General features: G+C 36.1%; 1 protein-coding gene and 2 long non-coding RNA genes across 23 annotated transcripts; all 3 read left to right on the forward strand.

Annotated features, from left to right (window-relative positions):
* The first annotated feature begins 4,484 nt into the window (after window positions 1-4,484).
* On the forward strand, window positions 4,485-30,197 carry ZBBX (zinc finger B-box domain containing). Of its 21 annotated transcripts, none has more exons than XM_083848142.1 (21): window positions 4,488-5,645; window positions 6,463-6,591; window positions 7,030-7,121; window positions 8,235-8,322; window positions 9,195-9,308; window positions 11,031-11,124; window positions 13,391-13,439; window positions 13,589-13,698; window positions 18,085-18,252; window positions 19,291-19,465; window positions 20,657-20,777; window positions 21,276-21,406; window positions 21,628-21,731; window positions 22,044-22,150; window positions 23,129-23,298; window positions 23,867-24,114; window positions 24,883-25,042; window positions 25,576-25,731; window positions 27,443-27,679; window positions 29,262-29,400; window positions 29,984-30,197. In XM_083848142.1, the coding sequence occupies exons 4-21, from the start codon at window positions 8,255-8,257 to the stop codon at window positions 30,057-30,059; spliced, it is 2,427 nt and encodes an 808-aa protein (XP_083704268.1). In that variant the 5' UTR covers window positions 4,488-5,645; window positions 6,463-6,591; window positions 7,030-7,121; window positions 8,235-8,254; the 3' UTR covers window positions 30,060-30,197. The 21 variants fall into 21 exon arrangements, with proteins under 21 accessions (XP_083704265.1, XP_083704266.1, XP_083704267.1 ...); XM_083848133.1 differs by having other exon boundaries at window positions 8,240-8,322; XM_083848146.1 differs by having other exon boundaries at window positions 7,033-7,121.
* A 13,639-nt stretch (window positions 30,198-43,836) lies between these two features.
* LOC310904007 lies at window positions 43,837-180,142 on the forward strand. Its single transcript, XR_014587977.1, has 22 exons — window positions 43,837-45,154; window positions 46,207-46,284; window positions 58,995-60,528; window positions 61,480-61,533; window positions 74,720-76,773; window positions 79,472-79,592; window positions 83,536-83,732; window positions 85,431-85,514; window positions 97,235-97,343; window positions 106,304-106,501; window positions 114,394-114,491; window positions 116,089-116,348; window positions 121,969-122,239; window positions 130,452-130,580; window positions 131,186-131,358; window positions 132,824-132,987; window positions 134,300-134,437; window positions 143,521-143,930; window positions 144,784-144,959; window positions 146,246-147,681; window positions 151,410-151,654; window positions 170,656-180,142. It is a non-coding gene; the product is annotated as an uncharacterized lncRNA (long non-coding RNA).
* Window positions 180,143-192,849: 12,707 nt separating this feature from the next.
* On the forward strand, window positions 192,850-212,676 carry LOC310904008. Its single transcript, XR_014587978.1, has 10 exons — window positions 192,850-193,473; window positions 194,755-194,803; window positions 198,040-198,108; window positions 199,071-199,246; window positions 199,837-200,205; window positions 200,299-200,404; window positions 201,132-201,195; window positions 206,484-206,600; window positions 208,540-211,864; window positions 212,307-212,676. It is a non-coding gene; the product is annotated as an uncharacterized lncRNA (long non-coding RNA).
* Window positions 212,677-216,677: the final 4,001 nt, after the last annotated feature.

Here is a 216,677-nt window from a genome sequence, read left to right on the forward strand (position 1 = left end):
TAAACCTGGATGGCTTAAGACAAGTTTATTTTTTTTTTATCCTTACAAAGTGAACAAATAAAACACTATCCAGCAGCTGTATTCACAGGAAGCACTGAAGATAATCCCTTCCATTTATTATTGCAAAGTGCTTTTCTTTTTAGGTATCAGACTGCTTTACTTTCAAATTTGTAGGCTGCAGATTACAGAGCTGCCTGAATCTTGGTAATGAAACCTGAAGCTCACCTGGTCTCACATCAAACCCAAAGCCTTGCTCCGTTTTTTTATACTTTTGATTGAATTTCGGGTGAAGCAAGGCCAATAATAGCACTAGTGTTTTCTTCTCTGAGGCATTTATAAGCATAAATTAATTATCTAGTCTTCTCACCACTCCTCAAGGTGAATGATATCTCCTTTCGTCACGTAAACTCAGATGCTTTGATGTGCATCCCTCTGTGCTGCTTTGAGTTCAGTTCTGAATGCGCTTAGCTGAGCCCAAGGTTTTTAATTGAACAAGGAGCTCTGCCTAAGCAAGGTAATCTCAATTTATGAAGAATGGTAAAAAAATTATTGTACATGACAACGTAGCCCTGGAGTTCTGGGAAGTCTGAAGGACAGTTTTGACAGTAAACCAAACACGTAATAGAGTCTTTGATCTCAGGGTTTTTACTGAATGACAAGCTGAAATACTGGAATGAGTATTTTATGACAAGGAGTGTGAGTTTCAGCACACAGACCGCAGTGGTCAAGTAAGCTCCCTGGATAACTGGCATGTTTCCCCCACCATCTTCCTTGCATGTGCACCCTACTTGGGTTGGACTTCCCAGCAGACTTAACCAGCCCTTGCCCATCAAGCAAAGGGGATAATGCTGTTCTGGGGTCAGCCGGCATTTAAATAGCTTTAATACTCCTTAAATGGGATCTGATGTGATGAAAAGTATAACGTGCTTCACAGCTGGTTGGTTGGCATCTTTCATTCTGTGCATGTATCTGCAGCCCAAAATGGGGGAGTGGTGGAGGAAGGGGAAAATATGGTTCTTGCTGTATGACAAAGTAGAGCAAGTAATTCACAACTCGTAACCAACCCCGTCTCCTCTTGAAGACTGAAAATACTCTGCTTTTATTGGAAGTGTATTAGTAGTGCATGGTCAGGTAAATAAAACAATATTATTTCTATTTCTTGCCTGGTCATGAGACCAAGCTGTTCCAGAGCAAATTTAAAGTTCATTTCCTGCAAATATTGGTATATGAGATTTTAAAACTAGCTTTTGGTTCATGAAACTGGGATTTGAACTACAAGAATGCTTGTGGAAAGGGATCTTCAGAAAAAAAAAAAAGAAAAAAAAAAAGGTATTTTCTTCATTTTCAGTATTAACCTAACTTATTGCTCCCCAGCACAGCAGGCCTGAAATCTTGGGTCTGGGACCTCGCCTTCACAGAAGGCAGCGTCTCCTATCTTTTTATCAGTCTCTGCTGTAGGCACATGGTGCTACACAGGCAGGATGAGGAGGGGACCTTTCCTGGAGCGGAGCCTCCTCTCCTCCTCCGGCAGCTCCCCCCTGCAGCCCACCTCTCCGTACTGGCGTGCAGCTGCACGCAGTGACTCATCTCCTCCGAGATCGGCAGGAGGCCGGGTGGAAGTAAAGTCGGGCAAATCAAGCCTGAGGGCCACAAACCATTTAATATTCATCTATCTCAGGGGTTGAGCCTTATTCATGGTATGGAAATGTGGTCAGACAATGTGACGCAGAGAGCTGACTCGGAAGGCCCAAATAACTGGTTTTCAACAATGTAAGATGCCCAGTACTGAACCGAACAGACTTCCTTACTTTACCGTGTGTCTTCCAGCTCTTTCTACCTCTGTAATGAGAGTGCTAAGCCCTATGTACCTTGCCTAAAGCTACAGGGGAAATCCATTAAAAAATGACTTCAGTTTCAGAGTTCCTCAGTCATGATCCAGTGAAAGCTGCTTCCAATTATTCCACAACAGGAATAAACATTATTTCATTTTGTTTGAAACTGAAACTGAAATAAATTTAAGGCATTGCAAATCAAAATATGAATGTGGGTTGGTACCAAAGCCTGAATGGCAATCTTGGAAAGGTTATTTTGCCTCTGTGCTCAGGTGTTCTTTCTAACTGTGTCTTTAAATAAAGAGTTTCAAATATACTGTCCCAAAATATTTTAATATGGATAAAATAGACAAAACCTGCAAAGTTATCAAATCTGGTTTTGCTTGTTGAGAAGATCGGCGTGGGTGCAAAGGTAGGTAATGGCAACAGGCAAAGCCTTAAGAAACGCAGAAGGTTTATAACTTATAGCACAACTCCACCAGATGGATTTTGGTTGAATTTCAGTTGTTTTTTTTGTCCTTATAAACTTTATGTTTACTTGCAAAAAAAGTGACTTTGAGAGAAACTATGCATCCACTCCTTTATTCTATGTGATCTGCATTTGTGAAAGTTGAATGCAAAAATATGAAATGATGTTTGATTATGAAAATCAGATCTAAGTATATAAAACAAAGTATAGAACTGAACACCGGGGAAGACACATAAAATGGCTGAAATGCAAATAATCTAATTATAAATATGTCGATGTGTAGAATGCCAGCATCAAATTCTGCATTACTTCATCTCCGAACTATGTAAATTTAATGGTCCAAGTCTCATACAAAACAGGCTCTTGATACTCTTCCAGCTAAAGTACTTGATCCAAAGCCCACAAAGTCAGTATGAATCATTTAAATTTTGGAAATCAAATGCCAATTTTTCTGCAGAAAGTTATCTTACATATAAACTGAAAGTTTTGCATTTTTCTGAGTGGAAACTTTGAAATCAAAAGTAGTCTTGAGGATTGTAACAGTGATTCAGACATAATTTATCTAGAGTAACATTAAGTGTCTCATGTACAGGCTACTGAAAGACATCATTACAGAAGATGTGAAGAACTGTATTTAGGTGGCTACTTAGGATTTTCCTACAGGAAATAACATGTTTAAATGCTACAAATGTGCTCCAAATACGGTCCAGAATACACATCAGCTATTGCTAATGATATATATTGCACTGGAAACACCTGCTCTGTGCAGTCATAACAGAGCCTAAACTGGTTACAGTTTGCATAGTTTGAAATTATTTTATTAAAATGAGTATCAATTTATTTGTACTTTTTCATCAAAACATCCACAGTGAAACAGAAAACACCTCCAAATTTGTTTCAAAGAAGAGAGTATTAGGACATATTTTTAAATTTACACATATTATGCAAACTATGATTCCTTCTCAAGAACAAAAAATCCATATGTGTTTCCACAGGCTCTCAACACAAATTGCCTGTCACAGTAAAATCTTGAAAACTGTACTGTAACCAAGATGATGAAGGAAAATTACTGCCAGACAGATTATACAGTCAAGAAAAACTGTGTAACTTATTTTGTGCCTCCTAGCTTGACTACATATGGGACAAATGCAAATTCTCCAGATGAAGTACAGCTCAGAGTACATAAATTTCAAACAGATAGTAGTTTGCACTTATTAAAGCTTGGCTTGGATCATAAACAGAGTGTTTTTTTTTTTTCCTGAAATGCCAGCTTTTCTGTAAAGACTGTTTTTTTCCCCTAAAGGAGCATCCATTATAAATAATGGTCTAGCCACCAATATTGGAAGGGCTAGACTCAAAGCAAATAAACTGGAAGACGTGATTGATTAAAACATGATTATCCTGTCATATATTCTAGGTATCCTTGGAGGGGATGGTTCGGGGGTTATTGCTTACTGGCAGATACATAAATTCCTGGTCTGGAATATCCAAGACGTGATGTCAGGGCTGCACAGATCTACGGGATGTGTGCGCATAGACAGAACTTTTCCCAAAAATTAAATGTCTCAAGCAAGCCCTATAGCTGTCTGGGTCCTACTAATGGGACAACTTGTATGAAAGGTTCTTAGAAGCTCTAGGTTGATTTAGATTTAGCTGCTTAAAGTACGGAGCAAATCAGCAGGAAGTGTATATCGATTCTTCTAGAGACACAGTTCTAAATAAACAATAATTTTGAATGAAAATATGGAAGAGCCCACATTCAAACATAAATGAGGCATATTTTGTGGCAGCCTAGGGTATCACGGTTGGAATGAGATGGGAACACTTGTGGCAGAATCAGCATGGATGTTGTGGAGAGGATGCGGCCTCCTTTTGCAGCACAGCCATGTATCCCTGCCCCAGGGAAAGTCTGTGTCAGATACAATTTGAGATAATTCCAGTGCTGCCATGCTTTTTAGGGTACCTAAAGTTATCACTTCTGCTTGGAAGAAGGTAGTTAATACAAATATCACCTCATTCAGTGGTGTAAAAAACACCTGCCACATATTGTTGTTTCTACTGAATAGAAACCTCTGCACTTCTTGTAGGGAAAAAATGTGAAGAAAGTACGTCCTGAAAACTTGAAAAGTCAGAGGATAGAAGTGCTGTAAAAGTATTATTGTGGTGCAGTGTTCTTGCTGGGCCTTGCTTTTGGCTCCTGGGCCTGGTGTCTGCTGTGGGTGCCAACACCGGCACTGGGTTTACTTGATATGAGAGGACTCTGAGGGCCAAATTTAAGTCCACATGTATGGGAAACTAAGAGACCCAGACATCTATGTTGGAAATGAGGAGACATTTCTTCTCAGAAAGAGCAGTCAGGCATTGGAACAGGTTGCCCAGGGAGATGGTGGAGTCACCGTCCCTGGGGGTATTCAGTGAAAGGTTGGATGTGGTGCTTGGGGACATGGTTTAGTGGGTGACATTGGTAATAGGGTGATGGTTGGACCAGCTGATCTTGGAGGTCTTTTCCAACCTTAATCATTCTATGATTCTATGATCTGTGTCACAAGGGCTGGGCGTTGCTCTTCAGCGGCTGGGGCTTCCAGCTCTGGAGCCCCCCCACAGAAATATCAGCAGGGCTGGATGGCGCAGGCTGCGGATGGGTGGCTGACAAATAGGGGAGCTCACAGCGCTGGCCCTGCGTGTGACTTTATTTAAAACCCAACGGGTCCCCGTCGGTAATGGCAGACGACCAGAGCCCCACATCCCTCCCCCGGCCCCTGATGAGGGGCGGACACCTTCCCCTCAGCGCGGCCCCACCTGCCCCCCCCTGCAGGCAGTAGGCTCTCCCCGCAGTCCCCTTCAGCCCCAGCGCCGAATGGACTCTCCTCCTCCGCGCGTCCCGCTGCCGGGGCAACGGCGACGGGGCCGGGACCAGGCCGGGCCGGGCCGGGCGGGCCGCCGGGGGTCGGTGGGGCGGGAGCTGGGGGCCGGGGAGCCCAGCCCGTGTCGAGGCAGGGCCCGGTGCCCTGGCCGTGGCTGTTTGCTCCTGCTTTGCTTCGGGCTTCGGGGGGTGGGACGACAAACAAACCCCAGAGCCACCGGTAGCGAAATAAACGAGCAAAGAAAGAAGGCCGCTGTTTTGGTAAGAGGTTTGGTAACAGCCTCGCCTGGCAGAGCCTCCAGTCTGGTCAAGGCAAGTGCTGCCCTCGATCCCCTCGTTCACCCGTGCTGTCCCCGCTCAGCAAGGACCCCACAGGGCCCTTCCTGGGGCTCTGTGACACTGATGAGAAGGTGGTTATCATGAAATGTCCTCGTGCTTTTTTTTTGAGAAGACTGCATGGAGAGACTGTTCTGTTAGCATGGTTTGTATTTGGAATTAGAATAAAGTTGAAATCTTAGTTCTTTGTTTAAACAGTGAAGATATACCAGAGGCGGTATTCGTTTCTCAGGTGTTCGCTTCTCAGTCCCTGTGACATCTTTCCAATGTGTGATAACATTAACTTCAAAGGGGTGGCTGACGAGTGATGCTAGACAAAACCTTGGTTACATTAAGAATTCTTCAAAATAAATGAAGAATAGTGAAGTTTGAATTATTGGTAAGTGGCCAGGGCTCAGTCTAGCATGAAATCCGTGTTCATGGGTATGATAATTAGATGCAAGTTATTACATATACTGTATATATGTAAAATCCTAATGGATTTTATGGGTTTATTGATAGGAGAAAGCTGTAGGAATTTTGTCAGCTCTAGTAAAACTCACGTACTTTGAAATAAACTACAGTAATCTTTAGCTGTTTTAAGTTATAAAGCTATCACTTGATTAGGAAGAAATTTGAGCTAAGCTGAGATACAGGGTAGATGGTGTTTGTGTTCATTTAGCTTTGCGGACTTAAACTTCCTTTAGCAGAAGCACCAGTTTTTGCTTTCTTCAGTTGCAGTGCATATCAATTAGCAGCACTGAGGAATCTGCTAGAACAATGAAATTTGAGTACTGGAGTGTGTAGGAGAGCAGGCAGAAAGGATGTGGATATTTACTGCTTGATTTATCTGCATTGATGAGTTGCTTTACTCTCTGCCTCGCTAAAAAATGTGTTAGAAAGGGAAGGGATCCATAGGCAGACAACAACCTCTCAGAAAAAGGGAACTCTCATCTGTTTTTGAATTACAACTTCGTTTGCAGATACTGGATTGGTTTATGAGGAGTTACGGTTTGGGTTTTACCACAAAAGTACTTGCTTTCTGTGGAGTTCGCTGGCAGTCCTCACAGCCCATTGCATGGTACTTAAGGATGTCCTACAAGCTTAAGGGGGTGCGTGTTTCCCCAAATGGTGCATGTTTGACTTTCAGACTCTTACACTGAGACCATAACATTCAATGTTTAACAGCTGTTCTCATGAACATTAGGGTTGCGTTTGCTATTACAATTGACTAATATTTAATAATGGTTAAATGAGTTCATGTATTTTCTTGGAACAATTCAGGTTTATGATCACCTGCTGTCTGTCCGTAACACCTGTTGTCAATAACTTCATGCTTTTATATCCACCCAGTATTACTAGGTTCTTGAAACTTTGTGGATTGTTTTCTGTCTGACACTATTAAAACTTTAAAGTTACCTCTTTAAATGTTCTTACAGTGCAACATGTTAAAGTTTATGGAAATAATGCTCGTGACATGAGTTAACTACTTTCCCTCGTTGAGCTTGTTAAGCTGGCCCCAGTAATTTACCTCCATTTTTATTTTTCAGTAGTCTTCAGGCTACATCAAAACCAGAGCGTTATCCTGCCTGTCTAGATGCACTAGTCTCGCTAGCACACTGGAAGAACCTTCTGTTCTAAGGTAACAGAATCTCATTTTATCTCATAGTATGATAAAATAATAATTGTTTTGAAATGACAGGGAAGAAGGAAGCGCTTGCTTTTTCCAGCACAGTAAGAAACATATTTTGTGTGCATATCTGACATTTCTGTCAGGGCTGAAATATCAGTGTTTAGGTTCCACCAGATGTTTTCAACCTATGTTATATTGATGTGCATTTTGCTTCATGAATGGGGGTATCGTGTGCGTGGCCGCTAATGGCCATTTTCAGGTTTAGGTGTGAACATACTGCTGAACTTTTGCTCTTGAGCTCAGTTATACATTTGATGTATTTCAAATACTAAGCTTCTCCACTCTTCATTTAAGTCTTGGTTTCAGCTGGAATCTGTTAGCCAACCGTTGAAGAACAGTTTCCAAATGGCCTGTCTGCTGAAAGTCTCTGGACTTTGGCACTGTGCTTGAAATTGAGTGTTGGCGTGTTTCTTCCAGCAGCCTACCTAGCCTCTACTAGTTATACTGCAAACATTCTAGTGCAGGGAGGGTATGGATATTAAGTTTTGTTTTGGACTCTTTGCTGTATAGATTTGCTCGTTGGAAGAGTATTTTACAACCTTGGGGGAAAAAATATCTTTAAAACATCACTGTCTTGAAATTTTGAGAGTAGGTAATAACTCTGTCTGCTCTGCAAGTTATTATGCCATTTTGAATCAATTTGTATAGGACTGAAGACATTTGTCATTCCAAATCAGATGAGATAGTTTTGTAGCCATTGTTACTATTTTCTCCTTCTCTGTGCTTTCTATGAGTCTGGTTCAAGAAACCTGAAATTTGTTTAATACTAAGCTGCTTTCTTTGAACTTTAGGGAATTGCCCAAAAGAAACAGACAAGTAAATGTTTTCCCTGGTACCATAAATGTAATAAAAAGTTTTTCTTTCAGTTAGATTTAATCTAGAGTTGGTTTAGGTTTTTATTGACATTTCATATAAACCACTTCTACTCTTTGTTTCTCTCTTTCTGTGTATTAATACTTCTTGGCTTTGTAACAAATTTTTACCATTTTAATTTCAATCAAATTCCCATTTCAACAGGTTGCTAACTGTAGATCATTCAAATTTTCTCTTTCTCTCTCTCAGAATAGATTGTACTGGGAATCATGAACAGCAATGGTTTTGTAATACTCCCAGGTTCAAAAAGTGGAACCTCAGTGAGATTAAAAGCAAAGTAAGTGCATTTTATCTGAATATGGTAGAGATATTGTTTCAGCATTTTCAGTACATTTTAATGAAGCATTAAGTAGAAGAACTTATTTGTGTAAGAGCACAAAGAATTATCATTAAAACATAAATTTTATCATGCAGTCTTTACAAAATTCACTTACATGTTTCACTTCTGGCATTTTCCCTATGCTTTTACACTTGAGCCTTTCTTCTTTCTTAGGCTTTAATCTACTTTCTGAGTAAGTTATAGGTCTTATGACTCTGTATGCTAACATATATAAACCAATAAGTAACAAAGCATTGTCTGGGATAGTTTATTTCATCATCATTAAGCAACAAATCTTTTTGAATACAGACGCAATTACATCAGTTTTACATTGGCACTATAAGCTTATATTGGAGTAGCCATTATCACTGTGAAAACCAAACAAAAAACCCAAACCAGAAACAAACAGAACAAACACCAACAAACCACAAATATCTTTATAGCAGTGTGGGTTTTGCTGTATAATCTTTCTGTTTTTATGGCTGTGTTGTGAAGGCATGCAACTTGGCAGACGCTTAGCTTGCCTGTCAAATAGGATGACTGTGCCATTGAACTGTAGAGGTCCTAGCTAGATGAGGAGCAAACCCCATCTGTGATGAGGTATTCTTGGGTGCAGGGAGTTTGCACCGGACCTGCAGTTCATTTTCCACAACTGTTTTTGGTCAGAAGGGTGACCTGCCTTTAATGACAAATTTTGCTTTTTTTTTTGCCTTTAATGACAAATTTTGCTCTTTTTTTTTTTTTTTGGCTTGCTGCTTTAAACTCTTTCAGCTATCTTAGTGTCTTTCACATAATTTCTGTTGCATATTTGATCATTTTAACTCTTCTAGAACTGTTCGAGAATTGCGGTTGGAGAAGGTGCAGTTAGAAATGGAGAATAAAGAGATGGAGAAGAAATTACGGCAACTGCAATCCAACATGAGCAGAGAAAAAGAAGAGAGAAAGTAGGTGAAGTTTCTGTTTAAAAAAATAGAATCCAATGAGATGCTTCCTTTGCATCTCCCCCATGGCCCAGACGGGATCTTTTGCAAAGTGTAGAATTCACAATGGTATTCAGTCTCCTCTCTCCAATCTTTCCTCTCAGTAATAAATTTGCTATCCTATGGCTTTCTTATTTTTAAACTCCCATGTGAAGCTTTGATTTTTTAGAATTAAATTAACGAATTCCCAACAGGGATATTCCTTCAGAGGCAGAGATCCCTTTTCCTCATTTATTCTCTTTTCTTCTTTTTTCCATGTACCATTGGATTTGTCAACTTAGTTTTAAAGGAGGAGACAAAAAGTAGTTGCTCTTGCACTATTCCTATCTTTTGACATTTCTGGAGAGGATCCTGTTCTTAGTATTGCTTTAATCCTGTTTTGTATGCATCCATGTAGCTTCTTGGAAAGCTGTTTTCTGTGTGATGGAAAACATGGCTCAGAAAGTAAGCATAATGTAATGGTGCAAGTGCTAGGGTGGAAGTTTTAAGTGTTGGCCGTGTTACTGGCGCACTCTAAATGTTAGCGAATCTCTGCAACAGCTGCTTCTGCTGCTTTGTATTTCTTCCTGATGTATTTTGACCCTGGAGACACACCTACGGTTGCACAGTGCCTTGGATACCTTAGTGCCTTAGTCTTGGTAACGCTAAGGACTTGCTTTTGGCAGCTCTGTTAGCTTTTAACTGAGCTGTTGAGGCAATGTTTTCCAGATAGTGCGTGGCGTTGTTTTTCCCCATATTGTTCTCCTGGCCTTGTACCTGCAAACCCTGATGGTGTTGTTACGGTGAGTTCAAATGATAGGACTCATTGGCATTTGCACCACAGCTGGGAAGATTGTTCCTTTTTCCTCCAATAAGTTTGCCTTCTTTTTTTGTATGCTGTATTATTATTATTATTTTACAGGAAACCAAACACAGTGCAAAACAAGGTAGATAATAGTCATTTAAATACCTGCAAAATAGTATGCAGTAGTGTATCTGCATAGAAGCTTAAAAACCCATGAATGTGCAGAACCTGCGCTCAACTAGCGTACTACAGCGCAAATAGCATTGTAAATGGGAATGATGAAAAGTATATAGTAGTAGGAAAAAGCAGGCTGAAAATAATCAGTCCTTTTTCATCTCCCTTTTAAATAATATATATAATAATATATATATATTTATATGTAATATATTCCCAAAGTAACCTTCACTATTAGAGTTGGTGGCTGCCATCAACCATGGAGTCTGCTAATAAATCTCTGTGTGAGTGAACCTGTTCTAACATCCTTTATGCAACTGTGCTAAAGCTGAAAAATACCATCTGATCTCCCTTAGTCTAAATTCTTCCCCACTGTCTTCTGTGTTAGTCATAGTAGTTAATATCTAAACTGACATTCCCTGAAATCTGTATTTTAGGTGTGTATGCATGGCTTGTTAAAAGATGTTGCGTTGTAGCTGTGCTGGAAGAATGCCCTAGGGTAGATTGGGATAATGAAGACTTATCTAAAATGCACTTCTGTTACATGTTTATTCATCAGTTAAAATTCAGTGGAAGGGAGGGGCTTGTGTTATGGGTAATTGGTGACCGTATAAACCAGTGTTTTTCGTGATGCTCTGTTCTTATTTAAAATCCCAAAAGAAAATGTATATGCTTCTCTTCTTTCCAGAAGACATGATGAGTAAACACTTTCTTGCCTTGGTTCATAGGAAATCAAGCGCTTATCACTGGAAAACTGGACAGGCAGGACCAATGACCATCCAAGCCCGAGTTTTGTCGCAAAGCAAAGAAAAAAATAATAAGGTAATAAGCTATCAGTAAATTTGCAGATAAAGCTATTTTAAACAAAAGAAGATTTAGAAAATTCATGCTACAAAATATGGTAATTTTAAATACTGTAAAAACAATAGATTGAGCAATTCTGAGTAGAATTTGTAGCTGTTTATTTTTCCATGCCAATCTTATGTTTCCCTTTGAGCTGGAGGAACATCAAGTTCTGTTTGGTGATCTGTTGTTTTTAATTGTAATAGATACTGAATTGGTAGAAGTAATGATTATTTACTGTTGTAAGAGTTTAATTTGGTACTGGTGGAAGTCATTGGGAGCCTGTCTTTCAAATTAATTAGGCCTTGTCTAGTGTCTGTTATGAATCTGTAATAAAAGACTCCATGTAAAGTTTTGAGCACAAATTTATGATCTTCACAGATATTAACTGTGAGAAAGGCACCCCACATTTAAAAATACTACAGGTACATTTTTTTCTTTTCCTCAGCCGCTGTGTAAAGTAGCACCGTCATATGAATGGCGTAGTGGAATGCGGTTCATTCTCTTTTTTTTTTTTTTTTTCACTTCTGTATGTCCTAAGATCTTAAGATGCTTCTGCATTTCTTCCTTCTCAGTAAGTACAGAAGGAGAACACAACTTGTCATATGGTCCATAGTACATGGGAGGATTCCTACATTTGTCCCTTGAGGACTGATGCTAATGGGTCAAGTGCTGGCTAACCAGATCTTTGATGCATTCTTTATAACAAGGGCCAACCAAGACTGGATGTTTTGAAATGTGGATTAAATTTGTCTATGGAGTCTTATGCTATGAGATCCTCGCTCGGCCCTGAAGAGAGGGATGCAGAACTTTTCTAGGCAGCCATTGAAAGCCGTTTGCTTTTTTATATGTACAAAATAGGGTATTTCCTTATTTCTTTTTTAAAATGACTAGGGCAATTTTGCAGAAACTCTCCAAACATATTAAGCATAAAGTAGATGTGTCTTAAGAAACTTGAGCTGAAAGTGGTTAAAGTTGGTCAAATTTATAAGCAGCCTTTCAGACAGTGTTATCACTTCAAACTGCAATAACCTAGTCTCAATATTTCCTTCTGTGGTGAAATAAAATCATCACTTTAATAGCTTAGGCTTTTGTCCTTGAAGCTTTATACATCCTGGAAGCAAGCATTAGGTATATCCATGATCAAACAATGTTCATGAATGCTGTTAAAATACCAATTATGATAACAGAACTGATGGTTTTTACTCATTCCCTGAATTAGTGTGAAAAATCTGTAGGAGATTTCCAATCCAAACTACTTCAATTTAGAGATACTTCCTATTTCCTTTAGCAGACATTGATGTGTCTGAAGAGGCACAAATAGGTCTGAATGGGACATAAAAAGAGAGCTTTATGATTTTTTTTCTGGAAGCTATGCTATGTATGTTGTGGTGAAATGGGAGCTGTTAATTAAGAGAGACCATTCAAAACTGGCTGAAATGAAGCTTGTGTAAGTCTAAAAAGAAAAGCAGACAATGACAACTTCAGACTAAGCCATCACAGTTGCTATTTGAAGTCTTTTGAAGCAGCAGCAGTTTGGTGTGAAGGTCTTTTTCAGCCAACGCACTCAATTTCAATAAAATTGCCTACTTGCCTCTGAGTAGAAGAGAGAGGATCGGAATGAAAGGGGTTTCTTTAACCCATCTCTTTCTCCTTCTACTTCTCTGAGACAAGTAGCTTAGAGCTGTTGCTACTTCAAAGACTTCAGATTTCAGCTGTGTTGGCAAAGGAGAAGAGGCAAAATTTTCAAAATTAAAGTGCCTGCAGATTCACGAGGGGGTGGGGGTAGAGGGGTGAGGGCGCAGTGTGGACTCTCTGGAGGAAAAAAACAAGGAAAGAAAATGTTGAAAATGATCGGTTACTGGGGTGCAAGATCCTGGAAGGATGATGAGGGGAAGCAGAATGAAAACAATCTAATTGCTCCCTTCTGGCCCCCAAGATCTATAGGTAGGTGTATGTGCAGATGGCTGGACAGATTTTCAGTCTGTGCAGATGACTTCACTGGTTGAATTTTGAGGTTAGGTCACTGTGGTTATGCAAGTTCTGCAGGTCTGTACATGCGGAATACACTTGCTATGTACCTAGTAAATAATACATGCCTAGCTATTTTCCTAGAAACAGTAAATTTTTAGTTTTATAAATTATATGTGTATTCATTTTCATTAGCACCTTAAGCTTCTTTTTAATATTCATACTCTAATACCTTAATGTTCATATAAATGTATGTAAATATTTTTTCATATAGGTTTCTTCGGGAAAAGTGAAGTTGCAAATACTGAAAGAACAGATGAAAGGTAAAGGCATCTTTGTTAAATTAAAACTCACAAAATTCAAAATTCTGATAGTGTTTGATTCTGGGAGTTTGCTGCAATTAAATAATAAGGTGGAAATCAGAGATTGGAATCTGTTTTTTTTTTTTTTTTTTCTTTTTTCCCTTCTCCAGAGCCAGTGAAAGAACCATTTAAGCATGAAATGTCAAATTCTGTAGCTCATGAAAAATCTGAAGTGAAGGAGCTAGCATGTGGACAATGTGAAACTAAGAGCGCGCTGCTGGTAAGTAAATGGTATAAAAATTACACACTATATTCTGTTGTTACAGAGTATATATAATAGCTGTGTAGTGGTATCCAGATGTACACATAATATATAGTAAAATGAATTATATTGGATTTTTCTAAGCTGTAAACTGTATGTGGTCTACAGAGACAAGTCAACTGATGTGGGATTCACTTCCAGGCTCCTTGATGAAAGGACCTGTATATGAAAATACATATGTGTACACCTAAAACACAAGGGCAAGTCTAAATGTTATGTTAGTGTTGCGTGTGCTAGCTTGTTTGTACAATGTGCTTGTACTGTGGTAGTTAATGGAAGTTGTATTAGCTGCCTCCTGCCCTTTTATTAAAAGGAATTATTTTAATGACGGTATTGCCACTTTGAAATTATAATGTCAGGGAACTGGTCTGAACTTTTCACCAGAAAAGCTAAGGCCAATGCAAGATTTTTATACTTTATTTTTGCCTTTTGTTCAGCTGCTGGGACGAGTAAGTCATTAGAAGGATTCTCTACTTCTCTTTAAAATGGTCCATTGGACCATTTGAGGTGCCAAATTCAACTATTAGACGCACAGCAACTTAAAAAGAAAAATATAGTGAAATGTTTGAGACTATTTTGATCATACTTTATTTTATATAATCTTACCTTGCTGGAATTGAAATTATAATATTTTTTTCCACTTGTTTGTCAAAATATTTTGGTATGTTCTATATGATTATATCCATGTTAATTCTACGATTACTCTCAGTGATAACTACTTAGTGCACGTGAGGTAAAGGAAGGTTTTACATCCTGATCTCATGAATGGCAAAGAAACAGATAAATAACTGTTATCTGTTTTTTAACAGGGAGTTTCTTTAAGTTGTATTTTTATTAATTGGCCCAGCATGTGAATATAGCTGAAGAAGACTAAGACCCCCAACATGTGTTTAAAATAAGCTGTATGGTTGCAGGCAAATAGGGCAAATTGAATACTCTGTGCACACTCTGTAATTTTAAGTACTTTGGTAAGCATCAGGGCAAGTGGTTAATTCTGGCTGCTTTCTGAGTTGGTATTTTCTGGCTATGTTACAGTGGAAATTAGTATTATCAAGTATGAGATGATTTTTATTTAATAGAGTTTGCCTCTTAGCAAGTGCCTAGCCTACAAAATATAAGGTAGCCCTTTACTATTCAATTATTCAATTTCTGAAGTAGTTTGTGGAAATAGAGTAGATCTATTGTTGAATGAGGAAATGAGACTTTCTTTTAAAGAATGTAGTACATCTTTTTTCTTTTTTTTTTTTTTCCCGTGTAGTACATGCTATGATATATTTGAATCACTTATGGCAAATTAAAACAGTTGGAGCTGCTGGTTCTCAAAAGAAAAAGACCTTTTTTCCGCTTCCCCCAGGAAAAAACACGTGTGGATTTTAAATCCCCGTGAAGATCACCGCGCACCAAAGCCACCTGCGTTTTGCTCCCTTGGGTTCTTTGACTGATTCCCTTTCCCCGTTCCCTCCCTCAGCCACGAACTGCGGCCAGGTGTGTGGGGAGCCGCCCGGCTCCGGCTCCGGCTGCCCTCGGGCTCCCTCAGGGGCCGCGGGGCCGGGCCGGGCCGCCAGGGGCCGCTGCGGCTCCACGGTGCTGCCGCCGGGCAGGCCCCGGCCCGGCCCGCCCAGACACCGGGCCTGTCTGCCTGACGGTGTTTGTGAGGCAGTGGCTCTTTCACCTCACGAATATTTGAAGTAGTCGCTGGGCTAGAAATCCCCTGCTTCTGGGAGGAGTTAAACTAATGCTTGCTTTTCTCTCCTCCCTAAATTCACCTGGAGCTATGCTTCAGAGTGCTCAGCTCCTGATCCCAGAAAGTCTCCTGTGCTACCACTGGCTTTGAAGACAAAGCGGGTGGATAGCGAGGTGGTGTTTTGTCACACCTTAGGTTACAAAGGCAGTTCTTTGACACTATTGAATGTGACTTTCCTATTCACTAGTAACTGTTGCAGTTAAAAATTGTGATTAGAAAGAATCAAGGTTACTTTACTGTGAGAATAAAAGCTAACAAAAATAGAGAAAATGTTGGTAGGGTCTTGACTGAGTGCAAGTCAATTTAACTCTTTCTGTTGTACCATATGAGGTTTTCACGAAGGCAGATTTTGCTTTTCAATAATGTCACTTGATATGGCGTTCTATTATTCCTCTAAAATTTGGTCATTTTATTCCGCTTTCCTAGAGAGATTCCTTTCAGTAATGCAGTAGGTTATCAGAGTTATTGGTCTGAAAAATACATACTGATATATCTTGATATTTGTAATGCATTCTTTTTTAGATGATTTTTTTAAAGGAAATGCTATTTATCTCATTTTCGGTGGTAAACTGAATTGAGATGTTGGAAGTTTATTTGTGGGGATTAAAGGTCATGCAGCAGTTCAATGGAAGAATACAGGGATTTAAAATGAGAGTCATAGAGTGTTGTGAGCACTTCATCTGTGTGAGGAGAATTTCACCTTAATTGTCTTGGTTTTTTTTTTCCTCCCCTTTTACTTGTCTACTTCCCTCTTCTTTCCAATCCTACTCTGAAACTAATTAGTAACTGTTTCTATTAATAAAGGGAGCTAACGAAACAATGCAGGAAGTGCAGAGATGCATTTTTTTTTTTTTGGAATAGAAAACAGTAGCTATAATTCAATTTTTCATAGGGAGAAAGATTATTGCAGTCCAAGTGAGATTCTGCAATTGCTAATCTAGAATTTTAGCCATATGATTGAGGAGTATTGGATGTTTTTAGAGAAATTGCACAGCAGAAAATTTAAAGGCAGTCAGTCTAGTGAGAATCTAGAGTAGTGTTTTCTAAATTTCTTGATGGGTCCCATTGCTGCTGCCTCTCACTCTTTCTTGTCCCCTTCCTACTGCTGCTTTGGGAGTCGATGTATTTGATACCTGTGTTGGTTTGGCATCATACTGGGAGAAAATCAGCATCTCAGTTCAGTTGCTGGGCAGTTTTACATGAGGTCAAAACAAATAAGCTTTGTAAGGATTCTTGAAAATCAGCTTTGCAATTCTTGCAAATTGCAAATTCTAGCTTTTTTTTTTTGAAGCAGTTGAGCAATATGTGAATAAAAATGTCATGTTGTTTAAACAAATAATGCAGGAAGCTAAGTCTTACAAACATTGATCAACTACTATATACCGTGTGCTAGAATACCAAAAAAACCCATACATAATGCAACTGTTCTTTCTCAAGAAGAGTAGTTGCATAAAGCTACATCAATAAAACTATTTCCTTCAAATGTGGCTTTTACTGAATTCTACTGTAGTGCTAAGATTATTTTCTTCATGCGGTGAAAGAGAAATCGACACAATCTTTAGCTGTGTGCTTTTGGATGCATGTGCATTAGAAAACAGAATGAGCCAAGGAGAATGGCAATTACAGAGACAAATTTAGCTGTTTCTCCTTTAGTATATGTTTGTCATCGTTATGTGTTTTAGCAACATGTTGGTGAAAAAACACTTGCCATCAATTATGGATGATTATGGACTATCAGAATTAAGGAATATGACAAAACATGCGTGTTCATACAGTAAACATTGAACCTTATTCATCCAGCAGTGCAGTATAAGAAACAGAAGAAGACTGCAAAAGGAAAAAAGAAACAGCTATTTGCAGCAGTTAGTGTCCTGGCATGCTCACTGGTATGTCACAAGTACCATTTAATGCGTAACCAGCAATTGCAAAGTTGCTGGGTCGATTATAGTGTAGAGTAGGTGGAAATGAGAAGATGTGAGTAAATTCTAGTTTTGCAATGACTGCTTGACATCTTTGACTCTTTCAGATTAAACTTTCTGCCTGTACCTCTTCTGCTCATGTGTTTTGGTGGAAAGAATATGTGGCTTGCTCAAGGACTTCATAGACAAATTATCTTCCATTTTGGTCTTTCTCTGTGTAGGCGGCATACAGAAAGGATCGACATAAAATATTATTTGTTCCTGCTTGATAATCATTCAAGAGTCAGTAATCAAATTACATTCGTATTACATTTTAACAGTATTTTTTTTGTTCTACTATAGGTTGCACATCAATGAAGTTCTAGTGGGGTAAAACTATTACTCTTGATCTGTAGCTATTTTTAGTCAGTTATCTAGTTTTTCATAGCTAGGACTTTCCTGGACTTTTAAGTGCGAACTGATATTCCAGCTGGTTTGTCCTGTGTCATACCCAGTGGAGTATTCAGATTATTGACTTTTGTTCACACGTTTGCATTGGGATTATTAAAATAAGTATGTGTTTGTGTCGCCATCATTCTGTTTTCAATATGCAGTTCTCTTGCTGCCTTCTATTTTGCTGTTTGGTGGAAAGTTGGATTATATTAATATTAAATTAAAGGTTTCATAATGTTCTATTAACAGACAGAAGCCAATATGCATTTTGGAAAATTGGAAGTTGTCCATCACTTCACCAATGAAGTAAATCTGAATGAATCTAAAATTAATCATGAGGAGAAGAAAGTAAACTGCAAACATCAGGTCACTTCAAACAAATTTTCATCTTTGCCAGTGTCAGTAAGCAGTGCTGAGGTAGTACACATGTTGTGGTTTAACCCGGCTGGCAGCTAAACACCACACAGCCGTTCGCTCACCCTCCCCCCTCCCTCTCTGGGATGGGGGAGAGAAACGGGAAAGTGAAGCCTGTGAGTTGAGATAAAGACAGTTTATTAAGACAGGAAAATAATAATAACAATAATAATAATAATAGTGATAATGGTAATAGTATTAACAATAATAATGTGTAAGAAAACAAGTGATGCACAATGCAATTGCTCACCACCCGCTGACCGATGCCCAGCCTATTCCCGAGCAGCCGGCCCCCCCACCCCGGCCAGCCACCCCTATATATTGTTTAGCATGACGTCAGATGGTATGGAATACCCCTTTGGCCAGTTTGGGTCAGCTGTCCTGGGTCTGTCCCCTCCCAGCTCCTGCTGCACCCCCAGCCTGCTCACTGGCAGGACAGAGCGAGAAGCCGAAAAGTCCTTGGCCTGGTGTAAACACTGCTCTGCAACAATTAAAACATCAGCATGTTATCAGCGCTCTTCTCATCCTAATCCAAAACATAGCACCCTACCAGCTACTATGAGCTACTTAACTCTGTCCTAACTGGAACCAGGACAACACAGTTCAGAAACAAAAAATAAAAATATTGTTAATGTTCGTGACATCTTAAACAGAGTGGTCTTAGGTTTCTCACATTGTACTAAATGAGGGATCAGGCTATCAGACTTGCTCAGTCTGTTAACCTCTGGGCGTAATATCTGTCCTATACATAGGATGTGGGCTATCTGTGACTATTGCTTTTTGCCTACTAAAAATATTTAAATATATATTTTTGTGTGCTTATACCAACTTTTTTTTTCTTATTTTGCTCTTGATAGAACGTTACAATTCAGACATGAGCAAGATCACTTGAAAATCGAGTAGCTCTGATTACCAGGGCAGCTAAACTAAGGCCAGAAAACATTTCCATAGCTGATAATAAAAATGTTGTTGCTGTTATGTAACTGGGGAGAGGATTGTCATCAGAAGTGCTGTATTAATTACGTTGTGGAACTGATTTAGGAACTCTTCTCGGAATCAGCCTGGACAGGCCTTGACGATCAGGACAAAGTGCTATTACTAAATGGTACATTTAATGAGGAGGAATCTGCAAAGTCTTTTCAGGAAGCTTTGATTCAATGGAGAAATGGTAGTTGTGGTCACAGAAAAGAACAGCATGCTGGCGAGGTCCTATCAGGTATGAATTTTTCTGTTTTAATTGCACATTAAAAACATGAGCGGCCATTTTGGTGAGTTAGCAGCTAGTTTAGTTAATGAAGATAGGTGTTCTGTTAGAATAGTAGATGTTTAAGTTTTTTTTTTCCTCTGCGTTTTGTTATAAATTATCATCAACCTCTGAAGTTTTGTTTTTTTTTTTTAAATAATGTACAGGTTGGTGTTTTATCAGAATTTTTGTAATTAACTGTTACCTTGGCCAGATTGTTCAATCTGCATCTATACATTTCCATAGCATTTTTTTCTCATTTAAGAGTTTAATGTGAATGGTAATGCCAAACCATAAAGTCCAAGCCTTTAACTAAGACAAAGAATGTGCACGGCTTGGGACTTTGCATGTTGTGTCAAAGTGTATTTTCTGTTTACATTCCACAGGCTCCTAATATTTCTTTGTTCCAGTGAAAAGATCCAATCACATCAAGTATGCATGGAAAAATACAAAATAACTCGTCTGATTGGATTTGTGCAATTTGTCTTCATTCTTTGTGTAGTTTTGTACAAAAATACACAGTACCGTTGTTCCCAGCTGCCCTGTTTTGGCTTTCCCCGGTTTGTAGTAGTCTTCCTTTATATGCGAAGTTGCAAGGAGTGAGGTTTTACTGGCTACTGCCACTGCTAAATGTATTGTGTAAATATGATCTTTAAGATCTCATGCATCTAGGAAGTAGATTTCTGTGAATTAAAGGCAATCGTATATGTCAAAGGATTTACAGGTGCAATGAGAAATGTGTTATATATCATTAGGTGCAAGGAGTGCTTGCATATGTTGCTGCTTATCTGTAGAATATTTATGTGTGTCTTGAAATTTATTTACTGACCTTTTAGTCATAATAGGAGAAGCTGGGTAACCTTTAGATATGCACTCCTATCTAAATCTAAGCAAAGACTGTATTTTCCACAGATTCTGACAGTTTGTGAATTCTTTCCAGCTGAATCCAGGAAATCCAAACAAGTATTCAAATTATTTATGTGACTCAAAACTCCCTGTTTCTTTTTGTCTACTAGAATTATCCTGACACTTTAAATTTTAGAATTATGCAAAGACTCAGCTAGGTATAAGCTACTAATGTGACATTTGTTCAAAAATGATGTATCTAAATAGCAAGCTTATAAATCTGAACTGCTGTTTTTTTTTTTTTAATAATTCTACTAGAGTCTGTGGGAATTTGTGAGGTACAGACCAATCTGACTATTGTGAAAGAACACGTCCAAATTCAATTCAAGGAGGGTGGCCTGAGCTACATGGAGAAACTCTTGCTTAAGAAGTACAGAAGGTATTGTAGAACTTGCTGGTGCTAGTGAAGGTCAGAAACGCTTTATAGCATTAACAAAATTGCATTGAAACACTTTAATATTAGCTATATTACCAAGAGTTAATTAAGGGGTCATAGTACTTGATCTTAAAAAGTAACCATTATAGCCAGAGTTGATGACTTTGTATTTCAGAATTACAGCAGAGGGAGTATTTGGAGAGATTCTCTCTGCTATCAGTTTGTTGTAGAATTTGAAGAGCAATAATGATAGTTGGAAGCCTGTTTTTGCTATGGGAGTTTGAGAAAAAGAAGTATGATCTTCATGATACTCCTGTAAATACGGCAGAGTTACTTTGTTAGTCCCTGAGGTATGAGGTCATTGCACTGAAATTAGGAGTTGCTGCTTTTTAGCAGTGGTAAATACTGATGCGGTAAATAGTGTGGATTTTCTTTAAAAAAGGAAAATAATAAAAAATACTTTTTTTTAAGACTGGTTTCTTTTTTTTTTTTTTTTTTTAGAACTCCTGTTGATGAAATATCTGGTAGTTGCATTAAAGATTTAAGGCCTATGCAAACACAGACTGTGTCACATCAGGCTGTGACTGGAGGAGGCGAAAAAGGAGATGAAGATGATGTCAATGATTTAACAGGTATATATATATTTTTTTTATTTAAACTAACTATTAAATATTTGGGGGGAGGGATTTTTTTTTTTTTGAGTATGATTTCTGGACAGTTACATACTTAAGCCCTTTCTACCTTAAAAAAAAAAAGTAACAATAACAAAGTAGCAAAATAAAAGGGTTGCCTTTTTATAAGTGTATCATAAGTGAGAAAAAATAAAATGCATCAAATTAATTATATTTCATAGTTGAAGAGGTGAAGAGATACTGGACGTCTGTATTTAGAGAGCAGGTACCCAAAACTGTTCCTGAAAGTGCAGAGCCCACTCTGAAAATTGAATTTCTTGATGATGTAAGTATGTAATAAAGAACTTTATGAATCTTCAGAGTAATCTTAAATGGTTTGTTTAAGTACTGATCTATTAAAAACTTAAATTAACAACAGTTAAATAATTTCTAATTAAAAAAAATATAAATATATATATATACTTGGTCCCTTTTACAATAATTTTCTCCTGTTGTGTCCATGGACTCTTAATGTATAGAAATTATACAAAAAAAATCTATACAGTTTTAATCACTTGAGTTCGTATTCCTTTTTGTAATTATAATCAATTGTAATTATAATCAATTGCTGAATATACTTTTTTTTTTTTTAACTTAGTCTTATTGCACAGACTTGGAAGAATCACGTAACTTTTTGGTGACGGAAGCTGGGGCTATAGAAATGAATAACCAAAGAAAAACTGAACCACTTGAAGAGTTTGAAAGGTATGAGAAATATGGAGATTTTTTGGAAGAGAAAAGGAAGTAATCCTAACTTCTGATTTAGTTACATTCCTAAATAACAGGTTTGGTTCTTTGCAGACAATCATACCCCATATGAATGGGGAGAATCCTTGACTGTAAATTGTTTTAAAGCATGGTTAAAATATCTGCTCATCCTCGTCACAAGACACAGTCTTTGCCAGTGTCATGACCCTGTCAGTTAGTACTTTCCCTTCCTTTACATTTCTTCCAAGATACTGTCTGAATGCTTTTTGTTGTCCTTGAAAGTTTTTCTCCTCACCTCCCCCTCCGTATCGTAGAATCACAGACTGATTTGGATTGGAAGGGACTTTAAATCCAGTCCAGTTCCACTCTCCTGCCATGGGCAGGGACACCTTCCTGTAGATCAGACTGCCCAAAGTCCCATCCAGCCTGGCCTTGAACACTTCCAGGGATGGGACATCTACAACTTCTCTGGGCAACCTATTCCAGTGCCTCACCTCCCTCATAGCAAAGAATTGCTTCCTATTATCTAATTTAAATCTACTCTCTTTTAGTTTTCTTGTCATTTGAGTGACCTAATGATGTGATGACTATACTATTAACTGTCTATAACTGGAGATATATCACTTTGAAATGTCTTTATTTTATTTGCTTGATCACTCCAAATGTTAAACCATCTAAGATGTATTCCTTCATATGTTTGGAATTAAAGGTAGAATTACTCTTCTGTATGCTCTTAACTAAGTAGGAGCAGGGACTACATGCAGGCAAATATGTAACATGTTAGTGTTATGCGCTTTTAAGATACTCATATACCTAATTTTGTAACTCCTGATGAAACTTAGAGCCCTAATATTGACTGTCATTTAAAATGATACGTGTGATTCTTCTGACATGCCAAAATATATTCATGATAAGATGTGCTATATTTTCTTATAATTTACTCTGCTGATCTTTCCTGCTTTGTCTGTTTCAAAGTTGTCCAGCAGTTGCAGGTCAGAACAACACACTGCTAGACCTTTTGCCAGAAGAAACTGTGGGCACGATGAGAAAGTCATCGTGTCTTTTAACTGCCACAGCTGACACTCCGTATCTTTTACATCTTCCTCTTGACAGAAATCCTGTTTCTTCCAAAGAAATTTTGCAAGGTAAATTTTGAAAGCTATTTTTACTATGTAAGTTACTACTTGGTCACAGGATAAAAAGTAAAATGGCTATATCTTGTATAAACAAAGCAAAACAGTATGTAGAATTATTAACTGTCTATTAAAATGTGTTTCAAACCATTATTACAATTTTTAAAGAAATATTGCAAAATTGCTATTATTGCAGTTTTTGTGTTGACTCTACCTAGACTATAATTCTAACTGTAAAATGTATTATCATAGAGAAGTTTGAAATATGGTAAGAGTATTATCAAGATCTCTTTTCATGAACAGTGATGTACAGGAACACGTGCATTAGGTATGGAACAGGTCCTACTACCTGGTAAGTCTGGTCTGTGTATGTTAGCATCAGGATATCAGTCAGGAAGCTGATGAATGTTAACTTTTCTTTTTATTTTGTGCCATAATGAAAGCCATATGAAAATTAAAATGTAAAACTCGAATGGAGGTTTCGTGTTTTAATTTCATAAAATGTAGTAGACTTGCAGATTGTAATTCATAGCAATTTCCATTTAAAAAATAAAGCATAATTTTGTTTCTACTCTGGTAGAAAAAATGGCTGTCTGCAGTGTTCTTGAAAGAAATGCAGAACAAAAGGACATTATTGAACTAAAGACTGCGGGAAGATCACTCAGCTCCTGTAAACTACCTGAGAAGACCTCTGACCCTAGTGAACTAATGAGCAACAATTATCTCTTTGAGATACAATTGCAGAAAAATGATAATGATTCACAAGAACTGGATGGTGGCTGCAACGGCCAGAGTTTGGTTATGCCTGTAATTACAACGTCCTCAGCGGTAAAATGTTATACTTAGCAATTAAAGATATATAAACTGTAGTGTAATCTACTTTCCCAGGTTATCATGAGGAACATTACCCTGTTGCTGAATCAGTTGAGAGACAGTGATAGATGTATAGTTACCACAAAATACTCTACCTCTATTTCCCATTTTCCTCCAGAAAATCCCTCAAAGCAACCAACAGTATAGTTTTCATCAGAGGATTGTTATTGCCTCCCATATTTCATCTGAGGGGATGGAGGCTTTCATACCTTCCGCTTTGTGTTGTCGATCTATTGTTGATACCTTTTTTTTTTTTAAAGGGCTTCTCTGAGAAGATAAGATAGCCCTTCCCATGTTAGTATCAAGGTCAATACACTTACCTAATCTAAAATATTCAGAATGATCTTTCAGTTTAAAAAAAAAAAAATGGAAAGAGAAAAACTGTGGAGAAGGTTGGAACATTAGATTTGGAGTCACCGTTAGGAAGTATTGCTTTAGCTGAGGTATGCAAAGATATTCGTTAACAATCAAAGAAGAGCGACTTCTTATGTCCACAGTCAATCAACAGAAGAACAGACTCAGACTCTTGCAAAGTTAGCAATGGAAGCTTATAGGATTTGAAAGCATTATATCATGTAAAGCCACCAGCCTTTTGAATATCCGTTACACTAGGCTATCAGAATCATTCCAAGTTTTATAAAATGAGCATTTTATTAATATAAATTTGCCAGGGCAACTTATGAAGCATTTTCGTGTTTCTAATCTGTTCGTGTTTTATTCAAGTTACAGGATGGAGCCAAAAGACAGAAATCTGCTTCTACACAGTATCGGGGACTTGAAGGTTTCTTTGTTGTAGGTGTAAACCCTAAACAAGTAATGCTGGAAGCAAGTTCTTCACTGCGTGCAGACTCTAGCCCTATGAACAGAAGCATCCCATTTTCAGGTACTGACATATGAAATCCTCAAACACAGTACTTATTTAGCACTACCACTGTAAGACGCCCGTCACTTTATGTAACTTGGATCCAGCTTACTTTTAGAAGTCACTTTGGAGTAACAATTATGCCACCATAAAAGATGAAACGAATTCACTACTTTGAGGTAAATCACATTAATTTAGAGCCATACATTTGTATCCTTCTCTGTATCACCTGAAAATTTGATACCAGTATTTCTGGAAATTTCTGCTTTTCCTTGTGCATGATATAAATCACCGAATGGCACTGTTATGCTATTGCTTTTAATGGTATATGAAACAACGTGTGACATGATTGGCGGACGTGAGTATTAATTTGATTTAGTATATCACTTGAATTTAAAAATTATTATTGTTATATGCTTGTTTATATTATGTGCAGAAAACTTGATGCATGACTTCTTTAAATCACAGAAATTAAATGCAGCAAATATCGTAACAGTAAATATGTGTAAACACAAAATCAACAAAGATTTTCCTCTAATACTTCTTAATTTCAGGACATAAGATGTGGGTTGCTGACAGGAGCTTAAGTGAATACGCTGATGACTCTGTAGTTCGAGGTGTCCTAGAAAGTCAATCGAATAGATCTTCAAGTGGTCTTGAGACTCAAAATAGAATTTCTCCCCTGATGGTAGTGTGCAGATCATATTCAGGTAAGGTTAATAAATATGAGGCCCTACTTTAATAGGTTATTTTACCTGATACTTATTTTTAAGGATGTTTGTAACCTTGTTTCTTTTAAGCAAAGAATATAGTTTAGTGATCTATTCAGTTTGGGTGCCAGTGCCTGTAAGATGGGAGTTGTAGCATTGGCTCCTTCTCTGTTAGGATTTTAATATTTTTGTATAACAAATATTTTTGGAATCTGCCCATTTTTAATTTGTCTTTTGAGTGGCAACAACTGATGAGGAAGAATCTGACAGCACGGAATCTTCAGCTTAATGTTGTTTTCTCTGAAATAATGTAAATCTGTAAAACAGCATGCGACTGTCAGTGCGCAGTATGTGACTCCCCATAATGCACCGCCATTAAGCAGATATGGCTGTGGTCAGGCCTTGTAAGCAAACTGCTGCTTCCCAGAGATGAAAACAATTATTTGAAGATTTGGTTTCTTCAGTTGTATTATTTAACAGAAGTCATGCCTATAACTTGTGTTTGATAGAGCTTGCGTATTCCTCTCCATTACATACCACGATGTCTGTTGTGGTCTCCCCCTACTGAATGTGGTGCAAAGTATGTGAAGTTTTACAAAATTTATGATGAAATCATTTGAAAACTTATATTTGGCTGTTCTGTAGGAATTCAACTTTGTAAAAGAAACCTTTGTACCAAAGACTTAACTGTCAAAAATTCATCAATATTTTGTCTCTATACCAAATATTCAGAAAACATTCCTCACAAAACTCCATTAGGGGATTGACAGTAACACACAACTTAGAGGGGAAAAAAAAAGAGAGGGTGTATCCCCCTGTTTTTGTGTTTAGAGATGTGGAACTGACAGGTGACTTTTTGTTCCATATGCTGAATAAAAACAGAAAAACAAACAACAAACCATTAATATTGCAAGCATTCTGGAGTTTTGGCAGATATTTAAATCACCATGATGGATTCAGCTGCTAATAGGAAGACATTAACCAATACTTGTATAATGTCTTTCTTTTATAAGTGTTCTTCAGTCTTGCATTGCTTTAAATGAGCAGAATATGAACAGTCACGGAAATATCAGTCTGATTTGTTCCAGCTAGAAAGAAATACAGTTTGAGATTTGTCTGTACTGGCTGTTCAAAACTGTTCTTGCCTTTCTTCTGATGACATAAGTCATATTTTCACTCATTAAAACTACTGTTTTATGTAAGCATTGATAATATTACAAAATTAAATGCAATGTCAAACGTAGTTTCTAATACATTGACAACATAACCACCAGTTGCACACAAGGCACACCTGTAACAGCTATCATAACAGAAGTTCTCTTTTTCAGTGACAATCTGCATGTCTAAATCTTTGAGCTTTTAAGAATGTTATTATGAAACATTGTTTTAAATATGAGAGGAAAATTATGCCTCATTTTTTTTTATTTTTTGTGTTTTTTAAAATACCTATTAAAATAATTTAAGAATTTAAAAAGCGATTGGAGTAAAACTTTCTTTTGCAAGATTTCAGCATTTTTTTTTTGCTTGATGTTCTGTCCTGTGTGGACTTCTGATCTGCTTATTTACATATATAAATAAAATTAGAAGCTTGCTCTGTGGTGATTGTTTTGCTTTTAGGTGATTTTTATATCTTCATCTGTGCATTTGTATTTTGGGTAAAATGACATTTACATAGCAATTTGTTAGAAGTTGTGACTTTGTGTGATTTCAGGGAATGATTCCAAAAGACCTCAGTCGGCAGATATGCTACGCTATAAACTGACTAGAAATTGTCCAAAAAACATTCAGCCGAGACCAAAGAGTTCACCTATGCGTATGTTTAGAGTTGACACTGAGATACCAAAGCACGAGTGCATTGATGTAACTAAGCAAGATGAGGATCATTGGAAATATATTGCTGACCAAGAAGCCCTACTTACTCTGGAAAAAGAATTACAAAGTTATGCAAGTAAGTGGCAATATTGCCTTTTTCCCCCTTTTATGCTTGTAAGTTACATAATGAAAGCAAGTAGCTATTTATTTCTTTATTATTAGACCTAACTGATATTGGGGCAAACGTGTACTAAAGCATTTGACTATGCAAGACTCTGTGATTTAAGATAGCTTCTACTAAATTAAAGGTAGGTTGAAGTATGATCAAACAGAAATAAATCAAACCGTTTCATGCAGCTTTCTTAATTTTTTTTTCTACCTTTCTTCAATTTTGTTGGAGAAATCTACAGAATATGATAGGTACTCTTTCAGAGCATGGATTTCTTTTAAATAAGTATCCTTTCCTTTGGTATTTAGCAATGGACACTGTAAGTGGTGGTAGAAGTGGTATCGATGCGAGGGAAGCTGGAAGGGGAAAAGGTGGGCTGAAAATTTTATAAATCAATCCTGATGAGAACTGCCACTAATAGTGCATTATAGACCTGATCCTATGTCTCATTTTGGATTTGACTCAGCCCCCTTTCCTCTGTCTTTTAAAATGTTTTCTCCTTCCTACAGAAGGGGCAAGGTCAGTGGTTACAGTTAAACAGAATCAGTCAAAAGAGTGAGTTCTGTTGTTATTTGAATAGAGGAAAAAAATGGTTGAGATTTTTCTGTTCCGTCTCAATGAGGAGATGATTCAAGTGTCTAAGTGTCTAAGACACTTTGTGCCATAAGCAGCCTTGAACTACATCTCTTAGGCTGTAACATGGGCCATCCCTCCTTAGTTGCTGTAGTGCTTTTATATTGGCAGCTCCTGGCTTTGAAGCATCTTCAGTAACCAGAACTCATCTGCTTTCCAGAGTGTTCTGTCTTTCAAAATGTTTTTACCTTACGTTTTGCTGTATATTTTTTTTTCACACAGCTCTTTACTCAGTCTTCCAAATACCACATTTCAGGACAGCTGTCCTTCTTTGTTTGCTAAATATTCACCAGACCTATGTTTTTTGGAGGAGTTTCTCATGTTAATACTTGAAGAATGAAGATGCATGCTGAATACATCCAGAGGAACATAGGAAGGAAGTTAATAACTTTTCAGTTATTGTTCCAGTCTTTCTCTGCCTTTTCATTCCACTTTCTTGGAATACCTTTCACTTATTTAGAAGCTTATAGTAGAAACTTACAGCTAGCTGGAAAAATAGTGTAATTGCAAGTGGGTTATATATGAAGCATTGTCTGTGACCCTAGTTGATAATCTTGGGTTGGTGCATGTGCGATATATCTTGTTACTCTGTTTTAGATGCATACTACCATTAGTTAGCTACCTTCGTTACTGTATTTTGAGATTGCATAGGGGCCCTACATACAAGGTTTCATATTGCACTGGCATAAATATCTTAGAAGCAAACCCTCTCTATTACTTCTGATAATGCAGGAATCTTATAATAAAATGTCCTAACTTATTTGAGGGCTTGTAGTGACATCCTTCACCAGCTACAAGTTTTTCTGACACTTCTAATATCAAATTTTTATTGATACTGTGAAATTCTTTAAACTTGATAGTATAGATACTGCATTTTTTTTTATATTTGTTACTGAAATAATTGAAAATATTTCAGGTTCACAAGAAAAACTTTACAGCTTAACTTCTGAAGATGTAACCTCTTCCAGCAGATGCTTGAAGAAGATATATGGAAATGTTACAGATTTCCATAGAAACTTGGAACTAAAAGACCACAACAGAGATGATATGTCTGGGTAAGTTAAACTCCCCAAATATGTTTTTATGGTACTGTAAGATGCTTAATATGCCAAATATATTGCCAGTACTGAAATAAAGTCTTAACTTTCTGGTTTTACTTTGTATCCTGTTTACAAATGTTAACATAACCTATTTGTATCCTGGTGTTTTAAGTCAGTACTCTCAAATTAAGAGTAAAGTGATACATTTTGTTGTTGAGACCCTAAATTATAAATTTGGGGATTTCTGAAAATTCTGAAAAATAAGGTCACTGATTTTTTTTTTCTTTTTTCTGAAAAGAAGCTCGCTTTCCTAATTTGCCCGTCCTAGGATGTGGGATTTCTGTACCTAGGCATAATAGTGACAGTGTTCTTTTCCCTTCTTGTTTAAGAGGTGAAAACATATGTGATAAAAGCTGAGGGGGAAATAATGAATATAGTAGCTTGCAGTTGCGTATACTTGCATACTTGTATGTATACAGTAAAAACTATTTTTCTGCCTTCTATTTCTGTGTGTATGAACATACGTCTGTATGGCTTTAGCTAGAATAGCTTGAAGAATTTGAGCTGCTGATAATCACTATTGTGTATTTCTTTTAAGGGGCTGTGATGAAGGCCAAACGGATGATAAGGAAGAAATTCTGGAGGATAAACGACAGGTTCTTGCATTACAGTGAACATGCAAAGAATGGAATGTAATTTTTATCTTTGCATATCATACAAAATCAAGAAGCAGACAGAGAGGTATCTTGAATGCTGCTGATATTATTTATTAAAGATTATTTTGTAAACCTGTGAATAAAAAAATGTTAAAAATCACTTGGTTTTGACTCTTTTTCCTGGTATGACAAAGTAACAGAGTAATAGAAAACTGAAGTCTTATACTGTTTATTATTCTAGTGTTAAACTTGCTGCATCTTTGTTGTATCAAAAGGTTTAGGGTTTTTAGGTAGGCATCAAATGAACTGAACTCCGTAAGTTTTCTATGCCAAAACAAAGTACTATTCAAGTGGAAAACTAAAAAGAACAGTATTTAAAAAATAATGTTAGAGCAGATTTTTGGCTGTCTGATCTGTGTGTTTAGGGGTGGTGGTAGTTCTTTCCACCTTCTCAGATAATTTAAGGTTAATGAAATCAGTATAACTTCAGTAAAAGGTACTTGACTGTTACATGCTGCATTCTGATGTGATACTGTAATGTAAAAAAGGTTTGGTTGTTTTATGCCTGTGTGTGGATTTGGCAGAATGTAAGATTTCTGTCTGATTGTGTTGGGAAATTTTAAAAGCAGGATTAACTAAAAGGTCTGGTCTGACAATTGCTCTCACCTGTTTTTGGATAAATCACTTGACGTGGTTAAAATTAATGGTTAATGTTCACAGAAGCTTTCCTATAGAAACAGAAACTTTACATCCTGGCTTACATCTTCCATCTACATTTCACTGTTATCTCATAACTGGTTTACATGGGGAGTTTGCATAAGATGCAATTCGAAGACCAACACTGTACATAGTTTGGACTATATTATTATCTGTTTCATATTTAATGAAAGGATTATGTGTCTACTTCAGTCACTACTCACCACAGCAACAGTGACACAAAATTTCATGTTAGAGGCCTTTTATTAAAGGTCATGATTTTCATCACTACATTGGTTAATCAACAAAAGTAGGTAGTTCAAAGAAGTTAATTTTGTTTATAGCCTCAACTGTTTAAAGACGTCATTGAACGCTCATCCTGAAAGCCTTGTGATTTTATGTTCAGGTGGCAAATGACCTGCATTAATGTAACAGTGGAAACATTCCAATATATTATTTGGGTTCTGATAATTAAACACTTGTTTGCATTCTCCTTAATGCCATAGAGCTCTAATGTACTGTGCATTTGTTTTCTATCCCCCTCGTCAATTATGCACTAGTACCATACAGCGTAAACAATTTTTTTCTACAGGAAGAAGTACTTCAGTATCCCTAGTTCACAAAAATTAGAACTGTTGGGCTGAACAGGCCATTGATTTGACCTCCTGCCTCATTCTCCTCTTTAAGGTGAGGGCTTATTTTTTCACTTTAGTTTTCTCGACAAAGTTTACCATATATTGATATTTTATTACAGTAGTTTGCCAAGAATTCTAAGAATAAAATCAGAAAGCAGGTTTCCTGCTTTGTAGATTAAGGTCAATGCTTCTCTCTCATGATTGTAACCTTTTCTTTCTTTCTGAGTTACTTTTCCAAATATTCTTATTACACTCATTTCCCTTGCAGAAAGGGAACAGATAGACCGGCTGCTTCCATGCTGTTCCCAACCCATTTTAACTTGTAAACTACTGGAGCAAGTGCTACTGTATTGTGTGCCTAGACCCTTCAACAACCATATTAAACCTTTGTGTTTGAGATCGTAAGAGAAAAACAAAAAGTCACAGTCTATTGTCAACATCTGGTTTTAACAGCTCTCCCATGCCATTCCTTTTTCCTGAAAGAAAAAAATGTTTCTGACAGTACTGCTAACAAACTTTGAACAGACAATGAGCTTATTTCAAAGTAATAGTAGTCTCCCTGTTTAGTGATAATTTAAACACATCTCAGTTTTGTATTCCTAGTTTCAACACACCTCAAGATGTCTTTGTCATAAGGATTTTTTCTTCAAGATGCAGTAGTAGGACTGCTGTCCTAGCTAGAAGACCAAAAAGAGCATCAGACCTGATGCAGTTCTGTGACATTGATTGCTTGTTTTCTGTTGCATATAGAACAAATCCGGTGCTGAAAGCTCATTGCTTTCAACAGTTAATAGATGTGATTTAATCTGCATTACTTCCTTGATACAAATGCATTGTGCAATTTGTTATGGTTTAGTGTTGTTTTTGCTTCTTCCTCCTGTGCCAGTTGTAAGGGTGGCTGGAGCTGAACCCAAGCGTCAATGGATTTGCATAGAAAAATGATCTCTTCTGGCCAATAAAGAAAGAGAAAAGAAGGAAAAAGGTGAAATACCAGCTTATATTTCTGAGCTTCTAGGGTGGGTCTACAGGTCTTTTTTGTGTACGTTGACTTTTAGTAACATTTAAAATGACCTGATTTTATACAACGTAGATCTTAAGAATTACAATGGCAATCAATTTGTTTTTTGTAATCTACTTTGAAGTGGACATCAAATTCTTTATATACAAAATTGTTCTAACATTCACGTGGACACATCTACTTTAGTAGTCTGGCAGACTCCAGAGAGACAAATCTGTATCCGAGTCCTTGAAGTAGGTGTTGGAAACAGGATGGTGGAATGCTGCTTTTCTACACCGAAGAAAGTCGGAATTGGCTTTCAGTCACTCTGTGTGCTCTTAAGTGTTGTGAAAGCAGAAATTATGTTCGTTGTAAACAGCATCAGTAACTGGGCCTCGGAAACAGGCCAGAAATGTGTTAGGAAACAATTAGGACAACCTTTTTTAGAGTAGTAATGGCTCTAACTGTAGCTACAACTATAGCTTTCCTCTCATGGCCTCCCCCCACCCCCCCCCCTTTTTCCTTATTTTCTAATTTCTGCGTTTTTAAAGGTGACTTTGAAAGCTTGTGTTCATTAAAAAGATGTAAATTGGTTTTGTTGTATATTTTTGGAGAAGGTGGAAATGGGAACAAGGTTATGGACTGCATACTTTCTACTTTCTTTAAAAAGAAGGCAGTATCCTGGCCTTCCTTTCAGCAGAGATTATGGAAATGGCTTAATTTTGAATGATGGAATCTTAAGAACATCCAGGGACAGCCTATCTGTTCTTAATAAAGTCTCGGGGAGTCTTGCCAGTGGAAAGTACATAATGTTCTTAGTCACATTTTTGCTTTTAACGTTTAAATGACTTTGGAACCCATTTTATAAGACATACTACATTATGCAATATCTTTCTCCGTCACTGTAATGGACTCCACTGCCTGCATTAGCTACTGCGTCCTGGACTTCATCTGCTTTCACCCTAGTCAGTCTGCCTACTGACTATACAAACTGTGTCTCAACTGTGGGGTTTGCCTTTTGCTTACAGGACTTAGATTTGATGACGGGTGTTTATCATTACTGTTTTGTATGGTGTATACATTTAACAAGGCAACCAAAGAATGTTGAGATTTCTGATAATTTTTTAAACCCAATAGGATGTTTAGAGCTCAACAAAAGCTTTTATTATTGTTATTATTTAGTGAAATGCCAGAAAAATAATTTGGGAGTCTTATTAGTTGCAGCTCACTCTTGCCCAGACAGCTGTGCTCTCAGCATGTTGTCAAAATAAGACTTGTCTCAGAAGCCAAAGCTGCCTAGGAAGCTAATCAATTTAAAACACACAGCAAAAGTTATGGGCCTCTCCAAATTATTAACAGTATTTAGCAGTCTGTCAAGGCATAGGAAAATCATTGTTAAAGTAATACCCCGTTTTTCCTGTTTGGTATTAAGACTGTTACTGCTTTCTGATCTGCATTCTGGAAAACAAGAAAACAGCTAGGTAAGGGCAGTAGTGATTAGTAACAGTTCATCTAGTAAGCGAAGATGATGAAAGCAAAATGTCCTGTCTAGGAAGAGCCCATTTGGAAGAAGAGCTACAATGGAAAACCTCTGAAGCTTTTCGAAAATTGTCTGAAAGAAATAACATCAGTATGTATTTTGCTAGCAGTATTTGTTTTCTGTAACTGTGGGACCAAACTGCACATCAGTGAATCCTCTGTGGGATGGGGAGGGCTACCTTCCAGTGCCTGTGGCCAGGAATTCGACAGGTGCTTGAAAAGAAGCAGGCTGAAAAGTGCTCAGTATCCTGATGTGTGTTATCGCTATCTTTCATTAATTAAAATCACTCAAAATCCCCACAATATTTAGAAGAGCATAACATCTCCTTTTGGTAATATCTATTCTACAGTTCACGCTTCATTTTGATTCAAATTCTGTTGTCTTACAATGTGAGAATCTCTGTGCTTTTTGAAAGTCCCTCATAACTTACAAATCAGTTAAACGTTTTTGCATGAATGACAACCAAGGATTTGTGCCTGCAAGTATCACTGCATGAAGTGGGCTATTTAAAGCAAAATCTATTTGCTTCAGATAAAAGGAAAATGCTCTGAATTTGAGTGATATGTCAAAATGTCAACCAAATTGTCAGCCAAATGTGGCGGCTGTTCTATTCTTAGGTTCATTTTATATAAAAGATAACTGAGGAATGTTGTAGCTGGTTTTGTTTAGGGAAAGTAATTATTTTATTAAAAATGACTTTTTCAGTAATCATCTTTGACAATGAACAGCTGAACTTTTATCTAGGTTTCTGAAAAAAACACCTGACTGTTTCCAAAATGTTAAGAAACCTGTATCTTCTATGCAGAACAGTGTTGAACACTATTAAAGATCTAGCCCAGTTTCCTCCTATGTTCTTCTGTGCTTTCTTCTGATGTTCTCCAGCCGCCCCTGCTGCCTTTCATTCCAGCAGTCCTAATCAAGGTGCAACATACAGCAAGGTAAAACAAGGAAATATCCTTGTGTAACCCTTCTCGATTCCTTCTCCATTTCCTTTGCCTCCTGTTATAGGAGGCATCTACTGGTTCCTCAAACTTTGCATCTTGTCCTTAATCTATTCTTTTCCTTCCCATGGAGGCCTCCCTCCCCCTGCCCCAGCCCTGCTGCAGTCAAGGGAGGTTGTGTTTTTTCTCGATTCCCCACTGTTAGCCAGTGCCTTGCCCTCTGTTCCTCAGCAGGCTTTCAGGCTGAAGCCTTTGTTTTGTTTGGAGCTGTTCCTCTTTGCTCGGCAGCCCTCAGCAGGGATGTTGCTCGTACCATCTAAGCACTTCGGATAGATCTTTGTTCAGGAAACTTAAAAACAATTGATTGCTATTCTTTTGTGCGTGTGACAATCAAGAACTAAAAGCTCTCCCAAGATGCACACGACACGACTCTTCCAGTACAAATTCTAACTTAAATGATGTACGCATTTTTCTCAAATGAGAATGTTGTACTTACCTCGGGTTATTAGAAATGTAGCATCACGTAAACAAAACGCTATTAAAATCAGTATGAGGTCCAGGTTAGTTTTTTAAGAAGATGAGGGGAGTCAGCAAAGGAAAGATAGAAGGAAAGACAGACTAGGTTTAATTGTATAAACGCATGCGGTAGGCATATATGGCTGTGTAGATAAGGAATTATTTCATATGTTGGCAAGGTGGAACTAGATCTGAAATGGCAATATGGCATATTGAAAGAGCAGCACTGTGTTTACGAATGCTCAAGCCTACATTCATATGTTTTCAGCGTGTGTGTATAAAAGCGGTGTAAACGGCTAATAAAGGCAAATCATTTCCCAGCGATTCTGGAATATGCAGCAGCTTTAGTATTATGGCTTTGGTCAGATTCCCTCATATACTTCCCTCACTTAATCCAGCTGGAAACACGGTTTAAAAGCCACATCCCCTAGTAAAACAGATACCACAGCTGTAGTTGAGTTCTTCTCGGTAAATTATATTGCAAATTGTGAGTTTTCGGTAGGGTTTGTTGAGCTGAATTGACCTTTTGTGACACAGCTCTATTCTCTTTAGCAATCCTCATGTTTTGAAACCAATCGATAAATTGAGCAGTAACAAATCACTGGGACCAGATGGTCTTCACTCAGGACTTCTAAGGGAATTAAAATGTGAAATTACCAGACCGCTGCTGTGGTATATCACTTAAATCTGCCTCATTGCAAAGAATAGCAGGGAGTAACTGTTACTCCGGCCTGTTCAGTGTTTCAGTGGGAGGCTGAATTCAAAGACAAGTAAGTCTGACTTAGTACAGCATAAGAAAAAAGCGTGGTGCCTGGAGAAATGGACAGACACATGGTGGAGAGCCATCAGCTCAAACAGAACCTGGAAGATCATAGTTCCTTGGAGAAGTTAACACGTATGTTGATGTGGGTTACACAGTTTACACAGTGTGCTTAGATTTTTTTTTATTTATTTTTTCTAAAAAGCCTCTTACAATTACAAAAAGCCTTTTAGGAAATTGAGTAATCGTTGGATTGAAGAGCAGGCCTTTATGCATTTGTAACTTATTTTAAAAACATAATTGGAACTGCAGGAGAGGATCGTATGTTTTCATGTGGGGGAACTTTATAAGGCTTGGACTATGCAACAAGTGTGGTCTGGAAAAGGAGGCAAATCGGTGTCAATTTGCTGTTGCTATAAAATGACTCAGAATGCTCTAATTAAATCTGCCTGTGGAAGTTTACAGAAATGATTGGGTGACAGAGGAAATTGGGTATTGATAAATGAAGTACTGTCTGTGGGTGGGAAGGAGCCTTAGTCAAAGTCCTGGATGAGCTTTAAATTTGCTAGCTGGGAAATAATCATTGTCTATAGTTCCTTGAAAATGTTGGCTGAATGGCAATCAGGCTACCACATATGTAACTCTTTATGTAGATGCTAGTTATGCTACATTGTTCAGTATACAGCGGCATTACTGATGTAATGATAGAAGGAAGATTAAAATTAGAGGCCCTGGAAGAAGCAGTCCTGTATCAGCAAGTCTACTTGCTTTGCTGGCAGCAGGTCACACAATCTTTCTTAAAGCTGTTCTTGGTTGGTTGGTTTTTGCTGTTGATACCATGTTTATGAGGTGCTTCCAGAACCTTGCTGCTCTAAGAGACAAATTAGATCCTTCATCTCATTTCCAAATTAACTTTGTTTTTATTTATTCACTTATTGGTCTGGAGGTGCTTTTTATTTTTATAGCGTTTTTAGTTTACTGTTAGCATTTTTAAATTCAATGGATTTTCTCTCTCCGTTAGAACTCTTCTTTCAATTCCCTGTATCTAGTGAAAAGCTGCAATTAAAACTTAAAAGACGGTACTTAGCTAAGCTGCTAAGCACTCTTCTTGAGATCCCCCTTGGTCCTCCTAAGAGCACATAACTAACTCATTTATTTATGAATGCAGCTATGTTTAGTACTAAAGGTATGCTAGACACATTGTTTAGTAACATAGTTAAATGGTTTAGAGGAGTTTTAGTGGATCTATCCACATGGCAGAGAAAATGATTTGAGGTACTATGAAGACTGACTGCATAATGCTAATTACAAAATTCCTGATTTGTTGCATAGATAAGAAATCTGGCATTTGGCAGAGCTAGGAGAAAGCATTTGGATGCTTTTGATCAAAGGTGCTTATGGAAAATTGTACTGCAATGTACCAAGTAAGTGATGAGAATATAAAATGGCAAAGTTTAAGGAAGAATGAAGCTGTTGTCACAGTCGTGAATTTGGGGGAAATTTTCCTCCAGTGAAGTTGGATGCTTGCACGTAACATTCAAAAAAGATGCTTTAAATAATGGCTTTTAAAGGCTAGAAGGTGCAGGCACTAAAGCTAAAATTTATATAAAATTAAGACAATTGGCTAGAGAAGGATGGTTTTCTGTAGAATGTTGAGAAAGAACTTTCGAATTCCTTAAGTGGAAACTAGCTAATTTTCCCACTATTCAGCGTTCAATATTTTGCAAGGATAAATTATTTTTATATCTAATATATAATATTAAACTAAGTGCATTATGTTCTATGTGTCTAACATGATCATACCTCACAACTTCTCTTTTCATGCGGTCATTATGTAACTTCTTCCATGTTTTATAGAAGTGGTGGATTTCAGAGGACATTTAGAGTGAGATTTTCACTCAAGGTAGCTGTCCTGGTCTACCAGTTCTTGAGAGTGTTTCAATCCACATATTCAGATGTGATAGCTGAAGTGGTAGTGAGGCATCTGAGCAAAAAGAACTGTTGATAGGATTAAATTTGGAAGGCATTATTATAGCAGAAATATATAATCTACACTCTTGCCCTGTGCACTGCTATCCTGTCTATGATGTGGTTGATGTTGTGCTTATATATGTGTAGCATCTAAAGCAGAGGTTAGAAGCTACCCTTGGACTTTCCTAGAATGAAATTATTGTTAAGGAGTGCTTGGTTAAATATAGAGGGAGGATTTGTATGTGTCTTTTATTTTGATCAGTGCTGCATATTTTTATAATGTAGTTTGAACATTGAGATGGGACTTGAGACTCTGATTTTTGAAAGAAAATGGAGCAAAGGAATGAATGTGAGCAGAATTAAATAAGCCCGTTCCTATCTTGAATGATACAAAGAACAGGAACTGTCTGAAATGCTGCTCTGACATAAAATCCAGCACAGAAAGTGAAACCCGAAAGTCCGGGTAAGTGCTGTGGCGCTGGGCGAACTGTGCTGTGAGGGTTCCACAAAACCACCAGTTTACCTGACTTGCTGTTTTTTATTTATTTTCTTTTTCCTTTCCTTGTCTGAGAGAATTATTAAATGAATTATATCGCACAACAAGCTTTGGGATGCCTAAGGCAACACTCAGTTTTTTAATATTTTAGCTGCAGTGTGTCTGTAATATGTTAAAGGACTTCTTCCTTTCTGAACTGTGAACATTTTCCACTCTTACTGATATCAGAAATACCTCTGCTCTTGCTGTGCTACCTCCACTGATAGCGATGTTATTTAGTTTTCATTCAGCCTTGCTGCAGTCAGTTTTTATTGCTTAAGGGCTTGAAAGAGATGATTACTTAAGTCAGGGAGCAATTTAACATAGGTAGAATGTGAGGAGCTTTCCAAGGAAGGAGATAATGGAGTCGGTTTAACTCTTGCTGCACACAGCAAACAAAATGCCTGTCTGTCCTTTGCAGGCTACGTCTGTCTGTCAAAAATGTTATCGTGCATCTTGCTTGCTTACTGCAACTTTTCCAACTTTATTCAATCCGCGAGATTGAATGAACATATAGGGAGTAATAAAGCAATGTTTTATGGTTGCTAACTTTTTCGTGACAATATATATTTATTTGGAGACCCACAGGGAACTCTACAGAGGCCTTCTGCTGTCAGTGTCGAATGTTTGCAGTCCTAAGATGGGTATCAAGCACTGCTTGGAGTCCTTATGGTCTGCTCAGATTACCAGGAGTAGCTGTTCTGTGTAAATAAAATGTCATCTGTAGGATTTAACAAATACATGCCTTAGACAGGTACAACTCGAGGTCAAGTTCATTCGGTAAAGTCCATTAAAAACACTTTCTCCTAAGGGAATAGGAGGAGTTAGTTTAAATGAATAAGACTGAATTAAGACAACTGTAAGATCAGCTTGCTGTGTTACGTTTAGGTTCAAATCCACATATCTAGGGCTTTGCTTCTGATTACAGCTGTTGAAGATGGGTGAGAAGAAACTTTAGGCAGTCCCTTTGGTTGTGGACCTGTTGTCAGCTAAAAAGCAAAGTATCCTATCGCTATTAAATGAGGATGCTGGAAAAAAAATAACAACAGTGAAACAGGAGATTCCTAGATTTGTTATACCTCCAGAGTGGGGTCATTCACTGTAATCTTGAAAACTCTATAATCATGAAAAACTCTGAGCACATGCAAGCATTCTGTTATGCTGAGGTTGTAGAGCACTAAAATATTTTCTATATCTGAAGAGTTCATTTGTCTGATGGATTTGCTGAAATTGCGTTGTTTAACACATTGTGTCTCTAGTTCTTACAATTTCATCCACTTTCAGAAGTGTGTGTGTTGTAATTCTTACAAAGTAGGAAGATTGTTGCATTTTTATCCCAGAAGGCTCAGTAATATCCTCAGTACTGAATTTTCTCCCCATGAAACAGATGCTAATTTTAAGAGATATTAATTACAATTTTATACTGGGAAATGAAATGAAGTTTTTTTTTTTTAATTGATTCAAGATCTTCTACCAAAATCTTTGAAGGAGGAGTCCTCTTCTGTGAAGCCTTTGATGCCATGCTACTATTTAACTCTTCGTTAGCCATAAATAACTAAAAGTGTCAAGGCCCACTGGGAAGGGAACTGTAAGAAGAGGAGGTTGTGTTGGCTGGAGCATGAAGCCTGGGGAAAAGAAAATAGGCTCCACATGCCTCAGGATTTTTGCTGAAAATGAGAATAGTGTTTAAAGTGTCAGGCTTCGATTGTCTAACAATATGATATTAAATTAATTAGCAAGAGTTCTGAAAGTGGCTTGTAACAATGAAGAAAACATTAACCTCAAAAGATGCAGTAAATTAGAGCATTTCATTTTTACCTGCTAAAGAAAGCGGCCTAGAATAAAGAAGTATTTCTGCCCTCTGCAAAAGCAAAATCTTCAGTGCATTTTCAAGAGAAAACACATTGTATAACAGCTATGCAACGATGCAGAGTAGTCAATAGAAGATTCCAGAGATGCTTCTTTTCGTAAATTCAGCAGTGCTGCAGGAAAAAAAAAAAAAAAGGGCTGATCCTTGAAAACTGTAAAATTAATGCTTCCGAATAAGTGTTAGCAAAATATATTCAGCAATTAAAATAACCAACTTTGCTTGGAAACTTGCTATTAGCTTGATTTTTCTAATATGACTACACTGAAAATATTTATAAATTGGGTCCTAAGAGACTAGCATGCAGCATTCAAAAGCTTCTCACTGCGTTTAAAACAATACATACTGCATAGATATACAGCTGTGCTTAGGCATCTCTTAACAATTATTTCTAACCTGATTCTTTCCTGAGTCCCCCATTTTAACTATTTTTTCTCTGTAGGTGTCACTAGAGCATAGCAGATAGAAAACACTTCCCTTAATGAAAATGTAGAAGAACACAGGCAGATCAGAAGCAAGCTGTAATCTGGTTTACTGTGCCATGGTTGTCATATCAACAATGAGGTTTCCCAGCAACTAACAGAATAAATTATTTTATAGATTTATTTACTTATCCTTTCCAATAATGATCCTGATGCAAGAGATATTTTTTCTCCTTAAAATTATGTGTCAATTAAGAAAGGCTTCCCAAATAATTTACATTTTGCCTTCGTGTTAATACTGACAGTTAAAACAGTTCTTATTAATATAATTGGAGCTGATACAATTAATGAAGATTTTGCCCTTGCACAAAAAATGTAGCCGTGTTATGTTTCAAAACTTTCCATATTTCTACTTAACTGATTGCTGAGAGGGGAATAAATTATTAGTATACGTGGATTTGATGGTGTTGCTTTTCACAGATATTCAAGATATGAAATTTGCTTGGCTCCTCTTTGTGTCTTCTCTGCTTCTTAGATTATGCACTTGCATCAATTCTTGAAGAACTGTTAAACCAGGGTTTAATGTTTTCAAGTATGGTTGAAGGAGGTGCTTTGAGGTTGCCTCTTACAACCTGGCAATTAGAGCATTCCATGGGACGCTGGAAACCCAGCTTTAAGCCATACTTTAGCTTAGGTATAAATTCATATTTCCAAAAGAATCAGCTGCTGGTAGTCTGGTGGTTAAGGCACAGCTGTGGAGGGAGTGCTGGAAGCCATAGTTGTGGTCCCAGTTTTCAGAAAGAATTCTGCATTATGAGTGATTTGATTTCCTTTTTAATCTAATGTTTGTGCAGCACAAAACGTATGTGCCGTAATGAGAGCAGACCTGGGGTCATGGTTCCACCTTCTGGCAGAGCGTCATAATCAAAAGGCTTGCAGCAACGTTGTGAATTTTACACTCTTTCCTTGTGGCACGCTAATTTGGCATGATTTTGCAGAAGCATTTGCCTTCCTCCTCATTCTTTTACATAGCCTAGTCTACAGGATGCTCACTCGGGCATCGTGTTCAGCAGTGAATGGTGCGGCCTTGTCTTCCTCCAGAGAGGATTCTTTATTGACCCGTTTTCACTTCCCTGGAGGGCTGTTCTAATTTTTAAGCTATTATCTAATAAAATAGAAGTGATACTCTGACAATCATTTAAAACCAATAAAGTTCATCTAGTCTGTAGTGCTTTGAACATGCTTAACAGATCAAGGTCTCAAGGGTGCCCAGAGTCCCCCTGCTTAATTACAAACTTGGGATTTATGTGTCTGGCTCCTAAGGGTTGGGTCCTTCTAGAAGCAACTTTAAAAGCTTTCAGAAAGAGGTGGAAACCAATAAGAATGGCTTTTTTTTTTTTTTAATTTTATTTATTTTTATTTTTTTATTTTGGGGGGGATGTAGTTTTGACTTGAGCTCTAAAAATCTGTACCAAGCCTTTGGGAGCTTGCCTTTGTGCGTATACCTAACGGATTAAATTGCTAGCAATACTGAGCTGTCACGCCACCATATGGTCTTATTTAAGAGCTGAAAGCCTAGTTTTGGCCTTTAGCCTCTCAAGAAATAGGTGTGTTTGAGGAAAAAAAAGGATTTATTGCACACAAACTGTCTTGGATTCCCACTCTGTTCAAATTACTATGTAATTTATACCACACCTCCTCATAAGCTCTCCCTCGGCTTCCTTGGAGAATACAGCACTTGAAGTTAATTAAATAGAGAGGCTCTGTGAAGCTCAGAAGAAAGTAGAACAGCGCTGATTGTCTGACTGGAGGAGATCGTCTCAAGCTTGCATTTGGGCACTTATTAGCAAACCAGGAAATTACATGCTAACATCCAGGGGTTGTATGTGCTGTGTAAAATCTACGGAAAGGCCTTTGTCTACTTCTTGAAGCAGAAAGAAAAAGCGTTCAGTAAACAAGTCAAAGGAAACTTAATCTATATAATAGAAATAGATTTACTACCTCATTTGGGGGCATAAAAGCAGAGCTTTTGTATCCATATGAGTCTTCTAAATGGATTGACATTGAGTCTGCTGGTTTACACTGGTTTTAAATGGGATATTTTCAGAAGATTGCTCTCGCGGTTGGAGGTCTCTGCTTTCAAAGTTGTCTCCCAGCCTTTTTGTAGCTACTATGATCTACTGTTATTGAAAGAAATGGAATTAGTGTAATCCTGCTGTAATCGTTTGCCTAAGACTCACAGATATGTTGATGCGGGCAGGCTTGTAAAACTACAGACAACTTGTCTGCAGTTTTGTGTGTTCCTGTGTGGTAAGCTGACAGAATGAGGTAAATTTTAACTACTTTAAGCTGAGCCAGGTAGTACTACCATGATAAATCTGAACCCTTTATTTTAAGGAAACTTACTGTTTACCATCTTACGTGGGGACTTGCCCCAGATACTGGCACGCTGTGGCTGCTGTGGCTGTGGTAGCCTGGCACTAAATGAAACTGTTCCTCATGTGAAATGTTGGTTTAACATTCAGTTTGCTATCAATTTTTTTTTAAACTTTTTACAAGTTTTATCACTCCATTTCTACATGTGTGTCTAATGTATAGTGTGTACACACTTTCGAGCTTCAGCTGCTTTTTTCCTTCCCATGTCCCACCCTTGAGCCTCAAGCACCATCTTAATGAATTGATTCATAAGATTTTACACTTTTACTGATCCTCCCCCACCCCCTTTCACTTCTGGAACCTCTCCATGATTTTTCCCCTGTCTTTTTTCCCTTTGATTCTGGCATTTTTGCATCTCCAGTTGCTATATAGCTTACTAGTGATATTCCAAGACGATTTTCAATGTGTAGTTTTGACTCATTGTTCCTTCATGCTAGGGTTGTTTCTCTTAAGAGACGAGCCCTAGAATATAACAGAGTGTAAATCCCCAGAAAGAACAGGACACTGTAATCTTCATAATGGGAGAGAAGAGATGTTGAAGTCTAAGTACTAATTATTAGCTTTAGGCACCTCCTGGTAATTTCATGGAACCTAGGTATATTTCTGAGCAATTCAGCTCAGCATCTCCTGGGAATTTTGCGATCACTTTCATATAATGTATAGCCTTTAAAATATATATTTGATAGATATGAATGCTTTTGAAGGACTAATAAATAGCATTAATATTTACTGATTTTTTTGGCTGCTTATTTTGTGTTAAATCTTCACTATCTGTGAATGTCTTTATAATAAATAGAACGTGAAGGAAACATGTTTCTGAGAGTCTGTTCTACTTAGCCAAAAGCAATAGAGTCATTTATTGTTGGCAGAGACTACTTCATCTCTGTTTGTCCCAATAAGACTCTAAATCACTGGTGGGGTAAATTCATTTATCATGAATATAAGAATACAGTCTGCTGTTCCACCAGCTAGGATAAAATTACCAGACTATTAGTTCTCATGCTGCAGGATATAAATAGATCATTAGATACGTTCAGTGTTTCTTTCTTCCTGTACTGGCTAGATCCTTTTTTTTTTTTTTTTTTGACAGTATTAGATATTTTACTTGAAGCACGTGATATTAGATATTTTACTTGAAGCTCGTAATGTTGGCTAGTGCTGCAGATAAGTTGAAGCTGCTAGGCATTTCTCAAACCTTCACACCTCAGGGCTACATCAATCTCGGATTCCACTCTCCCTCATTGTTTTTAGTCTGTCCTCACACCAGATAAAAAGAAAGAAATTGAAAAAGGAGGATTGATGAAAAAGGATGAAATTGTACACAATACATTGAAATTACAGTCAGGATTCTATGCAGCGCTTAATTTGTTATACTTATTTGGTGGAAAAGTCAGATGTGGTAATCTTGAAGTAAGGACTTTGTTATACAGGATATAGAATATTAATACAGTATAGCACGAAGAGAAGGAACTAAAAAATAGGAGAGGAAAGAAATGAATAATTTATAAGAAAACACTTTCTTCAACTCATTAAAATGGTCTGACAGTCATGGAAACCTAAGATTTTTCTTGTTCAAGATGAAAGTAGAACACAGGCAAATGAACTTTTTAAAAACTAATCAAAAGAAAATTTCTCCCCCGTCTTTAGAAAGAGAAAGAATATTATTCAGTGAGATATTCCAGTTTAAAGTTTTTACTGTTTTCTACAATGATATTTAAATTTTTGTGAACAGATCACCGAGTAACTGAAGCTGATGCTTGAAAAAGTGACCTCACTCCTTCCAATTCCCAGTGACAGGTGAGTGAGTAATCACAAAGAAATGACAGACTTTTTTCTTCTACTTCAAACAGCTTTCAGTATATGAGCTGGGAAGAGTACGGGTTTTGCTCTCTGATGCTCCTTTTTGGGAGATCTTTATGCAGATGATATGAAGCGCCTACCCAGGAGTGTTGGGGTAGTTCTACCAGCTCCCTTTCAAGGCTTTCTTTCAAGACTTGCCTTCCACTGAAGTGGCGTGCCTTGCCTTTGCACTCTTTTGCTTCTCCCCTAGAGTTTAGTGCTGATGGCAGCAGAGGGATTCTCAGGTGTATCTTTGGCATGAGTCATGCTGCCATACAGCTGGAAGAAGAGGTGGGGAGCTGGAGATGTTGAAGCTTTGCACAGACGGTTCCTGTCTCAGAAAGCCCTAGGGTTCAAGAATACTGCAAATCTTGGAACTTAAAGCCTCTCACCAAATTTTTCTACTTAACTTTTATAAAAATAGGGGATTTTCATAAGGCTTTTTTTTTTTTTTATTTATAGAAAGTGTTACTTTTTCTACATAATTTTCAGGTCTTTGTCATAAAAATAAATACTTGAAACAAAACTGTTTTTAAACCATTTTTTTTTTTCTCCTTCAAAATTTTTAAATGTCATTGATGATTCTTTTGGTGTGGAAAATTTTTAAAGGATGGGGAGATGGAAGACCAAGTGTCTCACAATTCTAACTACCTTAGGTTACAATTTTCAATTTAGGACAGAGGAAATATAGTCAAATTTCCATTCATTGTTTTCTTTGAATGCTGTTACGGATTTTTTTTTTTCTTCCTGAAATAAGCCATCCCAACTATTTCATCAGAGTTTCATTGGAATGAAGACACATTACGACTTTCCCTTCCCCAAAAGAATGATTCAGTCTGCAATCAGAAAATGTAGTGCATCACACCACCATCTAGTGTCAGCTGGGTGAACTCCTGGATAGTCTGCACACAAGTTACCGCGTACAGGTTATGCAAAGTTCTAGGAGCAGAGTAGAAAGTTATTTAATAAGGAACAGTAACAACAACTGCATTATCTGATGTACTCTTTAGGTTTTGCAATCAAAGAAAGCAAGCTAATGTGTGTTACAAGGGATCAAGGCCTGAAGAACTTGGAGGAGTGCAATTAAGGTAGCTGGAGATCTTTTTCCAAAATAGCATTTTATTTTGTGTCCTACAGACTTTTGATAGGCTTGACATTAGTGCCTTTTTTAAAAAAAAAATCTTGAGATATTCCTTGCATGTGTTTTTGATAGTGATATGAACCAGCAATTTTAACTTCCCCTTAGCATACTTTTTTTTTTCCCTAAAAAGGGAAAACAAGATTTATAAGGGCTACCATCCTTCAGTAACATAAAGCTATTAATTCTTTTGGCTCTTTTTGACTGTTATTTCCTATTGTAAAAGTACTGCAGGTAACTTTTATATCTCTATTGCCATTATAATAAAAGCAAGGGGAAATAAACCAAGAGAAGATATTTTTTTCTTTTGAAAAGAAATCATCTTGTCATTGTAGCTTAGATTTGCATTCACCTTCTATCCATCACTTGTACAGGATTATTTGTGCAATTGGTGTTCCTGATTTTGCTTTACTCCAATAAGTTTTTTTTTTTTTTAATCTTCTTCTGAATGTTGGTCAAAAACGCCCTGAGAAATTATTCCTGTTTCTCGGATGGATACTCTGAGGTTATGCTGTGTTTGTCTGGCTGTTGGACATGTAGCAACCTGATCAGTCATAGCTGCTCTGCTGTAAGCGACCTGTTTGGGTCCAGAAATGTTAGAGCTGTCTGCCGTGCTTATGCAGATTTTCTCTCAGATCCACAGCAGTTCTTGTTGTTCAGGAAAGTATGAGACTCATGGCTAATTTGTGCAAATGCAGTGTGTCTCCAAAATGCTGCATTGAGTGCACAATACAGAGCAGCTATAACCACCAGTCCTAGAGCTGAAACTGTTTCATTTACACGTCTCTTAGCAAAAGAAAATACTTTAAAACAAAATAATTTTTAAATGTCTGCCTTAACTAAATCTACTCATTTGACATACAATTTTTCTAGCTTTGTGGCTTTGTTTTCCACTAAAGTACAACTGCTTAGAGAGCTAAACTCTTAACCCTGTGTCTCAGTTTCGGCTTGAATTGAGTTAATCAGGACACCCTGCGTAGTTGTTTGTTCTTCTAGTTCAGAGAAAAGTACATGCAAGGAAGGGATAATAACCTGAAACGGCAATAGGTTTTTGCCTTGAGAATTTTTGACCAGCAAGCTGCTGAATACTGATGTTAAAAAGAATGATCACAACTGTGTTGATTTAGATGATAGGAAAAGTCCTGCTTAACAGTGCGCAGGTCACACTTGGCACACACACAATTGACCTGGAACTATGCATTGCACCTCCAGCAGTCCATGGCCAGTTTGATCCTATTGCTTTCAAAGATAATGTACGTTACTGCTGTCTGTTTAGATGGTGCCTTCAAAATAAATAAAACTGCAACAGCAGTTTATTGTGTAACAATGCATAATGTGTTATCAGGGCCCTTACTTCCCGCCTGGACTGGCAGTTTGCTCAGCTTTGTAGGAGATGAGAGATTAAAACTGTTGTCCAAAAACTGGACTGTGGCTGCCTTTGGTGATTATTGTGACCACGATTCATTTTTAGCTGTATGCTTAGGCAAACCAGCTATCTAATCTTTGCTGTCACGTGCCATACAACAAAACCGTGGCTGTTGATTTCACACCTTTCATGCGTTACTAACAGGATACAGTGTGATTTTATGTACTTTTTCTTATCGCACATGTCTTTAACTTGGAATAGAAAGGCTCTTTTAAGATCAAAGATTTTTTCATTTCCTTTAAGAGCAGAGGACAATTAATTGAAAACTAAATACATCTCCACGCTTATTCCAAAGTAAGCTGAAAACAAGGAAAAACACCAAAAACCCACCAAGCTTATCTCTTTGTTTATCCGTTAACACACTCTATTTGTATGTTTAACAATGTTGCTGATGTTCATCTTTTCTTGTTTGCACATCCTTTGGCATTCCCACACTTACTTCCAATCAAACATGTGAGATTTTTTTTTTCGTTGAAGATAGCGGACTATATTTTTAAAAGTGCCATGCATGTCTTGTACTTGCTTGAAGAACTTATTTCTGAAATATGTGTTTTTAAAATATTTTTAATTCTTACTCCAAACTTGCTGTGACAAATGGAAGGCTTTAGACATCAGACTGACCAATCTGTTAATATTTTTATGAGCATTTGTGCATCTTCAAACTAGAAATTTTAAGTCTTCTATGCTGCTCTTTAAAGTCTTTCATAGATCTTTTATATAAGAATAGTCAGCTAGATTTTCTTTTTGTTGTTTTTCTAAACCTTATTCTATTTTTCACTCCTACTGAAAGAAATACATATAATTGTTACCAAGTATATAACTGTTCACAAGAAATTACAGTTCAAATCAAATTCAGAGTTCCTACTCTGGAACCTTATGGGCCTCAGCAAGGCTCTATGACGCTGAACGAATTTCCTTGAACAAAATCAAAACAGGGAAGGAGTCAGCTGAAAAAGTTCAGAATTCAGACCATGTTAATTTCTTACAAGAAAGATGTTAGTAATCTCCGCTGTTTCCTTGCTAGAGGGCACAGACGAAATCCTGGGTTGCAAAGAGTGCAGAAGTCAAATTTTTAGAGATTTTATGTTCTTTTAACAGAAGTGGAACATCTTGTCAAGGAAGAAAAGCCAGTTCGGAGAGGCACTGGTAGTGATAACTCACATCCTTCCAAAGATCTCCTTTTGAGGTTATATACTTTGGTGGTCTAATACTGCTAGAGCCTATGACTTAAGCATCACTTTGGCTCCACAGTGATGCCACTTGCAACTTTCTCATTTCTTCGTTACTAATATTTGTCTTACAGCTCTCCAGCACATACCGTCATGTCCAACTTTACATGGCTTCCCTTCATCTTCAGTTGCTACCAATAGCAACGAGAGAGGTTAATCTTTCTGGCCGTCTGCAGCTGTGAACTGACTCAGCTTTTGCATTTCCTGATGATAGGCTGATAAAAGTGGCATAAATCATCCTCTTGAGAACTGTGTATAAATACATCTTGTGAAACGCAGGAGTTTTGGGAAGACTCAGAATTAGACATCCCAGACCTCCCTGGAGTCCTACACTGACTCTCCATTGTAAACAATTTCTATAGACAGTGGCTGGTTTTACCACTTAGCTATTTTACTTCTGCTCTGATTTTTCATATTTTTGGTGTCTTGACAGACAGCATTGGATAATCCTTTATACTCTACATGGGGTTGTGTGTGTATATAGAAGAATCAAATGTCTCAGGTCAGAGCTCTTTGAGAAGACAGAAATTTATTACTCCTTTCACAGAGCTTTAAGTTCTGCTATGTGTAGGGTAAGTCACAGAGCTAGCGGGATTTTTTGTCTTCCTCTTGCCTTCCGTGAGATGAATGGATGGATGTTGCTTTTATTCACAGACTGTGTATGTATTTATATAAGACCTTGGCTAACTTTTCTTTTTCTTGGCTACAGCTCAAGCCGTTGAACTTCTGATACTGCTTTACCTTGCTGGATCTGTTTCAAGATTAAAATGCAAAGAATGTCAGCTCTTCAACAGGAATAGGCTTCAAGTTTTACTCAGAGAACAGACTAGCAAGATGATTTACCTTCTGCCCTAATTATTTTCCTCCTAAAAATGTTTGTCATTTGACCAATAGCATAAGTAACAAATGAGCAACCAACCTAGATAAATAGTTGAAACTGAGCAGTCAAAACAAATAGTCTCAGACTGAACTTTATTGGCCTCAGCAATTTAGCAAATACAAATAATGTGTTACTTTTGAAGGTGGTGAATCGAATGTGTGCCCAGTCTGAGGCAACAAAGGTGGGCTTATGCACACCACTGTGCTGTCAGACAGCATTTTCTGGGTGAAATTCTGGGCTTTCATCTCCTTAGAGATACAGCCTGTGAAATGATGTAAGGCTGAGACGGGCGGTCTGAGCTTTAACTTCACTTTTGTCCTCTGCTTGGAGACTACGTCTCCCCTGCCCCTACGAGTGACCTGGGACTGTTGGGCTTTTCCTCTCCCTTCTCAGGCATGCTGGCCTGGCACTTCCGCCTCACGAAGAGGCTACTTCCTGCTAGTCTTCCTTCTGCTCTTCTTGCAGTAATTTTTAGGCTCCCCAGATAAATTAGCCTTGAGGGCCTGCCTTCATTGAGCATCATTAATATATCTGCCTTATTGAGTACACACAGAGGTTTCCTTCTTGTGACCTCAACTACAGTTTGTAAAAGAGTCTTTGGAAGCTTGTGCAGGTCTTGTGCCTCTCCCTTTGATCAAAGGGAGGCCTGAAGTAGATCTGTATAATACCAGTCCCTTTATATGGCCGAACATGTTTGGAGTGGAGCAAAAATGTTTGTTGTTGTTTTTACTCTTTGTTTCATTTCTCTCTGAACTGGGACAGAGTTTCATAGGACGTAGCTACGTAGATGTTTGGAATGAGGAGCTTCTAAATGTGTAGAAGAACATACACTGAGGTGCTAGTTGAGAACTGTATTGCAAAAGAACCAGTTGATTTCATTGCTTAAAGGCCATTCTTACACTGGAGAATATATAGTCCTACCTATTTTTGGCATCTTAGTTACAGAATGTTGGTCATTATATACAGGTATACAGGTGGTCTGAATTTCAGTGATGAATTTCATTTTTATGATGCTTGAAGTCAGCAGTGATTATTTGTAGCAGTATGCCAAGCTAGAACTACACAATTAGAAGAAAACTGATAAAGAATGAACAAAACTGACTGTGATAACACCTGGGTTGGTAGTGCTAAAGAATTTAGGTTAATAACCTCTGCCTGCTGTGTTACCTAGTTTTAATCCAAACTGTTGTGTTCCGTGAATACACCGCTGAGTTTCACAGTTCCTTCTTCAGGCACCAAAGCAGGTTAAGAAACCCCAAGAACATTCTGCTAAATGTATTAGGCCATATTCATTTATATGTTCTGGCTAATTTGTGCTGCTCTGGTAATGCAAAGCAGCCATAAACCTGGATTAGTGCAGTGGAGCAGTGGGGAGACTTTAGTAAAGAAAGAGGAAGACTGTAGTTTGCTGTGGTATTTGCTCCTCTCTGAGACTTGTATCATTAATTAATTGACCAACTTAATAAAACTCTAATTCAATGCAGTTCAATTCTCCCAGGAGTCATGAATATAATTTTTTTTTTTCTTTCCTGGAAGAGACATAGACTGTATGTAGGGGTAAGTCTTCATCTGTTTTAATTAGTTATTACTCATAGTCTTAAAGGATTTGCCCTTAGCCGTGAAAAATGAACATGCTTTACTCTGCATCTGCACAGTTTTGCAGAAGCAGGAAGGAGATGAGAGAACAAGACTGAGCATTTGCTCTATATCCATGGAGAGAAGGAGTAAGTTTTTTTCCATTTGTTTAAAAAGTTGTATTTGCTTATAGTCAAAGGGTATAAAGAAATAAAAGAGCTTACGGAATCTGAGGTCAACTTCTAAGGTCCGTGATCACCACCTTTGACTAAATTAGGAAGGCAGTGGGAGTATCTTGTCTTGCAGTATTAGACTGTCACAATGCCTACCGTGAAATAGTGAGCAGCTGACATTAAACAGATACTAAAATGGGAATCTTTATTTCTAAACTCTTAAAATTATATATGATCCCATTCTAAGAAGAAAATGGAGTATGCTTTGCAGAAGAAAGATAAGGCTAGTCTTAAAGCTAGTACAACACAATGTTTTATACCGCCATTTTCTCCTTATTATATTTTATTTGCACTCTCTGTCAGCATAATGAACTAAATCTTGGGAGATATAAAAATTCCAGAAATAGCTAATAACGACTCTTGTTTGAAACACAGCATAAGTTAAGTAAACTGAGCTGAAGTAGGTGTTAATACTTCCTTTATATGTGTAACTAACAAACCTACTTTTAGTTAGACTTTTTTTTTTTTCTGAAGAAGAAACAATTAATAAAAGACAGAATTTCATAACTTCAACTACAGTCTGTGCACATGGCCCCAGTCTCTCTTGCTTCTGTTCCTTGATTGCTTTCCAGTAGGAAATTGATGGTATCTCAGCTCAAACTTTTTGAGCATTAGGATCAGTCCCACAGGAATGAACTTGACAGCATCCCCCCTGCCACACTGAAGCAAATATATGCAGTATCATGAATGCGGTCTTCCCCTTTTTTATTGAGATTTTTAGAAGTCCTGAGTTTTTCAATTTGCATAATTTACAGGAAGTCCACATAGAAATTAACATTAATTACATTGTTTCTTATGCTAAATTTATTCTTCTCAACTAACTGCCAGGTCAGATTTGATGCTGAGTTCTTCAGAGCTGTGCTTTGAGAAGCTGAGATGTACAATCTAGCAATGTCTATAGCTTTTTATATTCATTCTTTCTGTATTCAAAGCATTACTTGCCATAACATTAGGGCTTGTTCATATGCGTTACTGTACCTCTTTAAATTAAGGTGTAATTTAAAATCAGTGTGATTAAACCAGTCCAATAGACTGTGTTGCCACTCTTATTTCAGCATAAACCACATTTATTTCAGGTTAGTGTAAATCAGCTAGGAACACTGTTAGCTTAAGATATAATAATCCATTAAATTAGATTAAAATTGCAGACCTCACAGGATTTTGCACTGGTATACGCTTGCTTAAATTAGCTAGAGCAAGTTTATGTGTACACAAGGAATTAGAAATGAAATCAAGAACATTAACTCTGTCAGAGTGCTTCTCTCCTCCAGGTAAGCTGCCTTCCACACCTGAATTTGTTCCTTCAGCTCAAACTGGTGCTGTTTGTACACGACGTTGCATTGGGTGGTGTAAACGTAACCAGAGATACTGCGGAAATTTTCCAGCTCCCACCTTCCCAGAAGTTTCCTCTGACTTTTTACCCTGGCACACAGCCAGGCTGCTGTCCTGCCTGCCCCGTCCCGAGCTGTCTGCTGGGTACCTGTGCCCTTAACTTCAGAGATGGAGGTGGGGAGAGAAGAGAATTTGATTTTGTGGTTCGCCCAGTACATTTTGCGTGCTTGTTTTTCTCACAGCTCAGTCCATCTCTCTATTCACAAACATAATAGAGAAGGGGGACAGAGAGGGTGAGTAATACTTGGAGTGGGTTTTTTGCGTGAGGAATGGACTGTATGTTGTTGCTCTTCTGCAGGATTTTTTAGGAGGGAAATATGCAGGTGCAAAATGGTAAAAATAACCTACGCTCTATATCTGGAAAGTTTATAGCACCATCTGTGCTTTGGCACAGCTTTCATCAGCAGAGAAATACTGGACTGCTTCCTTACTACTAGTGAATTCTTTTACCAAGTTGCCATTTAAAACAATAATATCTTTGTGTATTCAGCAATATTTGCTGAAATATTTACTACATTTTTCTTTTGTTCCTTGAAATGAATGAGTTCAAAAGTGCGTTTTTGGGGCCTGTATTTTTCTTCTGCTTAATTTAGGCTCAAATTATTCTTCTATTTTAGCTGAAATTCTGAAAAGACTCAGCAGGAGGGGTAGAAGGAAGGGGCATCTTTAGCCTTTAATTTAGGTTCCAGTCTCTTATTCAGTACTTGTGGAGCTCTACACAGTGCCCAGCACTGAAGAATTGCTTTGGGAGCACTGTGACGGTGGTGCCCTCCCTGGCCGGAGTACCCCCACCAATTGAACTTCCTTGTTTCCATCACAAAATTCATTGGGGGGACAGAAGAGGTCCATCTGCAGCTGGCATCACTGAAGCGTTTTCTCTTAAGAGCAGTGATAAAGACAACTAGAGTAGCTGCTATTGTCTTATGCTTACAGCAGGTGTTAGTGCAGCAACCTCAGTGATCATCATGAGGGCAGCTGCTCGGTATCATATTGATATTAAGGAGGTACTAAAGCAAATACTATTCTTTTTTCAATTTATATTATACTTCTCTTGGTTGCATGTTAGCACCAGTAAGGACACCAAAACAGCTTTTTCCTATTGTTTTTTTTTTCATGCTATGAAAAAAAGAGAAGTGGCATTTAGGCTTCAGTCACTCCTACTGCTTATGTGCTGAGTGTGATCTGCATCAGAATAGGTATTTTTCTTTTTTATCTATAAATTAATTTACGTAATATTCCTTGGTATACAAGCTGGGACCTGACTTGTGCTGGTATAAGAATTGTTGATGTTATGAGATGTCTGAGGTTTTTGTTTATTGTTCAGGCAACAGGTATCTGACGGTACAGCTTGTTAATTATATAGTATGCATCTTGTCAGCTCTACTATCTTGATGCTGTATGAGAGGAGCTGCATTAAATTTGTACCCTTATGAAATATTATTTGGTCATCAGCTGCACCAAAATATTGGAATAAGAGATCGTTTTTTGTAATACAAAAACAAGTAACACCATTTTCAAGATGAAATTGAATTAAGGTTCTTGAGATGCAAGCTCCTAATCTTTGGGAATGCATGAATGTAAGCCCCCTGTAGATTTTACCTCCTAGCTGTATTAGAAGAATGAGCACTGTAATTGAAATATAAAAACCAAAATAATATAAAATTTCCTTTATTTGATGGCAGGTTCTAGAAAAGGGAACCCTTGAATCTAGCAGTTTCTGAATTCTTTGTTTGAGGGGGGTTAAAACACTTTGTGAGCAAGCAAGTAGATCTGCAAGGATCCACTGGCTTGATTAGAAAGCAAACTCGATGAAGGTGGTATTTCGGAGAGTTCTCCAAAAGGCTCAGTTCGACCTGAGGTTCTTACTGTGAGCAAAATGTTTGCTAAGAATGGTCTGGTGACTTTAATATTGCTAAATCGCTAAATAGAAAGGAAAGTCAAGTTGCTTTTGTGCTTAAGATGTCTGAAGGAAAACCATGTGTTAAGTAGGTTTGGGATCTTGTGAACTTTGTATATGCTACAGCTGGAAATCCAAATTATTTTAAACTTTTTTTAAAAGAAATCACAGTTTACTGACAGATTGGCTGTCTGCCTTCTGTTACATTGACATTGTTTGCCTTTAATTTTAAAATGTAAATAGCTCTAAAATGTTTACAGATCCTCAAGGAAAATGTAGTTTGGTGCTATATATCTTCAGGGGCCTATGCTGATTTAAGGAGGATTACTGAGCTAAACTGTCTTTTATTGATCAGGTGTGTATAGCCTTTTAATTTTTATTTATTAGTTTTGCAGCACCTTCAATGTATTTTGAGCTACCAGACAGAAAATACATTGTCTTCAGATGCTCTCCATTGTAGGCACTGATTCTGAAAACCTGTAAGTGTTCATTTAACATAGCTGTCTGTTGTCTTAAAAATATAGCTACTGTATGCATGAGTGAGCACTAGCTTGTTTAAAAGCTCCTGAAGACTTGTTTTGAGATAGAGAAAGCATAGTCAGTTATGTATACTTGCTATAGAGAGTTCTTGATTTCTACATTTCATTTGATTAGAGAGTGCACTCAGACTTGTTGTGGGTTGTGTATGTATATATATTGTGGTAGGTATATTGATTGTTAGACATGTGAATCACAGCTAACATTTCACACTCGTATGTAAAAAAATAAATAAGTGTAATATAAGCTCAAGCTTCTGAATGCTGTGAAAGCAAGGTTGGTTTTCTTTGCACTGTAATCCGTGCTCTTTTAACTGAGACTTCAAGTGATGCACTTACTGCTTTTGTATGTATATTCATTTGTTTCTGAGAGAGGAAAGGCAAACTCAGAATTTACAAGACTGATCGATGCTCTTTACATGAAACAATCCTGGGAACACTGTGTACAAATGCAACCAGGATTGTGGTTCTTGCTCCAAAAAAAAAAAAATAAAATAGAATTTTTGGCTTGCTGAAGACAATAGGGAAATGTAGCAGTACAGATTATCCAGAACAATTTGTTCTTTCTACTTCTTTATTTCATTTCTCTACAATGTGCTGTAAAAATCAAAGTAGTGTTCCTGCCTCAGAATGCAGAAGGCCATGAAACTAGTGTTGCGAGGATGCAATGAAACTGGAAGCTGTACTTCTCTCAGAGATTACAGAGACCTGAACTTGAATTCCTTGTATAAGGGAGATGTTCGTGGCATGTTTAAGCCCTACCCTATTGTGACAAAAGAAGTTATTTGGCAACATAGTAGATCAGCAAGTAATACAGGATGGTCTTGGCACCAGTCAAATGTTTTGACTTGGTAATGAATTTTTTCGTATCTTACTGAGATGTTGGACATTTTAAAGAACCTTTTCTTTTTAAAAACACAAATGAATGTCCTTAACTGTCTTGCTGCTAAAGGATTAAGTTGCCCAAGAAGGAAATGTAATGCAGCTATGACAAGTATTTGCAAGGATGGGCTGATTTAAGACACTAATTTTGGTACTATTTATAACAGTGGTTGGTTGAGTCAAGGATAGAGTTTTTTATAATTCCATTATTATTGCAGACTTGCATCTCCATTGTGATAGACTGTGTCTTCTCTAGAATGCATGTAGTCATTTGCTTCATTTCCATGCTTTATCAGGAATGAATGCAGATGCACTGTGATTCAAAGTATGGTATGGGTTGTCATATCTTGTAGTAACTTTTGCGTGATGCAGCTGTAAGTGCCTCTTATAGCCTAATTATTTTAATGTAGAAGTTTTTTTCTGAGACATATGTCCATGTGAGACATACTGTATCCAATATTGAATAGAAATCGTAATTATTTAAACTTATTGTTAACCAGACCATTCCCATTTACAGTGCAAGTCTTAACATGTAATAATTTAGCTTATTTTGAATCTGTTTATCATTTACAATGATGAGTAATTACATAATTCATAACTATGTTGCTTTACAGATTTCAACAGCTATGTTCATATCCTTCTTGTCCTGGTGCGCATATATATATATATACACATATATATATATATTTTTTTAAGACTCCTTGTCAGTTTTTGTCTTTGTTGCTATTCTGGTCAAGCTGTATCTGTGCAAAATAGCTGGTACCTGGCTTAGATTTATTAGATTTGCTGTCAGCTGAATTACCTATTCCATTAACTAGTTATGTCTTCAATTTATTTGACACTATTGATGAAAGTGGGAAAATGGAATGGATTTCATGTGCTCATGTCAATTTTTAGAGTACAGAGAGCTGAACTGTGAGTTACAGGGTAGTTTTTGTCCCGTTAATATGACAATGTGATCCTGTTATGCAGCTGAGCTTTAAGAGTTGAGAGATCTCAGGGCAGTACCGGTGAGCGTGTGTCTCTGTGCACATGCTGCAGTCTGTTTGGGCAGGTGGAAAACGAAGACGTCGCTGGGACTTAAAATAGCCAAAGAGAGAACTGCTTGAGGTATCGGCAGAACAAATTTGGGGTATGACATTAAAACACACACACACACACACACAAAACTCATAGCGAGACTTAGCTGAAACAAGAAATTTAGTTTTTACTGATCTCTACAAGCGGTAATGAGGAACAAAGTCTGATACCTTATGCAAGGTGCGAACTCTGACCTGGCTGCCAAAGCCATCCTCTGAAAGGATTTATGTACCGATCTGCCTATGCTGAACTGAAAAATTTCCAGTGGTTGCCTAGGCTCTCATAGAAGATGTCATTAAACCTCTCCTTATTGAGAAAATAGCAGCTGAACATGCACTACAAAATGCTAATTGGGCACTGCATTATTGTGGTTTGAGCTATAGCAAGACATCGATAAAATATGCCAAACCAAGTGAATTATATTATTAGACTTCACGATTCAATCAGGAGAACAGGCATCTTATTAGAAAATTTGGCAGTTCAGTCAATGCATTATGAATCTCAGTCCCCGAGGTATATGGTAAAGCAATGACTTCTTTAATGTATGCAATCTGATCATTAAAGTATAGAAACATTTATTGAACTAGCAAAGTATGTGCTTGAAAATGGAATGAGTTCTGTCTTAAATGGCATCTCATAACAAGGATCAATAAAACACTTATGCCATATGAATCCTTAAGATGACTGTGTATCTATGAGTTGTTTTGAGCTGGTTTATTTTCTCAAGTTGGTGCAGACAACTGTATAGAAAAAACAACAGTGAAGACTGTCATTCAAGTACATTTGTTTTCATTCAGCATGATAAATGAAATCCGTTTGAAGATACTATGCACTTGAATGCATTTTAAGGCTAGGAAGGTTTTATCTGCTATTTTGTGTGTGTGTGAGGTTGGAAAAAGATTAAATATCAGTTTTGTGCGCCGTTAACTGTGCATTTAACAAGAGACAAGGAAGACAAGTGCAACACTTTCTTAGCTTTATACCTGTGTGAGCAGCTGGGAGGCAGAATTATGTGATGGGACTTGCAACCAGCAGTCTGAAGACTTGGCTCTTCTCAATTCTGCTGGTTATAGGCTGGTTTGCGTCATCTCTTGGTCAGTTACTTCTCTATGATTGTTCTTCCACTTATTTTCATCATTATAAACCATTGTTCACTAATTGAATGTTCACTGTAGCATCAAAGGCTTTATTAATGGTATTTGGAATGGTTTCTCCTTGATATTTTGCTGATCAGGATGATTACGAAATGGCTGAAGTCTTCCCATACAATTTGTTTACAGTTATGTACTATTAATCCCTGCCACAAAATTGGTGAAATATTTGATTTTGACTTTTCACAGCAGTCGAGTACAAATAACATTCACTTGTATATGGGGTTTCTTCTCATGATTATTTGATTTTTAGTTTAGATTTTTTTATATATTTATCATAGTTGTAGTGGAAAAAATACAGAAATAATCTGCAAAGAATTTATGTCAAAGAATAATAACTACTGTTCTTCTCTTTTTGTTTTGTTTTGTATCTTCACAGGGGCTGAAAACTGCAAATTTTAAATATGCATCCAAAGATGTCTATTGCTAATTTTAACATCCGTAGGATGGACTGAGAAAATCAACAAGCATTTGGGCTGTGCAGTCTCTCATTAATATGTTTTGGGTTCTGGGATGACTACTCAGAGGACATATCGAGATAAGTGTTGCAATACATTTACACAGACAAGAAAAAGCTGTCAAGAAAATTATTAATATGTGTGCTGAAAAATGCACATGAATATATATTGTAGTCAGAGTTAGTGGCATATGTAAGGATTATACATATATGTGTATAAGGGATGTGTGTGCATGTATAAATGCATATTACTTCTCAAAATTGAGAATTGATTGATTGAAATTGGAGTTGTTAATTCTCATGGCAATGACAGTCTAAAAAGACAAAAGAGAAACAGTATATAAACAATTTCTTGAAAGTCTGTAAATAATGATTTCTAACCTCACCTAGTCCTAGCTCTGTTACTCTTTCATTACAAAAGCTATTTTTAACAGTTTTTAATTGCTTATCATTTGCCACTTCCTAGTAAATCTATGAAATACTGAAGAACAGACAGATAGGAGGATTTTTGTCTTTTCCAACTGAATTTCTATTTCACATATGGATGAGAAATAAAGATTTTATGGTGTGTCTGACTGTTACTCTCATTATCTAGTATTTTTTGGGAAGAAGATACCTTCTAAGGTCTTGGTCCCTTGCACTCTAAAGGTTAGGAGGGGAGGAAAGGGGAATTCATATCATGAGGTGAATCAACAAATAACGCTCGTTTAATGTCTCAGTAGTTCTCTTAATAACATGATTGTTAATAAATGATAAGAACTGCTTTTTTATTTTTATGTTTTAAGACTTCAGTTGTGAGGAGAATTGGAAATCCTTGTTTAGAATCAAACAATTTTTTATTATGCAGTGTGGCTGCGGGTCCAGTTTCTTACAAGCTTGCATACCTACCTCCAGCCATGTCTGGTACTTTGAAACTCATACAGGACTGTGGGATACCTTCACTAAGGTTTTGCAATGAATATCTGTATAAATTTAATCCTCCATTAATACTGGATTCTGAAAATGGCTCTAGAAATGGATTAAAGTTTACAGGTAATATAATTTTGAAGGGTCAATTGTATTAAAAGAGCCACTCTTCAGATGTGGCCATAAGCTCAGCATCCAAATCAGCTTCATACAGTTATTACTGTTTGTAGGTGAATGAATATAATAGAAAAAAATAAGGAATTATTCAAATCACTGTAAGATTGCCACATAGTTATCTTAAATTCCTAGAGACAAACTGGGCATTAAACTGAAAGCTAAACATTTAATATGTGCTACTAGATATTGAAGGAAGTATCAAGGCAGTTGATTTGCCCACTTTTGCTATCATCTGCTATTTTAGACTCATCGTGCTCTTTGGAAAGCTGAATATGAAATGACGTAGGAATAATCTGGATAACCAAGATCCACGGTATTTTGTTACTGTTCAGTGACTTTGCTACTTACCATTATGGAGATGAACTATACTGAGGTAGGCACAGTTTATTAAAGTTCGTGTTAGTTCTGGCTAGCGCTAGAACTTGATTAAAATTCCAGTGCTAAGGGTCTATTAGCTAAATATTAGTTCTCAAGTCATCTGCTAAAGAAAGTTACTTATTAAAAGCATGAAAGAACCATGTTCTCCAAGGCATTATTTTAAGCAGTAGGAAATTGTGTTGAAATCTTTTTAAAGAACATTCTAACATTGCCATTTATTAATGCACAATAGCAATACACATTTCTGTTTATTCAGATTATATTCTAATAGTACTCTTACCTGAATAAATTTTGAGGTGACACACACATTTTCAAAACTGCTTATTTACTCCCGTCTTTTACTTTAACCCAGAGCTTCTGCTCCTTTTTCTCCATCCCAGAACCAGTAATGTGTTTTCTCTTTGGGAAACATGATTTTCCAGCTGTTACTCTAATCTTTCAGTCTTCTCTGCTTGCTTCCTTTTCACTCATTTCCTGTGTAGTTCTAAATGTTATCCATCCTTTAAAGTTTGGTTTGAGTTCCTGAGAACTTTTTCTGCTTCTATAGATTTGTATCCTCAAAGAGCTCTCTGCGGCAATATGCTCTTCAGATTCTCCTACTTTGCTTTCCTTTTTCTGTGCTGTTCTTCCTCTTTTCCATTTTATCCTCCTACCTTTGATCTGAGCAGCAAATATCCTTATGATATTTACAGGAGAAGTAATATTTGGATAGTTCTTTGTTTGGTATTTCCATTGGAAATATCACAAGCAGTCATGTTTCCATGATATTTCCATTGACATTAACTTCAGACTGACTTCCTTTAATCGGGCTTATGGGGGAAGAAGCTTCATATTCATTAGCAGCATTGCATGTTTGCTTTATCTTTTTAAAAATATTTTCATAAATGAATGGGGAGGAAATGATCACAATCAACTTGCTTGTCTTTATTCTGATCGAAAACTATAGCACATGTAACTTCTGCAGCTAAGTGATGTTCGTCTTCAGGAAGAATGTATTGAGGTGATTTTGATTATTATTTTTATATATATAAAATAATTCATTGAATAGTTAGTCTATCTAAATGTTATTCTTATTCCTGGAATAGTTGTTACTGCTTTTATTCTAATTTGAGGATCAAAGATTTCAGAATGGTAAAAACTTATTTTTTGCGATATTCTCTGTCTGATCACCCTTACATTTTTAACTTGTTGTTTTAGTTTCTGTTCCCTGTTGCATTGCATCTTATTTTTCCTCTAGTTTTTGATACTGGTTTTCTTTTTTCCTTCTTCTTGATGCTTGAAATTTCCTTTATTTTTTTTCAGTTTTGTACTTTTTTTTTTTTTGACAAAATCAAGCATGACAGATGTACCAGTCTACTTCCTAAAGGTAAGGAAGTTAAGAATTGCTAATTTTATATATAAAAAAATAAATAACTTATGTTTTCAAGGGAACTTTTTTTTTTTTTAAAAAAGTCTCTGAACAGCTTAAGATCAACTTAGTTCTGCAATAATTGTGTTATAACTGTGAGATAGTTACTGTAATTTTATGAAAGATAATTAGGAACTGGGGTCTTCTAGAGTCTCATGTGGAAGTTAGAGAAGATTATATAGAGAGATTTGTTGAGGAATAAAAAGGATGAGCATTTAAAAAATAATTAATTTTTTTGAAGATCAAAAGCAAAAGTTTAAAAACAAAAAATAGCAAAATCATTTCTCCTTTAAAAATTATTGGTTGTGCATGAAATGGCATAATTGAGAATTAGGAATAATTACGAATGTAGGATATTGGGTGGTAGAATGACACTCTGTCTAGCCTGTGTCTTGATGTCTCTGAATCTGCAGTAAGTAAACCTTTGACAACATTGTTCATTTTCTGTCATATACATTTTTATACTGCAAATTTTAGGACTTAAAAGAAAAAAAAAAAGAACACGGTAACCAAAAAAGTGGAAAAATAGAGAATATGCTATCTTGCTTTAGGAAGAAAGAAACTGCTGTTAAACACTCCTTTTAAAATCTATGTAGGTAGCTGAGGTACCTCAGCCTCTTTAATGAAAAGTAGCTACCTCAGAGTTAGCTACTTTAATGAAAAATTAATTATGCATAGTTTTATAAAATGCTTAACTAAAATCTTCTGTTCTTTGAGATGAGAAATAGAATGAAATAGAAAATAGTGAACATATACTGATTTCCCTGGTAGGAAATATGTTGTTCCATTTATTGAACCTGGATGACTTGAAGATGGATGACTTTATGGTGTGGGTTCTTGGGTTGGGAACTGGCAAATAGTGTGCAGAAAAATGAGTTATTCTCAAAAAATGAGCACATGGAATGGTCAAGAAAAGTTTTAAAAAAATGTCTTTATGTGAAGTTGTCTTGTGTTTTATCACCAAGTTTATTAAAAGCTTAAGCTGATAAAGAATACATTAAACCTAATGTGGACATAAATACAGGCTAAGCTTGGAAAAATAGTGTTTGATTTCATGTACTGAGAAGTTTTAACTGCAGCCCAGACAAGAGATGCCTTGTTTTAAGGCCTGATTTTTAGAGGATAATTATTCAGAATTTTCTGGATAATTACATAATTTCTTTTGGGAATGCAAAAATCATTAGCTACTATTTAACACTACTCATAGATCCACAGATTGCACATATCAGAGCTTCTAATAGTGAGGTCATTTCATGACAGCAGGCAATGGTAAGAACAGGGATGGGAAATATCTGGGAAGCTGTTACGGATGGTGGTTCTTAACTTCACTGATGATAAACAACATAGATATGCCATACATTAAATCAATATAAGGTATATCATAATCTTCAGAATAGGAATTCTGATTTTTTTTAAAAGAACACTTCAAATAAAATATTAATTTTAACAATGAGAAAGTCAGCTTGTGTGGAGACAAAAGTTTAGATTTAATTCTGAAATAAAATAAATCAATTATATTGATCAAGAAATAAGAGTAATGAATTTCTGCATTTAAAATTTGCATCTGCAGTGTGCTATGCCTAGAAGAACGGTTATGTGGAGTTAGGACATGTGGGTTCTGTTCTTGGCATTTTCACAGAATTACCGAATTTCTGTAAGTCAGTCATTTAATTTCTATAGTTAAGGAAAACATCTTCTCTACTTCATAGGAATGTGAAGTGAATATTAATTAATGATTGTGGGGTGCCAGGAGTAATGTTGGCTGTACAAATGTTTAACTAAATCAAGGTTTTAGGACACACATTTGCATAAAACTATACTAGAAAATTAGTTAGAGCCAGCCATGAAGCATCTTTTCGATTCTGGATAACGTTTTACCTTAATTTGCACCTGGCAGAATTTATAGGCACAAATGGATTATAAGGTGGGTAAAATATCTCCCAGTTCAAATGTAAGATGCATCTTACTGTAGCAGGTGTTCAGACAAATATCAGTGAATCAAAATACGCATAAAACCATACAGCCTGTTTGAGGTTTCTCACATTTTTCCGATTGACTTTGACAGGTTTTCAATTGCTTTTTTAGAAATGGTAGTGTCCTGTGATGAATGGCATCTAGCTAACAACATAGCCCTATTTTTACCCCCAGCTCACTGAAACATGAATTCAAATTACATAGGAAAAAAAAAAAGATTAGAAAGGAAGATTAAAATATTTTGCAATATTCAAACTGGGAGGTCTTTTGCAGAACAGGAGTTCCAATTTCTTTTCTTTTCTTTCTTTCTTTCTTTTTTTTTTTTTTTTCAAAATTGCTTTGGAATTTTGCTTTAACATTTGCTTAGTACTTTTAAAGCTTCTCAAAACCCACAGGAGCACAAACAGTTCACCTGAATACCTAGCCATTAGGAGGAATGCTTGAAGGAGGCTGTTAAGGAGAAGGGGCACTGTTTTTCCAGAACAGTTTGGGAAAATCTCATTATATAGAGAGAAGGTAAGGATCTTCTTGAAGCCTGGATACTAAGGAGCTGTGATGGCTGAGGCTGAAGATCCTCCTGACTCTGAGATACTTCTGTCTCTTTAGCAAACTGAGCAGATACCAAACTGAGGGGAGAGTTTTCAATGTCAGGTGTCAGCTGCCTTTAGTTTATTTGAAAATTCTACCACAATGATAACTGTCATGTACTATGTCTTGATTTCGGCATCAGAAGTTTTCATTGTAACAGAGAATTGTTTAGACATTAATTAATGAAGCTTGGCTTCCTGCAGATTTGCATCTAATAACTGACTGACATTGAAATATGAGAAGCCATAGTGTCTTAATTCCACTGCCTTCTGCAGTTGGGACTCTGCCATGTGGATTGGATTCTTCATGTAACTACACAATAACTTTTTTTATTTTTAACGAGAAGCAAATTATGTTCCTATACTTTTAATCTGACAGATCTGACTGAAAATGGCTAACAGTTCCAAAAATTCCTTCTGAACCCACATGCAGCCCACAGACCTTGTTTGTCAAGAAAAGTCAGCCTTAGTATTAGCTCATTTTTTCACTTTTTTTTTTTTTTTTTTGCTTCTTGTTAATTCAGTCACCCTCAATGATGAAGTAAGCCCCAATATCTGCTCTTTGATACGCGTTGCAATGGCTTACCTATTTCTTTTCTATTTGGAGTGTTTCAGCCTTGGATGTTCATTTTCATTAGCCAGCATGTAGAATGGTGAAAAAGGATAAATGCTGTGAATTTGTTTTCAGGTAATCTGTCCTGAGCATTTTATTGGCAGCATGATATAATTCAGAATCAGGAAATACTTGTGAAAGTCATGAGTGACAGGGACTGTGTTTATTCATCAGGAATATAAATGTCAGTGACAGGAGAACTGTTTTAAATGCCCCACCTATTTTGACAAAGTTGTGACAGCCATACCAGGTTCATGAGGCCTGTAAACTTATAGGGCAGCTTAATTAATTAATTAAGGCAAAGAAAAAATTGTATTTGGGAAAATCATAGAAGTGAATAAGCTGAATATAGTGCTTTGACAAGTTACTCTGAACTTGGTCCTTTTCTTAAGCCATCTAGTCTTCGGCTGATCACTTCGCCATCTTGTATTTCAAGAGCGTGTCTGCACCCGAGAATGAGATTTCCATGCAGTAACTCTGTCCTGGTTGCTTTCTTTATAAAACACCTGCAGACAGTGCCGCTATGGTAGGATCCTTCCCCTGGGACTGCCTCCAGTGAAACTGAAGAGATCAAGGTCATAGGGCATCTAAAGAGCTTACACTCTCTCTTTACCTCCATAGGAAAGTACCCCGTAAACTGCTATCATAAATTTTAAACTTCTGAGTGGAAGGATGCCCAGGATGCCTTTGATCAGATTAGTCTACGTAAAAATTCCTTTTTACCAAAAAGAAGTGCTGAAAGCTATTTTTAGACACGCTTAAATCAAAAAAAAAAAAAATCATTAGAAAAAAATAGCAACAACACTATTTTTGTCAGAAATGAAGAAATGGCAAAACAAAACTCCTCTAAGTTGTAATTTAAGAAGGAAAACCAAATAAATAAATAAATAAATAAATCTAGCACTGCACTGTAACAGGATTTCCTTATCAAACACTTTCCAGATGCTGTAACTGTCATTTAGGCCATGCCAGTGACTGGTATCATGCCAACCTAATACAAGTTGGTTCCACTTGTCACCCTTTCAATTTCCCAGCTGGACCCAGTTTTAAAGGGCATATTAGCATTATCAAAGTAATCTTTAAGACGTGTACTGGCTTTCTTTTAAATCTGCTTTGTTTCTAAATCATATTAGTGGGGAGAAAAAATGAAATGCTGGAAAGATAAAAGGGATATTATTATTTTTGTATGCTCTCAAACTAAGTGCATTCTCTTCTTCTTTCAAAAGAATATGAAATATCCAACACATGACAATTGAAAACACTTTATTAAAGTGTTCGAGAATCCTTTTTTTCAGTCAGAAATTCAATTAATATATACCCCCAGTTATTAAAATAATGCTCATTAAATTAGCTGAAAAATATTATTGCTTCTTAACTTTTCTAGAGTTTTTAGAGATGCTGGATGGAAAGTATTGTGCGGAAGATAAATATTTATGCACAAAACAATATTTTCTTTAATTCTGTCAAAGACTATGACATGTTGGAACAGTATTTCTGTTAATCCATTATGCATGTATTTAGAGCAACTCAGCTCTGTTAAAGTTGAGCACAGACCTTTATCAGACCTTTATTATTGGTAACCTCAGTGAGAGAGATATCCAGCTTCTGGCATTGCTTTATTTATTGTCTGTTGTGTTGGCAGCACCTGTGAACTAGGTGACTCAAAAGATCTGATTCGGTTGTTGGTTTTGATTTTTTTTTCTATAGTTTCAGTTAATACAATTGTTGTTACAAGTTATTTCACAATGTGTGACTGCCAAGAGAGCTCTGTGAAATAGCTTATGGAAACAAGACCCTGTTCTTTCTTTAAAATTTTACACGCTGAAATAATGGAGAATTACAAAAATTGAAAAGCAATGGCTGTCTAAATGCTCTCAACAAAAAAGAAGAATAAGGTCGCATAAATACCTTAGTAACAGAAGCTATTCTCTGCTTTTCCATCTATCCTCTCTCTCTTTTTAAACTCTGTCTAAAATTAATTTTGCTAGGCTTTTTGTAAGACCTTTTTGAAATTGCAGTTGTGGGGAGGCCTTTTTGATAGCGTGGTTCCGTTCAGATAATATATTTGCTCTCCTTTCTTCAGTTCTTACTGAGATAATTAATGGAAATCTTTTGGTTACCCAGAGGCATTATTAGAGGTATTATTCATAAATATCAAGGCTTGCAGTTTAAAAGAAACTGAAAATAGCACTGGAGACAGGAAGTGTCATCTGAAAAGAAATGATGAACAGAGTAGACTCCATGCAGCAACCATCAAGAAAATTGCTGCAACCAGAGCAGTTCAGTGCAAGTATATTCTGTGAACACAACCAGAAAGGAGCTAAGTCCTCTGTTTGTTCTTCCTGATAGGTGAATGAGTTGATGTTTAAACTAAAGGCTGTTGGAGGAGTGGATGTAATGAGATGGAGGTTATACTGGGGTGAGAAATGTACCTTTTAATTGCAGTAAAGTAGTCACATAAAATTCAATAGTCTAATAAAAGGTGGAAGGGAAGAAAAACACCTGCCTTCACTTAAACAGATGGCAATAAAAAGTAATCTGTCCCCCCAAGCTATAGTCTATGCTCTGTGTGTAACTCTGAAGTGCAAGAGTAACTCCATGGTCATCTGCTGTGTGGCAATTTTTGCCCTGTGAGCCAAGGCATGCATATTCTCTACTTAGTTCACCCATTTTCTGTCTTTTTTGCCCTTGTAAATAGGAAGAAATTAGTAAAACTCCTCAGAAATTACTGCAAAACTCTGAATTTCACTTCTATAATAATTTAAGGTTCCACATTTTTGTCAATTCTGTATTGACATTCACATTGTGATGACTACAAGACTTTAATCTTTCCCCCGTTCCCCTTTCTTTTCCTTTTTTTCCTGATTGTATCCAAATGATCTATTCCCATCCTTTATAAAATATCCTCTTCTCCTAATTATTTTATAGTCAGAGAGGCTCCTGGTGTGGCTGGCTATGCAGCTGCACACATACATTCACCAGCACAGCGCAGGATGGTGAGTCACATTTGGAAAGGGAAGAGGATGCCGACCTCTTCAGCTGATGCAAGTGGTATTGCTGCTGAATTTCCTACCACAGACTCACCCTCCCATTACTTTCCTCCAGGCATTCCCTTCTTCCCCTCCTCTGGGCATTAACCTCTGATTCTTTCTGAAAGCCATGCTCTTGGCAAGAAAACAAATTGTTGCTTTCTTTATTTTAATCTTTCCTGTCACTTTTCAGGTCATTTAATGGTGCAAAATTTTATTTCATCTTTCTATCCACATATAAAATTATCTAGCTAAAGGCTGCTACATTTATCTGCTCTATTGTATCGTCATACTTTAAGTATCTTGAAGTCAGTGTGGTTTTGCCAGGAAAATACTAACACTGATAAATATTAGTAACATTTGGTCTCACTTTTACTGGACTAAATTTAGAGAAATTGGATTCCTAGAAAACAGATAGGAAATCCCCTGATTAGCTCTGCAGCATTGAGTCACATCTGATCAAAAATATACAGTTTCCCTTACTATTAGTTTTTAAAGCAGTTTTGTACATTTTCAGTTTTCCCTTTAAGAAGTATGAGGAATTTGAAATTAAGGTGCCACAGGTCAATTAAAGATTAATAGAATTAGTGGTGTTTGATAAAAATATTACACAGTTACTCATTATTAAATTCGCAGATGCAAATTCTGTTCCCATCAAAGATGATGCTTCAGTTTAATTAATTTTAATTTATGGAGTATGCTGGATGGCACTGCATGAGTGGGCATATATTTGCTCAGCAATATTACCTCTTAAATGCCACTCTGGAGGCCGGCGATCTGAATGGTTTTGCGTCATCACACACAACTTTTTCACCCAACACAGTAAAAATTAATTTTAAAGAACTATCACATTAATCTAAAGGCGCTCTTGTATTTTTAGAGCAGGCATCTTAATCTGCCTAAAAGACAAAAATCAGTGCATCTGTTAGCACATTTGAGCAATACATTATGAGTAGGTGCCAATAGTTACCACAGAGACAATTTCATATTGCCTTGATTACATTTGAATACTACTTGTTCTCCTGAGAGCCTGCTTGGATTAGTTTTAAAATATTGCTCATATCCTACCTAGGAAAGGTGAAACTCACTGTTGCTGGGAAGGTTGATGCACCCTGTATTTGCCTTTAGAGAGCTACTGTTTATTAAATTACACACAAACCGCTGCACTGGCAGCAAGCATTTTCTCCTCAGTTTAGCCCTGCAGTACATGATCATAAATTTCAGAGAATATCTTGCCAAGGTAACCATCAGTCCTGTGTATCAGGCAGCAGAATCTAATTTTGTCTGCAGCTTTGATGATGTCGATCCCTATCACATCACTCAGCACGTAAGCTTTTCTCTAAGTTCCAGAGCCATGTGTGATCCCTCATGATTTCTACTTACATTTCAGAAGGATTTATTCTAGATGTGGGATGAGACGAGACTGAACTCAACTATATTATGGATTACAGAGCCGGAGAGCATTTGAGGGATGCGTGGGTGGGGAGAGGAGACATTTGTTTGCTGATTCTGAACATTACTGTACCAAACAGTTTAGTTTCTGAGATGTGTGGCAGCGTTACATACAGCAGATCATAATACATACAGAATGTTTGGGTCAATGGAAGGGCCTGTTTTCTTGAAATGTGGTAAGGGTTGCTGCTTCCCTGTCTTCAGCTGCAGCTGAAATACAGTAGTGGTGCCCCCTGACAGAAGTCTGAAGGCTGTGATTTTGTGTGGAGGGTCAAAAAGAGAGGAACGACTCAATCTCTATCAAGCTGTGCATTTGTATGTGCGCGGTGGATGAGTGATTTTCTTTTTATAGTTCTTTTAATGTTTATGCTTCCGTTTGCTTTCTCATCGCATAAATAGCGGCAGGTCAAGTCAGTGAGTGGATGGAAGAGTAAAAACGTCTGCCTGGGTCTGGCTGGGCAGCTCACTGCTGAGGTTTGTTTACGTATGAGGATACTCTGTCTGGCTCAGAATGGACCACGATCTGCAGAGAGCTGATACTTCCCCTCAAGATGTTTGCCCCGTATGTCTGTGTTATGCCTTAATTTCCACTATCCACCTCCTCCTGGCTTCCAGTTGCAGACAGGATGACCGATTAGATGGATCTTTGGTCACAGCCATTCTCCTGCTTTCTCCCTCTTACGAGAATGAGAGCAGGGAGAATTCACACGGAGATTTGTAAACTGAGGTTTCTAAACCAAGCTGTTAGAAGGGTACACAAAATTTGCTTTTGATGTTGGTTTTGGATGCCTTTGTGCAGCTGGGATGCGGCAGGGGCCCAGTTCAGAGAAGCACTTCTCAGTCTGCAGCAGCCACCTCAGCTCTCATTTCCCTCATGGAATGCAAATAATTCTGAAAGGATTTTCTCCCTGGAACCCTTGCCGTAACAGCATTTCAGTGTGTATTTTTGTCTATCTGCGTGTCTCAGTGTCCAAAGAACAGGCGTGGTTCTGCTCCTCTTCCTAGTGCCAGTCCTTGTGTTTGTCTTCAGCCTTCTTGTGAACTGGCCAGACCATTGCTCTTGACTCTCTCTTGTTCCAAGCTGTGCTATGTAGAAAATGCCGGAAAGTTTAGAGACTGAAACAGAGGATGATTAGAAAAGAACAGAACTTTTATAGCAGCCAGTGCTAGTCACCTGGTAGTCAAGAATGATGTTGGGCAAATAAAGTAGTGCTCGGTCAGTTCAGAGCAGCAGAAAACAAGAGTTTAAATTTGCCATATGTCCCGTTCCAACATACAAAAGAAATTTGCATACAAAATGAAGGGTAGAGTCAGCAGAGACTGATTTTTGGAGACTAGAGAGCAGGAAAAGCGTTGGGAGGTACTCTCTGAAGAAAAACCGGAGTACTTGCTGGAGTGGGCAGATGGTACCGAATCCAGGGCAGTAAATGTTGAATCCGTTACCTGAATGTTTGCAGTCTCATAAAAAACAAAACAAAACCTCTCTTTTGTAGGTGAGAGCTGTACAGCGCCGAGATCTTATATTAATGCCAAAACATAAACACAGAATTTTAGGCTTAGCATGCTTTCTTCATCAGTACAGAGTTTTTCAAAGTTTTCAAAGGACTGGCTGAAGCAACTCTACATTGATCTTAATTTATTTGTTTTTCTAATTGTTTTTCGACTGGGTAGGAAAAATATATGAATAGAGTAATAGTAATGATAGAATAATGAAAAGTGAATGGTTGCATTGCCACACAAGGTGAGGTGGCACTGTCCAAAGACATGCATTATCTCAGTGCAATCCCTAAGGAAGTCACAAGGGTTGCGTTTTGGTTGGCTTGAAATTTGGCTAGAAGTAAGGTACGTCAGGTCCACTCTCACCAGGCAGCTGACAGCAGCTTTAACAGAAACAAAAGAGTCTTCAAATATCTTCAGCTGGAATGAGAATCGCTTTTCTCTTTCCTTCTTTCCCTAAGCCCTAGGGATCTGGAAGTCCTAGAAAAGACCACGGAATACCTGGAGTATTCTGCAGTCGGGTGTAGTTGTAGACATGTAGACAAGCACCTGTTGGCTGAGAGAGGAAAAAATAGAAAAAGGCTAGTGCTTCTGTCCTTTTCTCCAAAGTTCGTAATTAGAATTCTCTTCTGTGGTCTCATCCTATAAATATTTTAATACATGGTTATCAGTCTGGATTCTCTCTTTTTTTTTTTTTTTTGGTCTGTCTTGTCTTAACTTACCACTTACAAAAGTGAAAAACCAGCTATGAAGCAGAGCCTGCAGATACTTATCTCACCGAGTATTTTTGTAACTCTGTTGGGCTTGCACTCTTGGTGTTAATTGAATAATAGCATCAGGATGGCTGGGTCTGTGCCCCAGTTTCTGCCTTTCTCCACTCTGCACCTAATGAATGATATTAAGCTCACAAAGGAGGGCAGATCTAAGGGCCCAGAGGCAGTGAGTTCACTAGCTTAGGGGACTGTAATTGTTGCAGTTCAAAATGCTATCGTATATCTTGCTACTGCTAATTTGAAGCGGTGGATTTTACTGCTGGCCAGCAGCAAACTGCTTTGGGTACTGAATAACAGCTCCTTATCTCCAGATTCACAGATGGATTTGTGGATGTCCCACTTCTGATGGTTAGCATTGAATAGCAAGTTTTGTAAATGATTCTTGGCAGGAGTATTCATTACATTTCTATTGAGATTTATCTCCACAGCTGAGTTTTCCTTTCCTTTTTTTTCTTTTTTTTTTTTCTCTCTCTACCATGTAATTAAATGGGTGACCATCCTATGCAGAAGGAAATGCTTCTATTGAAGATGAAAAGAACTGAGAGTGAAGCCAGCTACACACAGCATTAGGTTTTAAGCCAGCTTCACTTCAATTTTCAGTGAAAATGAGAAAAAATACATAGATGTGACATACTCCCAGTCACATGGTATTTTTTGAAAATACATGGTATTTTCATAAAAGACATGCGCATAAATACGTTGCATTCTTATAACAACCTTTTGGACTGGAAACAGGTCCTTTCCCTTAGAGGAAACAAATGTTCTCAGTTTCTAACATTAGGTAATGAAAGCATATCTGTTGCTCTGCTGATGGCAGTAAATATTTCCTGTAGCGTTCTCTATTGCCATTTTAATGGCAGTACTCCCAAAGCTGACTAGACACTGCATTTTGAAACTGTTCAGAGAGACACTCTATTGATTGGAGAACCCAGCTATATTCGACAAGTTTATAAAAATGTGTCTGTGAATCCATATTCTCTTGAACTGTTTTGAAAATGTAAATATTTGGAATAAGCAAAACGACCTGAGTATCATTTAAGCTGTGCTTCTACCCATAGCTGACATATCAATTTTTTTGCTAAGAGGAAACTGAAAAAGAGATTTTTGACTCAGGAGAATGTTTTCTAAATCCTGGAAGAGTCACTGTGGACTTTCCTGGCTTTATTGGAAGCTGTTTTGGAACTCCAAATTTATGAGTGTGGGGTTTTATTTGTTTGTCTTAATTTATTTTTTTTCCATCCACCTTCCTCCCCCTCTCATTTTTATTTTTATTTTTTATTATTATTTTTTTCATGTGTTTGTTCTGGTGCATAGGGGCAAATAAAGTTAAACAAGTTATTCCAAGATGTGCTGCTTAACAATGTGGAATATTTTCAGAATAAAAAAAAGCCATCATGCTGCTCTTCTGGTGATATTTGTAGCTGCATAACTTATAACTTGCCTGTCTCATATCTTTCCACAATGGATGAAAAGAAGTTTGATGCTATATTTTCTGCGAAGTGTTGGTGAACAACACTGGTAACACTTTTTATGATCTTATTTCTACATAAGTCTTTCTGATAGCCAATGAAATATTTATTCAAAGGTTAGGGACATTGCCCATGGAATTCAAATTCTGTAAGTAAAAGCGGATCATTAGCTTTTTTATTTCTTTTATTTCTTTGTATATATGTATATTTATTATCAATTATGAACACACTACTTCATAGTTAAAATATTTAGCCTGTGCTCATCAGAAAACTGTACTCAGCTGTGAGTCATATGTAATTTGCCAATAGGTGGCATGAGTGCATTGCTAAGTTTTGCAGGTGTAAACTGCAAATAACCGCTTATATTTAACTTTCTGAAGATGCTTCAGAAAGCACTGTCTGTCATGTTGGCAATCACCAGTTCCTGTATACTAACATCTGGCTGAAATCTGCAGCATGAGTACTGCATGTTGTTGATGATGATGAAGTATTTTTCTTATGGAAATAATACGGAACAAATAAATGTAAGTTAATGCATAATAGTTAAATGGAAAAAGGATGACCTGAAATCATTCAAGACTGAGTCCTCATAACCACACTGCAGCATCACATTAAAAAAAAAAAAAAAAAAAGGCAGTAGCATTTTCTTATTAATTAAAAAAACATTAATTTGTACCTTTGGAGCTGAGGGGGTGGGGAGCACCGGGGGGAGCTCAAACCATTTTAATAAAGGTTCAAAGCCTGCCCAATGGAATTGGAAAAAAAATTTAAGTCCATTTTAAATTATGCAGCAGTTTGAGAATCAATCTCTCCTGAGCATAGGTAAGAGAAATTTATTTAGGGAGGTTTAGGGTTTGTTTGTTTGGTTTTCTTTAGGTTCAGGGCAGGGAAGTGGAGGTGGTGTGGTAATTTATACGGAGCTGTAAATGTTGCAGTCCTACCTCAGCTTCAGACTTGAATCCATCCTGAGGGACTCTCCCAGCCTCATCTGGTGGCTCTGACCAAACCCTACCCTGAAGGCCGAAGTAGTTCATTGTCCCCTTCTGCCCTAAGCATTAGCACCATACTGACCTGAAGGCACTTATTTCATACTGGCGCACTCAGTGCTAGGTTTAGAATGTAGAGTTGAGAAAACATTTACAAAAACATAAGCAGAATGAAATATTGCCTTTTCTTGTACTTTTTTTTTTTCTTTTTTTCCTTTCCCCTGGAACTTTCTCAAGTGTTTACTAGTTGAGATTTGTCCATACTGGCTAACATTCTAAATATGAATTATCTGTTGAAGAGCAGCTATGAGCCTGCACAAATTCTCATTTGAAGTTCTTCACCCTCTGTTGTGCAAGTGGTCAATTAGGTGATTATAACTATCCATCTGCCTCTGCAGCCTATGAATTGATTTGTGGTGTAAGAACGTGGACAAAGTGTTTGGGAAGTGCCCATATAATGACTTTGATACTTGCCCACTGCTCCATTTCTTCACAGACCAGGTAATTATCCTGCATTTGTTGATTCAAAATGTGTGATTAGGAAAGGGACATTCCGTGAGTTAAAACAGGTGTGGGTACAGCATAGCCCATTTTTGTCATATGTGCAAACTGGCAACCTTCGCAATGGCAACATCCACTCCTTTAAACGTATACATTTACTTTTCCCGTCTTGGAACATTATAATAGTATTCAACTTTTCATAGCAATTTCATACAATGCACCTTAGAACTGTTCAAGATTTTTTATTGTAGTAGCTTTTTTTTTTTTAGCAACAGTGTCTGGATTTCTGCTGCTTTGCATGAAAATTTTCCTGTCTGTTCTCGTTACATAGAGTTGATTCTGCAGTAGAATAGTCCCAGCCAAGCCAAGCTGTAGATCTATGTCAGTTATGTAACACCCTGAAGCTGGATCTTTTTGTTATTAATAGCATTTCCCCATGTCTTTAGGGAAGGGCAGAGAAAAGGTGTTGCTTAGATGTTTCCATTTTCTCCCTCTCCTTGCTTCCTTCAGTTTGCTCAGATCCCAGACTCTAAAGATATCCAAACAATTGGTGTCCATCAGTCTGAAAAAATGAGTTAGGAATATAATATAATAGCTTAATATTTGTAACTGCTCTGTATTGAGTTTATCACACAAAGTGAGTATGATAGGCAGTGTATATAACACAGTGTCTGAAAATATTCTTTCAACAAAGGCTGAATTCATGAGAGACAAATGACCGAATAAGTTAGCAGTAACACCCAATGTGTTTTTGACAGCTGTATGAGTTAGAGTTGGGAGGTGTACTTCAAATACACTAATTGATAGTCTTTGCTTTTGTGAGAGCAATTTTTTTTTTTGTCCCATTAATCACAGGGCAATGAGCTACCACTTATGTTCTCAGCTCTATCTTACTTGGTCTTCTTTGAAATGAGAATGAAATACTGCTTTAAACAGAGAGGGCAACAGGTGGTCTTCAGGTACTTTTTGTCCAGATGTTGTTAACAGTAGAGTAGACGGAACAGAAAACAGTGCCCATAAGGAATCTAGAAACATCTCCTCAATACATACAAGATTTCCATCTCCACATGGTAGAAATAATAGCTCTAAAATAAATATGAATTATCATCATTCGTCTCAGTGGGATGTTGATTTTTGAAGTCTAAGTGCTGAGTTTAACTTTTTCTATTTTTGGTCAGTTTAAAATGAGAATTTTTTGAGATAGTTTTGAATAGGAAATATCCATGAAGTTTTTAGCCAAAAAAAATCATTAAAATTATAATAAAAATAAATTTGCTGGAGATCATTATTCTGGGCATGTTATCTGTATTTAGTGTTAAAGACTCACAGCCTTTGCTCTCCTACCCCCAAAAGCCTAGCAGCAAGGGGCAAGGTAGAACAGAATTAGATAATTCTTCAAAACAGTGTTTTCCCTAATGTACCATGCAAAATGAAAGTTAATGAGACACAGGTTGGTTCAATTAAAATTTTGACATATTGAGGATATATTTTTTTCCTTGTTCGGTTTTTTCCTTGTAAACTATTTTCTGCTTTTATTCCTTTTTAAGTTGATTTTTGATAAGTTGATGTATGGTTTCCACAGGTAGGAGACTTGAATTGAGAGAACTCTATAATCCATGGAAACTGAGTATTTTTTTGTTTCCTTCAACAAAAATCTTATGTGTCTTGAGCTTAAAAAGTGTTAGCTAAAATGTATGCTGACATCTTTATAATACTAGCATCTGTTTATGTGGAGCCAAAATGTAATATATTGATTATATGGAAGACTATTTAAATCAGTGGCATAACTGTGTTCAGCTTCCTCATTTAACCAAAATTCTTTGTTCTTCATAGTTATTGTGATTTAATATGGGAGGCGTCTAAGAACCACACAGCCATTTGCTCACCCCCTTATCTTTCGTGGGATGGGGAAGGAAACTGAAAAGAAAAATGCAAGAACTTGTGGGTTGAGGTAAGGACAGTTTAATGGGTAAGAAGAATAGGAGGAAAAAAGAAGAGAATTCAGGCCTTGGTGCTGTGCTGAGGATTATGTCTGGCCTTCTGTGTTATGTGGAAAGAAACTGGGGACCTTCTGTTTCCCACCTAGTAAGCACTAAGTCTGTAGATCTAGGCATAATGGCAAGCTGGTGTTTTTGAATGATGTCAGTAACCATAATTCTATTTAATTTTTCTAACCTTTCCATCATCTGCGCTATTCTTCTTAATGTGAATTTAATGTCACCTCATAACATAGAAGACAGAAGTAAAATATTCCTTCTCCTGAAGATACTGAAACTTTGCGCTGAAACAATTTACTGGTCCTCTTGCAATTACTTTGCTTTTGTTGTGTATGGGCTTGAGTGAAAAATTGCACCAGGTCCATACCTACTGCTAGCCGGTGTGGTGTCAGTGACTTCAGCAGCTGAGTTAGGGCTGTTCATACCACTGGAATCACTGGCCCGTGGACCGAGCCCACTCGTTCGGTGGAAAAATACTGGCGTGAGCCCCGTACTGCAGGTTCGGCTTGCAGACAGTCAAGGCAATACTAAGACATTTTTAGAAAAATCAGTGCCTGGGAGACAAAACTTGACACCCACCATCTTCTACAGCAGTCGTGTTCCAAAGAGGGCCGATGTGAGCTGGCGCAGCACCTGCCAGGGGGCACGCTGATCTGAGCTGCTCAGCATCCCCCGGGAGCCGGTGGGGATGCGCCCGGATGGGAAACAGCTCCCTGCAAGAAAACAGTGGCGTAACGTGACCTGGTGCTTGAAAAACAAAGTGAAGCAGGGGTTTTATTTGTCTCTGTTAAGCCTCCTGCTGCAAATTTATAGGCTTTTTAACTTGCTGTGCTACCTGTCAGTCTCTGAACAGATGCACAGCCTTCAGGCTCTTGGCGCTTGCCAGCAACTGGCATCCTGCTGGGAACCGTGGGAGGACTTTCAGTATGAAGCAGGGCAACCTAATAATAGCACAGGAATGCATTGAAACCAGTGCTTGCACAAAGGAGGAGAGAAGGCTAACCTGTAGTTTGGCTCTTTTTTTTCAGCTAGCAGGAGGATGTATAGCGAAAAACCGTAGGCCATTGTCTTGAGCACTTGCTTAACAGCAGGATGGTGAATACCTTGGCCAGAATAACCAGATGTTTGAATTTCCCCAAAGCTGAAAGAAGCCATAGATATGTAAAAATAAACTTTTCCAAGTAGATGTACTTCTCAGGCTGTTCAAAATTTACTAGATTTAGTTTGCTATTTGAGTAAAAACAGAGGGTTAGGATAGTATACCTATATGAGACATGCATTTTTATTTTTCTTGTAAGTCTCATCGTTCTCTACCTTAGAGGTTCCTAGGGGTTTATTTCAATTGCTATCTCATAAGCCACGTGCAGTTTGAATGAGAGAATGACGTGGGGCTGAGGTACATTTTTTTCTGATACTTCAGCAGCAGGCCTACCTCTGTGGTACTGTGGGATATCACATATGGCAATAAAGATTCACATATTGGCAACTACAAACTGAGTCCTTGTATTCCAAAATGAAAGGCCAGGTAAAGTGTAGGAGACTAAATAATTTTTGTTGTTGTTGTTCCTGATGTGGCTAGGAGACACAACTGCTCTAGACTTTCATTTTTGCTACAATTAACTTTTTAGGTTAGATGACTTCAGAGGTGACAACATATGTGAAAAGAGAAGTTATTATTAACACAAGCGTAAGAACCCTTCAGTTGTGGCATTTCAAGGAATAATGGGAATTCTTGATCACCTTCTCACCATATTTACTAATGCTACTTTCTGCAGCCTTCTCTCAGAACAGAAAATTTGGTTTGCTTAAAAATATCTATAGAATATAGTGAGGAGGTGGGGGGTGCAGGTAGTTTCTTCAGTATTTTCAAGGCCAATTGATTTTTTAATTAACGTTAATGAAAATATAAAACATTCATTTCTGGAAATTGGTCTGTTTCCAGTTATTGCTGGAATTGTTTGGCAAGTCATATTTTTTAAAGTAGAAAATGAAATTCTCATGCAGAAAGATAAATTGTTTAACTTCCATGCAAGTCTTTAATTCTTTTTACCTCAGATTTTTTTTTGTTGTATTTTGTTGTGTTTAGATATGCAGCATATCTGCTGTTGTGATAAAGAAGTATAATTAATTTGAAATGCAGTTTCATTATGGTTTTCAATGCTTGCTTCAAATTAACTTATAATTTCCATCAATTTCTTAGGCATTTCTTCTAGATAGCTATTAGTTTTACTCCCGTAATATAATCAAGCACATTCTCAGCAACAGGAATGTGTAAGTGCATAGACATTGTTTGAAGTTAAAAAAAAAAAAAAAAAAAAGTTTTAGTTTACTTGTAAACTAAAAGAATTATGAAAATGTTTTGGTAATATGAAAATATTCATGTAGTTTTTCTGGACCTTGCTTTATTGTTACTAATGTAGGAAAAAATAGTTTAACTTATGCTACCAAAATTAATGTCAAAACTAATCGACCTTCATAAGCAGATAATTTTATGCTTCTTTGAACATGGTCTGTAGGTTCACCCCATGGATATTACATTCATTACACTTTTTCAGAAATTACTTTTTCTATAAAAACTCTTACAGTGACTTATCAGAATGAAGTGGACAGAAATAGTAGACAAAAGTTCTAACTTATTTTGTTTGGTTGCAGGGCAGTCATTGAGGTGTGTGAAACAGCTCATATTGCATAGAAGAGACTGGAAGGCTTCTACTTGAAAAGGATTTTATGAAAAATCAAGTTGCGTATAATATGAAGAGTGCATTAGTATTGGGTAAGTGTTATTAAATTGTGTTAATGCAATTTCATTAATCAATATTTATTAATGTATCGATATTTACTTATAAATTTATTGGTTATTTATCAGTATATCTTTCTCATCCACACTACTTTCCCATCCACTTTAATTTATAGATTCCTGTGAAAATATTTCAGTGGCTGTGTGCTGTTGCAGTTGACTTGTTTTCAGCATGATCCCACAATGGCACTGTAACGAGGCACAAAGCTATGACTTGCCTTGTCAGAGCCACGTGATGAAGAAATCTGAGATGTGCCCTACCCTGATCAACACAGTGGTTTCTATGGTACTCGAGTTAGAAATCTGAAAAACAAGGACAGTGATGATACACAAATTAAAAAATAACAACAACAAATAACAATCAGTATTTTCCATTTGTAAATGATCAGTAACTGACTGCTACATTCAATAGATAAATTATTCACAATGGAAACAGCAGGTTCTAATCATCTCCAAATTAATGCCTTCCTGGCTTTCTGTGTACTGGCTAACACAAAATAATTGCCTTGGCATATGCCATGCTCTTCTATGAATTTTACAAATACTAGGCTATTCTGTAATAGTTGTTATCCACAGGATAATACAAATCACCTACCTTCTTGGTAACCAGTGCTTTAAACTGTGTGCCACCATAAATTACTTGCACACCAGATAGCTCTCTGTCTCCTTGCATTATTATGAGGGTAACGTATCCTAGGTATGCCTCTCCAATTGCACTGCATCATCCTAAGCAAACTGTTAGCATGGCATTCACAGCTGCTCTCGCTATGTTGCTATAAATGATAGATGAGTACTACATTCTCTGGGTTTGAGTGCAATGCCAGTTCAGTACTTCTGGACTTGTTTCCATGTCACTTTGAAAACTATGGAGATGCTGCAGAAGGGGTGAATTGGTTCAAAAACAAAGAAATTAAATTAAAAAAAAAAAAAAGTATTCCCAGCAGGAGATTTTGTTCACACTTGATTTGAATGTTTGAATATGGATACACTGGTATTTTTTGTTTCCATGTATTCTGTACACATAAATACAAAATTAAATTCCTTTATTATTCTAGACTAACAGGAATGGCAAAAGTAAAAATTGTTTGAAAGAAAATAGTTGGATTTCCTTGGTACTGTGACAAATTCTCTGCCAGAGACCAGCAGAGAGCAGATTCCTGAACATTTAAAACTTCAGCAAGACGAAAAGAGGTCACATAATATAATTGTGCACACCTTCTCTGCAGGGCTATTTTCAGTTTTCGTAACACCCCGAAATATTGTGAAAAACTAATGGGAAAGCATTGTAGTGAATCATCTTAAGTTAGAGCAACTTTTGTCTGAACATCCTCAAATTTTCTTATGGAACTGAAATTGGATTCAAATCTTCAAATGATCTTTTAATGTCAGGGAGTTTAAGCACACACTGGATCTGCAAGCCTACCTTTTGCAAAATTAGACATTGAGGTCTGAATTTTCCATTTTAAGCCCATCTCCTTTTGGGAATGGGCTAGTTGCTACTAACACACACTAACAGATTGCAATGCTACGGTGGCAGTTTCAAGTATAATTTTTCTTTTTGAATAAGAATTTCCCTAGAAGAGAGAGACTAGCTGTTCCTCTGTCTTCTGGATACAGCAATTTTGTTAATGCAAGCAATTTGTGATCACTCAAACATTAAGGAAACATTATTTTACAGGGAGATAGTGATCATGCAAAGTGAAAATCCCTGTTGTTTTGATCAAGGCAAAAATATTAACATTAAAAAAAAAAAGACCTGCTCATAAGAGGAGAATAGAATAAATTTATTAATTTAGCAGTTTATTTGTTATATTTTTTGGGGTGTTTTTCCTTTTGGCTTTCATGAGAGATTGGTCTAAAGTCCTCCAGATTCTGGTAGGTTCTTATCAGTGAGGAAATCATGGGTGCAACTGCATGGATATATGAAATATATCCATATATATTATATATGGATATATTCCTATGTATATATTCCTGTGCAATAGCATGGGTGCTGGGTCCTCAGCACCTCTTTCATTCTCCTGTTGTCCACGCCACTTTTAAGTGCAGACATAACTTGTGGGTGTTTACTGTGCTGAGGGAGAGAATGAACATTTTTCCCATTCCCAAACTAAGCTGAAATCTTAGTATTTTGTATTAAAAAACATAAATTGAATGATATATATTTTATAAAGAATGAGGTGGCAAAGCTAGTATCAAAAAATGAGACATGGAGATCTAGTGATTTGCTTCATTGCTCTGTCACTGTATATCATTCTGAATTTCTTCATTGCTCTTTGAAATCTATTTTGCCTTGAAATACTATGGGTTTTATGTATAAAATTGTATTTCTGGTATTGATGTTCATGAGTTCCCAGACATCAAGAATGCAATGTTCTCCTGAAGTCTGAAATGTATTTTGGGCATATAGGTAAGGGAAGATTTGGTACAGCTTTAAAATTTAAGGGTAGTATGGTCAGAGTTATTAAAATCTTCAAAGTACATGGAAAAGGTCCTTAGCCTCTAATTAATGTCTTGTAAACAGAGAATAAATCATGGAAAGTGCACTGGTCTGAGTCTAGTTAGGAGGCTGGTTAAAAAAAAAAAAAAAACAAGCTAATGTTTTAACTATTAAATTGTAAGACATTGAACCATATCAGTACTTTTTTTTTTTTTTTTTTTTTTACTTTATGAAATTGGGTAATGGAGTTTGACTACAGTGTGTTTTTAATATAATGTATTGCTTTGATTTCATAATTGTTACAATATCTTTTTTCCATTCCTAATTATAATCACTAACTTTAGTTACTCAATTCTCATTTTACTAATTACTTGTGTAGAATCTAAACACATTTTTTAATGTTACTGTGATCTTTTTGATAATGTGTGGTATTAAAACATTTCCCCAGCCATATCAGGTGTCGTCGTGAAACAGTAGAGTTTGAAATGAATCTGTGTCAGGAGAACAAAACATTAATGAAACTGTTCTGTTGCCTTGATGTTATTCCTTAGCATTTTTGTTGCAGAGCCAGAATTAAAATTCCAAGCTTTTACATGTTCTGCTAGGAAAGTTTACTTTTATCTGAGCTTTGTGATATCCTCTTAGCCTATATTTTTAATAATTCTTTCCATGTTATCAAGTACCAAACTTCTGTTGATGTGGTGCTATGCAAAATGAACAGCAGAGCTGAACACTATTAATCTGTGGTTGTCTTTTAAATTTAATATTTCTTCCCAGATCAGTAGACTGAGGTCTGCTAACTATTACCCTGCATAAAAATCATTGCACAAATCTGAGCATAATGAGACCTGGATTTTGGTTTCATGCTGCTAGTAATCAGAGCTAAAGCACAAACTATTTTTTTTTTTCTTCTTTTTCTGAGGTAGCTCCTGGTCCATAGCAGGATAAGTGTGGAGATGTATAAATTCTAACAGATCTGCTGGTATGATAGTTCATTGCATACTAAATGAAGCCCATCAAAATTTATTGAGTGATTCCTACATCGATTCTGTATCTTACAGGTGAACGAGAACCTTACAAAGATATCTAATCATAATGTAAAGATTTCTAAGTGAGACAGTCAGTCTACAGCATCCTTCGCTATTAGTTACCTTTACTATCAAAAATGTATACTTTAGCTCACATTTATCTTGATACAGGTTTTTGTCTGAATTTTTCCATTACTTTTTGGTTAACTTTCTCCAATCCAAAGTCAGAAATCTTAGCATTCATGGAATATGAACCTGTGTAGTTTATTAGACATAAAATATGGTGCAGATAATTTCTCTTTTTATTGTAGTCAAATTTTTAAACCTTCAGAGTAGATGCTGGCAGGGAAGAGATTCTAAGAGCTACTACACTAAGGGCATCTTTGGAGTTTGGTCTGAGTTGATTTCTAGTCAGATAAAAAAATATTAATTATCATTATCATCACCACAGGTCTTCAGATTTTGAAGCAAACAAAATGTTACCTGATGGACACAAAGCAGAGCTAAGTTTTGACACAAGTCACCTGCATATTGTTAGTATATTCATGTACACACATTCAGCCCGGTTCTGTCTCAAATGAATTAAATTCCTGGAGTCCCACTGACCACATGAAGAAGGAAAATGACCTGAAATCACATGTTGAACAGGTAGGAGAATTCATGAGCTGTTTTTAACATAATATGAACTAAGTCGCTGGCATATTCTGGATATTCAATAAGAAAAGCAAACGTATTCTGGAGATAAGTCACTTCCTCTGAGATTTTTTTTATTTATTCGTTAACTGAAATCGGCAATAATTTTAATTAGAATTAATTACAAAGATTTACAATTCAAATTATATAGTTTTTATTTTATTATTATTTTTAAATCTTACTGTGCTGTTGCGTGAATTTAATCTGTTTCATCACGTGCTGAATTTGGTTTACAATTCTGTGGAAGAAAAAGTAGCCCCTATGGGATAGTTCACATATGCAAATTTTCCTGGAAACTGCCTCTTGTTTAGAACTTAAGATTATTTGCTTTCTCTAAATTTAAGTAGCAATTTAAGGAGTGACACTAGAAGGAAGCTGTTTTGCTTCATCCAAGGTGACAGTAAAAAGGAGCTCTCCCTCTCTCCGCTGGTGGAAGGTGCGAGGAGTGGCAGGAGCCAAAGCCAGAGATTGCTGTACCTAGATCAAGAGATCCAGTAGCTATTAGAGCAACCAAGGGGACTAGACTGCTCGATGCCTCAGTGCATTCATGCTTCTTAGCGGCAGTTTTAATCTGCTTTGCAGTATCTTATTGTAAGTGTCCAAAGAACACAACAGTCTTCTAAGGTCAGTTATTTTTCAATCAGCAAAGCTTGCCTCAGAGGATATTCTTTAAAAACAATTGTGGAAATTGTTGAGAGGAAGCCAATTAAATCCTCTGCCATGACTGATTGATTTTTCTGATGCCTAGAACCAACCAGAGCTTCTAGTCTCTTATCAGTGAATAATTCATGTCCTGTGAGTGAAGAACCCAACAAGAGTAAACCAAAATGTGCAAATATCTGTCTTTAGACTTTCACAGCTCATCTTTGGATAAGACTATTATAAAGTCATTTGGAAAAAGAAGCTCATACATAAAAATGAATGTTGCCATGCAACAAGTGCTAAAGAAAGAACCAAAAGATTTGAGCCTTAATTAATTTTCCATAGCAGCTGGGAATGTTCAGGAATAAGGAAATTCAGGAGCACCGGTCTTAATTAAACTTCATTTCCTACAAATCTGCGGCTTGTAGTTGATTGACTTTAATGTCTGAAGGGATATAACTCCAACAGATACTTTTTCATGATTGCAACATTTGTTACTGCATTCTCTCCAATAAAACTTCCTTAATATCTAGTAAGATCTAATAAGAGTGTAGGTTGTGGTCTCTCTCTATTTGAACACGTACTACCTATTGCACAAGTGCCTATTTTTTCTAAATTTGTAGGAGTATAGTCATCTCTAAGGTCTTCGGCACCTCTGTTTAATTTGTGTCAGTATCTTGTACTAAGACCTGCAAAAGCAGATGGCCTGAGGTCCTGTGAAGTTATTGGGCTCCTCCATGTGGATGAAACTTAAATCAGCATTAGGGCTGGCCTCTGTAAGAGGGCATAGCTGGATGCAAATTTCTAAATGCTGATGTCATATTGGAAAAAACAGAAAAAAAACCAACCCTATAGTACTTACTATTTAGCTGACAGAATCCTCTGCTTCTGGTATTCATGAGAAATAATCTGCTAGACTGTGATTCATTAGTCAGAAGCTGATATTGTAGAAAAGGAAGAAATTTTGAAAGACACAAATTAAACTTGTCATTTCGTCTTTTTGTGATTCAGCTCCAAATAGAGAAAACTGGATGTATCCATCTCGGAGAAAGGAGAGCAAAACAAGGTCTGTTGGTAGAAGTCTCAAATATTATGGTGAGTTAATGATCATAAAAGCATGTAAGTATAAACACGAATACCTTTCATTCAACTATACAATCTAAGCTTCTTAAAATCCTACAGTTGGAGCATGCGTGACCAGAATGCACCTACTGTTTCCTCCATGAAATTGGTGCATTGTATGCATACAGTGATTTTGGATATTGGTGTCATTCAGTAGGAAACATTGCAATTAGATCACATGTGCCTGTGACATGTTACTTTTCTCATCGAAGGAATTAATTTTTGCATCACTGAAAACAAATAATTAAGAAGAGTTGATTCCTCTCTGAGCTGCTGAAATGATTGCTAATTTTTGAGTGCTTTTCAAATGATCCATGGAATACATGAACATAAAGGTTAGCAAAGTTATGCTCTATGACTGTGCTGCAAAGGGCAGGTTTCTAGTCTAGCAGGTGCTGAAGCAAGTGGAAACATCCCATTTCAGAAGCTGACACAATTATGGATTAGGTAGGATTAGAGAACGTTCTGTTCATTTCTCTTATTTCTCTTTCCTGTCCCACTGCAATTGCTTTTGTCAATTGTTATAAAAACTCACAGGGTTTGAGTGTCTGGTGGAAGTATCTCAGTTTGAATTCAGATGGCAGTGGACAGAGCCTGACTGAGTCTCTGTCACTTTTGACCTTCACTACAATGTTAAGCCCTGGAAGTAGAGTCTGTATCTTTAAAGGGATTTTTGTTTGTTGTCACCAAACATGACGCTTGCTTGCTGCAAAAGGATAGAAACTGAGCTTCCTTATCTTACACAACAGGAAATAATATTAGCCCTGGTAACACACCCACTTACACTGCTATCTTTTTCAGTATCAAATTTTGTCCATCGTATTTACAGTAACAAAATGTATTACAAGCTGCTATGTTGCCTGTGACTTGAGAGGAAGTTTGAACAAGAATCGCCGGGGGTAATATTCTCTTGGATATGATTCAAAGCACACAGTTCAGAGATTAATAGATAACATAAAATAAAATTACAGATCAATGTGGCAAAGGATCATTCTAATGTGCTTGTAATCATTTTCTCATCCACTGGTTGTGCTATCTCCTTTCTATATTGGCAGGGCCGCTTATCTTGTGGTACTGTGGCAACTCTGAACGTTTTATCACTTACTTTAAAAGTGGAATCAATTACAACTCTAGATTAAAATAGTGAATGTACTTCAGGGAGTAAAAAAGATATCTTGTTATGTGTTTTCTGAAATTGCTCGTAAGGCCTAGCTGATGAGTCATAACTGGAAACTTAAGGAAATTAATAGGACGGCTTTGGAGTAGATCTCATCTTGGGATGGGTGGAGGATGCAGATTCCTTCTTCACTGAGAACCTGTGGCAGCCAAAACTAGTAAGAAAAGGAGGGACTTTTTATACATGTACCATGTATATCTGTGTGGGAGAGATTGAAATACCTGTGTAATAACACGAAGACAAGAAATCACAGTGATGGAGGGTGCAATATTTCACCCTTGTAGAGACAGAAAAGACCTGAATGCACCTCTCCTGGCCTAGATTTGTTCTTGCTGTTTTTTTTTGCAAGCCCCCTCTATGCTGACTTGCTAATTTAGCAACAGGAGCTGGAACTACGTTGCCTACATTTTCTCATTTGAGTTTATCATAAAGGAGAGGTTCTCTTCTTCAGGATGAAGTTTTGGAAAATATGAACACGAACTGTTTGTCATTTCCAGAATGGGAGTAAAAACAGAATTAATTGTTATACTAAAAAGAAAACTTAAATCTAATGATTTTATTGTTTGCAGTTCAAAATTTTGGTAAAGGTCTTTGAACCTTGGCACAGGGGTAGAAATTTGACAGTACTTATATTTGTGATTATTAAATTTCAATCAGCTCAAGTCCCTGAAAAATCCATCTAATGTGAGAACGTCCCAGTGAGATATCGAAGAGGCTCAGCAGAGCTTTGCTGTACCTGTGACACCTAGCTGAAGGAAGGCAATTTGCTTGTCAGGCTCTGAGGAAGAGCAGCAAAGCCATTTCTTGCATTGAAATTGCTGTTTTTGTTCCTTCTGTTGGTCCCTGGCATCAGGGTAGGGAGCTGTCACACTTAAATACAGATGAAGGAATGAAGACTGGCGTAAAGAAGGCACGAACTGAGAATTGGCATTGGATAAAAGGGAATAGGGAATCAGCTGAACAAGGAGATCCAAACTAGAAACTAGTTAGGGTAGACAGAACAGTGGGATGAGATAGAATTGGGAAGAGGAGGGAAAGAGATGAGAAGAGGATTGGCTTGTCCATATCCAGATTCTAGTTCTTCAATGCAATATGAGAAAAAGTTGTCCATTTCTGAGCTACCTTACTGCTTTGCAAACATACTAAAACAGTTGTGAAAGCAGTGTTTATTTGGGGTAAAGTACATCAGTTGAGTACTTTACTCGTGGAGCTGTTTCCTGCTTTTTTAGACCTGGCAGTCATTGCGGGCCTGAGCACTTGCCATTGTGTTTTGTTGAACAGTATAGATATAAATTTGGTTACATTTTTTCTGTTGCATGTTAAGTGATCCCACTTTTCTTTGTGGAAATAACACAGTTAAAATATATACTTTTTTGGCATTTGGCTTTGAATTTCATTTTAGTGTCATGAGTATTTTGGTGGAGCCTGAAAAACCAACAGGATCATATATGGTGCAGGGAAATGAGTTGGCAAACTCTCAAGGTAATTAGGCAGCAATGCAGAGACCAGTTTTTCCTTCTAAAACATTGACTGGTATGGATCTGAGAAAGGGGACTGTTATCTTTGCAATTTATCAAAGAAGCTTTGGCAAAGTAATTATTACCAGACAGCCACTGGCTGCTGCTCGTGCCGTAGCAGGTGTAGAGCAGATGATAAGGCTAAATGGGCTACAAGCTTTGGATTCATTCTGTGCTTAGTTTTGCTCTTACAAAATTCAGCAAGAGTTTTGCCATTGAAGTGGAAGGAAGACTGAACCTTTTGATTCACAGTCAGATCAGTACAAGATATGGAGTACCATTACCATTTATTGCTCTCCATATTGTACCCACTGAGTGAACCTTTGGAGGATGATCAGGAATCTAATTTCTTTCAGTGGGAGATGAAGAGATACTATGCACTTGTTAGGACCAAACTGTAGAAGCCTGCCTTCTTAACGTCACCTATATTACAACACTCAGGTACTAGTTTTCCTGTTTTATTATATGAGCCATTTTGCTTTCATTACAGTGACATTAATGCATATCAGTTCAGGATTACATTGCATTTGTCCTGTATCTAGCCACATCCTGATTTCTATCTTGTGGTTTATCTGGCTGCTAGTGTTTTAGACATCTGAATGCCATTGGGTTGCAGGATCTCATATCCTACAGCCTTATTTAGCTCAGTTCTGACTTCTAAATGTATAGATGAAATAGAGAATCAGTCTTATAACAGCTGAGTAGATGGAGTGTTTGAGTTTACAGAGTTATTCTAACTGGACTGTCTTGTTGGCAAGTCTTGACATTTAGGTTTGATATGTGGCAATTGAATAAGCTTTTAGTACACTGCTAGGATTGTATCCATTAGGCTTCTTTTCAGTAAAAAATCTTGCTGTTGTTTGTTGTGACATTTGAAATCTTGAGTCAAATGGCATTTTCAGAACTTTGGTACTCTACCAAGAGTAGTACCAGTTTGGTACTACTCTACAACTCTGGTGGAGAAAAAAGGTTGGCATTAGCCACGAAATTTTATGGGAATACATATCCAAACCCTGTCAGAGCTTTGATGTGAATCTTTATTACAAACAAAGAGGACTTGCACCAGTATTTTTGCCTAACATGACTTTCAATTATTACAATTTCGTAAACAATTAATTATTGTTTCTGAAAGTTCAGGAAAATACATTCAGGAAAATTAAGTTCCAGAGGTCATTAAATAATGAATTTAATGTTCTTGGTAGAAATAAGAGCATTGTAATGTTTCCAGCCCCGTGTGTTAAGAACATCTGAGACAGTCTTTCTGCTGTGCTTTCTTCTAGGAGTTGTATAAATGAACAGGTGAAGATTGGACAGTGTTCAGGTTTATATTATGTGTGTACAGCTACAGACTGAGTTGGGACTGCAGATGGGGTCACAGAAGTGGTTCCAGACCTAGAGAGCTTTCTCTTTTCTGCGATCTGATGAGCAGAGCTGGGATGGCAGCTGAGCCGTAAGGCTTACTGAGCACAGTGTATGTATGTACAGAAATATGTGGGTGGCATCACTTGTGCATGGGGCCTTTTTCACATTTATGTGCTAGGAGCTGTACTCGAATGTGTATTTTGTCAGGGAGATCGCTAAATGGGCATTGTATGGTGAATTAATTCAAGGAAATCCTGTGGCTGTGCTGGAGGTCAGGCTAGCTGATCACAGTCATTGCTTTTGCCCTGTAATCTGTAATGGATGATGTCCCTGAGAGTATCAACAAGAGATAAATGTGAATAACCCTAATGTACAAGGTCTTTGCATTTTGCCCCAAAATAATTGAACTCATTCCATTCAGAGAACATCTGAATAATTTTGAACAGTGCAAAGTCTGTTGCATATGACTGAGCTACTGCTCTTTTTGTATTTCCCATAAAATGAATAAACTATACCCATGAGTTTCATTTAACGTTATAATTTCCTTCCTCCCCAGAAAAGATTTTATAAGTAGCTTAATAGAAAACACTGTCGAATTAGGTTTTTTCCTTAAATGTTTTTGGACTGAAGCCTCTGTCTCAAAGGAAGGGTTTTATAATGCACAACAATCTCACTTTAGTCCAATGTTTAATTAATTTTTATTTCATTTGCTCATTTTTGGGAATCTAAAATGTTTTGTAGGAAGAAATAGAAAATGGGAGCGTTGTGAATTCTTTTTTTTTTTTGTTGTTGTTGTTAAAGTCATAAAACAGGCCTCAAAGGAGAGCACTGCCTTCATTCAAAACAAAATCTTTTTGTTCAAGTTTCTTTGGCAAAAACTATTCAGGTTTTTTGTTGGTTTGTTGTTCAGATAGCTGGCTAGTCTAAATGCTTTTCAGGACTACTGGACCTCATAGGGCAAGTTAGTACAGAGTCAGTGCGCTTAGGCTGCAGCTGACTGGAACCTGAATTTTGCCATTAGTGAATGACATTTTTCCCTGCATTTGCCTAAACTGGAGGAGCAGAGGGTAAAATAAAATGAGCAAAACAACCTTCATACATATAAATGCTTAACTTGGCCACAGACCAGGTTAATAATAAATCATAATCCCTAAATAGCAATCAATTAAAATAGTAAATATTTCCAAGTGACTGAAATAACCTTCATCTGGTCATTGGAGCAAAAGGAATAGGAAAGAGGCTTAGTCTCTGTGTTTGAGAGGCACAGGGATAGGGGAATCCCTAGAGGACGTGTTTTGTGTGGTCTGCTGTATGGAAAGGCCAAAAGGGATGAGGTTTTTTGTTGTCTTCCCCCATGCCCTCCAACTGTTAGACTTCCAGTCCCTTGATGTGCATTGACTGTGTGGGTACAAGCAGCATTCTGTGGGGCGTATCATTAATTAATTAGTCATAGCCTGGAACAGGAACCATTCACCTCACTAAGGGAAAATTGAGTTTGTCCCCATTCCTGCAGCTTCATATGTGAACATGTGTCTTAGATTACAAACTCAATGATGAAGATAAAAAGCAGATGCTCTTTTGCTGATGCCTCCTTTTAATCTTTTGGGAATGCAGTTAAATTTAGTACATGTTGTGAAGATAATGAATTTTTTTATGATGAACTCACATCATCAAAATAGAAAATCTCTAGTTATCATTTGTTTTTAGCAAATGGCAACAAGACAACCCTTCATTTATCTCTTCTTGTTACTGAGCTACTTTATCTTCTTGGAATCTATGAAGAGTCCTGTAGCAAAGCAAAATAATGAAAAAACTTGCATTAGCTGTTTAAGACATTTAAGAACATAACTCTAAGTGGCATTTTCAAGACCTTCTGAAAAGCCTATGGTAAAACCATTGATAAGCACTACCAAGTGCTTAGTGTTGTATCAGACAAATATGCTTTTAAAATTATCAGCTATATTCCTGTCTTTCATATGTCTGAAACTAAAACATAATATTCGAGGAAATCTCTAACTAGCTGAGCAACTAACTGAGAACAAAACTACCCGCAGAAACATTTTTTGCATTACTTATTTGAAAGCAAGGCTAAATGCCTTATGGGGTAATGCAGCGTAGACATATGTTTAGCTCCTACTTACCCAAAATAACTTGCTTAGTTAAGTAACATAAACACACAAACTAAATCTCACCATGCCCAGCCTGAAGGGAATGCAGATTTGTGGAAACCACTTATTCAAATCTGAATAGAAACTGTTCTGAAATTTCCCCTTTTTCCTCTTTTTCCCCTTTCCCCTCTTTTTCACTTCTCTAGGCACTTTACCCTTGAAGGGTACAGGTTTTGATCCCAACTTTAATGGGACAAGAGGTGGGCTAATGATGGACACCTCTGGTCTTGTGGGTGTTCTTGTCTCCCTTTTTAAAGTACTTCAGGAACACCAGTGTCAGGCTCATTGTAGGAAAAGCAGAAACCTGTTGGGAAGACCCTTGATGACCCCAGGTTTTCTAACCAGAGCCGTGAATTTCTTTAACTAGTTTGGGGTGGCCTGACAGGGGGAATATGGGTGAGAGGGAAGGAATCTGAATCTTTTCTTTATTCTTTGTGCAGGGCTTCTCTGACCTTTTCTGGTATTCATTATTTCATTTCTGGCTCTTTATTCTGCCTGTGCTTCTTGATTACAGCTTCCTTTTCTGTGGGAGAACTGTAGGCCACAACATGAAATAATGAATGTATTCAGAGGAGAGTGGTGTATTTCGCTGAATACACTGGGAGCTCCAACCTGGCAATGTTATTCTTGTGGCAATAATTGCAAGAACTGAAGTGGTGTGAATGAGAATGAAGCAGGTTACGCAGACATAAGCTTAACTTTCCCTGAGAAAAGCATGAAATTAAATCTGTCCAAATGCCTTTGAATCCTCACCATAAAACTTGTTAGTCTCAGTGGGAAAGGTGTTCTAAGTACGATCCCTGGAATCAATGCATACCGCCAGTCTATTTACAGCATTATTGCCATGCAGGAGGAATTGTACAAACTGTACAAACATTAGTACGGGAATAAAGAAAATGTCATTAAGGACTGCAGTAAATGGTTTGTGAATTACAGCACAACAGAAGTTGCATTTGGCAGAATTATGAACTATGGATGAGCATGTACAGGTGGGACCCAGCAATCCATCAGTAAGACATGTTTCCTAATCCCTAATGCCAGGAGGCCTGGCATTATGCAGCTAATAAAATGAGAGACAAGGGTATGTGAATGCACCCTTCGCAGAGGGTACTGTGCGTGTATACAATTAATGACGCTTGTGAATTATGGAGCAATGACAAACAACACCACTATCGCAAAGGAGACCAGAGGGTTCATTCTGGGCAGATAAAATAAATTATGTACTCGTACACGACTCCTTAGATCTTCTCAGCCAACGGCCTCAGGCAATTAAATGAGCCAGAAATTGAGCTCTCCACAAGCATTTAAATAGCAACTGTTCACATGCATGCACAAGCAATTATGTGGTATTGAAATAAGAAAAGAAAATTGAATATAAAATCTGTTGGATAGGGAATAAAGCTGAATTTCAGTTTCCTGGCCATTCAGGAACTTTGGTCAGCACAATTCCAGGCTTCAGAAAAAAAGATAGGTTTGAAAAATCAAATCAAATAAAAACACCTAAGTGCTTTAAGTAGTTTCTCTATGTTTAAATGTATTGAGGCACAGTATAAGCACAGGTCTGCGTATGTGCACACCTGCAAATATATTTTTGTTATTCTTATTATTATTGTTATTCTTCTTATTTTATTCTCCCTTATAATTTTTCCATTTGCAGTCCTCTTGCTTCCTGGGAAGATCAAAGACGAAGTGTGTATATATGAATCTATACTATATGTATATGTATATAAATATATATGCATGTATATATATATAACTGTGAGAAATCTATTAAACTGACAATCTTTCCTGGAACAACAAGATAGTACCATGGCTTGGACAACAAGTCACAGTAGTAAAATAGGAACATGGTGCCTATATTGAACATTGCACGTTTAAATAATAGTCATTTAATGCTGCTTCTCCTATCTATATCTAATTACTGAAGACACCCTGCAATGTCAAGTAGCCCAATATGTTAACAAACCCAGTATCACAGTATCACGTGGTTTCTGTGTGCACTGATTATGTAGGCTGGACATGTAGGGATGACAGAATTGGATGAATAACTCCATTTGAGTAGTAAAAAACTGAAGGCGCATAATTGACTGAGGTATTTTCTAAATATAAAAGTGGGCTCCATTCCTTAAATAATTTGAATAGTTGAGCCAACTTCAATGATATCGTGCCAATGTTTTTTTAATTTCTTATTGGGGTTTGGTAGAGATACAGATTTTAAAGATCACTGCAAACTTAAGAATTAAAACCCCTGGTGAAATTATTTTTAAAGCTTTTTTTTCTCTCCAGTAACTTCTTCTGATTCCTTAACTTCTATTGTGTCAGTTTTACACATATGAAATCAAAATTCATAAGTAGGAAGAAACTTTGAGAATTATAATATTAGATTATCAAGTTAAGTAAGTTAAGAAAGTTAAACTTGCTGAGGGGACTACAAATCTGTAAGTCAGATTTCTAGGGATGGTTGTGTTTCTACTGCTTCCTGGGCTAGAACGTGAAAAAAAGTTACAGAGGATTGGATTTTTGGAGCAAAAGAATGCTCTGCCTCCTGGATGGAGGAAAGTCTCAAGGAAGTTCACCTTGGTGAAATCTCAGCAAGGTGCAGAGAAAATTCAGGGAGTGTCATAAAGTTATGATACAAAGTAAGATTTTAAAAGTTTTCTTAAAGATCACTGCTTTGTAAGTGGCTTCTGTATTCTCACTGGGATTTTTTTTTTTTTTTATTTGTGCTAACAGAGAGTACAAAGGTATCCTAATAAATTCAAATCTGTAACGCTCTGGAGCAGTGCATGCTGTTCACGTTAACTCAATTTACGAATGTCCATTTGCAACTGTTACTGTGAGCTAGTTTGTAGTGTAGGTGTTCCAACAACAGGCACATGTACACACTGTTCTTTCCTTTGGAATTTACTTTTGGCTCTTGTTTTGTTGTTTTTCCCTTCCTCTGAGTATCAACAGAAAGTGCATATTTGATTTTTATGAATATAGAAGATATTAAAGCTTTTTTTTTTTTCCTACTTGTTAAAGCGATACACAAAGATTTTCAAATGTTAAAAGCAAAATACCTTATAAGTTTTTGTTATGTTTTTAAAGGAAACAAAAAAGTATGTATTTTAAATTAAGCTATGCCTTTATAGTCTTTGGCTGGTTGTTATTGTATTTTAAATTTGTGCGTTTAGCTATAGTGGAACCTTTCTTTGTAGTACTATTGATTTTTGCATCACCACCAAACCGCTGTAGTTAGAGATGTGCTGACATGTCTATTAAATAACCTTTTATTTTCATGGAATTTTAATTCAGTGGTGGCATTTTTAATGGGGTACAATTAAAAGTCAATCAACAGTATTCTGTATGAGGATTGCTGACTTTCAGAAATGCAAGTAAATATACAGAGTATTTTGCTTTGTAGCATCTTTGGTAGGAATAGCTGCTTTGACTTGCCAACTACAGAATTAATAAATACGTTTAACATGTATTTCAGAATATGCAAAACAGCTGAAAACTTTCTGTTAAACATTTTATTTTCAGAACTACCATATTCTTGGAACCTGCGGATGTTTATTGAGGTTTTCCTATGGGGTATTATGTTACTGAGGGATTCTGTTTTGATACACATATGTACCTTGGGGAAGGCATATATGGTTTATATGTGTTTGGAGTCACTCTGAGCAGCAGCAAGGAAAGGCATTTTAAATAAGAATGAAAATAATGGAACATAATCACAGATAATACATCAATTACTTCTCTTACCCACTTCTCTTCCATTATAAAAATCTGTTTCTGGGGGAGGGAGATTTAACAGGTATTTCCCATGAAATTTGTTATGTGCTGATCTATCAAAATGAAATTACTAATGACAGCCAGTTTATTCTTTTTTTCTTTTTTTTTTTCCAGTCAGCCATCTTGAAAAATTATTTCATACAGTTGACAGATTGGATTTTAAAATTGAAAAAATCTAGTCTTTCAAGTTCTTGTATTGAGAATTTAGGAACAAATTAAAATGAATGAATCCCCTGCCTGTAAAATTGATGTTTGAGATAACTTCCTTCAAAGTACTTGAAACGGAATATTAAAATTATTTCAGTGTGATTTTTCTTTTTATTTCTCTGATTCATAGTAGATTTGGAATGCTCAATTTTTGTCTTAATATTTGTAGCATTTCTTTATGCTTGTGGGTTGGTAAGGTGTCTCATCTTCATTGTGAACTGCTGTTGCACTTCTGAGTGATGAAAGGAAGTTAGCAATTTATTGTTAACAACTAATGTATGATCAGAAATGTTTTTGTCTTTTTCTGATGAAGATATAGGCACATCAAATTCTCAAGGATGTTGAAGTGCTGAGATCTGGGTTTCTGAGCAGTTGGTATCATGTATCTGTGAGGGCTTAAATATGTTCCTCAAGAACCTTAGGACAGCAGGAGGATTGTCGCTAAACTCTTGTATTACCTGAAACTCTGCCTAAAAAAAGGAAGTAGATAAAGGGATAAGAGAATGAGAGGGGGTGTCTAAACAGATTACACAATGAGACTGAGGGAATATTTACCTTATGTTGTGGCATTAGAATGATTCCTTGTATAAGTAGAATGGTTTGGGTTGGAAGGGACCTTAAAGATCGTCTCCTTCCAAACCCCTGCCAGGGGCAGGGATACCTCCCATTAGGTCAGGTTGCTCAAAGCCTGGCCTTAAACACTTCCAGGGCTCTGACATCACTGGAAAACAATGTGATATTGGGGTGCTCGTACTTTAACAGTTTTACTTGTTATTGCTAAGTAAAATAGACCTGGAGCTGACTTTAAAAATCACCAGATGTACTTTGTTGCTGGTGGTGTTCCCCTCGTTCCTACACTCTGCCACAAAGGCATGCTATTGCCAAGATGAAACTTAGAACAAAATTTGCAGCCAGTATGTTTCCATTCAGTGACCTTAAAACAATTTAGAACAGCAGTTTCTGCCATTACAGAATTTAGTATGCTCTGTTCCTGGGGAGGAACATCGCATCCTTTGAGCCCGGCACTATAAAAACGAGCTCACAAGTACACTCATGACAGTATAGAGAATTCTCCTGCATGTTATCCCTTTTATTTTCCTGCCACAAAAATAAAGGGCAAGCCTTAAATCCAACTGAACTATAATGTAAAAGCTGAACAACTGTCATTTTTACTTTGGCTGGCTTCCCTCTAGAATTTCTAAGACACGAAGCAAACCAAAGGCCACCGTGCGGGAAGTATACAGAGTTTGAGGGCTCCCTTTATGTCTCCTGCAGTTACTGAAGTCAAAAAGCACCCTAATTCCATTCAGTTACCTTCAGTGTAATGCTATTTTTGAACTACCATACATATGCATGGTGTGTTCAGTAAGACCCTGCAAAGGTCAGTGGAGCGTCAGGAACTGTGTCGTGAAGAGAGAATAATGATTCTACAAGGCAAGAAGTGTTACTTTTTAATTAATTTTTTTTGTTTGTTTGTTTCAGCAGCTTCTCCACATTCCTCATTTCCTCATTTTTCTGATCTGGGAGGAGAGCTTCTTTGTCTTGTCATGATCAAAGGGAGAGGAGAGTGCCTGATGTTATCAGGATTTTCACGGTATGCCAAATTAGTAGAGAAAAAGACGGGGAGGAAGGGAAAAGAGAGTTATAAAATTACTTTTATTTCATGATATGCTGTTTATTTCAAGAACATGTTGGTATGCATTTGAATTGAGAACCCAAACGCTGAAATCACACCATTGTGCTTGTGCGCCATAGGAAGGTGTAATTGTTCTTTCACAGCCATATTTTTATTTTTATTATTTTTATTTTTATTATTTTTATTTTTATTTTTATTTATTTTTATTTTTATTTATTATTATTATTTATTATTATTATTATTTTTACTCCAGTGTTTGTCAGAGTAGTTACTCCAGTTTCCGTAGCTTTTGCTATGAAATCAACAGCATAAGACTGTTATAAGAGGAAAAAAAATGGGAGGATAAATCCCTGGAAAATAATAATTGATTAGAGATGGCAAATCTTATCCTTGAGAGTAGGAGGTGTTAATGAGACACAGAAGTGACTTTGGTCCTCTTTACCAATGAAGGATTTATCTCAGCGAAGGAGTCTAAAAGATTTGTACCATCTGCCTTCAAAGCTGGGACTTGCTGCTTCCGATTCCAGAATGGGAGCACCTAACACAGTTTTTACCCAGTTTTCAGTAAGCTCAGTAGCATACAAAGCTGGACTTCACAGCTAATGCTGTTCTGAATAAGAAAAAAACAGTAAATTGAAACCTTGAGTATCTTCTAGCAGTGCAAAGAGACAACAGGTCACTCCTGAACAGCAGACAAATGCAGACACATAGGACTGTTTTTCTACTTCTTGCGGAAAGTTTATTTTATTCTCTGATCTTTGAAAAGCCTAAGAAATTAGGACATAGAATATTTTCTTTTTGTTGTTGGAATCTTTTTATGAAGATAAAAGTATTCTCTTTTGACATGGAAGATAACATGAGGGATTTCAGATTTTCTTCTTAGTTCTCTTTTATCAAAAATATTGAATAACCTGGTCTTTGTTTGGTTGCTTTTGTTTTGTTTTCCTCATGTAAAACAAAGCTTGCAACTGCTTAAGTCTCTTGGGGAAACAGCAGAATTTTTATGTGAAAAATAGCAAGCTGAACTAGTCTTTCCAAATAATTTAGCCATTGAATTTAGGTGTTTATGAATTACATATTTTCTTCAGATTTCTTAAACATTTGCTCTTTTTTCACTTCTCTCTCTTTTTTATTTATTATCATTATTATTATTATTATTTTGATGAAAACAAAGCCTGTTGTGTGGGTTGCTTTTATAAGTCTTTCTCCAGTGCTTCTACAAGTTATATTAGTTAGGGTATCAAGCTCCTAGATCTGTACAGCTTAAGATGGTGCCTCCCTTCCTCCACAGTGTTTGCAGCAATCAGATATGAAACCATCTGATACAGGTTATGTTAAGCTTTTAATGTTTTAAGTGAGATTGAAAACTAAATAAATGAACAGAAATATTAATGGTGTCTGTATGTCTCTTAGCAGAACTCTGTGCCCCAGCCTCAGTTCAGCAATGTTTTGCCTGGCTGGATTTGGGTCAGAGCTTATTGTCTATCTTATTACATACTGAGACATGTTGAATTTTGCACTTAGATCAAAACCTACTCAATGGACTTCAAGGCTGTTCCAGTTGTAGATAATAATGAGCTACATTTAGCACATTGTGATAGTTTATATTTTCTAAAATGACAAATACTTGTAGAGCATTGGGCTAAAATGTATTCTCAAACACTTAAAATTATATTTTGAAATCCATATATTAACTCTTAAGTGCGTTGCCCAACTTCTCATGTGTGCTGCACATGTGTTTCTGAATCAGATGTTCATTTAAACTAGCAGTATGAAAAGCTGCTCCCCAGTCATTTTATTTTATTTTTTTTTTAAATTATTAAATAGGAAGGAGAAGATTTTTCCCCTTTGTGTGACCACCCAGAATTAATTGTATGAAAATTTAACTAATAAGAAAGAATAGGTATCTAAATTAAGAATGAAGGTTTTTTATTATTATTTTAATTTTAATTTTCATTTTCACCTTGCTTCAGGTTGCAATAAAATGTCATGCTCTTAACTAAGGTGTTAGAGGTCACTTGCTTAGCTCAGAAAAGCCTGGTAAATAATTAAATGTGTCACTTCTTAATGTGCTGGAATTGTCACTTCTTGCCACCGAGGGTTCATAACATAGGAGACTGAATCTCTGCTCGGGTTTAACCGAACAGCTCTAACCTGAGAAAGAAGAGATTGTGGGCTGTATGTGCTGTTCCTCTGGATTCTCTCTCTAGAAGCTGAGATTGATATAGTAGTCAAACTATTAAGAACGAAAAAAGGATATTTCCGAGAAATGTCCTTTTGCAAATCATGAAAAACAGCATAGCGTTGTTACTGATGCCATGTCAGTGATTCTTTACCTTCAAGGCTTTAATACAAGAACAGACAGAAGATAAAGACAGAATGAAACATATACTACATAGATGCTGGGAGAGCAGGCAATCAAGCTTCATCTTTACATCATCTGCACTGGGCCTCCAAAGTCACTGGCTAATGCCTCTGGGATTTCCCCTGTGGAAATGAGGTGAAATTAGGTGTCTCCAGAAGCAGCCCACATCACCTACAATAGGCCATTATTCAGAGTAACCTTTCAAAATACCAGCTGCTCTCCATTCTTTGTAAGGAAACCCACGGAGACAGCAAAGCGAGCTAAGTTAGGTGCCTAGAGCTAGATCGAGTGAGTCTCCTTACATCTCGAATGATGCAACCCTGAAAACATGAACAAGGTGTCCTAGGGGATGCCATGTGCTGAGAAGACCAACAAGATGTAGGCCGTATTCAAGATTTTTCTTCTGGCTACTTGTCAAAGGTCAGGCAGATGAACCCATAGTGAGACAGAGCGCATCAAGGGACTTGAAGTCCCTTTATTGTGTTATGGCTTCTTCCATGCATAATAGCAGAATCATGGGCTCTAGATTAAGCTTTTTTTTTGCTTTAAAATGTATTTTTGAAATTCAGATTGATGCTGGTTTCTGTTACAGTATTGAAATACTCTGTTGCTTTAATTCTTTCAACTTTAAAAGGAGTTGCTTTTCATCCCAGAGATTATTTTAGAAGGAAATGAATTTTATTTTGTTTGGATTTTATTTTGCATGTATTTTAGAAGAAAATGAATTAATACTTCTTTAATATCAGTTTTCAAAGTTCTTTTGGGATGACAGGTAGTACTTAAAAAGTTAGTTTTTTTTTTTTTTGCAGTGCAGTGAAAAATCAGAATCACACTCAGATTCTAAAGCAACTGAAAACAAATATTATGACAGCTGAAAAACATTATCAACAGACAAAACAAAACCTGTTTATTAAAATGTGTCAAAAATAAATATATAAATCCTGTTGATATTAAGCAAATGTAGGCTGCAGTTTAACCAACTGTTCTATTTTGTAAGCATGGATGCTGTGAACTTGGGCCTCTTTTTTGGGAGAAAAAAGTGTCTATTCCACTCTAGTGATAAAAAACAATAAATAAAAATACTGAGAATAGATTCTGTCATACAGAATAACATGTTTTTGGAAAATATATACTACTAGTGTAACTATAGAGGAGGGAAACCTGCTTAGCGTGCCATAAACTCAAAATGCTGTAGCTCTGATAAGCTGCAGTGATTTGGCGTTTGTTTTTATTAAATGTGCTTTGTTAGGTTCTTCATGTTTCAAATATAGGTAAAGCACAAAGTATTTGTAATTTCAGTCTTCCATTGCTCTCTTTTTTTTTTTTCTAGAGAAGTCTTCATTAAAGGCAAATGATTTTGCATTAGATATCTTATGATCTGTTATAATGCAAGTAACATTTAGCACATCTTGTAGACTGTCTGAAGAATTCCCATAAGTTTCCTAGCAAATGTCATCTCACTTCTGAATTGAGTGAAGTACTGCCTTCCTTTTGCTTTCCTGCAATTTGTCATGCTTCATACTTGGCTAAAGCTGCCAGTTTTCATTGTCCTCACTGACAACGGCTGTCAGCATGCCACTTATGTCTTCAAAACTCTTGGTGGCAGCATCCTCTAAGTTACAGGATTGAAATGCAACCTGAGCAATTTAGAGATTTAGATCTGTGTGGCTTCTTGCTATATCATGTTCAGAAATAACACCATAAAATCCCTTAATTGCTCTAGAAAGGAAGAACACAGCTGGATGTAATAAAGTGGCCAACAGGTCCAATAAAGTCATCATTATCTCCTGACTGCCTTGGAGAACTTGTATTGACAGTGATGGAATTAAAATCATTCAGAGGAGCATGCACATAATGAACCTCGTCACTGTGAAAAGACAGGGTGCAGGCCAGCTAAATTTTCTTCTTTTGTCAGCTACAGAGCTGAGTAGGTGTTTTCCTTTGTACGTTCTCGTTTATTGCCAACTCATGACTGCTTTGGAATTCTTCTCAAATGTAAGAGCTAGGAATCTGTAATCTGCCCAAATTGTGGACAATTCCCACTTTTGAGAACAAAGTTGGAGATAATTTTTAATCTGAGAGAAGTTCCACTCTTTATGGTTAACCTGCCAGAAGGTGAGATTATCTTGTTATTTTTTTTTTTTTTAATTTTAAATTATTAATATTCAAGGTAAATTAAGGAATTCCTTGTGAATTCCACTCTCTTATTGAATTTGAGTCTGTCATAGGTATATTGTAATCCAGGCACGGTTTATCCAAACTCACAGCCAGTACTGTGGAGCATCAGATGAATTATTACCACCTTTCTGGTTTGTTGTTAGATGGACTAACTCCAGGGAGGGTTTGGCTTTTCAAAGCTATCTCAATCGGAATTTTTTTTATTTTTGAAGTAATTCAGCAGATGGACAATTCTGATAATTAATTTTATCTAAAAAAAAAAAAAAAAAAGCTATTCAGTAGAATTCTAGTTGAGGCATATTTCAAATAATCATTATTTATTTTTATTATTATTTTTAACTGTAATTTAATGAATTTGATAGTTTTCATTTAGAGTTTTGAATTCAAAATACAAGGGATGAATTCAGAAGACAATGAAAAAATATTTGTATATGTTGTAAAAAATAGTTTAAAATATTTTGATATTTAATATTGCAAGTAATACTAAGATGCCCAAGATATCTTTTGGAATAAAAGGGAAAAGAACATCACACTGAAGATTAATTTCAAATCATACTTATTATTTGAAATACTTTAACTGTTGTATTTCCTTGTCCTAACTGGACTGTTCACCTTCAAGGAGGATGACATAATGGTTCAAGTCGCAGTGGAGATTTTGGGATGCTTTTAGTTCATGCAGAAAAATCAACACAGGCTGTGAAAACCTCTGCCTAACAGCTGCTAAGGAGTTGATGAGGATTCATTGCCAGTATGAAATTGTTTGCTGACAATTCTTTTTCTTCCATAAATGCTTTGGGTCTTCTCCTATGCTAAGAAAGGCCTGGCTAGCTCTTGGTAGCTCTTCAGAGAGTCATTACTAACCTGTGTTCTTTTTGATCTGCATCTCCATAGGTGTCTTGAAGGAAAAGAGTGGGGTGTATTGACACGGTTTACAGGGCTCATGACTCTGGAAATTCCAGTCTGCCGTGTTTGATTTTGTTTACTCATTAGATGCCCAGTGCAGAAGGATTTTATTATGTCCAGCAGTTTTGATGGCCCTATGTGCTAAGCTTGTATTTAGTGATTAAAAATCTAAAGTGAGCATAGTCTGAATCCCCAAGTCCCCCCTCAGATAGGCAGGCTCTCTGGAGATAGCAGCCCTGAAGCTAATAGCTTAGCCTGCTATTGAGTTTGCTGCAGGGGACTGTTTTAGCATTGCTTTTCCTGGATGAAGAATTTACAGTGCTGTTGGGTTCAAGTTGCTTTGGGCTCCAGGTGCAATTCCACCCTTAGGCAATCTAGTTTGCTCTTCAACTTTCTTTTCAGCTGAAAGGTATTTGGAGGACTGTCTCTTTGCCGTTGTAGCTGTGGAAGCTGAAATGGTCACCAGAAGTGGTCAGGGCACGGTGTGAGAAATCTGTGGCTTCTGGGAATGGTTGGTGCTCCAACTGATGTTGGGTTGTATTAATAAATTAGGGTTTTTGCACTGAGCAGGGAAGGTAACTTTATACAGATAAGTTGGTACAGAATTTTCCTTCACAGTCTCCCTATCACTTTTTTTAGAGTTGTCAGCATTTTCTACAAGTATTGAATAAAATCTCTACCTTGGCAACACAGTTTTCAAAGGATAGCTTAACAGCTGGTCTTTGATTAGGTCTTAGAGAGCAACAGAACAGATCTACAATAAGTCTCTCTCTCTCTCTGATAATATGTTTTGCAATTGTTTCCTGCTGCAATCTGTACGAATACCCAGTAGCACTCCTTTACATGCCCATAGGCATGTCCACATTACAGCGACTGCCACCCCAGGAAACTTTTAACTCATTACCCAGGTATACCTTTGCTTGAAAAGTTCTATAAGAGCTGCTGCCCAGTGCCTATTTGCCTTGCTTTCAAGCAGGTTTGGAGCTCTGCTGTTAAAATGTGCTTCAGGTACCTGAGACAGCAAATTAAGCAGTGCTAAAGCACTCCCACCCAAGCTGCAGTCTTTGTGTTGCGGTAGCCATATCCTAAAATGATGCTGATTGGAGAAGTGTACTTAGTGATAAATTGTACCTAGTGATAAATTATGGCTAGCGTTTGGGTAAGAACAGAACCACACCGTCACAGAAGCTCTTCCAGTTTTTCTTTTATTCACTAGTGCAGCCACAAAAGCAATGTGCTTTATATGGAAGCAGTGTCTGATGTTTGCAGATGAAGTGGTTTTCTCTTGCCCCAGAAAAATACCATTAGCTCATGCTACAGCAGCTTGTGTTTTTGCTTATGGATGCTTCCAGTTTATCAGTCAAAAATGAGGATTAGTGTGCATAATCCAGTGGATCACAGGAAGGTCAAACATAACCTTATTCAAAATCAGTGTATCATATGTAGCCTTTCCTCACTGCTGGTAGAAAGAGAGAAGTAATACCTTCTTCATCTCAGAAGTGAGGTAATAGGGGCCTATCACCTTAGCATCTGTGTCCTGCTGCACATCCCAGAGTATACGAATCTCTGCATTTAGCTCCCTTTTCATACGCATTTATGAAAGAGCTTTGCACAGATGGGTAAAATTCTTTATCCACATTTCTTGGTGATTTAGAGTAGCTACATTGGGAGGAGTAATTATTTCTATCAGCAAGATTGTGACAGCCACCACATATTATGGAAATTTTCTTCATTGAAACTTAAAAATTTTTTCCTTTTGTCTGATTCTCATAGCAACACAAAGAATAGTTTAGAAATATAATTGCAATCTGTAAAAGAAATATAACCAGACTGGCTATGAAGCTGAATCACATTAGAGCATTGGGAATAGAGCCACCTGTAAAAGAAAATGAGCAGAAAGAAAATCACAGCATGGGCAGTTGTCTTTTGTCAAGAAAGGGGAATCTGTGCTGGACAACTGACCACCTAAGAGAAAAGTCATTTTGGCAGTGATGGCATGTTGTGTGCTATTGCTGGAAAGCTTTCAGGGTATGTCTTCAACAGCAACAATTACTTTGTTATCAGGCACATGGAGTATAGTTATGCTACTTAACTGAATTTTTCTAAGATGCTTTACCTTGTATGTGATTGGGCTGTATAGTGCTAATATAGTAATATAGTTGTACTCTCAGCTAAGACATTGAACAATCAGTCTAACCTTTCCTAACTCAAGGGTTCAATTTGTAAAACACCAAAAAATAAACCTGGCAGCTTGTGAGGAGTTGTAAATGAGATGTTGATACAGTTACTGTGTTCTTCAGAAAGTCCTTATAAAAGTTGAAGGTACTTTATTTAATGAACCAATTAATACATGACATAAATCTCTTGATGCCTCATCCTTTCTCAACATTGTGCTCACCGAATCACAGTTATATATATTATACACTCGCATATTTTTCTTGTATCCTTTTTTTGGCTTTGAATACACACAATCTGTAGTAACATAACTAGTTGCAGTAAGAATTAATAATATTTTCTATTTCTGTAACTACTTCTAATAAACTGTTATTCTAAATTTTGTGTTAGTTGAACCTCATAAGAAGTCTTGTGAGAAATCCTAATTACAGTTTTACTGAATTCACACATACATGTTCACTTGTGAATCCTGTTCTTTATGATTCCACATGTACTTTATAAATCTAAAACTTTCATATTGATTAATCCTCACTGACCTGACAATGCAGGTCAGCGTCTCTTTCTCACCCAATGGTCTGCAGTGTGGAGAAATCCAAAATTCATATAATAATAATAACTTTAAGATGTGATAAATGTAAATCTGCAACAATATGGGATAGAAAAATGTGTACATTCATATTCCAAAGAAAGACATAATATTACTGCAGTTCTAAAATATTAGTTCAACACACCCCAGAGGGGGAAGAAAAAAAGAAAAATGAGATAAATGCATATTGAGAGTCTTACATTTAGAAACAAAACATATTTTAGATAGACTGGGAAAAGAGAAATGTAACCTTCTGGCATTTGGACTGGGATAATTATCTTTTATTACTATTTAATTATAGTGCATGATCATAGAGATATTACCTAGAACTAATTACCGGTCAAAAGTAAAAGTACGACTGTTTAAATGCCTTTATGTCTGCAAATTCAAAATAATTTACTTATCTATGAAAATATGCATTTGCTTATTAAGTGGAATAGAATTTCAATGTTGACTTCTTTATTTTAGTGAGTACTAGTTTAAATATTGTTAGAAATTTTCTCACAATATCATCAGTGTATTGTCAAATCCTTAATACAGAAAATGCTCCCCTGAAAGGATAGTCTCTGCATTTACACCTATGTAAGGAATAACTTGAATGTTTTCAATTTCCCTACTGATTTTGAACATCCTGGAATTCATTTAGGCCATGAGTTCAAGCTGGTGAGGAGCACCTTTACTGAATCTTGCGTTTCCATCACTCTTTTTAAGAACTCTTGAATGTCAGGAAGAAGGAGAGTGAATATTACCCTTAGACACAGAGTGTGGATGTTTCAGCCCTGCTAAGTGATGGGAGAACCTCATGGGATGGAACAGTTCACATGGTGCTACTCCAAGCTGCTGCCGTTTCCTCCAGTATTGGTTCATCCTCACCGTTTCTGTGTTTGCTAGAGGCACGTAGTAGCAAAGGTGGGTATGTTTTTTTGTGAGAGGTAGGGGGATAATCTCATGGCAGCTCATACCTTGGCCTGTGATTCATGCTTATGGGCATTTGGAAACATTGCGAAGAGATGTTGTTGCAGGGTTAGATTGTACATTATGTGTGTGGCTTTTTGGGGTGCCGGCCAGCCAGATGTTCATACAGTTCTATGAATAGCAGAGGGAGAATGTAGCTGTAAAACCAGGAGAGCTGACACTGCAGCGCAGTTGTGTTACTGTGCATTTATCGGCCTAATTAGGTTTGGATTTTTGCAGGCTTGTTCGCGGCCTAGTTTTTGTGGATACTGCTGTGTACCAATGATCTGGAGGAATTTTTGTGAGGCCTGATCTCCATAAGAAAATATAATTCTCCTTGGTACAAATAACAATGAGAAGGCATTGAAAATCCTTCAAGATTACACTGTGGCTCTGTTTGCCTTTAATAGATAAAAAGCATAAGCTACTTGTACACTGTAGGAGTCCAAGTATACTAGGATATGTTGTTGTCCAAACTGAGATGAAAGCATGTTTAGAAAAAAACCCTTTCCTGCACCTGCTCCTGAGAGGTTGCTTTTAGTTTTGTCAGAAACAGTTTAGATGATTAGGTTCTGGAAAGGAAGAAAGGACAGGAGGTAGCATTATAGTCTATTTTTATGCATGATTTATGTGGTATTAAGCCCTAAATATACAAGTAAGTAAAGAGTATCAGCGGCTGAGGGAAGATGATTTTAAGAGGAAGATAGTTTTCTTGTTAAAGAAATTAGGATTTGTAGGAAGAAGGCATTCTACATTAGGAATCGTCATCTTATCTCTGCAAAATCCTGAGATCTCTCCTTAGATTTGGTGATAGTTCCTGTTATGTCATCTGTTTCCATTTTCTTTGCTGCTATCTAGATTTGTAAGTGCAGAAGCAGAGAAAAGAGTAAAGGGGCAATGGTGGAAAGAGGTGACTGGTTGTCTTCTGACCTCCTCCTGCAGGACAGTCGCCGTTTGTTTCAGATACAGGAGACTATGCAGATGTTAAAGCTAGAGTCACCTGTGACCGCCCAAGCACCAAGGCAAACAGCTCACATCTGACTTTATCTGTGCCAGGTTTGTGCACTTAGTGATGCTTGGTTATGTGTAAGGACTTCTGTGGTATGTGAGGTACGCTTTATCTTGAAAATACATAAAGATTTTATTCTAGAGAATAAGTAGGTAACATTTAAGTGATCTTACTGCTCACAACTGCTGCAGTATGTGAAAATGAAGCAGAGCTTGCCTCAACTGAGCTGACAGTAGACAAGAAAAATGATGTGATGCCTAGCTGCTGGGCTGACCAAGATACGAATTTCTGCAGCAGGTGACTGGGAGGGAATGGGTTTCAATGAACAAAGTAAATTTCTTGAAGTGATTTGAAATTCTGGTTTGAAAGATACCTATCAAGATACCTACTTGACATTAAACCAAAGCAGAATTTTACTCTGGAGTCCTGGAAAAAAATCTGCTTGACAATCTATAGAAATTGGCAGAATATGCCCGTACATATAATGCATGATTTTGGTGTTGCAGTGTAAATAACATTGATTTGCATAATCATGTGGATATGGGGAAAAAAAAAAAAAAAGAAGACAGGAAAAACTACACTTAAGAACTAGGATTTGTCATATTTACTTGTAGCAAAGGAAATGAGTGTTTTTATCTCTGGGTAGAATAACTGCCAGAAATAAAGTAGTGGAGAATGTGTGTTCGAATGAGGTATTGATGCTTTTACTGCTGACACTTTTTTATGTCAGCCACTCATTACAGGCCAATAAACCAGGAGTACAGGGAAATTTAAGCAGAGAGCTATGGCAAGTCAATAACAGACATGTTCAAATGATTTAAGGCAAAAATCTCTATTATGGAGTGTGTTATTGGTCAAACTTGGTGAGTGTCCTTCATCGTACAGTTCATGTTTCTCAAACAGCTAGCAGAACTACTATGCTACCATTCAGAAAGTAGAAAACTATGCTGTGCAAAAGTTGAAAATACCTACTATCATACTGATGGAGCTGTCAAGAGAATTTTTCTGGAAAAAATAGCTACGAGCTTGGGTCAGTTGAAATTGGTGACATTATGCTGATGGAAGCTGGAGAAAAGCAGTGGTGAATTCAGACTTGGATATTGCATATAAAGTTTTAAGGGTTGAGAGAGAAGTCTGTTTTCAAGTAAGCATTTAGTATTTTGTACAGTGACTTTAGTATTGGTGTCACCAGTCTTATAAAGGTATCATAAAAGTTATGCTAGAGAATTCCACTTGTGTTTGCTTTCTTATTTTAACCTATTGAACATTTAATTATTTCTTGTAAAATTGCTTAGCTTTGACAGCTACTCTTAGAGCAGAATAAGCTTCATTTGATGGTTGCTTAGGACTGAGAGGTTAAGACCTGCCAAGATGTAAGAGATATAGACTTGAATCTCCTTTGGGTAAGAAAGGAATTGAATCTAGGTTCTCTTGTGCCTCTGAATAATCTAACTACTGAGCAGCTAGATAAATGATGATATTTTCTTCCCCATTCTTTCTCCTAATATTTTGTTCTAGCCGAGGAAAAAAATGCTAGTTGATTAGGGTGTTATGGGGTCTTTGTGCAAGTTAGGGACCTCGATGAGTAAGGCAAGGGATTTGTAGTAACCTTTTTTTTTTTTTTTTAAACCTGTTGTCTTCATCCTTTCATGAATTTTTCCAAGTGACACCAGAAATTTGGTATATTTAAAATCTAGCTTTTTGAAACATGAGTACCATTAAAAAGCCAATTTTAAAATTAAGGTAACCTCTTTTGAAAAATTTATCCTGCGACAAGTGTGGGGAAGAATTAAGCTTTGCAGGCAAAGGGTACTGAGATGCACAGTTGTTTTGGGAAACACTTTGCTTTGCTAGTGCTGAAAACAAAGACACAGAGATAAGAGTTAATTGCTTTTCACATTAGTATAAAGTTTATTTTTTTCAAATTTCTTGTTAGTTCCTTGTTTCATTAAAGACTTTTAGTGAGCAAATGGAGCTAACAGTGGTTTGATTCGTAGTTCAGTGGAAGTTTATTAAAACAGGTGTCAGGAAGTTTTTGTAAAAATAAATAAATATATATAAATAATTGACTTTATTTATAAATTAGTAGTAGTAAGTGCAGAGAGATGAAGATTGTGATACGCACCTTAAAATATCCTATGGAACTGAAGTGAAGTTCCCAATTCTCTCATTTTATGTTGACTAGGAAGTATGGAACCCACGTGCTTGGGAGGTTGTGTGGCTAAGAAGTAGGATAAGCAGCCAAAATCAAGTGCCCTTATGATTCTGGTTTTCATCTGCTATCTTGTCATTTAAGTGCAGCATGTTAATTAAAAGGACAAAAAACCTCACAACTTTGAAGGCAGTACTGTGCTTAGGATCAGTATTTGTGAGTCACTTTGCTCTCCTAGTGCTTCTCTGAGGGTTACAGATTATATACTTATACCCAGGAGTTTACATAAAAGCATATTTTAGTTTTAAGTGTATGCAGTGTGATACCTTTACATTTCTCAAAGTCGTTTAATGCTAATTTGGCAAAAAGTTTTGCCCAGCAGTATGTAATTACAACAAGAAGCAAAATCCCTGCGTTTGTAACCCTGGCCCCTGTAGGCAGTGACTTGCTGACATAAGGAGTCCCAATGAAGTCATATTTTTTTAATTGAAGTGATTTTAACTCCAACGAGAGCAACATAACAGCAGCGGTGAGTTAAGAGCTTTCCCCCAGGATGCAGGCTGGCAGTGATGCTGGGTACGCGGCGCTCCATACTCTCACCTGGACCTGGCCAGCTGCAGAACTGCGGACACCTCATCCTTAGTTGTGCTCGGGCAATACACTGGTTTCACAGGAGGCATTGTGTAGCCGTCAGAGTGGTAATGACTTCTGGGGTAAATGCTGCATTTTAAAATCTCGGAGTTCTTCTCTGCAGATGCTAGCACTTGCTGTCTTGTGACTTTTGGTCTTAGACTGTCCGCTGGTGCTCCGTTCGCCCAAGATGGGGACCTTACCAGCAGTGGTTTGGTGCTGTGAGAGATGAGTTGCCAACAGTTTTGCAAAGGCCTTTTTTATTTTTTTTTATATTTTTCATCCTTTATTGTTCGTGAAGCTCACGTGTTTCTGTGGAGTTCAGGGCAATGAATCTGGTAAAAAACAAAAAAAAAAGCAGCTGCAGTGCAGTACCCTGTCACTGTGCACTGTTACGGGAACCCAATATACATTCTCTACAGTACCGTGCCACGTATTCCTTTCAGAGATGATTCTTTTGGGGTTAAAGCAGTGGCCAGGCTCTAGTGGGTACCATATGAGTATGGGGCGTTAAGTTTGCTGTTTGCTCTCTGTTCCTTTCAGCTGGCAAGAGAAGGAAGCCCAAGAGAGGCAGCACACCAGGCGCCGGGAGGGGGAGAGGATCTTGCTTGCAGTTGATGATACCTCTGGCCAGCGCCCAGAATGGTGCTGATGAGCTCTGTAAGAGCTCTCTCCAACCCTCCCCAGCTGTGGAGATGGCTGTTGTGTCTGGCCTTAAGGGAAGGAAAAAGTAAAGGGTGGAAAATTAGAATGTCTTGGAGGATAATTGGTCCTGAACTAGTTTTAATTTAATTTGATTTTAATTAAAGGCTTAAGGTAGCCCCAAAAGAAGACAGTAAGCAAATAACAATGCCTCATGACTTGCAGGCAGTTTAAGGAACATACTTGGCAAACTAAGAAGTTATAGGTAGAATACTGATTTATTTTTTTTTTTTTGGTTAATTTTTCTACAATAGATTGATTGTATCTGCTGTGTAGTGGCTTAATAGCTATTAAAAATAAGGGATTTGGGGGGTTATTTTATTGATTTCACAAAAATGATGTTTTTAATTAAAAATGAAATAATCTATCTGGGAAAATAATGATGTTGAGAATGATTTTTTTTTTTTTTTTTTTATAAACAGGTTTAATGAAGCTAGAGGGTACAGTGGGAACCATAACATATGGTGTGTTAGGGTAATCACAGAAATATTTGAATGAAGCATTTGCTTTTCCACAATCTTTTTCCTCTTTAAGGGAACTATTGTGCACATCTTAGGCTGTGAATTTGTTTACACAACTGGCTTAATGCCAGTTGTAGTCTTTGGATTAGATGTGGTGTTATGGAATCACGTCAGTCAGTCTGGAATAATTTGAAGCAGCAACCAATATTTTTATACATCTCACACATCACTCTAAATCTCATTATCTATTAACCAACTAGCATATTTTAAAGAACAGCAACGGAATAAAAAAAGGCATTGTTAAGAACATGGGCCCACAAATAAGTTACCATAAAGTAAGGAAAGGTGGAAGTTTACTGACCAAGTGTATCATTCCCTTTGCTTTAAGAGTCTCTGCGCAGAATATTACCCATTACACAATATGAGCAATAAACCACATTTATTGTATTGAGAGTATATAAGGGCATAAAGATGGTAAGTGGAGTAGTTGGGATTAGTTCCCATTGTGACTTACTTTCTGCTCTTTCCCTGTTCTTAGTGGCTGTTCCTCCTTGAGAAAATTTTTGGGAGTTTCTGAACAAGAACTACACTTGAATAGCAGTCCAAAAGCAGGTCATATTTTTTTTCCTGTATGTAATGGGAAATGCAGTAATGTAGGGTAGATATTTAAAGGAGACACCTAAGGACAGCCTTTCTAACGATTATGTAAAGATGCTTTTCTTCAACTCACACAAGTGTTTGTGACCTGAGTTCACGTCACTTTAGGGAACTGAAAAGGAAATAGACTGTGAAAAACCAGTGATCCTGACAAAAACTGTGGTTAAACCTGGGGAGGCAATGGACACTTGTCGGACCTCATGTGCTATAGCACTGTAAGCAGTTTTCCCACCAAAAAAGATCTCGAGGCTGACTACGTTGAATGAAAATTCTCAAGATAACTGCTGTCAGAGTGTCTTGCCTCTTAGACACATAAAACTTCTATTATCAGTGTAAAGAAATGCATCTCATTTGAAAACTTTTTTTTTTGTCTGAGCAGCTGGAGTTGTCTGAGGTTATTTTTTTCCCCTGTGCATAGTCTCAGGAAGACGTAACGATTTGTATGCTCCTGTCTGCACTATGAGGCTTCAGGCAAAATGCATCCAGCACTCTCCTGGGACAGGGAGACTCCATGCATTGCCCAAAGAGCCCATGAATTATTTGTTCACCTATTCTGAATATTCATAATTTCAGCAAGTGGGACACCGAACAAAGCTGATGGCATTGCAGTTTTTCATGCAACCTAAGAGTTTCAGTCCTTGATTGTCTTAACACTTTGAATTCAAATTGTCTTTATCTAACTTTCTATCATTTAATGTTTTCTTAATGTGAGAACATATGAAGCTGCATCCTCACAGATTTTTTTTTTCCTTTTCTTTCAGTAAAATTCACATAAAAAGACTAATCAGAGAGCAATTTGAGAAATTAAAGCTTGTTTTTTTTTTGGGGGGGGAGGATGGTTCATTCCCTTTTTTAATAGCTATGTGCTAGTACTTTCAAGTTTAAAAACAAATGAAGAGAATCAGGGGAATACGAAAATGTGATGTAAAATTGCTGTCAGCACAAAAAACGTTATTCACGTAAATCTCTAGGATTCCTCTCAGTACTCAGTTAAAGAGAAAAAAAAAAGTAATGAGAATATAATAGTCAGCTACGATATTGGCTTCACAATGTACCAGATATGTTGCCTATTTTGTTTCAAATGGTATTTAAGGCTGATCAGAATAACATATACAGAACTGAACGTAATAACTAGATCTCTTCTGTTTAGTGGCCTGGACTCCAACATTTAATGGAACAATTTCACCACAAATGGTATTTTAACTCTGGCTGATTCACATTTTAATTGAAGCCTAAATTTTCTAACTATGTTATCATTATAGAAAGTTCACTGGAGTGCACTTCCATTACATGAATTGCAGCATTCCAGGGATGCCAAGTTCAGTGGAGAGTGATAAAATTGATGTTGAAACTCTTGTTTTATTATCTTGAGAAAGGGGGAAGGATTTGCAAATAAAGCTAACTTCATCGCATGGCCTAATTATCATGGAAAGAGGAGGAATGGGGGGATTTGACATCAAGACTGATTTATCTGTTGGAGAAGTAGAACAACTTAACATAACTGACCCTTAACAGAGGCTATAACAGATGCAAGGTGTCTGAGCTATGAAATATACAATGGAATTTCTTGAAGCTGTCCAGTGATTTATCCAAATTCATCCTAAATTTGTCTGACATTGATGAACATTGTCTTGAGATCAGGATTTTTTTTCTGGTGTGTCCAAGTATGTTTCATTTATGACTGGATTTTGATTGATTGGTAGTTAACTGAAAACTTTTTCCACACAGTTCTCTCCTTAATAGTCCAGATACTTGATATGTGAATTCAACTAATGTATGACTTAAAAGTATCCAAGGGATGGAGCGAGACACGCTGTACTTTGCTTTTATCACTTTTAAAGCCTTGGCTTCAAGCCTGCCCTTTTCTGTATTTTCTGCTCAACTGCCATACTTTTAATGGGTATAAAGCTGTACGTCTCAGATCCACGTTTCCTCAGCTAGATGGTGTTGCCTGCTCAACTGCACACCATTTCTACTGATCTCTTATTTAAGAGAGAGAGAATGGGAAACATTGCTTGATATTGCATTTGAACTCATACTTTGACCTAGAGCTCAGGAGAAGCAAGGACTCATATGCCTGAGCAAAGAGCTGATTTCATCAGAGAGTGGAAAAGATTTACACTTGTTACCTTTTGTTCTTTTCCTCTTTTCTTACATCTGTGTTTAAGCTGGTAGCATTAATGTGGAAAATAAGTTTCTGTGACCTCTTTATTTATTTATTTATTTATTTTTTCAGGTAGAGAATGGCGAGAACACAGGGGAGCTTTCAAAAGTTTAGGTCATGTTACTGCAAGGATTGCAGCATCCAGCGGCAGACACATGACTGGGACAGACGTATGGAAAATTTTGCCATATTTGTGCGGGTCAAATTGGGTAACTCTGCAAACGCTTGTTTGATGCCACAAACGCTTGATTTTTGCATTACAACCAGTCACCTGTAACATGTCAGTTGTACCATGTTGGTGCACAGTCTTATTTAGGTGGTGAACTTATCTCTCTGTGGAAATCAGTTCTGAAATCATAACTATGTAGAGAACCTTGCTAACTACTGACCATTTCTACTTCCGAAATGCCCGAAAACTCTTTGTTGGCCTCTTGCGTTGTGTTGGAGACACTGTGGAGCTGGTCTGTGTGACACTACCAGTGTGTTTACTTAGTCCTAAAGGAACTTTTGGGGGCAGAAGGTCACAGGTTTCAGACTAAGCTTGTTATAGCCCTGAACTCAAAACAGTGACTTAGAGCACAATTATATCTTAGATGTAATTTCTGTTATTCTAGTCTGTAGTTTCCAGTTATTTACTCTGAGCCTTGCAAGTAGATTGCACACATGTCCATCTGTGTAGCAGTTATGGATAGCTGTGGACTGCCTTGTGCTACCCATGACCCTAGGTTAATCTTTGAGATAAGTTTGCACTTTTGCAGGTTAATATAACCATGGAATTTTAAACACTGTGTAATTTCATTATTACTATTAGAGTAATGAACTGTAACTTCAGATCTTACTATTTGCAAATGAGAACTTTCACTTACAGTGGCACTCACCCCTGCAACCTAAGCAAAGCAATTACATTGAGTTATGCTTCATATGTATAACCACTCAATTACTTGCAGGAGGCAGCTGCAGAAGTCATAATCCTATGCCAGAGTAATCTATATAATGCAGCTCTACTGAATATATTAGCTCTTGCTCTTTTCTGTAGCAATACCAGCGCTCTCTGCCTCTTTGCTTTAGATTTCCCTGCCTAAAGCTTCTCAAAATTATAAAGCTTAGAGAAGTGCTCACTAATTGGGTATATTGGAGGTGGAGAGAAACCTCGTTAAAATCAAGGAGTTAGTTGTGGATGTTGAAGAAGAATCTAAACACTTGGAGTTCACTGGATCAATATTTTAAATTATATGTGGCTTGGACCCACATATAAAGGGCAGCCTGGGTCACACTAGCAGGAACTTAAAGGTAGCTTTTGCTGTTTAATCAAAAAAGGAGAAGGTACACTAGCAATGGAGATACAAACACATTTTGCTGTGACAGGGAGCTGCTTACAAGATCCAGAATTCCCCAGGGGCCTTGACATAGATTTCTTTGTCTTTTTTATTTTTTTTTTTTTTTAATGCATGAATAAATTTGGTCAGTTAATTTTATTTATTTATTTATTTGTTTGTTTTAGTACTGCACATCACAAGCATCCAGTAAGGTTTTTACAAGTCTTACTAGCACATATATATGCTGAAGGATGAAGATGGTGAAGTTGGGAATAATTCCAGACCAAGTACCTTTCAATACCTTTCTTCAACTATTCTGTGACCATTTATAATACTTTTTTATTATTATTATTCACAAAAAACGGTATGAGAAATGGTACAAGAATAACTGTGAATGGACCTTAAATATTTATGTTATAATACTCCTAGATTTCTTTACCTTCCTCTGCAGGTCTCTTGGATTCTCATTCCCATTCTTCTCACACAAAAAATATGTGTTTGCCTTACAACTACCAGATGACTGGACCCATGTTCCAAATAACTTCTTGCAGTGGCCCCTGAGAGAAGTTATGTGTGAATATCAACTTTATCACAAAGAACTTGCAGGAGAGCAGCAATTTTTTCCAAAACAAAATTGGATTAGTTTGACGTATGGAAGATGGCTATTTTTGATGCTGTGAGGATTCAGTGAGGAAACATATTTTTCAAGAGGTAAGTGTGCATTTAATGTTTGCTCTCAGGGTTTCTTGAGATAATGTTTTAAAAATGGAAATCCCAAGAGTGCAATATGATTCTATATTTCACCTATGTACTCCATTTTACAGAATGTGCACAGCAACTTTCAACAACCACAGACAGTTGGCTTTAGGAGGTCATTTCATGGCTGGGAGATATGGGAGTGGTTTGAGGATGTGATTTTTATGGATGGAAAACTATGCCTTTGGTTCTAAGGAAACTCATTTTTATTGGAGAAATGAGACAGAACAGTACATGAGTACAACTGAAGGTTGTTATAGTTATTTTTCCCCACACTTCCACCTGACCCCCAACCCTCTGGTGAGAATGCAATAGGTTTGTAGGAAATGAAACGCTAGGATGTCAATGTATGCTATTCCTCAGACCTAATCTCTGCTCTCTGTGTTCATATACTCCTGCTATCCCTCTTACATATATTTTGTAAGAAAAAAAATACCAAAATAATCATAGCATACTCTTCTGTACTCTTAGTATTGAAACTAGTTTGTATAATCTAAATAGTTCTTCTAACCCTGAAAACGAGACCCTAATTAACTAAACCATGACAATTGGTTTCTCTTTGTTGACTAATGTTAAATCATGATCCTATTAGCATTGTGTAATGCAACTGATAATGTTGACATAAAAATTGTAGAATAACATATTACTGCCGATAGATGCTCATATGTTCTGTAAACTTGATTTGAAGAGAACTGAAGGTGCCATGAATTAATTTTAGATCGGGACCTTGTTAAAAGCTGTCACTAGAGTAGCCACAAATAAATGGTTAAAATACTACTGTTTTATATAGTGATATGGCACTGTTACTTATTCATTATACTATATATTTCTTTTTAGAAGGACAATAAGAAGTGCTTCTTGGTGAAGTTACAGTGAAAGCTGCTATAATGTTGTGTGGTTTCCACCGGCAACCTTCAGTCTCAAAGATGGAAATTTATTCATTCTGTACATCTATGCGCAGCTCCAGAGATTTTAAGAGTATCTTAGTCTAAGGAGAGCTGGTGAGAGAGAACTTTTTCTGCAGTGTGTAAGGCCAGAAGGGAGCATGTAGCCTGACCTTCTGTAAATGTCAAACCTTAAGAGCTCTTGAGCTGTTCTTTGCTTCTAATAGAAGACATGCAGCCTTTCCTGTTACAAAGAATTGCTGTGACTTCTGAGGGTTTATTTGAATAGTTCATTAACCTACTTGTATTCTCTTCCAGGCTAATTTGCCATCCTCAGCTTCTAACTAATTTTTCTATTGGATGACAAAATTATGTTACTAATATTTTGTTCTCGAAATTCCTATAGCAGTCTATTCAGATGGCATTGTAGAGATGGTGGAAGTCTGTAGATAAAATGGTAGGCCCTCACATTCTGCGGCCTTTTCAGAATCTTGAAAATGGATAAACATAATTCATGTGTATTAAAAAATTTACACCGTTATTTTGACAAATATAATTTGTGATCGTATAGCCCAGAGAAAAAGCTAGTAGATAGTTAAATGTAATTAATCCTTCAAATATTTTTTTGACGAGTGGACTGAAAAAATTGCAGTCTGATTCTGTATTATGTCTTCTCATTTATTTATTGACATAAACATCAAAGCACCTGTTATGTGAGTGATACCCAGTGAATTCACAACATGTACAATGGTCATGTGTATGCTGTACCACCTGTGCAACCCATTGCATATCCAAATGAGCAGAGAAGGTGGGTTCCTGATTCTCAATTATATGCTGAATGGTTTGTAACTCTGAAAATAAGACATTTTTCTGAAAGATGGAGTTACAGAATAATATCAAAAACATACATGGATGAATTGTTCTTTCTGAGGGTGGTCACGAAACACTTAGTCACATTCAACCAGTCAGACCGCACCACAGATTACATCCATAAGCTGTAATTAAGCAACACAAGCTGACAGGCAGTGCATTTCTATAAGCTTATTGCACACCTCAGAAGTCTTTGAGATAATTAGGCTTTCAGACTGCTCCCTCCTTTTACTCTGGGCCCATAGGTACAGAATTGATTTGACTTTCAGCAGTTCCTTACCTCTGCCAGGCGCAATTATATTTCCATTCTTTGCAAACAAAAGAAAAACCCAAAGTATTTAATGTTTCTCTCTTGGTCTCAGAATCAAACAGGTTTATGAGGAAACAAAAGAAAGTGTTGAAAGCCGCTGCATGAATCTGCAACATCTGAGGTATATAACAGGAAAGGAAGTTAAACAAGGCTGGTGTTATACATTTCCCAGACATTCAATACAAAGATATGTTTCCAAGGAGGAATACTGCTGACTTGGAACCCAACTCATGTATTTATTTATTTTTCATATAGAGCCCTTCATTGAGAGCATCGCATAATGTTTTATAGCAAGTGTGAATTATAAGCTGCAGGTAGTATCTTAACTACTGCATTACAGAAGCCCTGAATGTGAGAGCTAGAATTTAAGGAGGGCATAAAAAAGGAGACGGGGGCGCTGGCAGCGTAACCAGTCAAGCATGACTAAATAACTGGTAGAGCCAAGGTGGGATCTGTGCTGGCAATATTCCAGTTGTGATGAAAGATCTGGGAGAGAAAACAAGAATATGGAGAGAGAAACAAGAATATGGAGATTCCCGGTTTTTTTGCCGCCTAAGTCATGAGTGAGGTAAGTGTGGAGAGAAAAGGAGGACCCAGAAGCAGGAGTGGAGCAAAGCTCCACAACCCCAACGGAGGTTTCAGAGCGCCCAGAGCTCTCTGGGACCCAGGCATTGTATAGCAGAAATGGTAGGAAAGTAAACAGTAATAGGAAATTGTCTTTGCAGACCTTAGAGAAGCAGAATGAGATACAGGTAGATTTATTTTCACTCTTTAATTACTGTGGTTTGTATGCAAAATCAAATGTGCAGCTGGTTTAAGTAGGATTGTGGTATTCTGTGTTAACCAGGGATAAGAAGAAGACCAAAGGTCTGAACACAGAATCAACAAATACAGGCCTCATTGATGCCTGCAACATAAATGCTAGAAGGGACAATATGCTTTAGTTATGCTTTTGAGCACACTTTAAATCTAATTTTAGTACACAATAAAAATGAATGCTCTGTTTTCCAAATGCGTCTGCTGAGCTTGAGTTTCCATACCAGATGGCTTTATATTATGCTAAAACTCAATGTACAGTATGATAGCGTTCACTGGATCTGCTGAAAGTGACCTTGCATTTTTTTCTATGCGAAGCCGAAATATGACATTTATGAATTTTGACATGCAAAAATGTTAGCCTTTCTAGTTTGCTGTCATAATCTGTTTTACCTGGTTTTAAGAGTTAGCTGTTTTTTATGGTCTGACGTGTGCGATGTTTCTGCTTTAAAGATTGATTCAGATATAAGCCATGCCAACATTGCATAGCAATCTTGTACTACACAATGCATGTGTTACTAAATAAATATTGTACACAAATCACATCTGTGCCTCCAACTCTGTCTCTGAGTTTGGAATGTACAACTGGCTCCTGTCCATGCTTTATCTTTCATTCATTGCTCAGCTTCTTCCACCCTCCCTCACGCTCTGTTGTTGCAGCCATGCAAACCAAAGGCGCTGCCGTGCTGACACCGAACCAGTGCAGCAATGCTTTTGGGTCAGCTGGCATACCTGGAGTTCTGGTGGCTTGACCTCAGGTTTTTCTGCAAAGACTCTGTGGACAGAGCAATGCCTAAAATTAGATGGTGAGGTGGTGAGTAAAGCTTGGGTTCCACCTTCGAGGTGGAGCCTTGATGTAAAATGAAATGTTACCAAGTCATTGACATCTGTGTGATTTGTTCCACTGCATACACTGAAAACTCGGAGTTCTGCACATCTGTAGCTGTGCCAAGTGCATGCAAAATGTTGCCTTTTTGATTGTGCGTGTGGTTTTTTGCTTGTTTGGTTTTTATTTCTGCTTTATAATCAAAAATGACTACTCAAGCTGCATGGCAGATGTGAATCTCTGAATATATATTTATTTTCATAATATTGGGGACAAATTCCCAAACTCTAAGACAGTTTCCTAGCTATATAAATATAACGTATATAAATTCAGTAAATTTAATGTTATTTTAGTGCTTGGTATGGTCCAAAACTTGTTCTCTCATTGTTTTTCAAGTGTTTTCACACTTGAAAGTCACATCCAAAAAACTGGGGAACAGCTATATGCAGCGACTCATTAAATGTTGTTCTGTTTCTCTGAGGGCCAGATTTTGTTAAAAATCCAGACGTGAATGCTTAATTCCCTCAACGTCCTTTTGACATTTTTGACAAGTGTTTGCTCGGGTCTTCTCCTGGTGAACTTCGCCACTGAATTAGCGCCTCTCACGGGCCGTCTCTGCGAGCGTCTCATATCGTTCTGACATTAAGTGCAAGCGAAACAGAGACAATAGTGATTGAGACTGGCAGTTTGTTGGCTGGTTTTCGGTCATGTTTCACTGAAGTCAATGTCACTTGATAGCTCCTAACACCTTCTAGCCAGGAACTTTTGAGTTAGTTTTGGCAGCAACTTGTCTTTTTCGTTTTACACTGCTTCCTTATCTAGGTCGTGTCAATGTTACTTATTAAGCAGCTTAAAATTCTCAGAGACACGTGCAATATTCTGACTGCTAACACTGCCTGCGATGCTGTAGTCTAGGGATCCATAGGCTTAGTGGTGCACAAAGAGGTGGACATCTGTGTTAGTGCCATTTTGTTTTCCCTGTTTTGGTATGTTAAGCTGCATTAAAAACATGTAAAAGATGCAAGAAGTAATTTTCTATGTAAGTTATTCTTACCTTCCCACAGGACTCCTGTTAAATCACATCTGGAATAGTAAAAGTCCCCAGGGCACATACTGTAGGAATTCTTGTTAATTGAGTGAAAAATGTTGAGCACCCCCACAATAAGATGTTAGTCAGTACATGGTAATTTTATAATGGGACCAATTCAAAAATCTGTTGGGTGCGTTTTGTCTCCTTTCCAATAGATGCCTAAATTTTGTCAAAAAAAATGACTCGTCTACACAGCATTCGCGTAGTGCAGAGAAAGTGAGATGGTGCTAGACAACAAACACAAGCCTTTTTAGACTTCAAAAACAAAGAAAATGCAATTTGTTAAACAACACCAGTGACTATGTTCAATTTAGGCTGGACTTGTCAGTTTTTAAGTAAACTACTGAGTTGCAAGTACCTTTTTGTAACAATTACGGCAAAGACGAGGCAGCAGGAAAAATGCTTTAGCTAGGCTGCAGCTTCATTCGCTAACACATCAGAAAACTATCCAGCCTCAGCTATCTATATAGAAAACTATCCTAACTCAGCCCTAATCCCTGTGCTGGCAGAGACCTACAAATAACGCGTTTAATCTTCTCATAGCACCGTTGATAGAAGCTTACTGAAGATGACAGGAACAAGCAAGCGGGAGGCCCTCACTTCGTAGCTTTTAGGAAGCCCAGGCCCTTTCAGTCACCTTCAGCGGTTGCTTTCTGTTAACCTGCTCTCAGAAGTGTGCGTGTGGAAATGTGTGCATGCTCAGCAAGGTGGGGGTGTTTCCGAGACTCAAATTTACAGCTATTTTTGTAATTGGTAAAAATGTTTTTATTACATTACAGTTTTGCTGCTCCCTGGAACTTGCTGTCTACAGCTGTGCGTGGACCTGCGTGGCCAAGTTATCACTCTGGCATCTCCAGTGGATTCCTGGCTCGCAGTGCACACTTTTCCTGAGGTGTAAGTAGTTCTGCACTGACTTCAAAAGACAGAGAAGCAAGGGAAAAAGATGTACAACTTTGCTCTTAATTGACGTTTGTCTTCATCTGCTACTTGCAGCCTTAAATGAGTTTCTTGTAGAGGCATTCGGGTCTGCATCTAAAAGGTACATCACAGGTGAGACACCCCATGGAGGTCTTGTGCTGATTCAGGATCACCTCTGTAATTTATTCAGTCAACTTTTTTATGCATGACACAGAAAATAATTTGACTTTATATTTTTAAGCTTAGACAGTGTTTTTGACTTCCGTGTATGTTCTGATGTTATTGAATTATTGCTCTCTGTTTTGCTATACTTTCTCTCCATATTTATGAAGGATTCTGTATCACTGAATACTTAACAATAATAATATGCAATGCAGCTTCTGAAAGTTTCCATGTATGGCTGTGAAACATAAAAAGTCATCTTATTATTGATGTGTCGCTATTAATATTGATGTCATAACATGGTGTTGCAACAATTGTAATAAATTGTTCAGATAAGGAAAGTAAACAGAAAATGCTCCCGGTAGAGTAATTCAAACCTTACATACAGAATAGCAGTGGCAAAGTCATGCAAGGAGACTTCACAGTGGCATTTTAGTGAATAACTAAAGTTTTATTGACTTATGTTCCACATGACACAGCATTAAGCAGTACCCCACACCCTGATTCCTTTTTCAATGGCAGCAAGAATGTCCTGCAATTTCCATCAAATTATATTTCCTTCCCACTGAATCTTTTGGTCTTTATGTTTCTTTTTGACATAACCACTTTTTCTTTTTCCTTCCTCAAGTCAACTTCTAGAGTTAAGGATTTTCTTTAGAAAAGTTTAGAAGAGTTTTGTTTTTTTTTAAATACATTTGATGCGACAAAACTTTTTTTTTTTTCAAGATTTGCCTCAATTTCACTGTGCTTTGGAAATGTATAGCTGCTATATAACACTTCATATTGATAATAAAAGGAACCCTACGTCTTTGTAGGAATTATTACCACAGACCTGACATTGGAAAGTCTTGTCTCATTTCCCCAAAGCACAATCAAGGTGAAAGATGATCATATGCTGGGTTGTTTGACCACACTGGCACTTTGAAAAGCAAATTGCTGATGTGAGGCCTCAGAATTTGTCTTATAAGGGAGTGCTTTATAGGTTCTTTTATAGTTCTTATATGACCCGTACAATGGTAGCATAATACCATATCCAAACCGGTACTTTAATACACACAGATCAACGCAGACAGAAGCTATGTTTTAAAGTCTGGGTTACTCTCAGACTCTGGAAAGTTGAAGCAGGGATAAAATGTTGGTGTCCTGAAAAGTGCTCTACTTCTTAGGCACAAAATAAGTGTTTTTTTTGTTTGGTTTTTTTTTTTTTTGGTTTGTTTGTTTTACATACAGGTGGGTTAAGAGGATTTTTCTCACAATGCAGTACCGGTGATAGCAGTTCTCATATTGCTCCTAGAAGTTAGGAGAAACAGTCCTGTCCTGAATTAACCAGACTCATGACAAGTTATAACTGCATAAAAATAAGCTGCATTTAATTGGATGTAGTTCCTCTTATATGTATGCTGAAGCAGTCATCTTAATATTTTCAGGTTGAAACTTGATAAGTTTGGTCTATCAAAGTAGAAAAATCTTGATTATGATGTTGGACTGAAGTTTGCAAAAATAAGAACGTGTTTTGTCTTCTACCTGACGCTGTTTCTTTTCTTATCTATCAGAATTCTAATAGCAAACCTCAGCTCTGGGAATGAAAGATCAAGTCACCCAGTTGTGTTTAGCCCCCTACATTGACCAAGGCATGAGCTGCAAGGCAATGATTGCAAACTTCTGTGCTCTGATGTCTACTTGAGGCTACACAGAATAACAGCTTTCTGAGCTACCTCTTCCTCTGTGGGACTGAATTTCTCTGCTTTGGGCTTTCTGGATTTATATCAAAACTTCTCATCTTCCAGTTCCTTTGTGCTGTATATGTTTGGTAATATAGTGCTTTATGTTTGTTTTTGCATCCCTGGCTGCTGTAGAAATGACATCTGTCACTAGAATACACACTCTGAGAAAGCCAGATGTGCTTGGAGGAGGGGAGGTTGTTCAGATGCTCAACTGAAGGAGTCATAAATTATAATCCAGTTCAGGTGTCAATGTCGCCAATTTATTAGTCTGGAAATTGCTCATGGGATGATTATGGTTAATGTTATTTGTTATTGCAGTGTTTAATCATGGCTTGTGTTGTGAGTCCCATCCTTCTCCTAGGTAAAAAACTTTTTTTTCCTAGTACTCGTAAATCTCTGTATTCTTATGTGGTCCTTTTTCTCTCTTCTTAGCCTTCAGTTCTGCACTTACTTTTCTTTCTGTTTCCTCTCTCTTCAAAGGCATTCTTGTTTTTAAGTGTCCATTTCTAAACCTGACACCTGACTTTGAGGATGCTGCCAGTGACTCTGGCAGTGGTTTTCTTTTTAACTCCCACTAATTCTATACTCTGATTGCTGGAAGCGCTTCTCGTCTATCCACCTTGCTTTGGACTGTTGGACCTCCCCTGGCAAAAATGTCAGAGAAACAACAGGGGACCCTTTCAAAGATTTGCTTCTGTGGTCAAAACTGAATACATGAAATATGAACAGACTTGAGATTTCCTTGACTGAATTGTTCCTTACTAATTAAAGATTGCATCCTTATGAGATTGATTATCTTTGTCCTTTTTAACCCCCTTTTTTTTGTTTTCCTTTTTTTTTTTTTTTCTGCAGGTTTTATTTAGGAATGAAGTTTACTCAAAGTCCCATTTTCTTCTTGTTGCTGAAAAGATTGTTTCTGGCACTTCTAAGGTAGTTTAGAGGTTAGAAAACATGGAAGTTATTGAGTAAATTTTACTGCCTCAGGATAGAAATGATAATAATATTTCCTCCTGAGTCATCTTATTTCTGAGTAGCCATTCTGTTCACTTAGGTTGTTATATTTTCAAGGACAAGCAACATATACTCCTGAAGACAAAATTCCCTTCAGATATTCTTGTGTCACATCATGCAACTGTAAACAGGCAAACTTCTCCTACAGTCAGTCCCAGACAAACACTCTGGCCACGACACATGCTGGTACCTGAGTCTTTGCTGTAGAGATTTTCCATGCACAGTACGTACACGTGACATTACATGTACACCATGAATATTAGATGCAGTTCCAGTGGAAGATGCAACTTTTAATCATTTACTGGATGAATTCCAGGTTTTCAAGAGTGCGAAGCAGGGAATAACAGCAGGTCTTTAATCTTTCCTGTGTTGATTGATCTATGCAATATGATAAAAGACACGACAAAAGGCAATTTATGGCAAGAAAAAGAGAGCCCTAAATATATTTTTCTATTTCACATCCTTGTTTGCGTAATTTGTATTAATTTCCTTTTGGGACATTCTATTATCTGTCAATGATATTTTACCTTGCTATTTTGCTAGTTTAATTTCAAGGAGTGATTTAGGAATCAAGAACAAGTTAGTCTGGTGAAAAACTACTGAAGTATGTCATATGTACAAAAACAAAAACAAAACAAAAAAACCCTGAAATACAAAATAAATGTGTAAATGTACTGAACTCACTGACTTCAGTGGAAAATCCATAAAAAGTGCTGGATTTCATCACTATGAGCCACTTCCAAGAGTAGTACACATTTACCTTTTAGATAAGATAATCAATTAAATAAACAAGGCATGTGTACAGGGGAAAATTGAGTATTTCGTTAGTTCAGTGAACAGAGATTATGAGAACTTCATCCCAAACACTTTTGCAGATGGAATTACATGTGGAGAAGGTGGACAACGTGTGTCACTCCTTCTACCTCATACAGACTGCACATCTCAGTAGTCCATCACACAGTTTTTCCTTCCTTGTATGAATAAAATATTATTCATACAATAGAAATACATCTCTTAAATATTTGCATTTTTATTTTTATATTTTTACCTTTTCCCACAGATCAGATCTCTCTTTCATTTTTATTCATACTATAATACATATAGTAAAGGCAAAGTGCAGTCACTATATTAAAAATGAAACACAATTCTTCCTTCAAAATTCTCAGTCTTTGGGTAAAGCTCACCTACCTGTAAACAGCTTGATAAATTAATTTGAGCACAAATCTTAACTTCTGTGTATCTTAATCTTCTGTGGTCTTTCTTCACTTGCTCCAGAAGTCATGCCACCTTTCTGATCCTTTTCTCTTCATTTCTCTGGCTTTGCTGTCTTTTGTTCCATACTTAAGAACTTGAAGCAATATATTTGCACACATTCTTTCTTATGCTGAGGAACGACATGAGGTGCCTGCATGCCATGTTAATTAACATTAAGCAGTTAACTGATGCCCGTTTGTAGGGGAATGAATATAGGGCTCATGCACACCACCCCTGAAATGACTAAGAGCTGAGCACACGAGGACAGAATTTGACCAGCATTCTTTGTACAGGTGACAGTAAACTGCAGTTATTACTAAACCACTCAAAGAAATTAATGTGCGAAACTTTCATCTCTGAACAACCATGTCAAATAAGACAATGCTGTTTTAGCAAGGCTATTTGCAGTGCTCTAAAAATTTGGTTAAAACAGGATTAGAGTGGTGTCTGTTGTGCATTCTCTTTTATGCAAATTTCATTCGTACAGAGGGACTTGGATGACAGGAAAAGGGAAACTTTCTCTACTTGAGAAAAATTGGAGGCTAGAATGGTTGACAATATAAGGGACAACGACGTAAGAACAAGAGCAAATACTTTACCTCAAAGCTAAAAACCTAAACTTGTGATTGAAGTGACCATGAATTGCCATCATTACTATATTGCTGACACTATACCGATCCCAAAATTCCCCTAAAAATCTTTCAGCATTTGACTGATTGTGGTGCTAATAATAGGATGCTGCTGCAATTTTACTGTCAGGGTTGTTCTTGGGTTTGACATTGTCTTTATCAATCTGTTAATGAATATAATGCTTATGTAAGGCGATAGTATGAATTCTTGGTTCAGAGCCAGATATGGTGGTGATGATGTTGTGCAGTGTAGCACGTTACTCACAGGAAAAACTTCTTTAGTTCCTTCTGCAAGTGAGCATTGGGAAGAGAAAGATTAGGGTAGTGGATTCTCTACTTTTTCAAAAGCTCCTCTGAAGCAAACATTGAATCACCTGAATATTTTTTCAGAATTGAAACACATCAGCATCAAAAAACTGAAGAAGAAAAGTCAGAAAGTTCAATACTTGCTATTATTCCCCTGACTTTTTTATACTGGAGGTCCCTTTCTGCACCTTTAAAATATAAGCATGTATCAGTTTTTGCAGCTATTCCTGTGCTGGCAAAATCTTGGGAAGAAAGAAAATAAATTCCTGTTAAATTCCTAATTCATGTTTGTGCTGGATGTATTATATTTCTCAAAAGAAATCAAAGTTCCATGTTATATACCTGCAGGAGCGTTATTGCCTGGATGACTTGAATGTTATTTCCTGGATGACTACTACTTTTTTTATTTTTTTTTAATATTTTAAATTCTAAGTTTAGGCACATTCTTATAATATTTTGTTCTCTAGTTCCATAGGAACTGGGAGGATTAGAAGAGGCATGTGCTTATGGTGCTGTACTATTTGTGCCTGCCAGACGATTCCCCAAGTCTTCTTCTGGGACAGTGCAGCTATGTTTCAACTGCTTTGCAGACAGATTGCAAACTGGCAATCTAGGTCATTGTAAATACAAAATAAAACAGCTGCCAATAAAACTGAAATATAATTCAGTATTCCCAGTACATGCAAGCAAAGAAACAAATCCAGGATATTTGGACTAAAAGCTGACATTCCCTTCTCAGTTTATGGGGCTGTGTTCTTCCACTCCCTGAACACTTTCAGTTGTTGCAAGGACAAAGAAATGATATAGACCTAGCATAAGAAAGTTTCAGATTCTCTGACACTTATGTTGTTACAGACCTTGCTTTGCAAGTAAGCACCTGGCTTTGTGTTGATCAATTTGCAGGATAAGGTATTGCCAAAGGTGACTAAAGGCACCAAGATTAGAAATCAGATTTATTTTGGAAGAGGCACAAGGTTGGCAGTGTCATTTGGCTGCAGAAAGTACTAATACCATTCTGAGCTCTATGAACATCTACAGGGTGTAACAGATCAGGTAGGTATTTAGCTTTTAAAAATGTCTCTTATGACCACATGTGAGACGCTGCATTTGTTTCTGGACATATTTTCACCAGACAAAAATATAAATGCAGAGGGAGTTCAAAGAACAAAAATGGTAGTTAAAGGTTTAGAAATTCTAACTTTTGTAGATTAAAAAAAAATATTTGTAGGCATAGTTTTATTAAATGATGGTGGAGTAGCAAAGTTTGGAATTGCTCTGATTCTTACAGATTTTATTTTGAGAATAATTGATTCAGTAAGCAGTTTGAGAAAATCTCAAACTCATTTGCTGTGTTCCTCTAGATGCTTTGCAGTTCTTCACTCTAACAGCAGCTCTTGCTGCTCTTAACCTTTGATTGGAATTTGACCCTAATTAGTTGTTTCCACAGACATTGCCCTTAGCTTGTCAGTCCCACAAATTACATTACTGAGTGGGCCTCTAAACATTTTCCAGTGTCACCAAATACTGATGAATTGACCCTCTTCACTCAGGGATTGCTGAGTAAGTCAGAGTAGTTACCTGTTGGCATATTAAACGTATGATGTTTTTACTGCATTGCTTGAAGCATGCTGAAAAATAGAGGAAACATTAACAAATGAGTCGTCATAAAGACATAGCTGAAAAGTTGCAATATTATGCCTTTTCTACTCTCCTTCATTCAGAAGTGGATCCAGACTTCGCTGGAGTGAATAGAAAGATGGCAACAGTTTGTTTTCAGATGAGATAATTTATAAGATACAAAAGTTCAAAGCCAATATTGTGAGGGAAATTTTAGTCTCAATGAAAAATTTATCACTCTGTTCAGAGCGACCAGGATATTACCTTTAGGATTTTTATGTGTTATGGTTAACAGTGATATTATTTCCACGTATTTATTGTTATAAAGTATATTATATATATATATATATACTTTATATATATATATAAAGTATATATATAAAGTATATATATAAAGTATATTATTTCCACGTATTGGTTTATTGAAGTCAACAAACGCTATTGTTGCAAATGAGACTCAGGAAATGCAGCTTATCTTAAGTCCATACTTATCTGTATGTCACACAATGACTTTTATGCAACCTTACTATTACAATCTTTTTTTTTTTTTTTTAACTTTATTTTATTTTTCTAAAGAGAGAGGGGAAAAAAAAGCCCAATAATTTATAAAACAGTGAGCACACTAGTCTAGGGAATGAGATGTCTGGTTTTTCTTCCAAGCTCTGCCAGTGTGACCTTGCATAGCAACTTCTCTGTATTTCAGCATCCACAACTATAAAATGTGAGTAATGTATAAATGCATCATTTCTGTTGAATAATGATGCTGCGTGGTCCTGTTTTGTTCTTTGTTTGCTGTAGAGTTTGAGATTTGCCAGTAAAAAGCATACAAGTAGTGAATTACATTTCTGGGTTCTCGATACTCAGTTTGTTGCAACTTACTTTTTTTGTATCTCTACAAAGGTGATATTAATCACTCAGAAACTGCTACAGCCAAGTTAAATAAATGGAGAAAGCCAAACGTGTAATGCTTTGCAGGCTGCAGATGCAAGGCAGAGCAAGGGAATCAGGTTCAAAGAATTAGAAAGTTTCATACAACTCACTCATCCTCTGCAACCTAACATCCACCCCACAGCCTTCCTGACTTATGCAAGTCTAGGCAATACATTTAATCTTAACTCTCTTTGAGCAGCTTGCACATATTAAGAAGACAAGTTTTACTTTATTCTTACTGTATTCAGATGATTCCCATTCACTTATTGCTGTTTCATGGAACTTAGTAATCTTTTCCTTCTACCCAACATATGTAAATAAGTCAGTCACTACTAGAAGGTTTCTGATGCACAAACTCCTTATTTTTTATTTTATTTATTTTTATTTATTTTTAACTCTTTGTGATAGATGTAGCTTTGAAGTGGAAAACAAGTGACAACTAATCTCCACAATGACTTTGTCTCTGCTATTATGTGCACCAATTTAGAATAAAGTTCCTGGTGATACTGTAGTAGTAAAATTATAAAAATATCTGAAAGAAGTTTCACAGTCAAATAGTGTGGTCAACTGTTAAAAAATTGTCAAGAAATACTAAACATTTTCTTTGTTCCCTTCGTATATGCCAGGATATGAAGTTGCATAGAAAAAATGTTCCTCAGGAAAAGGGAGGATATGATGAAGAGGACTAATAATATTCTTTTGACTTTGTAGCCATCTTGAAAAACCTTTTCTAGTTGCTTCCAACATGTTCTGGATTCAACTCATGATTGTAATGATGAAGGACGCCACATCCCATTAGCAATCATCTGAGCCATCCAGTTCTCCTGAGAGCTTGTTTCAGTAAGCTGGTCGATGTTCCTGCGTGATGCATACAAAATATATTTTACTATTAAAGTATTTTTTCCATTCATCATTTGAATCAAATTACAGGGCACTCAAACATTGAATAATTTATATTACTCAAAAAGATGTTAGGATATTAAATAGCAGCAATAATGTTAGCTTTATTAAATTGTTGCAGAGAACACTTTTCTATCTTTGGTACTGCCTCAAAATCTTAATCTCTCTCACATAATTTCAGGTCAGACATTCCCCAGCTGGCTCACCTAGTCAGTGAATTCTGTAAAAGTTCTTTTCAAAATCATGTTCCCATTAATTCTCTGCATTTGAAGACAAATGCACAATTCTTTACCCAGATCCATATCGACCTTCTGGTAAAGTCTGCATATTGCCTGAGTGCCTGGCTTGGTAGCATATCATCATATTTATGTAATGGGTGTATGTCTTCTGCTAACGTGTTTTCAAAGAGATGCAGAGACATGTGAAGGGACATCTAGTTTTAAGTGGGATATTTGTTGGCAAACTTCAAGTTTGGATGCTGGCTCTGTGAGAATGACAGCAAAAATATTATAGTTTTTTTTTTTCTTTTTTTTTCCTGACTTTAGTTTCAACAGGATGATTTCAGGATACCCCATACAGGGTTTCAAAGCAGAGACAGCATGCATGGGAATGGGAATTTGCCATTGAGAATGTTGCATGCGTAGACAGGACCGTGTAGAAAAGGATGTTGTAAACTAGAAAGAAGAATGGGAAAGAAAATTACATTGTGATCAGGCAAGTTAATACTCTGTGTGAGCGAAGAGTTAAAATAACTGTAATAGAATGGTCATATATAAACCTTACTTGCCCAACAACCACTGATATGAAGAAAAGAAAGCATCGTGAGCATGATAACAAGGATGTTATGATGGTTAACATGACATTTAAGTCGCAATGGAATGAGCAATTCTACAAGCCCTCAGGAAGACAAGTGCTACTGAAACATGACAAATTTATTGAAACAATTTCCTAACACTCTTGTTACCATATATTTTTTTTCCCTGCAATACCACAGTGAATTCTATCTTGCATTTTGGCACAAAAATAAAGAGAAGAGAGTGGCATCTAGAAGCAGAGTAGCAGGGCCTGGAGTCTCTCCGTTCCTGAATAAGGGGGGTGAAGTAGTAACTTGCTTGTCTCTGCAGAATATGGAGAACTCCATGGAAGATGGAAGGTCCAAATTGACAGGAATTGTCAAAAGGACCTTATGATAAGGTATAGCTTGTCTCACTTAAAAAGGTTTGTAGGGATAGTATGGGATATAGTACAGAAAGCTGTACCAAGGGGTTCTGTGTCTTCTACAGAGGTATGCCCGACTGTTGCTGTGTAGAAGACTCATGTCAAACTTGGCTTTCTGGGCTGGAAGGGGAAAACTGCAATTTAAACTCCAAAGAGTTTCACCCCCCCACCCTTCTTGTCTAAGCTATAAAGAGACTTGAAATCTTTTGGAAAGAAATGTGGGGTTTGCAGATATTTATCTAAAAAAAAAAAAAAAATCTGCAAGTTTATACTGCAATATACAGGAACATTGAATTAACTCCAGTGATAATACCCATTTCTAATGGTTTGCCTAAAGAGTCCGGTCATAAAATTTTCAGTGAAATAGAATTTTATCAGAAAATAGCTATTTTTCATCCCCCAAAGTTATAGATTTTACCTTAGTTTCATCAGACTCCATCCAGACCAGTTGTAATCTAACATAATGGATTTCCATGGGTGTCCATATCCACTGGCATGGTGTTAGAGTGCTCTTACAAGATAGAAAAAATTCTGACGGAGACTCTAAATGTGTTTTGAGTTCAGCCCCAGATCTTCAGAGCTTGACGTTCCCAGATACCTCCCTGAGTAAACAGGAACGTTGGATAAGGGAATTGAGTTGTGGTTTCCAAAAGAAAAATCTCCCGATTCGTGGCAAATTAAGTACCAAAAATTAAAAACTGTCAAAATAAGGTAGCTGTAGTTATGGAAAGTTCCTTATCTGAAATGTAAATACGTAGCACTTGTTCCAGTATCTGGCTTTAGTTGCTAATGATTAATACTCTTTAGTGATGTGACTTCAGCCAAAGCTAACACGCTTTGTGCCCAGTATCTGCAAACTGATCCAATTTCACACATCTCAGTAACCGGCTGAAGTCACACTGTCACTTTTAGCGCTGGACCCAGTCTTTTATGTGTTTTAAAATCATTCTTTATATGGTAGCCAGAAAGAAAAAGCTCAATGGGGAAAAGGAAAAACACGCTAATAAACAAAAGCAAAACCCAAAGATGACTGCAAAGAGGAACCTTGTGAAGGCAATAGCAGGGAAGTTTGTGCTTGAGCATGAAACAATGAACCAGGACTGAACCCCAGCACCTTCGTAGCCTCACAGTGAGTCACTTAACCTTGCCGTGTTATAGATTTATTTATTATTTCTGTAAAATCAGGATAATTACCAGCCCGAAACAATTGTGAGACTAATTAATTGTTTGCAAAGTGCTTGAAAATTTTGAAGTGCAATAATAAGTGCTGAGTGTTGGAACGCCCCCCCCCCCCCCCCCCCTTTTTTTTTTCAGACATAGTATTAGCAGTACCTGCTGTTTTAAATTGGTATGGAGGATTGGTTTGTGTTTCAGACTTTCCTGCCTTATTTCACTAATTACCTCAGTCTCTGTTGCAGTAACCCAAAAAAGAAACAAAACAGGTAACCCTTAGCTACTTCACTGAAGTTGCATAGAAAAAAAAATGTTTTGCATTTCTATTCAGCAAATTTCTATGAAATTTTCCTGTTTAAAATTTTGTCTCAGTCACCCTATCTGTCTCTGTTCATTTATTCCTGTCATTTGGTGTAATAATCCAGCAGGTCTCTTCTTCAAATACTGCGGATAAAATAATGTGCCAAATGCAAAGATATTAAGAGACCAGTTTCTAAAGCAGTTGTAAAGATGTTCTAAGATCTTCATTCCTGGATTTGGAGTTATGTTTTGGTAGCAGAGCAGATAGAAAAATCTAGATGTTTGTGAATGGGTAAACAGATATTTTTAATGTTTATTTGAATTATAAATTCTTTGGGCATTCATTCTGATATTGTCTCTATAGAAGTATGCTTGCATGCATCCATATTCTCTAATGTGGATGTTACATAAATAAAAATATTAATAGAAAGAAGTAACAGCTTCTTCACTGTAGCCAAGTCTGGGAGTAGATAAATTGTTAATTCAAATTAAATTGCTTTTATGAACTTCTTGTTCATTTATATTAATTGCTTGTTCTGACCTGACCTAACCTACTTAGGTGGAACTGCAGAAATTAAAGATGCTTACATTTTACATGCAGAGAATGCACAGGGAATTACTTGCTTAAATGCACTCACATACGCTGTCTACATAAAAATTAATAAAACTCATTGATATTGTGACCCAATAAGAGTAGAAGTGCCCATGAGGTTTCTTTCTGGCAGGATTTTGGTTTTACTTCGTGGTGGAAAAGTCTGGAATGGTTTTGCCTTGAGGTTTGAATGTCTGCTGGATTCAGAATTATTCCCATTATTTGTCCCAGGTGTGCTAGACAAAAGACAGAATCCAAGAGATGTAGTTTAATCGGTTTTGCCACTTTATTAACTTTGCTCAGTAGGGAATTATGCAGCACTAAGTCATGCAGTGTTAATTCTCATCCTTTCGCACCTTCATGTATTTATTTGAAGGCTTCCATCATCACTCCTGAATCTGCTTTGTGCTGTTTGGTGTCATGATGTTTCAGGAAGAGATTTGGTTCCTGAAAATGGTTGTGATGAGGAGGAAGTGGAAGAACTACCCAAAGGCATAAAAAGACTCTCAGTGTGGTATGTAAGCCACTAAGACTAGCTCAGCTGCTTGGAAATGTTTTTATTTCTACTTTTCCATAACATCTCCCTTCTTGAAGGCTGCTACCGTAGCAGTGTCCACTTACTTTTCATACAAAGGTCATGTACTTTTGAGGTTGAGGAAAGCATAATAAATGCTTTCTAAGTTGTCTACAATAAATAGATCTGTGAAGTTCTTAGCGCTATTCTGGCAAAACATCCACAGCATAATTGTACATCCTTTTTGTCACTTATGAAAGTGAAAACTGTCTTTTTTCTTGCGTGTGTATATGTGTGCATTTGAACTTTTCCAGTCAGTGTAAATCGAATCACTGGGAATGTGGCATGCAGATATTATTTTGAGTAACACCACTGAGAATGATGAGGAGCTCTGAAAAAGGTTGCCAGAGCCATCTAGAACATACAGAATTGATGGAAGCTGTCATACATATTACAAAATTTTGCTCAGTTAAATAAACTGAAAAATTAACTTAACCTTAAGTTGTAAGATAATAAGAGTGGGCAGGAGAGGGAGCACATAGTGCAGCAAAACCCTGCATCCCTAATGTTCCATATTTTCAAATCTGGAGTTTGAATGGTTTTCTAGTTTCTCTATCATATCAAACACCAGTGTTTGTATTATCCCCTTCATCATGATTCTGATCTATTTCATGAAAACTTAAAGATTGAATGGATTCTGTATGTAGGCCAGAATGAATATTTTGTACTTTGGTTTTCCTTACCTTTTGTACTTCACCTCTTTTGAACTTGTATCCAATCTAAAGATACAAATGAGAGAGGAAAAAATACTTACAAAAACATATCTCAGAAAAATCATTTTTTAATCTCAGAATGCATTTATGCAGTGTTTAAGGAACAAAACTATTATTAATAACCTTTTATTAGACCATATTCTGTGTCAAAATTGATTATTTTCTCAAAGCATCAGTCTGTGGAGCTACATGAATAGACAAGGAAAACAGTTTTATAGTGAATTATGCTTCTGTTTTATACTGAAGTATGCTAATAGCTGCTTTGGCTTCAAAATGACTCTGGCAACCTTGATCCCCTGTAAGATCAAAAGACAGAAAACAAATACACCAGAACTGATAGTAAAAAATTTTATGATTCTTATATTTAGAGTCCATCTGTCTATTTTCCCTGTAAAGCAGGGAAATTCTCACTGGAGACTTGCTAGTTTAGCCCCTCAGATATGGTAAAGTTTTCAGAAAGGTTTATGGAGCTTCCAAGTAAATATTTGTAAAAGAAATAGAGCAGCATTGAAAATCTAATGATAAGACAACTTAACTGAATGCACAGTAATGATAGATCTTATTTCTAAGACTTTTAGTCACACAGAGGGCTACTCTGCTTGGGGAAAGACATTTTTTTGTCCAAATATATTAGGTATGGAAGTCTTTTAGTTCCAGGAAACAGAATTCTCCATTGAAACACATTGTAGTCTGTTGGTGAGTTTTTTTGTTAGTCCAAGATAAATTACAGATGAAAAGCACGATAAGGTACAAAGAAAGCTGGTAGACTATAGGCTTTAGTAAACAAAGTTCGCAAGTATTTTACGTAAGTGTAGGTCACCCTTTGTGCTAATGGGTTAACAGGTGCTCTCTGAAGATTTTTCTGGTAGACACTGTGATTTTTGATTCTGTGATGAAAGCAATGCCACAACAGGAATAAATATGTGTTTTGTCTGCCCTTGACTTGAATAACAGCTCTTTGCTGTTCTGCTTAGCTGATAACATCCATGTTGAAACTTCAGGAACAAAAGTGTTCTCATAAAGTCATCTGCAGAGACTTTGAGAGCGGTGCAGTACAAACACTGTCACTGAACATTTTCTGATTGCTTTTGTATCTTCCGTAATGTGAATTCCTGGCCAAGATCTGAATTCTAGGTAACAAAGAGACATCAGAGGGTGCCTCTTACCTCAGAGTCTGAAATGATTTCCAGAGTTTGGCACTTGGAAGTGAGTATACTGGAAAGAAAGAGAGCTCCGTTGTGTTGTACAATTGATGCATTGAACATATTACATGCATGTTAGCTTAATGGCTGTTTTTTTTTTTTTTAATTATTTTTTCCCTGTAATTCTGAACACAAATGATTAGCCAAAGCATAATAGTTAAAGGCTGCAGTAATCCAAGGAGGTTAGCTCTTTTTTCCTTGGCCAGCAATATTGGAAACTAACAAGTAGATGGCATTATATCTCTATTTTTAAATTGAGAAACAACTGCTTAGGATTTCATGTAGTGTCTTCCTTTCTTTTATAGTGTTACATGGTTAGTCTGAATAAAGAAACGTATTTAATTTAGCAGTTATAGCCTCTGATTCTAAATGATCAATATAAACATTGCATTAAAATCGACTCAACACAAAATGAATTAACTTTTACATTCAAATACTTTGGTTTTGATAAAATGCCTAACAAGAAATGACCTTGTGCTGGAAGTGGCCAAGTAATGAACTACCAATTTCCTGAAAATCAAAAGTATCTGTAGGTAATCAATGGGCCTGAAAATGGGAAAGGAGAAAAACAATGAATCTTTTTTAGCATTTCACTTTGCATTTTCAGGTTTATAATCAAGGAAGGAATCTTTCTCCCTCCAAAACTCACAGGTAAAAGTGAACTAGATTTAGAACAAAAGTTTCTCGGAAGGATTCAGTTAACAGTATCTGTGTCTAGTTATACTTATGGACCACCAAGGTTTAAAATAAGTAACTAGACATAGCAAACAATAAAGGGATGCAATTTCCCTGTATGTGGAGAGCATACAGATGATACTGAATTTGGTACGAAATCTTCTGCATGGGTGATTACTATGCCCTGTTAGGGATGGCAATTTACAGTGTTCAGAAGGGATCAGCTCTTGGTGCAAGTTGTGTGATGTGTCAAGGTCCAGGAAGAAAGAAGCGTGCCTAAGAATTTTAGAAAACATCCCTGTCTTCCTCTTTTCAAAGGGGTGAGATCTGTAGAGCAGCAGTAATTTCAATAGTAAGAGAAAGGGGGAAAGGAACCATGCAGTATCTAGACTGTGAGAAGGTACTGTGCTAATGGAGTAGGTTAACATCTCCTCAGCCTTTCTGGTAAATGTGTGAGAACAGATATATTATTTTCACCAAGTCAGCTTTTAATATTAGGTGCAAGATTTCTATGAGCTTCAGCAGCTACACTGGCTCTGAAGCACCAGATTCTTTGCTGGACTGCAGTTCAGTTGGAATTGTAGCTGGGTTCCATTGGACACAGCTCCAGCATATGTAAAATGAGGCAAAAATGATTATGAACAAAGGATAGAAATTTATGTCAATCTGGAAGATCTACAGCTTCTGCTACAGGGAAATAAATAAGTTTTTAAAAACAAGCTAATCAAATTACTTAAATTCAGTCCTACATCCTATGCCTATCAGCAAATTAAGTTGGTAAATATATATATATATATATATAAATCTTTATCATGATTTTTCTAGAATAAGTGTGTTAAAATATTCCATAACAATCACAAACTTGAGAAAATTTGGATTAAGAAATGCGTGTGATCAGTGAATGTCAGCATTCTGGCATTGCTACAAATAGTGATCAGTTAAACTTGTAAATCCATAGTACTTTATTTAATTGTAACAGTAAGGAATTCTAGGCAGAGGAATGGTAACAAGTCACAACAATTTTATTAAAATAACGCTTTTATAGATTACTTCAGTAAATCTAGAAGATCATCAGGATAAATGAAGAAATTAATTTAAAGAATCCCACAAGGGCTGCATCCCCAGTGATTCTAGCTATTGTACAAAGAAATGGTGGTTCTTGAATAAAATTGTTCACTGCACAGTGTATTGTGAAATGTTCCCCTTGATTCAAATTTTTGTCCCAAGAGTAGTAACTTCAGGGTTTATCAGTTTCATGCAATTCCATTGTTTTCTTTCACAAGTATAAGCGATTGTCATATAATTAATATTTACCGACGGTAACAGTTGTTGCTGTTTAAGACCAAAAAAGAACCGCTAGATATAGTGAAAGGAAGATAATAAACTTAGAAAAAAAATCTTAACAATAATGTCTGTGCCCATTTTTGAATTGACTGTGTTAATATCAGTAGAGGTTGATATTTTCTATATTTGGATAGTTTTTCAATAATATAACTGCATTAGAACAAGTGCAGTTCAATATTTTGTGAAGTCTAATAACTAAATACACAAATATAATATTTGTGCAGTAGCCATCATGAACCAGACTGTATTACCTTACTACCTAGTTCTATAGATGCATATTAAGATTTTGACACAAATACATGTGTATTAAAATATTTAATAATGAACTAAAAAAGAGAAGCCCTAGAGATGACAAAATGAAGCTAAGTTAAAAGCTATATAGCATTATCAACTACTTAATATATTTGCCCCATAGTAAAGTTAGTTTCTCTACAAATTGGAAATGTAACTTGGTCCTTGATCTACCTAATGTAAGTTCTGGTAGAGGGACTTTTTGTCCAGGTTATTCTCCTGCAGGCATTTTAAACAACTATGCTGCACTTCCTCTCTTGCTACTTTAGTGATTGCTACATCGTAAAATCCTCTCCAACAACACTTGTTCTTTTCAGCCTGGTAAGTGGCCGTCCTCTCTTTGTGCACTTTGCATGCTTTGAATGCTGATAGATGAGATATGATTTACCTGGCATATACAGGTATATACAGGAGAGAAAAATTTAACTTCTTGTTACAAGTATTATTGATATTAAAGAATGCAAAGGGTCTCCAGTCCTTAAAAAGGATGCTTCAAAAAGCTGCAGCAAGGTAACTTTTTAAGATTTGACCCTTTATTTAGAAAATCTCAGCACAGGTATGTGCCCATGCTGTTATTCAGTGAGGCATTTTATAGCATTTTATATTTCTGTAACAGAAAGGCATCATTTTCTCTACTGAAGATGCCTAGAATTTTATCTGTAGCTCTTTTGAGTCTGTTTTTCAAAAGCATCTGAGTGACTTGGGTATCTAAGTCCCAATGAAAGTCACTCAAACTTAGATAAATGGATTTTAGGGACAGGATTATAAGCATTTGCTATGAAATTCAGCATGCCACTCTCTATGGAATCTTAATTACTAACTGAGGTTGCAACATGTCCCTAACTTCTTTATGACATACAATAACTCTCTTTGAAAGATAACAGTCTTGATAATAGTCACCTGGGTGGATAAGTCACATACATGAAAACTTTACTATATATTTTTTATTCACTCCTCTTATTGTGTCTCAGAAAATCTCCGTCACTCACTTCAGCTGACATTCTCCTAATTTAATAGACTATGCTTGTCAAGATCATATATCAAATGCTACAGACAATCAGTTAAGTCCTTAGTCATCTGTCAAATAATGGGGTTTTAGGTACAGTGAGAATAAGCTGGCAAAGTAGGCTATGTTGCATTCTGAGGTTTAAACTGTTTACTCATAATACAAAAAGAGCATTAAGAGATTGATAGTCTATTTGAAATTCCTTTGAAAATATATCCCAGACTGGATCTTTTCTGTTGCTTGTCTCTTGTGAGCCTCTTTAAGAAATCCGTTCTTTTAGATCCACAACTGCTATAAACCCAGAAACCTGTCAGAGCCCTACTGATCCAATTACAACTTTAAAACTTTAAAGCTTATGATTTACAGTGAGTTCATTACAGTTAAATACAAAGGAATCTTCTTCTTAAACTCTAAGTTATCTAGCAGTATATTTCACAGTGGTTCACCTCTTTTTCCCTTCACTTATGCAAAGCAAAATAATAATTCTTGGAAATTAAAGGTAGGGATCATTCAGTTTCCTAACATAATTAGAGCAGGACTATAAACCATGCGCTGTTCTTCTGTTGAGAAAACCTGTGTTCTACCGCGATATATGTTTTTTATTTTTTGTTTTGTTTTGTGTTTGTTTTCTTTTGTTATGAAAAAAAAAACCACATTAGTAAGATGCTGGTAAAGAGACTGTAGAACTGCATGTAACGCAACAGGCCAGTGTTGCAAGAGGTGGTGTGAACATTTCATTAGGTTTTATTTCCTTATAATGCAACTTTTAGATGAAATATTTAAGCAGGTTTAGACTTGTGCTGCTGTAACTGAACTGTGTCATTAATCTCTCTTTTTAGGCCATCTAGGGTTCTCTTAAACATAAGAATTGCCTGGCTCCCTTGTTGTACCCTTATGCTCAGTTTCTCTTAAACAGTGATATTCTCAAAAGAAACATTGAAAAATACTATTTGCAGTGTCTTGTTTATATAGATAAATTTAGAGAATGAATCCTACTGGATGACAATGGCTACCTTACATCTGTATAGTGCCAAATTGTTACATATATTATAATCATTAGTAAAGTGTCTGAGGTGACATTTCACCTTAGCAATTATACGACAACCTTCAATGAAAGATATGTTTGTGCTAATTGGTTTTGTGATTGCAGAGGAGCTTGTTAAATAATCACCTCTGAATCTTAAGAACAACTTTAAAACATGGTTAAAATGTTTACACGACTGATATTTTGTTTATATGGATACCCATTAGTGGTTATTTTCATAGGTTAGACACATCGCAGAGGAAACATCCAAGCCTACTTTTTAGTGGGAGTAGTCATGTTGTCACATTTCAGGCAAAACTCCCTGGATGAGGCCTGGAGGATTATGTATAACCATACATTTTGACAAGGGGAAATTTTGTCATCTCTGCTTTATGATGAAAGAAATGTTACTCTTTTACCATTTTTCCTGTGTGTGCAAATCTACTACTATTCATTACGTGTTTGTGTGATAGGTGCAGATCAGTTTGACACCCTTCTGATCTTCATCTTCGAGGTGTGTGACTGTTGAATAATGCAGCAAGTCCATTTCTCTAGAGAGTATCTTTGGTTCCACTAACAGATCGCTTCTGCCCATCTTTTTCTGGGGGCTTAGACGGGGTGTGTGGGGGCAGACCGTTCTCATTCTCTTTCTTCACTACTCTCTCCTGGTCCTGTTTCTCTTGGCTGTGTAATTTTCCAAATAATGCTGCTTGTGTACCTCAGTAAAATTATGGTCTTATTGCCTTTATTTTTCCAATGTTATTTTTTCTTCTTATATTCATTTTAAGATACAGTTTGAAAATGCTTTTGTACCTGTCATCTCTTCCAGTAGAACTTGTTAAAGCCATTATTGCTATTGTTATTTGTATCTGATTTATAATTCTGGGCAATACAGCTGATGTGCACGCCCTGTTGTGTTTGGCATTGTGTGTAAACATAGTGAAGGTAAAGTAGTTTGCAAGGCAATTCAAGCAAAGAGTGGGAGGTAAAACAGACAGCGCGCTAAAATTCTAGCCCTCACGGTCCCTCCACTGAACACAGGTTGGAAACTGAAGAGTCCTGAGACATCTATGTGCACTGCATACTATTTTATCATCTTCTATAGCTTTATTTGCTCCCATCTTCTCTGCTTTTTTTTGACTAGTCTGAACCATTTCTTTGCTGTGCTATCCCACAACTGTGCCTTTGCTATAAAACCCTACTCCTCTGAAGACGCTGCCATCTGGAACAGCCTTTCTGAGTGTCTCTGCCTCATTGACTTCCTGTATCTTTTAAAATCTCATTGGAAAGCAGCTTTTCTCACTTGTCTGAGCCTCTTAATAGTATATTTCATCTTTTCCATTATAAGCTATTTAATTTAGTGATTATATTATTCTAATCTTTAAAGTACTTTAGAATACTGTTTGGAAGTAAAATACCCTGTGTTATAATGCTATTTTAGATTGTACATTTACAGAATAACACATTTGAAGTTATTGATCACGATAATATAAACATATTTTTCTAGTCTGTCTTTTTTGATTGAATGTTGTCTACTAGTAATAGTGCAGATAAAATTGTTGATTGCTTTTTTTTTTTGTTGTTAATTTATTTTTTTTGAAGGTTTGTAGGACAGAAAACATGAGTGACTGAGCCACGGTCATTTGTACTTACCCCAAGTCATATGTGAAAGGAACCCACTCATTTTCCAGCATGTAGGTTACTTATCAGTGTTAACTGTCCCCAGTATGAGGGAGACAAAGCTGAATTATCACGGGGAATTCAGAGTTAATACCGAAGGAGACTGAGACTTATTGGAGACTTATTGATTAGGAAAGGGACTTCTGTAATTCTTGAGTCTATGCTGTCAGTTTCATTATTTTTAATATGGACTTATGTGCCACTGGATCTGAGACTGCAAGTGGTTACAAGATGTTACTATAAATGCCTGGTTAACTTTAAATGGGAAAAAATTTGCATTTTCAAATACAGAAATTTGGTAGAAGGTTGGTCATCAAAGACCCAGTTATATGGCAGGAGCATAGCAAGAAATCTAGCCCCAAATACAAAGGTGTAGCTCAAGAAATATAAGCAATTAGAGTTGGCAGGAAGAGGATGTCAGATGTGCAGCAGTCTCTTGCATGAATTGTCTCCCAGAAAGCTGAAGGACAGCACAAAATTATCTTTCCTTAGAGACTCATCCATTAATGGTGTTAATGACTGTCAGTTACATTCAATTTGATAGTTATCATCTGAAATGATTGATTGTAGCTATACTGCACATGGATATAGTTAGCAAAATCTCCCTGCACTTTAGCTACCCCTAAAAGATACTTACTCGCTAGCAGTAGAGGTCGATGGCTAGTACTCTTTGGATGGTGCTGTACACCTCACTGGTATACATCATGCTGTTTTTTTGTTTACGTGCATGATGGAAATACTGGACTGTGTTGTAAAGGGAAAGCAGTTTTCAAATCAACACTAGCTGGTTTGCTGCCCCTGTAGGACTGATGCATATGTTAACTTGCCAGAAGCGTTTTGGGAGATCGTAGAAAACTGCTTGAGAAAAGCCAGGATGGCCAGCATACAAAAATTGTGTTTTTGAAAAACAATTTAATACAAACCAAATTATATGTAAAGCAAAGGGCAATCAAATGTAATATAACAGTTACACAAAAGCATAGCAGATAGTCTTGGCCACCAAAACTTTTTCTGGAAGACTTGAAAGCCCTGGGATGAGCTTTTTTTTTTTCCTTTTTTTTTCTTTTTTTTTTTTTTTTTCTCTGCAGGTTGTGTTTCTAGCATTGTTAATAACACCATGATCACTTTGTCTTGCTTTTTGGGATGATATCTCCCAGAAGGAGGCTGTGTTCACCAGCTGAGCTCTTCGTGTGATGCCTTTTCAATTGTGGAAAGCCAGCTACTGGCAACCTCAAGCCTTTGAAGAGACCTGTTGCCACAAGGGCTTCCAGCTAAGGAGAAGCTGTACCTATAAAGAAAGGAAGAAATGGAGGAATGGTTCAGTTACCTGAACATAAGTGTCAGGTGCCGGCTTGATGCCCTAATTTGTCTGACAAATCTGTATGGGGCTGGCAGATACGACAAAGACCCACACGAGTCTGCTGTTCCTGTAGAGTGGAGGTAGAAGCTAAGAAGGAAGCTCTCCATCATGCTTACAGCACTGGTAATTTGTGTGCAGGTAACTGAGTCACTCCTAGGATTTCGTTCTTGGAAATCTTCACTCCTTCCATCAGTGGTTAAATCTCTGAAGCACTGCATCCTCATCCTGAGATCACTTAAGTAATATAATTGCCTATTTATGTAAAAGTTCAATTTCTCCCAAGTTCAGAGGATGATGAATACATAGATTGTGGTTTGGCTTATTGCAGTGAGAGGCTTGAGGAAGAAAGCTTGGGTTCAGATCCATTTCTGTATCCAAGCTTCCTTGAAGCTTCAGGGATGGAATTGGGACTCATTATTGTAATGCATTACGTTAATACTATAGATGAAATTTCAGTTCAATCTTCTTCATGAGAAAGCCTTTGACATGATGTATTAACCATCAGATTAGAAGTGGACTGACTAATTATTTAATGCAATTGAATGCCAGGGTTTGTCATTTGATGAAGCTGGCTGGGTGGGGAATACGAATCTGTTAGCATCAGTGTGCTTATGAACTTTAAATGGGAGGAAAATTAAAATTCCGTGGATGGGATATTTATTCACAGTCTTTATTCACAGAGTGACATACCACAGTGTCATAAAAATGCTAGCATAAAAATACCTATCTTTTCATTCATGTGTAGTCTTAGAAAAAAAGATTAACATGATCCCAATCATAGTTTATATGGAGATGCATACTCTTATTTAACATGTCTCCACATCTCTATACTTACCTGAAAGACATCCCACAGATGGGTTGTAGTTTCTAATTATCATAAGGGCATAAATAATGAGAAAGGAATAAGCCATCTGGGTCATTAACTCTAAATCCTTGCTATCACAGGGAAATTTAGGTTAAACTCATCAGACCACTCTTCCATCTCTTTCAGATGGTTCTCTGGCCATCCTCATTTTTTGGTACTGATCCTCATCTCAAGTACTTTAACAAGTAATTTCCAGTGTGACAACTAATCAGATATTCCACTGAAGTCCAGATAGATTAGACTTACCTCATTTTCCCTTCCAGGAGACTAGTTCTCATACGGGAGGGAAAAAAAGTTGGCAGGTCAGTATTACAAATGTTTGCTTGGAAACCTAGCTTCTGTTAGATCCTGTTTTCCATTTCATTTCAGGCCTGCCCCCACCTGTTACAGGGTGTTTAATATCTTACATGCAGTAGAGCCACAAGAATAGTTCTATGATTACATTCATCACTGTTTGTTTTTTTTCCCTCCCCTGCATTTTGAAAGTTAAATATCACTTTCAGTATTCTCTAGTCACATGGAGAGTCATTGAAGAGCCTTAAACAAATAATTAATTAATTTATAAAGTCTACAATATTTGATAATTCATATTCCAGTTACTTTGGGATGGTGATTCTCTAATCCTGTTCACTGACAGAGTTAGTAAATGTTTTGCTTAATCTCAACTTTGGTAATTTCTGTGACTGTACTCATACTCACCAGCTGTTTTACTTTTGCCCCAGATTCAGTACTGCTGTTACTAGAAATTGAATGTATGCATTTACATTTAGGACTATATCTAGCTTGTTTTATCAAACCACCTATAATCCACACTTCTTCTTTTCTTGTTCTTCTTTTATTCACACGATGAAATATTTTTTCTTCTACTTATGTTAATTTCCATTGTAAAATCATCTTGGCTTTTGACAGTTTTCACTGTCTGGCTTCCAAAATTCAGCTTCTTTACAAAATTAGTTCTTTTTTCATCCTTTGTGGGCCTTTTCTCAGTACCCTTTCTGTGTTTTCTCCAATTAAATGAGGACCATGTGTCTATTCCATATTTGAAGATTTTTACATTTTCCATAAAATTTACTATTCCCAGTATATTTATCTTCAAACAAATTCAAATAATATCTACTGGTATGCAAATATGACGATGGGATCTATAGTAAATTTCTAAGACGCTATTGCAATGAAAATTATTTTACAAGTCCTCCTCAAAATCCTCCTGAACTCTTATTTAATATTTCCTGAAAATTTCTTGCAATAATAATATACCATGCTAACTATTGCTTTTTTCTTCATTTTATTTTCTGCATAGCTTTCAAATACTTTTTAGTAAAGATTTCACCATTTTTTTACTAAAGTTTTTTATTTTCAGAAAACATATCTTCCTTCACATAATTTCACTTATTCCAAATAATATCAGTGCAAGAAGGTGAAAAGTGAAGTGGGTTTATTTTTTTATTTTTTGTCAATAATATGTAGTCTCTGAAATTTGTCGCTGTCCAAAGGAGTATTATGTGTGTAGACTCTGTCTTTATATAAAACATGTTCTTTTATTAAGTGATATGCATTGCCAAATGATGTGTCTCACATTTTTCCACAGCTGGTTTAACTGCCCTTTTCTGGTTTGACTTCCCTTTTCTGGTAGCTGGTAAGAAAAATAGAGACAAAACCACCACGAACAACACACCACCACCGCAAAACAAAAACAAAAACCAGTAACAGTTACAAAAAGGTAAGGAAAGGTAAGTTAAGGTAGAAGAAAAGTAAGGTAAGTTACAAAAAGGTAAGGAAAAATTAAGCAATGAGTTTAGATGGAGACATCTAAAATACCTGATGAAAAAACTAGAAGCTGTTGTTCTTCATTAACAGAAGGTACAAGCTGCAGTCAGTGTTATATGGAAATTAGAAGCTGTTATAGCAGTGTCGGAGTTTTAGACACAAATGCTCTGTAGGTAAATCGGTGTTTTTCTTGTATCAGTGTATCAGACTCTGTGATGTTAATCTACCTGAAACTGGTATTCAATTATGCAACATTTTAATGTAGAGGAAATGTTTTATGATGATAAAATAGTGTAATATTATACAATATGTATATTATGCATCTGAGAGACTGTAAATAATAACTCTGCTGTGGGCTACATGTGTATATGTGTATAGTTCTTCATTCTTTGTATAGTTCTTCACACACCTCTTTGAGAAGGGAGGTCAGCATTTTCAAGAAAGCTCCAAGCATTTTAATAAAACATTCAATATTTGAGCTAATGTCTCATAAATTTGAGACAGTTTTACTGAATGATAAAGGAAAAGCCTTGAACAGAATTTAAAAATGTTTAAATTTATAACTTACTAAATATTTAACTGAGAAAATATTTGCTGCAGAGAGGAGGAAAGGTTACTGAATGTCTCTGACTAGTCTTCGGCTCCTAATTAGGTATTAGATCTTTTTTTCTTCTCTTTCCTTCTGACCCCTGATAGCTGCACCTCTGTTTGAATGGACTAAGGAGTGTCAGCAGGTTTGGCATCTTGCTAGTAGGACTGCTGGCATCTCTGAGTTTCAGATAAAGAATCTGGACTGCTTTCCAAATGATATAATCCAAAAAAGACAATAGATCAACAGGGACACTTCCATAACTGAATTACCTTCTCTGTCACCAGAGGACTTACTGGAGTATGGCAGCAAGAATATAAAATCTGGTGATGTGGGTTAACAACATGAAAGGATATGCTTTTTGTCTGGTTAAGGGAGAAAAACTTCTGAAGGAAGACTTTCAGGGCATAAGAACTGAAGCAGTGAATTTCAGGCTCTCTCTAGTGTGAATCTCTGATCCTTTCCCGCAGCAAAAAAACTACTGGGGAAAATAAAAAACACGTTTCCACTGGAAAAAGAAAAAAAGTGTATGGCACAGTATAGTCTATTTCATTATTATTTATTTTACTGTAAGATTTTCCTTGTCAAAAACTGTCATTTTCCCTCCAGTCTCTTTAGCATAACGGAATTCCCACCATCCTTGGCAGCGTGACTGACTTTTTGGCTGGGTATGCATGATTTCTTTTGTACTATGTAGTGATAGTTCCTACATGCTCTGGGCTGTGTAGTTAAATTATTACCAGCAAATTTTAATGCAAGTGTAGTTGCTGCCTCCAATGTTGTCAAACTGGTAGCAATTTCAAGCAAAAAAGAATATACATCATGATTTACAGGTGTGTTTACATTTATATTAGAGTACCTATTAATTTTTAATCCTATTTGTATTTATCAAAAGCTAGAACCTCTATGTGTCCTCTACAAAAGTGTTCAATAAAACAACAGTCTCTGAGTAATTAACATGCCACAGGCATTTGCAAGAGGAAATACAAATTTTAATGGATAAATCTAGTTTTCATTTATTGCAAAATCTTGCAAATGTTTTTTAATGCGGTATATTTTTCATAACTATCTATATTTTTGGGCATCTGTATCTAATCTCATATGTACTATAATACCACCCAGCAGATTAGGTCTTGTCAAAATAAAAAGAGAAAGGCAAAATTATATTGTTATTCTTTGAGCACATAGAGACTTACATTTATAAGCCTTCCTTGAACAATTTAATTTCTGGTAATTAGAATGGTTGCAATCTTTCAGATTAGAAGGGTTTAGTGTTTATAAAGAGGTTGCCTTCTGTGTTGCAAGATGGTTATCAGCATGGGTCCAGTCTGGTATTAGCAAAGACACAATATTCAGGGAGATGGCTTTTTTCTACCTCTTGCATTTTTTAACCTAAAGGAACGAATTAGATTTGTAAGGGCTTCTGATCTTATTCATGCTCTGCTTATCACAGATTTCCTGTACAACTTGAATAAGATAGTGCCATATTTTAAGGCAATGCAGACCAGATCACCCCAAATCAGTATTCTCCCTCTTTAATGAACTTCGGCACAGGCTCTGGGAAGCATGCCAGGAGCGTGAGGGGATTTCACAAGCTGGGGTGGGGAAAGGGCAAGGATTTAACAAAAAGAAAGGAGATAGCAGGTTACATGATGTAATCTCTTCTCATATCATTTTTGACATAGTGGAAAATTGGGTATATGAGCTCAAGGTGCCCTCAGGCATCTTGACTTGCCAGTGGTACTTACTCAGCACATCACTGACCTTGGCATTGTTATAGAATCAGATTTGTCCACAGATGAACTGCTTGTGAAGAGTTTATCCAAATACCGAGTCACAAAGGCACCTGGGTGCCTTACTCTTACTGACTTCCAAAGTTGATCAGAATTGACATTGCTGCACAGAATATTTTGTTTTCAACAGTCTGGCATTTTCCTTTGAAAACCTGGCAGGTAGGGAAATCTCACATTGGTTCTAAAACTTGCTGTCTAATGTTATCTGACTTGTCTAAGGTGGCCTTTGACAAGCAGAGAAGTGATTGCAAGGCTCACAGGTTTAAGGTTAGCTCCCTATCCCTGGGCCATTTGTATTGATGTATTCTCGTAAAGTTTAGTAGGTTATTCAAATACAACAAATTCCCAAAGTTCTAAGAAAGACATCTCAGGCTTTTGTTCTAAAAAAATAAAATCTTCTTTCTCTGACGGCATATTGAAGTTATCTCTGTAAGGAAACTCTAACAGATTTTTTTTTTTTCTTCTACATTGTTTGGTGAGAGGATGGGGAAAGTAATCTGATCCTTGCTATGTATTAAATGGCTCAGAAATGACATCTCTATGTGCATAGATATTTTAATTCTATTCAAGTTAATGGTTGTAAAGTTGATTATTTTTAAAATATCTGAATTTGTGGTTGTACAATCAAGTGGGATTCTCAATTACATTCAAAGCTTTATTTTTAAAAGCAGGACTGGTATTTTTCAAAGCCAGTTTTGTTTTAGTATCTGTACTGTTTTCAAACCCTGTTATGTTATATGAGCCTACTGCTGATAACTCCATCACTTTGGAATCATAACAATGATGTCTCTTTAGATTAAGTTTTAAAAATATATGGTGATTATGTTTTCTGTCTTATGTCATAAAAAGCAGAGCTTTACCATCACAGGTTTCAGAAGATTAAAAACGAGCCAAAAATTGTCCATTCAAATTTGGTTCCCAATATTTTTTTCTTATGCAAAATTATCATTCTTTTCTTCTTGTTGCTAAAGTACTGTTTTTGATGGCTGATTATGATCTAAAAATACTAATACATTGCTCTAAAAATATTAAATATGAAAATACATAAAGCTTGAATACTTGCGGCAAAATATTTATTGATGTAAAAGTGGGATAAATGCTTTACAATTCAATTGACAACTCAACACAGTTGAGTAAAAAGCTGTCCCGAATACAGAACAAAATGAGTGAGAGAACATCGTGGTGCACTTTGGTCACCCCTTGTGGATCTCAGTCTGTCTTCTGCTGGTGTCCTGCAGAGAGAGTGCCGCAAGGTCTGTGAGTCTCATGGTTGCAACATGCTACCAAACCTCTGCTCTTTGCCATGAAGAAAGATCTTTTCTGTCCTTCAAATGCATCTTTTTCATGATTTATGCAGGTCATGGTTTTTTTTTTTTTTTTTTCCTTTTTTTCCCCCATCTGAGACAGCAGCAGTCTGGGCACTATATCTCCCAGATCTCCAAACACTGTTTTGTATTTCCTTTCCTTGCTCTCTATTTTCTCTAGTCACAAAGTCAGCCAAGGTACTAGATAATATTAAGCATCTCATTAGCATTCAAGGGACTGTCTCAGCACTCACCTAGGGATTCAATTCCAGGCCAGGAGTCATCAACAATACATTTTCCACAACCTCCTTTCTTGCTGCTCCCTTTGTTTCAATTGGCAGCTCCAAACTTCTCAGGTATCTGCTCGTTGAATAATATTGCCAGCATCTAAAGCTCTCACCATGCATAATGTCACTTTCCACATCTCTGTTTTTTAATATGAACTATATACATATATACATATATATTTTAAGGAGTGAGTAAACTACTTTTAGGGGTTAAAAAGGTGTCAACTTGAAACAGCTGAAACCAAAGACAGGAATGAGCCATTTTGAAGTAGAGTAGGGAAAACATATATAGCCTTTGCAACAAAGGAACAAAACAGCACAGAGAGGGCCGATATGCTTAAGGTCAGTCATCCACACTCCCGGAGGAGATTTCTGGAGGCACTGTTTTTGCTGAATGCACTGCGGCATTTGGCTTTACCCAATGGGCAGCCGGGAGATGAAACTCTACCTTTCCCTCAGTTACCTATTTACATTTGAAATTTCACAGCCTAAGCTGTGAGTTTAGGCTGCTAAAAAGTGAGTTTCTTCTTACAAGCTGTCCTTGGCTTCTCTTTTGGGGTATTTAGCACTGCTTTTTGAAAGTGCCTTATTGCTGCCTGCCCCTCCTTGCTGTCCATTTAAATGGCAGACCTGGCAGTGCGGCCTAGTGAGCAGCCAGGCACCAGTCTCCAAAGCAGGCTCATGTGCGTGCTAGATCCTGCCTGGAGGCGACATCTGAGGGCAGAAGAGCCTGCTCAGGGAAAAATCTGGGGTCTGCCAGATTCCTCCCACCTACCGAACTTCATCGTAAGGACCAGTATAGACACAGACAGCATTCTCCAGGTTCGACACTGCTTGGCAAACGGAGTGGAGAATTGAGCTGCCTTTATATGGCCAGTGAACTTTCATGTGCTTGGTTTCGGCTGGGACAGAGTTAATTTTCTTCACAGACGCTCTTATGGTGCTATGTTTGGGATTTTTGATGAAAAAAGTGGTGATAACACATAAATGGTTTATTTTTTTTTCTGAGCAGTGCTTGTGGAAGAGTCAAGGGCTTGGCTTTTCTGTCCCTCGTGCGGCGCTGTCAGCGAGCAGCTGACCCAGGTGGCCGAAGGAATATGCCGTACCATGGCTTCGTGCTCAGCAACACAGCCGGGGTAAAGGAGGAGGAATGCGGAGGGATGTTCGAAGTGATGGTGTTTGTCTTCCCTAGAAACTGTTACGTATGATGAGCCCTGCTTTCCTGGAAGTGGCCGAACACCTTCCTGATGATGTGAGGTAATGAATGAATTCCTTGTGTTGCTTTGCTTTCATGTGGTGTTTGCTTTTCCTAGTGAACTGACTTTATCTCAACTCGTGTTCTTGCACTATTCACTCTCCAGTTCTCTTCCCCATCCCAACTGGGGAGAGTTAGCGAGCGGCTGGGTGGTGCTGAACTGCCTGCTGGGGTTAAACCACAACAGCAGTTGTAGCTTTTAAAATTATTATTATTTTTATTATTTTGTGTATTAGCAAAAACAAAGTATTTTTTTCAGGTTTCTTCTGTGGAATTGATATAACTGAGTGGAGTATATCCTGCTGCATTGTTATTTTGTACATGATGTCTGCCTATATAAATATGTTGTTAAAAAAATCTTCACTGAAGCAGGAAAATAAATCTTTATTGAGATAAGTGTCAGTAGAAAGATTCCTCAACGGTGTTCATTTAAAAATTGTCAGTTCTCTTCTGAGTAATGTCTGTGCATATGCAGTACCTGTGTGCGCCTAACTCACCTTGAACACTATGTTTGCTGATGAATTAAGAGGGACATTCATCAGAAGGACGAAATATAATGCAGAAAGTATATCTGACTGTGATGGGGTTTTGATGTTCACCACCGTGATGTGGAAGGTGTGGCTTTGCTAAGGTTCTGTGCTCTTTAATTCCTGTTGTTCTTTGGGTATGCTGTGACCTATCTGAAAACTGCATTACTGGAAGGACCTTTTCAGAGTAACTTCTCATCAGAAGACTATTCTCTACTAATAAATTGTGAAAATGTTGCAAATTTGAAGTATAGAAGTTGTAGACTTAGGATTTTAGTTTGCACTGCTTGCAAACTCAGTGTAAGGCTCATGTGAACAGAAACATTAGCAGTTTTTCTTCTGTTTATCTGACCATTGAATGTTTAAATAGCAGACAGGAAGTATTTGCTCTTTTCTTTTAAATAGTGTATTCCCAACCTTAACCTTTACTGTTCATTTTTCTTCAAAATTATTAAAAGATTTGCTTCTATAATATCTCTTGCTAAGCAGATCTGGAGACTTAGTGCATTGCAAAGAGGCCAAAATTATTTTAAGGAACTTTCTGTAGCAGTATAAATCTTTTGTCTTTCCTGTAGGCCTGATGTTCTCAAGGCTTAGGAATGTAGGGATTTAATGATGTAATCAGCTCAAATATTAAATCAGTTCAGATCTCTTCTGTGTTACCAGGTACAACACGAAAGAAAAAAAAAAATCCACATTTTATTTTCTCAAAATCTAATTAGGAATAAATCCAGATTTTGTAACAAATTCTGCTGGGGTATTTCTAGTGTAATACTGTGGAATCAAATTTACGTGTAATACTGTGGAATCAAATTTACTCTGGCTTTTTATTGGGGTGTTGAGGATGATGACGAATCTCACAGAACTCCCCATTCCTTTATTCCCCTTTTGATGATTCTGCTCTGAGCTACAGAGCTATCAGATATGGCATACAGTACAGTCCCTCAAGAAACGTCTTTGCTTCTGAGGATGTTCTTTGTGCAGCAGACTCTGGATTGATATCAGCCTAGAAGATGTGTCCCAGAAAGGATGAGGGAGATGAAGGCATGCTCAGTTTGCCTTTGAAAAACTGGAGTCTATGTTGTACCTTACTAGAAGGGATATTGTAATTATGCCACAGGAGTAATTCACCTTTACTGTGGGATGCTGCTTGCCTAGCTCAGTGGTCCTTCTTATGGCTTCTGGGTCTTATCCACTGTGTTCTTTCACAAAATGTATGTTCATTGCTTAATGATGCAATTTACCCTAAGACTCAATAATAAACAAAGAGTAGTATCTTTTGCACTCTTGTTGGCACATGGACTAGATCAGGAAATGCAGGCACATTCCTCTCTTCTGGGTTGAATTTCTACATAGATCAGACAACTGGTGCAGACTGCTGAAGGAACAATAGTTAAAGCACAAAAAATGTTATGAGAAAGCTGAGATAGTGAGGCAGCTTGCAACAACAAAGGACCAAGTGACCTGAGGGCCTGAAGCAGAAGTGAACCCATCTAACCTCTGGAAGTGCTAGAAATAATGATGAATAGTTGCAGAAAAAAAAAAATCTTGTCCCAGCCATTCTGCCAGCTATTGTAAAGCTCTCACTTCTAACTTTTTATGGTGTCACTAGAGCTCCCTGGCCAAGTTCCCTACCCCTGTGGGTGTACCTTCTTTCCTCATTTTTTACCCACACCAGGACTGCTGTTTCCTCTAAGTTTCTCTGCATTTGGAGCTCTTGCAATCTCCCCCTTTTTCACTCTTCTACCTTTTTTATCACCTTCAGTGTGTTCAATTCCCATTCGTCTTGGCCAGGATTGCCTCCTCACCTCCATGGGTACAGAAACCACAGCCAAAAGCTCTCTTTGATCCAAATGGGTGTTCCCAGAACATGATATCCCTGATATATTCTTCCCAGGCTCTCACTCTTTTTGTTGTTGGCTGTTGCTGGCCACGTTGGCCCTTCCTTGTGTTCTGATCTTAGCTGTGTGACAAGGCATAGTTTCACAGTCTTGAGAATGAAAGCTAAGATCATGGCTTGTACTTTGACAGCGGAGATAGATAATGGGCACTTCGCTGCATGTCTTACAATGCAAAAACAGCTGAGCCAACCGTTCCCATAGAAGTCCAATTGGTTGCAGTAGGCATTATATTCATTCTGACAATGATAAAATGATTGCTTTAGTATCTGGCTGCGTAGCCCATTTACAGCATGCGCACTGGTATTATGAGAGTGTTTCAATTGTGAAAATCATTGAGATGTAAATGTCATGATCATAATTTATCTTCATTAAAAATTCCATTGGAAGAATGAAAATTAATACATGTCCTATATAGAGTACCAGCTACTAAAAAGTAATATGTTATACTGAAAATAGGGACTTAGGACTCAAACTACATCAGAAAATAACTCAGAAGCACATTCTAGTGATGTGACAGGTGGTTATCTCAAGGGCATTGCCAGAAATATTTTACTGGCTCTCAGTTCTTGTCTGGAGTGGTGTAATATTTCATCGTTCTCTAATAGCAATCTTAACACCTCTTTCCCCCTCCCAACACAGAGAACCAGCCAAACAGACGGGGCTGTCATTGTTGTGTTTTAATGCTTGAAAATGACTGTATCACTTAAAACCACCGTCAGCTTGGAGCACAAAAGCCAGCCCTGAATTTTATTGATGTCACTGGAAAGAATTCCATTAAATTCATTGATCATTGACTCACATTATTTCTCTTGTAGTCATTCATGGTTCTTTTATAGTTTGTATTTTCATAATTTTATTTACTTACTGATTTATATGGTGACTGAAATTCTGCTTTTAAGTTCAACAGATATTGGCTCATTCTAGTATTATACATATATCATAGATGCAGAATTGTCTGGCTAACTATCTATTAGAAATATATTTTCTTTTTCCTCTTTGTATAGATAACTTCATATGTATGGTATTTTGGGGTGTTTAAACCTTATTCTTTGGTGTGGGTTTTGATTTATTTTTCTTTATTTTTTTTTGCACCTAGACCAAATAAAAGGTGCTATTTGTGTTCCTTTTCATTTGACTCTTCTTAAAAAAAATACATTGTATTTTGTTGTTTTCAAATCAAGTATTTTTTTGCAAAAAATGTGTAGCCACTGAATATTCATAAATCTTGTGCTGATTACATATAATATGTTCAGTGAGTCTGTTGCTCTGAGATCTTTGTGTGTGTGTGTGTTTTGATACCATATGAGTTCCTTCCTCGTGGCTCTCCTATAGATGAAATGTCTCATCTCAGTGAGTTTCTTCTGTGCCATATTTAAAATGAATGAAATATTTATCCTTCGTGCTACATGTTCTGTAATTGACAAATCTCTCTGTAAATAAAGAATAACCACTAACTTTAAATTATGATTTTATTTACCTCCAATTTTTAAGGAGTTCTGTTAACTGCACCAGGATGAACTTCCTTTGCTTGTCTTTCTGGTTATACAACTGTAGTATCATTGTCAGTGCATCCTCTGGTCTAATTGCTGTAGTTGATACCAAAAATCTGTACGGTGGTAATTTTTTGAAGTTTGAGAGGTTAGTATTGATATTCTAAGTACTAGAGATCTGAGAGGTATCTTTTACCCTGAACTGAGTTGTATACGCTATTTCATTAGGTATACCGTATTTTCCAGGCAGATGTGTTCTACATTCTTGCATAGGTTCTTTAAATACAGTGGTAAAAAAATGTGTTGAAACAGGAGAGGGAGCTCTCACCCTGGATATGAGGGAGGGAAGGGTGTGTGAAGGCATCACTTTCCCAGTTCTGGATGGGAAAGGAACTCCCTAGTCTCTAACAGTGGAGGGAAAAGGCATTATTTTTACCTGCTGTACTGTGCGTAGCCTTAGTTATCTGTTCTGCTGAAACAATTGAGAATGACTGACTTGGAAAAGAAAATAAAAACAAATAAAGCAGGGTAGGTAAAGGGTTAAGAAAGCTTAGAGTAAACAGCCATGTATGTCACAAAGGAGCTTAGGAATCCATTGACTCTAATCTCCATCCAATATAAAAATGGAAATGCTCCCAGAGATGAATGATGGGGAGAAAACCCATTTTGAATGAGTACTATGAGGAGCCTTGATATTTTGAGTTCTAATTAACAGAACTTTCTCATGGTTCTGCTCTCAGTGATGCAGGACATCAGTTTTACTTTAAATGGTCTTGTTAGAGCTGTTGCCTTCTCTTTCTCACGTGCGTATATTTACAGATACAAGTACACGAGCCTTTCTTATAGACAGGCAAACAAAATTTGGTGGCTTCTGGCATAAATTGACAGTTGTTTTTTTTTTCTTTTATTCCTCACGAGAGCACACTGAAAGTAAAGCCATAAAAAAAGGTTCAGGCTGCTCCATCGGGTTTTCTGATGAAACACTTTCCAAGTTCTTGTTGACTTTAATCCAGGGGGAGGACAGGGGACAGGGGGGATCACACTTTGTGTGGGTTGTTTGGCTTGCAGTGGTTGCAACTGAGTCATTACACAGTTAGATATTTGTTTGCTTTTGATAAAGGCTGTGAGGATTTTGAAGGTTCCCATAAAAACAGGAAAATGCACCAGATAAAAATGATAAACTGTTTCTACCATATTTCAAGCAGAAATATCTGTTCACTGTTACATTTCTGTCGTTCTTCATATGCTGCAAGGTGTATTTTACACCAAAAGAGAGTTGTCTTTTAGAACCAGGACTGGTGTTTTGTAACTTCATAAGATCAGTCATCTTGAGTGCAAAAAGCCCCATATATAAACTACGCAGTGGGCTTGGTTTATATATAATGTTTCCATAACAGAATCTACACTGCAGAACTATGATGCTGCTGGCACATAACCTAGATTTGTGGTGGCCAGGCTATGCGCTCATCTGGGCAGCTGACGTGGGCACCTTCACTTCCCACGACTGGGAATAAGGCTCGAGGCTGAAAGGCTTCTCTGTGAATCACGAATGACTAGCTGGAGCTGAGGAGCCACTGCTTTCCACTTTGGTGGTGTTTATATCATGCAACAGGTTGGTGAACCATGTAAAGAGCCGTGCCTGCAGCTTATTACTTGCACGCTTTGTGTACCACAGGGTAGTATTTTATCCGGACCGTCTCTTAGAAAACTAACTCGGATTTCAACTGCAACATATGTTGAAATGTTTCAGGTATTTGGCTTTTATATCATACAAAACCAGTAAAAAAGGAACAGCATGAAAATGAAAACAAATGGTTTTAAAGAGTGTTGGATATATATATGTCGGTTATTGGCACCCATTTAGACTAGAAGGATATCCACCTAAGTCAGTTGGGTAGAACAATTTGGAAGCTAATGTAAATACTCATGCCATAACCTTAGTGAATGTATTTCTAAAATATAGGGCATTTTGGACAAGAAACTAAAATAATAACCTTCTGCATCAAATCTTATGAACGGACTGTATACCACAGGTTTTGTCCACGGGACAGGTGTGGTAATGGTCCTGTATCAGTCTCTGTAGTGGCAAAGGTTTTGGAAACATGATCACGCTTCAGAAGCACACAAGGGTTTTTTCTTTGTTTCCATGTTACTCTGGCTCCCATTTATATCTGAAAATTGTGCGAAAGGTAGCTGTCAAGTAAGCCAAGATGAGAACATAAACAAAAGCTACTGCTTCAGAAAATAAGAAAGTCAATATAAAATGTTATAGAGGGACTGCTAATGATCTGCTTGATCTTTGCAGAAAGGTCCCTAAGGATCCACTTGTACAGATTCGAAAATACAACATTACTCGTAACAAGAGCTTTTAAGAATGTTTCTGCATTTGTTGGTATGTTTTACCAAAGAACGGTTCTTTTCCTGACATTCATGTATATGAGAAGCGTGGTGGAGTACTATTTTCAACTTAGTATAAATGCACGTTATTAAAGCTCTAAGAGAATATGGCAGCATATAATAACGTCTGTGCCTCTCAGCCTTGGTTTTTCACAACATACTTTTAAGCCCTTTTTCTTTTCTGAACTGTGTGAGAAACATAAAAATCTGTTTCAAAGGGAAAACATTTAACAATATTGTGTCATTATTAGTAATGACACTTAACCTAGGGACTGACTGAGGGGTTGCTCTGTCCTTGAAAAGCCTTAGGCACAAAGTGTGAGAGTAACTGATTAAGGATCAAAACAAACCCAAGCTCCTTGATAAAATAGTACAAGTACAGGAATTTAGAACCTCGCTGGAGCTTCAGCAGGGCATCCTGAAGATAAATAAGAATGCTTTAAATTGCACTTGAACAGCTTTTGGTTGACATTACAAACAGTTTAATTTTCCACTAATGTATAATACAAAATGGGAAGGAGCATGAATCAAGATTGTTATACATATGTGCAAAAATGTATTATTATTATATATACATTTTTTAAGACAGTTACTAGAAAGGGAATATTGCACAGTCTTTTATACTATATATATAATTTTTCAAAGTGGACTACCTGTTTGTGTCCCTTATCATAGCATCTTGATAGGAGATCACACTAACATGCATTATAATTTTTCTAATCCATATATGCCTGCCTTGGATTAAAGCTTAATCACTCTTTAAAAAGAATGATCCAAATTCAATCCTTGTATAAACACTCTCGATTCCTTAGATAAGTAGTAAAAGATTACCCTATTTTTTTCTGGCTGCATTTTGTCTACTGTCTGTTAAACACCTGCCTTTTGTACTCAGTTATCTGTTATATTCTCCAAGAAGGGAAATGAATTAATAGCAAAAATCTAACCTTGTTCAGTGAGAGTTTAATCATGTACAATACAGCCTAGAATATCCTTTTTTATCATCGTTATTTTAGTCATAAAACCAGAATTTCTCCTTGTATAAGGAAAAATGCAGATTTTAGAAATGTTAGACAACTTTGGAAAGTGAATTATTTTGAAGCTTATTTCTTGAAAAATGCATTGCGGAATAAATTATGTGCTTCCCTTCAGAAATGAAGCTTTTGCTAATGGTTAGACCATTAAAATAATGGCATTTAAAAATAAAAAAATTGGGGTCAGTAGTATACTGCAATGCTGACACTATACTATAAAAGAAATAATCTTTTCATCAAATGTGAGGCCTCAATCTAATTTTCAGGTAATTTGTGAGATTAGAAAAAGTTCGATTATTAAAAATTGTAATGGATGTAACGGGCTTAAGCTGCAGCCAGGAAGATTTGGATTAGACTTTGGAGAAAAAAGACAGTATGAATCTGTAACAGATTGCTTAGGGTGTTTATAGAGTCACCACCACTGAAGGTCTTTAACGAAGGCCAGACAAATGTCTGCTCTGACAGATGAAGTTAGAGCTGGTCCTTCCTTTGGGCATGGGGAGGGACTGGATGATCTCTGAGTGCCTTCTTTCCTTTTGTTTTGTGATTCTATGTAAGATGTGCCTAGGATCTTAAAATAAACAAAGAGGAATGCTTATTAACATGACAGTGGCTGTTAGCATTAACTAGACTTAATCAGGCCTACTGTCCCTTTCTGCAGTGTAATAACGAAATGATAAAAGCAGTGCCTGCAGCAATTACTTCTATTTACAAAGAAGAGAAAGTTAATCATGTCACGTACAGAAAGTGTGTTTCTTTAATAATAATAACAATAATATGAAGTTTTTAATGAAGGCTAGACATCAAACTGATATTTAATTTTAAATTAAAAAATCTCCAAAACTTAACATTTTCATATTTATAGGAATAGTGAGGTCAGAACATTGGGTTGCTGCACACCAGTGGTGGTTGAATGGGTCAGGAGCTGCTTGTTACTGAGAGAGTGGTTCAATCACGTCGTGTATTTGTCTTGCAAAAGAATGTAGCAGCAGCAGCTTGAAGCTTTCATCAGGACTCCTCCAAGCTTGACCCAATGCTTCCATGAGAAGACCAGGCTTAACTTTTTCCCAGATGGAAATTCCAATGCCAGCTTAATAATGTAAGAGGCTGTCCATACTCTTTTGTTTCCTTATTTATTTATTTATTACATTTGAATTTGTTTCCAGTTTTGTAAAGGAATATGAACGTTCTGAAAAAAGAGAACACTTATTTTGCTAGTAACTGTATCTTTAAAGCTATGCGATGCAAATGAGTTAAAGCAGATTTAAGAGTCTGTCTGATGTCTAGATTAGCATCTTGATTTTTCATAGATTTTAAAACTAGAAGGGATTTGCTAGACACCATCCGTACCAGGGAGAATAGGATAGCTTTTTGCAGCTTTTTTTCCATTGTCTGTATATCATTCTGATTCTTACAGACTTGACATCTGAATATATGAAAACTTAGGACTTTTGAAATATCAGAGCACTTCTGTCCTTTATTCAAACAGAAAATCCACTTGAAGTCAAACATTTGTACATAAAAGATCTTGATAGAACTGTCTTTCACCATCTTTTTCTTATTAAAAATTTTAAGTTTCATCTGTGAACACTCAGGAAGGTGATTATCAGAGAGGATCTTGCTTTTAATTTTCATAGCCAAAATTTGTATGTTTTTATGACTTTTTTATTATTACAGAAATGGTCATGTTTTGAATTCATCAAGTGACATTTTTAAAGTATGAAGTCAATCCTTAAGAAAACATTTGCTGGATTTTAATAAGAAAATGTTTACATATTTGTTAAATATATAAATATTAAACATTTAAATATTTATTAAATATATGCCAAATATTTGATTCAGCCTATCAAATTACATACCAGGAATGCAATCCTCACTCATTTCAGAAGCCTACAATTTTAGTAGGTTCTCTTATCTTTACCATAATAATTGATGTAATGACCCCTTTATTTCATGTTAGAAACTTGTTATTCTCTATATTAGAATTTCTCAGAAATCTTGGACATTTTTTGTTATGCAAGAGTGGCTTTTTAGTTTGTTCAAAATGCTACATAAGTGCAGCCAGACTGCAAGTACCTATTAGGTGGTTCGTTTTCCTCTTTCTCCTGTGTTTATCTGTAGTACCCATGATCTAATGAAGCCCACAGATACTCTGAATGGAAGCAGCATGAAATTGAGATGCACTTTTCTACTCTGTATCTCTGTTTTGTTAGCTGGATGATGATGCTTGAGATCTTTGTAAAGCACTTTGTGTTTACTATAGAAAAAGCTCTATTTTATTTCATTCATCTTTTAGAGTTAGGTTGCAATTGTAACAATTTATTACAATATAAATTTAGTATTTATACTATGATGGTATTTTTCCTCTATAAGAACAATTTGTTTATTCTATCCATCTGGGCTAAATGTGAACACTTTTTCATGCAATTTTCTGTATTTTGGAAATTTCTAAGCTCACCTTAGAAAGGAGCAACAATGAGCTATAAATTCCTTAGACTGTACTTCTCTAGATAGGTGGGTCAGGTAGTATGTATTATGTTTGCTCATCAGATAGATGCAGCTACTAAGGATAATTCTGACACAGCACATTCTTTCTGCTTTGCTAAAATGAAAGCATGTAACGGATCCTCTATGCTAAAGGAACAATATTCTTCACAAGCAGTGTTATAAATTTTCCATGAATGCTTATATAGCAAGGATAGATGTCTTTCCTCTTTAAAAAAAAAAAAAAAAAAAAAAAGAAAGAAAAATTTCTGAAAAGAATCGACCCACTAGTCATGCAATATCAGAATCACATGTGAAAATTAAAAAAAAATGAAAATGTGTTCCTAAGTCTGCTTGGTGTGAGATGTTGAGACTTACATTAAAGTACCTTTACACAGTCAGACTGGTAAAAAGGGACCTTTATGTCTAGGAGACATCTGTGGGATTAGCAGGAAAAACAAACAAACAGAAAACCACAATAAATTACCCAAATTTCTTTATAAAGGGGCTAATGTCTCTTCTATAACGTACTGTAAATTCACTGCCTCCTGAAATTTATACTGCACTTGTAGGTAGCACACCTGTATCAACTCCTAGGTGTAAGGGCGTTTAGTGCATTTGGCTTGTTAAAAATACCACGCAGATAGCAGTTCTGCAGTACAGTAGGGAAAGTGCCCTACCACTTCCAACATCTGCAGGAATGCTTTTCTGCTGAAAAGCAGCAAAAAATATACTGTGTGCATTGTGGGTGTGCAGGTTTTTAGAGAAGCTTGGTTTTCAAGAGCTGTGTTGTGGCAAGGAAAAATCACTGGAAATTCATTGGAAATCACATTACTCTCATGCCATAGGCTACATATGGTTGAATAGATAACTTCTCTTTGAGGTACCTAGTCTACTAAAATGTGTCCAGAATTATTTATTTCTTGTTCTGTGACTGAATTGCTAGCTGGACTTGTGCATAGAGCTTAGCTTTATTACAATTGTTTCTCTAGCTACACAATGTAAAAATAAATACCTACCATATGTGGATGCAGGGGAGGTTAATCAATTAATATTTATGGAGCGCTTCTAGTCAATTTTATAGAAGAGACTGTAAAAATGCTTATATAGATGAGGCCATAAAAACTTGAAATTGTATTCCTGCTAGTGGTAAATTTTTTGGCAGTAACGTCATGCAATTTGTTTTCAAAATGGGCTCAGTCCTTTTATGCAAAGCCTTAATTTAAAATGGGATAAAATTAATCTAGTTTTAGACACTTAAAATTTAAGTGTGTAGACTAACCTCGTCATGTTTGTTCCTGCTGGAGTTAGAGAGAGAAGGTAGACTGACTTGCCCACTGGAGTGGTCCGTCTTCTGCCATTGGCTACATAGCAAATCTAAGGCTAGCCAGGTGCTTAACTTTTGGATTCTGAACATTTCTTGAGATGAATCCCATCTTTCTGGTAGAACTGTGTGATTGTTACTATGGGGACAAACAGCTTTGGAGTCTGTCTTCACATCCATTTTTGGAGCTAGCCCAAATCTAGACTAAGACTGTCTACAGGTGGTACAAAACTAAAAGCTTCTTTTGATAGAAAAGTGTCATTTCTTTTGTAAGAAAGTGCTCTCTGGGCAAAATCTGCTTCTGAAGAATTAAAAGTTAAATTCTGGGTAACTAGCAAAGCAGTGTTGAAACTGTGAAGCTGCAACACTTGTGCTGAGGGTCAAAATCTGACACCCTATGGCTATTCTAACAAAGCAAGTTGGCACAGGAAATCAAGATAGGGTTAGTTATAGGCCAGCCTTGCAACCATCACACCCTTCTGGAGTATTGCAGTATTTTTTTGGAATGAAACTGCTCTATGCAAAAGTTTGTCACCACCTCTCGTAGACGTAGTTATCCAAGGAGGATTTTATATTGTCCTGTTTATTCAGTTTTTAAGGCAATACTAATGCTCAGAATCCCAAACAAAAATGCTCTTATTATGTAGGTAATGGAAGTATGTCTTATTTCATGTCGTTTCATATATAGAATAATGAATGTAGGGTTGTTTTCCTTCAGATATTTAAAAAGAGTTGTGCTTGTTGCCACATGAAAGTGCAGACTGGAGCTTGGTTGTGTAGAAATAAAAGGATGCTTGTTCTTCCATGAAGCCTGAGTAAATTTCCTTTCAAGTCTGACTGTGCTAGCAATATAAACCTCGTAACATTCATCACTGAAGAACTTTATATAGTCCTATATATATTATATATATATATTTTATATATATATATATATATATATATATAATATAGATATTTATTTATATAGAACTTTATATAACTTTATAGTCAAGCCTCTTGCACGGGCACTAACTATAAGCCTGATTCTAAGTTTCTGAGTAGGAGGAGACAAAGAGATGATATCTCCCATGGTGTAACTGAAAAGTAGCTTACAGTGGTTTCTACTTGTATGAATGACAATATTGAAGAATTTTCATCCAAATTACATGTTCAAATAGTCTCCAAGAGAATTTTGCTTCTGTTCATTCACAAAATAATCATCTCTGTTGCAAAACTTAAGACTCACCAGAGAGTAAGAAAAATAAACTTTTCTTTTTCTTTTAAACTGACATTATGTAGTTGACTTGGGGGCCTACCTGTTAAAGAACATGCATAATCTTATATTTTAGTACGGTAGGTTCACAAGACAAATCCACTTGAGTGTAACGTAGAACTGGTTTGAACTGAAGAACTGTTTGGTAAGCAATTCTAAGACATAATTAACACTGATTTACTTCTTGGAGGATTAGGTTTTCTAGTATGATAATGATCTAACTGTAATGAACTGTGTCGTCTTATGGAAAAGAATCAACCACAGTTGTTGCACAGACCTCCTGTGTGTCTTGTCTGACAGCATGCTTTTTTTTTTTTTCCCCAGATGCGTGGATTTGTTTGTACAGAAATGACAAAGCACATCTCTAGTCTTAGTGCCTTAATGTGATAAACATGTTTTCTTTTATGCGCAGTAGATACAAGTACATTTCTGCTTTTAGTTTGTTCCAAAAGAAATTCTAGCTCCATAGTAGTTCTGTATTATTTGGAAGTCAATAAGCATTTTACATATTAAAAAAAAAAATAATAAAGTGAACTGTACATCTGTTTTACTGCATTCAGTACCTCTGCTAGGTGAGCACAGTCTGCATGGTTTGTAAGTAAAATTCGTAGATGCTTTTATCACTGATCATGATAAGGATTTCCATACATTCAGTTGGTTTGGAGAAATAGTCTTTGTAAGATGAATGCTATTTTTTCGTGATAACTCTAAACTAAGGAAAAAAATAAGAAAAAATAAGTTAAAAAAGATCATATTTCTTTTGATATCCATGAAACTCTGACACAAGATTAATGATACCAGCACTGAGTTCTGGTAACTCTTCTATGAACGTACTGTAATTGTAGCAATAAAATGATATTTCAAAGTTTTGTTTTTTATTTTTTTAAACATTTTTTCTTCTTAATGAGTTTATGAATAAGTCCATATCTTGCTTATGGACATATTCATTAAAAAAAAGAAATAAATATCACTATTGATTTCCAACCACGGAACCTTGATCAGCCAAACTATTTCAGCACTTTTCAGTAATAACAGCAAAGCCATTGTTGGTAGCGAGCAAGTCATAGAAATATACTGTAGAACTCGACAGTAGAATGGCACCTGTATTATACCAGTACTGATGAAATTTGCAAATAAGTAGGGTGCAGAAATGGTACCAGTGGCCACCGTAAGGGATTGGTGGTAAATGAGACTCTTTTAGATAGAATAATCTAACCTGATTCGTGATGATATAAAGGATATGTGCCTATGTGTACTCATATATAAAACTAAGCAAAAGAGGGTTAACAGCTATACAAACATGCCCTCCTAGGAGTTCACAATAATACTTTGCAGTTGTTGACTCGTGCCTATAGCCTGCTATCATACCAAGTTTGCAAATATAATCAAAGACAAACCTGAGAGTTCCACATTGTCAAGAACCCTTGCCAGCTGAGGAGGAGATAACATGTTCTGAAGAGGAAGCCAAAAAAAAATACAGAAAATGACTGTATGCTATCAAAACAAGGCCTGCAGTTTGCCCTGTCAGCTTAATGTAAGGCATATTTTTCATCTAGAAACTTGATCTCCAGGAAAGGAAAACATATGTTTTCTTTCCGTCATAAAATTTAAAACTTTAATTAAGTTTCTTACTATAAAGGACACCAGGCAGAGAGCCTCTCTAAGCACATTATTGATAATAGCATACCTGCTGTCTTTTCTTATGTAATCTTTACAACTATGCCAAAAAAAGGTTTGTGTTATTGTGAATAAATATTATTTGGGTTGTACATGAAGAATGATTTCTAAAGAGAGCAAAGTTGAAAACAATCACAATTCATAACTCACACTGCTATTATCACTTAATGAAAGTACTGTAAGAAATACATTTCTAGGTTGTTCAAAAATTAAGGTGTCAAAAATCTAATACAGTTTTCTATCAGAAAACACAATATCCTGAGTAAATAATTTAGGCCTCTGTAAAAGATGTTAACACCTAAAATTGCACAGAAGTCAATGGAAAATATATATGAACCAATTCTAAAAAGACAATCAGTGTGTCAACTAAATCAATATAAACTGTGAAGACAATATAGACGGTGGAGATATGTGGAAAAAAAATAATTTTCCCTAATTTCAATTTGAGAAAACAGAACAATTTGAGGGAGACTAATCTGTTATAGATATTTAGCCAAGACATCAAGTACTGAGCTTCCCTAAAACATGAAAACATTTTCTTCAGTATTCTGAGAAGGTAGGTTTTCTATAGCATGAAATATGAATCAAGATTTCATTTGAATCTAGATATTCTTAAAATTATAAAGTGCTTTTTTTTTTTTTTGTGTGTGTGTGTTTGGTAAGTAATATATGATTGGGACATATGGTGAATAGTCCTAAGCAATGTTTACATCATATATAAACATATATATATAATTATTGAAATTCTCACATTACTGGAGTACCATGAAGAAAATGAGGTGAGACCTGTCAGCATCCCATCTAGGTCTGTTGTAGTTTTGATATGAATTTACTTTGATTGAATCAATGGCTTTTCGTGTTCAGTTTCATAAATATGGTGTATATTGGCAAAGGTGTAGGGTAAAACAGCCACTTTGAAGCATTTGTCACAGTGTATTTCCAGAACAAGTAATTCAGATATATAACGTAGGCTTTGTTCTGGATATCTGTTCCTAAGGGCTGGTGTTTAACCACCGAGAAAATAACCCATCCTGTGTACTTTTTGTCCAGTAGCTTTAACTCTTTGAAAGTCATTTGACACTGGAATGTTATGAAATGCTTTCAACAAATAGATTCATAAAGCTGATGGTCTAAGTGTTTAGTGAAAAAAATATTGAAAACATACATGTAGATGATCAATTTTGATCATCAATCATGAGTTGATCAATGGTCAATTCATGAGCTGTAAATGAGATATATGAAATATTAATCAAATATATTAGATGATTTGCCACGTGCTAGAAAAAAACAACTCTTTTTCTGAAATTGAAACGTATTGCTGAAAAATAACGAACACAGTAGTTTATGTACTGAGAAAAGACCAGTACCCCATAGTGACAGAAGTCTCTCTCTCTCATTACTGATTGCAACTATTCAAATGTCTTAATGTAAGCATCTACAAAAGTTGCCAAGAGTACTTGAATTAGTCTTTTATATTGATAAACACTGCAAAAGAGACTCTCGCCCATGAAGATATTCACCAGGTGGCACGGCAGCTTTGCTTATATTAACAGAAAACTTTAATAATTTTATAGTTTTTGGTAATCTAACTTCTGTAGTACTCAGATCACCAATGCCACGTGGAGGTAATAGATGGTTACATTATGAAATTTGCTTTCAGGGCTAGTGCTAAAATTTGGGAATCCAGTGACCCCTTTTTTTTTTTTTTTTTTTTTTTTTTCTTGCTTCCCTCTTTTGCATTATTCTGAACAGTGATGTATTTTTGAGATGTGTTGACCTACCAGATCGGAAGAGGGTCTCGAGTTCTCTGGTGAGCAATGAGCTATGATTCAGAGCCTGGTATTCTTGAAATATCGAGTCATCTTTTCCATTGTTTATTTATGTTGAGGAACTTCTACATTTGGTAATCATCCCTACTTGCATAAATATATAAACACACCACTACAGAGATAAAAGTATAAAAAGACCAGTAAAACTGCATTTCATATAGCTAAACTAGGCATGTGACTGTTTAGTTTTTCAGGAACAAGCCATTCTCATAGCCACATTTTGGTGCCATTGCCAGAGGTAATTAACAGTTCTTAGCGATTGTTTAAACCACCTGTCCCATTTTGGAGGCATACTTTTAGATGAAAAGGATATTAATCATTGTGGCAATTCAAAGGAAAGCTGACAGGCTGCAACTGGGGCTTGGCTTTGCTTCTCAGAGTAAATCCAAACTAAGAACCTGCAACTCTTATAATGTAATTAACTTCTTATTATTGCAGTCCTAGTATATGCAGGTGTTTATATTATGCAAAATACAGAGAATCCGAAGTATCTTGTTGCAGAGAATCCAGCAGCAAGATTAAATTAGTTATGAGATTTCATAGTGAAGTGTTGTTTTGCAATCCATTATGTGTCAAAAGGTTCAGTATAGCTCTGGAAGATTTTGAAAGTTAGGAGTTCATTGTAAATCTCTGAAGAATTCCATCTGGAGCTGCGTTTCATGTAATATAGTTATATTTATCAGCCAGGTTAAGGAATTTATAAACAGATTGTATATGATCTCATCCTACTTCTCTACTGCTGAGTATTGTATCAGCAATGGCAATGATAGCTATTATGACCTAGAGCTTGCTGTAAATCCAGAATTGTGCTTGTCCTGGTTTTGGCTACCATAGAGGTCATTTTCTTCCTAGTAACTGGTATGGTGCTATGGTTTGAGTTTAAGTTGAAAATAATGCTGATAACACACCAAAGGTTTAGCTGTCGCTCAGCAGTGCTTACACTAATTCAAGGTCTTTGCTTTTCATGCTCCCCTGCAGCAAGCAGGCTGGGGGTGCACCAGGAGCTGGGAGGGGACAGAACCAGGACAGCTGACCCCAACTGGCCAGAGGGATGTCCCATGCCAAGGGGCATCCTGCTCAGCAAGAACACTGCAAGGAGCTGGCCAGTGGTGGGGGCCACTTCTCAGGGTCTGGCTGGGCATCAGTCAGCAGGTGGTGACCAATTGCATTGTGCAAAACTTTGTATATTCTTTTATCATCAGCAGCATTATTTCCCTTCCTTTTTTGCCCTATTAAACTTTCTTTATCTCAAACCATGATTTTTACTTTTCCTGGTAAAGGATGGGGACAGTAAGTAAACAGCTGTATGGTGTGTAGCTGCCTGTGGAGGTTAAACCACAGCAGTGCTCTCTGATAATACAAACTTGTATTATTTTAACTTGCTGCTCTTCATCCAAGAAAGAAAAAAAACTTCTGGTTTAAGAACTAATATATTTTATATTACTGGTGTCTGCTCAGAAAAAAATGACTTACATTGCCAAAGGTTTAGTACATTTCAGTTAGAAAACATATAATATTTGTTATTTTCCCATCTATGTCCTCATCTTTACTCTGCTTAAAATTTATTAACATATTTAGTGGAACTATACGGCAGAGCTTTATTTTTCCTTGCAGCTCTGTGAGTTTTGGTAATGTAATAGATTGCCTTGGGCTCTCTTATCTCTCTCTGAGTTTATTCTTTGATGTAATCTTGTTTCTCTGATGTAAAAAGTCCATCTTGATCTGTCACTAAGATGGAAGAATAGAACTTTCTTTGTTTAATCTGTAATGGATAAATAACAGTGGCTCTCAATGGAGCTTTTTGGGAATATGTTTTTAATTCAATTCATTTGCATTGAGCAAAACAAAGCATGAAAATATTTTATTTCTTATTTTATTAAAAAAAAAATCTCTGTTTTATCAGGGTCAATCTATGTCAAACTGTAGTCTTATAAAACAACCTCAGGCAACTCCAAACCTGGAGTTTGACTAAACTGATGTAAAAAATGTAGATTAGGTAGGATTTGTATGTTACTGTTCTTCATACAGTAAAAAATTCTTAGTGCTGCAGGAGATACCAGAGCAGTTACCTCAAAACTGAATGAAAGAGGTAGAAATCAGGCAAAGAGAAGACTTCGTCTACTGGCATACCACCTCCAATACCCCAGTTCCTATGCTACCTTATAGTCTATTTTATTTCATGTTGGAGATTCAGAGGTGTTATTCTAAACCACCGTTGTAGGGAGCTAAAGTCACTTTCGACTCAACAGGAAGAGGTGGACTGCTTCAGACCACAGGCAGATCGGTCAGTGCCCCACCAAACACAAGGCCTGATCATCCCGGCAGGTATTTTGATTAGTGTAAAAATATTATATATATACACTTCTTTGTTAGTGCAAAAATATTTCAAAGAATAACATTGTCATTAGAATTGCAAGCACCAGTGGCGCTGTAAGAAGGATAACATGTTTGGAAGAATGCTTCATATTTAAAAGCTTTTAATATTCAACAATGTGAACAAAACAAATTATGTTGATAAGAATTATGTTTATTAGCTCTTTTGTTTTTATTCAGTAATATATATTTTATTAGCATACAGAACCTTTTTCCCACAGCTCAAAAAACTATCATGTCTTATGCTTTACACAGTGTGGCTGACAAATTCATCGATCTCCAGCCAAATATGAAACTAAATATTATTAAGATCTATTGAGTGTATTAAAAAAAAAAAAAAGTTCACAGATATAAAGAAAATTAGTGCTGCTCATTTCATTTTAGGATATTTTTCATTTAATCACATTACAATGTATTTTTCATGTATTGCACTGTGGTTTTGCTATAAATATACTCACACATACATAAAAGATGGAAATCAATATCTGCAAAGATATCTTATTTAAAGAACTACATTACATGTTAACTGGACAAAGCTCCATTTTAATGTCTCAGTTTCCCAGGATGTTTGGATTTCCTTTAGTGCAAATCTCTGCTAAACAAATGACATTTAATAAAGTAGCAAATCACTCTTCATCTGAATGAGCCTAAACAAACTTAATGTACATTACAATGTATATGCACTGAACTATTTTTTCATTTGTGTTTCTTACAAAAGAGAACTGTAAAATTCCCCAAATCCCGAAGATCTGAGTGGGAACAGGACAAGCGGGATTTAAAAAGAGAACACTCTCCATGTCATTCACCTGAAGAAGAGATGACCCCTTAAAATGTATGTTGAAGTGATAAAATAAGCTACAAGGTCCCCCCCCACTTTTTCTTTTTTGAGGTATCTATTTCAATGTTTTTGTCTTCAGTAATACAAAAAATCACAACAAACAAACAAACAAACAAAAAAACCTGTAGTCATAGCCTTATCCAGTTTATATCAGTAAGGATATCCTTTTTAAGGCTGTACCAGTAAATTCAGAAATGCAAATATTCCAGGTGCTTAAATTGTATGAAGAGATCAAACAGAATCCGTAATGAAGCTAGTGTGACTTTATTCTGTGAACCTTAAACTGCAACAGGAATTTGTAATTATTATGTCTACCTCTGTAACTTTTCAAAATAAGAACTGAGAATTTTCTGTATTTATTAACTTGCTTTTGGCCAAAGTGAGCAGGAAGAAAATGAATTTTCTTTAGTAGAAACCCATTTTACTAACTTCCCCTTAAGAGTGAAGTACTCTAATATTTAAGATATATTTTCAAGATACTATCTTGAAAAGAAAATGCAGATAATTAAATGATCACAAACTGTAGTGCAATTTGATGAAAAATGTGATTTAATTAATGCAAGATTTAATGGCAAAAAGAGCAGTTCTCCACCCAAATGCGTGTTAATCATCACAGTATGTGTGCTTTGTTGGCTGCTGCTAAGTTAATATTTCTTACTTTCTTCTACTCACTCTGAATAATCAGCTATCCCCAATAGCACCAAGTGGAAAGAATGAGTCTGACAGAAAGACATCCTCTGCTCAGCATAATAGTGTCTTTTTTTTTTTTTTTAAGTAATTTCTAGTGGCAAAGGGTTGAATAATGTTTGGGACTAGTAGACAAAGCTGAGAAATCTATGAACATGATGATTGCATTGAGTGCAGACTCCAAACCTTCTCACTTCCCTCAAGCATCCAGTATTTATTTAGAGTAAAGGTGCTAAGCAAAATAATTCTTATTGCTGTTTCAGAACTTGCTAGAAGTCTCAGAGAATGGTGCTGCCATAAGAATAAATATCCTTGCTGGGATGTTTGCTAAGTAGAATCATAGTTATATAGTGCACTTAAATGCTCTTAGGATAAAAGCTGTCCTAAAACCACCAAGTGGGAACAGATGCAGCCTGGACCTGATCTGTACATTTCCCCAAATCTTAAAAGTTTGGCTGCTGTGCTTTTGTTTTTTTGACAGAGCAATAAGGTTCCATTCTGTCCAATATTGTCATGTGTGTATGAGAAGAATTTGAAATACATCTGTAGAAAATTCACTAAAAAAGATATTTTTCATCTACACAGTTTTACAGATTTTCTGAAACTAGATTTCACTTCTCATTTTCTTACTATCTGTTCAAAAGACTGTTTTGAATTAACACCTCAGTCAATAGTATGTGTTTGAAAGTAAATGTTCCATTGAAATGTGAAAAAAATATTTGTTAACCTCCCATAACAAGTGAATTGTCTTAGATCTGGGAGTTCATATTGTAGCCATTACAGTATAATAGAGAACAGTCTTAGCTGTGGGGAAAAGACGGAGACATCTGCAGTCTAAAACAAGTAACAGAATTAAACACAATGGGAACATAGAGAAACTGGTAAAAATTATGCTGCTGTATGGCTCAGTGGAACTAAATGTTGCATAACATGTTTTTGTTTTTATTTTCTCGGTGCTTCACCATTCAAATTAATTAAAGAATCTTCCAGAATGAGCTGCAATGTTGCTCTGGAAAATATTGCTTTAGCAAGTTTTTATAGGAACCTCAGCATGCTTCTGTAAAGTAAGTTTGTAAACTTTTACCAATTATAGTTTCTGTAGTATAAATAATTTTTTAAAGTTCTTTATTTCTAAAAGCCATTTCTCATTCCTCCCACCATTAATGCTTTTACATGCAGTTGTAGTAGCACATCACTGAAATGTTTCATTTTGTTAGAGGCTGTGAAGAAATAGATGATAAAATTTCACACTGATTTTCTTTTTCAATATACAGCAGAAAGAAGCTAGCTAATTTTATTCCAACCATCAGAAGAATAGGCATTACATTTATAATGCAGCATTATATCTGTATCTGATGTATGCATTTCATTGAAAGTACAGCTAAATATCTGTCTTCAAATTTTGAGGTGAGCTGATTTGCAGCCATTAGAATCTGTGTCTATATGTACATAATGTAGCTGAAGTTCTGGTTAAGAAATTACCTCAGCTTAGTAGCACATGAGAAAAGATCAAGTTGCAGTAGCCATATGGCACCTGTTAAGGACAGCCTCTAAAGCAAATAGAAGAATAATAAGCTGCTCTAAAATTTGTTTGACTCAGACTGTGATAGCATAGTATTGTATCATCTGATGATTTTGTTCTAATGAAGAAGTAAAGTGTAGCTTTCATGAGAGGAAGATTCTTCGCTAATTTAAATTGCCATAGAATGTTTCAATTTAGTGAAATTGGGATGTCTTACATCAACTGAACATCTGCTGTCAAATTCATACTAGCGTTTTTACCCCCTTTTGTGTACACGTAGGGGAAAAAGTCATGAAAAAAAATAAAAGCTCCCATTTGTGGAGTAGATTCACAGATGTCTGCTTACTTCAGATAACCAACATCTCAGTAAAGAGAGACTTGCACCATACATAATTAAGAGAAAAAGAGATATTCATAAGTATTTCAGCAAGATTTATTGAAGCATTCTTAAGTGACTACCCACAAATACTGTGTAAAGGAGCAGAAGAAGAGGAAAGGCCACTTGGTGTGAAATACGCTCAAAGAAATATATGTAAGCATGAAAGATTTACACCGCATTGGAATTAAGGGAATTTATGACTTACTCTTTGAAATCTTCTTTTTCTTGAGATGTGGGTAAGGGATTTAACAGCACGTTCTGGATAGTTGATCTTTTTTTTGTGTGGTTATAACACTAAGGATGGATTAGAAACCTGAGGCAGGGGAGGGGAAAGGCTTGATTATGGGACAGAGTAAGACTGGTAGCATCCTGTTAAATTAAACATTTGTTTTTGCCTATTAACAGCCAAATATATATCAACATGGCAGGAAGTTCCATCCCAAATGCTCATTTATGGAAAGAGAAGGTTTTGGGGAGCCCCCCCAAAAAGCTAATTTCAATCCCAGCTCTATTTCGCATCATCAGGGCTAAATTCTGAAAGTCCCTCTGTATATAGGGTGGCAAGCATTGAAGGTGGTTCTTGTTTAAACAAGTGCCTCAAACTACCACTCTATTACAAAAGTTGGATTGAATGAATGATGAATGTTAAAGAACATCACTAGCTGTCCATTCACAGAAGTGAGATTTAACTCAGTATATATGCTTTTTATAAACTTCTCACTAGGAATATTATTTGACGCTCTATGGAGCTGTCTGCCAGCAGTTATAGGTAAGCTGTGCTCAGCTGACCAGGCACTGTGAACTCCATGTTCAAACTGTTGAAAATGTGAGCATTAAATTACTGTGTGGTTTCTTCTTACTAAGGTTTTTGTAAAGGTTAAGCTGAGAATTGCCATACTTGGGTGATTAAAGCCTTATTGAAATTTCATCTCACTAGACATTTAAAAGTTAGGTAACTACATTTAAACTGGTCATCATGAGCTCCTTTTGTAAATTGACAGAGAGGGCTCATCAGTGTGAAATTAATTACCCTCAGACATGCTTATTTTCCTTTACTGACTATGATGCAAATCTAGAATGGCTGGTTTAGATGTAGATGTCTCTGGTTTAAATATCTGAGAGGAATCACATCCTCAATTTCACTGAACCTCAGCACCCCCTTTTTAAAATTTTGATTCAATTTCCCATTCTGAATTGTTATATTGTTTTTATTTCTCATTTAAATAATTATTTGCTAAAATGTTGCTTTCAGCCATTTATGATAACTTTAGTATAATTATGGCTCTATAGAATCCTTTATTTCTTTCTTACTGATCTGGACCTGCTACCTAAAAGATGTATAACTGATTATTCATCCATTGCAAACTCATTAGCACAACAAAATACAAGAACAAAAACTGTCATGGGATCACAGCTGTGGGAGAATGCTTTCGAGTTATTTCTGAATATTTTCAAGCACATTTTTGTATTTCCAGGGTGAAAAGTAGGTACTTGTTTCCTAGCACTTCTCAAAATGTCAGACATTCTGTATGGTATCCTTCCCTATCTCCACTTGCTAATTTGATTTATAAAGATCAACACCATTTAGAAGAACAGATAGGGGCAGGTACAAAATATTTGAATACTTTACATTATTACTAGTGCTTGTAGTAATGCATTAGGTAAATCCTAGCAAAAGCAAAGATCCTTCCTTTGTTCTTCTGAGAAATGTCAGCACAAAATATAGACCTCTCAATTTTCTTGAGTGAAAGAACTACTTAAATGACTTCTTTCCCCTCAACGTCTCTCAATAGCAGTGTACCATTCAGCAGTGTAGTTAAGATCGGAGAGAGATGCACTTTGGTCCCTTCTCTGTGGCAGCCAACAGTCGGCTGTTATTTCTCTTGCTTTTATCTCCTTCTGGAAATAATTTTTTCAGTGTTTTCTTGGTGAAATTGATTGTGACTGCTGTTTTAAGGATATTAGAGCTCTGTGTCATACTACTGCCAGCCTGTGTCTATGAAGAAAGCTTAGCCTCTCTTTCTGTATTGCTTATTGCCACCCCTACTGTCCTCGGTGCACTAAACATGGAATTTATATTGAAGTATCTAGAACTTTACATGCTTTGTATTTTGTTGCACTGCTTACTCAGGAATCAGGGCAAAGGAGTTATTCAGTTAGCACAAGGCTTGCTACTTCTGAATTGCAATTTCCAGTTGATAACCAGTTATTGAATTCGTGATTGCGAGATTTGTTGTTCCCTGAAGATCATCTTAAACACCCTGACACTGATATGTTATGCTTTGCAAAGCTATTGAACACAAAATGGCTTCTCAAAACTGATGTGCAAGAGTGAACAAGTTATCAAAGCAAGCATGTGCTTTATGAATTGTTGGTTTGTAATCTGTCATATGCAAAACAGTCCAGATAAAATCTGCCACAGTCATTACTCTCATAGCTGCAGTTCTCAGTTTTTATGGACACTATTTCTAAATATTGTCCACTGCTAGATCCTGAAAGTATATGGGAGTAATAATGCCCATAATGTAACTTTTTTTGGAGGATAACCTACTGAATCCATAAGAGCACCACTGATTTTTCACTCTTGTTAATGAACTGGAATTACAAGTCTTCAGAGAACAAAATATCTTGAAAGCAGAGGCCATTTGGGTGAAACTGAAAATGATCTACAAGAATGTATGCCATATTAGGTTGTGTAGTCTGGGAATTACAGAACAAATATATGAAGAAAAACTATATGGTAGTGCATAGTCATGCTGCACGAGAGAATAAATTGCATGTAATGTATAAAAAAAAGTGAAATGTTCTTTTTATTTATTCATTTTCCTTAATTTAATTTTTATTTCTACCTGTTCCTACCTGTGTTTTCTCCACTTGCTCACTAATCAATGTCTACTGTCATTTATCTTCATTTACTTAAGTTGACTGAAAAATGGGACATTGCTCATCCTAATCTTTTTGGCAATCTCTGTTTGACATTGTTCATTATTGTTTGCCTCTCATTGTGTCGCCATTTCCAGCTGACATTGTTTATCTTTGCTTACCATGTGTTTATCTGGTGATTGTTGTCTAATATCATTAGTCTTGGCAATCATTCACTGACAGAGTTCACTTTTGGAGGGTCAACTGCCATAATTCAGTGCTAACATGAGCAGGAAAAAAAATTTCTTTCCGGTATACTGGAGAGAGTCCAACAGAGGGCTACCAAGATGACGAAGGGATTGGAGCACCTCTCCTGTGAGGAGAGGCTGAAAGCTCGGACTGTTCAACTTGGAGATGAGGAAGGGTGCAAAAAGGATGGGGCCAGATTCTGGAGGTTTTAGGTATCCTGTATACTTGCTACTAACTCTGTATTTTATATATGTAAGTATAAACATAAGCAAGCAGACTGGGAAGGAAATAATGAATAGAGATGATTTTGTTTCAAATGTCATCTTCCATTTCTTATCTGCAGTTAAATATAGTTCATATTGTTGATTAGTTCTGTAAATAAGTTTGAACAGTTGCTAGACTTTTTAGAAAATTTCAGATACCAAAGAATATTTTTTAATAAAAAATGAGTTTTTATTTTTTATCTGATCTGCATAGACAATATATCAAAATACTTTTTTTTTTTAACTAGTCTCTATTTTAATTTAAGAGAACAGGGTTTTTATTGAAAATGAGAATACACATTTGCTTTCTGATGTAAAGTACTCTGATTTAATCAGGAGTATGCAATTATCTTATTTACGTTTGAACAGGTATGTAGTACAGTGATTTTAGAGACTGAATCTGAATTCATGAAAATAACGAACGAGGACTCAATATTCTACATATATATCCATTCTCATATAGGCATCACATCTCTGAATCATTCTGCCATTTCTATGAGAACTGAAGTCCCTGATTGCTTTTGCTGCAAGCACGCTGAATGATACAGAAATTAGCCTTGGATTTGCTAGCACAACAGTAGTTAAAACATATTTTAATTCCTGAAATAACTGGAGATCCCACTTTTGTTCTCTGTATTTATTTATATATAGTATATATATCAGTGTAGTAGATATGTTCTAGTGTTACACAGGCCATAAGCGTATGGAAGATGTAAATGGGGGGTGGGGAAGCACTTTTATTTGCGGTTGGAAATGTCAGAAAATGATCAATATGTTGAACAAAATTTCACAGAATATCTTTGGAGTCCATTAATCAGTAAGTTAGCCTTTTTGACAGATGCAGTCATACGAGATCCAGAAAACCAGTTGCATTGGTTGATATTTTATGTCCTTTACACTAGAAAGTGCACTAAAGGTTACTGAATAACAAATACCTCAGTGTCCACAATACAGAGTGTCAGGAACCCTGGGCTCATCACAAAACTTATTCTTTTATAACCTTATCCAGTTTTCCCCTCACTTTACAAATTTTTTTCTCTAGCAAAAATTAAGTTCATAGCTCTGAGTGGCTCAAGGTAGTCTAAGCTTCAGGGACGAGGTTTTTTGGATTTCCTGATCCTAAAAATCTTTAGAGGTAGGAATGTCGGGAGAATACATAGACACCTTTTAAGGAATTATGATAGCTACCTATTAATGATGCATGTCCAAGTGAGTAGTCAAAGGTCTCTGTTTTCAAAAAGAAGCTAATTTTTTCCTCATCAGTTTCTCATAACGCAGTAAATTAGAAGAGTAACTCATCTGACACATCAGTCATTTTGTTCACTTGTATCACCTAAGCAATTTATCCTCTTCATTTACTCTCCTCGGTGGTAAAAGTCAGGACAGTGAGACTTAGAAGTCACCAGGGAATCAGGTGGGGCTCCTTCAGGTGAGAAGCTTCCTTCTCTGGGTTTAATGTTTGTGATAATTTCAATGTCGTCCACTGCACTCCCAACAATATTTTATACTCTTTTCCTTAGTCTGTATTCATTGTGCACAGCTGTCACTACAGCTAAATGCTGTTGGCCTTGGATTACCTCAATGCTTTGATCTTCCACTGAAGGTAAGCGCATAACTTTGGTACTGTAAGTAATGATATTCACTGTATCTCAAGGCAAGACAAAATGCAGCCTCATTCAGCAGAACAACAAAAGTGGGTCATCGTGCTAGTTTTGCTTTAATGTCACATTAGCTATTTCCCTTCACTAACACACTTCACATTTCTTTGTAAAAAACATCCTTCAAGTGTGAACAGTGGCAACTGTTGGAAAGAATTCTTTTCTTCGCTCATTTTTGTCAGAGTGGAAGTTGCTGATGTACAAGTAAGACCATCTCCTTAAGACTATCACCAGTTGTTTTTACACTAGTATGTAGTATGTTACTGAAGTGAGAAGAAGATTGGTTTTGATAGTGAAAGAAGCTTTGTTATTCTCCTATTATCTATAAAATTACTATTTGATCCCATACCTTTTAGAGTCAGTGAAGGTTTTCTTCTTCCTTTGGTAGGCTTTGAAATACACACAGCTAAAGAAACCTTTAAATTATGTTATGTTTAAATTAAGAAAATTTCAAATGTTAATTTTTCAAAAGCATATGTGCTGTGCTAGCAGACAAACAATATTGGGACTATTTAAGGAAATGAAGGCAATCTTTCTCTGATGTTTTTATAAGGCCAATAATTCTTTATCTCTGCAATAATTCTCTATCTTCTAGTTCTTGCTATTAACGAATTCTTCATTTTTATTTTATTTTATTTTATTTTATTTTATTTTATTTTATTTTATTTTTTATTTTTTACTACTACAGAGTTTGCATGACTATGTAATATTGTTGCCATAGTGAACATTGTCTGATATCAAGGAACTGACAATCAGGAAGAGTTATGAAAATAAATGATGTACTGTTCATAGTATTCAACAAAACTGTTGTTACTAGAGAAACATGATGATGTGTTGAAATTTTGTAAATGAATGATTGTGAAATGAAATAATTCTGTCCTTTACTTTTAAACTAGACATGGTTTTGTGCTGTGTGTGTGTATACACAATATGTATATATTATTACACATATTATACATATAAGCACATGATATATATATCATGGAGAAAACTAGAATTTTTAACATTTCTTTTACAATATTCTCAGATTCTTCACCAAACTATGTTCATGCTGTCACACTGCTCTAGTTAAACTGTATAAGTGATAGTCTAATTAGCAGACGTCACTGGGCCACTTATGTCAATTGACATTTATTAGCTGAGGGAAGGCAGGAGAGACATATAAGCCTTTCAGCCCTCTGGGGGAATCAGCCAGCCATGGTCCATCTCTTATCTAGGCACAATGGAAAAAACAGAATGAAAAGGGGGAATTAGTTGTGGTACTTAGTTTCAAATACCTTGACTGAAATGTTCAAACTAACTATGGGTAGAACATTGAATCCTAAGAGGACCTGCTCTTGTGCATAACAAGCTTGGAGGGTAGAAGAAAAGAAGCTGTGCCTTAAAGGCTCACCTTGTGACAGGGAAGACGGGGAGAGATCCCAAGATCTTCCAAGATCACAGCTCCTTGGAATTCTGGAAAGGGAAAATCTCATCATTTTCACTCAACATTGCAACTTATGGCACCTTTCCATTAAATAATCTGTGCAGTATTTAGGAAGGGTTATAGTTACCTGTTTCAGTAAAAGAATCTAGTTCTAGTCTCACTTCTCATATGATTCAGAAAGGAATCAGCATGTATGATCTTCCGTTGATATTAGCCATTTATGTAAGAGGAAAACAGAGAATAAGACAGAAAATATAATCTTCTTCCCTTCTTCCCTCAAAATAATATACCTGCAGACTTTAGTCTTTGAAGTTTGTATTTTTCAGATGTTTCTGCATGTAATTCACTGTAATGTTACCTAGGGTATGTATGATTACAAATGTAAGTAGGCCTCATTCTCTTCCTGAGTTACTATGTGTTATTTTTTTAGTAAAGTAGAAATTATTAACCTCTGATGTTAACGGATCTTAGTCCTAATTTTGACTATGTGTACAGTAAAATTTTCTTTCACTGTGTAATGTGAACTGATCAGTTCACATTAGTGCCTTGAAACAATCAATATCACACTGTGTTTAGAATTATCTTTTAAGGGACACAAAGTAGTCAGGTGGAAAAAAATCTCAAGAGACCAGCATGAAACTAATAAGATTTGCTAATAGCTTTTGCTTTCGTAATTTGAAGAGAAACCAAAGAGTAGACTCTGAATACCCAGACCTGTAATTGGATATTGATCTAAACAAATATTCTCTTTCTAAGTACCTGTTAAAATCACTTATTGCTATTTGTTAGGACACAACATATTTATCTTTATTTCTGTAGAAGTGCTACTGCTGTTCTAAGTTATACAAAGATGCATTAACAGAACGCTTTTAATAGACCTATTAGATTCACTTTGCTTTGATTTATTTATTCAGTATTTGAGCATAGGTTGAGTATTCTATACAGCTGAAGAAAAAGAAGTATTGAAAGTAGTGTAATTATCACCATTTATGCTGCTATTTATTTTGTTGATTTGCATGGAGCTATGGTTTATGAAGCATTTGTGTGGTATCCGGTTTTAAACATGCCATATATGTAGCTTAATACAATTTACCCTTCAGTTTCACTGAAAGATCCTGTTTTCATTGGCATTTCTGTTTTGCTTTTGCTTGTTTCCTTGTTTTTCATTGTTGTGGTGATACAGTACAGCATTAGCCCAGAAGTTTTATATCATTTCTTTTCCAGACAGACTCCTGTCAAGTTAAAATGATATAGTCACACAGGCAGAGCTGTGCAAAGATACAGAAAGTACCAGTGACCTATCTTTTTCCTTTGCCGAGTTTCTGAACAATTAAAAAAGAAACAAGCAAAAAACACCCTCAGAAATTTGGAGAATTAAATAAATTTAAATAAATTTAAATTTAATAAATTTAATTTAAAATAAAATGAACATAAGGAAAACTTGTGTGGATACTTTTTCTCAGGAGAAAGTAAGACTTAAGGAGAACTGAAGCACAAAGATCTAAGGCTACTTGAATTTTGAGGGTAGCATATACTCAGTATTTTATTTCCGAGTTCCTGGTGCTATAATGTATCCAGCACTTCATGCTTCTTGGTGGGTTGAATAAACTTCTTGCTCCGACAGATCTTCATGGTACAGGTAAAATTCCTTTTACGGATCTTTAATAGGCAGCTGAATTGACTATATTGGAAGCAAGTCAAGCGTTCCAGATCCTTGACTCTTAACTGAGTCAAAGCCTTCCACACCACAGAACAGTTACAAGTGCACTGCAGATTGTTAACACGAGTGGTACTTTAAATCCACCGTGTGCAACAATTTTACTAATAAAATGCATTACTTGGACTTCTAAATCCTCAGTCTACAAATTCAATTAATTTCCATGGAATCCAATTTTGAAATACAAGAACTTTGCTCTTCTGTTGTCACTTTGTAAAGCTTCAGCATCTCACACAGTATTACAATGAATTTCATATACAAACGTGCCATCATGGCTTAAGATGCGTGTTTGTAATTTCTAAAGCAAGAGTGTAGCCTTGTTTAAAGACAAACTGGTAAATAAAATTTGAAAAACATGCATTGCCTTTAAGCATTTCAGCTTCTACCATCCTGTTTATCTCAGAAATTTTGGCAGTATTCCATCCTCCACTCATTTTATCTACAATGATTTTCCTGAAATTTTATTCATTTGAATGCATGTTTTCATCAATTCCGACTTATAAAAATAATTGTTTATTCTCTTACTTTACATCAATGAATTTATTTTATTTTTCATATTATAACTCTCTGATTTTTCCATTTCAATCCATTGCTTATATAATTGTACAAAACACATGAAGCACAGTGCATTATTCACTTAAAAGATACCCCTGGACTTATAAACTTTGCTGAATCAAGACCTAAAATAGAGCACTTCAAACCCACTGTGTTTTAGATTATTTTATTAAATTTAACTTTATTCTGTAATCATACTTTTAGGGATGAAAGTTCTAAATGTATTACAAAGCAAAATGCTTATTACAGCTAAAGAATACTAATGGCTAGAACCTGTGAAAAAAAAAACATGATTCAGAGAAGAAGGAAATGCAAATTTATTTGAATGTATGAGAAGTAAAATTTTTTAGACATTTAAATAAAACAGTATTTTCTTAACAACTTCTAAGCTTTTCTGTCTAATGTAAAAAAAAAAAAGCTAAAACAATAGTTTTAGCTTCAATATGGGAAGATGGAAGGGTGGACAAAAAGTTCCTGAGTGCTTTATTTGCTGCCTGCTATTCTTAGAATAATAATCAATGAAAAATATTTCTCATAAAATAAATCAAATATTTCACCACTAAAAAGTAGTTATACTTTTTTTTTCTTCTCATGAACTCTCAAATCCTGAAGGCACTCATGATGCCTGTGAGTTATGAAACTTTTGTGCTCATGAAAGACATGTAATAGTCACCCTTCATTGTTGGGATGTTCTATAGCGCACACATTAACACGTTAAGTCAGTGAAAGGCATGAGTTGTCTTTTGACTACAAGTAGGCAAATTAGTCACAAAGGGTAATCACAACCACATTTTTTGGGGGTTTTATTTTGTTTTGTTTTTCTCCAAAAACAGTACAGTTAGGGGGAATACAGTAAAACTTTTCTGTATTTCATACAGTCTATGACCTTGTTATCAATGGACAGCAAATATATGACACACATAAAGGGGACTTATAGCCTTATACTGTGCTCATAAATTCCTTCCATAACTGTATATGAACAGTTAACATACTAATCCTACAATAACATAGTATATATTAATATGTAAAGATATATAAATACAGACATAATGCAGTCTGAAATTCTTCAACTGCTCCATTAAGGTTTTTTGTGCAAAAGCGTTTTTTTTTTTTTTTTTTTTTTTTTCAATTTACACATCAGGATGAGAAGCAGAACTCGAATTCATCATAGCAAGACCCTTATGCAATATATGTAATTAGGTATTATATGTGATTGGGGGCTTGAATTGCCTACATGCAATTGGCACATACTTCTTGTACTTTAAGGTTACATGGGTGCTTTATACAACTCAGAAACTGGGAAATTCATTTTAGCTCTGGTATTGTGGGAGTGCAACTACTTTTACAGCCTTTCATTTGATGAATTATAGGAACACTGCAAGACCTTCATCCCATGGAGGTTCGCAGTTTCACTAACCTGTGTTACAAGAACCAGTTTCCAAGCTTGTGAGCAGACTAAATTACCTAAGTTGCTTGAAGAGGAAAAAGTTTTGACAGCAGAGCTCATTGACAACTCCTGGCAAGAAGGACTGTGCTATGATTCTAGAGAAAAAAAAAAAAAAAAGAACAACAACAACAAAAAGCATGGATTTTTTTTTTTTTAATTTATTTTTTAAATACAGCATTTCTTAATGTTGTGTTTAACCAACAAAATTTGGTCAAATTTAGGTGTCCTAGATATTCAGATGTTCAGCATTAGTCTTGAGGGGGAAGACTATAACTTCTATAAGACTATAACTTAAGGTGAATGAAAATTTATAGGTTGCTACCACTTTTTGCCACTTTGATAAGACTTGTTCAGATTTCAGAACATATTTCAGATGTCCACTAATGCTGAGGTTACTGCTTAGATTTATATGTTGGGAGACAGTGATTAGCCTCTGTCTGTAGAGCTGTCTGGTGAATTACCTGGTGTTTACTATCATTCTGCTTACGATTTCTGAGAATATGTCTTTTATATTTATATATACACATTATGGAGCTATTTTTCATACTGTTATTGAGTTTTGTCTCAGAAACAGAGCCTGCAAGAAAAAAGTTCAGCTAAGAGATGAGCGTAGTTAACATTAAAATTCCAATATTTTTGTAAGTTTATACCAAAGATTAATATTATTGATAAAATTTTCAAACAGTAACCTTATCATCTTATCCTTAATTCCTTTGCAATAGCATTAATTATGATGATCTAATTCAGTGTTGCATGAAAGATATAAGCAGGTCAATGGGATTTCCACTGTAATTCAAAATTAATTAACACAAACATTAGTTTAAAGTCTTATTGTGTTTTGAAAATACTCTAAGCATATTGAGAAAATATTCTAGCGTTTGTGGTATTTCTGTGCTCATAAGTGCAGAACATGTTTTATTACAGCCCAAGCATGCTCATGGCTAGAACCTTCCTTCTGCCATTTTCAAAAGCTCATTGTGACAGCCAGTAGACAAAATTTAAGGTAAGGCATAAAGACATACTAAAATAAGATAATAGGGGCTAAATTATCATATTGTATAAATTACATAGATTCTTTAAAACCAGTGTAATCAGTATAGCTAGATTAATTTAAATATATCCAAGTATTTAGCCTTATTTTTCATTACTGCAGGGAAAATGATACAAGCTCTCAAACAAATAAGAACACAGTGAAGATGTCTTCTGTTTGGCAACACAGGGTCCATCTTAACTCACATAGTCATTGTGACTGTACCTGCTTCACTTTGTTTTTACCTTTGGATAAGGCAATGAGAACATTAAATAGCTGAAGTAAAATTGTGGTGTCCTTATTGTAGTGAAGATTGTGTCTGAGCTGCTTGATGACATTTAGAGAGCAATATAGTTTAAGGACACTGCTAGACCTGTATTACCTTCTGCTCAGAAGAATAATATGATACTACATTTGCTTTTATTTGGAAGATTTCTTGTCTGGTTACTTTCAGTATCAGAGCGGCCCACAGTACATGCTACAATGCCTGACAAGAATGAGGGTCTCCTGGGAATAATATCTGGTCATGATTCCAGATAGTGATATATGACATGATATTCATATAGTAATGATGTGCTGCAAGATATCATTCGGCAGATAACAGAATGGTGTTCAATATACAAATTATTTTGATTTCAGAGTGCAGGATATCATAAAGATCAGTGCATTGACATAATTGTCTTTATGTTGGTTAACTGCAGTTTTGTGGTGGTTCATGTCCTGAAGCTTCAAGAAGGCCAGGATTGCAACAAAGGTGAAGCTATGTTAATAGAAACTGGGTTAAGCTACATTTTAAAAATCTGTTCTTTAGGTTCCTTATTAGGGAGGAGTTTTTCTGGGGCAGAAGTACTTTAAAGGCAGAAGTATCTTTCCTGGACATCTAACCAAAAGTTTGTGTCTCTAGGGTGGTACACTTACACCCTTCTCTTAATGAGACTTTTATTCTTCACCTTACTTTATTAAAACGTGTCAAGAATTGAGAAATTCTTTTTAAAACTACCATGAGATTAATAAAGATGAGATTAACATAAAAGCTCAACAGTTTTGTTTTTGAAGTGGTTGATTCAGAACTGGAAACCTTTTTATGTTAATCAAGATAAATTTAATTTTCATTTTTTTTTAAGATTTTTTTCCTATCCTTACCAAATGCATTTGCATTGTGCATTTTCGTTATTTATAATAATAATAATAATTGCTATAAATAGAAAATCTGAGGTTTCAGAGCTTCCATTTGTAAATAAACTAGAAGTTTTTCCAGCTGTGATAATAGCTTCCTCTACTTAAAGTAGAGTAATATATTACTAGTGTTTAAACCAGGACTGCAAGGAACTATCTTCAGGGCAACTAATTGAAATGACATTATTAACCAGTGTACCACTGCATTGTCATTTTCCTTCGACGGCATTACTTTCTTAATCTAACCAGTAAAACGTACTCTGTTTTTACTTACTTAGTTTTACTTACTTACTTTTACTCCTTAGACATGAGAAGCTATCCAGTTAATGGTTGCATGTGCAGTTCTGTGTTCAGATTTTGGTAAGAGCGTAGAGCACCCTAAAGAAAAGAGTTATTTTTAATATTCTTTTATGGTAACTGCAGTTTGACATCTGCACAGACTTTATGAGCAATAGCTGAATGTAATTAAGATAAGGAACATTTATTACCATACTATTCCTGTTTGTAAACAGGTAACTCATAGCTTCCAAATAACTTGTGCAGAAACTCAGACAGAACTAGTTAGGTTAAGAAGAAATAACGGAACATTCATTTTGCAACAATAAATGAAGTAAGATTTCCTCTATAAAATAAGATGAAGGAGTAGTCAAGGAATTTAACCTGAGAAACGGCACCTTTTAATTAATACATTTTTTTCTGTGGTATAATTCTGCCACCTTTTGTTTAGCTGAAGGCACCTTCGTTATGCAAGCAGTTTTCTTTGGAACTGAGTGGTGTGATAATGCTCAGAGGAATCAATCTTCAGTTCTGCTTTTACCTGTGCTTCTAGCAAGACACAGATTAGACTCAGATCTTTTTCAGAGTTACATTTTTGCCAGCCACAGTACTAATGTAGGAATATATGCTCTGCCATCTTAGCAGCCTGACCCTTTTTTATTCAATTTCTTTATATATATATATTATATATAATGTATAATATATATATATATTATAAGATAAATCATGGCGAATAAAACTTATTAGGAGCTCTAGAAGTCAACAAGTTCTATTTTGATGTTAGAAGGGAGAATAAAGGAGAATATAAAAGAAGACACAGATCCAAAAATTATTGAAATACAGTACTTAGAAGATCACACTTCACTGCAGAAGAGGATTTTTCACTCTCGACACAGGGCAATGCCTTTGAAATTCAAGAACTAAATGGAGCATAGACTGGGGACATCTACCGTTCTCATCACAGCTGCTGCCACATCATGGAGAATATTGCTAACACAATGGAAAAGGAAATAAACTGCCCATCTGTGCAATGTAGACTGTTTTGTATGCTCACGGTTGATTAGTTAGAGAAAATGAAGTTGTGCTAATGTTAGGGCACAGTTCTGGAACCCAGATTCCTTCCTCTGGATTATTAAGGTAAGAGCTTTTACTGTTATTTCCCTATATTTCATTATTTCAGCCATATTTCAGCACTACTCCGCAGCTGCAGTTTTCAGTTACCCAGCTTTGAGTTTTACCTCACCAGGGCAAGCAGTTCACTGCTGAACTCATGATGTGAGGCTAAGTTCCTTTCTGCAACTTTTGTTAGTTACATCCACACCTTAGCAGAAATGTGCCAAGGCTTCCTAGGAGGCTGACATGCTTTTTGAACTCCACTGCAACAGACCGTTTTTTTCCTATGTATTTCACTAAATTTATTTTCATGTCTTTCACTGTGTTCTTTCCCCAAAAGGGCCTTGGTGGCTCTGGCCATTTAGTATTTGTAATACAGCCAGTAAGTTACCTTTAGCTTTGATGCAGCAAAAGAGTGGTCTGTATTTCAACAGTTCAGGGACCTTCGGCACCTTCATTGACTTTTTTTTTTTTTTTCTGTTTTTTTCCAAAAATTAAAAGGGAGTGGTGTGAGAGAGGGAATGCATATTTGTTTCTATACTTACATAAAGTAAAGAGCACATGAAATTGTTGACTGATTTTGCTTACCTTAAGGTACCCATTTCAGCATCCATTTCTATTCTGTACATTTTTATTTCCATTAAAAGATTTAACTTTTGGTGATGAATGAAAGAAAAACCTGAAGCCTAGTTACTCTGAGATGGAAATGTCATTTTGTCTTCGGTAGCTACAGGGATTGGTAAGAGGAAACATTTCCCAACGTATCACAGAACCAGACAGTACCTAAAAGGTCATTTTTGACTAAAAGTAGGAGTTAGAGAAATCTTGTGAAATCTTGAAGCCATGTCTGTCACCCATTATAACTTACTGTGCAGAATTTGACTGGGTTGAGCCACAGATATGGAAAAAAAATGCACCTGCTATTTTTTGATCTCAAGGTCTTTCTCCCTGCTTTCACTTTGCATCAGCCATTGCCATTGCTGCTTCCAAAAGACATATTTTTTTACATTTCCCTCTTTGAGGAACAAAAGGTGGGACTGTGCTTCCTCAAATACAGCTTCCATCTAAATACTACTGCTGGGTTGTTGCTCTCCACTTCTAAAGCCTCAATTTTAATTATAGTTTCAAATCTGTTTCTTTATGTCTATGTGTTGTGCCACTTGCTTTGGGAGATTAGATAAATATATATTTCTAAAATTAGAAAAGCATAATTTTCTTAAAAGTCCATTTGGCAGAGTTGATCACAGTTGTTTAAGTTTCCAGTTTAAACTCTGTTGAGGTCACATTTACTATTATAAAAGTCAAGCAACCAGCAAACGAAAAAAGAATTAGAACAAATTAGAATGAAAATGAATTTAATTGTTTGGAGGTGAAAAAACTTTCCAGTCTAAAGGCACAATGTCTCTAGGGCAAATCAGGTTAAAATAAGTCTTTTGCAGTTGACTTTTAATCATTTGGAACTTGTTCTTTGAGTGGTCAAGAATCATTTTCTCTGGATTATATGATTAAAGAGATCAAAGGGTTCATTATTGCTCCAAGTAAATGCTTGGAAGTTCTATTATCCTGCATGCAAAGAGAACAGGTCTCCAGTTATCTCCCACCATTTCAAGACTTACCCCAAAAGTGCCCTGTGCACCTTAATTAGTCACGTATCAAAGTCATTTTTTCACTAACAGGTAAAAAAAGGGAAAAGGGGTGAACTTTGCTCTCAGCTATGCCAATGATGACTTAGTGAAATTAGAGGGGTTATTCAGCTCTAACTAGGGGCAGAATTAGGGTCATGAGGAACACAGAAGTTCTTGATGTTTAGGATTGTTTTATTTTGTCTCTGTTAATTTCCTGAACATAAAAAACTGGCATCTTACCTCTTCATTTTTTAAAGCCTCTCACTTGTGTTTCCTGACTTTGATTCGGTTCACTGTTTTAACTTGCAGCCATGCAAGGAAAATGCTGCTGTTCTTGTTAGATGCTGAGAATGAAATGGCCCCTCTTTGGCAACTGCAGCTCCAGATGGACCTTTTTTAGCCCTTGCGCCATGTGAGCGCTCATCTCAGCCTTGGGATCACTCCAGGGATGCACTTTTCCTCCGTCCAACTTCCGCCTGTAGTCTCAAATCCAGATTTACCATTTTCATGACTGAAATGGGGATTTTTCCCTTGCAGTTTTGTTTACAACTGCCAAGTTTTTACTGTTGTTCTTTCCCTTTCAGCTGGGATTATTTTAATCCTGGACAAAATTTCTTAGAATTATGTTCTCCATGGTAATTCATCTTGGATCACAAGGGGTTATTTGGGAAAATAACCCAACCAAGTCTACTGTAATTTTAATTAGTTTAGTAAATTCTTAAATTATCGTTTCACTTTGATTCTTCGGGAATTTGTGGAACTGTCCTGTTTTTCTCCTTTCTGCTTCACTGTGAACAGCTACACTGTACCCTCATCTGTCTTGTCTAAGGCATTAATACTGGCAGCTACAGGCATTAATGACTGCCCTTAAATTTAAAGTGCCTCCCAGGGCAATTTGCTACCGTAGCTGACTTTCCTCAACAAAACAAAGCAATTGGACCAACGGGGTTATCATATCACTTAAAAAATAAGTGGAATTGCCTTGTTCAGAACTGCTCGTACTTTTATCCTTAAAGGCACAGTCTCATAACACATAGATTTAATAAGACCTGGACAAAAGGTTGATATGGCCGCCAGCCACTCCATAGACTTACGTGGTTGAGATAGCAGTTAGAATTGTTTGTTAAATGAGGAATGTGAAAGATTCAGACAAAGGGTTTTCCCCTTCCTGTGGCTCAATGTATGAAGCACCATGACAGTTGCTGTGTTAAAGAGAAGGTTTTCTTATAGAACTGTCATGTCCAATATATAGATAACGTTCACTGTCCTGGATTATGAAGGTATTCACACAAATGTCCTGTCAAATATTTCAATACAAAATAACGCAAATGGGAAATAAAAACACAGAACATAATTCATTGCGGATTACATGCCGAAAAACAATATAAATATAATTACTTCCATTTCAGAGAATGAATAAAGGAAGTCTAGAAAAATGATGGCACAAGAGAGTACTTATTCTCTTTAAAAAAAATACCCTTTTATATTCAGTATGTACAATAACACTAAAGCTACAGAGTCCAGGATTACTTTTCCTTTCTGTAGTAGTCTGTGCTGCCTACCTAAATAATTTTCTTCTCTTGTGTGAAAGTTACTGTTTCAGCTATACCACAAACACTGTTCATTTCTTTACTTCCAGAGCAGTCACTATGTCTCTTAAGGAGTCCTTACAAATATATTAATTAAGCTAATGTAAGCTGTGAGTGCACGTTTCCTCTTTTTAGGCACTCAGCAGTTCTGAAAAGTGAAATAATTCTGTGCTTATTTAAAAGAATAAGGAACCTGCATCTTATGACATTCATTTAAATAACTATAACATAAATGCTGTTAACTTTTTCAGAATACATATCATCCAACTTGTACACAATCCAATACCAACAAAAATCACATTTTATTTCATTGAGATTAATGTTTTATTGATTATAAAATTCTATTTTCTTCATAACAACACTTTGGAGATATGAGAGAAATGTTCTGGTTTCTCAAAATAAGCTTTCCCTTTTTGTAAATTTTAGAAATATAAAAATTTACATGCCTTTCCTGAGACTCAGGGTTCTCATGAGAATCCTTCTAAGTGTTTTCCAAATGATACATAAATTCTAAACTTTCTTCGTTTTCCCTAGCATAGTTTTGGTACTTTAAGTAGTATTGCAAAGATTATGCATCTCTAATTTATCAGGGATTGAAATCCTTGATCCTTGCATGTTTCTGGAAAACACACATGTGGGCTCAGTGGCAGAAAAACGTAAAAATCTTTAGGTCATCAAATAAAGTTGTATGTATATCTATATATGTATGTTTGATTGCAGGTTTTTTTGTTTTTGTTTGTTTGCTTGTTTGTTTTTAATAAGTAATGGGGGATAAAACATTGTGTATGGCAGTAGGAGGTAGGATTTTCTTAAATTCCTATATATTTGCTTGAACATCATAAAGGTTACCTATAGTGAGGCAACTGAAAGTTAACTTCCTGTGAAGATAGGGGATTTGAGTTCCACCTAAATTTGCGTTGTTAGAGATTTGACCAACATTTTTCTCCAAATTCTAAAGCATTCAATCTAAACAGAAGGGATTTTATTTATTTATTTATTTTTACATCTCATAAAGAACAATACAAGTGTGCTTTTTTCTTTAGTTTGATTAAGGTAGCTGACTCCATATGTGAACCAATGATGACGTTATCTACTTTTTTGAAGAGCATAGTGATCATTCTTTTCAGAGGTATATACTGTCAAAAAAGGTCCATTTTCAATGAATTAAGTGGAATGATGCAGATAAAATTATGACTACTAAATTTTTTAATTTTTTTTTTTTGCGCGATTCAACTAAATTTGCCTTTCTTTTTTCCTGCCAATGCAAAACCTATTTAAATTGGTCCAAGGCAATAACTCCTTTTTTTTTTTTTTTTTTTTTTTACAAATCCCACCCACAATATTTGTGCTACAAAATCTCCCCTTGTATATAGCATAAATTCAGCCCACTATAAATAATTTCTGAATAGTTTGTGCAAGGGATGTTGAATACGAAAAAGGAAAAGCTAAGAGAACACTGTAAGATGTCAATGGAAAGATTGAAAAAGAAGACTGTCACAGTGTGTGCAATTAGAAGTTCAAACAGGAATCTACTTTGTTCATGGGAACATCAGTCAAGATGCTGCAGCAGAGAGTCATTAGAGGAAAGTTTATCTATGGTGCAGTTAGGAGCTTCTAAGACAGTTTTCTAATACAGGGTGTAACAAAGAGAACATTTTGTAAATATATCCTAAGATTATGAATCTTTTGCAAGCTTGATTGCATATTTTAATTGCACTATAATTGTTAAACATATCTGCTTAGTATAATTTTATTTTTTAATTAAATCTAAATTCTTGGTGTTAGACAAGAATTCTGATGTCACATTTACAGTTCATTAGATTCATAATTAAAATGTGTAACTTGAATAGAGAATTAGTGAATATTTAATTTGGAAAAGCTTTTTATTTTATTGCATGTGGAATAGGCTAGGCTAGGTTCCTGAAAATGAATTGTACATTTAACATCTACAAAAGCTCACTGCAACAGGAGGATTTCATTCTGTTACTAGAGTGTTCATGAATATATGGCTCATACATACTACTTGCTAAAAGTCCCTATAGCATCTGTGTTACAGATATGCCTCCATCTCAATCTCACAGATTTTTAAACCGATGCTGCAGAAAAGTATAGACCCGAGAAAAACAAACAAACAAACAAACAAAAAATAACAAAAACACAGCAGTGAGGTACCGATGTTATATCAAAACAAGGTAAATGGAAGTAGGATCATGTCTTTTTCTAACTAGGTGCACTGATTCAGACTATGGAATGGGACAGAACCCAGTGCTAACTTTCCATGTTTGATGGCTGTTTATCCTAAACCAAAATAGATATTCTGCCCTCCTACTTTTACTCTAAAAGTAAAAATGAATCAATTACAGCAACAGTAGGTGTTTGGGGCTACATATTCTGCATAAGATAAATTTGATCTCTAGAGAAGGTACATGTCATGAAAATTCAGTATACTAAATCTGCCGATTGGCTTTTTATTCTCTAAGCAAAGACAATATCAGTAAGGAACAGAGTTAGAACATTTTTCCTGGGACTCCTTTGGATCCCTTCTGTGACCCCTTAGGGGCTGCAGTTCTGACCACTGAGAATTATGTTGTGGAATTTTTTCAGTAAACAGATCAGTAATGAAGGTCAGAAAAATATTTCTATTTGGGGTAGGTACTATACAGATAGAATGTTTTACGATGTTTTACGTTACATTTCCTTCAGTTACATGTCATAGGGACCTTGCGCTTTAGTCTGAACCTTTCTTTTGGCCCCTTTTGGAAAGGATTCAGTTGCTAAATTAATCATATATTTCCTTTCTAAATTCCAGTCACCCTGAAAAGCTGCTCACTGACCTCCATATGAAAGGTGTTCATGCAACCAAATAATAATATCTGGAAGAAATGTGGAAAACTTGCTTCTCATGTACTGAAGTTTTAAGCTGACTGCTGATGTTTTTGTAATTCTAAAATGTGAAGGTCCTCCTGGCTCCATGTGGATGTGTTCTAGGGAGTTGATGTCATTAGTTTGATGACTGGTGTGCTCTTTAGTTACTGTTGACTGCACGAAAGTATAATGGAGAGCTACAAACAACAGTGAAACATAATGCTCCAGAAATTTTTAGTAGAGTAAAAAATTTACAGAGGTAAGAAAAATAGTTGTTGTTAATGTGAATAACAGAAAATGTAGATAACCTGGTCTTTCAGAATGTGATGAGGAATGTGAGAAGGAAGTCTTCTGCAGTGATGAATGATGGTTTATTTTTTTTCCATTTCTGTGTTGCTTGCTGCAGTTGACAGGCAGGAAGGGGAAGACCTGCCCTAAAGAAGATAACCCATTTCCTAGGACTCTCAAGGGACAAAAATCAGCAATATGTCAATACTTGCTATGTCAAAACAAATTATTTAGATGAGTTTGTATTTACAGTACATTTATGCTGATGATACAGACTGGATATTTGGTAGATGATTCTAAACATATATACTTCCTCAGCCATAACCTCTCCTTACCAATAAGCTTATAATAACTGTACATATATTGTATTTGTGTGTGTACACATACATATGTGTATATAGCTATACATAAGGACATATATAGCTTTTAAAAAATGACCAGATCAGTGTTCTGTTACCTAAAATACAATCTCTCTATATAGGAACACTCACTAATATAATATATATATTCTATCAAACCATCAAAATTATGTATCTCTGGCAGGGAAAGTGTATGGATTTCAACATTACTATGTGACATTTTCACTGATGCCTATAAAATATTGTCATTGATAATTTCCCTGTTATTGAACTTTTATGCTTTCTCTACATACATTATGAATATAGAATTAATTAACAAGTTAAAATATATGATGGTTATATTTCCAGATGAAATTCTATTCACTTGAGTTAAAAGTAGTAAAGTAGTAAAAGTAGTAGTAAGGTTAAGTAGTTTTCAACATAAAAGACCTATATCAAAAAATGATTATTTTAGGAATGTGAACATTCCATTGCTGTTCCATTGAATATAGGTTCTTTATTTTCAAGGACAGCTAATAATTTAATAGTGTTATATACTGTGGGTTTTTTTTTTTTGTTTTATTAACAAAATTTGTAAAACCTTATAGTTATAAAATCACTAAATGGTTATCTTTAAAATTTATACTAGGATAAATGAAATATCTATCTAACCTGTTAAAACAAAGCTCCTCTGTAAAGTTTCTAATGTGTAGTGATGTATTTGAATCCACTGGGTGAAAAAAAACAACTACTACCAAAAACCCCACAACCTTCTAACATTTTTGAAAAAAAAAAGTGTGATAAACAGATGTTTAAATCTAAGATCTTTTAAATCTTTTATCTATTTGTTTCAGCTGTAAGTTACCAGTACCTTGTAGACTCAAAGTTGAACTTCTTTTATGTCTTTTTTCAAGACAGGTGATGATGGGGAGAAAATGAAACGATGACACAGAAGCAAAGCAAGTAAGTGCCATACAAAATGTGTAAACTGTTTCACCAGCCTGCCTGGTTCAGCTTCCTTTATGTACTGTGAAATCAGAATATTGTTAGCACGTTCACAGTCATATTTATTCCTTCATAAATACTTCTGCTTCAGAAACTAGACAATTAATTTCTGGTTATATGATTTTAACTCAGTATAGGATTGTTCTCCCCTCTTTTTCCTTTTGGTTTATATGCATGGCATTTGTTTTGATATTAGACAATTTAACTCTTTTAGTACTTTCTGTTCATAGAAATGCAATTTATTTATTTTTTTCTGTTTCAACTTGTAGTGAAAACAAGAAATTCACTTCTTTGATCTAATGTGTGTGTGACAACCCAGTTCTATTTTGTCTGTTTCAGTCTAGCTTTCTAAGTACTGGAGCTGTTTGTACCCTCTGTCACCAACACTTGCAGCCCTAATGAATGTTTCACTAGAGGCTCTGCTACAGAAAATGCAACAAACATATGCTTAAATGTTAAATGTTTTACTGACTTGTGTGCAGAATTGCAAAACATAATGGAAGATTATCATATTAAGAGGTTCAATTTTTCTGTTCTTGGATCTCAAATACATGTTATATAAAGCAAGAAAAGCAAGAAGGCTCAAATGAACACTGTCTAGATAAATGTACGGAAGCACAGTGACTCAAGGCAAGATGTTTTAAGTAACTTTATGCATATTTGGACTATTACGGACTACAAAATCAGTTTTATGGTATGGATGCTTAATATGGTAAATATATGGCATCTAAACTTCTAGTACTAATGACAATTTGAGACTTAAATAGATGCAGTGCACATGTCCTGTCTTTATCAACTCCATCTGTAAAACATAGATCACCCTCTTTTAGTCCTGAGCACCACTGAGAAAGCTATCTTCTAAACATCATTTCTAAAATCCAATATAAGTAAATATCTGTGGCAGCTGTCTTCCAGTTTCACTCACTTCTTGTCAGAGCATTGAATTTGATCAGTTCTCTTAATGTTTCCACGTATACTGTTTTCTCTGGTTCTTAATAGTCATCTGGCAGCTTTGAGAAAATGATTATCAATGAAAGACAAAGACCAACTTACAGAAATCTATCGTAAGACTCAGAAAATGTAATTGACTCTATAAATAGAAAATTAAAACTTGCTGTTGAAGTAGGAAACAATGGAATATTTTTCAGTATAGAGGCATTTTTCATTTCTTTAAGACAGGTCCTATTTTTGTTCCACAGAAATAAACGTAATAAAAATATCACTACCAAGGACTTTAATTACAGAAGGATTAAATCCCTAAATATTGATTGACATCTATAATGGAAATAATATTGGGACTTGAAGCACAAATACTGATATAAGGAAAAATGTATGCTAGTGTTGCTGTCATCAATTCAAAATCAATGATACTTCTCTGTAGTGCTCTGCCTAGCATTTCTCATTTTTCACCGGGAACTCATAAATATTTTGTTCAGTTTCTATATTTCCTGAGAATTCTAAATATATCAGATAGAGTCAAAAACTTTGTCTCTATACCAACTAATGCAAGAAAATTTACAGCAGAAAATATAATATTGGTTTTGATATGATTGAAATAATAAATTTCAGTTTAGAGCAAGACTTTAGGGTTTCTCACCTTAATGCCCGTGTCTAATAGGTATAAATCCAGAGAGGCCAGTAAAGTACAGAGAATTTGACACATTTCAGAGAACGTGGCTATTATTTGATTTGTTCTGTTAGCACGTCCTATCACAGAACTGGATGGTAAGCCACATGATGCCTGGGGACATGCCCAAAGCTCTCCCTCAGGCTCTCACTCATGGCTACGTTTCAATGCCACTTGCCACTTTGATTGCAGTTTGAACCCTTGACTCATGAGTAGAGAGAATAAACCCACTCTGCCTTAGACCATTTGGGAGTTATGTCCGCTCTTACTGGGTCAAGCCATGAAAGAAACATGAAGATAGAACCAGTCGTCCATTTTTTGTTTTTCCAACGGCTTCCTTAAGTAAAGGCTCATGATGATTAATTTCAGTCTTTCCTAAGTTTAAGGAAACAGTTGTTTCCAAGTCAGTCAAACTTGTTTAGTCAGAATTTATTTTAATTATGACGTGCTGTACTTATAGGGATAGTGGCTACACATTTTGGTCATCTCTGATCGAAGTAAATCCCATTTGGTAATTAGCTCAGGTGTCACTTCAACAAACCAAAAGTATTTCATTATTTTTTTTTAATCTTTTTTTTTTCTTTATCTCTTTTTTTTTTTTTTTAATATATATATTATAGTGTATGAGAAGATATCCTGATGCCATTTAATATAATTTTTGGGGGGTTCTTACTATAATTGATATTTTGGTATCAATTATTTTTCATAATTTCTATTAAAATAATTTCATAATTGTATTTTTACTATTTATTAAATTTTTCAACAAAAACACCTTTCGAAAATGTTGGAAATTTTCTCCGCCATTATCCATATGGTTCCTTTATACAACTGAAAAGCAATACAATGGATATGAAGTTGGAGTTTTAAAAAATATTGTCTCAGAGAAGAAATTGAACATAGTCAAATAGATGACACATAAGGATTATATTCAGTGTTTAGTTTAGCAAGCTAAGTACTTTATCTCAAGCTTATGAAAAAGATTATTGAAATATTGTGAAGTAATTGCACATCCATTTGTACTTTAAATGAATGGAATAATTCTTTTCTAAATAAATACATCTTACATCTTGAATGGGATGATATTATGGAAATATTACAATTTAAACTCATAACTGTAAAAACTTACATTGTTATGAGAACAGTATTTTGAACATATGTGATGTTTAATTACCTTTTCACAGTTTTTTGAGCACTGCTGTTTTAAAATAATTAGGCTGGCATTAAAGATAGAAAATATTTGCCATGTTAGTGCAAGCTGTTTCATTTTGTTAGATGTATTGTGGATTAATAGATTATGAAGAAGGTTTTAGAATGCATTTTCCCCCCTTTAGCTCAGATTTTTCTGATATTTTCTGTATTTGTCACAGTAATAAATAGACAAAACTTTCTGCCATATGAAAATGATACTATGCACAAAGAATGCCCTTGATAAGTATGGTGATAATTAAGTTTTCTCATTTATCTTACACAATTTTTGAGCTTTCAAAAATTTCAGCTTTCCTTTACTGTCTTTGTCTTCCTGTAATTTACTTTTTTTTTTTTTTTTTTCCTTTAATGACTCTGGAAGAACCAGGAGGAATACCTTCAGAAACTTTTACTGATTTACCCTGAAATTGCTGCGATTCTTCAAAAATAAGTAAACTTGATTTTTTTTTCCATTAAATATATTCTTTTTCATATAAATACTTATTTAAAGTGTATTTTAATTTATAATACTTTACAATACTTTTATAATACTTTATGTATATTAAGTTATAATTTAAGTTACATTAAGTTATTAAGGTCTAGATCTATTGTAACATATCTCATTAGTTAACAGAGGTAAAAAGAACAAGAAGACAATAAATATATGTTGATTCATTTTTGCAGAGAGCCAAATCATTGAAAAAGACAAGAGACTGATTACACACCCTGATTAGGAATTTCTTAAGTGAAGCACCTGCTTTTCACAGCTATGGTCTCTGAAGATGTAAAGAAAAAATATTTTTTCTTTGCAGTGCAAATCACTTAAATTAAATTCTGTAATTAAAGCATGGATATTATATTAATATTTTGAAATTTGGGCCAGAGGAGTGGGGGGAAAGAATTGACTGATAGATGGCAGGGGAATAAATGAAGATGGTGGGAAGATAAATGCAGCAGAAAGACTAACTAAGAAACATACTACTTCATTTGGAATGATTCTGTTTCCTGTATTTTGCTGTTATTGACCTGTAGGGAAAGCTTAAAGTACTAATGAAGTGTTCTAAGCCATGCTGTCACTGGAATTTAATAAGTTGCTATTTCTTGATTGAGTCTCAGTAACTGACTCTGTGATCCTCTAAGTTTATTCCAAGTGCAGAATTAAACATTAGCTCAAAACTTTATAATTGCTCCCTAAACAATGCTAATTGTTTTTGAAGACAAAGAGAGGGTGTCACTGCAAGAGAAAATTAATATAAACTGAATATATATAAATATTGAATACTGGAAGCACTAGATACTCTGTTTTGCATTCCTAAAATGGTAGCTATTACTACACAAGGTTCTTCAAAGCTAACTTGGTAATTGTTCCTTGAAAAAAAAGTGATGACTTTTTTTTTTGTTTGTTTTCCCAAGGTTTGGGCAAGAGTGTTTGTCAACTTTCATTGTGAATTTCCACCACTAACTTGTATAATTTTGAAAGAAGCTTCATAACGGGAAGTAGTACTAACCCTTCACACTTGCAAATCATAGTAAAGCACGAGTGTTTACATAAAGGCCTGATACCAATGTGAAAACATCCAACAAAAAATGTAAGACTCCTTCTTCTACCATGTTCCTTCTTTCCATGTGGGATGAGTATATAAGATCTATGATAAATCATAGATTTTTAAGATCTATGAATAGATCTTTAAAAAAAAAAAGTATATATATATATACACACACATTTTTCATTATTTGACAAAATACATATATTTGTCATTAATTACTTTAAAGTAGACTAACCTTATTCTTGCTAATAATCTTATACATTTTTGCAACAGCACTCATGTCTAATTGAATTGATTGTGCCAGAACTGTCTTTTTAAGTTAAAATGTATTTTCCTTTTTTTGAAACTAAAATTGAAGTGCTGTGTCCCAGATGGATTAAAATTTTCCTTTATTACATTTTAAACATTGTATTATAGCTATTTATTTTTATGTTTTTCTGAGCAAGCAAAAACTTCCTTTAATTTTCTATTTTGTATATTTTTATATATATATATATTTATATATTTTATATATTTTATATATTTTATATATTTTATATATTTTTAATTTTCTAATTTTGTATAATGGGCTTTGATAAATATTAGTTTTTTTGTTTGTTTGTTTGTTTGTTTTTTCATTTGGCGTAAATTAGTTAAGGTACCAATCATCCACTGATGGCTGTATCACCCAATATTACAAATAATCTCGCTGAACTCTTTGTTGAGGCACCTTGCAAGAATAAAGACTACAAAGAGCTGAAGGCAATATCGGGGCCAAGGCCTACATCTAAGCAGAACACTGGACTGACAGCATATCTGGCAACAAACCTTTCATAAAGATTTAGCTGCAACCTTTCTACTAACTTTGGCGACCTCAGTGATCTTGCTCTGTGACAAAACTTCTGCAATACTCCAAGACAGTCATAGATCATGCCCTCCTTTATTTGAAGATGGAACTAGACTCTTTTGGACCCCGATTTAATGCTCTGTGTGTTCTGTTTTGTGAATTTGCCATGTCCACAGTAAATACATTTTTATAAACCTAAAAACCTGAAATTAATCTAGCTACAAGCAGGAAAGCATAAGATAAAAAAGCTATTTTTCTTTTTCTGCAGGTGTTTGAGTTAGTTAGGAACCAAAACACATGCTTCCTACAGTGAGAGAAATCAAAGCATTCATATGAAAGCAAAGAACACTACCTCTTCAAGTAAAATAAACAAGGTAACTTTTGATAGTTTTTATTTATAGGAGGAAGCTACAAAGCTACTGTGGCTGCAATTATGTGGATGCAGCAGCTTTCTAAATATGAAATAATATCTAGATTACATGTTGATCTGTTTATTTTGGTTTGTACTTTCAGACTTTTTGCTTAGTTTAGTGCAAAAGTTTGCACTGGGCAAAAAAGGGAAAAAATGGCAAACTGACGACTTCTAGTCTGATCGGTTTTATAGCTATAATAGTGTTTTCTTTATATTGTAGCGTCTTCAGTTTTCAATGATGGTTTCCTAAAATAAGGTCTGTCCTTCCAAATCGGACCTTTGCTATAGTAGAATTTGCTAGTCTGAACCAAAGCAGTGACATTGATGGGAATGCATTAAAATTCCATTCCTCTACTGAGAGTTGAACTTTGTTCAGTAGTGAGGCCTGATTCAGCAGGTGGGCTGAGAGGAAGGGAGGAGATAGAACTGAATATGCTCCTACTACAATATTTTCCTTCCTGATTCCTTCCTGAAAAAAAGTTTTGCTCCACACTTCTGTTTCATCCACGGTAACAACCCTCAGCAAACATCATAATCAGCTGCTCCAGTGCTCCACATGCTACTGGCAGCACCAGCTCCCTCACTTCTTGTCCCCTAGCCCTCCCTACTCCATAATTAAGACCTTTGTTTCATTTTCTCATGTTTAGATACAGATATAGACTTATCTAATAATATCTGTGTGCCCACAGGTGAGTTTGCCAGTGTCTCCTCCAGACTTCTGCTCAAGTTCCCTGCAGGAATTCCAGGCACTTTGTAAGTTCCTTCTACACATTTTCCAGGTACTAAGTATGAACTGCATATGGTCGTGTGTTTCCTATGATGTATCATTTCTCTCATTTGTCATGGTTTGGTGAAAATAATTTCTGTACAAAGCAATGTTTACCTATGAGAATTAGATTTTGTGTTAGATGTGTTTTGGTTTTCAAAGATGCAAGATAAATGTTTTATTTCTCTGGAGTAGCAGCCCGAAATTAAGGAAGCCAGTTCTTCATTTAAAAAAAAAAAAGAGATTTTATACAGATATAAAGAGAGTAAAACCATATAGGGGAAACAGCTGAGCTCTTTGAGGGCTTTCTAGTTACCGTTCTGATATCAGGCAGCTGGAAGAGCAGAAATGTTGATAATATTGACTGGTATGAAAAATCCACAGGATTCTGCACTTTCCATTTTCTTCTCACTGTGCTTGCTGACTCCACAAAATGCTGAATCTTAATTTCACTTAAGATTTTCCATAATATCAAAGGCATTATAGAAGAAGTAAATACACTTGTCTTCTAGAGTACTGTGGACTCAAAAAGAGTAAGTTCCTTTTGCTTTTCAACAGTGGTATTTGTTTTGAATACAATTTAGGTTTACAATATTGCAAATCAACATGTAATTTATATTCATTATTGATAAAACAGTGAATTCAAATTAGTGAAAGTACACTTGAGTACTGCTTGACTAACACTGACATCATGAGAAATGATGAAACAGCCATTAGATTCTTCAGGAGGATATTTAACTTTGTTTTATTTGAAGAAGAAAGATTAACTACTTTTCAAATGTGTGTTGTTTACAACTAGACAAATATTTAACTAGCACATCTGAATTGTTTAAGACTTGTGCTTAAACAAAAGCAATATTCTCATTATCGTCAAATCACTGCGATTGTCTAGTGGCGCTATTGCTATTTTATTCTCATCAGGCATGACCTTACATTCTGCAAGGTCTCTCTAAATGTTGACTGAATTGGTCATTTATTGATCATACCTTCATGCTAATGCAGTGGAACTTTTCATATGCAATTGAGATACTTATTAATTCAGAGAAAATGTGACAGATTGATTCCCACAGAAATATACATTAAGCTACCATAGGCAAGGATATTGAAAAAAATAAAAGAAAGAAAAAGAAAAGGAAAGGTATTGAGCTTTGTATTTAAAGAAGGCATATCTTTTATTTATAGTCTTCTGAACTCAACAGTTTATTTTAGCTGCACCAGTATTTAAAGAAACTTAAAAATGGTATATGCAGTAATTTTAGTTAATTCTGAGTAGTCATAATACAAAATGTAAAACATGAATGGTTAGATGAAATCATGATATATCATACTGTAAAAAAAATAGATTAATAGGTATATTGAACTATGAAACTGCAGAATAAAATCAACTCTACTCTACTCTTAGTATTAACAGAATGTGCCTTTGTAGGCTTTCTCACATTTGGTATAGTTAAAGTGTACCCCATATGCAAACTATCTTGAAGACCATGATGTTAAACAGAGAAAAAATTAGTATGCAGTGCACAGAGTCTTAGATAAATTGCCTTCTGGTTTATTTGGAAACTGTTCTTGAGTGTTGCTTTAATAAAATTACTTTACTATCTGTTTTTCAAACATCTGGTTTAATTGAACTCTAGAGATATAGGGACCTAACCTCTAATTTACTATGTCATTAAGTAGAGAGGAATGTATAATGTTATATACCTAGTATATATGGTTATTGTGAAATGAATTATATGTTACTTCTTCAGATGAGTTCTCAAATATCAGCTCACAAATACAGAACAATCATTTGCACTTTCAAAACAATATGGCATAAAGCAGAGTTGTTTATGCTATTTCTACCGTTAGAAACCCATGCAAAGGTCTCAGCAAGTTATGAAGGCACTGCATGGAAAGGACATGAGTTTCCAAACTGATAAACATCTATACAATATTACTTCATTGGAGGTGGACTTAGGGACAAAAAAAGTCTTGAAAGATGAGACCAGCAAAAAGTACTGAGTTCCAAGTGTCCTGAAACCTACATAGATTGCTCACTTTCTGTATGGTGGGACCCAGTTGTAGCAAGTTTTCTAGCTCTCCTGTTCTGGTATTTCTGGCACTCTTTCTTCATGTCAATGAATGGCCACTTGGAGCTTTGTTCTCTACCATCCTTGAAGTACTCTGACAGTAAATGGACTTCAGAAGTAACTCACTGTCTCTGCTTCATTCAGCCTTGCTGGTTCCAACTTCATGCCTGCTAACAACTAAAATGTTGGGGGGAGTTTCATACATTTCTTTTTTTCTTTGGTGGAATTTAAAGTTGTTCAATTATATTTAGTTTGATACAATCACATATGGAATAATAATCAAGGTTCAGCTTTCCTTCCTGATCTTTTTTTTTTTTTTTTTAAACCCAAAATATGCAATTTTCATTAAAGTTTTCACCACAGAGGAAAACTGATTTTTTTAAAAATGTAATTTTTCCTGTGGGAAAAAGATGGAATGAATATTTCAATTTGTACAAAAAAATACTAATAGAAATTCAGCTCTCTACCTACCAGTTATTAAGGAGATTTAGTTGACCCTAATTATTTTTCTCAAAATTAATCATATTGAAAATGAAGTGTGAAATCAAAAGCAAAGTTGCAGATGTTCATAGAGTTTTGCAAACTAAAATCAGAATCTTATGTGATTTATATATTGATGATTGAATTTATATCTAATTTTCTCCTTATTGAACTTCATTTTAAAAAACTTCTAGATTTGTTATAGCATGAACTTTCAGAAATCCTAAGATCACGGTAATAAGACAGCAAATGTGACTGTAAGTGAACTGTGACTGAACCTGAAGTTTGTTGATATTTAGGACACCAAGTCTAATTAGTATATATAAGAATTCATGTGAAATTTATATCTGGATTCATTGTAAATGCTCACCAGCTACAAAGGGTATGTTCTTATCTCTTCCTTTCCATTTTAAACTAGTTATTTGCAAATGGCCACATTGTAGAAACTCACTATTATGTCTAAAATTAAATGCTTTAACTTGAAACTGTAATCTTCTTTTAAATCCACCTCTATTCATGTTGTTATGCTAGTAGGACAACCATAACTTGAGTATTTTTTGCAGGCTGTGTATGGGATGGTTAGCTAGGGTGCAAATAGTAGATGAACCTTTATTTTAGTGAGAGACACTGCAGTCTTCTACAGTCTTCATTATTGCCTTTACCTGGCCCTAGCTGCACAGCTGAGGCACATACTTATCGGGGTTGGAAAACGCAACCTTAACAGACCAACCTGAATAATTTATCTTGAATACTTTATTTTGAACATTTTGCTTTCTCACCGATGACAATTTGTGTCTGGCCTAAAGAGAACAGAGTAATATTTTGAGGACAAGCTGTCCCAGAATAATCTAGGCATTGTGCAAGTACCAGATAGGCTTCACGGCAGCACAGAACCAAAGGGGATCCCCAATTTCACATGCGTGCTCTCACAACCGTGCTTTACAGCCACTTCCATGCACTAACGTCTTTTGCCATTTTCTGCTACTCTTACCTCCTCTTCTTGGTCATACTGGAATTATAGTTTTCAAATTATCAGTTTTATCAGCAGAGCACTGCTTCACAGCTACATATAAAATATTCATATAGGGAGGAAGAAAAGGGCAGGAGTTTAGATCAAGAGGTATCCCTTCTTAAGCAGGGAGTAAGGTTTATTATTCATGACTTCATTTTCTGCACTCAAGACCTTCAGGTCATCTGCGCACAAACATTCTTACAGTTCTACCTCTCTAGCTGGCTCCAGCACAACATTTCATTTCCCCAGATATATCAGAATTATTTTGCAGGCAACAGACTGCACAAGAAGTAACCCATTATGAAAGAAAAAACAATTGATTAATTAGGTGCACTTTGTGCAGGGTATTTTAAAACCCTTGTTCACTTCTTAAGTCACCATTAAAAGACCAGCTTCGAGGTGTATTATATATGTTTAGAATTAAAGGTAATATTTTTCAGACTTGAATACCATAAAATGAGGTGCCTAAAGGAATATTTAGCATAAGTACCTATGTTTAAAGTAGTTAGAATTGTGTAAGATTGTAGAAATATATCTTGGCAACGGATGAACTCAAGTGTAAAGGTGTGAAATTCCACAACTGATATTGCACAGGAATTATAAAGACTAAGATACCTTTTAAGTTTAACTTGCATGTACGTATGTTATTAAGTTTATTTTAATGATGAACTTCCTGAAGAAACGAGAGGTTAAGTTATTTCGTCAGACTTGTATGGAAGAGAATCCAGAAGCTCTGCCTTTATTTACTTTCTGCAATGTGCTTGAAAAGAGATCAGGGAAGGAAGATACAAATCTTTCTGGACTGGAGACAGAGTGACTGAGTTCTCAGAAAAAGCAAACTGAACAGAGGCAATAAGTAAGAAAGAGGCTTACTCCTATCCAGTGGACGCTGGAGAAGACCATTCTTTTCATGACATTTGCATGATTACATCCACTGCAAGTATGAGCCTTGAACAGCTCCTGAAATGCAAGAAAAAGGATCACTTCAATCTGTATTTGAAATCTTTCACCTAAAAAATATCTTTGCTCCTTTGTGTGGCTGTGCAAACGTGTTTTTTTTTGTTTGTTTTTTCAAGTGAAACAGCAGCCATACATCTGGCAGAAAAAGGTATTAGGTATGGATCTGGTTGTGCAAACTGTTGAGGAATAGAGCAATTAATTAACCAGTGGTTTACCATTATTTTTTATGACAATTACACATTGCTTGGTGTGTTTTATTTTTCTTTATTTGTAAATCAGTTTGCATTCCTGAGTGCCCAGGGAGGATGTGTGTATTCCTCAGACAGAGCTCTGCCTTGTGAGCTTTAGCTGCCATTTTTTCACACTATGGTTTGTCATTGTGACATATTCCTTTGATTCAGTTGGGGAACTGGAATTGGGACAGACATATAGGAAATGTAACGTCTGTAGATTCCACCCATGAATAAAATACCAAGGAAACAATTCCATTATATAAGAACCAAGCAAGGCCTTTAGCTCTTGCTAACAGAGCTACATACAGTCCTAGCTGAGGTAAATACTGATGGTATGTGGTAATGGGGAAAAAAATTTCTCTTGTGGCTCTGAATAAATTGATATAACCTTCATATTATTTCCTTTGAACACTTTGAGTCAAATGTATAAAGTTTCTCCTCTGGTACTAGCAGAATTTTATGAAAGATATATTTTTTCAAAATGTTAACATTTTATTAAACAATATATTGTTTTCTTTCAGTTCGACCCTGTTCAGGATCTACAGAGACTAGACTGATCAGTATGGTCTCTTTATACTTTTGATAGCAGCCACTCCCAGTAATGGAGGAAATGTTGGTGCAATCTGTTCTGCTGAAAGGTAGATGAAAGATATTGATCTCAGATAAGTGCCAAAAAACGCAGACTCTAGTGAACTGGGAGAAGTGATGCCCACAGGCAACACAACTGTTTCTATCTGATTTATGTGAAAATATATGCTGGATATTCATATGCCTGGGGTGAAAAGACTTATAGCACTTTTATATGTACTCCTCTCAGATAACTCACTTAGTTGCTGAAGTAGCTGTCCCAGTAAATTCTAGCTGTCACAATGGTAGTGTGATTTTTTTTAATTATTTTTATTTTTTTAAATTGTCCTATATTATCAATAGGCATGGTGTATACAGTGAAATTGCCTTGTGGTAGTTGCAATAATCTCTTTCTTTCCTTCATTTCCTAATTACCAGTCCAGATTCATTAACTGAAGAAAAGGAGTTGAGGTTTAAAACCACAGTCTGCTTTGTCAGGGCCTGATTAAAGTTGTCACACTAAATTTTGTGCCATGATTTGCGCTTGTACTAATACTCGTAAAAACTTCTAGGGCTTACAATTATACCATCTGATGTGCACTATAAAAGATATTTTTATTTATTTTCTGCAAATGAAACTAAAACCACATACACATATGCACATATATGCATATGCATTCAATGTAAAGCCAGTAAATAATATGCTCTTGTTCTAAAGATGGTGAAGCAGAGAAACCATATCCCAGCTAACATTCACTTTCTTCTAATTTTACATTGAAATGTTGATAATATGTGTTTTTCATTTGAAATACAAAACACTACAATGCCTCTGTCAAATCAAGAAGTAGAAAAGATACTTATTGCTCAGAACTCAGAAACATATGCTTTGAAAATAAATGTCTGTCTTTTTTCCATATTTTCTCCCTGTGAGGAAGAAGAATTTGCTTCTAAAAGCATTTAAGGTTGATGGTACCTGGTAGCAGGTTTAGACAATTTTCACAAAATCCCCAAACTTTAACAAAGGTCATATTTATCTCTAGCCTAGTAAGAGTTAAGAAGCCTATTTTCTACTGGAAGAAAACTTCAGACAGAGCATAAGTTTTTGTTTTTACTTTTTTCTTTAAGATTTTGATTGAGATACTATTTGGAGGCAAAGTGCAAATTTAATTATGCAGTTTTACTACTAAAAAACAATTAGGGCAGATTCATGAAGCAATTACATCAATTGCCCTGTGGCTCCTTTTAGATTTAGTAAATGCTTTCATTTTTTATCTGCTGCTTGAGCCGTAATAAAGCAGATGGATTTTGGTTGCTCTGAATCAGTGGTTAATTTTCAGATTTTTTTCTTTTACTCTCACTAAACTAAGCAGTGAGGGCTATAAGTTGTCACATAAACTGCTAGCATATCTTTCAAAGGAAATGGATATTTTGTCATTGCAACTGCCCGATTACAAGTTTTCAGGCAGTGTATGAGCAGCCATCAAATTAAGTGAAGTCAAGTTTGGTAACATCAGTTGGTAATCTTCAGTATTTAATATGATTCTTGTCTTTGTAGTCAATTTCTGCATATTGGATTGATTTAGTCAAATTGTTTGGTCAGTTTGAGATTGTAGGCAACATCAGTACAACACAAAAAATATTACATTCTTAACTGGCATTCTTAAGTGTTTTTTCCTCTGAAGATAGTAGAAGTACTTGGGTACCACAGAACAGAAGTATCCAATGGTGCCACTCTTCTTCTATCATTTTGACTTAAGCAAGCTGAAATCTAAGAATTAGATCTGGTTATTTTCTCTTACATGATATTTTCTAGTCTCCCAGGGAAAGAAATCAACATTTCTGTAGGAAAATTATTTCAAGGTATGTTATTTGTATTTCATAAATTTAAAGAACAATTTAAAAAAAAGTTAGGGTTGAGACATAATGAAAGCAGAGTGTGTAAAAAAAAACATTTTTTTTTTTCAGTTAAACATCGAGTTATGAACAACTTCTGTACTTTTACTTCCTTAGAAATGAAAAAAATCTACAATTCCTATTTCTGTAACTTGCACATTATCCCAGTTCTACCCACAATGTTTAAACTGCTGGAAAACAAAATTATCAAAGTGCCAAAGCAGCAGCATCTTAGACTTACAAGGTAAGATTTATGCAAGAGTGGTCATGTGTGGTTTCTCTTGCCTTCCATTTGACTAAAGAATACTTTTGAAAAGAGTATAATCTTAACAACAGCAAAGAAGAAGCCAAATGATAAACACTACTGTTTTGTATCCCACTGTCCTCAGTCATAAAAATAGTAATATGCGCCAGTGGCCTTTTTATGTATGTAGCATGAGGATATGTTTTGTCTCCTTGCTTTCAGTTGAATAGTAAAGAATAAACAAGGTCTGTGATGGATCTTGATATTAGTACAGATAACAGAGTTAGCTAGAAAGTCCATCATAGAGTGCACGTACGAGATACACCTAAAGAGTTTTAGGATTATGAGATGCACACAGTTGGAGAGTTTTAAGATTATCACTAGCAGTATATTTTCTTTTCAACACTGTTCTTGTTTTGTTAAAATGAAAAAAATAAATTATGGTTCAAAAATGGTTTCTTTCCGGAATGCCTGTTAAGTAAGAGGACTGTAGAATGTCCTTTACTATACACTGAATTCTCCTTAATTGCTTTTAGCCTGTAGACGAACACAAATAAAACACAATAAAGGGACTAACCTTTTCCTCTAAGCTTGATCCACAATGATCTGCAATTTCCATTTCCCGCTGCACTGTTGGAATGATTAAGCTTTGTTTGTCTGAATTTAGTATTTATGATTATAAATTATCTAGTCATAACCAAAGTCATTTGCATAAGAAAATTATCTTCCATCAAGTGTGATTTTACTGCAAGTACTTTAATATTGTAACAGCCTGTTAGTATTATATGGATAATTAAAGGGATACTGTAAACTCAGATTTAGCCTATAATTTATACTCTGCTCCCTTGAACTACCATCCCCCCAAAAACCAATGAACCAAAACCAAACCAAACTGTTATGAAACTTACCATTACAGCTGAAGTGTTTTCCTGAAGCAGGTCTTAATCCCTACGTTTTGTTCCATTGGGTGTCAAACTGAAAGTGGAAACTTCAGTATATAAAGTTGGAAAATGTTTACTTTTTCACTCAATGCATTTTTTAAAACCTTTAAAAAAACTCTCTTGAAGAGCTAATAAAGCTTACTAGCTGGGGGAAAAAAATCATTTTATTGCTTTTTCTACTGGGTTGTTTATTTTTGTCTTGCAGGAAGGGAGGATATCTTAATCTTATGGCTGTGGTATCTGTCTAGAAATAAATTAATCTTTGAGCTTTCTCCTCCACCCCTCTCTCAAAGAAAAAATCTTTAATCCTTATACAAGTCCTAGCACTGTGGTACATGTCAAAGGGACTTCCTATCAGGTTAGTCAGACTCTTCTAGTCATTTAAAGGAAACATATAGAGAAAGACTAGTAATTAACTCTTTGCTAGCAAGAGTGAAATTATTTGATAAAAGCAGTAGATACTGTAACTGCTTATTGTTATATTAATTATTTTATATACTAGAATAGCCTTCTTCTATCAACATCCCTAAGAATTTATTTCTGCACTTAACACTGTAACCACTATTAAGAGATCTCTTGCCCACGAGCTGGGTGAACAAGAAGATAGAAACAACTGCATAAACCCTGGAGCTACTTTAGTCTGCTTGGGTGCTGCATGTGATGCCTGTGCTGGGACCATGCAGAATTTGTACTGAGATTTGGAATCTGAAAACCAGTTTTTAATCATAAGACACATGACCACCTCTAACCTGTCTTTATACGTTCCTGACTTAGATGTGCAAAATATCATATCTTCTGCCTAGCTCTCTTCCCAGCGTAGCAAATAGAGGAGACAGTAAATGAGAAGATCCTCAGGCTGTGTCAGTGCTGTGATTTTTAACTCTTGAAATAAGACGTGTGACTTCATAAAAATAATTTTGTTTTCTTCCTTTTCTGTTTCTCAGAATGATCACCATGGTAAATACTAGTGGTGCCTTACTCTTCCCAGATTAAAAATGCATTTTTTGTTCTGAACAATCATTCCTGCATGTTTATTATAATCTCCCTAATTCTGACTTCACTGATGAGCTAATAATACTTCAACAGTATTTTCTCTTTATTCATGCATTCCAGATAGGTTTTTTTTTGAGCACTTCAGGTTTTGTAGGTTTTCAGATTTTTTCCTTTCATTATCCCTTTCACTAAATGACTTTTAGAAGTATTTTTTCATCATTATAAAACCCACTCCAAATTTCTTTTCCAACTCAAAAATATTACACTACTCTCTGTTTTTGGATTCATCTATTTATGTCGGCGGTCACTACTCTGAACTTCTCATCATTTTATGATGTATGTATTTTGTAGGTTTCTTTCTATTATTTGATCATTGATCACTTTTTCCCCCTCTTTACAATAGGTATGCCAATATCAATTAGTCTTGAACTGCTTGTTATTTTGTGACCTTTAAAAATGCCATATTGCATGATTTATTTGCTTCTGCTGTGTGTGTTCAGATACGGTTTTGCTGTGGTAGAACCATGGGCCTTCTCTGATTTGGTAATTCATTTCCTTTTTCTAAGTGAAAACCCATCAAGAAATATTAACATTCTCACTGTAGTGGAGACTAGTAAATTTTACCTGAATAACTGTTCTGTTTGATTTCCTAATTTTAATTGCTTGAGGCAATTCTTCCAGCACTTAACTAATAATAGGAAGACTTTCTATAGGAGACTTCCAGACACAGTGAAGTGAATGTGGTTCTGCTGTAGACAGCAGGATCTGGGAGGCAGGAGTGGATACGTGGGACTAGGTAGGTGTCATTCGACAGCAATTAGTGCAGCACTGTGAAGAGGGAAGAGATGGAAGGGAATGAACAGAAAAGGACGAGCAGGTGGGTATCTTCATGTGGAGAAGCAGAACACTATTTTAAAAAGAAAAAAGGTAAGTTTTTTATTTTTATTTTTTAAACCTGGTTTCGTTAATTTATTTTACTTCTTATGTCTAGCATTTTAAAATTCCCAATAAATAAATCTAATAGTATAAGATTTATTTATTTATTTTTTTTAAACTAGTTGAAGTGATTCTAATATATCAAAATTAAATTGCACTTTTTAGGTCATTTTTTAACAAAAGGATCATTACCCCTGCTCCTGGGTGAGTACAGATATTCATGTTCTTATGTTAATCTCTTTCTTCAGATTGTAATAGTCATGTTCTTTCTCTGTATTATTTAAATAGACTTCACAGGAGAAATATTTGCCTGGAGGGGCTGGAGAAGGTAAATATTTATATAATTTTTACAATTGGTGACTCCTGCTATTTGAGCTATTGGTAAGTTCTGGTTTCTATTTATGTGGGACCCGGAGTCCATATTTCTGACTGACTTGGAGGAAATTGAAATTGAATACCAACCCACCAAACAGAGTATGGCTGGGACAATCAGTTTAAATATGTTTCAGATCTCATATACTTTGTTACTATAGAGTATCTTGTTTTAAGGATCACTTTCACTATTTATTTATGTAACTTACTGGAATGAAATAAAATATTACGTAGTAAGCAAAGTGTCACTGACCAAAGTTTGAAGTACCATCTCAAAGCAGAATTTATAAATGAAAGTCACATCACTTATTTGGAAATATAATTTTGATCAAATACACAATATTAAGGTCTTTCATTCAACAAATTATGTTATATTAAACTTATTTTATTTTTTTCAGCACAGAAAACATCACATTTCGTTATTCAAACTAAAGAAAAACTTCTTCAGCTGAGGTTTGGACCAGATCAAAGTATTCCAGCTTCAGTCATGTGCCTCACTGATGACAGGCAAGTGTCACCTAAGTGAAATGAAATGCATCCAGGCTAATGAAATCCTTGCCTTCTGGTCATTCATATGGAGAGCTGCATTTGTAGAGTTACTGATGTCAAACTATTTTGAACTGAGCTAAAATCACCAGTAATATAACGTAGTCTCCCAGGCCTCTATTCAAATAGGTAAAGATGAAAAATATTGCTTCCTATTTCATTCCCCTGAACTACCCCAAACCTGAAAATCTTAAGCCAATGTTCGCAAGTTAAAAATGTATACGCTAAACCCAGTTTGTGCAGAGTCACCCCCTTCTTTCTTCTAATGTCCAAACAGGGAAACTGTAACCTTCTTTGCTACCTGGCCAGGCAAGAAAAAATGTCCCTCTCTATTTCTCTTGTTCATCACTCTTAATAACAAGTTAAAACTTGCTGCCTGAGCGGTAGTGAATGAGGCATTGTAGAAAACTATGACCCAAAATCATGGACAGACAAATAAAACTATGACTCTGTTATTTATGTTGTGCAAAAGTTAGAAATGTTATCATCTTTGTATGCAGTTGGATATTTAAATACACTGTGCCCTTTTAATGTACATCAGGTTACTTCAGCTCAGTCATCTGTTCTGCAATATTTGCTCACGTGCATAGTTTTAATTTGAGACAAATATGAGGTAATGCAACCTGACCTAAAGTCACTGACTTTAAATTAAACTGAATTACTTCACATTTGTTGTGAACCATGAACCATGAACACTCACATGGACAAAATGAACTAATCTAACAGTGTAATTTAGTGAGACAGATAATTAGTCTGTGGGACTGGCCCTTGTATCTTTTTGTGAAGAAGAAAAGAGGAAAGGATGAAGAAAAGCACGTGATAAATGTTTGTCACATCTAATGATCTGGAAAGCCCTGGGCTAGAAAGTAATATAAGAACCTTAGTCTTTCTGAGAAAATGGAGGCTTGCACCTTGCTTTCAGATAAATTGTGCTTGCATGAGGCAGTTTAGAGTCTGCAGACCAGAAGTTTGCAGAAGAAGTCTGCAGACCAGATTTCTTAGTGGATACATTTCCCAGAAAGAAGAATTCTAATGACACAATCCTAGAGATTATTCTGCAGAAGTTATGAAGTATGGGTTTCTATTCAATTACATTAAGCACTACTTTTAATATTCACAAATATAACATTTGTAGCACTCAGAAATACTAGTCAGAATTAAGAGCACAGTGTTGAATGTGCTGAGCAAATGATAAGTCTTTGTATCATAAGATGTATGCAAGAATTTCTTAGCGGAAAATGATATATCATCTAAGCTATCCAGATTTAAAGAACTGCAATTTATCTCGGGAGTACCTGTCATTAAGTGCCTACCTACACTTCGGAAAGAAATGACATAGACCCTTATAACATGCGTAATAGGCATTTATAGCACACAACAGGGTATTTTTTTGAGGTATGAATTACTTACATGTACTTAATCATTCACAGTCTGCTGATAGAGGTTATCCTAACAGGGATGACTCTGGATTTTGCTAATAACTGGAATGAAGCTTGCAAAAGAAAATGTAACACAGCTAAGAAAATTTTCAAAATTCCTCACAGATGTTGCTTTGTGGAAGCTATAAGTACATGCTCATGAGAATCAATAGAAAGCCGGATCCTGCCAATAAAGAGGGATTTTTGTGCTAGCAAATAAATTGAGGTTGAATTATGAGCATTGTAGCAATAATGTCTTCTACATTCAAATAAATGGCAAAACTAAACATTCTTGAAAAGGACTCAGAAACATGGTTTTAAATCATTAATTATTATGGCTAAGTTCTGAGAGCATGCCACTTGTTGTGGAATAGTTTACACCAGAAAAACAAGTAGCACTGCAGTTTTTGTGAGAGTTACCATGTAATTTAAAGGAGTTAATGAGAATTTAGTCTTTCAAAAACAAACAAAAACACTAAAAAATAACCTCTAGATTTTAAGACAGTCATATCTACTTGTCTTCACTGGTTTAGGAAACTTTGCCAAATTTTGTTAAATGTCTATTTTCAAAATTAGACTGTAAATAAAAGATTAATGTATATGTTTGAATATGAAGATAATTAGTATAGACCACATTTTCTAGAAAGCATTTTTATGAGTATTTTAAGCATAAAATAGGGCCGACATTTTGAAAGATAAATTAACAGATAACAAAATTCAGGACATTCTGTGGCAAATCTGTTATTCATATGATAAAATATATAATGAAGTAAGGTGGTATTCTCATTACTGTAGAGGTGCTCTTGCACAGTTCATCCTCTAGAAAGTGATGAATGGTCATAATAGTTCTTGTTCTACACCCTTCTCCCTGTGAATTAAAGTTTCGGTCCAGGAATCTAACAGTGTGTTTCCTTGCATTAACAACATACGGCAGACAAAATAACACCTTAACATATTTCTCCAATTAAATTTCTTTTAAGTATTTCTTGGAATTGAATCTGTGTTGAAGCTACTTTTTGCTCCCTTGGCTGTGCACAGCTTTTATAAGTCATACCACAGCAGCTGGTGTTTTTTTTTTTTCTTTTTTTTTTTCCTTTTTTTTTTTCTTTTTTCTTTTTGGGAGATAGGGAGGAGAAAAACATGTTTCCTGACTCTTCAATGTGAATAAACTCTTAAAACTTCCAAGCTATTGCTGTCATTTTAAAACCAGAAGAGTTGTCACCTTTCTGAGACCAGTGGTACAAGCAACACTGCTTTGTACTTCCATAGTGTTTGACATTTTATTTGCAACAAATATTGACTCCAAGACTCCCTTGACAGAGGACAAAAATTCATTTTGTGAATTGTATTGACAACCAAAGTAGGTTTTCTTTTTCACTTGAATCGGCTGCTCTAATTTATTAACTCAGTCTTGAAGGTTTTGAATTCCAGGTATATTTATAGTACAGTGTTTATTTTTATATTAAAGAGACATAAGAGGGAGGTTACCATGCAATCAAATTATTCTAAAGCTTCATATAACATGCAAATTGTAAGTAGCTATCTTCATATGATAGCCCCTAGCTGTATAGAGGTATATATAGCTATATATCAGTATAAATTCTAAAGAGTTAAAGCTCACCCATTTCAAGTTAGTAAAACAGTTTTTCTTGTAAATGAGCAACTAAAAATTTACAAGTTATGCACATGAACTTTCAAACAAAAGTGTCTTAAATAATACCTCTACCCTGTCCAAAATGTTGTAATACTTGAATTACTATACTTGAACGACTGCATATGATTATTATAAAAGGTCAAATATGTGGGTGGCAGATCACACAGTACTTATTAACTCAACTGCTGAAATGTAATTGCAAGTACTAATGAACATCAGAAATTTGACTGGTAGCATCTTCTTGATGATTTCTCCACTTAAAGTAAGTAACTGAAAAATGGCAAAGAGCACAAATGAGGGCTGTGTTTCCTTTTAGGTTGGTTAGGCAGCTGGCTTCTGCTAGGAGAGCGCCACTTCTGACTGCTTTGAGCAGGTTCTGGAAATATATAGCATTGCTGGATTTGTTTATTTATTTATTTATTTTTGTTTTCCTATAACCCTTTAGGCACTAGGGTTTCCTTTGCTGAAGTCCTTTAACACATTGACCATTTTACTAACCTTTTAAAGTTAACCATTCAGTTCATCTGTTCTTTGGCAATGAGGCCAGCTGCTCCTGTCCTTCTGAATGTGCACACTCTTTAAGGTTGATGAAAGCGGTTGTGTCTTCTTTGACAGTCTTCAGCTTAATAATAATCAAAGAATAGAATCACAGCTCATCCTGAGTCAGAAGGGACCCACAAAGATCACCAAGCCCGACCTCTGGTTCCACACAGCACCACCCAAAAATCAGACCATATGACTGAGAGCATTGTCCAAATGCTTCTTTTAACTCTGTGCGGCTTGGTGCCATGACCACTTCTCTGGGGAGCCTGTCCAGTGCCTGACCACCCTCTAACTGAAGCACCTTTTCCCAATATATAGATTTGAATATAACATAATATCCTACTAAATAACTACTAAAATAACTACTAAAATCTTAAATCATTCTGCCGTCTGTGTTGGATTGGAGAATTACTTCTCAGGAGTTATGAATTAAGTAATTGTTATGGGAATTGGCTTGCATGAGTGTTGGCCATAAAGACTTACAAATTGGAATATGGAGGAGTTTTAAACTTTAACATCTTACATTACTTTCTTCACATTTAATAAAATATGATATTCTTCTATGATGTTTCATCAGCATGCATAACTTAATTACTTTTATCTTCTAG

This window comes from Anser anser, assembly GCF_964211835.1.
Source record: "Anser anser genome assembly, chromosome: 9".
Classification (NCBI taxonomy): Eukaryota; Metazoa; Chordata; class Aves; order Anseriformes; family Anatidae; genus Anser; species Anser anser.

Coding starts and splice junctions, on each gene's coding strand:
- ZBBX (XM_083848142.1), top strand. CDS start 8,255: ATGAACAGCAATGGTTTTGTAATACTCCCAGGTTCAAAAAGTGGAACC. Junction 9,309..11,030: donor AGAGAAAAAGAAGAGAGAAA/GTAGGTGAAGTT, acceptor CTTGGTTCATAG/GAAATCAAGCGCTTATCACT. Junction 13,440..13,588: donor ACTGAAAGAACAGATGAAAG/GTAAAGGCATCT, acceptor TCCCTTCTCCAG/AGCCAGTGAAAGAACCATTT.